We start from the raw sequence: 249645 nt of genomic DNA on the forward strand, positions 1-249645 counted from the left end.
AGGAAAACTGCCAAGTCACTCCTTCCCCCAACTGAGCAGATAGCTTAGCAGTGTGAGCTAGTCTGACCCTGTAGGGAGACATAGGGAGGAAGTTATCAAGTAGGGCCACGGTTAGGCTGGATTATTTTACTATTAAATTGGGTTATTAGTAACTAGGTCGCGTTGCATAAAATGGGACCTGGCTAAAATAGCATGAGTTAATGGTAAAATAACCCATCTTTACAGTTGCCCACACTGATGACCCCCCCCCCCCTTTAGACCATTCCTGACATGTTCCACTTCTATATATTTAAACTCTGAGCACGGAGCAGATATCAAACAATGCGAAGGACATAGATATAAGCGAACCGCTCTTTGCTTAGACGATGGTGGACAGCCTTGCCTGATCCCTATGCCATACAGACTCTATACTACAGCCCTTATTTTTGTTATATGGACTCCTTATAAGGATTTTTTGCTCTGAGTTGGCTGATTTTTTTACAAGCAGCAAAAACTAAGGGCATCTTACCTGTACAGGTATAGTTAATATATGCACATTGGTAACCAGTGGAATGACTAAAACAGCTAATACGAATCTCAAAACACTTCATCAAGCTGATTGTAACAGAGTCCTAGAACTGCACGGGAATGAAAAAATCTTGAAGAACTGATAGATCTGCATTAAACCTGTAAGTGGAAATCCTAAGGTTTTCTGTCTTAATTATTATTAAACCTGTAGGGAGATAAATTATCCTAAGGCAAGGTCCCTTGTAGCCAATGGGGAAATGCTGCGACAACAGTCCATCCTGTGATAACCAGGGGCTGCAAGGCATGTCTCAAAGCTCAATCCCCTCTATTGACCCAGCGATACAATATAAGGTTTCTCATCAGAAGTCTTGAAATAAGCAGAAAATAAAATTACAGCTGCCTCTACCACCAACATATTTACACTTTGGGTTGTAGACACTGCTCCCCAAGTATTTTGGTTAAGTTAAAAATACAAATACAGAAAAAAATACAAGTTTATATACAGATAAAGAAAAATAAGCACCTTTTGTAGAAATGCACAAGAAATATATTTTTGCCATTACAGTCCTTAGAGATGGTGAATAAGGGATTAAAGGCAATGAACTACTTGTGTATTAAAAAAAGACTCTAAGAAACTTGGATCTATCTTGTCAGTGCCTAAACTGAATGACATAAAGTTGAAAATGAGATTTGCCCCTATATAATATGTCTTCCTAAAGCAGATTAAAAGCTTAAGGAAGTCCAGGCTGCTTTATTTCCAGGAAGTGAGTTGGGTTAACACCTGCCCACCCAACTCGTTTGTTGCTCCTCCCATTCAATTCTGGTATCTGAGAAAATGGGACACAACAGAGCTGAATGCTCTTAGAGTTGTAAGTTAACTACTACAGCAAGACTCACTGCAGCTGTGATTTTAATATCAGTTTGCACGCCTTGCTCACTGGCCAGCCGAAACTGCTAAAGCACAGAAGTTTCTGCAACAATGGTTGAACCAATAGCTGCTCTTGTACTGCAACGGTATCCCATTCCCCTTCCACCTCAAAAGTCAATGGCTTCCACAGACTTCAGTCTTGCTATTCTCCCATAGCATTACAGCTGGTACCATGTAACTATGACATTCACTTTTTCTGAAAAGAATTTCCTCTCATGATTGCTGAGCAGATTTGAATGGATTTGCACAGATTATGTCATGGGAAACTAAACAAAATGGAAAAAATTTCCCCTGCAACACACTAGCACAGATCTGCATTGCACTATACTGAACATGATGGGGAGAAAGGCAATCTTTAGTGCAGAGAGGTGAGATTTACTGACGTTTTTATTAAACAGGCAGGTTAAGGTTGGCTTTTAACTTCTGTGCCGTTGGATATAAAGCCTGTTGGCCTCCTTTTCAGGGGTCAGTGGGCTCACGAAGAATCCAACAAAATGAAAATGTTCTTAAATAACTTCATCAGCAGAGGCTCTACCTGTCCCTTGGGATACTAGAAAAAATGTGATTACTGGACCTTGGTTATCTGAGGGCCAGAAAGTTGCCTAGTCCCGAGTCATATTTGATAATGTTCTCAATGTTAGAGCGAGCACTTCAGTCTCCTGATCAAAGTCAAGATGGGATGCGCTTCTGCGCCATTCTATATATGAATAGTAGAAGAAAAGCACACGCAGATGATATAAGAAATTTTAGTTGTTTCCTTTTGCCTCTTTAGCTTGATGCTAAAAAATAGCTACTAAATCCCAAGTTTCTACCGTCTTGACTCCTGAGAGTTGGGCAAAGTTGCTAAACAGCAGTACGCTGCAGTGTTACACATGAAACACTCTCCTAGAGTAACACACCTGAGACAGTACATTAACTGCTGAGGCACTGGCCCTTCCTTAATGCCTTCAAAAAAATGATCATATTCCACTATCCTCATCAAACTGTTTCATAGATGAGACAAATTTTATGTAATTTGTGTGTACAAGTTACACACACAGGACAAGAAAGGGAACAGATAGATCTTTCTAATTATAACTGTCTTTAGTAGGGAAAATGACGACCTTTCCACAAAAGGTATTACCGGAACCAGAAATCACATTTCTACAAAGCCATAACCATAATACACGATTTGACAAGTCACCCTATATACATACAACTACATTTCATTTATTTACACCGCCCCACTACTTCATTTCAAGGTGCACTGCTGGTTAGAAAACCAGCAACAACGTTTTGGTCTTGAAGACCAATAGCTCATCACCTGGATGTACCTCGATATCGAATGGCGCCAGTCAGTACTATGCTTCTGCAAGTAGAAATAAAATCCGTGAATATCAAGGCAATTTAACTGTCCTGTTGCACTGGTGGGATTAAGAAGGATTCAGACACATCCTTGACTGTTCCTTCAAGTTTAGACCCCTTCTCTAACTCTTGTCTACAAGGCGTCTCAGGTGACAGGGCTTTCACTGACTGGCTAAACAACTGATAAACATAGATAAAAGCTTTTAATTTGGATCAGCCTCTTCTCCCCTTGGTGATATGAGAGGACCTGGGCCTGGCACCATATTCAGAACTCTGCATTTAGAAGTCTTTAACAGAAATGTGAACTCCTGGTACAGAAAATGAGCATAACATAATCATTTACCAACTCTCTCTTATTAATGACTGGTATTCTATTAGTTTTTTTATTGCTAAAATAGCACCATATTTAAAAAGAGGATCCACTTTTCCTTCTTACTGTTGGCTAGCATAGCTCTTTAACTTATTTAGATAACCAGAAACATGGCTTGTACCTTGACTTTCATGCACTCTATTGACTGACCTTTGGCTCTGATTTTTGGGTATGAGGAAAATTTCAGAGAATGATCATAATTCTATTTTTGGTTTTCTTTCCCAAATTTCCAGTGCCCAAAGTGAAAGCATCCTGTCTCCATTTATGGAAACATTTACAGGCTGGGGTCTTTTGACTGAAGTAGAACAGTGGGAAGGGTCCAAACCATTGCATCTTCTTGCTAATGGTCTCTGGTTCATTTGGGTTTCAAGCTTGTCTATCAGATACTCTACATTGGGAAGCTAAAAGACAGAACTGTGTCAATTTTTCCCCTAACTTGTGGCCCAGTCCCCAATCTAGTTCAAGGAATCATCTAAACGAGGGATGGGGAAAATGACTGGTCACAGCAGCATGTTAATTTAAATTCTTAATTTACTATCAGTTAGCAGTGGGATTTGATGCTGCATTTCTATCATGCAAAAATAAGCATTAAAAAATATTTCTATGGCTTTGTGTGCTTCAGCTCACTGGATTAATCCATACCACTTGAAAACACGAATTGTTTACCATGTGGCAGAATATTTTAGCTTTTTATCTGCATTTTCAAAACCCACATCTCTAAGTAAGCTAATCAATAGTCAAGCAGGACTGCATATTAACATTTTAGTCCCCAGACATTAAAGGATGTGTCATAATATGGGCCAATGCTAATGATGGATATGTTGAGGAAGAAACATCGTTCCCTCCACCCTCCCCAAAATTTGTATAGAATATAAAGTGTTGGCACTAATGCATTACTAGGGCCCTATGATTGAGGGACAATGGGAAATTCATTTCACGAGTGACATATGAATTGTAGGCACAGATGGATCATGGATCAAGACTTGCCTGAGGCGTTGTTTCCTGATCTTTGATGAGCTGATGGGATGGGACAAAGGGAGGAAGTACTGGTGGGCCTAATAAGCAATTCTATCCATTAAGCACTTTAGGCTGCTTTGTTTATTTTCACCCAAATTGTTTGAAGGGTGATGCTAATGAAAATATTGGCCAGAGTCCAGATTCATGAGTACTAATGTTCTGCTGTGCCAAATAACAAAACCTATTTAAAGGTTTCTGTTCTTTGGGTCAGGTTTAGGGGGTGGGAGTAGAAAAATGAGCAGAGGAGAAAAAAAAAAGGTCTATTAGAAAATATAGAATGAAAAACACTGAAAGCAGCGACATGGGGTGTTGTATCCTGGCAGTACGTTCCAACAAAACAGTTTAGATATGGGAGAAAATATGGACCTTTTGCTTCGTCTTCTTTTTTTTTTAAAATATGATAGGTCTTGATTAGGAAATGAAATAAGGAGCTGAACCGCAGAATGGGACAAAGAAATGGAGAGAATAAAAAAGAAAAACAAAATGAGACCCACTTCCTCCCCATGAAACGGAATAGCCTCTTATTACAGAAAACTTGTTTCATTGCTGGAAATAAAGTAGTGTGAGGTTTTATAAAATCACAAGATGTTGGCAGGATGTGCAAACAATCCACTGAGTCAACTAACTGAATAGCCACAAGGAGTATTCTTATAATCAATAGATGTCATAAACAGAATGTGGAAAGAACAACCTATTTGAACATTTCCTCCTTCTAAAGCCATCCTTTTGGTGGATTTCTTACACACAACCCGCACTGTACAGGTCCAAGTTAGTATTTAAATCATGGTAAATTCACCTGACTCATTGGCGCACCCCATCTGCCCCCAGGCATAATTTACCAGTTAAACTGCTGCATGCTACTTCACTGGTCTTAAATCCAACACCCCCCCCCCCCTCAACATAGGAAATAGCATTGTCTAGTCCAATAACCAATTCCAATAAGTCTAGTTTCATGAGGTGCTCACATCTCATTTTGCTTCCACAATCATTGCTTTCCACACTAACAAGATTAAGGCGTTGTTTCAGCACCATAGACAGCTCTAGCCTTTTAAACACAAAAAACAAAAATAAAAACTTGCATATTTCTCTGTTTTGTACATATATAAGTTCAGGTATTTTTTTTGAAACAACATAAATCTGACTTTTAAGTTAATATACAGGGTTTAGAACGATGTAGCTTTTCTTTCCAATGGGGGCCATTTTTAAGTTTTGGAAAATCTGCTATCCCTAAACGCTTTAACTGAAAACCAGTGGTCTGGCCTCTTTTTAATGGCACCTGATTCTACTTCTTCAAATAAGAAAGTAAATCTGTAAGTTAAACAAGAGCATGTGAAGAGTTTTATTTTGGGTTTCTGAATCTTCTAAAACACAGGGCTGACTCTATGAATGTCCCTGTTAGTAATAATGCTTATGGCAGGTGTTCATAGCTCCCTGTATTGTAAAACATAAAATGAACTCCCAGTGTCAACTGTAGATCTCTGGAAGCCTTAGTACCTGCCATTACTAGTGCATTTATGGTAGCTGCAAGATTAAACTGCAACCCAGATCTTTTTGCAAAACGTATGTGCCTCACTTTTAGAAGATCCAGAAACCAGAGCTATTGCTTCTGCTGCTATAAAACCCACATGACTCTCACTGGAGATGACAGTGGTTGACGTACCAGTAAGAATATCTGTCCAGATTTTAAGCCTCAGTTGCACATGTTATGTGGCTCATATAGGAGCTGGTTATGCGTGCAGTTTACAGGATATGCCTTCCAGTCTGCTCCCCCTCTCTGTGATCTTGCATTCACAAATGCATTCGTTCCAGACAGCCCAATGTACCTATGTTCCAGTTTTGTACAGAGGTATTTGGTTGTGCAGTACCATTTAGCACCACTTAACAGGTAAATTGGGCAAGGATTCTATTTTAAGATGCAGACTGATCTTGGTTCACAGTTCCAGAACCTGCACACACCAGTCCTATGTACGTACTTTGCCAATACAAACCACCAGGCACAGTTTGCAGCATGGAATAAAGATAATTACAGTACAGTCAGGTAGAAATTAATGATAAATGTGACCGAGGATTTCCCACAAGGTATCAGATCATATACACTGCCCCCAAACTTGAAATGCATTAACAGTTGGTTAGGCTAGCGGAAAGAACCAGGCATTGTGGTAAAATCAGCGTATTGCTCCATGGCCAGGGTAACAAGCTGAGCCATGCCTAGTTTTACCCCACTGCATATAGGGAAATGTAGTCCTGCTTTTCCTAGGGAATGACAATAGGAAACTCAAACCACAACTCCCAATATGCAATGGGCTAAAACCAGAACTTGCTCAGCTCATGAAACTATATTGGTCACAATAACTGTAGAGGCATGTTGGAGCAGACTGCATTGTAAAGTGAATTTTCAAAAAGAAGTTGAAACCTTTGGGTTGCCCTTATGCTGTTCTCATCCATAGCTTCTGGACTGCTCATGCCGACCTCAGAAATCACATTACTGTCTACTGCCCAAGAAAAGAGGCTCAGGAAGCTGAAGCTGAAATCAAGTCATAAGGTGATAAACTGTCAACAGTTGTCAGTAACTGCCACAAAACGAGAAGATCCCATCAAATGTAAAGCTCACTTGGCACCAATTAATTTTGAATGCGGCAAATTATATTTTAGTAAAACAAGCTTCTAGCATGCTAGAAAAAAAAGAGACACACAAATAGCTGTGCCTAAGAATCTTGTCCTGAATATAGTTGGTGGAAGAGCAAAGTATGGCATAAACGAGTTCTACTGTTTGAAACAGAACCTATGAAGAGTTTACACACTCAAAGGAACCCAAAGGCATCATGAAATGCTTATTTTCCATATTAATCTTCCTCCTTTAATGCTGCTGCAACTCTGCTGATTACCCAAGATGTTGCATTTGCAAAAATAATCATCATCATAATTTAAATCAGAAACACAAATGAGCTGAAATTGTGCTTGCATCAAATACTATGGTGCCCATGCCATGTTTTGCATGTCACATGACCTGCAATGACCAATGAGCAGTGGGCGTCTTTGTGTATGTATATTTTTGTATTGAAGGGGCTCTTGGTAGCACCAGCTTTGCTACAGTCTGCAGCAGTGGGCAGAACTGTAATGAGAAGAACTGTCAGTGGGACATTTCCAGGTACATTAAAACAAACAAACAATGAAATTTTTCCGACAGATTCCACCCCCGTCCCTACAAAATGAAATAAAAAATAAATATATTAAAAAAAAACCCAACCCAAGATTTATTTGCTATTCTCTTTAAACGATGGTCATGCGTGTTAAATAAAGTACAAAAGCAGAAGGAACAGTCCTTGGTTCTAGGTTTTTTTTTTTTTCCCCCCCATGCCTGTTTATTTGTCGTTTGACTCCAGACAGACCCAGAAGGATGACATGTTAGGTGTTCACCCTTAAGAGTTAGATGGCTGTTAACCTTCTTTGTTCACTATAATGGTGGACTCCCTGTACTCAAAAGTTAAACGGTTAACATTTGCCATGAATTTTTATTTTGTATTTTTAGTCACGTGGGCCAGCAAAAGCCCCAGTGGTTTGAGAATGAGTGTATGAACCCCTGCTGAAGGATTTCAGCCTAGCCCACCTGTCTTCCTGAAGACTATGGGTGCAAGGGCACACATGAACGACTGTGCAAAGGTTTACATTGGCTCCCAAAACCCAGGCATTGGCAAAAGAGAAAGAATCGGAGAGAGAGTGCAAGTCCCCTACCCAGATCAGAAGAGCTAAGTCAGTGTTGTAGGCTGAGGCTCAGCTCTCCCCACATTTTTTTCCCAAAGGAGTTCATATGGGGCTGGCACTAGAAACCTCCCCCTGCTGCAGTCCAACAGCCACTGAGAGGGGATGTAAAATAGCACAGCAAAGGCCAGTTGACCGCACCACCAACCGCTCCATCCTCATGGGCTGTTTTCAGAGTGTTGCTTGCAGGTTTGGATCTACAATGGTTTCCTGGTCAGGAGACTCTATGTAATTGGCAGCATCTTGGAGTTTCAAGAGCATAGCCATCTGTCAAGAAAGAAAGAATACAAAACACAGACAACTTATCAGAATAAGGGGTTCTGCTAAAGGGCCTAGGGGTGTGAAAGGGGTGAACACATGGCTTCTCTGAGATTTCCCTATACAATCCATACAAGCGATCACAATGTTAGTTCCATACTATCAGCAGATTACAGATCAGTCCTGATCTTCAGCAGACAGCACTAGAATAGGCATCACACAATCAGAGTTTGTGATAAATGTTTGCATAAATAACAGTAATCAAAATATTACAAACAAAACCAGGACTGCACTAAAGTCTGGAAATTCATAACAATTACCATGTAAAACAGAATCATAATTTCATGGGTTCTGAAAAAGGTTTGCAGCAACCTCCAAGGCTGGACTGTCAGGTTACAAATTTTTGTACCAACTTTTGTATAGTACTACTAAAAGACTGCAGAGATTGTTCAAAGTCAACCCTGAAGGTGCATTATTAGTAGCACAGAGAGGTGATGCGCATCTGGAGAGGCGGACATGACCAACGAGACCTTGGGTTTGGTTAATGTTCTTATTACTGTTACTAACTGACAGCTGGCTCAATTGAGGCCAGGCTGCCTTCACTGAGCTGGGTTGTAGAGCAGAGTCCTGGCTAGACATAACCTCTTGCAAAACATTATTTCATTAGAGACTGAAGCTGGCATGGCGTCTTGATTATTTAATCTGAACAAAATGGTTAGGTGTTGACCAAAGCACTTCATAGGTTTTTGGCATTATGACTCTGAGTAATCTGAGGACGCTGCTAACTTTGTGAAAACATGCTTTGATCCAGCATTTTTGTAAAATGCAAAACCAAAAATCAATGGATAAATATTCAGAAGCACTTACCGGATAGCACTGCTCACCAGGACATCCAGACACACTATCCCTGAAATTCTTTAAATGGCGCTTAAAATTGTGCACGCAAATTTGGGCATCTGCCCAATTTCCATGCGCAATTTAATCAAATAATGAGCCAATTAGCATGGCTAATTGGGTGATAAAGATCAATTACCTACACTAATTGGCATTAATTGAAAGTTACACGTGCATTTTTAGTCGTGGGGATCTGCATGTAAATTTTATGCGTGCAGACAAAAAAGCAACACTGGGCCTTCAAGACTGGGACAAAAAAGTTCTTTATTGATGACCCAACACCGGCCGTGTTTCGGCGCTAAACAGTGCCTGCTTCAGGGGTGAGTCTGGATTTTGTTCTCATCACAGCATGGAATTCCTTCCTATTGAGGCAGTAGTGCATCATACAGGACTGCATACCAAATTAGCTTGCACAGGGAGACCCACAACCAACATGAGTTATGTTTCACCAATAGGCTGCAGAAGGGTAGAACTCTCTTGTCACCTTGCATGCAGCCTTTTTTCCATTGGAAGCGCTGTGATGAGAACAAAATCCAGACTGACCCCTGAAGCAGGCACTGTTTAGCGCCGAAACACGGCCCGTGTCGGGTCATCAATAAAGAACTTTTTTGTCCCAGTCTTGAAGGCCCAGTGTTGCTTTTTTGTCTGTATACTTTCTGTGTATGCTGTATTACCCTCTCTATTTGTGTTAAATTTTATGCGTGGCCATGGGAGGGTCCTGGGCAAATCAGGGGTGTTGCTACAATTTAAGCGCGCTGTTATAGGATAAGGGGGATCTGCACCTAATTTAACAAGGATTAACACTAGGGCTTACTTGGTGTACATCCTCGCTTCTAAAGTTAGGCGCTATGCATATTCTATAAACAGTGCCTAACTTCAATGTCATTTATAGAATAGCGCTTAGCACGAGGGTTTTTTTTTTGTGCTATTTATAGAATTTGGTCCTATCTGGGCACAGTCTCTGAATATCCACTATCCGGATAGTGTCAAGCTGGAGTATGAGCAATTCCAGAACTTATCCACACAGCAGGGATATTCTAGCTAACTTATCTGGATAGGTTCCAGAGCTGACCATATTATCCAGATATTCAGCGCTGGCCAATATCTGGATAGTAATTCTGAATATCCACATATTCACACCTGGTGTAAAAATGAAGGTATGCAGTACCTTAGCTTTGCATATTATACCTTATGTCCCAGGGGCGTAGCTAGGTGGGGCCATGGGGGCCCACAGATTTAGCCATGGCCCCCATTGCTTTTGACCCCCCCCCCCCGCAGCCGCCAGCAAAGATACCTTGTGGCGGTGGGGGGTCAAAAGTGGAGGGGGAGGGTCGCAGCGGGGGGAGGCGTGCTAAAATGTGCCCCCCCCGCCTTGGGCTCTGGACCTCCCTCCCGCCGAGGTCTGGCTACGCCTGTTATGTCCCAACGAATTTTCTATGATCCATCAATAGTGGAGGAGTGGCCTAGTGGTTAGGGTGGTAGACTTTGGTCCTGAGGAACTGAGTTCGATTCCCGGCACAGGCAGCTCCTTGTGACTCTGGGCAAGTCACTTAACCCTCCATTGCCCCATGTAAGCTGCATTGAGCCTGCCATGAGTGGGAAAGCACGGGATACAAATGTAATAAAAATAAAAATTACAGAATGGGCCTTCCTGGACCCTCTAAGATGAAATGGAAAAGTACAGCTTTTTTGGTTCTTAGCTCCCCTCTCTTTGGAATAATCTCCCTCTAACCCTTCGTTCAGAACATAATCTGACACGTTGTAAGACTGCTCTGAAAACACACTATTTTCAGCGTGCTTTTGGAGACTCGTTGGGGTCCTGGGCAGGAGAAAGACTTGATTAACATGGTTTGAGGTTTAATTAACATCTTATTTCTGCAGTTATTGTAATATTTTATTTATTGATTGTATGATTCTTGGAATGCTTGTGTCTTTCCTATACTTTACTGGAGTTCCTTTTGCTTTATATTATTTATTTGGATGCCTGTAAACTGGCTAAACTTGTTCTTCAAATACAGCGGTATTATTAAGTTATATAACAAATTATCTACCCAATATTTAAAACCGTTTAACCGGCCATGAACAGTTCCTGGTCGGTTAGATGGTACTTATCTGGCTATCCGCCAATATTCAGCGCATCGCCGGCTGTTTGGTTGCAAAATAGTAAGTATATCTTTGCCTGGTTTAAGCTTAACCAACCAGCACTGAATATCAACTTGGCTGGTTAAATATAAAATCGGCCAAAATATGCCCGGTTACTTAATGACAGTCAACGGAAATGGCCCGGCATTGAACAGCTACCTCCCGGGTCTGAATATCAGGCCCTATGTGTTTTTCCAGGATTGTTGTGGGAGGGGGTGGTGTTGGGGTGATCAACATGGGAACTAGGAGCTGAAAGTTAAATTTTGAGAGGAGAAGAGGGGAAAAAGATGGCTGAAGACTTACCTAGGGAGCTCCACTGTCCTTGCACCGGTCCTGGCCAAGAGATGTACAGTGAGTCATTTAACCCCTCCCCCCTCTGCGGTCTTTTACATTGACACTTCTTTGCAGAAATAAAATCATAAAACTATGAATTGCTCAGCAGAGCACTATATACTGGGGCAAAACATATACCTAGCAATTGAAGAGCACTCTTTTTACAAATACTACTGCATCAATTCCTTGCCCTCACAATGTAGCCTTTTACAGTAACGTTTACGGATGAATGCCACCAGGGCCTTGCGTTAACACACCAGGGGGTCTGCGTCCAGTGAGCTGGGGGTGGTGTCCTTTGCCGTCCTCTCTTCAGGGGGAGAAGCTGAGCTATGGGATCCCATGCTGGGTGGCGGCAGGTGGAACAGTTTTGACTGGTCCTGCTGAGCAGAGGGCCAAGGCAGGGTGTCCCTCACCCATTCCACTGGGTCTTCCCATGCTGCTTTCTGTCCATGAACCTACAGGGAAAACCAGAAAAGATTCTGCTGAGTATTGACTGCCTTAAACAAAACTCAAAACTGTAGAAAATTAAGGGGTAATTATTCAAAGTGATTTCAATGGCCAGGAGAGGCTCCTGGCCATTTAAATCACACGCCCAGAGCTATCTGGGGATATTCAGAGGTACATAACCAATTTGTGCCGCTGAATATCCCGCTAATCAGCCAACTCCTAACCAGCTAGGTTAGGGGCAGGCCAGGGGCACAGAATGGACGGAGCACCTACATAGCTACTACTACTGAAAAAGGTGTGAGCAAAAATCTAAAAATAATGGCGATATCCAGTCTACTAACTGGCTAAATAACTGATTACAGGTAGGACAGAAAAACACTGCCCTAACTTTCTGTGGCGAGTTAACCAGGCAGTGGTCTGAATATTGGCCGGTGCCCGGTTAGCTTCTGGGTCGGCGGTCATACCTGGATATTCAATTCTGGGAGCTGAACGTGCTCTGGCATTGACTATCCGGGGTTAGTTCAATCAGTGGCTGAAGTGGCTTGCAAGCTGCTTGCCGCCATGGGCTAAATATCGACCCCTTTGTGTTGGTTAGAGCTACAAGAAATAACAGCTCTAAAAACCAAGCACAAGCTACAGCAGTGAAAGCTACTCACACAATAAAGGACACTTCTATTGAAGGCAAGCAGAATTATTTGAACAGTTCATTTGGTCTTCACATTATTCCTGTATTATGCTTTTGGCTTCTACTCGTGGCTCATCCATGGTACAGGTTAATTTACATGCGCAGCGAGGGTGACAAAAGAAAGAACAGCAGACGATGTCTAAAATATTGGCTTTATTACAACATCCGAGACTCGACACGAGTCGTGTTTTGGCCTAAAAAGGCCTTCCTCAGGAGTCTTCAATTGGATGTATGGGGATTCTTAGCTAGCCTTAATTAAATACATGTGATGTTTGTACTCCGGAGAGTTTTATTTATTTATTTATTTGGTGCATTTGTATCCCACATTTTCCTACCTATTTGCATGCTCAATGTGGCTTACATAGAACCGTGAGGCGATCGCCTTTCCGGTATGACAAATACAGAGTGATATTATGGTATAATAAAGTGCATGTGTGACAGACACATAAGGGAATATTACCAATTAAGATTTTAAAAACTGCGTGTTCCTTTGAAAACTTGGATTGTCAATGCTTTCAGCTGAAAATGGGGGTCTGTAGCTATGTGCAGGGTAACAAAATCTAGCTACTGGCCATTGCATCTACCACCTCATGAACAAGCTCAGAAAAAAATATAGTATAGCGTCCTTCTGCTGGCTGTACTCACCTTTTGGGTGACAGGTCACCCCTCAACTTCAGGTAAATTCTGAGCCGGTTGCTGCCCGATAGCGTTCACATACTTTTTTTGTTAGAAGCAAGCGGCAAGGTAACAGACATCTCGTGTCAAGTCTCAGATGTTGTAATAAAGCCAATTTTTTGGACATCGTCTACTGTTCTTTCTTTTGTCACCCTCGCTGTACATGTAAATTAACCTGTACCATGGATCGCTGTGTTTGACTTGTTTGCGTGACTGCAAGGGTTGCCGTTCTTTTTTTCTTTGCCTTAATTTACTTGTGCGCCATAAACTGTCAGAAAAATGGCTTGCGGTAGTGTAGGCGCGGGTTTTGGGCGCGTGACGATCCATTTTTCAGCTCGCGTGTAAAAAGGCCTTTTTAAAATTTTTGCCGAAAATGGACGTGTGGCAAAATCAAAATTGCCACATGTCTATTTTAGGTCTGCGACCTTACTGCCAGGCATTGACCTAGCGGTAAAGTCTCACACAGTAACCAGGTGGTAATGACCTACGCGCATCAAATGCCACTCGGCGCGCGTCCGATACATGCATCCAAAAATTGATTTTTCAGCTGCGCGCCAAAAATGAAATTACGTGGTAACCGGGTGGTAACTCCATTTTAGCATGGGTTGGGTGCGCATGGACGCTTACGTGGATTAGTAAAAGGGCCCCTAAGTTTTGATGATGAACTGTATTGATATGGCAGTGCGTTATGTGTAGGGTTTTTTGTATTGGTTTTTAATTATGTATGTTATTATGATAGTCACTTCGGTTGTAAGCGGGTTAGAAGTTTAAAAAAATAAATAAATGAAGTGACTTGCCCAAGGTCACAAGGAGAGGCAGTGGGTTTGAACTCTGGCTTCTCTGATACTAAGTCCTCTGCTCTAACCACGAGGTCTTCTCTTCCACTCTTTTCTGTCAGTACATTAACATTCTCCAGAGTATTACTGAAGGATTTATTTAGAGAGATATTCTCGTGTAAAAAGTGGCATTTATAAAAACAGACTGCATACATGTGCACATGGAGATGGTGGAATGCCGCTCTTTACCCGTGGAGATGCTCACCATGCAGAGATTTCAAAGGGGGCGCGCCACGCTGGTTTGGATGGGCCTTAGGCGGACAAAAATCTACACACATATTTCCTGTTTTACAAAGGGAATGCATGTTCTCGGAAAAACATTTTCCTGTTGAGTTTTACACCAGCTCCGAGGCACGCTCAGGATTTTATAACAGTTGGTAGAACTAGATGGCATGAAAAGGGACCGGCTCAGGAATAATGTCAGGAAGTATTTTTTCACTGAGAGGGTGGTAAGTACCTGGAATGCCCACCCATGGGAGGTGGTAGAGATAAAAACAGTAATGGAATTCAAAAATGCATGGAACAAACACAAAGGAATCCTGTTTAGAAGGATCAGATCCGGAGAAGCTTAGTGGAGACTAAGTAGGAAAATCAGTGCTGGGCAGACTTCTACGGTCTGTGCCCTGATCGAGGCTGAATAGATTTGGATGGGCTGGAGTGCAGCTTTTCAGGGGTTCTGAAACACCTTCAGAAATTTTAGAACAAGGCCAATGCCGGGCAGACTTCTATGGTCTATGCTCTAAAAATGGCAAAGATAAATCAAGAAGTAAATTTGAGGGGCATCAAAGACAGGGATCTGAAGACCTCCAGATATAACTCTGTAGACTCAAGCCACCTGTAAAGCTCAACTGGGCATCAGCTGACCAACTGGACCAGGAGCAAATCGCTCAGAACCAGAGTCTGTCCATCCACCTGCTGGAAATAGAAAATACTGAGAAGCTGGACTGGATACCAATAGACGTATGTCTCAGCTCAGTTTTCAGTTCTCTATCTCCACCTGCTGGTTGATGGACACAGTCTCACAGGTTCTGGAATAATTGGAAGCTACGTAATGGATTTTCGGTTTGCTGTGCTAAATAAACTCAATTGCTAGGCCACAGTGTGCAAAGTGTAAAATAAATCTGTTGTTGGTACTTCTTTGTTAATAAGTACAATCTAATAATTAACAAAGATGGAAAAATACTAAAAGTAAGTTGGGTAGAAAAATCAACATAAATACAGATAGAGAAGATCTACAGAAACAGAAGTAACAGTAGATAAGATTGACAGAGTTCAGCTAGAGGCAGTGGTATTTCTAAAGCCCTGAGAACCAGTAGGTACCTTCAGTCCATCTTTTGCCCCTTCCTGCAGGTATGGGATGATTGAATTGTTCCACAGATCAATGAACCAGACTCGGAAATCCTCAATTCCAACAGGACAGGACAGGAAAAAGCAAGGGCCTAGGAAGGGAAGCAGATTAAACATAATAAAAGGCAGCTACCGAGAAGAGTTGTGCAAAAAAACTATCAGTGAGAGACACTTCCTCTTCCTCTATGTAAATGTGTCATATTGATCCTTTGCCATTTATGTTAACTAACAAGCTGGTAACATGCAGATAAGGCCCTCTAGCTAGAAGTAAATAAAACACAAGTTTGTACATTTTAGTTTTCATTGGAGTTTGTTTTTGAAATGCAAAGCGTTTTTTCAATGTACATTTTTAATAAGATAAATTTCATCTTAAACTCTTATGTAGCCACATAAGGAAAACTGACATAAACCTCCACCATTAGGCAGCAAGGAAGCTAAAGTAGATCTGAGAAAAGACAAGGCCTTTGCAGTGGAATCACAGAACTTTTCCTTTTAGGTGGGGGGCATCTCTCCCCTCTTACTCTTTAAAAAGCAAGACAAAACAGAGGAGCTGGGTTGGGTGGTAGGAGGGTGAATTGGGGGGGGGGGGGAAGAAGGGGGAATTGGGGAGGTTGGGTGATAGGAGGGGGAATTGGTGGGGGGGGGGGGGGGGGGGTCAGGGGATCATTTTAGGAACAGTGAGGACCTTGGGGTGGGGAGGCTATAAGAGTCCAAGCCTCCCGCCTTCGTGCTGGAGGGTGCTGTTGTATTAAAAACACAACTTTGACTTTGCTAATTGTCAAGGAAACTGTACGTCTTTGTGTATGAGTCTATTAGATGACAATTTATTGAAATGTATGCCTTGCTCAGTTGTAGCTGCATTGTTTCTGTTCTTCCTTGCCTTTTGTATGGGTTCAATTCAATAAAATATACATTTACGATAAAAAGCAAGACAGTCCGTCAACAGTGTTTACTCTCCTTTAGGAAATCATGTGCTTTACTGGGTACTGAAATATGATCCACCCCTTCTGGTTTCCCTCACCCAGCATGCTCCATTTTAGTTTTCAGAACATACTACCTTAAGTGGTGCTTTACTCCTAGCGTATGCTAGAACTTGCAGTTCTTGGAGCTGCAAGTCCAGACCCACACTGGGGTGAAACCAGGACTGGATCCATCCAGTTTACAAAAATAAAGCCAGAATTCCTTCACTGCACATTGAGAAACCAGGGTACTGGTTGTTTAGGATGGAGCAAACGTGGCTCATGCTGTCCTTGTAGGTAGGAAGAAGAAGTAAATTTGTCAAATTACATACCAATGAGGAAGTCGGAGGTGCTGTGCTTCTCCAGGAAGGTGTGCAGGTGGTACCAGAGCTTGGGCACCCAGTCCAGGACACGGAGAAGTTCTTCCTTGTTGGCATTGATGTCACTGTCGGACTCAAGTAGCTTCCGGCGCAAGTAACGGACCAGGAAACCATTGGCGGGCTCCACGTTGTTGGAGAAGGTGAGCATTCTGTAGAACAGGTACTGGATCAGTATACAAGGTCTGCAGGAGACTAGAACTCTCCTCTCAACATGGTTCTGGTTTCCCATTTACACGGCACTGCACACTGTCTTCCTGTTTATTGCATTCTGGGTAACAAGTACCCAACATGTATTGGGAGAGAGTAAGAAAAACCAAGCCCAGACCTAAATTCCCTGAGTGTAGCTTTACTTGGGTAAGGGGCAAAAGTAATGGAATTTACCTGCATAGTTTCTAATACAAAGGCCCCAGATGTTCTTATCCTTGCTGAGGTCTAATTTGACTTTAAAGTGACATATAATGTAGGCGTTTATAGGATCCCGCATGCAGGAAAAATCAGTAATTTCTATCTTTGTAATCTTTCATAAATATTTTACTGCTATTGTTTTCATATTGTTGCTCCACTAAGATTATGATAATTGCATAAAAAAAGAGAGAAAAACCCAAGTGCATTCAATCATGGATGTCAATTGATTAAATAAAAATTCTTAGCCATCTCTGGCCCTGCATCTGCATTGGTACTTCCACATCACAAATCCTTGGGTCACTGGTTAAAAAACAAGCGACGCTAATCCATTTCTTCAGTATCAAAATAGTTAAGTTGTCTTACTGTCCTTATCAAAAGAATCCTTGCTGTTACCATTAGTAAGAACCCCCCCCCCCCACACACACACACTGCCTACAGAAGCAACGTGAGTGGATAGAAATGTATAGCAGATACAAGCCTGGATATAAAAGCGCAAGGCTTACAACCTAAAAGGTCTCATTGTGACATAAATCATGGATTGTTACTCAGCCAGTAACAGGCAGGACTGGCTTAACGTTTTACGACTCAGAATGCCACACAAGGTGGATCCTCCAATGGGACAGGTCCTCAACAATGAGATTGCTCCACTGAATCCAGCACAGAGCGACAGGCTACAATCAGAAGAATCCTCAAGCAAAATGAAGACAGAATGACTGGATGTGACTTAAAAGGCTGACATCACAGACTTTCTTTTTACGATTTACAGCTCAGCCTCTAGGAGTGAAATGGGCAGCTAGACTGTTCCAAAACAGACAGAAAGAAAACTTTTTCAGTCAATTATTCAAAGGCACTTATCCACATCACAGCATCTGCAATCCATGTAAGTGCAGCGAACTGGGAACCTTTGAGGCAGCAAAGGGATACTGCTTCTAAATATCCTTCCAGACGGTCTCTCAGCGCAATGCAGAGAATGCAGGGGTGGAAAATGGGCTGAGCCAAGACGGACCCCGAATTTATCTGGATAGTGGTAATAGTCAGTCTGCCATGCAGATAACTTATCCGCATAACTTAGGACAGATAGCAGGCTGAATATCCGGATACGTTCTGGCACTCACCACCTTATCTGGACATTCAACGCCAGCTACGATCTGCATAGTGCTGCTGAATACCCAGATATTTCTTGACCACTGCAGCTGGCATTTGAAAAACAAAACAAAACCAACAACTCTGACTTCAATGACTGAACGTTGACCTGTTTATTTTTTTTTTTGATTCACTGTAAGTGTGAATTTGACCAGCTTTTCCCCACTGTAAAATACTGTTGGGATAGAATAAAGCCCATACGAATGTGACATAGTGACTTTTGTAGGTACTGTTATAATACGTCAAATCATGTATTGCACACTTGATGTCATGAAGACATGTGTCTTTTGTCTTCTAACTTCGTCCTGTGCTCTTTTCTTTCAGTTTTACTGGCGTTCATTTTGCTTTTTTTATCGATTGTTGTAAACTACTCTGACCCTCATGTGGAAATTCCAGCATATCAATACTTTAATACCATAAACGAACATAAACAAGTTAATACAACATATTGAATAATGTGATGCACCTTAAATATAAGTACTCCATAGGGACTCTAACCTCAAACCCAGGACAGCTAGAATAGCCTAAGTGATGTGGCCTTACTGAATGACTGGGTCACAGCAACACGGTGTGACGGCAGATAACTGAGGAGACCAGATGGATCTTGTACAGTCCCCTATTTCCTGTTATAATACCACAGGCCTCAATTCACCTTGGGCTTTTCCCTCACTTCAAAATTAAGGTCGCTGCTGTCCACATACCTGAAGCTCTGGTGAAGGCCATGATTGGGGGTCATCTTCACAGGCTGATTTGTTGTCCCGATGATGTAGGGGCTGTATGAAGAGAGAACTAATTTAAAGACAGCACACGGTCCCCTGCCAGCCTCCTCTGACTGCTCCATGTCTGGCGCTTTGATTTCTAAATGCAGTGTAAGGAACTGTTTGTGCCCTCTATCATACAACTTGAGCAGGCTGGATTAACATGAAACATATGTAATAGTAAGGGAAAATATACAGTATATGGTTGTATGTATTTTTCCCCTTGCTGTTCCTAACAGTGCATCAGTGTTTGTATCTAGTTGGTGGTGGGTTTTTTCCCTGTGCGCTTCCTGCACTTGTTCTAGTGCACGAAGTACTCAGACCTTCTGCCACTACATCCTGCCAGAAGATTAGAGCAGTTTCTGGTAGTGAACCTAAAAGCAGGGAATGAGCTAGACCTTCTCAGGGGGTGTTGCTATTGGCAGTAGTATACTTCCCTCAAAGAAGATTTAAATTCTGACTTTGCCACCAAAATCTGTCCTTAGAACCTCTCCCGACACTGACCATGCCTGTCAAAGTGGAGCCCCATTTCTGCCAAAGCCTGCCGCTGGTGCCCGATGAGAGAGAATCAGCCAGTCTATAGCCCAACCGGGTAGACACTTGTGGCACTTTTAAAGAGCAAAGATTCCGAGGCTGGGTCAAGTGACAGATATGAAGAGGTTGCTGGCTTGCTATAGTGAGGAGAAGGTGTGTGGATCCTTCTCACCCTGTTTTTAGTCTCAAGGGGAAGAAGTCAGGAAAGTCTGATGACACTTAGCCCTACCACCCAGGCAGCCCACACACCACTTCTATGGAACATTACATCAGTGGCAGAGTGGAGGAAAAGTAAGAAAAAGAATTAAAGAAAGGGGGGGGGGGAACATATTTAACTGGACCAGGCTACAGCAGGAAAGGCATTTGTTTAATGTGTGTGACCATCAACGTCTTTAAATGTAACATCTCACTCAATTGTGCTACCAACTATCCGAATACCATCAACCTTAACTGTTAAGAAGTGTGAACAGGAGGAATAGATATCCAAGTATATGTAAGCTGGTGTTTGATATGACTTTTTTTACTGTTCCTGTGATTCATCAGTTGAGAGTACAGTAAAACTCCAGTTTTAAGTTACTTTATGCTGTGGTCTGGATTCTTTTTTAGGCGGATAGTCTGATGCCTGGTCCTCCAGCCTCACAGAGCCACATCCCGACGTGGCTTAGGAAAAGGCTTTGTTTCAACTTCTGAAGACTGGGACAGCCTGGCTATGCAGTAGTAAATGCAAGCAAGCCTGATAGGATCTGTTTGTTTGAAAGCAAATGCAACTGGTTAAAGGAAGGACAGCTCTACCTCTCAGACTTGATTTTTAATTAACTGTTAGGAATGTTCTGCTCTGCTAAGCCCTATGTCAAGCATTAAGCTGAGTGCTGGCAGCTCTTGATTGGACTCTTAATTGTATATAAAGGATACCATTGGTGCATTTATGCCTTGTCCAAGAGCTTACTCAGGAGGATCACTCTGTAACACGTTGTCCATTGTACTATCATATGTTTGTGGGGGAGGGGTGTTGGCCACATGGCACTGAAATCTAGACACATCCCAGCACCCTAGAAAGGTGGCATATCAAATCCCATTACCCTCTATTCCTTTTTATCCTTAGCAGCGACATAACATATACTGTACAGGGAAAAGAGTCAGCAGGGCACAGAATGGAACAGATGGATGACGCTACTGCTGCTTAGAGACACATGGCTGCAGATCGTACATTTCTTTGCCCTACATGGTTACCTGACCAGTACTTGACTATTGGTTTTGCCTTACAATAGCTTCCTTCAGTGATGCGTAGACGGAGAAGTCTTAATGAACTCAAGAGTGAGAACAAACTCGCCGGGTTTTCAAAATATTTTTCCACAGCGCCTCCATACAGGTGCAAAAAAAAGGGCCTGAAAAGCACAGATTCTATTAAGGAAAGTAACTGCCTACACTCCTTTAGGACACCTGTGTAACTGGGTATATACAAGTGCAGGCTGTTATGTGTGAGTACTTATGCCAGTCGTAGAGCTGGTGTGTGCACGCCAAATGTCGGTGACACGTGGATTAATGTGCACCCGCCTACACTCTGCAGTCTGCGTACCTGTCAAATACACGTTATGTAAGATATGTGCATATTTACAGAACAGTGCACATATATAGATATACACACATTTATATGTGTATCTGCTCACATATGCAAATATATGTTTGCATTCTGGACATTTATGATTATGTTTATGAGATTCTTGATGCCCGTCTTTCTGTAGTAGAAAGTTCCATGGGAATGGGGATTGTGGGACCCACAGGATTCCCGCAGGTATGGAAGATGTTTCATGGGATTCTTGTGGGAATGGAAGAAGTTCCACAGGATTCCCATGGGGATGGAAGAAGTTGCCATGGGATTCCCACAGCAGTGTTGTCAAAATCTATGGTGACTCCAGAATGAGGCTTGGAACGTACAGAGAGAGGAAGTTGAAGCACCAGAACGAGGCTTGGAATGCCCAGAAAGGCAGCTGGAACACCAGACTGAAGCGTGGAACACTCATTGGTTGAATAGTGAATGCCATCCAAAAAAACACCACAGGAGGCTATTGGGGTTGAGAGGAAACAGAGGGCTGCGAGCAAGTAAATAATAGCCTCAATTCCTGCAGGTATGGGTGGGGATGGAATTATCTTAGTGGGTATGAGGTATGAGGTTTATGGGTTAGATTCCATTGGGGATGGGTGAAATTTCTGTCCCTGTGCAACTCTCTATTCTGTAGTACAACCAGAAATACGCACGTGCCCTGTGTACTAGAGTGTAAAAAAGGGAAATCCTTTAGCATTAATATGTATAGAGAAGAATGGGTGAGGTTGATGTTTAAGTTGAGCTAAAAATGCTACAGGAAAAGTATTTGGCTCCTTTTGCCTCTAGAAAATAATCTAATTACCGTTATTAGAATGATCTCAGTCCTAGTAACTATAGCAACCCCACCAGTGCAGCCCTGGCTGTACCTTGCTTTTGGCCCACATTGTACACCTTACCATTTATGGTACTTGCAGGTCAGTGCCCCGTTCACCAGCTCGCTGATTGATCCCGGCTCCCTCAGATCATCCAGAAGGATGACCAGGGGTACGTCTCCAATCCCCGTCTCCCGGTCAATCTGATTGGCCAGATTTGAGAGATACAGCTGCAAGTCCTGGGAGAAAAGCAAAAGACACTTTTACAGACAAAAGTGGTGAACGTGCTCCCCTAACATGCAAAATGAGGCTCCGATACTGCAACAAGCCTCCACTTGGAAACAATCGCTAGCCACTGTCTTTCTCCTGGCTGTTAAATCAGGCAGATTCTTTCTTTTCAGGAGGGATGGGATGCTATGAGACGCGTTTTGCAATTAATTACAGCCTTCGACAGGAGACCACTCTCTGGAAGCCAACAGACATGTACTGCAGACCTTACTCAACTTCTGGTCATCTCCTTCCTTTGCTCTTTTGTATCAGTCCCACCTGTGCACAAATTCTTTCCCAGCACTGATTTCCATATCTCTGCTAGTAGGTTATTCCAGGCATCTATCACCTCTCAGTAAAGATATATTTCCTCTGTCAGCCTCCTCCCTTCTGCTTTATATCATGACCTCTTGTCCATGAGATTCTGTTTTACAGGAAATGCCTTTTGGTTAAATTTCTTAAATCTACAATTGTTTCTGTTATCTTTTCTTTTTCCTATTACAGAGTTCCTTAAGCCACTATTTTACAAATATTTTTTGAACATGAACTCATTTTATAATGTAAAGCATCCCCATGACACGGCCCGAGCTCGCTCTTCTCTGCCTCGCTCCATGCCATCTTTTAAGGTTGGTTGACTAGGCTGCAGCAGGCCCTGCCTCCCAATAAGCTGGGAAGAACCAATAGAGAGGGTAATACAGCATACATAGAAAGTATACAAACAAAAAAAGCAACACTGGGCCTTCAAGACTGGGACAACTGAAGTTCTTCACTGACAAGTGACCCAACATGGGCCGTGTTTCGGCGTTAGTCAACGCCTGCCTCAGGGGTCAAGGTATAGTTCTGTAATATGTAAGTTGTATAGGTTCGTTGCCCCAAGATGTATAATGATGATTATAAATCGCCGCACTTGCGAAGGCTGAGCTCTATGAAGAGCCTTCTCATTTGCACAAAAGCTTTGAGCCTGCCCATGGGCGGGAAAGTGTGGGCTATAAATGCCATAAATAAATAAATAAACTTACATATTACAGAACTATACCTTGACCCCTGAGGCAGGTGTTGACTAACGCTGAAACAAGGCCCGTGTTGGGTCACTTGTCAATAAAGAACTTCAGTTGTTCCAATAAGATGGCCAATGAAATCATTCTCCTATTTTTAAAAATGTTGTTACCACTGACCCACAGTTTGGAACCTCTGATGTAAGCCCCGATTCCTTAACCTGTTCCTACACTGACTCCATCCTCTTGGAACTAAAGCCCACCGTCATCGCTATTTCCCCAGTTGTTTTGATGCGTACCTTGCAGGACTGTTGGTGCATGTTGAATGTCATGAGAATACCATCTGTGACCTCACGCCCTGACCTTTCCACCAGGTACTCAGACAAGCGGTTGGTCAGGTAAGTTTTGCCAGTGCCACTGGGCCCAGAGAGGATAAGCCGCCGATGCTTGAGAAGAAGGCTGATGTAATGCTGAATCATGGGTTTGGGGATCAAAGTTTCAAAGACCAAACTGTCCACACACTTCTCCTTGAGACCTGTCAAAGGAAAAACAAGCTGACTCACTCCAGAAACTCCAGGCAACCTTTACAGTGACTATTCAAATGTGTACTGATGACACCCACTGTGTTAGTGCGAGTTACTCCTAGGTACTAGAGGACTCGTGGGACAAGAACAAGGACACAGAGCCTGCCCACTTCTGGGACTGGACTGCTCAGGGCAAAGCCGTCACAAGGGGCGAGTAGGCAGGATGACATTGTGCTGCCTTTTGAGTTAGTCTACACAAATCCAAAAGAGAAGAGGGTGTCTAAAGCAGGGGTGCAAGTACAGGTAGGCCTGGGCCCAGGAAGCTCTACTTTTGCAACCGGGCGCATCCTTCTTGTAGATAGTGGGAATTCCCAAGCCCTGCAGCTGAAGAATCCAGGGCCCATGCTGTGCCAGCTGTGTAGTGCCAGGACCACAAGCATACCCGGTTCTCACAGGAGCACTTGCTAATGCTGATATCACCAGAACAACTTAAGACTGTGCTTGCCCACCCATACTCAATGTGCTGGCAGTGCTAGCATCAGCTGCTCAAAGTACTGCCCAGTGGCGAAGCTACGGGTGGGCCTGGGAATTGTATGTGCAGGACATCAGAAACAGAACGAAGAAGCCCTGCGCGGGAAGGAAAAGGACCTCGGCTGGCGAGAATTGGGGTCCCTCGCCAGCAAAGGTAGGCGGCGACAACGAAAGCGGTGGGGGAGGGTCGACGGCGGGAGGGGGGATCGAGAGGTTCGTCGGCAGGGGGGGTTCAGGCCCAAATCCATGGGGGCCCAGGCCCCACATAGCTACGCCACTGGTGCCAACTCTGCCCCCCAGAATAGCCGGTTTCAGCTTGAGCGCTAACTGGGCATTTTCAGTGGACCTATCCAGTTAAGTGCCACTGAAAATGCCCAGTTAGCCCCTGACGGGCGATTTAAACAGGGATAATCCCAAAAATAATGTAGCAAAGCTGGCACTGAAAACGGCAAAGGGGGAAGTCCTTGACACAGCCTAGCAGGCGAAACATGCATGTCGGACAGTTTTGAGCCCCCAGTCTGACTATCTATAAAAAGTGTTTAAAGTATTACATTTCTATCAAAATGATTGTATAAAAGTCGATGAAGAATTTGGTACTAAATATATTACAAAAAAAAAAATAATAATTATTGGTAAATGAGCACTACTGAGGCAAAAAAATGAAACAAATGGAATAAAATGAAAAAGCAGGAAAATATGGTGGAGATAAGTGTATGAGAAACAACCATCTAGGACCGAGTAAGTCGGAAGGGGCGATTTAAACAGCCAGAAGCCTCTCCTGGATGTTAAAATCGTTTTGAATATTGGGCCCAACAAGATTAGTGAATACGCTATAGCTCCTAATGTTACTGCTTGATGTGATGTGATGATATGAGCACCCTTATTTTCTCAGCAATCACAGTGGGAGGTGACAGGCTGGAAAGCCGTTTGCACAGCACAGCAAGGGAGAGGCGGGTTCCACAATCAGTTTATAAGAAAAACCTTAAGATTTATAATTGGCCAAGATACAGCTTATTCACAGTTTGACTGCTGGTGGTGCAAGGCAAAAGTTTAATACAGAAGCAGTACTTCAAAAAGAATAACCAGGCCGCCCAGGATCTCCTCTTTCCTTCTCCCCTTTCACTTGTGCCTCCAAGGCTCTGCTGCTGCTAACCTTTAAGGATGACAGGTACGACACTGCTAGTCCGCAGGCTGCGGGCAGGAGGCAGCTCAGGCGGCTCCGTGTCCAGCACTCTCTTCACATGGCTCATGCTGTACCCATACAGAGAGTCACTGCTCAGTCCCAGTGTCGATGCAGGGTCCATCTTGGCAATGTAATCCTAGGAGGGGAAAAGTGGTTAGATTGCACTGTCTCTCTTTAGATGTCCCATCCCAATGCACAATGGTAAACAAACGGAATCCCAGCACTGTATTTATCTACAGTAAAAGAATTTGGGGGGGAGGGGGAGATAAGGTAGCAGCAGAGGGAAGGAAGCGGAAAAACAAAGCAGAAGGGCAGAGAGAGGTTTTTAAGTTAAGCTTTTCCTATACCTTGAAGACCTGAACCACATTTTCATCCACTGTCTTCCAGTCTGCTTTCAACCCGACTTTTGCATAGCCCAGGAAGAATTCCTGCTGTTTCAAGTCCTATAACACAAACCGACGAAGGTTACAAACAACAGTCTTGCCCCCATATAATAATCCTGAGGCCGCCATACGGTCTGTGCCAGAGCCGGTGGTTGGGAGGCGGGGCTGGTGGTTGGGAAGCGGGGATAGTGCTGGGCAGACTTATACGGTCTGTGCCAGAGCCAGTGGTGGGAGGCAGGACTGGTGGTTGGGAGGCGGGGATAGTGCTGGGCAGACTTAGACGGTCTGTGCCCTGAAGAGCACAGGTACAAATCAAAGTAGGGTATACACAAAAGTAGCACATATGAGTTATCTTGTTGGGCAGAATGGATGGACCGTGCAGGTCTTTTTCTGCCGTCATCTACTATGTTACTATCACTGGAACTGAACTGGATCTCTGTGTAGAAGTACCATGCAGCACCGAACCCCTTCAAATAATAATTCCCTGCTGCTCCAGCTTTTAAAATGTTCACATGTGTTCCTATCAGCCATGTGTTTTAACCCTTGGATAGTCTGGTTGGGAACATTTTAAAATAAATGGGGGTGCTAAATCATCTCAAATCACCCCTCTTTGCACACAATAAAGGTATTTGTTCAATACTGGGGGTGCTCAAGCAGAGCTGGCATTTATGGCTGCATGTTTGTGTCTGCATGCTGCTCTCAGTCTGTGGTTGGGCTTGTGTGTGTGTATCACAACACATTCCTGTGTGTGTCTCTCACCCCCTTCAGAATGTGCTGGAAAGGCAGACGCACAACCACTCGCAAGGTGATGTCCTCTTTCTGGGCACAGCTGGCATCCATAGGTGACAGGTCTGAAAATAGCAAAGAGAGTACAGGTCATGTGCTGGGAGAAAGGAAAACCATCTGTGCCACCATAAACAACCTGGTTAACGTCTGGGTTTACATTGTTGTACTTACTTTAGAAGCCCTAGACCCAATTTTACATGTGTAAATACTGGAATTTACTTGTGTATATGGAATAAACATTGAATACCTTATTTTAAAAACACATGATTTACATGTGTAAATCTGCTATACCGCAAAGGGGGTGTAGTTTGGGCAGGACTAGGGTGGAACCGAAAAACATACATATATTCCCCATTTCAGAAAGGGAATGCACGTGATTTATCATAGAGATCTATGTCGGGATTTACAGCTGCTCCCGGGTACATCTATGTTTATTTTTTTTTAAGTGCTCATTTTGGACAGCATTCTACAGGAGGGAGTAAGGGAAGTCACCCCCTTAATCCACCAAATTTTTACCCCAACCCCAACATCGATTATGCCGAATTATTGCAGAATCTGTACTTAATTAGAAGCATTCAGTCATGTAGGTTTCCAAATGTGGCGACACCAACACATGCATGCATATGTGTCGGCATCACCATATTCACGTCTAGGTTCTGAAATTCTAAAATACCAACTTACAAAGCTATGTGCCAACACTTAGGGGGGAAGTTATCAATGTGGGCTACTGTTAAAATGTGTTATTTTGCTCTTAACCCCCAGTTGTTAGTAACTAGATCTCATTACATAAAATGGAACCCGTGCTAAAATAGTACAAGTTAGTGGTAAAATAACCCATCTTAACAGTAGCCCACAATGATAACTTCCCCCCATTAGTGTGAAGAGTTTCAGTCTCTGGTAACCAGAGCTGATATTGTGATGTCATAATGCCTCATTCCACCAATGCCTAAGAGCCAACCTCATCAGTGATGTCACAATGGCTTGATTGCCCTATATTTGGCAGTGATTTCAATTTCTAGAGATTTCTTTTTTTCTTTAAGGGGGAAAGTAATCAACGTGTGCTACAGTTAAGACGTTATTTTACTTGTAACCCCAGTTATTAACTAGGTCTCATTGTATAAAATGGGACCTATGCTAAAATATCATGAATTAGTGGTAAAATAATACGTCAGCAGTAGCCCACATTGATAACTTCTCTCTTTAGTGTGAAGACTTTCAGTCTCTGGTAACCAGAGCTGATATTGTGATGTCATAATGCCTCATTCCACCAGTGCCTAAGAGCCAACCTCATCAGTGATGTCACAATGGCTTGATTGTGCTGTACTTGGCTCACTTTTATTACATACAGCAGTGATATCCGTTTCTAGAGACTTTTCTTTTTTCTTTAGTTAAGGGGGAGAAATTATCAACACAGGCTTCCGTTAATATGTGCTATTTTTCTGCTAACCCAAGTCATTAGTAACTAGGTTTCACTACATAAAACAGGACCTGTATTAAAATAGTACAAGTTATGTCATTTTACCACTGTCTTAACGGTAGCTCACAGTGATAGCTCCACCCCTTTGAAGTGTATGTTGCTGAGTTACCTCTGTTGATGTTTTAGATGTTGATACTTGTAAAATGAATGCTCTCACCACACAACTGGTGCATCCCCACAATGCGGGAAGCTTGTGTGACTATTGATTGGCTAATCCCTGATGTTCATATGACCCAGCTCTCCTCCAGCCTTTCCATCGGACCGCTGGCATCTCAGCTTGACCTCCAGACCACGTTAGTCTTCTACGCTGCTTGCTGCCGGTTGCTGGGCATCGAGGCCTACTTCGCGTTGGGAAGACTTTTTGGGTATAGCTGCATCTTGTGGGGGACTTGCTTCCTTTTGAGTCGCCACATGTTGCGGGGGTCTGTTGCCTTTAATTCAGGCAGATTGCGGTCCCTATTCCTCGGCAGTGTTATTGCCGACCTGCCGGCATTGACCGCCTCCAGCTGCTGTCGTCTGCCTCCGGTGACCTCTTCCACTATCCAGGTCACATACTGCTGCTTCTTCTGCACTTCGTCTGCGCTTCCAGGGTTTTATAACAGTTCCCAATTATGGATTGCCTTGCCGAGAGCTGTTCAAGCCACTCTGATCCATCTCAGCATCTAATTCCCACAGTCCATTTTAGACTTTCTTCCCCTTCCCTTTTACCTCTTACCCTGTTCCTTCCACCCTATCTAATGTAATTGTAATTGAATCATCCGTACATTGTAAGCCACTTTGAGTCTGCTTTATGTGGAAAAAAGTGGGGTATAAATGTTCATAAATAAATAAATGCACATGTATTCCTGCATATATTTTTAGAAAAGGCACTATGTCAGCAGATCCTTTTTTTTAAAGTAACATAGTAACATAGTAGATGACGGCAGAAAAAGACCTGCATGGTCCATCGAGTACTAGTGAAATTGCACATGTCCAGACCTGGATATCTCAATTCCTAATTCCATCTAAATTGGGGCAGTGTGTATAAATCACGCATCAAGCATGAACACACCTGATCTCATAAGGAAATATTTTCCCATCATTTTGGGTGCCACAGACTTGATCAAAAAGAACATCCAAGTGCACCCGGATAACTTTTCTATAAATTTTATAAACTCCAAAAAGAAGTTCTTTGGCACAATGCATGTACTATGGCGAGCATTAGTTGGAGAGACTGAAATCATACTCCACATACCCTGGCTTAGGAGTGAAGTTCATTACTGTCATGGTATGCGCAAAAATAACCAGCTGGAGATATTGCCTCTTTACACCGAGTAACCATCGTGTCCTATTTATTTATTTGTTGCATTTGTATCCCACATTTTCCCACCAATTACATTATGCCGTAATGGCGATCGCCATTTCCGGATAGAGAAATACAAGTGGTATTGCACTGAAGTTCCTAAATGATAAAGTGAATTATAGAATAAGTCAGACAATCAACTATAGAAAGTTCATTTCCGGTATGTGAAATAAAGTGGTAGTGCGTAACTTTCATTAGTAGAACGTAGGTTATCAGTCTAGTGTGGAGATTTCAGTTTTGTCTAGTTCATGTAGAGTCTAGTTGTCTAGTATTTAGGATGGATCATTATGGTATGCCTTTTTGAACAGGTTGGTTTTCAGTAGTTTTCGGAAGATTGCTAGGACGTGCATTGTTTTTATGGCCTTTGGTAGTGCGTTCCACAGTTGCGCGCTTATGTAGGAGAAGCTGGATGCATATGTGGATTTATATTTAAGTCCTTTGCAGCTGGGGTAGTGGAGATTCAAGAATGTGCATGCTGATCTTTTTGTGTTCCTAGTTGGCAAGTCTATGAGGTCTGACATATAGACCGGGGCTTCACCGTAAACGATTTTGTGGACCAGGGTGCAAACTCTGAATGCAATTCGTTCTTTTAGCGGGAGCCAGTGTAGTTATTGTGTGTGGGTAATAAAAATTAGTTACACACACATCTTGGTTAGTAAAGGGAGGGATGGATGGATTAATATCACCCCTCTGTACTGCTCTGCAGACAAATTTTGGTCTGCCTCAGTAGGGAAATTAACAGCAAGGCAGCTGGAGCAGTGACCACAAAAGAAGCTGTATGCATGGCTTCCAGATGTTGCAAACTAACCTTATGTAGAGTTGATTCAGTCTGGCTGGCATTATAATAGAATTCACACAATTTTAATAAAAGACAGCACTGTACTTCCACAAATTGCAGAGTGACTTGGTTTATGTCACGATGGGTGTGTCAAAGTTGGGGGGTGGGGTAATGGTACCTTTGTCCATGGCCTCCACTAAATTCAGGCTGAAAGGCTGCGTGTGCTCGAGTCCCACAGAGCGTCGTGGTGACAATGTTGCAGATGAAGCCCCTGGTGCTGCTGAAGCAGTGCCTGACTGGGGAGCAGATCCTGGAACCACCTTCAGGCGGTCATTCTCCGCTTTCAAGATCTCCACCTCCATCTGTGAAGAAAACACAGAATGCAAGGGGTTAATGCAGAGGTGCCCCAACTAAGGCCCCTGGACCGTGCTTTTTTGGCCCTCCATACTTTTTCTGTCCCAGAATCCAGCACTCACAAGTATGTTTTTTTTAAATTATTTTTAACCGTACTCTGTCCTGCCTGGAGATTCCAGGCATCATACTGTGAACAGCCCAACCTCATCTCACGGGTTCTTCCCCCTCTCTGTCTGTCCATACTGGGTGCTCCCACTGCTTGGATTCTCCTCTTTCTCCTCCTTCTCCCCCTTCCAGAGAATAAGGTTTGAGCAACAGAGCTAAGAATAGCCACTGTCTCCGGAACTCCTGAATTCACCCTACAGCCTTGAGTCTTGCATCCCCCTCGATTAATTTTCACGCCCCTAGAAACACCCCCATACTCCCAGACATTGTGATAGTTAAATTCAACCATCATGATCTGCCCAACACCACATCTCCAAGACCAATCTCATAAAAATATAGCATTTTACATGATCCGTTTGTATGCATAAGAAAGGAAATTTCAAATAGTCCAAATACCGGGCTACAAGATAACTGCCCACCCTCCCTGCAGGAAAAAGTACACTTTGACAATTCTTTGAGTTAATGACACTAGAAGATACCTAATCCAGCCCCATTCTTGGCAAGTGATAAAACCCACCTGTTATCAAATGATAACATTAAATTGTAATCAGTATTAAAATACAATACAATATGAATTCTTGTATACTTCAATTACCCATTAATTTGTGGGGTACAAAAAAAAAATTATAGACACTACCTGTACTTCAGGAAGCAGGTGAAAGCCTACATCTTCTCCCAAGTCTTAAACACATGTGGTGACTGACCAGCCACTCACTCCACAACACCTGGACTAATTTGCTGCACACCCTGTAACTCAGACCAGTTCCTTTTATCTTATTCAACTGCACATATAAACTGCCTTCAGTTTAGCCACTCATCTATTTATCCCAATTGATTTTATAGTACTCACCTTGTTCCCAAATATATATCTCAGCTACACTCCCCCCTCCCCCGGCTCTACAGTAAGATGTTTCATTGTATTGTACAAACAGCATTGGTATCATATCTATGTTATTTGAATGTTCTTCCATGCTGTTCATTATGGTATCATTTGTATTGTACTGACCAGGGCTTTTTTTGAGAGGGTACTTGGGGGTACTGAGTACCGGCACCTTTTCCACTGTCTGCTAAAATTGACCTATGGTCCCCAAGTTTTAATGAAAGAGCTCAGGCTCTACACGCCAATTCTGCCTTGTCATAGATTCTGTGACTGGTTGTAGGGGGCCTGGCTATTGTGGGGTGGGTCTCTCGGTGAAGGGTGGCCTGGCATTTGAGTACAGTCACCTTTTCGCTAGAAAAAACGCACTGGTACTGACATTTACCATATTTTTGTTATATGATTGTTCTACAATGCTGTTAATTAATTGTGTATATTTCCGATATTCTATCATGTTAGTCATATTACTAGGATTCAATTTGCCATCTCCGTTTATGTCATTGACTGTATCTATGCTTATATTTGGTTATTTTAGTGTTGTTATGCTCTTAACAACGCTGTACCTGCTGTGCATCTCTTTGGGTGAATCTCTTCATAAAGGTGGCTAATAAATCCCAATAAATAAGTACAATTAAGAGACTAGAACAAAACTAGTAATTACAAAGGAACATTTCAACAAGCAACAGAATGTTCTAGTCTGGCATCTCAAGGAAGAGGATTCCAACCAGTAGTGAACTGTTGAACCGTGTCCTTTTGGAAGTTTCACTTGCAATGCCCAGATACCCAAAGTTAGAACAGAACAAAAGATATGACTGAAGGGTTTGACTGCTTTGTTGTTTGGGATATTTGCGACATCCCAGCTGCTATGGACCACATTATCTGGAGCAGTGGTTCCCAAGTCCAGTCCTGGAGTACCCCCCTTGCCAGTCAGGTTTTCAGGATATCCACAATGAATATGCAGGAACTTGATTTGCATGCACTGCCTATAAATATGCAAATGTATTTCATGCATATTCTGAAAACCCAACCGGCAAGGGATACTCCAGGACTGGACTTGGGAAACACTGATCTAGAGTACATGTAGTCTGTGTACAGGTAAAGACACACCCCACACACAGATCTGTGACTAGAGGGGCAAATCTAAAGAAAAAATGAATGGCGCTTTTTTGCACATTTCCACGTCCCCTTTCATTCCTTTTGCGGTCTCTGAGAAGACCACAGCTCTCGCCCATGGAGCCGGCGTCACATGTACTTTCCATAGACCTGTGGCAGCTGCAAGACAGTTAATAAATTAATGACTCCAGGAGACCTGGCAGAGGAGACAAGTCACTGTACCACAGAGCAGCCACGTAACACTTGTACTGTCGGGATACTGTGACAGGTTTCCTACTATGTTGCAGCACAAGGCCACGTATCTCAGATACTTGATGTTATTCTACTGGAAAATCATTTCTCTCAAATAATCTGTGCAACTCCTGTACCTGCTACGAGGAAGAAGGGACACTGCACTGCAGTAACATAGGTACTCTGAAAGGACTGGTACCCTGCAGAAATATTCAGTGCTCCCAAATGCAATCCTCCCTCCATGTTTTAAATTAAGGCTGTGCCTTCCCATCCCAAGCGCTTTGGGTTAGTCTTGCTTGGACTTTGTTGAAATAAAAATAAAAAATTTTGGGAAGTTTTTTAGCCTATGATGATAGTAAGCACTCCTACGATTGATCGGCTCTGTTGCCAAGAAGGAGTCTGTTGAGGCTTTTCCTCCTTATTTTTAGAAAAATTGATAGAAATAGATAAAAACTGATAAAAATATTAATTCAGTAGTATTCATTGGAGGAGACTTATTTCTGAGTTGTTTATGATAGTAGCTATCCTCGGAGGCGCTCTAAAATTGATTTGTACAACAGACTTGTTAAGTCCCATGTTGTTTTATGACATTTTGGCCCTAATTATTGTGATAGTTACATCCAGGATAGTTGGGTTAAGGCAGTATCAGTTTGAAATACAAGTCCCATAAGGCATTGCAGGCAAGGAGCCAGAGGGTGAGATGAAGAACCCGGACTGGACTCCTAGCTGCAATCGGGGAAGACATGGATGTAAGCTGGCAGGATGTGTAGAGTGGCTGCCACTAGGGGGAAAGAGAGATAGGAAACCCTGTGTGCAGGAGCTCATCATGTCCCCACTCTCTGGGTCAGTGAAGAGATACCTGCACACCCCTGACATTCTGAGGAGCTTAGAAGTTCAACCACTACCCACCCCCTTCCCTTCAAAGCTCTGGGTCAGTCACGTATTAATACCTGCATGTTATGCATAGTTTCTCGCAGCTGGTCCAGCTGGTGAGCAGAGTTCAGGGCTTCCAGGCGGATGTCAGTCAGCTTCATCTCTTTCTCCCAAAGCTCGGAGCGTAATTCTGACACCACCTTCTTCTCTGGTTCCTCTCCATCATTAGCCTCAAAAATCCTAAAAAAAAAATTTTTTTTTAAATAAGTATGTAACTCCTGTTTCATAGTTCTGTTACTAACTTGGAAGGCAGCATGCCCAAAACCATCCTGGCATACTAGCTCTGTACAGACTCAGACAGGAGAGAGAGAGAGCTGCCTGATACCATGAATAAACACCTACCCAAGCTCTGACCAGGCCCAACTTTGCTCATCTTAGCTGCTGCGCTCTCCTGGGACCAGATCCAAGGAACGCAGGCGCTAGAGGCTGTTAGCACCATATTAGCGCCTGCGTTTGCTACTGCCCCGTGATCAGAGCACCTGAGCGCATGAAACAACTCGTTTGTGGGCTCTGAATGCAACTAGCATGCAAATGCATGCAAAACAGGGCTCTTAGCACAAGTAGCATACAAATTCATGCTATACCTATTCATCCCCAATGATCAGCGACCAGCACGCTAAGGACTGGCTCGCTGGCCGCGGCAAACCCTACACCAGCTTGGAGCTGGTGTTAGGATTTGCAGACCATTGGGGAGGAATAGTGAGCCTTGTCCAACATACATTTGCATGCTAGCAGGCCCCTATTCCCCCCAATGCAGCAGCAGCCCCCCCCCTGCAGAAACCCCCCCCCGACCCCCCCCCCCCCCCCCAGTGACAGGGGGCTAGAGGTCTGTTGGACCTCAGGTCCCACCGACACAGGTCTCCAGCCTCCCATAACCCCCCCAGCATCCCATCAGATGTCCCTGGTGGCCCAGTGGGCCGTTGGTCAATCCCCCCCCCCCCCCACTTGATGGTCTAGCGGCCCTTCCCCACCCCCTACCTTCAGTTTCTCCTTTATATGGTATGAAGCCCTGCCCAGTGCATCCCATCGAGGCGGCCACCTCCCTCCTCCAACTGAAGGTAGGGGGGTGGGGAACGGCCGCTAGACCACCAGATGGAGGGGATTGACCCGCAGCCCACTGAGCCACCAGGAACATCTGAGGGGATGATGGGGGGGGGTTAGGGGGGCTAGAGACCCCCCGGACCTCCAGCCCCTGTTTCGTTTGGCTCAGGGTGTATGTAATTGGGGTCTGGTGGTCCCATGGACCTCCAGCCCCTGTGATTGACAGGTTTGGGCTTTTGACATAACCCTCCCACACTTCTACCCTATGATCAGAGAGAATAGCGTGCTTAAATTTGCATGCAATTATCTCTGATCATAGGGTTGGTAAAGCCCCGCGCTGTTCTAGCGCTATTTTTAGAGCACTGTTTGGAACACCGCGGGGCTTTTGATCATCTCTACCCTTCAGGGCATTTCTTATTTCTTACTCACACAGAAGAGGAGTTGGAGGACTTTATGGAAGGGGAGGTATTTCCAGGTTCGGCAGTGCTATGTTGCAGTTTTGGAGATGATGGGGCAGAGGAATCAGGTGTGGCAATCTCCTCGATATCAGAGTAGGATGAGGCAGGCTTTGGACCTTTCTTGATGCTGAAGGCTTTGTTGAATGAACTTCTTAACTAAAAAAATAAAAATAATATATAAAACATTTTGATTGTGAGACCTTCAGTAGATCTACCAGGATCTTATATCTGTGATCAGAATCACCTGAAGTTCTAAGCAAATCTTAAGGTTCTAAATGAGGCAGAATTTCACCACAGACTGATCTAGGACTCTTCCACTCACCACAGGGCTCTGTGTTGGATTAACACATGTTTAGAGGCTAATGAAACACAGCTCTAAATCCCAAGTAAAATCAGGGTTGATGCCTACTGAGATGACATGTGATGGATTTGCCCCCAAACACCTGGGAGACGCATCTTAATCTTTAAACAAAATATTCTTTTCTTGGGTTCTCCTCCACTTCTTCTTTCAAAGACAGAATATGGAGACATATTTTGTCCCCCCCCCCCCCCCCTCAGGAGTCACAGAGCCAGGAACAGCCGGGGCCAGGGAAGAGCAAGACAGTCATGAAGTACCCAAAGCTTCTCTACATTATGTCTGCCCAAAACTGCTATACCAAGACTCTACCCAACACAAAATGAAGCACTAGCAATAGTTATGCACGCATGTAAATACAAAATTAAAAGAATTGCAGACCACTAGGAATATCTCCCAAATGTGATGCTCAGGGAACCCCGCCAATCAGGACATCAGAACAAACCATTTGCATATAAAGAATACGCTTTGTATCTGTACAAGCCAGCTTGCTCACTAATGACCCACTTTTTAGGTTAATCTAACTCTTCCTTTCTTATTTCAGTTTGGAAGTTCTGGATATATTACCTCTCACTTCCTGTCTCACTGGTAGCATGCACAGGTCACAGCTATTTTGGCTTGCTTATTTACACACAAAATTAAATTTGAACGCAGTGGCTAAACCTTCTGGACAAATAATATATAAAACGCAGATATTCAAAATATTGTCTACACTCCTTTTCAGATTTTTTTTTCTGTTTAGTTTTCACAGAACCATTTTTAACTGTTTATATTACGCATGCTATGTTTTTTTTCTCTGATCTCGTATTTTTCACATGTTCATTTTAACTGCACGGTGATCGCCATATTGACCGACAGTAGAAGGGAAATTCATGGTGTTATGTACCTATTTGATCAAGTTTATAGTTCTGTATGAAGACTTTTCCTTGAAGTAGCCCAAACAGTGGGGTGAACTAGATGCCCAGGGTTGGACAGCTTCTTTGGATTATATAGTGGACTCTCTATGGAATCTCTTCAGTGGTTTTCAGAACTGAACTTTACTATGGCGATGTTTGGAAAAGCGTGTGGTTACTATGCTTGAAACCAGCATGCACCCAAACCTGGCCTGAGCCCTTAACGCCACCCATTGATCTAGCAAGTAAAAGCTCACGTAATACATCGGCGCGCGTCAAGTGCCGATTACCGCTGGAACCGGCGTGCGTAGGAGGAAATAAATAAATAATTCATCCACGCATTATGGGCGTGCGCCAAATCTGAAATTACCGCCAGGAGGGCACGCTGGCCTGGCGAGTCTCATTTGGGTGCGTGCTGCACACGCGTAGACCCTACCGCGGCTTAGTAAAACAGCCCCTTATTTTTTCATTTTTTGATAATTAAAATGTTGAGTAACAAAGCAAAACAGCTATTACTGTCAACTCTGGTAAGAGGCTAAGGTGGGGGGGGGGGGGGGGGGGGAATTCATCAAGATGTGGTAAAAGTTCACCTTTTACCGTACCTTGCTCTCCCCCCGTGGAATTCGGCAACCTGTGGAATTCCGCTACCGCCCTCTGCAAAAACATAAAACTTATTTTTCGACACATAGTTTGCGAATGTACATTGCAAAATTACTGCAGGATGCCTTAGTTTGTCTTGCGGGAAGCCCTTTTAAGCTGTACTGCTAGTGTTTACTGCAGCTTAGTAAAAGGACCCCTATGTGGGATGGGCTTTTTTTTTTTTTTTTTCGTTTTAATGAGCACATTTTTACCAAAAAGAACTTTGCTTATATAGATCTCATATGAGTAAATTACAGGTGGTAAAAGCTTAAGAAGTTTAGGGCCCTATTAACTAAGGTACGTTAGTGTTTTTTAACGCGCCTACAATTAGCGAACACGCTGTGTTGGCGCCTATAAAAATATTGTAGGTGCGTACGCGGTTAATGCACATTAAAAATGCTATCGCGCCTATAACGCGATTTAGTAAACTGGGCCCTTAGTGGTTTAAAATGAACATGTGAAAAATACATAATAGAAAAAATATAGCACAAGTAATATAAATGGTTAATAATTGTTTTGTGAAAAATTTTAAAAATCTCGAATGTGCAGAAAATGTTTTGAATGTCTGTTGTTGTTTTTTTTTTTTTAATATATATGGTTTGCTGATCTTTTTTTCACAGAATAAATAGATTCTTCGTTGTTTTTGAATCTTACGGACTAGACCCCAGCGTGGGTAGCGTGGATTTTCAATTCAGGTGTATAAGATCCAATTTAGCTACTCTGACGCCCTGCCCTGCAGGGGAGGGGGGTTCTCTGAAGACCAGAGCTGAGGAAATGTACTGCAGACCTAATTATGGAGGAATGACCCATGGTCGGTGACATGAGTGAGCCATAAAGTTTCTGTGGAACATTCCGTGAGTGATCCCGTGGCACAATCACTGAGCACAAAACACTGACTGCCAGTTGTCCTGTGATTACAAAGAAAGGGATATCACTTTCAAAATGCTATTGTGTGTTATCCTGCGACATAATCGCAGGCTCTCACTTTAGTAAGCCCGCTGTGGCATATTTCTTGTGCAGGATAACCCCAGTCTCTTTGAAGCTGACTCATGACACACCTCTGGTCCTAGCGTGGGTGTGACATTTCTCTAAACAGCCTTGCCTTCATGGCCATTAGTGAGCGTGGGATGGACATGATGGTTAGTTTCATGAGCACTGGCCAGAATGGCGGACAGACCCATCACTCGGTGAGAAGAGAGGAGGGGGTGAAAAATACAACAGGAGGAGAAGGAAGAGGACATTGGGGAAATTAGCACAGTACTTACCTCATAAACCTGGAAAAAAAGGTTTTGGTCAGCGTAGGGAGGGAAACAAACAAAAGCAACACTTAATCACATTTCACCTCATCACAAAAAGAAATTTGTTTGCAACAGATCTGTAAATCAACCAGAACAGGACAAAGTGAAGCCACCTTCCATCAGGTATGGGAGACACAGCAGGAACAGATACAGAATAAGGACAGTACGTGGCACAGTAACGCAGAGACACATCATGCATGACCGTTGATCACAGTCCGAGATCTTGGCTACAAAACCCAGCCCTTACTTTCCTGGCAGATAAGAACTGTAAGGCTTGTCCAGTCTGCCTAAGCACTTTCCCTGGGTAATGTCAATCAAATCTAGTGTGTCTCACGTTCTCATAGCTAAGGATCTTTGTGCTCATCTCAGGCTCTCTCAAACCTAGTTTTTTGGCTCTACCACCCGCCCAGGAGCCCAGTCCATGCATCCACCCCATTTTTAATATTTTCTGGTGTTACTCCTGAGTTGGCACCTTTCTGAGCCTCATAGCAAAATCTCCTATTTATACAGCCTAATTTCCTCTGGAAAAGGTAGTCTCTTGAACACTGTAGCACTGAGGTATTTGAATGCCTCTGTTTTCCCCTTCTCTCTCTAGGGTCCTACATCTTAGTACATATTTAGTGTTAAGGTTATGGGCAAGGTACAGCTTGATTCCTGGTATCTGCTACTACTGTTTATCCAGGCTACTTTTCCCCCTCGTTACAACACTACATTCTGCCAGCCAGCACCATCATCATCTCACTGAACTAGGTGGCTCAGAGAAAATAAAGACATGTGTCTTGTGGCTGAGCTGCTGTGGACGAAGCCGTGGACACAGCCTCCACAGCAGAAGGAGCATCAGCTGGAGCAGCACCGGAGAAAGTACAATGGTAGAATTTCGAAGCAGAGGCTGACAAGAACATAAGATGTTCAATACTAGATCAAACCAAAAGTCCATCAATCCCAATATTCTAATAGTGGCTAATCTAGGTCACAAGTACTCAGGGCTTTTTTTGAGGGGGTACTGAGTACCGGCACCTTTTCCATTGTCTGCTAAAATTGACCCAGGGACCCCAAATTTTAATGGAAGAGCTTAGGCTCTACACACCAATGCTGCCTTGTTATAGATTCTGTGACTGGTTCCAGGGGGCCTGGCTCTTGGGGGGTGGGTCCCACAGTGATCACCCCACCCCTGAAGGGTGACCTGGCTTTTGAGTACCGGCACCTTTTTTGCTAGACAAAACGCACTGCAAGTACTTGGCACAACACCAAAGATTAGATCCATTCCTTATTGTTCACATCCACCATCAACATGACTAATAATGGTTTATGGACTCTTCTCACAAAAATCACTGCAACGCAAAGGTTGAAATGATCCTCTAAAAAAACAACTCAACAATCCTTCCGACACGGCTGGTTCAAGAGTTTCATCACATACCTTCACCCCTCTGTGCAATAACTGGTTCAGGATGATCTCCCTCCCATTTTTTTTTTTAACCAATACACATGGAGGATATTGGGCAGTGGTCAATCTGAAAGCTCAATGGTGGATAGAGGTAGCTGGTATTTTTATTATTTCATGGCAATACCCTGAATTTTTTGTTTTGTTTTGTTTTAGCCTGTGACATGGCAAAAAAGTGCAGAAGTGGTTCAGAGGCTGGTGCTCCTCCCCCTTTTCCAGAGAGCAAAAGGGGTCAGATTCTGATAGCACTCATGCCCAGACGCTCAAAACTCTGCTGCTGTTCCGAACAGTGCTAGAGAATACCGCCGGATCAGCATGGCTCAGCAGCTCCCTCATGCTCAACGCTAATGACATGCAAATTTAAGTGCGGTCATAGCGTTGAGCTTGAGGGACAACTGCGGGAGGATTGTGCCTGGGTATGCACTCAAGAACTGTGCCCAGGATACACCGGGCAGGGCAGAGTGCCGCCATTTTGAGAAGCCCAGCAGGAGGAGGGAGTTCTAGTCTTTCCTCCTTTCTTTGAGGAAGAAGGGGGTTGGGGGGCTGACGGTAAACCACTAGGGCTAGCCCTTTGGGGGGGGGGGCGTGTCGGGGTCCCACTGGACAACCAGGATGTTATTTAGTTTTTGAGGGGAGGGGCTTTATGTCCACTGGAGCACCAGGTCCTCACGTCTTCGGGGGGGGGGGGGGAGGATCTGGGGTCCACTGGACCACCAGGGATGGAAGTCTTTGGGGTAGGGGGGTCTGGGGTCCACTGGACCACTAAGGATGGAAGTGTTTGGGGTGAGGGATCCACTGCCACCAGGGATGGAAGTCTTTGGGGGTGGAGGGGGTCTGGGGTCCACTGACCCACCAGGGATGGAAGTCTTTGGGGTGGGGGTGTCTGGGGTCCACTAGCCCACCGGTCTCCCTATTCCTCTCCTGCTTGGCAGAACCCTAACGCCATCTCCGAGCTGGCATAGGGTTTGCTGCGGGAGGAGCCTCCTTGTTTGGTGCGCTGCCCACCAAGCGTTGGGGAGGAATAGGTAATGACCAGCTTAGCGTGCATTTACATGATTTTTCACACACTCACTGGCTCTGAGCATTTCGCAGGAGCAAATGCGAGCGCTAATGGCTTCTAGCACCTGCATTTGCTCCTGAGCATCAGGGCCTCAGATTCCAAGATGCTGTCACATAGCTAATATTCTTTTCAAAAAATAAAGCAGCAGAACTGAATCTTTGTACACAAAGTATCAGCCGGCCTCTCTCTTAGCTCCATCCCACCCTCTCTCCTATCTGCTTACCTTTTTGATTGCCTTTTTGCACTTTTCAAAATAGGAGGAGTGTGGAAGCCCTTCACTGTCACTTTGGTCTGTATTTTCAGAAACTTCCAAACTCTAGTTTCTAGGATGTGGTGCAGTGGTTAGAGCACAGGTCTTGTAATCAGAAGATTGCTGGTTCAAATCCCACTATTACTATTGTTTCCTTTAGACTGTAAGCTCTCTTGAGCAGGGACTGTCCTTCCCCACGTTAAACTTGTACAGCGCTGAGTAACCCTGGCAGCGCTATAGAAATGCTAAGTAGTAGTAGTAGGATGTGATGGATGCAAGGAAGCAGGTAGGAGACAGATATCCATAAGGGGGCTTCAATGACTGAGCCCATCCTTTTTTTCTTGGGCCAGGCTCTTCAGGGGTTTTATCTAAGCATGGCTGGATAAGAGATTTTGGTGGAGTATACAATGGAGGTTCTGACAGAAATACAGAACAGAGGAACGAGGAGGGGTTTACACAGTAGTCACTGATTGGGGGTGGGGGTGGGGATTGCTTCAGTTTCTTTGGAAAACTAATGACTAGAAAGTTCTAATAGGAATCATAACAACACATTCACAAAGTTTCCTACCAAACGACCAATGAAAAAAAATGAAAACCTGCCATGAACGCACCGGCAGGATAAGCAAATGCTGTCTGGGATGATATAAGGGCTGGAGATCTCCCCACTCCTGACCACCCTGGACTTACCCAGCTCTTTTTCTTCTTCTTTTTGGCGTCTGCGTCCTTGCCGCTGCCGCCGCTGGAGTGACTGGTGATGCTGTTCAGGCTGGAGATGCTGTCAGACGAATTTTGCCTCTTGATTCGCAGTTCTGTGGCACAAAGGAAAGAGGGGAAAAGGCTGAAGGACATCCCCAGGATGGTGGAATAGATGATGCTAAACCTTTTCATGCACAGACTAGATGGTAAGTAGGAAAAGGTGTACAGAAGAAATAACTCAGGATGCAGCAACTACTCAACAGAAAAATTGACTCTCAGGCCAGTCAGATAGCTCAAAGGCAGTGCTGCCATGTGGAGAAACTTGGATTTGTTTCTTAGACTCAGCCTCTGTGCTATCTAGTTGGTAGGATACTGGGCTGTTGCACTCACAACACCCAAGATTGGAAGGAGGAGCAGCTAGTACTCAAGGCTGATTTTCAGGAGTATCATACTAGGTTCGGAAAGGAGCCAGCGTCTTTATAATCCTCCTGAGACCTGTCTCCCTGATGGCTGAATTACAGTAGAAGGAGAGGTAGGGAGTAAAAATGGTGGAATGTTCCCAGGTAGTTGTGACCGAAGGCTCAGTGTGCCACAGCCCCAGAAGGGGGTGGGTTCCAACTGAGCTGAAAGCTTCCAGGTGTACATGAACAAAATAACAATGATCTGGTCAATAGTCAGCTGGCAGTGGTCAGTTTTTATCAAATGTTGACAGTGGCTGGCTAAATTGGGTCTGGATACTCAATGTCGGACCATGTCTGGGCACCAGCATTACATATCCAGGTATGACTGGATATATCTTGGGTGCCACATCTTATGCAGATACCAGTCAATATATTTAGCCAGGACCCACATAAGACACTTATACAGGTCCCAGCTGAATACAGGCCAAGACCAGCATGAGGATATCAGGTGTCCCCCCTCCCCCCGACCTGATCCCCTGCCCAACCAAAGATATCCCCAAATATGGCCTACCTGACCATCCCTGATCGTCCAGTGGTTGTACCACACAACTGCCACTAGACATCACAGCAGCTATTTTCCTGTTGGAGCCACTAGGAATAGAAGTGAGTGGGGTTCACTCCTGCCCACCAGGTGGGGCCTACTGGAATGTGTGATATGTGTGTGTGGGGAGATAGAAAGGCTGCTTGACTGGTTCAGGGGGTTCAAGAGAGGGAATTGGGATATGTGGGGGGGGGGGGGGGTGCTTGAGTGGTTCAGAAGACGTCAAGAGGGGAGATTGGGTCATGTGGGGGAGATACTTGACTTGTTTAGGAGGGGATAGGGTCATAGGCAAGGGAAAGAAAAGAACAAGGCGAGGTACATGCCAGTAGCCAGAAGCTCTGCGGACACTGGCTGATATTTTGTGCTGGCACCCACATAGCTGAGCAGGTACAGTTAGAACTATCTTCCCACTTAGCTAAGCGTGCACTGGCTCTGAATATTGTCAGCGCCCCTAACTACCTACTCCTCCCCAACTCTGTCCCCTTAACACCCCTCTCTTGCCCAGTATCAAGATGGCTGGTTAGTGCCAATGTTCACTGAATATCGGGAGCCGGCCCACTGAGAGCAATTTAAATGGGCAGGAGCCTATTCTGCCTGCTGAAATCACGTTTGAATATTGGGCCTGATATTAATAATCTAACTGCACATCACATAGTGTACGTTAATCACAAGAACACAAAGCATTTTCTGCATTTATTCTGCAACTCTAATAAGATGTAGCTAGAAATTCACCTCTCGGTGCATTGTCAGCTGAGTTCAAAGCTCCCTGGATGACTGCATGGGCCTCTGCATTCTTTGTCTTCAGGAAATCGATGGTCTCTCGTAGGTCATTCAGCTCAGAGTCCTAAAGATAAAGGAAATGAACAGAGGTGAGGCATATTCTGGCCTGAAAGGACACAGGGGCACTGGGGTCCACAAGCTGATGTAGGAACACTACTATAGAATGTTTGTACGTTTGGGTAGCTTGCCAGGTGCCCTTGACCTGGATTGGTCGCTGTCGGGGACAAGATGCTGGGTCTTTTCCCAGTATGGCATTACTTATGTACTTATTACATTTATATTAGAGGGATTATTTGCATATGGTGTGACGGAGTAACCAATGGTGGCACCACTTGACTAAAGCTAATTAGAGTGAAAGTGTCGTGCATCTTTGGCCGAATAAGACTGCTATCAATAAGAGAGAAGTAAATGAAACCTGCATTCAAGGTATTAAAAGCTGTAAAGCCAGCACCGGTACTCCCTGGGAAGATGCTTGAAGTCTTCCGAGAATAAAGCATTTCGTCAATGAAAGTGTCCAAGAAGGCAGGTTGGCAAAAGCTAGGGTTTTCTCAGTCCCAGATCTTGAGCTATAGAATGTTCTCCCACAAAGGTGGTCGGTGACTTAGATTTGGGGGAGGCTAAAATGGGGTGGGGCTAATGCAGGGTGAGATGGGATGTGGCATGACTAATTTAAATCTTTGAGGTCATGACCTATGTGCCTGTGGAGGCACTTCTGTCTCTTCCCCTCACGTCCGGCACGCTCCTTTTAGTGAAACTGAGCATGCTCAATTTCACTAAAAAGGAGCGTGCCCGATGTGAGGGGAAGAGAGAGCAGGACAGGCAATGCGACGGCGCCGCAGACCAGCACTAGACGAAGTCTCCAGTTGGTGGGGTTTGGGGACCCCCATCAGCCAACCAGGGGCACAGAGTAAATTTGGAGGCCCACCATTGCTTACAAGGCACAGAGTGCAGATCAAGCCCATATGGGTATTTCACGCAGCTGATGAGAACAATTAGTAAAATTTACTAGAGAACCCCCCCAGCCTTCCCCTCACCTTAGCCTCTGCTGTTTCTGCCAGGTGCCTGAGGCGACTCGTCATGTTCACCAGGCTCTGTTCGAAGGCTGCCACCAAGTTGGCCTAAAACAAAAATGACAATTGGAAAAAGACAGTCAGAGTAGCATCTCAAGCAAAAGTGATTTTGTGCTCCGAATCAAGAGTGACATGCCGCACAGTGGAGGCTCTGTATGTTCTACCAAAGAACACTTTAAATTAGGAGTCTCGAACCCTGATCTTCAAAACGGGCTTTCAGAATATCCCTAATGAGTATGCAAGAGAGAGATTTACATATAATAAAGTCAGTAAGAATGCAAATCTCTCTCACATATTCTTCAAGATCAGGGTTCGAGACTCCTAATTTAATGATGTTTTGACTTTGACTTTGTCTTCCCATAACTCTTCACAATGTAACCCATAATCGTACTGTAACAAATTGTATTTCCATCATTCACAATGTATTGTAAGCCACACTGAGCCCGCAAATAGGTGGGAAAATGTGGGATACAAATGCAATAAATAAATAAAGGAACGTTTTGATAATTGACTCAAAACAAGGACAGCGTCGGACATCATCCGTTTGGTATTGTTTGTTGTTTGTCATATGTTTTGTATTTTTTCAATTTTTGTATTGGTTATTGTATTTATTTGAATAAGTTGGATGATGATATATGCAAATTGAATAATGTATGAGTAGTTTATTATTAGAAACGAGGAAAATCAAGATATATTAGCCACAATATTAGGATATGTCAAATTACCCCTTGCAATTTTGTAGTCACATATTCTTTAGGGACATCCTGAAAACCCAACTGGTTTGTGGCTCGAGGACTGGAGTTTGAAACCCCTCTTTTACAATCTTTACCAGAGCAACATCCCAAGCAGATGTTCTGGGCTCTTTCCCAGAACAGCTTCAAGAATGCAGAACAAGTTGGACAAAGATGATTCCACCACACTCCCTGGAAGCACATTTCTAGCCAGAGAAGTGAGCACAAGCCACGTCGTAGCGGAACAAAATTCTGAGCAGTATCCTGAGAAGAAAATGTTCCAAAAGACATTCAGGGGCGCTTTTACCAAGCCGCGTAGGCACCTACGCGCGCCAAAATGGAGTTGCCGCCTGGCTACCGTATGACCCTCGCGGTAATTTCATTTTTGGCACGCATCCGCTACGTGCGTCTGAAATTTTTATTTTCGGGCGTGCGTAGCGGACGCGCATTAAGTGGCTTTCTGTGTGCCTATGTTATTATTGCACGGTTAGCGTTGGTCTTCAGTAATTTTTGGAAGGTTGTTAGGTCATGCATTGTTTTTATGACATTTGGTAGTGCGTTCCGTAGTTGCGTGCTGATGTAGGAGAAGCTTTATGCATATACTGATTTTTAGTTAAGTCCTTTATTCATTTATTGCATTTGTATCCCACATTTTCGCAGGCTCAATGTGGCTTACATATTACCGTTATCAGCTTTAGTCGATTTTGGTCTGAACATAGTGGGAGCCAGTGTAGTTTTTCTCTTAGGGGTTTGGCGCTTTCGTATTTCGCTTTTCCAAATATGAGTCTGGCTGCCGTGTTTTGGGCAGTTTGGAGTTTCTTAATGATTTGTTCTTTGCATCCGGCGTAAATGGCATTACAGTAATCCAGGTGGCTTAGCACCATTGACTGTACCTTAACATTGGTAACCTTGACTACATCATATACCTTCTGTCCACACAAATGCAGTATGTCAGCTCTTTTGAGTCATGAATATTCTAATCATGTGAACTGTCTGATAGGTAGGGGTAGAGGGTGTTAGAGAGGTGGTGATATTAAGAGGTGTCCCTTCCCTCCCACAAGATTTTTATTTCATGGTCAAGGTGGCTCAGAACCAGGGGCGTAGCCATATTTCGGCGGGAGGGGGGTCCAGATCCCGAGGAGAGGGGGCACATTTTAGCCCCCCCCCCAGTGCCACTGACCCCCACCACCACTATCGACCCCTCCCGCCATTGCCGACCCCCCCCCCCCGCCAATTTTGACGACCCTCTCGACCCCCCCTCCCGCCATCAACCCTCCCCCACCGTCGCCTACCTTTGCTGGCGGGGGACCCCAAGCCCCGCCAACCGAGGAGGTCCTCTTCTTCCTGCGAAGGCTTCGTTCTGTTTCTGATGTCATGCACGTTGTACGTGCAGGACGTCAGAATCACAGGAACAGAACGAAGCCTTGCGCCGGAAGAACAGGACCTCGCTGGCTGATCTGCAAGGCTTCGTTCTGTTTCTTTCAGTCTGACGTCCGAAACAGAACGAAGCCTTCGCGGGAAGAAGAGGACCTCCTCGGCTGGCGGAGATTGGGGTCCCCCGCCAGCAAAGGTAGCCCAGGGAGACGGTGGGGGGAGGGTTGGCGGTGGGAGACGGGGATTGAGAGGATCGTCAGCAGGGGGGTCCAGGGCCAAATCTACGGGGGCCCTGGCCCCCCATGGCCCCACGTAGCTATGCCACTGCTCAGAACTGATTTTCAGTGCTAGAGTCCTAACAAATTTACCTAAACTTAGGTGATCCAATAGCAAGCTTGTCTAAGATCCTAAGGGGTCCTTTTACTAAGCGGCAATAAGCCCACCGCAGGCTTATCATATGCCAATCTGGAGCTACCACTGGCCCAACGCAGGCGCCAGTGGTCCCTCCATCCCCAGCATGCAACATTTCCGGCACTAGAGTAAATATTCAAAAAATATTTCCACAGGGGGTTACCCGGCGGTAATTGGGCAGCGCCTCGAATTACCCGATTACTGCTGGGTTAGCGGGGAGCCCAGTGCTTCCTCCTGCATGGTCATGCGGTATGAGCAATCTTACCGCACAGCCTTGTCTTTTTTCGGAATTTTTAATCAATGCAGTAAAAAGGGCCTCGGCACGCGGCGAAAACGGCCCCTGCTGTTAGCGTAGGGCCGTTTTTACCAGAGCTTAGTAAAAGGGCCCCTAAGTTTCACAGAAAATCTTCCTAAATTTAGCCATCAATTCTGTAATATTTAAAATAATTTTTTTTTAAGTTTAAGATATCACAAATGTTTCTGGGAAAAAGTGACTAAAGTAGCAGATCCAAAATGTTGAGAGAAGCTGATTTTTTTTGTGTCAGGGGTCCACAAGCAGCCTCAAAAAGTTACGTTTGAACTTCTGTAACTTTATTTATTTTATTTCACATAAAAGGATGGGATTTGGACGTATTACAAATTCTTTGCTCTAACAGAATTCATTAAAACCTCATTTTATGGTTCCGAATCTGGCCGTCATAAAACTTCTTTAATTATGAAGAGACTCGAGAATACTTTCACAAAATAAAAGTAAATTTTTGTTGTTGATCACTGGTATGTATTTTCTCTCTTCTGTTTCTTGGCACTAGATAATTTTATTCTTTCTCTCTTTCTCACTACCTTTCACCTATGTCCTCCCCAGCCTGTCTCTCTCTTTTATCTGACCTGTCTCTTCCTGCCTTCCCCTTTCTTCCATTTGTCTCTACCAGAGTCTCTCTATGCTGCTCCATCACTGCTGACTCTCTCCACAACCATAAGGAAGGTGTTGCAAGCTCTTGCAGACCAGGAAAGAGAAAGAATATTCTCTGTCACCCTTCCACTTCCTTACAAAGAAAATATCTATCTTGGTTCTTCCAGGAAGGAACATTAGTGAGAGGTGGTTTAGAGGATGGCTGCTGTGTAACTTTTGTGCAAAGTGGTGAGAGCCAGGGGAGTAGGACATAGCTCTGTGTTGATTTGGTGCTTTAAGGGACCCTTTTACTAAGCCTCGTAGGCACCCGCGCGCGCCAATTTTGAGTTACCACGTGGCCCTTGCAGTAATTTCATTTTTGACATGCATCCGATACACGCAGCGGAAAATATTTTTATTTTCTGGCGCGCGAGCGCTAATCGGCATTTTATGTGCATAGACCACTTCCGCCTGGTTACCGCGGGAGACCTTACCACTAGGTCAACGGCTGGCGGTAAGGTCTCAGACCTAAAATGGATGAGCGGAAATTGTCATTTTGCCGCATGTCCATTTTTGGCAAAAATTCTAAAAAAAGCATTTTTTTACAGGTGCGCTGAAAAATGATTCTGCGTGTGCCCAAAACACGTGTCTACACTACCGCAGGCCGTTTTTCAGCGCACCTTAGTAAACGGCCCCTCAAGCATGTTAGAAACATATAACAGTGTACTGCTCTCCATCTCAAACATCTCTGTGGCAGCGAGACAGAAGAGAATTTCCACCTTGGGATGCCAAGTGTGAAACCTCCCCCATGCGCACGACTTACATTGGCTGACAGTTGGGTGGTTAAGGTAGCCACCTTCTCTTGCGACGACTCCAGCTCTCTCCGCAATTTACGAATTTGCTACAGGGAAGAAAATGCACATGTTGATGATTCACAGTTGTTTTTCCCAGTGGTGGGGGGGGGGGGGGGGGGAGCTAATGGCTGCTAATATAGAAGACATAAGAGAGAAATACACAGTACCTCCGACTGCATTCTTTCTTCAGCCTGAGAAGCGGAAAGGAGAGAGAGCGCGGTGCAGAGAAGAAAGAAGAAGGCAGCTGGTTACAAAGGAAAATATAGAGAAAAAGCACCAATCCCTGACCAATCCCTTTTGTTAGCTGAACACTGGGAAAAGTTAGAGCTTAGCAGTAGGGATGTGAACATGGCAAAAGTTTTCCGTTTGTTTTTTTTTCCTCAATTTTTGGTATTTAGTAATGTCCCTTCTCTCCCAAAAGATTTTCTTTTTCACCCTCAATGTACCTGCTTTGTTCCCAACAAAGGCATCTAAATTAAGGTGAACCAATAGAAGGCCTTGATGTAAGTCACTAAGTTTTGGCCTCCTAAGTTTAGAAGAATTTTAAGGCCAAAATGTAGGTTAACAAGCCTGGCAGAAAATTTCCCCAAATACAATCATCAAATTTGTCTGCCTAAGTGAACCATGCCTGCACTGTGCTCTTTAAAATTGCAGGCCTCAGTATTAAGACACCAGCAAAGCACAGAAGACAGAGCAGGCATATGAGTTCACAAAGGTGAACACAATGCCAGAGCTACTAAGGCAGCATGATCCTTGAGGAGAAACCCCACAGGTTCTGGAATAGTGGGAAGCTACGTAATGGAAGAAAGAGATTTTAAGTAACACCCCTGGCTCCACCCCACTCTGCCCCAGCCACGGCCCCAGCTGTGCCCCACTCTGTCCAGTCACACTCTCAGACCTGCCAGCTCCACCTTCTGGCTCCAATGCGAAGTGCAGTACAATTAAAATTCATGGGTATGAAAGAGAAACACATCTATCTGAACCACCCTGCTGGAGGGGCCACTCATTATATCAGGCAAACCTAGGGTTACCATATTTTGTCCCCCGAAAAGGACACATGCCCCGCCCCTTTCACACCCCACCCCTCCCCCTTTCACACCCTCGCTCCTGCCCCCTGTCACATTTCCCCTTCCCCCTGTCACACACCCCGCCACTCCCCCTCCCCGTCACCCCCCCTCCCCTTACCTTACTACTGCCCTGGTGGTCTAGTGACCTCTTTGGGGCAGGAAAGAGCTCCCTCTTTCCTGCCCGAAGCGCTGCCCTGCATGTATCCTTCCTGTTCGTGATCTCGGCACTGATTCAAAATGGCTGCCGAGAGTTGAAGTCTCACGAGGTCACGTCAACTCTCGGCGGCCATTATGAATCGGCACCGAGATCATGAACAGGAAGGATGCATGCAGGGCAGCGCTCCGGGCAGGAAACAGGGGGCTCTTTCCTCCCCCAAAGGCGGAAGAGGTCATTAGACCACCAGGGCAGTAGTAAGTAAGGGGAGGGGAGGCTAGCAATCTGCCCATTTGTCCGGATTTCTGGACAAACGGGCAGATTGGCAAAATCTGCCTGGTTGCGGTAACCCTAGACAAACCACTACCCCTGAAAGCAATTCCCACCCTGTCCCTTTCAAAGTGTCATCAGGGACAGAGGGGAAGAGGAGGAACCGGGCAGCAAAAGCAGCAGCCAACAATTGGTGAAATAATATGTAGCTCCATGACGTAAAGTTCAGGCTGAGCCAGTCTTGGTTTTACTCCCATGGCAGCTCTGGCTTTATCAATTCCTTATTTCTCTTAGAAAAACTAGAGCTGCCAGTCCAGACGTGTAATAGGACACATGAGGACTGAACCAGGCTGTTTCTTGGCTGTCACCCATGAGCACCCTTTGAAATGTGAACAAGATGACAATCCACATCCAAAGCCCTCCAGTACTTGACCAGAGGGGACAAAAAAAAGAGGTGGAGAAGGGCAGCAATCAGTCTTACCGAGGAATACGTGGAGGACGCACTGGACGCCAGAGACAGCACAGATCCATGAACTGGAAGAAAAGGAACACAAGAACATAGAAAGGAAGAAAGAGCAGATCAGCCTTCTGTCATCACAGCCTGTACTGGTGAGGGTGGAGCAGAAATCAGAGCTTCCCAGTGCTCATTACGCTCCTACACTCCGGGGCCATTTTACTAAGCCGTGTAGGCGCCTACGCACACGCCCAACGTTCATCAATTCAGAGTTACCACCCGGCTACCGCGTGGCCCGGGTGGTAATTTCGTTTTTTACGCACGCTAGAAAAATAATTTTTATTTTCCGGCGTGCAGCGGAAACCGGGCGGTAATCATCATTCTTTGCGTGTAGACCATTACCACCCGGTTAATGCGTGAAACCTTACCGCTAAGTGAACGGGTGGCGGTAAGGTCTCAGGCCCAAAATGGACACGTGCCAATTTTTATTTTGCCGCACGTCCATTTTCAGCCTCCCCCCCCCCAAAGGCCTTTTTTTCAGCTGTGCTAAAAAATGGACCTGCGCGCGTCCAATACACGTGACTACAGCAGCGCAGGCCATTTTTCGGCGCACCTTAGTAAAAGGACCCCTCTGTCACCAGCTAAGTAACACCAGTATATAAAATCATGAATAGTCAAACAAACTTTGTATGAAATGGATCAGGATAAGAAAGCCTAGAGTTTTGTTATATATTTATTTATAATTAATTGAAATAAATTTAAAATCAAATTCCAGCTCTTCAGAAAACCCACAACATTGCTGCCGCTCAACATTGATGGGCAAATGGGGGGTGACTGGGCGAAAGCTGGCTTGAAAAAAGAAAAAAAATTAAAATTAAAAAAGGGCAATTCTATAAATTAGTATCTAGGTTACAAAATAGCCCCACTAATTGGCGATTACGAGCATAAAGCGCTGGGCGCTATACTATAAGATCCATGCCAAAATCACTTAGGACTGCATTCAATAAATGCCACTCAAAATTCAGCTCTGAGAAAGACTAGCGCTGAACGGTATTCTATGACTGGCATTCCGGGATCGGCGCCCTTTACAGAATAGCACGCAGTGCCAGGATCCGCATTGAACTTTGGCTAAATCCTGGTGCGCAAGTAGGGCATGGATCCAGGCTATTCTATAACACTACATGCATTTTAAGGGAATGCCCTTGACCCACCCATGCTCCTCCCACAGCCACACACCTATTGCAGATCCGCCCGGAAACACTTAGGCGCTATTCTACAAATGGGCCTGTGTGTTTTCACACAGATCTGCCATTTCTGTCCCGTTCCGGCACCTTGCATCCATCAGAACGGTTTTTTGTACCGAAAATTCAGCATGGAAGTAGCACCTAACATTCAGCACTGTATACAGTAGTTATTCTACTGCAAGGGGGTATACATACGGGCAGGTCATGGGTGTGTCTCAGAGATAGGTGCACAACTTATAGAATTCTTCAAGTTATGCACACTTCAGGGCACGATTGGGTGCCAACAGTTACAACTGCTATTGACTTGGCGTAACTGTTGGTGTCAACCTTTAGGCAGACCAATGCCGACTCACCCTAGTGAAATCCCCGCACCCAGCAACACAGCATAACTAATGACCGTACTGGACAATTTATAATCTTCACTTCCTTCGACCCCATGATGCCTGATCCACACCTACCTCATCTGACCACAGTATAACTTTGTATCTGCTATCAACCGAATTGGCAAACGCCTCTACGGTACTATGTAAGCCACATTGAGCCTGCAAATAGTTGGGAAAATGTGGGGTACAAATGTAATAAATAAATAGTGTTTCATAATGGAATACTGGTGCCAAGATGCCATTAAAGAACTGACGCTAAGCTTACAGCATAGAGGCGCTAAATCTTGACATCAATTTATAGAATTGCCACCAAAGAATCTGCAAGTTGGTTTGTTCTGTCCAAGTTTGCAGTAGAAACTCTATTTTGTCCAAGGATTTAACCTCCTGCAGCTTCAGGAAAAGAAAAACATCCCTCATGTAAACACTCGGATCAGTGGCATCGCGAGGGCAGCTGACACCCGGGGTGGGTCGCCGCTGCGCACACCCCCCCCCCCGGGTGCAGTGCGACACACCCTCCCCCCTCCGTAGCGCAACACCCCCCCCCCCCGCGAGAGCATACCTGGAAGGCGGTGAGGGGCGGGTTGGAGGGCCAATCCGCCGAGTGCATGCCGCCTCGCTGGTTCCTTGCTCTCTCTGCCCCGGAACAGGAAGTAACCTGTTCCGGGGCAGAGAGAGCAAGTAACCAGCGAGGCGCCGACACCCCCCAGCGGCGTGCACTCGGGGCTGACCGCCCCACCGCCCCCCCCTTCCTACGTCACTGACTCGGATAAAGATTTCACCGAGCGAAGCTCTACTTTGTTTTGTTATTTTAAAGAACCTTTTTTTTCTCATGAGTTTTTGGTTTTTTTGCCCATCCAAACTCTTTAGGAAATTAAATCCTTGGGCAGAAGACATGCAGCAACCCCAACCCTCCCCTCCTCGTTCCCCAAATATAAATCCGACTGAAAACTCATATTTGATTTTTTGATTCCTGCCATCCCAGTGCATCCCACTCCTCATCATCTCCACGTCTTCGCTGAACAAAATCAATGCTAAAAAGTCTCTTATCCAGTCTCCCTGACACATACAGTGGGGGAAATAAGTATTTGATCCCTTGCTGATTTTGTAAGTTTGCCCACTGACAAAGACATGAGCAGCCCATAATTGAAGGGTAGGTTATTGGTAACAGTGAGAGATAGCACATCACAAATTAAATCCGGAAAATCACATTGTGGAAAGTATATGAATTTATTTGCATTCTGCAGAGGGAAATAAGTATTTAATCCCTCTGGCAAACAAGACCTAATACTTGGTGGCAAAACCCTTGTTGGCAAGCACAGCGGTCAGACGTCTTCTGTAGTTGATGATGAGGTTTGCACACATGTCAGGAGGAATTTTGGTCCACTCCTCTTTGCAGATCATCTCTAAATCATTAAGAGTTCTGGGCTGTCGCTTGGCAACTCGCAGCTTCAGCTCCCTCCATAAGTTTTCAATGGGATTAAGGTCTGGTGACTGGCTAGGCCACTCCATGACCCTAATGTGCTTCTTCCTGAGCCACTCCTTTGTTGCCTTGGCTGTATGTTTTGGGTCATTGTCGTGCTGGAAGACCCAGCCACGACCCATTTTTAAGGCCCTGGCGGAGGGAAGGAGGTTGTCACTCAGAATTGTACGGTACATGGCCCCATCCATTCTCCCATTGATGCGGTGAAGTAGTCCTGTGCCCTTAGCAGAGAAACACCCCCAAAACATAACATTTCCACCTCCATGCTTGACAGTGGGGACGGTGTTCTTTGGGTCATAGGCAGCATTTCTCTTCCTCCAAACACGGCGAGTTGAGTTCATGCCAAAGAGCTCAATTTTTGTCTCATCTGACCACAGCACCTTCTCCCAATCACTCTCGGCATCATCCAGGTGTTCACTGGCAAACTTCAGACGGGCCGTCACATGTGCCTTCCGGAGCAGGGGGACCTTGCGGGCACTGCAGGATTGCAATCCGTTATGTCGTAATGTGTTACCAATGGTTTTCGTGGTGACAGTGGTCCCAGCTGCCTTGAGATCATTGACAAGTTCCCCCCTTGTAGTTGTAGGCTGATTTCTAACCTTCCTCATGATCAAGGATACCCCACGAGGTGAGATTTTGCGTGGAGCCCCAGATCTTTGTCGATTGACAGTCATTTTGTACTTCTTCCATTTTCTTACTATGGCACCAACAGTTGTCTCCTTCTCGCCCAGCGTCTTACTGATGGTTTTGTAGCCCATTCCAGCCTTGTGCAGGTGTATGATCTTGTCCCTGACATCCTTAGACAGCTCCTTGCTCTTGGCCATTTTGTAGAGGTTAGAGTCTGACTGATTCACTGAGTCTGTGGACAGGTGTCTTTCATACAGGTGACCATTGCCGACAGCTGTCTGTCATGCAGGTAACGAGTTGATTTGGAGCATCTACCTGGTCTGTAGGGGCCAGATCTCTTACTGGTTGGTGGGGGATCAAATACTTATTTCCCTCTGCAGAATGCAAATAAATTCATATACTTTCCACAATGTGATTTTCCGGATTTAATTTGTGATGTGCTATCTCTCACTGTTACCAATAACCTACCCTTCAATTATGGGCTGCTCATGTCTTTGTCAGTGGGCAAACTTACAAAATCAGCAAGGGATCAAATACTTATTTCCCCCACTGTAAATACAGCAAGATATTATAAAGGAGAGAAATATAACTCCCAAAACACATGATCATTTCATGCAAACACACATGCAGCCAGGTCTGGGGTGGACAGCCCTGGCAGCGCACTTCTGGCACCTCTGAAGCACAGAAGCTTCCAAAAGGAAAAGGAAAGGCAGCACATCGTTAAATGCACATAGAGTCCCTGGTGCTGGGAAAGTGAGGGACAAAGCTGGAGGCTGAACAGCATCACTGGCAGAGCAGTAGAAAGGACACACAGGCAAGTGGGATGGGCCTGGACATCTTTATCTGTCATCATGGTTTTCATGTAAGCACTAATGTTATTAACTTCTGATTACAGTCCTTTAGATTGTAAGCTCCTTCGAGCAGGGACTGTCCTTCTTTGTTAAACTGTACAGCGCTGCATAACCCTAGTAGCGCTCTAGAAATGTTAAGTAGTAGTAGGGTAAACAGAGTCATCTAGTGGTTAAGAATATAACATAAGAACAGCCATGATGGGTGAGACCAATGGTCCATCTAACCCAGTATCCTAGCCAATCCAGGTCACATTACCTGGCAGAAACCCAAATAGTAGCAACATTCCATGCTACCAATCCCAGAGCACTGACTGTGTGGAGATTGATCTTAGATAAATACTTCACCGAGCATGTCTGGAGATTTGAACTTTGCCTTACTCAACACAGAGTATGGCATCAAACAATGGATGTTATGGGCACGTTAGCTTCTTATCAATAGAGTTCAGAATGAAGCTGCGACAAGCAGTTAGGCCACGTAGCTTGGGGCAAGGCTCAATGAAAGAACAAAGGAAGACCATCCAGATGTGGACAACTAACAAGCATTTAAAGAGCTGCTGTCGCTTTAAAAGTGAAGATATATGTAACGCAGCCTACCAGGCCTTAATAGACAGAAGCAATCTAAACGCAACAATTCAAGGATCACTGGTATGAGGTGCTCAAAAAATGAACTGCAGTCATGTTCCATACTCTGGAAGGTGCCGCTGCAATCCTCCATCCCAGTGATCTACAGACCAAGGCTTGAATTACAGAAGAACTATTTCTCGAAATGAATGGATTTGGTATTCACCGGACATGGCGTTAGTCTCACCATCCTCTGCAGGGTCTCGGAAGGACCCAGAACGTGTCATCATCCCCTTGGGTCTCTCTGCCAGGGACAGGGTGCTGCCCATTTGGGAGGTACTGTAGAGTTCGAAAGTGGAATCATGGGTAGGAATGCTGTTGGAGCGAGAGATCCTTGGCGTAGAGGCAGTAGTGGGGCTCACTGGAAGGACAAAAAAGGGGAAAGGGAGCAAGAGAAAGGGAAAAAGGAAGGAAAAATCAATCCAAGGGTTCTCATCCAGGGAGCAACCGGCAGCCAACGAAGGAGAAGCAGCTTAAGGTTATTTTGGCATAGCTTACAAAAGCAGGAGGCATCATACCTGTTGCAGAGCAAGAATTTCAAGCTCCAAGACATGCATATCTTTCCCGCATCCTTGGATTTGTGTTATGTCAGCTGTCAGAAGCTCCAGTGAACAGTGCTGATTTTCTGCCAAGTCACTGACCTGGAACCTTTTTGACCTGCAGCAAAAATTTCTCTTTTCCACACTGCTACTGGAGTGGAAGGATATGGCCCGATCTGGAACTTCTAAGAAAATCAGCACTGTCATCGACAACATGCACTAGATTAAAATACTGGAGGCAACAACTGCAGACACATGTCCCTGGATCACTTAATTAGAAAATTATCAATTAGAAATACTCGAATTCTGGTCATGCAATAGCTCCCACTAACGCCTGTTTAGGCTCACAGAACCAGTGAAAACACTGAAGTGAAATACTCGTTAACATTTCTTTGTGAATTCTTGCATTTTAATCATGGACAAGCTGATAGCAAGCACCTGTACGGTGGTGGCAACTGGCGAGCCATAAACTAAATAGTGGCACAGAGTGATCTCTTTCCCCTTCAACCCACTCTTTCCCTCTCCTCCAATATTGCCTACCATCCCCACTCCCCAATTTCCATCTCTCTCTTCCCCCCCCCCACCCCCACTGGGCCCTGGATCAACAGGAAAAGGATAGACTTAGCCCCTGTGTGTTGGGCTCAGTTTTCTCCTATGGCACTGTCTTGCTCTCTCTCCCCTAAGTTCATCTTCAGGTGTCCCACTGTATTAGCCAAACACTTCTCTTGTCTTGCACCGCAGCTTACTTCTGCCCAGTGTGTTTTTTCTAGCAAAAAAGGTGCCGGTACTCAAATCCCAGGCCACCCTTCAGGGGTGGGGTGATCACTGAGGAACAATAGCCAGACCCCCTGCAACCAGTGGCGTAGCTACGTGGGGCCACAGGGGCCTGGGTCCCCATAGATTTGGCCCTGGACCCCCCCTGCCGATGACCCTCTCGACCCCCCCTCCTGACGCCAACCCGCCGTCGCCTACCTTTGCTGGCGGGGGACCCCAACCCCCGCCAGCTGAGGTCCTCTTCTTCCGGCGCAAGGCTTTGTTCTGTTTCTGAGTTTGACGTCCTGCACGAATGTGCAGGACATCAGACTCAGAAACAGAATGAAGCCTTGCGCCGGAAGAAGAGGACCTCGGGTGGTGGGGGTTGGGGTCCCCCGCCAGCAAAGGTAGGCGGCGGCGGGGGAGGGTTGGCGGCAGGAGGGGGGGGGGGTCGAGAGGGTCGGCGGCAGGGAGGGTCAAAGTTGGTGGCGGCGGTCGGCAATGGCGGAGGGGGGGGGGGGGTCGGCGGCACCGGGGGGGGGGGGGGGCTAAAATGTGCCCCCTCGCCTCAGGCTCTGGACCCCCCTCCCGCCAAAGTCTGGCTACACCCCTGCCTGCAACCAGTCACAGAATCTATGACAGGGCAGAATTGGTGTGTAGAGCCTGAATTCTTTCATTAAAACTTGGGGACTATGGGTCAATTTTAGCAGACAATGGAAAAGGTGCTCCCAACTACCCCCTCAAAAAAGCCCTGCTTCTGCCTACCAACAAACCTCTGAGTTCAAAGGGGCTGGTTTTGTCACACTAGAGGGTCTGGTTACAGTGAGGTTGCTTCTGGAAAATAGACCATCCTTGTTCACAGGACTCCCCCCCTCCCCCAGTAGGACACAGTGTGGCTCATGAAGTGCTTAGCAGTCTGACTTCAAGGGAAGTGCAAAGAGAGAGCAAGTAAGCTTTTGGGTTCCGCTGTTGAGATTCAGTCCTTCAAGTGGGTAAATTGTTTTGATGGCTCTATTATGCTACTGGACTTCAACATCAGCCAGCACTATTGTATACCGTTACATCAAGAAATCCAAGCCAACAGCAGCAGGGAGAAAACTGGCACATGGGAGAAACAGGGGTCACCAAAATCCATTTGCTTTTATTTCTGCTGTTATAAGGCTCATCCATCTGAAGCTGACATCATAGCGATGGCTCTCTTTCTGCACTACGACCTTGCCAATAAGAATAATAAAAGCAAGTGCTTTTTCTTTCTAACTCTATTTGAACTCTCTGCACCAATTTTTGTCCATTTGGACTGCAAGTGTTCTGCTCCAGATCTGTTCCAGCAGGGTGGCATACTGAGGGACTGAAAGTGACACGGTACCAAAAGCAGCTCAGATGTCTGGATCTCCTAATACTGTCCAACAGTGTTATTTTCACAGCCACACTGTTCGCCACAAAAGACGTCCCTGGTATTTTGCTCTAAAATCTCCCTTCCCCACATTTCCACATTACACTCTTAAATCCTATAATTGCTCCCAAGATATAGCCTAGTAACCAGTGACACCATAGGTTAAGTGATATACACACCAAGATACGTAAGTATTGCCACACTGGGACAGACCAAAGGTCTATCAAGCCCAGCATCCTGCTTCCAACAGTGATCAATCCAGGTCAGAAATACCTGGCAATATCCCAAAAAAGTTCAATACATTTTATGCTGCTTATCCCAGAAATAAGCAGTGGATTTTCCCAAGTCATTTTAATAATGGTCTATGGATTTTTCCTTTAGGAAGCCACCCAAACCTTTTTTTAAACCCCGTTAAGCTAACCACCTTTATCACATTCTCTGGCAACAAATTCCAGAGTTTAGATGATTGTGGATTTAGACCACCTCATAGAGAGAGCAACAAAATGTGGACAGGGTGGGCAACAGAAAGCAGAGGAGACACTGACCTATGTTAGTCAGTGGGGTTTTTCCAACTGGTGGCACAGCAAGAGGCGGAGGTGACGGCAGCGGGTGTGGGTTACTGGCCTCCTGCACCCCGCCAATCGTATGAGACTGCCGTCTCTCTTTCGTCTCATCCTGGGAATGTGATTGGTACCTGTTGTGTCCAAAGCAAGAGAGAGACACATAAAAGTGATTTTCTTAAAAAGATACCCTTCAACAGACATTTAATTTGGGATTCATCGATGTGTCTTTCCCTGTGCAAGAAAGAACCTGACAGCACTGACTGCTGTGCAGCAGAGTAAACATGAGTGTGGTATGTGCTTCTTATTACAATTAACAGACATCCTCACCTTTAATTACCAGGCTACCAGGACTAAGGATGCTACAGAGGCAACACTGGGGAAGAGGAGAGGCGTTTCAGACATCCCTTAACAGCAACACTGGCTATTAATGGTCCTTGTGATTGCTATGAAAAAGGGCTTTGTTTTAACCAGGGCTTAATTTCTGGGGGAAGGAACACATCTTTTCAGACTCCAGAACAGCAGGGATGTTCTGTCATAGTGCTTCCCTTCCAGGTAACCTGCAGGGGAAAGGGTGAACCTGGAGCACAACCGAGAACAGTCCCTCTACTCCAGTGGTTCTCAACCTAGGCCTTGTGACAAATCAAACCCGTCAGGTGGATACCCACCATGAATATGCATGAGATAGATTTGCATAGAATGGAGGTAGCTCATGCATATTCATGGTGGATATCCTGAAAAACTGACTGGCTAGGTGTGTCCTGAGGACTGGGTTGAGAACCCCTTGCACTCCTTAATCCAGACCCTCTTCCACCTAGCTTCTTTCCCTGCCCCCCCTCCCCCCCCCCCCCCCATCCTCTTCTCCTGTTCCACAGCTCTACTTCCTTTTTATTCTACAAATTAAGCCCTGGTTATAACTTACAAGTATTAATATAAACACATTAATGGCTGTTATGCAACTACATCTCCTGAAGGTGTAGTTATATTTTTTACATGAATGAGTTTATGTTAAAGTGCACATGTTTTCATGTGTTATATTTCTGTGCTCTAATAGGCAATAAGCTGTTTTGCCTCTCATTACTTCAGCAAAGATTTTTCGTATTAAAGCTCTTGAAAACTAATTTATGCTAATTAAAAGCGTCATTAACCGGCGTAAACTAGACTGTACTTGTTAATGCTTTCAACGGATGGTCCTGGGGAACTGAGGAACTGAGTTCGATTACCAATTCAGGCACAGGCAGCTCCTTGTGACTCTGGGCAAGTCACTTAACCCTCCATTGCCCCATGTAAGCCGCATTGAGCCTGCCATGAGTGGGAAAGCGCGGGGTACAAATGTAACAAAAATAAAATAGATACTACTGGAGATTATACATGGAATGTTGCTACTATTGGAGATTCTACATGGAATGTTGCTATTCCACTAGCAACATTCCATGTACAAGGCTGCGCAGGCTTCTGTTTCTGTGAGTCTGACGTCCTGCATGTACGTGCAGAATGTCAGACTCACAGAAGCAGAAGCCTGCACGGCCACATTGGTGATCTGCAAGGGCCGACTTCTACATGGAATGTTGCTAGTGGAATAGCAACATTCCATGTAGAATCTCAAATAGTAGCAACAGTGGAGGAGTGGCCTAGTGGTTAGGGTGGTGGACTTTGGTCCTGGGGAACTGAGGAACTGAGTTCGATTCCCACTTCAGGCACAGACAGCTCCTTCTGACTCTGGGCAAGTCACTTAACCCTCCATTGCCCCATGTAAGCCGCATTGAGCCTGCCATGAGTGGGAAAGCGCGGGGTACAAATGTAACAAAAATAAATAAAAATATCAAGGTTTGCAAAAAGTGCATGTTACTGCATTGCCCCCTAGTGGCCGGATCCAGGATTTGAGTTACGCGAACTGCAGAGAGCTGGAGTTTGTGGCCTCCATCACTATCGCCCAGATGGCAGAACTGATTTTGGAGGGGAGTCATTAAATGGGGGCAAGAAAGCTTGCATTAGAAATGAACAATAACTCATGTGGCCTACTCAACACAGGCCCTGCTGCAGATAACTCGAGCTAAGCTTTAGTAAAAGATCCCCATAATGCACTACCCCCTCAGGAGGCCATACAAGCAACTGGTCCTATACACAGGAAGTCTAGAGACAACGAAAACTTATTCAACACTCAGGGTCCTTTTACTAAGCAGCGGTAAAAAGCGGCCTGCAGTAGTGTAGGCGCGTGTATTGGGTGCGCGCTGGGCCAGTTTTTACCGCATCTACAAAAAATGATTTTTTTAAAAATGGGACAGGAAAAGTGCCTGTGGTAAAAATGAAACCAGCGCCCGCCCAAAACTGGCCTGAGCCCTTAATGTCACCCACTGATCTAGCGGTAAAGGCTCACACGCTACACAAGCAGTGACCGGTCGGCACACACCAAGTGCTGATTACTGCCGGACACGTAGGAGGAAATAAATAGAATAATTCATCCACGCATTATGGGCACGTGCCAAATCTGAAATTACCGCCAGGAGGGCGCGCTGGCCTGGCGCTAGTCTCATTTGAGCGCACGCTGCACGTCTGTACAGCCTACCGCGGCTTAGTAAAAGGGCCTCTCACTTACTTATGGACTCTTCCACACAAACATAGCAGGAAACCTTTTTATCCCAAAAGAAAACAAGGGGGCAATTCTCTAAAGTGAAGGATTAATGAACCAAAGAGTGAGGATTGGGAAATTATGGAATGCATGTACCCAGAGAAACCGCTGTGGTTGAAAAATTATCCTGAATAAGCACATAAGCACCGCCATACTGGGAAAGGACCAAGGGTAAATGAAGCCCAGCATCCTGTCTCCGACAGCGGCCAATCCAGGCTTCAAGAACCCGGCAACCCACCCCCCCAAAAAAAAAAAAAAATCATCCTTTTTTCTAAGTTTTTAATTTATTGTTTCACTCAGACACATTTCAACAACAACACATATACAGCGGAAATACTGCAGTCAATTTCTTATATTGCTGGGGGTTGAGGGGGACCCAGTCCCTATAGAAAATTAAAGGCCCAATTGAAAATCAGACTTTTTTTGTTTAAAGATTGCCAAGACTAAAGAACACAAGAATAAAGAATTTTACCTGAGTCCCTTTTTGGGTAATGTGTTCCTGTCACGTTGAGAACTGTAAGAATTAAAAACAAGGGATGTATCAGTTTACATGCTTGTCTTTTTGTGAAATTCAGCCTCAGGTTCATGGAATGAATTAGGGATATGCAGAGAAATAAAAACAATTATGTCACTAGGTTTATATCATGCTGTTTTTGCATATAGTAGGTCCTTCCATTTGGTGGGACTGAGGGGCACTCCAGAGGCAGCTACACGCAATGTTAATGTCTGTGGCTAAAATGTTAAATTCAGTGTTGCCAGAAGGAAAACATTTGTAACGCCTAAAGCCAGCCCAAAACCACACAAAGTCAATTTGCATGTGAATGACATCATTAATAAATATTGAGTCCATTTGCATATAAATGGCATCATTAATAAATATTAATGAGTCCATTTGCATACAAATGACGCCATTAAGCCTGCCTCTGTGGGGCTTCTACTGGCCGCGGCCGTGGGAAAACCAGCCAACCCTCGGTGGGCGAAAAAACCGCTGGCGGGGCTTTAAAAAGCCGCCCAAAATCCCGCAACCCACACGCGGCGTAAAAAGCCGCAGCGGCTCACGGAAAGGAGCCCAATTGGGCGAGAAACCCGCAGCCCTGGCAACACTGCTTACATTCCCCAGTCAAAGCTGGCTGAAGTGTCTCTGAAGAGTTTTGGAACAATCCACAATGGGAAAAACACTAGGGGAGGCTGGTAGGGATGAGCATTTAAAAATCCAGAAATTGGGCCCTCCCCAGGTGAATAAAAATGTATAAAAGCAATAAGCCATATAAAATAAAGTAAGGTGATGGAAAAAATATCAAAATTGTGGCCGGTATTAATGCTCCTTGCTTTCCTTCACCGTATGCTCTCACTCCTAGTCTCCTGCATCTCTAACTCCTGTCTCCTCCTGTAGACGGGTCTGGAACGCTCTTTTCTAAGTGCCTCACAGTTGACAGACTTGGGGAAAGCTCCTGTTCTCCTACTCCTTAGTTTTTCAGCACTATCTTAGTACAGGGCATGAAATATGCCCAGGTCTCCTCTACTGCGCCTTCTCTTTCTTGTCTAATGGTGTAGAGTGACTGACCATAGAAAGTCTGTTCCTTCTTTGTGGGACCAAATTCTCTGTCCCTTCAAATCACTTCATGCACGATCTCTCTGGACTAAGGCAAGCAGATGCACCCAGTACTTGGGTCCTACCTTCTCTCACACCAGGTCTTGTAGCATGTACATCAGATAAAGACAATATGGCCTCTCCATACAACCTTTCTTCTCTCTCCCAGAAATTTTCTGTGCTTGTCCCAAGCTTTCTTGAATTCACATACAGTTCTGGTCTCTATCGTTTCCATGGGAGGCTGCTTCAGTCATGCAAGACCTCCTGAGTTTGAACCCTTTCAATTGAAAGTGGCCCACCTCCTGTTCATTTATGATCGAGATATTAAACACCTCTGTGGCATATCTCCCTCTCCAGCCTTTCTCCACAGTATTCATATTGAGATCTTTAAATCTGTCTTCATATGCTTTATGATGAAGACCACTGACCATTGTAAGCTCTTTGAGCAGGGACTGTCTTTCTTCTATGTTTGTGCAGCGCTGCGTACGCCTTGTAGCGCTATAGAAATGCTAAATAGTAATAGTAGTAGTAGTAATTTTTGTAGCCACTAGGGATCGGCTGCCAGAAAATCTGCGTTTTTGTTTTTTTCAGGATTTTTTTTTTGGGGGGGGCAGGGTTGTTTCAAAACAAATGCATAGATTGTCACTGTTCCCTACCTGTCTCCCCTCCCTTTCCCTGCTTTACCAACTTTTTGACCCCTTCCCTCCCACACCTCTCTGGTCCCCGCCTTTTCCTCTTTTGTTATCTTTGCTGCTGCAAGTCTCTTGTTTTTATTCTTTCTTATCGAATTTTGTAGTTCCTTTCCATACTGTTACCTGCACATTTTTATTGTTTGTAAACCGCCCAGTTCTGTGTGTCAGCTTGGGCAGTATAGCAAGTTTTAATAAACTAAAAACTAAAACCTTGAAATTGCTTTCTCGTTCCCACTGCAGCCGGAGTGGAAGCTAAAGTGAAAGGAAGCCCAACTTAAGGCACAGCTCCTTCTCAACGAGATTAAAAAGAACTAGAAAGCATTATAACAAAAGGACTGATTTACAACTTTCTAGAAACCACCCACAACTCTACTTATGTGAATGTTTACCACAGAACAGCATGACGACCCAGACATGATTTCAGGCGCCTCGCATTCAGCCAAAAAAAAAAAAAGACCATGAGTTACTGATGCACTCAGCACATGATCATGGAAACACATGGCAATTCAACAACTTGGAAAGCAGAGACTACAAATCCCTCCTCAAAAGCCCACTCCCAAAAGAGGAGAAATTTTGACAACACCCTGAACAGAACCCACTAGCACAAAAGAAGACTTAGGGCTGCGTTGAATAGCGGCAATGTAGAAAACAACAACTGATTGCCAAGCGACCTCGCTACACATTGCTACCAGAGAATGCTTTGCTAGCCAGAAGACTAAAGCATCTTGTCCCTACTCTTCCCTCTCCCCGAAGGTATTTCATAAGATCAGATACTTTGCGGAAACAGAATACCTCCGGCAAATATTTCTTTTAATGATTTTTTTTCCACTATTAAGCAAATTACCACACAAAGTTCATCAAAACGCTCTGGGCCCAATATTCAGACTGTGGGAGTTAGTTGGGCTACCTTCTGTGGTCGGCGTTCAGCCCAAATAGTCAGTGCCAGGCCGTTTCAAGTGACTGGCACTGACTATCTAGTTTATTTTTGCCTGGTTTAAAACATAACTGGTCAAGTAGATATTCAGCATTGGTAGGTTAAGTTTAAACCAACTAAAGATAGGCCTGCTATTTTGGCGGCCCAATTTGGCTGGCAAACTTAGCCGGTGATGCGCTGAATATTCATGATATAGCCAGTTATCCGCTAACCCCCAGTCTCTATCTAGTGCGCCTAGAGATCTGTGCCGAAATGCAGGCATAGCAGTGCCAATCAGCAATGTTAACAGCTCTTAACAAGCATTAATGAGCACTAATTGGCAATAATTAGAACATATGCACAACTGGCTAAGCGTATGGTAAAATTATGCCTTACCCACTGATAATTTTCTTTCCTTTAGTAGCAGCAGATGAATCCAAGAACTGGTGGGTTGTGTCCATCTACCAGCAGGTGGAGATAGAGATTACAAAGCTGAAAGCAGTGATACCAGAAGGCCAGCTCCTCCTTCACCTCAGTACATGTCTCATCACCAAGCAGAATCAGACAAGAAACCAGGAAGCCTTCCTCACCAACCATACAAAACAGAAACTTGTCAGACTGACTTAAGAGAAACCACGACTGTGATGGAGTCCTCTTCAGTGGTTTCTGTCCTCTTTCCTCTTCTTTTTTTTTTTGGAAAACTAAAGACCAGAACAAGAACAGATAGGCAAAACAAGAGCGGCTGACAAAGGGCAGGATCCTGGATTCATCTGCTGCTACTAAAGGAAAGAAAATTATCAGCAGGTAAGGCATAATTTTACCATCCTTAGCGTATGCAGCAGATGAATCCAAGAACTGGTGGGATGTACCAAAGCAATCCCTAAGTAGGGTGGGAAGTCGCCGTTCCCCGAGACAGAACCGCCGCTGCAAAGGCAGCATCTGGATAGTGAAAGCACACCCGTTCCGCCCAAGAAGTAGATAGCAAACTCGTGAAACGAGCCTGGAATGCCACCGGTGGGATGCAACCTTTCCAAAAAATCCACAAATTATCTGCAATCCAACGAGAAAAAAATCAGATCAGACCAGAGGCTGCCGTCCCACAGCAAGAACCAGCGACAACGACAAAGAGAAGATCTGAATGTTGAAAAACATGCAACATCTGCAAATATCGGAGAGCCCTCTGAACATCCAGAAGATAAAGGGAAGAAAGAGAGGCTGAAAAAGAAAAACCAAACCACAGCCGGAAAAGAAAGAAGGAACCGAAAGCAAGGTCACTCCAGACTCAGCAAATTGCAGAAAAAAACAGCTTGGAATGGCTGCACTAAAAATTCAGACACTCTGCGTGCCGAAGAATTGGCGGCCAAGAACACTGCTTGTAAGTGTTCCTAAGTGAAGCATTCTGCAAAGGAACAAAAGGAGTCCAAAGAAATGTTCGGCAGACAAGGAACCCCAAGCTATACTCCGAGAATATGAACGCGGTTTCAGGGAGAAGAAGGTCGCAGCAGCGGAGGAGCAAAGCACTCTGCAAGAAATGCACCACCTCCGAGTGCAAGGCCAGGCCCTTCTGCAACCCATCCTGCAGAAAGAACTCAATCGCTGAGGAACAGATGCCCACAATGAAGACCAAGCTTGGGCCACAACCAGCCTCAAAAAATCCTCAACCCCTGAAAATTCGCGGTTGCAGTGGACCGTGGCCCACATACAAGATCGCAACAGAAAAGTAACCATAGCGTCCAAAGAACTCTGTTCCTCAGAGTCGACCTCTCAAAACACCAGGCCGTAAGACCAAAGCGAGAGGGATCATCCACTCAGGAGCGGACCCAGAACGAAGAGCCCAAAGTAAAGTGGATCCAAAATGAAGGCACCACCAACAGCCTCACTATATCCGCATACCAAGGGCGCCGTGGTTAATCCGGGGCTACCAGAATGACTCGACCCCAGTGGAGAGCAATCTGAAAAGAACTCGGCCACAGAGGAAACACTATCAAAGAATGTCCTCCGGCCAAGGATGCAATAGAACAACCAGCACTGCCGAATCACCCTCTCTCCGATGACAGAAGAAAGAAGGCACCTGGGCATCCAGCTGGGACGCCATCAGATCTACCTACGGAGCTCTCTACCTGAGACCATGTTGGAGAAGCACTGGTGCGGAATAACCATTCTGCCGAGATCAGAAGATGGCAGAAATGAGAACTCACCATAGGAAAAGCCCGCAAAGTGGGCCGCGTAGAAACGGAACACGAGGTCCTCTGCCCATTCCATGGGGGCGACACGCCCTGATGGCCACAGTCTGACCCCGAGTCCCACTCTGTCGAAGAAGCAGCCACCGCCTCATCTTCTCCGACGGCAGAAGCACCGCCTAGCCCACAACGTGTCCTGAAGTGCTAGAAGACTAACAGCACCAAAAGCAGGTCGAGGCAGGGGGGATGGCACAAGCACCGCCTGGCCTGAAATGTTTCCTGAAAGGCTCCGATGCTGTTCACTGTTTCCCACACCAGGAACAGCCTTAGCCAACGCAGGAACTATAAGAAAATCTAAACTCACCACAGACAGTGAGGCCTATTGCTATCAATGTACCCACTTAGGCAAACATGGCTTTCCAGAGGAGATTCTTGCTGCCTTTGTGCAGAAAGGGACTGCCATGAAAAGACTCCCTCCGAATAGAGGACGACAGGGGAGAAATGGACCCTACTGCTCAGCTGGAGAGAAAACATCCCCTCTTCGAGGCAGGGTCCATCAGAAGAGACTGAGACAGGGAACAAGCCAGAAAACTCCAAAGGCTGAACTAAAAAGTAACTGTTAGCTCCCCTACCAGACTTCTGCAACATAGAGGCATACAGAGCAGCAGAATGAACTCGGGGGGGGGGGGGGGGGGGGGGGGAGGTCAGAAATCCCTGCCCCAAAGAAGCCCCCAGTGGCTGACGTGCATCCCGAAAATAACAAGGCACATCGAAGGACCATCAGATGCCTTCTGGAAGACTTAGCCCGCTAGAACCCATCTGCCCGAGATGGGCATAAAAACTCCCCCAATCACGAAAAGGGCTACTGAGGCCAAGCTCTCTTAAGAAGAGAGGTTCAAATTAAGGGTCCCAGAGCAGAGGAGATCCAGCTCATAAGATGTAGAAACATCTTAAAGTAATTCTGTTCTTTCCTTGGATCCCCTTGCACAGTGGGGGCAGTTTGCGAAGAATTTGTGCCACTGCCCCAGCTACATGCAAACAGTTTCTGACTCTACAGTGATTTTGGTAAAGGAAACCAAAGGCTGGAGAAAATAAAGGGGAATCCCCTGGACCAGCAGTCTCTAATGGAACACAAGGTCCTTTAGGAGAAGCCGCCCCTCCCCCCCCTGCCCACATCAAGGCCGCAGGGCGGGAAAGGATCAGAGCTGATATCAGGAGAAAAGAGAGGGCCACGCCAGCAAAAAGGTGCGCGTTCCCGCCATTTTAAGGCTGCTCGGGGAAGGGGGAACTTCAGCACTTCCCTCCCCAGCGTTCAAACACGCCACCACACAGAATCCCGCTGCGCAGCATCTGCTACCATAGTGGGAACTGTTTTCAAATGCCAGCGTCGCCCATATTAAAGCACGGTACTCCCGCGTCGAAAGAGAAAGGCAGGGACTCACCGAACAGCAGGTGTCTCCAGAGGAGAAGCAGAGTCCCACAGACGCAGCAGCCTGCTGCCTAACCGGCACACAGACTGAAAGCACAGTACTGTACTTCCCGCTCCTGTCAGAAATCTTCTGGGTTTTTTTTTGTTTTTTAACACCAAATGAAGGCAAAGGAGCTCTCTTGGTTTTTTTTTTTACTGGTGAGGATGGCTAGAGCTCTAAAGACCGGGAGGCAAGGGGGGAAAGGGTGAAGCAGGGACCCAGAAGACTGAGTATGCCCTCAAAGTCGGCACCACCAGCCAGACACCCCTAAACTCAACGGGCCCGCAGGACCCAGGAGTATCCCCAACAGACAAATCCAGGAGCTGCTGAAGCGCCGTCCACCACCTGCTGGAGATAGAGATGTACTGAGGTGAAGGAGGAGCTGGCCGTCTGGTATCACTGCCTTCAGCTTTGTAATCTCTATCTCCACCTGCTGGTAGACGGACACAACCCACCAGTTCTTGGATTCATCTGCTGCATACGCTAAGGAATCTGTAATGAACTGCGCCTAAATTCTAATGCACACAGTTCAAAAGGGGCGTGGCTATGGGCGTGGAAATGGACGTTCTGTGGGAGTTCCCAAATTTATGCATGTAGTTATAAAATATGGCCCAATGTTCGTAAAACTACGTGCATGGATTTCCACATGTTTTCATTGGTGTAAATTGAGGCGCATAGTTTTAGGCGCTGGGATATCAACTATGCATATTCTATATACCGTGCCTAAATCTAGATGCCGCTTATAGAATATGCTTAGGTGGAAATGTTTACCGCATGGATATTTTAGGCACCTTATATAGGATCTGGCCCTAAGCACTGAAAGCGAATATTCAGCAGGAGGTAACTGGCTATCTTCTGCTGGATATTCACGGATAGGCGGGTAAGCGCTATATAACCGGCCAGGAGCCATTCCTGGCCAGTTAAATAGAGCTGAATATCAGATGGTCTCACTCTTCTTCACAAAGGTACACTTCATATTAACAAGGAAAAAGAATGTTTTTCCCCAAATTTATTAAATGGTGTGCAATTGGGCACAAAGTTAGGGTCAGTTACCCGTGTTAACATAATAAACTAATTGGCACTAAATTGGCAAATAATAAACAATCTGCAACACAACTTTATACCATGGAAAGAAATGAAAACCCAGCACATTTCACTATAAAGACACTAGCTGACTACATGAACGAAGACCTGCAGACTACTGCCTGCTGCATCAAAGAAATCAAAGCATCCCATAACAGCCTGCAGAAACAAGCTAGACCTGGTTCTCCAGTCTGCCTCCTAGTCATAGACAGCTGCTTGGGGAGGACCACAGGGGCCATAGCTCTATACACAGCATCAGCTATAAGAGAGATAGGGGGCGGGGACAAAGCTTGGAATGTTTGGCCCTCTCATACAAAAAGGCATTCCGTTGCCCCTGCTCCTAATCCTTCCAGAAACCTCCAGACTGGCCAGCCCTAGGAATCTCTTACAAGAATAGACCATGAAGCCTTAACTTTAACAACTGAACTGATACCTGTGATTGTGATATACTTATGAATCAATAACAGAAATAACTTGGCTTCCTTGATGCTAATTGGTTGAGACCTTTCCATTACAGTACTGTATGATTCTCAATACATTTTTACTGTGGTATTTAAACTCACCTGTCAATCTGAGCTGCTTTGAGGTTACCAGTCCAGCCTGCATCAACCGTCTCCTCTCCAGAGGGTGGCACAACAGTCCCCGGGTAGGAAAGAGGCACACTCATTGTCATTTGCAGGGACTCCATACTCCTGTGTAAGCCAGAGAGCTTAGGGTACATCCTGGGCTCTTTGGGGACACTGAAGTTGCTCATGAGCTCCAGGCCCTGGGAGAAACTGGCTGAGTTGATGTTGAGAACTGGAGCCGGGCTGGGCGTTAGGCAAGGTGTCAAGTGACTGCTTACTACAGAAGCTACCGGGTGGATATCCTGTAGCTTGTTAGAATGTGGCTGAGGAGAATCAGTGGAAAAGGGCAAATCCAGGCTGTTAGAGTTGACTTTGTCCAAGTTGGCCAAGGATGGAGGCTTGCCTAAGGGCTTAGCCGTTGACCTGTAAGAGAATAAAGAGACCATGTAGACAGAGTACTGTTTCACTTACATTATTAGTTGAAAAATCTTTTCTTCCAATTATTAAAAATGAATCCGAGAGACCACAATTGTGTAAAAAAAAATCATCCGTTTTGATCTTTGGCAACAGAACATCTGACATCATGTCCCTTCTTGGGAAAACAGTGACATCACTAGAGGATCCTTCAGCAACAAATGCTGTGGCCTGGTCAAATTACCATAGGGATCAATATTCAAAGTTTTATGGATTTATGGGATTAAGAATGATTTTAATTGCATAAACCTAATCCCATTGTCTCCCCACCACAGATTTAACTAGACAAAAACAGTACCTGGGTAGAGGGTATACCCAAGTAGGGTGTTTCAACATTAGTGGGTTAGCAAAATATTCTTTCAACACTAAACTGGTGAATTTACCTGCCCAAGGTTTGCATGGTTAGATTTAACCAGATGCTCAGCTTCAACTTTAGACAATTAGGAGCACAGTTATCAACATGGGCTACCATTAGGATGTGTCATTTTACCACTAACTCATGCCATTTTTAGCACAGGTCCCATTTTATGTAACAAGACCTAGTTACTAATAAATGGGTTTAACAGTAAAATAACACATCTTAAAGGGGAGCCCACATTGAAAATTTTCCCCTTAATTAAAGAAAAAGAAATGTCTCTAGAACTCAAAATCACTGCTATATGTAATAAACATGAGCCAAGTATAGGGCAATTAAGCTATTATGACATCACTGATGAGGTTGGCTCTTAGGCATTGGTGGAATGAGGCATTATGACATCACAATCTCAGCTCTGATTACCCGAGATTGAAAATCTTCACACTAAGGGAGAAAGTTATCAATGTGGGATACTGTTAAAATGGGTTATTTTACCGCTAACATGCTATGTTAGAACAGGTCCTATTTTATGCAATAAGGCCTAGTTACTAATAACTGGGATTAACAGTAAAATAACACGGTCAGCAGCAGCAGCCCATGTTGATAACCTCATCCCTAGCTGCAGCTGAACATCTGGTCAAAATGAACCAGTTAACATCGATGCTCAACAATTCCTTGAAATCTCCATTCTATTCTAATCTATCACATGCATGTTCATTGTGGATATCCTGAGAATCTCAGTGGCTAGGTGTGTCCAGAGGAAGAGGTTGAGAATTCCTGCTCTATGGGTCTGCCTCCATTTGGGTGCACAGATTCTATTTCAGAATACTAGCGCTTGTCGGAAGAAATGCACATACAGTTAGGTGTGCGTTCACTTATGCCAGGTCTATAGGAGGTATACATTGGCGCGCCTACATGAAGCACTTACACCCATAACTTACAGTGTTCCGTAAGTTGGGCGCATAAGTAGGAAACACACCTGTGTCATGCCCATGCTCCACCCTCTTACATTTACGTGCTAAGAAATTTGTTGGCGTATGTTACGGAATATCGAAGAGTGCACATCTCACACTTAGGCACATAAGTACAAGTATTCTATAGTACAGGCGTACAAATGGGGCTAGATTCTATATATCACATGTAAAAAAAAAATCGATGCCAAAAAAATACGCCCAAGTGTATTCTATAAAGTATGCCTAAATTTATAGAATACACTTAAATTTAGACGCAGTTTATAGAATACACCCTGTGCCTATCCACGTGTCTATATTTAGTCGTGGGCAGTTACGCCAAGTAAAACTTGGTGTAAATGCCGACACCTAAATTAGGCGCGGACCTGGTGTATTCTATAACAACCCACATAGATTTTAGAAATGCAGATGAACCGCCCATGGCCACACCCATTTTTCAACTATGCGATAAAAATTTACGCACATCACTTTACAGAATATGCTTAGTTGAGCACGTAAATTGTAATGCCAATTAGTGTCAATAATTGCTGGTCAATTGGCAATTATCAGCGCTGATTGGCTTGTTAGCTAATTAAGTTGCTTGCGCAAATCCAGAATACGACCGGATTTGCAATCCGGGGGATGATGCCTATTTAGCACTACATTATAGAGTAACAGGATACACATATAAAGCCCAGGAAAATGTTGTCTTTCCTGCTTCATTACACCCAAATTCAATCTGAATAAAAAAAAAAATAATGTATCCACAAACCTTTGATCTTTATATATGATCTTCAACCAGGTAAATGTATATGTATATGCATCCAAAACCTAAATAACAATTCTGTGTCAAACATTCCTTTCAAATGTTACAAAAACATTAAAGGGTGACAGAGGGATTAACAGAAAAAATGTTGCAAGCCCCCATGGAACTACATATTGCTGTCACATTCACTAATCATAGGTTCCACAGCTGTGTTTCTTAGCATAATGGTTTTTCTTGGAGGCAATTTCTCCAGATGGGTTAGTTTTGTGCATACCAGGAATGAACCCAACTCCTAAGCCAGGGTATGTGGAGTATGATCTCAGTCTCTTAAATTTATTGCTAATGCTTGCCATAGTATTTACATTGTGCCAAACAGAGTTTCTTTCTGGAGTTCAGAAGATGTTAGCATGTATGGTAGTGCATATCTATTGGGTCTCATCACTAGGAGTGGCCTAGTGGTTAGGGTGGTGGACTTTGGTCTTGAGGAACTGAGTTTGATTCCCACTTCAGGCACAGGCAGCTCCTTGTGACTCTGGGCAAGTCACTTAACCCTCCATTGCCCCATGTAAGCCGCATTGAGCCTGCTGTGAGTGGGAAAGCACAGGGTACAAATGTAACAAAATAAATAAGATGACACCCATCTATTGCCATCTACTACTACTTAACATTTCTAGAGCGCTACTAGGGTTACGCAGTGCTGTACAATTTAACAAAGAGAAACAGTCCCTGCTCAAAGAGCTTACAATCTAATAGACAAGTGAACGGTCGGTCCGATAGGGGCAGTCTGGATTCACTGAACGGTAAGGGTTAGGTGCCGAGTTATTTGAGATCCTAACTTATTTTATTCATTGCAAAGGGGCAGCTTCATTGTTTTGCATTCCTCTTGCTAATAAAATTTTGTTTATTTTGTTGTGATATCATCTTAGAGCAGTGATTCCCAAACTTGTCCTGGGGAAACCCCTAGCCAGTCAGGTTTTCAGGCTATCCACCTCCTTCACTGCATGTGGAGGTTGGCAGAGAGTAGCAGAATGACATGGTGCCAGGATAGGGATGCCTGTATTGTGGTAACAAGAGCTATGAGTGCGGATTCAGTATTGTAATGAGGTCTAAAACTGGTCTGGTTGGGATGGGGAACGGACGCAGCCTCAACATGATCTGCCAGAGGCATCAGCGCAAGTGAGTCCGTTACTTTGGATAGAAATGGAAAATTAGCTATAGGGTGATAGTTGGCAACATCAGAGGCTGGCAGTTTAGCATCTTTCATTTGAGAACGAAAGAATAATCACACACAAGAAAAATTAACATCTTTAAATAATCTTCAGAAAGATTCCTCCATTGTCATCTGTAGAGCTGACAAGGGAAGAGCAGTTGTCCTGTGGGATATTATTGCTTACTAGTAAAAAAGGCCCGTTTCTGTGAGCAATGAAACTGGCGCTAGCAAGGTTTTCCTGCGGCAATGTCGTGAGGTGTTTGGAGGGCAGTGTCGGGAGGGTGCAGGTGGGTAGTTTTTTTGTGGAGGGCGGCAGCTTCGGGGTCCCGGCGGATCAGGTGTTCGGAAGGCACTCCTCCCCCTGCGTAGCGGTGTTTGTCGCTGTGCGTCGGGGGGGGGGGAGCGTCGGAGGGCGGTGGAACTGCCGATTGGCTGAGTGTCATAGCCCCACCCTCCACGTCACCACGTTGTGACGCGAGGGCGGGGCAGACACTCATGGGATCTTGCAACTACAAATTTACATTTAGAATGTTGGGGTTGTGAATTATGTGTGGATGGGGCGTGGCTGAGGACGGGTCTATGAGTGAGAGTGAGAGTGAGTGGTGATGACAGCCTAGAAGACTACAGGGCTTCAGTGCTTCCCTGCCACACAGTGAGGTTCAGAACATTGGAGATGGGAATTATTTATATAGATAATGAAGCATATCGACAACTACAAGACACTACTAATTATAAATTATTGACTGAAAATCCAACTAGTCAATTAAAAGCTCAAATTTTGGATATTACATTGCAAAGTTTAAATGGAGGTTATTTAACTGGAGCGAGCATCAATTTCTGAATTTGCAATACCATCTTTTTATTTTGTACCGAAGAGCAATAAGAACTTGGAAACACCCCCAGGATGCCCCATCGTATCCTTGGTTAATTTTATATTTGGAGTGGGAGACTTTGTAATTGAATTGAACACAGATGGTACCTGGGATTGGAAAAGAAGCAGCCCAGTGAAAGCAACAGCAATACATAGTTATGTAGGAGCTTGCAAGATTTTTCTGCCAAGTATGGAAATATTAGAAAAAAGGACAAAAAAAATTAAATACATTTTTTCACAAGATTTACTGAAGTAAAAGAACCAGAATTCCAAGGACACCCATAAAAATGGATCTGATCTGTGGTTTCTATCAAAGGATGTATCATGTATTTATCTAAGGTAAACTTCTGTCATTTCTGAACACACATATTTAATGGTTCCTAAGATGGGAATTCAATGAAAATCTCTGCTGGCTCATACCTGACAGGGGTAGTTGGGGGCACCTCTGAGATTTTGGTGGAAGGCTGGATGGTGGGTAGAATTTTAGCACCAATGTCGGGAGAGGAAATTGGCTTCAGAGAGCCGCATTCGGAGTCCAAAGCTACAGACTTGGCTTTCGCTTTTTCCTTTTCTCTGTCTGTCTGGTTCACTGGGACCACAGATGTGCGCCCAGTGCCTATCTTAGATGGTTCCTTCAGGCGTGACAACGTGATGCCTCCTGGCTTGCTACTGAGAAGACTGGGGTCAATACTGCTGCTGACTGGGCGATTACTACCACGTCCACCCGTCACACTCATAGAGCTGGACTTTGCTGGCCGGGGCAAACTTCGATACTGGATGTTAGATCGTGCCCCTGGGGCAAGAAAACCAGGCTCCCCACCATTGGACACATCCAGGCTGGTTTTCCTCCCAGTGGTTGGTTTGACTGGGATGCCAGAAGATTTCTGAATCTTGCTCATGGTTGCTGAACCCCCTGCGGTTATCACAGTAGCTGTGCCAGTTGCTGGAGGTGGTTTCTTGTACCCAAAAGAGCTGGAGGTTGATGGCCGAGCAATTCCAGATGGAGGTTTCTTGGCGTCCGTTGCCCGATGGTCCCTGCCCGCGTCAGATGAGGAACGCTGCAAACATGTGTTCTTTACAGCAAGTTTGGTTTTATCTGTGGCCTTTGTCTCTGTCTTACATGAACCTGGAAGGATGTGAAAAAGAGAAAACCAGAAATCAAACAAGTTAAAAGCACAGAACAGCGCAGATGTTTACTTAAGGGAATAACGGAAAGGTAGAGACTGTATCTTCCTAATTTCATGTAAGCATGACCTACACTTCACTAAGGGCCTGTGCTTCCACATTAGGTAGTAAAAGAAAATAGAAGGAACTATGCTTTCATATAGGGGGTGCAAGGGTCATGGACTAGTTAACAATGAATAGTTTCTCAACTGAACTGCTAGCTGGATATTCTCCTCCAGGAGTATTCCTAGTGGATGGGTCCAAAAGCTGTAGAGTTCAGCCAGTCTTGTGGGAAGAGAGGTGGAGCAAAGTAAGAACTCATCTTTGTGGTCCAGTGGAGTAAAGCCCAAGAGGGCTTCTATCATCTCTTGATGAAATTGGTATCGGTTTGTCAGGAGAGTCTTTGGACACGGGACCCAGGACGAGAGGATCATATTCTTGGTTTAAAGCCCTGGGAGAAGAGGTCTGTCCAAGAAGTCTGACATAGGTGCATTCTAAGAGAAGGAGCTATCCATTGGGGCTGATCCAACAGTCCAGGGGATTCCAGAGGAAAAGGGGGACAGGAAAGCTAAAGAGATTTATGCAGGAGATTTAGGCACCAGAAAGGGTCCTTGGAGTACAGGGAGCCCTAACAGCAGAAAGAAGCCCAAGAGTCCAAACGGATGGAGGGAAAAAGCAGGAGAGGTAAGGGAAGTCAGAAGTCTATTCCTTCTTCAGTTGGGTGCCAGAGGACACAAGAGCCTATTTTATAAATGAACCTAAGCCCCTACGTACCATTACAGAAACCTGGTATCAGCTTACCTACCATTTAGGTGATCGCATTGACACTAGCCTTAAGAGCAGGCACCTAAATGCGGCACGGACATGCCTAATGAACAGAATTCTGTAAGTCACACGCATGAGGAACCCCATCCATGTCCTGCCCATTTTCCACCCATGTGTACGCCCCCTTGCAAATACTCACTGTGCAGAAGTTATGTAGCTACAGAATAGCACGTACGAAGGGCACCCAATACGCCCCTTATACGGCATAATGACATTCATACACATAAGTGAGCACCTACACGCATATGTGCCAGTGTTCTAAACATTAAAGCGCATATCCCCGGATTATATAAATGGCACCCAAATTTGGATGCGCTTCCGGAAAGATGTGTGCGCAACTTAATTGGTAACGAGCTGTTAACCATCAATAACTAGATACCAACAAGCAGTTATTGATGTTAATTGGTACTAATTAAGATTTGCAAGCACATCTGGTTGCGCATTAGTCTTATAATGGTGGGCGTGGCCATGGGTGGGTCAGGAGCACTCCGAAAAGTGGGTGCGGTGTTATAGTGTATGGGGGGAATGGGCAGCCAAGTTGAACGCCAGGATTTGCACCAGGTTTCAGTTGGCTTAAGCCCGATGCCCAGGCGCTATTATTCTACAGAGGGCACATGGCATTTATAGAACAGTGCTTGGCGTCAAATTTTTCCATTGCCGAACTCTGAGCGCCAATTATAGAATTACTCCCATAATGGGTATGTAATGTAACCAGCACTACGTTATTCTGTCTTCATTTCTACAGGGGCTAGATGTCATTATGCTGAAATGAAGGCCTTCCTTTAAATCGGGGGGGGGGGGGGGGGGGGGGGGGGTGGGGAGCTCAATGTCGAGTCGGGTTTTCAGGAGTTCCACAATGAACATGCATGAGATCTATTTGTATGCACACCCTCTATTATATGCAAATAGATCATATGCATACTCATTGCGGAAATCCTGAAAACCCGACTGGGGTGCAGAACTCGAGGACCGACATTGAGCACCCTTGATTTAAATACTACTATACTGCTACAAGTTCACACCTTCTCTATTTAAACCCCACAAGGAACGGATGATCTGGAAAGCTCCCCACTCCCTGAGCACTAACGTTTCAAAATATGAAGGTAGCTGTCATCCCATACTACAAGCAGGGTCACCAAGAGGGGGGGCGGGGTGGGGGGCAAAATTCCCCGGGCCTGGCCTCCAAGGGGGGCCCGGCACCGGGGTCTCTCTCTCTCTCTTGCTCCTGACGGGCCCCGAGTGATCGCGGCGCTGACAGGAGCAGGAGACAGAACTCCAGTGCCAGGCCCCCCTCCAGCACTGCTCCTCGCTCGCCTCTACCGCCATGCCGAGTGGCTGCTTTTCCCCTCAGGCACATGCTCCGTTTTGAAACTGAGCATGCGCAACAAGAGAAAAAAGCAGCTGCAGGCAGGCATGGAGTGAAAAGGAGCGCTGGACTGTTCCGCTGGCGGGGCCTCGGGATCCCTGCCAGCCCCAAGGTATCTCAGTTGCGGCAGAGGCGATCCTGGGGGGAGGGGGCGGCAGCGGCGATCCAGAGTGGGGCGGCAGCTGCACCGGGCCTGGCTCAGTCTCTCGGCGGCCCTGACTACAAGTAACCTGAACTCAGACCTTCTGGGTCACAACGTGAAGGGTCGGGAACTCCAAGTGCCAGGGAGGTGTATGCTATTTAATCTATTTAATGGTGCCAGGGAGGTGTATGCTATTTAATGGATATATTGTGCAGGGGCACTTCACGGTGACACCTGTTTTTACTGCATTTTAAGAGGATATGTGATGGCTTCATACTTCTGCAACCTCTGCTCTATGTGAAAATAAACTGCTTTTATTTCCCCACAATTCCCAGCATCCCTTTCATTAGCACTTGATCCCACAAGAGAAGAAAGGAAAAAGCCCCAGAACCCTTTTAAATGTTTTAAAAATCTATAACTCAGCCAAGACACAGGTTTATAGTACTGTCATTGCATTTGTGGCCAGGTGAGCTCACAGCACAACCCTGGAAGCTGGGACAGGAGTGAAGCTCTGCGATGCAGGGAAACAGGGACTGTGCTATTTTGTGTAACTCTATGGATTTCTTTACAGGTCACTGGCAGGAGATGGCAGCAAAGCTAAAACGAGACTACACATTAACTAGGTTGAGAGGAATCCCCCAGTCATCCCTTACCCTGATCTTTGAAGGGATGAGGGGAAGCATGCATTTATGATGGTGCAGCACTCCCTTGTGGACACAGGGGTGGTTTGCATGCTCAGAATTTAATTATTACCAACTATTCAAGGAAAACAATCCACTTCAGAAAATGTGGGATACAAATGCAATAAATAAATCAGTTTTAGAGCTAAACAGGAAGCTAGGAAAACATCTTGGCTGAGATTAGAACTGGCAACCTTTTGGTCTAGAAGCAGAAGCCTGACCCCCCAGTCAAAAGGTGAAGATTCCAGCATCCTATATAATAATTCTCATCTCCAAAGTTCTGTGCTTGGGACCGTGGCTCCCTGGAGGTGGTGGTCTGCTAGGCAGACACGCACTGACGTCACTGACGTCAGGACAACTGATTCGAAGGCAAGGGGAGGAGTAGGGAAACACGCGCAGCATGTTTCCCTACTCCTCCCCCTGCCTCGGAATCATCTGTCCCCCCCAGCGCTACGGCCCCCTCGACCCCCCCCCCCCCCAGCCCACCGAAAACCGCCCCCTGCCGCAGTTGTGGACTACCTGTGCTGACGGGGGACACAAACCCCCGACAGCCGAAGTGCTGTTGTGCCCTTCGCGTTGTTCATCTTCTCTGCAAGTTTCTCTGTGTGCGTCTGACGTCAGACGCACGCAGACGCACGCAGCGGAACTTCCAGAGAAGATGAACTTCAACGCGAAGGGCACAACAGCACTTCGGCTGTCGGGGGTTTGGGTCCCCCATCAGCACAGGTAGTCCAGAACGGTGGCGCCGCGGCGGGGGGCGGTTTTCGCCGGCACGGGGAAGGGGGAGAAATTGCCTGCCTAGGGCCCGTTTCCTTGCCTTCAGAAACGGACCTTTTTTACTAGTTATAAATACAATTGCTAACTTTTCTGGCTGCAATGCTCAAGATAATAAAATGACTACTCAAATAGAATGCTAGCGTTTATTTTACACCTAGAAGGAAAGGACCTTGGAAGCTCAGCCTGCGGAGTTTGCTTTCTGCCTCAGTTGCGGAGCGAAGTCATAACCTCGCAGGTGCAGCTCCCGACGAAGCGGAGCTCACCATACAAGAGGATTGATACATTCAGCTAAGTGTCTGTCTCATTTAATTTTCTGATAACTTAAACACAAAAGTTAGCGAAAAGGTTAAGGAGACAAAATTTGGAAAAAAAAACCAACAAAAAAGAAAAAAATACATAAAAAATTTTACGAAGGTTAAGAGACCAGTGAGGAAGTTTGCTCAGCAACTGAGGCAGAAAGCAAACTCCACAGGCTGAGCTTCTGAGGTCCTTTCCTCCTAGGAGTAAAATAAATGCTAGCATTCTATTTCAGTAGTCATAGTCTGGTAACCAAAAAATTGTATCCCACAATCTCTGGTAATAATCAATCAAATTCAACTATTAGAACCAAGACAATCAGCTGTGACCTAGGTTTTAATTGCACAATCCACTTATCTTCTGAACTACAATGTAAGCTCTATTCAATGATATTTTAATGTCACACATAGAGGATGTACAGCAAAATTGAAATTACCGCAAGGGCCATGCGGTAACCGTGCGGTAACTCCAATTTGGCACGCGCGTTTGGCGTTCTTAGTAAAAAGGGCTCAAAGTGCCTTGAATGCTGGAGATTTTAAATGGCATCAACAGACTACCCTGACATTTGAAGCTCAAGAGATCTCTCTATTACGGGAACCAGGGGCGTAGCTACGTGGGACCACGGGGGCCTGGGCCCCCGTAGACTTGGCCCTGGACCCCCCTGCCGATGACCCTCTCGACCCCCCCCCCCCCGCCAACCGTCGTCACCTACCTTTGGTGGCGGGGGACCCCAACCCCCGCCAGCCGAGGTCCTCTTCTTTCTTCGTTCTGTTTCTGTGAGTTTGACGTCCTGAACGATGGAAGAAGAGGACCTTGGCTGGCGGGGGTTGGGATCCCCCGCAAGCAAAGGTAGGCAACGGCGGGTTGGCGGCGGGAGGGGGAGTCGAGAGGGTCGTCGGCGGGGGGGGGGGGGGGGGGTCAAAGTTGTTGTTGGTGGTGGTGGTGGTGGCAGCGGCTGGGGGGGGGGGAATCGGCAGCACCAGGGGTGGGGGCTAAAATGTGCCCCCTCACCTCGGGCTCTGGACCTCCCTCCCGCCGAAGTCTGGCTACGCCCCTGACGGGAGCCAGTGCAGAATGGCACCTATTCTATGGCTAATTACGCAAAAACAATTCAAACTCAGGTGAAATTTAAGCAGCAGTAATTGCTAGCACCCAGATGGCAGAATTTGTATTCTGTTGACCCCAGCCATGTGCGCTCACTGGTGCTGGGGTTGGCGACACTGTCTCCTTACCTGCCACCTTCAGTATGCTTTGAGATGTGTGGGTGATGGGTGAGGTGATGGCCACAGGGGGGTTTTTGCCCTTCCTCAGAGATCCTGACTGTCCAAGGGTGACAGGCTTCTTCACCTCGCTCTTGGCGGGCTCCTCGCAGCTCTCCGAACGTTCTCGTCTCCACCGAGAGCTGTGCTCCATCTTCAGGCTCCCGCTGTCGTACTCCAGCTTACCAGGACCTTTCTCCTCCGACTCGCTGTACCAGCTCAGTCCGCTCTCCACCAGTGAGCGCTTTTCAGAGTCTGTGCGTAGCTAGAGGTTTTAAACAAAACAATCCATCAGTAAAGTCAAACCCCTATTAATCAGAAAAATGTCATCAAGTGAATAAATCACAATCAAAAATCAGTCCATTCCTTAAAAAATATATTTTTTTTAAATCAATCAAATGATAAGTCAGTGGCCAAGAGGGTAATTTTCAGCCCCAATAACCTGGGTGAAATGAGGCCTGAAAATTGCCCTTCCTTTCTGCGAGTAAAAGTACCCATACTGCAAAGCGGCAGCAGAAAGGTGGAACTGACAGAGAACGGACAGGGATTTTCTATTTGTTTTATATTTACTGATGTTTACATGTTATTTATTAATTTTTTCATTTATAGCCCACTTATTAACTAAACAGATAACAATAAAACACTCAACAATAAAATTACAGTAGCAAACATACAAAGACAACATTCAGTACTAGCTCTCTTCCCATTACTCTTTTTACTCATTATTTATTTAATGACATGTTATTATGATTTTGAATGTATCACCGCTTTGCGCATGATACATAAGTATTGCCATACTGGGAAAGACCAAAGGTCCATCAAGCCCAGCATCCTGCTTCCAACAGTGGCCAATCCAGGTTACAAATACCTGGCAAGATCTCAAAAAAGTACAAAACATTCTATACTGCTTATCCCAGAAAAAGTGGATTTTCCCCAAGTCCATTTAATAATGGTCTATGGACTTTTCCTTTAGGAAGCCGTCCAAACCTTTTTTAAACTCCGCTAAGCTAACCGCCTTTACCACACTCTCTGGCTACGAATTTCAGAGTTTAATTACACGCTGAGTGAAGAAAAAAGTTTCTCTGATTCGTTTTAAATTTACTACATTGTAGCTTCATCGCATGCCCCCTAGTCCTAGTATTTTTGGAAGGCATAAACAGACGCTTCACATCTACCCGTTCAATTCCACTCATTATTTTATGGACCTCAATGGGACTGTGGTTTATAAGTGTTAAAGAAAGACAGAATATGGCAACAGAGAATGAGATAACATACGGCTATGGCGGAGTTCCTGCGGGAAGCCGTGGGGGTGGAAGGCAGCGAGTTGAGGGAAGAGCTGGCATTGAACTCTTCCGAACTGAGATTATCTGAGGCATCGCTGAGGCCGCTGCTGATGGAGCTGCTTTCATCCCAGCTGCAACACAAGAAAACACACACAATTAGTATTGGTGGTGGAGTGCACATGCTCACCGTCTCAGGAAGTGCCAGGGCTTGTGGGGATTTGGTCCCACAGATCCAGCCTAAAGATCATCCTTCCACTGCAAGCAAGCCAACTGAATGTTGGTTACATGTTATTATTCAAGCTATAACATGTAACCAACATGCAGTTGGTTACATGTTATAGCATGCTGTACATGCTATAATGCATGCTGTTAATGCATTAATGTATTAACACATTAATGTTAATGTACATGCTGTTAATGCGTGTTGTACATTGCCTTGGGTGAAACTCTTCATAAAGGCGGCTAATACATCCCAATAAATAAATAAATTAGTACATATGTCATCAAAACATCTGTGCACCAATGTAGACCAGAGTTATTTCAAAGTAGAGAATGACATGGGGATGGGGACACATGCAGGCTTATTTTCAAAGCACTTTGGGAGGCTAAGTTCCATAGGTTTCTATGGAACTTTGGGAGGCTAAGTGCTTTGAAAATATGCCTCATGGTAAACCGCAGTAATGGTAATATTTTAACAGACTTACCACGGGGACAGAGTGGGGATGGCGTGCGAATGGGGACAAACTTTGCCCCGTGTCATTCTCTAAGAAGTACGTCTTTTCTAAGAGGAAATTTTCTACTGCGGGAAGGATTGTGGAAGAAAGGAGAACTAGACTGAATCCTGAGATTGTTGATTACTTATTATTCGTCCATGGATTAAAATCAAAACAGTATTTTGATGTAAATGTATAAATATACATGTAATGTTTTTCTATGGCTATACTGGTTATAGGTCTACAAAAGGCCCTTCATGATATGTAAAACTGCAAAAAGTCAGGGAGCAGGATCAGAGCTTGCGGGGACATGGTGGGGATGGGGACACCATTCTCTATTTCAAACAAACCAATATTTTCTCAAAATTATTATTCATAATTTTATTCTATGGTCCCCAATGTAGATTTTTCTTGCCACTCTTTATTTCTCTAATATATATGTTAGATGATGCTAGCGTGTCACTGTATCGAGGATGAGTTTCCTACCACCTGCTGCTTGGAGCACAACTGGCTTCTCCAATTTAATACAATGAACTCTTTTTCTAAAACCTGTCATGGTTAAGTCCCAGACACAGTAAGACCCTTAGATAGATTTATAACTGAATACGTATAAGGAACGCTGTGAGAAAATGGGAGCAACATCTCTTAACCTTCTACTGAAGATGGGAACGAGGAGGTTTTCAGAAGGGAAGGAAAAAAAACACAATCATTTTCAGAGTCATTTTACAAGTTTGATTTTGCATATGAAGCTGCATTATATGTAAAGAGGAGTGGCCTAGTGGTTAGAGCACTGGTCTTCCAATCCAGAGGTGGCCGGTTCAAATCTCACTGCTGCTCCTTGTGATCTTGGGCAAGTCACTTAACCCTTCATTGCCTCAGGTACAAGCTTAGATTGTGAGCCCTCCTGGGACAGAGAAATATCCAGAGTACCTGAATGGAACTCACCTTGAGCTACTACTGAAAAATGTGTGAGCAAAATCCAAATAAATTATTTGAGATTCTGTTTCTACTATCTGAGATTATACATGGAATGTTGCTACTATTTGAGATTCTGTTGCTACTATTTGAAATTCTACATGGAATGTTGCTAGTGGAGGAGTAGCCTAGTGGTTAGTGCAGTGGAACATCGAACGTTGCTACTATTTGAGATTCTACATGGAATGTTGCTATTATTGGTGATTCTACATGGAATGTTGCTGGGTGGAGGAGTGGCCTAGTGGTTTGAGCACCGGTCTTGCAATCCAGAGGTGGCCTTTCAAATCCCACTGCTGCTCCCTGTGATCTTGGGCAAGTCACTTAACCCTCCATTGCCTCAGGTACAAACTTAGATTGTGAGCCCTCCTGGGACAGAGAAATATCCAGAGTACCTGAATGGAACTCACCTTGATCTACTACTGAAAAAGGTGTGAGCAAAATCCAAATAAATTATTTGAGATTCTGTTGCTATCATCTGAGATTATACATGGAATGTTGCTACTATTTGAAATTCTACATGGAATGTTGCTAGTGGAGGAGTAGCCTAGTGGTTAGTGCAGTGGAACATCGAACGTTGCTACTATTTGAGATTCTACATGGAATGTTGCTATTATTGGTGATTCTACATGGAATGTTGCTGGGTGGAGGAGTGGCCTAGTGGTTTGAGCACCGGTCTTGCAATCCAGAGGTGGCCTTTCAAATCCCACTGCTGCTCCCTGTGATCTTGGGCAAGTCACTTAACCCTCCATTGCCTCAGGTACAAACTTAGATTGTGAGCCCTCCTGGGACAGAGAAATATCCAGAGTACCTGAATGGAACTCACCTTGAGCTACTACTGAAAAAGGTGTGAGCAAAATCGAAAGAAAGAAAGAAATAGGTACTTCTAACATTACTTATGGGGTCCTTTTACTAAGCTACAGAAAGCGCTAGTGTGCGCTTATCATAGCTTAAAAGGGCTTAGTGAAGGATACACCGAGGCCTTCTTCACTTACAGGTCCTTTTACAAAGGTGCTCTAGCATTTTTAGCACCCGTTAAAAATAAGCGTGTGCTAAAACGCTATCACACCATTGTAAAAGACCCCCTAAGTTCCTAATCTGCGCCCTCTACCTGCAGACTAAAAAATATTTTATTATTTTTTTGCGGAGATGTGTCCGGGGGCGGAGAGTGGGCGTGTCTGCGCTAGTCAGTTTGCGCATCTATACCACATTACTATTCTTTAAGGGGTTAGGCACACTTTAATGGGCTTATAGAACTGGAACTAATGGATAAATTCTATAAATGGCGCCTTCAAAATCAGCGCAGAAAAACCATGCGGTTAGTGTAATTCTATAAACTACGCCAAAAGTTAGGTGTAGTTTATAGAATATGCTCACGTGCCATTCTTGCAATTAAAATTTAAGCGCACCCATTTAGGCCACCTAAAACCAATCCTAAATACCTACACCTAAGTTAGATGCAGATCAGGTGTCTTACATAATAGTGCACATAGTTTTTTGAAACGCCCGCAACCCACCCATTCCATGTCCACAGCCATGCCCCGTTTTTGACTGCGTGCAATAGAATTTACATGCACTGTGTTGTAGAATAGGCTTAGAAAGTTGTACGTGTATATTCTAATTAAAGCCAATTAGTGCCAATTGGTTGTTAAGTACCAATTATCAGTGCTGACTGGCTTCTTAATCAATTGTGCATGCAATTTGGCCATGCAGCCAAATTAGCGTGCACAATTTAAGACGCCATATACAGAATTTAGGGGTAAGCACTCTTCTTTGTCACACCTACATATAGAACTGTCCTTAGTCATATGGCACGTGTGTTACCTTGACAAAATGGACTCAATACATACAGGGCTCCTATTACTAAGCTCAGGCAAAAGGGCCTTGCAGTAGTGGTGGGGACCATTTTTCCCACGCCAAGGCTCTTTTTACCGCAGCCGGTGAAAGCCCCCCAAAAATGGCAATGCGTTGAGATAACTCTTACCACGTGGCCATCTGGCGGGCAGCCCTTACTACCGCCCACTGAGATGGCAGTAAGGGCTCCTGCAGTAGCCTGGCAATAACCGGGCGGCGAGCAGCGTTGCCCGATGACCGCAACGCTAACCATTTCTGGGGGGGTGGGGGGGTTTATCCCCCCTGGAAATGGTGCACACTTGACTTGGAACTACTGCCGGCGGTAGTCCCAGAAGAGCGAGTGGTAAGCCCGCATTGGGCTTACTGCCGCTCTGTAAAAGGGTCTCATACTGGAATGTTGCCACTGTTTCGGTTTCCGTCAAGTACTTGCGACCTGGATTGGCCACTGTTGGAAGCAGGACACTGGGCTAGATGGACCACTGGTATGACCCACTATGGCTATTCTTATGTGCCCTGTTATAAAATCAGGGATTTCTACCTCTTGGAAAAGGAAGCAGCAAGTTTGTCAATTAATCCCTATCCTCCTATGTGTTTCATTGGTGCAAGCAAACCTGATGTGGTATCATCTTTTCCACTTTTACTTAGAAATGCCCAAGAAGTACAACAAGCACAGGATCATGCTGTTTTAATTTCCCCCTCTTGGACCTCTTTCTGACTCCAGATCACACGGGGGACTAAAGATACCTATTTTACCTAACAGGTTCTGTATGGTTTCTCCAACCTCCATTGTCACCCAATCACAAGGAGGTCTGCTCTGGGTTTGCATTAGGGGCTGTAATCGAATTCTAATTCCCATAACTACTGCTTTCTGTCTTCCTGGATCTAGGTATACTCTGGGCCATTTATGTTCCCAGATAATGCCTATTAAAATTCTGTCTAAGTTTCTCCAGAGAGTGAGTGTATGTGATTTGCCTTGTAAGCTAAATGTAAGGTAAAGAGAAGATAGAATAAAGACAGAGATAGGTTTAAATAGATAGATACATTTTATTTCTTACCCAAAGACAAGTCTTCAAGTTGATACAAATACAGACATCAGACTTTAATCAGGTACATTCAGCAGATAGATTCTGGGTACAACCGGACAGAGCTTCGCCGTCTGAGATAAGCGTTGGGGCGGATACCAAAGCTATGGCAAATTGTCCCCTCTTTTATACACAAACTCTCCATAGAAGTCAATGGTGAGATACCTAGCTCTCAATTTCTGAGATGATACTTTCCCATGCAGTCTTATCAGCATGTTTTGGGAAGCTTTGAGATAACAGTTCCACATCTGTCTGTGTCGCAATACTTTTCACACCATCTTAAGAACCCTGTATAACCTCTGTAGCCTTCTATACAAAACTAATAGACTCCATTTTGTTCATCTGATTTAAAGTGACAGTTGTACCAGTTTGTGTCAGGACTCTTTGTTCAGACCTGCTTTTTACAGATTCTGAAATATTAAATCATGTACTTGTTATTTGGCCTAGTCGGTACTTCTTCATTTATTTTAGGCTTCATAGCTTTGGCTCTCACTATTCCAGTGGTAGATCCAAAGCTAGGCCATATATTAACATTCCCCTCTTCACCCTATCCCATAGGGTGACACCAGGGTTAACATACCGTGGTACCATCCATTCCAGAAGGTATTCTATGAGGCCATCAAATTATCTGAGTCTTAAGATCAACTGGCACAATGTGGTTCGTTTTCGGTGTGAAATTATCATCTTGGCAGTACTTCTATTATGCCAATCCTACTAAAACTTATAGTTACTACTACAATATTTTTTCAACCTTTTAATATGCAGGTTCTATTTTATTCTTATCTATATGATTGTAAATACATTGCTATAAATCAAAAATCTTTGGTTATATACTGATTGTATCTTAATTATTCATTTGCATACATTTGCACAATTTATCACTTATAAAGTTTTATATAGTTATATTATTTCCCTATGTGCTATTATCTAATTATACAGTTGTAGACATCTCTCCAGTGTTTCTAACAGTTGCATAGGGATTGGTCCTTCTCAGAGGGAGATAGTCCAATTTGTTAGCTCCTGTGGTGTTAGGAAGGAGATTCTCGTACAGGGCATATTGTCCTGCTGTTGTCTTTTTCATTATTGCTGTTTCAATTAAGCGTTCTACTAAACCTCTAGCACAAGGGATTATGCAACATCCTACTAAAACAAAAATTGCTACCACTATGAGTATAGTCGTGGCTGCTGAAATGATAAATGTCTTCCATGTACCAAAAGCTCTGTCCATCCAACCTGTCCAGGATGTATCAACACCAGAGTTTTCTGCCAATTCTTGTGACAGCGAGGTTAAGCCTTCCAAAGCTCTGGTAATTGATCCATCCGGAGCGGTATTGTTGGGGATAAAGGTGCAACACTGGGTACCTATCTTGTGGCACACCCCTCCATCGGCTGCTAGAAGTTGGTCAAGAACTAATCTATTTTCCAACGTCATCCGGCTAGTGGCATCTAATTGTGTTGCAATGCCTCGAACTGCATCCCTAGTGTAGTTCACAAACCTCTGCTGGTTGTAATATATATAGTTGATCCAGTCAAGATTCTTATTGATAGTCGCCCACCAAAAGAAAACTGATTCAAATCCTGCAGCTATTTGGTTTCTGGCTTTAAACTCATCGGGGACCCCTCTTGGAACTCCAATAGCATCTATATAGACCCGATCATCAAAAGATCCAGGCATTGCATTTCTCCTCACTCGTGAGGAAGAGCTGCTGTGAGGGGGAAGCAAGGATGCTATAATAATTGGAATGACCAATTTGACTAGGGCACATCTGCCTGTCCAATTGTTAGGAAGTGTATGGAGGATAATACGGGTTCCACAGTACCACCATATGTCTGCTCTAGCTTGTGAGAATCGTGTTAGGTTCATGTTATGCAGAGTCCCCTTTCCTAAAGTTGTGTTACAATTGGTTAAGTTACCTAAAAACCGTGTCTTTTTAACCCCATGGCGCTCCAGACATGTATGATATTTGGTAGCAGGATGTGGAACCCTGAATGCAGGTGGAACCCTCATCCGTGGGGGTAGGTAGGGGTGGTGCTCGTCAAGATGTTGACAAGACTGATTTATGTCGTCTTTAACCTGCAATAACTGTAACATACACCAAAATCCATCTGGATCATTGTGGAGATCTAAAGGGAAAGGAACTACTGTTGGTTCTGCTCTGGCATGGGAACAAAAATAACAATTAGAGACATTCAAACTCTTTGTAGTATAATGTGCCCATTCAAGCCATAAGTTTGTCTCTCCAAATCCTGTTTCCAGTGCCACCAAATCTTTAGCATTATTAATTGGTACAATCTGGTAAGGAATTTTTATTTCTGGGATCTTTGTTGGGACCAAGGGATTGGTCGCTGTAGGTTGGGCTGGGGGTGGAACAATTTTGAATTTTCCAATAGGGTCTCTACCTGTGGCATCTATTCCTATGGAATAGGTTCTGTATGTAACAATCGTTACTCCTCTGAAAGTGATAGCCACTTGATTACATTTGGTCATATGGCAAAGGCCAGTGACTCGCAATTTCATGATGGAAATACTCTTTTTGAGATCTGGGCTCTCACTACCGGAGTAGGGAACCCATGAACCTGTGTACCACCATACCTGAGCCCAACTTCCGCAATTGGGGAAGGGACACAGGTATACTTCATAAGCAGACAAATATTGCTGCACAGGTTGTTCCCCACACGTTGTGTAAGCACACACATCAAGGATGATTGTGGTTGTGTCCTTAGTTGTGGGTAATGTTATTTCATAAGTGGTTGTAAATTGGGGTAGAGAATTTGCTAGGTACTGAGTTCCAGGTAGCATGGGTGTGGTGAGCACACATATCAGGAGGGCTAAGCACTTCATGTTGGTAGGTGACATCCCTAGTGTTTTAGCGAGAGATGTATGGGTATGGGGGGTAAATTCTAATAGCCCCTATTTCAGTAGGATCTGGGATTTCGAAAAGACCATATATTTCCAAGGGATCCAATCCAACCTCTCTGATGAACAGGATGGGAATCTCAGCAGTGCCCAATACGGTGTATGTAATTACCCAAAAATCTACAACGTCACCAGTCTGTGGTCTTATTAGGAGGTCGTCTGTTTGTTCAAGGTGTAAGCCTAAGGTGCCTCCAAACAGTACCTGAGTGTGTATAACCGTACGGCTAGGACCTAATGTCCAACTGTCAAACAAAGGCTCACACAGTATGTGGTATCGGGTGAAGGGGTCCCAATTGGGATCGTCTTCTGGAGCAGGGTCCCAATGAGGATGAAGTAATTCTCTTAGATATTCTGGGGGTTGAGGGATCAAGTGTGCACTTAAATTTAAAGGCGACGGTGGGGGAGAATCTGGTGGAGAAGGCGGAGTGTCTGGTAAAATCTGGGACATATATGGATGGTCAGTTAGGCGTTGAGCTATCTATGAGGACGAGTGACTGGGACGGTGATGTTTGGCGTAACTACAGTAGTATTCGTGGGAAGAGGAGCGTCACTAGCAGGAACCAAAGAATAAGGAGAAGGGGTGGGTCGTAAATCAAGCAAGGCAATATTATCCTCAAAAGTACTTGTACGATTGGGGACAATATGGACCGAGCTACTAATAGGAGTGGAAACAATTGTAGAATACAAAACAGGAGGATCAGTGAGAAAAGGAGTAGTCGCAGAGGTTTTAATGGGCTCTGGAGGATTGCCAGTTGAAAAGTCTGTTGTGGCAGATGTGTCTGCCCAGGGGGTGGGATGACTGGTGGCAATGGGGTTGATCTATATCGAAATGTATGGGGTGTACTGGTGGAGCTTTGTGTAGGTTGCTGTAGTAGGTGGTGGAGCAGGAGTGGAGGCAAGTACAGAAGTAGTTGCAAGTACCGTAGCGTTTCCGGCAGGCAAGATAACGTTGCCAGTGGGAAAGGCGGTAAATGTGATCCAAGGATCAAAAAGGTAACTGTCAGCAGTATAGGTAAACAAGGCAGTGAGAAACAAAACCAAACCCATACACAGTAGAATCATGCACAAGAGTCCAACAGCAAACAGTCTGGTCGATGGGAAGCAGAAGAAAAGGGTGTACTGATGTAACACCGTAGCTGAAGAGTGTCAATTTTCACAGTTGTAGTACAGAGAAATAGTCTGTAAGGGAAGGAGTGAACAGCGGAAGTTGCTGTGGCATTAGCTGGCCTGATTCGGAAAGTACAAATGTAGAATGTCGAGCAGCTCACAGGCGTTGCTGTGCAAAATGGTTACTGTTGAAAACACAATGGACTGTTGGTGTACCGGATTCAACTGTCCTGCTAAGTTGCGGATTTGGAGAAGATCTTCTGCCAGATTACGGATCCTGATGAGACGGATGCGAAGATCCACGTAGGGAAGTGGAAGAGCAGGAACTGTGGGAGGTGGAGGTGAGGATGGCAACTCACGTACGGGTTCGGATATGGGTGGTTGTTGTTCAGAAGGTGAGTCTGGAGAATCTGCGAAGGTTTGGAGGACTATATCAGCCAGATCAAGGAGTTGTGATTCAGGAGATTGGATAATGTGGTTAAGTCTGTGGTCAAGTTGATCCAAAAGTGTTGGGTGCGGGGTCGGTGGTCTCGGGCTCAGTGGCGGAGGTGACCGGGTTCGTGGTGGAACTGGTCTCTCCAGTGGCTGCTGTGCTGGAAACAGTGGCGGTGGAGATGGGGTTCGTGGGAACATCAATGGAAACATCCAGGAGACCTGATGGGATATTCGGATAAGCTCGTATATCTTTCAGGTGGACCCAAGATGTGTGGTCCTCCAGCTTTGCTGCTGTGGCTGACAAGGCTTCTATCTTGAAGGGCCCAACATAGATGGGATCTCGCCAGGTCTTGTGCGTATAATAACGCCGGTGCACTAGATCACCCACTTTGTAAGGGGGGGAGCTAGTGGCATCACAATCCCCTCTTCTGTCCGAAATAGCCTGTGGAATTGAGGACAGAGAACTTACAATAGTCTGCAAGATATCCCAATATACAGAGTATTGATCGGGTATTTGAGTGTCTGGATTGCCGGGTAGCAGTCGCATTTGACGACCTGTACATAATTGGAATGGCGTCAGTTTAAGGGAAGAGGATGGAGTGGCACGGAGAGATAAGAGTGCCAAAGGAAGGGCATCAAGCCAATTCTTTATCCCATTTGCCATAAGCTGACGCATTTTTGTTTTAAGCAATCCATTATATCGTTCAACCAAACCATTACTGGTGGGTTTGTAAACACAGACAGTTCTGTGAGTAATGCCAAGTGCTGGAAGAAGGTTCTGCAGAAGTTCATTTACAAAGTGAGTACCATTATCCGTGGTAATTTTGCCAGGAATACCAAATCGAGGAATAATTTCAGTGCACAGTAAGTGTGCCATAGTGTGGGCGGTTTCTCTAGGGCAAGGAAAAGCTTCCACCCATTTCAAAAAGAGCAGTCCACAAAGGTAAGTGACTGAGAGGTTGTCCAGTAGAGGAAATCATACCCCTCTGGTTCCACTTACGAATATGGGAATGCAAGGAAGCAAAAACATAGTCCGAATCGGTGACAATGCTTAAATCTGAGTGAAGTGCCTTAAACAGTAAAACATACAAAACCGCTGCAAGTTCTGCGGTTTGTGCTGTGAATGAATCAGGTAACCTGAATTGTATGGGATCCAGAATATCTTCTTCTGGTGTATAACGGAGGGCGGCAAAGCCGGCAATTCCGTTTTGCTGAGAACCATCTGTAAACCAGACCTCGCCACTCTGCAAGATTTCTGAATGCAGATGGAGAGATGCGGGTACAGACAATTGGGTAGTGCACTCATGGGGAAAAATAGCACTCTGTGCTGTTTGTGTTACAGTGTGTAGTGGATCTAAGCGTTGGAGGTCAGTTAAAGTTAATGGGTGGATAGAGTGCACCACGCTGAACAAGAGTACTTGATACTTTTGTAAGCGGCAGACAGTCATGTGACTAATCTGTTTATCTAACAGATATTTAACATCATGGGATGTGTGAAGAATCACCGGAAGGTGAGGAATGTAGCTGTATAATTTTGTAACAGCTGTACTGGCGGCAACAAGGCCTTTCTCACAAGTAGCAAAGGCTCTTTCAACAGGTGAAAAAGTACCCGAAAGAATTGGCAGAAAACTCTGGTGTTGATACATCCTGGACAGGTTGGATGGACAGAGCTTTTGGTACATGGAAGACATTTATCATTTCAGCAGCCACGACTATACTCATAGTGGTAGCAATTTTTGTTTTAGTAGGATGTTGCATAATCCCTTGTGCTAGAGGTTTAGTAGAACGCTTAATTGAAACAGCAATAATGTAGCAGATGCAATAGTGTCAGGGAGGGTTGACATGGACTTACGTAGGGAACGAAGTCCTTCTGAAACGTATACGAGATCATCTCCTATAGTAGCTAAGGTGAGGCCGGGTGACGATAGACAGCCTGTACCTGAAGGGACTGACGTGTTAAGGGGAAGGGGCTTGGGTAGGTCAAGATGAGATGAATCTCCTTCCATCGAGGGGGAGAAACTTAGTATTGGAGGAGGTTTGTTTCGAATATCCTGCAAATCAGATTTGCTTGGAAGTTGTTGTTTTAATACTTCCCATGCTTCTTCCAATGGGGAAGATATTACTTTTGGTAGACCCCCAGTACCTGGTTTGGCTGGAGGTATGAGAGGACGGCGGAGAAGGGCTAGATCCTCTGCTAGTTGGGGAATTTTACTCTTGGGGCGTGCACCTAATTGATCCCAGCTAGGAGGAGTAGAACACTCAGGTTCTAGAATAGGCATAGAAGAGTTCACTGGAACAGGGGGTGCTTTAAGGAAACCCCGATCATGGAGTTCCTGACAAATAGCCCGCGCTTGTGTAGCAGGACTACATGGAATGAAACCCATCTGTCGTAATTGGGACAGGATAGACTGTAGGGATTCAGCTGGCAAGGGACCAGTTTGGACGTAGGAGTCCAAATGTGGTGGTGGAGGCGATGTCTGAGTTGTGTGTCCCATATGTGGGTAGGTAGTCGTTTGGGTGGTCATGTGTGAAGTCAATTCTGATCCTAGGCTAGGGTAGGTGGAGGTCTGGGCAGCTGCATCAATTTGACTGATGGCAGGGTGCTGGACAGTGGCCGGAACCGATGGGACACAAGGATAGTGCTCAATAATGGGTGGGGGTATCTCAATCTCATGGCCTCCGATAGTACGATATACATGAGGCGGGGGTGGCGCTAGCGTCTGGGTTGTTGCTTGCATCATTGGAGCAGCAGTAATAGTAGGCAATTGGACGGTGGTCGTGGCCACTGGGATTGTTGAAGGGGTTAAGGGCGTCTGGGTTTGTACTGACCCTTGAGATATTGGAATTGGGTCTTTTTGTGATGAAGGAAGAGATAGATCAACTACGCCGGCAATGTGTACGGTAGTAGGTGGGTCAAATCTTATAGGAGCGGGAGATACCGCAGGCAGCGAGGGTATCACTGTTTGTGATCCTTGAGATAAGGGGGTCTGTGTCTGAGATCCCTGAGAAATCTGTAGCTGAGGTTTATCACAATATCCTGGGGGTATTGGGGTATATCCCACTGCACATGGTAGAAGCTTGGTAGTACCTGCAGCGGTAGCAGCATCATAAGGTGGAGGGGCCGTAGGTGTTATTGCCTCTTGGCAAGGGGCTTGATCGCAATCAGACCTCGCTAGGGCTCTGTCATGCTGGTTTTGTGCAATAAGTATGAATTTATTAATAGCAGCTAAATGCTTATCCCTAGATTTTCCTGTTTTGTTGGATTCATTGTAACAGATCAGAAGGCTGCGTGTTCGAATCACGTCGGGGTCACCACTGTTTTAATTTCCCCCTCTTGGACCTCTTTCTGACTCCAGATCACACGGGGGACTAAAGATACCTATTTTACCTAACAGGTTCTGTATGGTTTCTCCAACCTCCATTGTCACCCAATCACAAGGAGGTCTGCTCTGGGTTTGCATTAGGGGCTGTAATCGAATTCTAATTCCCATAACTACTGCTTTCTGTCTTCCTGGATCTAGGTATACTCTGGGCCATTTATGTTCCCAGATAATGCCTATTAAAATTCTGTCTAAGTTTCTCCAGAGAGTGAGTGTATGTGATTTGCCTTGTAAGCTAAATGTAAGGTAAAGAGAAGATAGAATAAAGACAGAGATAGGTTTAAATAGATAGATACATTTTATTTCTTACCCAAAGACAAGTCTTCAAGTTGATACAAATACAGACATCAGACTTTAATCAGGTACATTCAGCAGATAGATTCTGGGTACAACCGGACAGAGCTTCGCCGTCTGAGATAAGCGTTGGGGCGGATACCAAAGCTATGGCAAATTGTCCCCTCTTTTATACACAAACTCTCCATAGAAGTCAATGGTGAGATACCTAGCTCTCAATTTCTGAGATGATACTTTCCCATGCAGTCTTATCAGCATGTTTTGGGAAGCTTTGAGATAACAGTTCCACATCTGTCTGTGTCGCAATACTTTTCACACCATCTTAAGAACCCTGTATAACCTCTGTAGCCTTCTATACAAAACTAATAGACTCCATTTTGTTCATCTGATTTAAAGTGACAGTTGTACCAGTTTGTGTCAGGACTCTTTGTTCAGACCTGCTTTTTACAGATTCTGAAATATTAAATCATGTACTTGTTATTTGGCCTAGTCGGTACTTCTTCATTTATTTTAGGCTTCATAGCTTTGGCTCTCACTATTCCAGTGGTAGATCCAAAGCTAGGCCATATATTAACAATGCATAGGGAGAAAGACGCATTTTAAATGCATATGAACTTCATGTAGCATGTGGGATGCAATTCTGGGACATTGTGCTATTTCTGTATCACAGTTCTTGCAGAAAAAGGAGAGGGGCAAAGTACACAACACAAAGAGTTAAAAAAAACACAAAGAACACCCCAGCACGAAGGGCCTTTAAAATTGGAGCAGACAAATATCCTTTATTCAGGGACTTGACAAGGGCAGTGATTCAGCATCACAGCACATTCATCAAGGATTAATTTGATAGTCAACATGTGAAACCAAAACGACGACTGTTTGTCCATTGTAAAAATAGCTGAGGGTCCGTTCAAAAGCCATCCTCCAGATCACGATCTCAAAGTAGCGTATCGCCAGAAACTGCGTTGAAATTGTACTCTGGAAGACAGCTTTTGAGCAGACACTCAGCTTTTTTTTTTACAATGGACAAACAGCTGTTGACCCTTGATGAAGGCACTGATTCCGAAACACGGCTGTGTCAGGTCCAGTCTTGAAAGCCTTTTGTGCTGGGTTTTTTTTTGAGGGGGGGGGGACTCTATATCATGGTAATTGACAGGAAACAATAGCTTTACATCACACAACCCTGCAGTATGCCTCTGCTTGCCTACCACAAAAGGTGAGCCAACAGTGTATGCAGTGAAACATTTCTTCCAGTGCTTTTGCATTCCTTTTGCTCCAGTGCATTCCACATTCATACACATGAGATTAGAACAGATGAGTTGATTGGCAACCTCATTTGTCATCTTTGTGGTGCCTTCTGAAATATTACAAAGAAATAGACTGCAGGGTCTTCACTGAGGCAGCTAATATTTGACAGTAGAAATTTAGAAGAAATTTGTACCAAACCTGAGTGTCTACATTTTTGGCTGAAAATCTACCTAAGGCTGAAAATCTACCTAAATGTGGGCAGCCAACCTACTATTCATTCTCTTAAGTTAGGAACCTATCACTGAAAAACAGCTAAAAGACTCTAAACTTGTTTCCCCTGACTTCAGTCCGCTTCACCTTTTCCCGTATTCATTTAAATGCCTTGTGAAATAAGGTGCTGATACTTAGGAACTCAAAACAGCTCAATTTTCAGAAGGGCTGACTTTGGGAGTTAGGCATTCAAGTGCCTTTGAAAACTGATCTGCTAAGTGACTGATATCACTGGAATGACTGTATGAATTCTGCTTCTGAACATTTAGCAAATGCCATAAAAACAGCACAGCAAGTCCTAAATGTTGACCACAGCAGGTAGAGGTTTTCAGTATATAAAACCCTTGTCCTATTTCAAGGGCGGGAGGTTGGTTTACAGCATGGGCCATGTTGACAGATGGTGCTGAATAAAAGGTACTTTTCATATCAGAGTTGTATTACTGCGAATGAACAGTGCCTTACAGTCTCATCCATTATTGAAGAACCTGGGCCTGGTAACACTAAAAAGCCATTTATGTAAAGCTGCAAAGTCAACAGTGCTCACCCTGGCATGAAGCGTGCCTAAATTTCTATAAGGGAATGGTCTTACAGCATAAAGGGATTCAGTCAGGTTTCCAGGTAGCCCTCATGATTATGAATGAGAGATTTGCATATACTGCTTTCATTGTATGCAAATATACCTCATACATATGCATGATTCATCATCACCCCGCTATCTCTGTCTCAACATAATACAAAACATTTTTACTATGAACACGTCAATTGAAAATTTTTAAATACACCATTAAACATATCTATCCTTCCTCACTATCTCAAACACACCATTCATAACAACCAATTTCTCATGGGGGCTAATACCTGCTACATATTGTTATAATATCTGCACAATTCAATCTATAGCTTATGTCAATATGATGAATATAAATCCCTCAAATCATTAAGCAATTCACTCAATTAACATGCAGTTGCAGCCTTGATCTTAACTTGAAGTTATTTATATGGTCCAGCTTTCTATTATTCACAAGTCCTTGCTTGTCTGGATCATGGGAGCCAACTTTTCAAAATTATTGGGGGTGCTATGCCCAGTGGAAATAACTCCTCCCTAGACATATACAAGACATTTTCTCAATATTGGGGGTGCTCAAGCACCCACAGAGTTGGCTCCTATGGTCTGGATTATTGAAACTTCATGAGGGAAATCCTGGAAACACTGACTGGGCTCACAGCCCTCCAGGATTGCAGTATAACGCCTCTGTTAAACATCCAACCTGCCCCCCACCTCTCCTCTCATGAGCTTCAGGAGTGGCCTAGTGGTTAGGGTGCTGGACTTTGGTCCTGGGGAACTGAGGAACTGAGTTTGATTCCCACTTCAGGCACAGGCAGCTCCTTGTGACTCTGGGCAAGTCACTTAACCCTCCATTGCCCCATATAAGCCGCATTGAGCCTGCCATGAGTGGGAAAGCGCGGGGTACAAATGTAACAAAAAATATAACTTCAAGACCCACAACAGAATTACTTTGTAGCTCATAGGGCCCCAGATGTCACCAGGATATACAGTAACCAATTCCTTCTGACTCTCATACCCCAGATGTCATGGAAACTCCGAGAATGTTTTTATGAGCAAATAGAAGCAAGCGAAATAGTAGGCACAACGCATTACGAGGAAAATCAATTGAAGAGCACTTTTCCATCAGTTTTGAGCTACGCGATTAATTTCGTTCATCACGGAAAGATTCATTTACTGTAGCCTATTCCTCTTCCAGAACTCATTAAGTACATGCGGTATTTTAATGACTTTGTGCTGAATACTCTATGCAAAACTCACTCAGTCCAAAAGCCAGTACCTATCAGACAAAACTGACAAAAAACTGGACTGAGTTTTGGAAACGTGCTCTTCAATTACTCTTTAATGTGCTCCGTGAGACAGTAAACTTATGTTTGCTTCTTGGGAGCACGAGATGCAGCATCACCGATCCAAAGGAACATGCCTAGATCAGTGGCAGACCCTCAAAGCTGGAAAGCAGAAATGCCATCTGCACCTGTATACAGCACACACCCATTTCAGGCTCATACTTTCCATTCAGCAAGTCTGCAGTCTATCAACCCTGCCTCTCTGTATAACATATCCACCCTTTTTCCTTTCTAAACATGTGTTTGTTTTTAAAGACGGCAATTTTCAAACGTCTTACCAATATGCAAAGTCCTCATGTAACCCAGGACTCACAAACGGTTCATCTGCTCTTTCTGCAAATGTAAATTCAATAGAAACTAGCGGAGACAGATTGATTTTCCAACCTATACAAGCTATTTTCTTCACCTCTGGGAAAACCTTCTCACAATCCAGCTAAAAAAGTCTGCTCTGGAAAACAGAACATGATATTTAGCTAGCTTGCTTTCAACGTTTTCTAGCAAATTTATTTATTTATTTGTAGCATTTGTATCCCACATTTTCCCAACAATTTGCAGGCTCAATGTGGCTTACATTTGCCGTAATGGCGGTTGCCATTTCCGGGTAACAGGATTACAAATGGTAATGTGTTAAGTTGCATACATACATGGTAACATACATGTAACATAACATACGTGAACAGATCATGGTATAGGTCATTCACGGTGAAGCCCCTGCATACATGTCTGACTTGGTAGACCTGCCACCTAGAAATGCCAAAAAATCATCCAGAACTTTTCTCAACCTCCACTTCCCTAAGTGCAAAGGCATAAAGTATAAAGTACTACATGCATCAACCTTCTCCTACAAGAGCACGCAACTCTGGAACGCACTGCCACGCGACCTGAGAGCGGTCTATGAGTTGACAGACTTCTGCAAACGATTGAAGACCTATCTCTTTGACAAAACATACCGCAAGGATCAAAACATATAAATCCCATATACACCATAACAATGCCTCAAGATATTACCCCATGTACTCCACTTCCCCGTACTCTCTCCCATTCAACAATCTACCCACAGATAAAAAATGTCTATCCCATCGCTCTCTTGCTATTATTCGATCAGCGTAGTAATTCCCCAACGTCATATCCTTTAGTTTCTACGCCCCAAAGGTGATTGATCTGACTCTGTCTTCCTCAACTATTCACAATGTAACCCATAATCGTAATGTAACAAACTGTACTTCCATCATTTACAACGTATTGTAAGCCACACTGAGCCCGCAAATAGGTGGGAAAATGTGGGATACAAATGCAATAAATAAATAAATAAATATCATGTGCATATATATGTTAAGGAAGAATAAATTATGGTAATACATGAAAGTTCCCGAGTAAGAAATTGGAAGAATAAATTATAGTAATACAAGATGAGACATTGTGTTTTTTCTGCGTTCAGCTTTAGTTGGAATGCGTCCGCCCATGAGTTCATTATTTGGAGACTGTGTGTGATTTCAAATATTTTAGCTCAGTTGAAAACAGGAAAATGGAAGTCAGAGCTCCTTCCCATATACATACAGAAGGAAGGAGTCCTCAAAGTCAGACCTTGAGGTCCACAACCCAGCCTGGTTTTCAGGATTTCCACAATGAATATGTATGAGATCCGTTTTCATTCACTGCTTCCACTACGTGCAAATAGATCTCAAACATATTCATTGTGGAAACCTGAAAACCAGGGCTAGCTTGTGGCCCTCAGGGACTGGATTTGAGGACCACCTGCTCTATAGGCACACACCACCCCATCACCACATAAGAAATCTGGTTTTCCATGTAGACAGCCTATGCAATACTATATAATTCATCATTACAGATTAGCGATGTACGTTTTCATTTCATGCAGTTTCATTTTAGCCTGTGGGCTTTCATGTCATTCACTCTCATAAAGTGCTGATGTGAAATAATGTACGATTTTGTGTTAGCCATACTAAAACGTAGATCACAGCAATCCTGAGATGTTCTTACACAATTGCAATATTCCCACAGGACCTCAGCAGCACCACTCAGGTCTCAAACGTCTCACAGCCACCAAGCTTGATGTACCTACTTCGTCATTGGTCCTTACAACTTATCTTCATAATCTTTTTTATTTTATATATAAAAATCTATTTTGAACTTTATATGTAAATTTAACATTTCACTTATCTTAAAGCTTAAATGTCCCAATCGGCCAGGGGAATCGTTAATGTTTAAGTTTCATCTGTGCGTTGTATATATCCTGAAAACTAGACCCACTGAAAGTGGGAAAGCTTCAAGAATGAGCTGAAAACCATTTTAGAGGTACAAAGAAAGGGAGAGGGGTGTGCTGGGGGGGGGGGGGGGGGAAGACAAAAAAAAATCTATTCTCGCCACAATGTTTATCTGGCTGCAGGGTTTGAAGCATCTGCTTGGTGGTTTGGCTTTTCCTGAATCCCAGCAGAGAGCAAACTTGGGAGAAAAAAAAAAAAGAAGAAAAACACTGGCAACAAATACAGATGTGGAGAACATCTGTGTCTGGCATAAGTTAGTCAATTATGTAATTTTTCTTTTTATAAATTACTATTTCCTTTTGACTTTCTTACTAGAGATCTCGAAGACACAACGGCATGGGAGCCACTTAGAAAAATAGTCAAAAACATTTGAGTGACTCAATCGAATAAAGACTCTGTTGTATATTATTAGCCATGACTTTGGAACAGGAAGTGCGAGAAAGGAACATCAAGACTCCCTATATAATACAGGCCTCGCCATTAGAACCAGCATCAATGTACCTGCCAACTCTCTGACAGGACTTGCAACGTTTTGGGAAGTAGAATTCTAGCACTTCTGTTTTGGTCTTGGAAATCGTTACGATGGCTGTTTCGTACTTGTATAGTGCTACTAGACATACAGAGCACATTTTATTTATTTATTTATTTGCTGCATTTGTATCCCACATTTTCCCACCTATTTGCAGGCTCAATGTGGCTTACATTATACCAAAATTACTAATCAGGGGATAACTCTTTTAATTCCAGAGTCACTTTTAATATCGACTACACAAAGACTCCAGTATTTTTTCTTTATCACAAAAACATTTTATTGTACTGCAATGCCCGCTAACCTCACTAGCACTGCTACCCACTATTAAAACCTCACACATTCACTCCTCCGCTCACCTTGCACACCTGTATTTAATTTAAGTACAAAACAGTTGATTTTACATTTTAAACTGCATACTTATACTGTTTCGTATTGTGCATATGTTTTGCCATGCGTATACATTATATCATACTCAAATAATCAAAACTCAGTCCTGCCAGCAAAATGGTCCTTTTCCTACAAACGCCACGCCTTCCGCATGGACGCAGTGAAAATGTTTCCACATAAACGTTGGATGACTGTTCTTCATGGACAAACTCTGTATGTCCGTTAAACCTCCGTTGGCTGTTCAAATACGCCACCTCCAGTCATTAGTATGCATCACAATACAGGTGCTATGTGCTCGGTGACTAACTCAACAGTCCACCATATCTGTTTCATGTTATGCCGGCTCCTCAATGCAGGACCGCATTTCACAAATCTTCCTCAGAAGGAACCACCATCAAATTTGTTCTACACCTCCAGTGGCTGCATGCCGGATTGAAACTCCCTTAGGGCTGAGCCACAGACGCCGCCCAGGAAATCACCCAGTTTTGATTATTTGAGTATGATATAATGTATAAGCATGGCAAAACATATGCACAATATGAAACAGTATAAGTATGCAGTTTAAAATGTAAAATCAACTGTTTTGTATTTAAATTAAATACAGGTGTGCAAGGTGAGCGGAGGAGTGAATGTGTGAGCTTACATTATACACCACAATGGTGATCACCATTAACGGAATGATAAATACAAAAGGTGTTACAATCAAGGTACATGAAAATATCGCATAGATTAGATATGATAATAAACATCGAATGAATTGGGAGAAATAGGTAAATGATTCATAACAGGTACATAAGAATAGAATAGGACATGTTAAAACATTCAATATTATTAAAGTAAATTAAAGTATCCGGATTGGAGAAGTCAATGTTGGCTTAGATTTTAAGTCTTTTGTGAAGTATTCGTGTTATAAGTCTTTTTGAATAGGTTGGTCTTCAGAAGTTAGACCTTACAATCTAGTTTAAGGCGATATGCATGACACAAAGGCCGAAGGAATGTCATTATTTAAAACGACAACAACAAACTGGTAAAACCCAACAGGACTATGAGTGTGAGCTACAAGGGTCTTAAGACATTGTCTATGTGGTCTCAAACGCTCATCTGACCAATTCCTATCTTAGGGGCCCTTTTACCGGGCTGCGGTAAAAGGAGCCCTGCGGTGGCATCTGTGCGTGGATTTGTCATGCACCGAGGCCCCCTTTTACCACAGCAGGTAAAAGACTTTAAAAAAGAGGAAATGGCTGTGCAGTACGTTAAACACTTTCCGCACGGCCATTTCCTGGGGGCAGTAATCGGGTGAGCTAAAAATATAAAAATATTGTGCAAGCACTGGAAATGGCGCACAATGGGGGCAGTAACTATCGCCTGCGGTAGCTCGACAATATTGCTAAATTGGCGCACAGCAAGCCCGTGCTAGACTTGCCACACCTTTGAAAAATGGCCCCCTTAGTCCAACAAATGCGTGATTTCCATGAGAACTAATTTGATGAACCTGCAAGAGAGTGTTTGTCAAACTAGTCTTTTTGCAAAATTCCAGTGCAGGGTTCCCCGAATCAGTAAATTGCCTATCTTTTCCCCAGGTTTCCTGGAATGTTCTATGACAACAGAAGTAGTTAAAGACACACCTTGAAAGCCCAGGAGACGAAAGAGATTTTCCTACCCAAATCATAACAGGCCACTTCGGAGATATAAATTGCCTTTTTAAAAGCCTATAAACCATTATTATCCAGATAGATTTGGGAAAGCTAACATTTAACCTTGGGACTGAGCAATGAGGGATGGCTCCACTGTTTGCAATCCTGCCAAATGCGTGTGACCTGAGGGAATGCCCATTGTCGGAAACAGGATGCTGCCCTCAATAGACCTTTGCTCTGACCTAGCACTGCACATCTTCTCCTTAACTCTATAAAAAATCACTAAAAATTGTGCATGCAAATTTGGGTGTGTGCTCAATTTGCATGCACAATTGTAAAGAACAAGCTAATTAGCTCCAATAATTGGCTTAACCAGGGGCATAGCTATGTGGGGCCACAGGGGCATGGGCCCCCACAGATTACGCCCTGGCCCCCTCCACATTTGACCGCCCCGCCGCATCATCAGGTACCTTTGTTTGCTGGCGGGGGTCCCCAATCCCCGCCAGCCGAAGAGTCTTCTTCAGCGCCTTCATTGTGTGATCATCTGTTTCTGATGCCTTACGTCCTGCACCGTGCATGTAGCCCAGTGCAGGACGTAAGGTGTCAGAAACAGATGATCACACAACGAAGGCGCCGGAGTTGACCGGCGCTGAAGAAGACTCTTCGGCTGATGGGGATTGGGGACCCCCACCAGCAAACAAGGTACCTGATGTGGCGGTGGGGCAGGGGGGAGGGGTTGCGGTTGCGGCGGTGAGGGGGGGCTGCAGTTGCGGCGGCGGGGGGGGGTCCAAAGTGGCAGGAGGGGGGTTGGCGGCGGGGGGAGGCGGCTAAACAGTGCCACCCCACCTCGGGCTCTGGCCCCCCCTCCCGCCGAGGTCTGGCTACACCCCTGGGCTTAACTACCAATAATTGGCACTAATTAGAATTAATTGGAATTTACATGTGTAAATTTAGGCGCAGGATCCGTGCATAAATTTTGCACGTCAGTTGAAAAAGGAAGCGTGGAAATAGGAGGGTCATAGGAGGAATGGGTGCATTCCTAACATTTACGCAAGTTGTTACAGAATGAGGGGAGGTACGAACCTTATATAGGCACACACATTTGCTGGTGCAAATGGCTGAACCTAAAGTTAGGTGCGATTCCCGGGCATAAGTGCTATTCTATAAACCGCACCTAACTTTGGGCCCTGTTTACTAAGGTGCGTTAGCGTTTTTAACGTGCCTACAATTAGTGCGCGCGCTGTGTAGGTGCCTATAGGGATATTGTAGGCGAGTACATTGTTAACGAGCGTTAAAAATGTAACACGCCTATCACACGGCTTAGTAAACAGGGCCCTTTAAGCATGGCTTATAGAATAGCGTTTTTTTCACCACCATATATAAAATTCACCCCTTTATGTTTTAATGTAACCAAACTGGTAGGTCAAGAACTGACATGGAAAAATTAGGGTGCTCTACCTAGGGTTACCATATGTCCGGATTTACCCGGATATGTCCTCTTTTTGAGGACATGTCCAGGCAACCGGGGGGGGGGGGGGGGGGTTGCCAATCTGCCCGTTTGTCTGGATTTCTGGACAAACGGGCAGATTGCTAGTCTCCCCTCCCTTTACTTACTACTGCCCTGGTGGTCTAGTGACCTCTTCCGCCTTTGGGCCAGGAAAGAGCCCCCTCTTTCCTGCCCGGAGTGCTGCCCTGCATGCATCCTTCCTGTTCGTGATCTTGGCGCCAATTCAAAATGGCCGCCGAGAGTTGAAGTGACCTCGTGAGACTTCAACTCTCAGTGGCCATTTTGAATCGGCGCCGAGATCACGAACAGGAAGGATGCATGCAGGGCAGGGCTCCGGGCAGGAAAGAGGGGGCTCTTTCCTGCCCCGAAGAGGTCACTAGACCATCAGGGTAGTAGTAAGGTAAGGGGAGGGGGGTGACGGGGAGGCAGAGTGATGGGGTGTGTAACTGGGGGAGGGGAAAATGTGACAGGGGGCAGAGCGAGGGCGTGAAAGGGGGCGGGGCATGAAAGGGGGCATGGCGTGAGCAAGGGAGTAAAAGTCCACACACATGTCATTTCAAGAAGGGACCTGTGTGGACTTGATAACTGATACTGTATCAGTTCTAGAAACTTCTTTCATTGATTCAGTAGGAAGAGAAGAAAACCTGCAAATTCTCCTAATGGGGTAGATTGCAAGCCCATAACTGGTTCCTCAAACAGTTTCTCTACAGAGATTGTGTTAATTCACCAGGTCTATTTAACCTCTATAAGCTTGGGGACTGTAGTTTCAAAATGGTGGCACCACCTACCCTATGCTATATAATTTCAAAGGGCTGAACTTCTAATAAATTATTAAAGAAACCATCTGCTCATACAAGTGCCCTGCACCATATGGGAGGTCATGTTGTAGGGAGCCCCCCCCCCCCTCTCTCTCTCTCTTCCCATGTAACAACATACTGAGTCTGCACTAAGGGATATCGCTTTCAAATGGGCTGTTTCATATACTTTGTCTTCCTGCCCCATCCTTACCCCTGAAAGCAAAAGATAGACTGACTCACACTGTGATACACAATATATTTTTTTTTGGTCAAGCTATTGTACACTGCCTTGGGCGATGTCTTCTTAAAGGCAGTTAATAAATCCCAATAAATAAAATAAATAAAAATTATCACTCATTTCTTCCGCTACTTATTGGTCAAAACACTAAACCTTATGATGTAGGGCAGTGTTTCCCAAGATGGTCCTGGGGCAAGACCCCCTTGACCATCAGGTTTTCAGGATATCATAGTAATGTAATAATATAGTAGATAATGTCACATAAAGACCTGTACAATCCATCCAGTCTGCCCGAGAAGATAAACTCATTACATAAGGTATCCTGAGAGAATATGCATGAGATTGATTTACATATCCTGCCCCCATTGTATGCAAATCTCTTTCGTGCATATTCAATGTGGATATCCTGAAAACCTGACTGGCAAAAGGGTACCCCAGAACCAACTTGGGAAACACTGATGAAGGGCATTTGGGTCCTAATCAAGGTATTTGGAAAAAAGGTCAGATCAAAAAATTACTATTGGCCCCACCCAACACTCTCTTCTTTCAAGCTTTTTTCAGACCCTGCTGGAAGCAGACTTGAAATGATCTGGTACAGGGCAATTCTATAAGCTTGTGTCTAGAGCTACACACATCAAAAGACTCGTAAGTGCACTAGGCACTATTCTTTAAAGTAGCGCTTACATGCTACAGCACATAACGCCAAATTGGGCATAAACATGGGCGGAGCACAGGCAAACCATGGCTTGATGCCATGTTACTATCTGTTATACGCCTCACTTGGCATACTTAGCACAACCAGGGCTTTTTTTGAGGGGGTACTTGGGGGTACTGAGTACCGGCACCTTTTCCACTGTCTGCTAAAATTGATCCATGATCCCCAAGTTTTAATGAGCAAGCTCAGGCTGTACACACCAATTCTGCCTTGTCATAGATTCTGTGACTGGTTGCAAGGGGCCTGGCTATTGTGGGGTGGGTCTATCAGTGATCACCCTACCCCTGAAGGGTGGTCTGGCATTTGAGTACCAGCACCTTTTTCGCTAGAAAAAACGCACTGGGCACAACCATCTGCCAATGACATAACAGAAAGGCTTACACCTAAGTTGGAGGCGTACACAACTTAAGATCTTGACATCGATCTATAAATGTGTAAATAATGAGGCACCAATCACCTTGGCAACTTTGTTAAGAATATAGGACTAGATTCTATATATCATGCCTAAAAAATCGGCTAGGCGTATTCTATAAAGCACGCCTAAATTTAAGCATATTTTATAGAATACGCCTAAATTTCCGTGCAGTTTATAGACTATATTGAGCACCTGTCTGCATGACTAAATTTAGTCACAGGCAGTTACGTCAAGTAAAATCTGGTGTAAATGCCAAAGCCTAAATTATGGATGGACCAGGTGTATTCTATAACAATGTGCATAGATTTTAGAAACGCCCATGACCCGCCCACATCCCTGGCCATGCCCCCTTTTCAATTATGTAACTTAGAATTTACACATATCATGTTACAGAATACGCTTACACAGTTCTGCGTGTAAATTCTAATTAATATCGATTAGTGTCAGCAATTGCTTGATAATTGGCAATTATCAGCACTGACTGGCTTGTTAACTAATTAAGTTGCATGTGCAAATCCAGAATACAACCAGATATGCACTCGCAACTTAAGTCGCGCTGTATAGAATCCGGGGGAAATGGCCCCAAAAAGACCTTCTGTTCAAACAATAAAAGTATTGCTTCATGTACCATCTGTGAAATATATATGACTGGATGATTACCGATCGAGAATGTTCTATGTGGAAGAGGCAAGACTATGGAACCAGCTTCCAGACCAGATTCGTACACTGAAGAACTATGGTCAATTTCAAAAGTATATAAAGGCATTCTTGTTTAAGGTGGGCTTTTGGTACTGAATTGGAGCCTTGAAGATTATGTATTGATGATATCTGGTGTTTGCCATTTCTGTTTGATCTGCTGGAAGAGCAACAGTTGAGAAGAATATGTCTTTTTTTTCCACTATGTATTGTTTGTAAACTGCCTAGAGAGGGTCTTTTACTAAGCAGCAGTAAGCCCAACGCAAGCTTACTGCTCACTAAACCAGCAGCCCAGCAGTAGTTTCCACCTCCAGCACGTGCCATTTCCGGTGCTGCAAAAATATTTTTTATTTTTGTAGTACCAGTGTTTACCCTGACCAGTTACCGTCAGGTTAGTACGGGAGCTCTTACCACCACCTCAATGGGTGGTGGTAAGTGCTCCCCCCAAAATGTCTGCACGGAAAGGGCTTCACTTCCTGCATGGCCGTTTCTTTTTTAAAAAACAGCCGTTTACCCGCTGCAGTATAAGGGGACCTTAATGCGCATCACAAACACCCACTGAAGCCAGCGGAGGCCCCCCCACCCTTTTGCCACAGGACCCCAGAATGTTTGATAGTGCGGTATATAGTGAAATAAATGAATAAATAACGCTTTGGCACGCCAATACAGGTTTGCGCTAGTGTTCTACAATGACTTAGGGAGAATTGACACCAAGCGCATTCCATTTTACTGCCTAAATTGAGGCGCCAAGTTATAGCACTGCCTCCACTTGGAACGGGGGGGGGGGAGGGGAAGTACACGGTAAAAGCTACAGAGGCTTATTTGGCTCAAAAAATGCTTCTTTCACACCAGCAGTCAATGGTCCAACCTCGGAGAACAGACCACATGGAAAAAGCCATCTCTGTGTCTGTCAGAGCCTCATCCAAATTTGAGTTTCTTTGTTTTCTCCTTATGCAGCTGGATCTGCCTCTGAGCTATAGTGACAGCTGGTCTGCGTCCTGGCTGCTGCCATCTCTGCAAAGGGAGCGAGAGCCACAGGGCTGCAGTGTAGGATAGGTTTTCACATGCTCAGATGTTAGCTAGGTCCTCATACATACATGAAACAGCAAAAATATGCTATAGCATGAAAGCTTTTAGGTCAAGGGCTAAAAGACATCATGGTCATAAAAATGAAAGGTTAACTCATTGCTGCCTGCATCTGCTGTATCTAATATCAAACAACTAACAAATGGAAGACAGAAAGGCAAAATCTGCATTCAAAAATGTATTTTGATCTATAGAGAAACGTATAAAATCATTAAAGTTAAGCCACAAGCAGAAGGCATCAATAATCAATGAATATATGGTCTTGACCCAAACTTTTAGAAATGAACATGTCAAAGCAAATGTCATTAGCAAATACTCATGCCGTTAGGTTTAGAAACGTGAAAAGACTGGAGACCTTTCAGCATGTTGGGTTATATGTTCTGTTCTATTGATAAAATATTAAAGAAGAAATCTTTCCGTTGAAATAATATGCATGATGGCAAACTGGGAAAGACACTGGAGTGATTTAACATAAACAGAAGAAAACCAGTAATTTCCCTTTCCCTTTTCCAGGCTAAATTTGAATTTTAAATGTTGCCAGGTGACTACGCCATGTGGACAGCCTGAACATGAAATACTTTCTAGCCTTTCAGGGCACCCCACATATTTTCACTTTCAAGAATACGATAACACCTACAAATTTAAACTGCAATTCAATGGAATCTTCTTGTACTCGTGTAAAAACGCAAAACAATAGGATAATTAGTTTACAGGACGATCTACTTTCATGTGGCTTCAATGAAAATTAAATTTCCTAATGTAATAAAGCAAAGGATTAAACTCTAAATTAACAACTGTTGACATCATCAATTAATATAATGGCGAGCGCTACAGGGATTGGAGGATATTTCTTTGGCCATAAATGTCAAAGAAAAATGCAATTTTTAAATCTCTTACGGTAACGCATAATGACCAGCTCTGAAAGAAGACAACAAGGCTTACTGGATAAAAGAAAATGTCAGTTCAATTTACGAGCCTATGTGAAGAAGGAATTGGGGGTGGGGAAGAGAAGGGTGTGCACGCTGATAAATGAACTTGGAAAGAGGTCTGTCTTGGAAAGACCTATTGCTAATGTCAAGACTGAGAAAGCAAGGAAAACCGATCTTTTTCTGTGCTTTATTCCCACCCTGGGAATATCAAAGAGCTTGGAATATGCTACATTCCTCCGTTATTTGTGTGTTTACATTTAGATGCTCTCTATTTGTGTCTATCTCCAGGTCTCAGCCAGGATGTCGTCTCTCCAGATTTAGAGGACAGTCTTCCACGTATTTGTTGGGGAAATAAATGAACAACTTTCTGCCTCTTTCACTTTTCCAAGACTTTAATGCATTTCAGTGGTATTTAAATTAAGGTTTCTCCCACTTGGTTCTCCTAATTTGCTTTCTACAGCATTTTCAGATATCGACATGTTTAGATCAGGACCCCAGCGATCCTTGAAGGGTAAATTTGGAGAAATAGCCTGGGAATAACAAGGTAGAGCCTTGGCTGAGCTTAGATGAGGGCCATGATTATTCTCTACCTATCTCTGATAACCTTAAACTCTTAGGAGTTATTATTGATAGCCATCTTACTCTGGAGTGTCAAGTTACTGTCGTTATAAAGAAGATGTTTTATTCCATGTGGAAACTTAAACATATAAGGCCCTACTTTCCGAGGGATATATTCTGCCACTTGACACAATCAATAGCATTGAGCCATTTGGACTATTGTAATGGATTATATGCGGGTTGTAAAGTACAGCTTCTGAAAAAACTCCAGACTGCCCAGAACACTGCTGCCAGATTGATATACAACAAAACAAGATATGACAGTGCTACACCTCTTCGACTGAAACTACACTGGCTCCCTGTTTTGGACCGCATTATCTTCAAACTTTGCATCTTGGTCCACAAGATAATCTATGGTGATGCCCCAGGTTATATGATTGGTCTAATTGATCTGCTGGCCAGGAATAGTACCAGCTCATCTCGTACTTATATGAACCTTCATTATCCAAAGTGCATTAGTCTGATATATAAAACGTCCTACGCGTCCAATTTCTCCTACTTGAGTACGCAGATGTGGAATGCATTACCTAAAAGTGTGAAAGCGATACATGACCATCTAGAATTCCGACGAAATTTAAAGACCTATCTATTTTGCAAGGCCTACCCTACTGCTTCTGCTTAGCTGGCTCGACTCTGCACTGATTCAAAGGACATTGCTATTTCTTATTTCTTTGTCACTTATTTTACCCACTTGTCCCTACCTTCCCTGATCCTATTTCTAATTGTATTTGTTAAACACCTGCCATACTTGGCGTTCACCAATACGGTGTCTTGTAAGCCACATTGAGCCTGCCAGTGTGTGGGAAAATGGGGGATACAAATGCTACAAATAAATTAGTGCTGATGCTAAGAGTTCAGAATCACTGCATGCCAGACTGAGGCTCCTTCTGGAACGTGATGCCTTGTCACCGTGAGTCGTATCATCGTTGTACAACGGTTGAGATGCCTTTGCCTCAAGGGTTGTAAAGGCTGCCTCTACAACATCCCCTGCCATCCCCAGAAGATCGGCTCAGGAAAGGAGCACCACTCTCCAAATAGTTGTTAGTTCTGGCACTGCACCAGCCCTGGCACTTCCATGTTTGACAAGGTTACAGAAGGGAAATGAATTGCCGCACTAGCACAGTTTATCACATCATCAGTAACATGAAACGTTAAAGAACCAAATATACACATTTAATACAGTTCTTCACTGGTCAAGTGAACACCAACATCATTTTTAGGCTAGTTTGTATAGGGACTCAATAGGAGACTAATTAGGAGTTCATTACAAAAACAGGCTAGCATAAAGAATACATACTGTACCTGAATGCAGTGGCGTTCCTAGGGGGGCTGACACCCGGGGCGGATCACCGATACGCCCCATCCCCCGGGTGCAGCACCCCCCCCCCCCCCGGTGCAGCGCGACCCCCCCTCCACCCTGGCGAAAGAACCCCCTCCCCTGGGTGCATGCCGCTGGGGGGGTGCCGTGCACCGGTCAGCTTAGTTTGTTTCCATGCAGAGGGAGCATGGAAACGGACGAAGCTGACCGGCGCGCAGCACCCCCCCAGCGGCGTGCACCTGGGGCGGACCGCCCCCCCCCTTGGTACGCCACTGCCTGAATGTAACTTACCTTGAGCTACTAATGACAAAGGTGTGAGCTAAATCCAAATAAATGCAAAAAATAATGCAGGCCTATAGTCTAGCAACCACTGCTGATAAGCTCCTGGTTTTCAATGAACACCACAAGTTTCTCTCAAATAAAATGTCATCAGAAGACCACGGACAGTTTGATAACCAGTGGCCTTTACATTTGAGGGGCTGACAAATTGGAGTGGAGGAGTGGCCTAGTGGTTAGAGCACCGGTCTTGACATCCAGAGGTGGCCGGTTCAAATCCCACCACTGCTCCTTGTGATCTTGGGCAAGTCACTTAACCCTCCATTGCCTCAGGTACAAACTTAGATTGTGAGCCCTCCTGGGACAGCGAAATATCCAGAGCACCTGAATGTGACTCACCTTGAGCTACTACTGAAAAAGGTGTGAGCAAAATCTAAATAAATAAATATATGGAATGTTGCTACTACTGAAGATTCTACATGGAATGTTGCCACTTTTTGAGATTCTGGAATGTTGCTACTATTAGAGATTCTAGATGGAATGTTGCTAGTGAAGGAGTGGCCTAGTGGTTAGAGCACCAATCTTGACAATAAGAGGTGGTCAGTTTAAATCCCACTGCTGCTCCTTGTGATCTTGGGCATGTTACTTAACCCTCCATGGCCTCAGGTACAAACTTAGATTGTGAGCCCTCCTGGGACAGGGAACTACCTAGTGTACCTGAATGTAACCCACCTTGAGCAATTACTGAAAGGTGTGAGCAAAATCCAAATAACTATGATGCCTACAATCCCGCATCTATTAATTTAAAAAAAAAAATCTGTAACTTGATGGCACCCTTCCTAAAGGGCGCAAAGACCCAAAATAAAAAAACTGTAAATAATCAAGCACAAAAGAGAAAAAAAACTTTATACTCAATGCAAACAATTCCATTCCGTTATAAAAATTAGTTGCATAGACTTAAGTATATGTACGGTTAAATAATTTCTGGTTCTTAAAAGAGAAAGAATGTGATCAGATGTATTATTTCTAACTAATATTGGACAATAAGTATGTTTTTCAATGAAATGATTTGACTATACACCGTATTGGCCTTGAAGAAGTCAATCAGATGATCAATGTGGAATAATGAATTAGACGAGTAATATCTGGGGATAATCAGGTTAATACCATGTTTTTTTTTCTGTTTACTGTTTAATTGATCTCCTTGTCTTGTTTCACTCTCCCTATTTAGTGGTCTAAGGAAGAGAATAGAATTACCTGACTGAAATAATTCCTACATATTACTTTCTCTGTATTTCCAGCAAGTTGTTTTATCGCTTGTAAAAATTTAAATGGTTATAAATAAAAAAAAATTTAAAAAATTAGTTGCATATGCCAACTGGAGGGTTTCCAAAACCATCCTCCAGCAGAATTCAACATAGCTGGCCAAAAGTCAGTTATATTGAAATGAGCTGTCATGCCTGTATATTATTACCTAACCCATAATTACTCTTCTGACACAGGTCATCTTCAATCTTTTTAATCAGAAAATCTTTTCCACACACCTAACTCTTTTTGTTTTGCACCAGTATAGTGTGATAAAATGATTCACAAAAATGTAGCACTGATTTGACAGATGAGATCATGTGACTGCACTTTGGATTCTTCAAAAAAAGCAGTGCTTGAATAGGTTACAACATGTTCTGCTTTTCTTGACGTTTCTATCAAGGTGACTCAACAAATGTACTCTGCCAAATGCAAGATTTCATGTGAATTCAGTAACATGTCAACCACCAGCAAACTTATTTGCTAAAACTGCTTCCCAGAGAATGATGGTTATTGTCCTGTCTACTTTACCGACTGTAGTCCGCTGGGAAGGTTCCACTACCGAAATCGCTTTCAATGCGCTCAATAGTACTACAGCCTGGTCTTCCTAGGGTTACCATATTTTGTCCCCTAAAAAGGACACATGTCCTGCCCCTTTCACGCCCTCGCTCCGCCCCCTGTCACATTTTCCCCTCCCCCCTGTCACACACCCCATCAGTCCCCTCCCCTTACCTTACTACTGCCCTGGTGGTCTAGTGACCTCTTCAGGGCAGGAAAGAGTAAATAACCAAAACTTAAGTTGCTGGCGAAACCTCAAATAATTAGGTTCAATCCGATTTTCAAACAAGGAAAGCATTCCAGACAGGACCTACAATAGAAGTGAAAAGTTTAACTAACGTCCTTTTGTTCATTATAAATTTGCCAGCCTACGGTGCTGACCACTGCAGGCAGAATTAGGCCTGGATACTGTGCCAGCCTGGTCTTAGATGATGCCCAGAACTTATGCGGGTGCAGTCGATATTCAGTGCCATAGCTGTATTGCTTTTGTGTGGTCTAATGTACCCGGTTAGCTATGCAGAAACTGGCACTAAATATCTGCAATAACTTCCACGTCTGCACGACCTCTTCTCCGGACCACTTTGGCAATAACCGGATAATGCCACAGTGGTCAGACCAGATATTCAGTGGCACTATCCAGTGAAGCGCTGCTCAATACCTACTCTAGAGACAGCCAGAATAACTCAACCTGGCAGGAGCCACTCATGCCTGGTTCAATCCTTTTGAATATCGGAGCCTTGGATTTTACCGCAAGTGATACTGGTTATTTAAGACGATGACTGTCATGCCTCACCGAATGTTTAAATTATTAATTCACCAGATTAAGGTAAACATTTTGGTTTTCCTTGGATTCTGGTGGCACAGACAGTAAAGTGATTTGTCTTAATCTCACAGAGACTCAGAGGCAGAGGGGAGTCTTGCACTCATGATCTATGACTTCCCTTAAACCAGAACCCGGCGCTTTGACCACTAGACCTCTCCTCCTGCTGGTGGAAAAGTTGTCTCATTTTTGGAGAAATAATAGCTGTCCTCACTCCTAAAGGAAGGAAAATTGGCTACTCTGAAAGAAAGAGAGGGGAAAAAAAATCTAAAATGGTGGCTAGCAAACCTGTAAAAAGCTCAATTTTCAACCCAATAAAGATGATGAGACACCAGGCCGGGGAAGGCGAAGTGAAGTGATATTTATAGAAAATTAGAAGCAGATGGTGAGACGCATTTATTTTATCACACAGGGAGACATGGAATAATTGTAGACCATCTTTCCAGGCAAGAGATTGAAAAAAAAAAAAAAACCCTCTAAAATACAGTGCTCTGCTGCCTGAGCAGGACAATTATGGTAGATAACATTTCAAGAGACAAAAAAAAAAAAGAGGGTAAGGGCAGGAAGGGTAACAACTGATTGAGCTCCCTGACTAAACCCTCCAATTCTCATCCTTTAAAGTCAAGACAAGAAGGGCAGTGGAGAAAAGTGAAAGTAAACAGACCTGTGCACCACATCAAGCATGATACTGGCTAGAGATGGCCAAACTAAGGACAGCAGCCACCCAAAAGGAGTTTACATATTCCTAATGCGCTGAATACATACGTCTCTCTTGTACAACTTGGGGTCAATAATCAGACCGCAGGAGGTAGCCAGGCCGCCTCCCGTGGTCAGCGTTGAGCCTGGATATTCAATGCTGTGCCGTTTCTGGAAACCAGCACTGAATATCTGGTTTGTTTTTGGCCAATTTGAACATAACCGGCTAAGTCGATAGTCAGATATGTTCAAGCTGGCCGAAGATGTCCCCTGCTATTCTGGTAGCAAAATATAGTCGCCAATCTCACACTGAAAATTGGTGGATCTTAAATGGGCTGCATTGCATTTACCACACAGGAACTGCTAGCAAGGTTTGGTAAAAGAGGTCCTTAATAAGGTTTATAAGATGTTTATGTTTCTTATTAGCTTATTATCCTATATAATAATTCTCACCTCCAACGTTCTATGCGCCTTGCTGCCTGTGTTCGTGACTTCGTAGCACAGGTTGACGTCAGCAAACGCATTGTGACATCAACAGCAGAACCCGGGGTAAAAAAAAAAACCATGCCTCACAGCTGATCCAACCCCCCCCCCCCTCCCAAACTGCCATACAGCTTGACAGCAACACACAAAACAAAAGGCTCTAGCCTGCCTGATGCCACTGACGCGCTCAACAGCTGCCCTCCCGAAACACCTGGGGCCTGGGGGGGGGGGGGTGCAGCATGACACCACCCCTCGGCGCATCAACCCCCCCCGGCGCATCTACCAAGCCCCCCCCCCCGAGTGCATTCTTGACTGCCGTGTGCACGCCGCTGGGGGGGGGGTGTCGGTTCCGCTGATTCCCTGCTCCCTCTGTTCAGGGGCAGAGGGAGCAGGGAACCAGCGGAGCCCATATCCCCCCCAGCAGCGTGCACCGGGGGTGGACCGCCCCGCCCTTGCTACGCCACTGGTCAAAGGGAAGATGCTGGATAGAGGAGTAAAGAGGACAGGGAAGACAGGAGATACTGGATCAAGGAAGGATGGAAAGAAAGGAAATATGTTTGCTCAGGGAGAGAAGGGTAGATAGTAGACATGGTGGGAGTAGGGTGACAGAAGGGAGATGCTGAATTGGGATGGGGAAGAGAGAGGGAGGGAGGGAGGGGGAGAGAGAGGGAGGGAGGGAGGGAGGGAGAGAGAGACCCTGAAACTTGGAGGTAGGGAGGGAGGGGACGACCCTGGAACTCGGAGGGAGGGGGGACCCTGGGACTGGGAGGGAGGGAGGGGGCCCCTGGCACACACTCTCATTCTCACACACACACTCTCTTTCTCACAGACACACTCGCACCCAGTCTCACTCTCTCTCTGTCAGACACACACACTCGCACATTCACTCTCTCTCACAGTCACTCTGACACACACTCTCTCAAACATACACACTCCGAGGAAAACCTTGCTAGCACCCGTTTCATTTGTGTCAGAAATGGGCCATTTTTACTAGTTGTATAATATTCTGATGTATTTCCCATTATCTTATGTTTATATATCCAGATTAATCAAATGTGAACTAAAAATAATCTGCTAGCTGGCATTGTAATTTTGCTATAAAATTTAGTGCATGTGAATTTTTATGTATTTTCTACATTGCCTGCAGAATTATAAATATTACAGTAAACTAATGAATGTCATGCAATCGATAAGCATCGTGTTAGGTCCTGGAGCAGTGGCTTTGCAATGTACAGTGAAGCTATGAAGGATTTGCTGCGAAATGAGAGAAAGCAATGCCATTAATTCTTCACAGCACTTACAAAGCGTCGTTGAACACAAATCAATAACGCTGGAAACTGTTTCTTCCCCACCCCCAAGTCACTCTCCCACTCGCTGATGTAAAGTTCATCAACGAAGAAGATAAATGGAGAATTGATCAACCAAGAAGATGCCTTTACCCCACTTATTTATGAGATTCCCTTACTTTTCTCAGAGAATATCCCGCCCAAGGTACCGAGCCCCCAGTCAGTCACAGTGAGAAGGGGGAAGGAGGGCAGGTGAACAAAAGCACACACAATTTCATACTTAGCAAGCGAAGTTACCCGTGCAAGTTATAGGCTAGTAGTTACGCATGTAATTTAATGCCAATTAGCAGCTAGCTATTACATTAAACAATTATTGGCTGTAATTAGCATTTACATGTGTTGAGATTCTACAAATTGTGAGTGCAAAATTCCTAATGGGCAACTAAAGGGGGGGGGCACAGACCTGAGAGGGGGCATGGGCAGGTCAGGGGAAGCCTAGAATTTATGCATGTGGGTTACAGAATAGTATTGGTTGCACACCTGACAGAAGTTAAGCCCAAGTATTTACATCAGCCACTGAGCTAGCTTAAATCCTCACACCTAAAGTTAGGAGTGAACTTAGGCCTTACACTGGCAAGTAACTGTCGATATAGAATCCACACAGCACAACATTTTTATGAATAGGACTTTCTAATGACCCTAGATTTCATCATACTCTGAAGGCTCTGATTCATTTAAAGTTGACTTTCAATCCAAACTACTTGGTGTAGAACTCAACAATCAACCACCTATGTATAGTTACACTCAGGCTATTGTAAAAAGAAATCGTTTTACTCTCTTAGGAAGTTAACAGCTGTAAAGAAATATTTTGAGCCATTAGCCTTTAAGCTCTTTGTTCAATTCTTGATTTTATCGAGACTATTGTAACATTGTTTTTGCTGGTTGTACTAAATCTCTTCTTTACCCATTACCATTGGTTCGGAATACAGCCGTCCGGCTAATTTATGTATTGAAAAGATACGATTCTGTGAAAGCTACACGGACTTCCGGTGCAGGCATGAATACAATTTAAAGTAGGAATATCAGTTTTTAAGATACTGATAGGTGAAGCTCCAACTTCTCAAACTGATTGTTACTCAGCTTCATGTTTCAAAAAAACTCTTACAATACTTTCATGCTATGGTTCCCTTAAGGTTCATAAGCTGAAGTCTCTGAACCAGTTTACTGCCTCTCTGTCATATCAAATGGTGACAATTTGCTGCAAGATTTTACAGAAATTATTTGGGGTTGCAGAGAGTTAAAAACCTATCTGTACTATAAAGTTGGTTTATTGAGTAATGTTTAATACTTTCTAATTATTGGTCTCATAATTCTGGCATTCCTTGACAAAATTGGTTCTAACATCTTAAAGCTGTAATCCCGTCTTGAACTGATAAGGTATTGGTGAAATATAAGACTGCTATGTAACGTAATTGTCCCAGGACCTAAGGGGAGGTGGGATGGAAAGCCCCCCTCCCCCCAAGAAGTATCAGCTCCTACTACTACTACTTAACATTTCTAGAGCGCTACTAGGGTTACGCAGCGCTGTACAATTTAACAAAGAGAGACAGTCCCCGCTGAAAGAGCTTATAATCTAATAGGCAAGTGAACGGTCGGTCCGATAGGGGCAGTCAAATTGGGGCAGTCTGGATTCACTGAACGGTAAGGGTTAGGTGCCGAACGCAGCATTGAAGAGGTGGGCTTTAAGCAAAGACTTGAAGACGGGCAGGGAGGGGGCTTGGCGTAAGGGCTCAGGAAGGTTGTTCCAAGCATAGGGTGAGGCGAGGCAGAATGAGCGGAGCCTGGAGTTGGCGGTGGTGGAGAAGGGTACTGAGAGGAGGGATTTATCCTGTGAACGGAGGTTACGGGCGGGAACGTAAGGGGAGATGAGGGTAGAAAGATAGTGAGGGGCAGCAGACTGAGTGCATTTGTAGGTAAGAAGGAGAAGCTTGAATTGAATGCGGTATCTGATCGGAAGCCAGTGAAGTGACCTGAGGAGAGGGGTGATATGAGTATGTCGGTTCTGGCGGAATATGAGACGTGCAGCAGAGTTCTGAACAGATTGAAGGGGGGATAGATGGCTAAGTGGGAGGCCGGTGAGGAGTAAGTTGCAGTAGTCCAGGCGAGAGATAATGAGAGCGTGGACGAGAGTTCGGGTGGTGTGTTCAGAGAGGAAAGGGCGAATTTTGCTGATGTTAAAGCTCCTAACCAGCTGCAAGAAGGTGCCGGACTAAAAGAGGCAAGAAATGGTCTTTTTCTTCTGCATTCTTAGCTGCTCTGTAGAGTCTATAGGATGATACTGGTTGGGGGGGAGGAAAGGGTTTGTATAAAAGGAGCACCCACCGGGAAGAGGATAAGGGACATGCCAAATTCCAGATCAGCTACAGTAACTTCTTAAGAACATTGGGCGTGGCGCTGTACCTTAGCTATATACACCTTTAGGGAAATATGCCAACAGCACTGACTTTCTGACCTGGGTGAGGCTCTCCTGTCATTTTTACATGAAAGCCTTGCAAATTCTCTATTAAATACAACCAAGAAATAAAACTTATTTCCTATGCCTGAAAGATTAGATAAAGCACATATGAGTAGCCTCTGTTGTGAAACAGAAAATAGATGGTTTCAGAAGTGAGGACCACAACAACAGAAAAAAAGAGGGTCCAAATACCATTTTAAAAATATAGAACTCTTCTGAACACAAAATATGGTAAGTACATAGGAAATACAGGGATCACAATAAATAGGAAGGAAAAGACCTCGTAAAGACCCAGATCAACAATATCGGAGCTCAAATCTGTTATGGCTACCTTACAATGTGATCGAAAAACCTCCCAAACATGTTAGGTAGCAGGGCCGGTCCTAGGGTATCTGGCGCCCCCCTGCAGACTATGTTGGCGCCCCCCCCCCAGCATCTCCTTTCTCTCTTCTCCCACCCTGCCCCTGTCCAGCGATTCTCTTTTGCCCCCATCCCCCTCCCATTTATGGCCACCTGCCCGCACTCTTCTGCCCCCCCCCCTTTTTCTTCTTGCCACCCTGTGTGGTTTAAGTCCTTTTTAATTTACCTCCGTCCCAGCGGCCGCGTCATTTCAAAGTCCTGCCTGTCTCTAGGCTTCCCTCTGTGAGTTCGTTCCCTCAGAGTCCCGCCCTTGAGGAAATGACATCAGAAGGCGGGATCTGCGGAACGAACTCACGAAGGGAGAGAAGGCTAGAGACGGGCAGGGCTTTCAAATGACGCGGGCAGGGCTTTCAAATGACGCGGCTGCTGGGACGGAGGTAAATTAAAGATTTAAACCCCCAAGGGCGGCGCGGTATGGCGCGGCAGCAGCGCCCTTGAAGGCAGGCACCCCCCTGCGGTGCTTACCCCGCTTATTGGGTTTGAACGGCCCTGTTAGGTAGATCTGGTAAATATTAAAAATTTAATTATTCTTTATAACATCTACCAAACAAAAAAATAATAAAAAAATAGTGCTCCTGCCCATGCCTTCTCCAATCTCAAAATGACTGCTGCAACAAATCGCAGCACCCATTTTGATTGTGTAGCCAGAATGGGCAGGTGCGACTCGGGATTGCTCCTGCCCCAAAGAGCCACTAGGTCACCAGGGTGGGCAGGGGCCAGGGGGATTTGCCTTCTAGATGGCTGGAGGGTGAGGGCCTGAGGGGACTTGCTCTCTGGCAGGTGGGACGGGGGGGGGGGGGGGGGGCAGGGTGACAATGGTTTCAGTTTTGGCTGCAGACTCAATTTCGGTCAAAACCAAAAATCCCAGTTTCGGTCGCCCTCTAGTTTTCTCCTCAGTGTGCGGCAGCGGCCAAAAAAGCAAACAAAATGCTAGGAAATATTAAGAAAGGAATAGAGAATAAAACAAAAATACCATCATGTCTCTGTATCACTCCATGGTGAGACCACACCTTGAGTATTGTATGATATTCCGGCTGCTGCAACTTGAAAAACAGTACAGTGGAACAGGAAAAGGGGAAGGAATAACTCTTATACAAGGAAAGGCTAAAGAGATTAGGGCTCTTCAACTTGCAGAAGAAACAGCTGAAGGGAGATATGATAGAGGTTTACAAATTCCTGAATGGAATGGGTAAACATGAATCGATTGTTTTCTCTTTCAGAAAGTACAAAGACTAGGGAGCACTCTGTGAAATTGCAGGAGAATGTGGTAAATGTAGCTCATGTAGCTGGGTTTTAAATGGCCAAATTCCTGGAGGAAAAGTCCATAAACCATTATTAAGGCAGACCTGGGGAAAGCCACTGCTTAGCCCCCTGGGTCGGTTACATAGAACCTTGCTACTTTTCCGGACTCTCAAGTACTTCTGATCTGGATTGGCCACAGCTGGAAACAGGATACTAGGCTAAATGGAAATGTAGATACCTTAAATGGAAGATGAATATTTGGGGCACTGAATGTGTGCCCAGCTACCCTCCTCTGTGCACACAGGAGAACTCCAAACCATTCTCTTAACACAGCCCCAGAGGTTAGCGCATGGGAAGCCATTAGCAGTGTGACTCCTGTTGGCAAGACATTAAAAAAAACAAACAAATAAAAACAGGTTTACAATTCTAGAAGCCAGCTGGCTCTATTTTTGCTAACGAAGGTTCCTGCATTCCTGGGTCTCCCTCGCCCTCCTCCCCAAGGTTTTCTTAAGTTAATAAGAACTAAGTACATAAGTACATACTGTAAGTAGTGCCATACTGGGAAAGACCAAAGGTCCATCTAGCCCAGCATCCTGTCACCGACAGTGGCCAATCCAGGTCAAGGGCACCTGGCACGCTCCCCAAACGTAAAAACATTCCAGACAAGTTATACCTAAAAATGCGGAATTTTTCCAAGTCCATTTAATAGCGGTCTATGGACTTGTCCTTTAGGAATCTATCTAACCCCTTTTTAAACTCCGTCAAGCTAACCGTTCAGAAATGCATTCAGGACCAGATTAACAAATATATTGGTCCCTAAGAAGCTTATGATATAATCACAGGGTGGGGTCAGTGATGGCCCAATGTTGCATCGGACCGTTGTCATATTATCAAGAAGACAGGTTATGCACACAACCTGTCCTGCACAAGGCAGCCACCTTAGCTCATAGATGGGATATTGGGAGGAGAAAAAAGTCCCACAACTGACCCCTCCCCATCCTCACATCTGCAAACCACACAATCAATTGCAAGGGGGGGGGGGGGAGTGCTTGAGTCACACAAGTACTGGCTCTAGGCTGGGTGGTGGCTTTTTTATTTTTATTTTTTAAGAAATAATGCTAAAACCAGGCTTGAACTCACACAGGGTTCAATGAACGTTTTTGGCCACAGGCACATGCCTAGACTGAGGTAAAGCCAGAACTGGATCTGCCTGTCCAGCAAACACAGAATCAAGCTGGCCTCTCATAAAAGTCACAGCTACAGTATACAATGCTCTTCTTGAGGTGATTTGTTTATGGATTACTGTACACAGCACACCCAAACACAAGCGGCTAGTGAAATACAGCACAGTCTCGGTTATCCGAAGTAAACGGGACTGACCCGTTGTCAGACAAGGGAAACGTCACATAATACGGGAAAACAACGGTAACCCTGGGTCACAACAGCGCTGTTTTGCAGTAAAAGCAGGACCCTGGGTTCAAAACTAATTGTCTCAGGTGCAAAACCTTCCTCCGTGCTACTCCAGACAACGGAAAGTGAAGCTGTGCGCTTCTTAATGGCAGCAAGGTGACGTCATCGGGGTGGGGGGGGGGGGGGGTCTGTCGGATATGTACAAGCACAATCATATAGCACTTACTCCACTATCAATTTTATCCACACTAATCACAAAGAAAAATGTCTTAGGAAGGAAAAAGCCTCAGAGATCAAGGGTGAGAATCACCTGCTTGATACATTAGACACCGTCCTCACTGTAAAGTCTCTTTAACTCACATATTTTCATTAGTACATATTTTTTTTTCGAGTTAAACTGACTTTACTGTAAAGAAGATTTGTAATGTATCAAGCAAGTGATTGTCTCACCCAGGGGCGTATCTGCGTGGGGCCTCAGGGGCCTGGGCCCCCGCAGATTTTGCCCTGGACCCCCCCTACCGCCATCAACCCTCCCCCGCTGCCGTTGCTTACTTTTGCTGGCGGGGGACCCCAACCCCCGCAAGCCGAGGTCCGCTTCCACCTGTCGCTGCCTTAAAAACTACTTCTTCAGCCGGCAGGGGACCCCAAACCCCCGCCAGCCGCCCCGAGGTGTTTAAAATTCATCCTCGGCCTCCGTGGCCGTGCTGCTGTTGATAGGTGCTGTTGAATCCACTTCGGAGTCTGACATCGCAGCACGTACAATGTACAACGACGTCAGACTCCGAAGTGGATTCAACAGCGCCTATCAACAGCAGCACGGCCACGGAGGCCGAAGATGAATTTTAAACACCTCGGGGCGGCTGGCGGGGGTTTGGGGTCCTCCGCCGGCTGAAGAAGTAGTTTTTAAGGCAGCGGCAGGTGGAAGCGGACCTCGGCTGGCGGGGGTTGGGGCCCCCCGCCAGCAAAGGTAAGCAACAGCAGCGGGGGAGGGTTGGCGGCGGGAGGGGGGTGGAGAGAGTCATCGGTGGCAGTGGGGGCTCTGACAATGGCGGGGGGGGGGGGGGGTCGGTGGCGGCGGGGGGGGGGGGGCTAAAATGTGCCCCCTCCCTCTGGCTCTGGCCCCCCCTACCGCCGGAGTCCAGATACGCCCCTGGTCACCGCTAATCTCTGAGACTTTTTCCTTCCTAAACAAAATTTACTTTGTGATTAGCATTTATGAAAATTATGTTTGTTATTTGTTGTTTGATTTTATACTGTATAATAATTTGTACTGATTCTTTCCTGTTGATTTGGTAGTTCCTTTCTTTTTCTAAGAATATTATTGTAAACCGCTCAGAAGGATGCGGTATATCAAATTGTAATAAACTTGAATAGTGGAATAATGTATGATCGTATTATTGTACACAGCCCTGTACCAAAATGACATACAGCTGTGCCTATCTACCCAGTCAGGAGGGTTTTTAATTATCTATTTTGTAACAGACAGCCCTCAGAACTGTGGACCACAGGCCGGATCCCTGCATCCTGGGAGCACTGTGTGTTCCTTGTGTCTACAAGGAGCTAACCCAGAAACACGTGGCACAGAAGAGAGAGCCAGCAGGCCTGCACCACTGGGAAAAGTCCCAACACCAACAAGCCTGCTGGCCAGGATCCTCTAAAGCAGACAGAGCTGTCTGTTAGCCCTGCCAAGTTCTAATCTCTCTCAGATCGACATATGGAAGGAAGAAATAAATCTCCACTGAAAATCCTGCCACTGCTCAAAGGGAACAAGGGTCACTCCTGCTGGTGTGCAAACCTGTGTGTGGTGTACGACTGAGACAGAAAGAGAAAATGGGAACACGTGAGCAGCTGAGGCAGCACGGAAAGCTTTCGAGATTTTATAAGCGAAATGCTAGACAGATTATTCAACGGCCACTGAGAAGATACCATCCTTAGCTTTCTGCAGGCCAATCCAGTTCATGCAGAACTCCCTGCTGTTCCAGTGCTGAGACGCTCCCCTCCCACTCCTTTGCCACACACACAGCTCTGCCAATGCACCTCAATCCAGCCATGGGGCACTCCCTGCTATTCCAGTTCGGAGACATCCCTTCCCCCTCCCCTTGTCACACACTCAGCTCTGCCAATGCACCTCAATCCAGCCATGAAACATTCCTTGCTATCCCAGTTCTGAGATGCCCTCTCCACTGCCACACACTCAGCTTTGCCAATGCACCTCAATCCAGCCATGCAGCACTCCCTGCTAGTCCACGTACAAAAACTTAAGATTGTGAGTCCACTGTGGACAGAGAAAGTACCTGAATACAATACAAGTAAGTCGCTTTGGTTGTACCACAGAAAGGTGGCATATTAAATCTATGACCCTTTACTAAGACCCATTCCCTTCATATAGACACCCAGACACAGCTCTGCCAAAGAAGTACTTCAGTCTGACCTGTCGCATCATGTGTTATCTTCAGCACAGGCAATACCTGTGGTGCTTGTCACGTCACAACAACAACAAATGCATTCCCTTTATCATGCCGCTGAGAACTGAACAGGAAAGAGAAGCAGAACACAGTGGTTCAAGCTCCTCTTTCCTGGATACCCTATGTGCACGGTAGATATTCTGTTAAAAAGCATGATTTCCATCCCTCCCCCCCGCCCGCCTTGGCATAGCCAGGAACTCTGAACAGGGGATGCACCTCACACCACCGCTCTTCCGCCCCCACCTGTACCTTAAAATTATCTCCAGTCTTCACCTGTGCAGTGTCAGAGGTGCTCATTGGCTGCCTGCAGCCTGCACCGGGGTTTTCTCTCTGAACCATCCCGCCCTTCAAAAAAACAGGAAGCTGCAACAGAAGGGGCAGGACAGATCAGAGAGAAAGCCCTGGTGCTGGGTGCAGACCACAGGCAGCCTATGAGTGCTGCTGCCCAGGCAAAAACTGGATGTGATTTTAAGGCACGGAGAGGGAAGTGGGGGGGGGGGGGGGGGGGGGGGGGGGGGAGAGAGGGCATGGAGAGAGCTTTGCGGTGCTGGGAAGGGAAGGAAGAGATGCAGCGGGGACAGACTTAGAGATCTAAAAATACATACTTTGGAGGCAAGTACAAAAAAACCTCATGGAATGAAAAATGTGCTAGACACAATGGTATAGAATATTGTTGAATGCTGTAATCAAATTTATTAAAAAAAGAGGAAAAGACATAAATAGTCTGCAGGCTGATATCTACAATGAGAAATTATAGTCTCAACAGACTTAGGGCCCTGTTTACTAAGGTGAGCTAGCGTTTTTAGCGCATGCACAAAATTAGCGCGCGCTGTGTAGGCGCCCATAGGAACATTGTAGCACGCGCTAATGGTTAGTGCGCGCTAAAAGCACTAATGCACCTCTAGTGCAGCTTAGTAAACAGGGCCCTTACTCATAATCATCAGTCAAAAAACCTCCATGTCCTACCCAATGAAACTTTATTCAGTTATATATATTTTTTTAATTTATTATTATCCTATGTAATAATTTGCACCTCCAACGTTCCATGTCTGGCTGCCTGGGTTCATAACATCTCCTGGCTGCCTAGGTTTGTAACATCTCCTGACGTCAGCCAGCTCCCAACATTCCATTCCCCCTCACTATCCCGCCCTCGCGTCAAGACGTAATGACGTCAGGGGGCGGAACAGTGAGAGGGAAGGGAACGCAGGAGGCGAGCTGACGTCAGGAGGGATGTTACGAATGGAACGGAAGCCAGCGTCAGCCAGCCAGAGAACGTTCAGGTACAAATTGAGGGGAGGAGAGAATCGCGGGACATAGAGGGGAGGAAGGGAAGGGGAGGGAAGGGCAGGGCAGAGGAGAATTGATGGACATGGATGGGATGGGAGGACAGTAGAGGAGAGAATCGTGTGGGACACGGATGGGAGGGCAGGGAAGAGGAGAATTGCTGGACATGGAGGGGAGGGCAGGGGAGAGAGAGAGAAAAAAAAAGCTTACATGACAGCCTTCCTAGGGCCCGTTTCATTGTTGAGGAAACGGGCATGGTTCCACTAGTTTTATATAAAATCTTGATAGAGCATACTCAGGATTCAGCATTCAACCGCACTTGTCTGAATCCCATCGATTCAGACAAGTGTGACTGAATGCTGACTATTGAGTATGCTCTATCAAGATTTAATACAAATAATAATAACAATAAATTTTAAAAAATACATAACTGAATCCAGTTTCATTGGGTAGGGCATGGAGGTATTTTGACCGATGATTATGAGTAAGTCTGTTGAGACTATAATTTCTCATTGTAGAAATAAGTCCGCACACTATTTATAAGGTCTTTTCCTCCTTTTTTATACATTTGATTACAACATTCAATACCATTGTGTCTAGCACATCTTTCATTCAATGAAGTTTTTTGTAGTTACCAAATAACTGGATTAGTTTTTTTTAATGACTATTCCTTAGAGATTTTTTGTACTGGTTACTTTGGAGGTAAGACATAAATGCACAGAATGAAGCTCTGGAACGAGGAGGCATAGGATGAAGGTGAAAAGGGATAGAAGTAACCTGAGGAAATACTTCTTCATGGAAAGGGTAATGAGCTCGTGAAATGGCCTCCCAGTGGAAGTGATGGAGATGAAAACAATATCTGAATTCAAGAGAGCTTAGGACAAACACATAGGATATCCAAGGGTGAGAGTGGACTGCACGGATGGGCAGATTGGACAGGCAATTTGGTCTTTATCTGCTTTCATTTTTCTCTGTTTCTATGTGGAGGAGTAGCCTAGTGGTTAGTGCAGTGGACTTTGATCCTGGGGAATTGGGTTCGATTCCCACTGCAGCTCCTTGTGACTCTGGCCAAGTCACTTAACCCTCCATTGCCCCTGGTACAAAATAAGTACCTGAATATATGTAAACCGCTTTGAATGTAGTTGCAAAAACCTCAGAAAGGCAGTATCTCAAGTCCCATTTCCTTTTCCCCTATGTCACTAGCAGGGGCGTAGCCAGACACCCAATTTTGGGTGGGCCTGGGACCAAGATGGGTGGGCAGAACTCCGCCTTGTCCCACAAGTGATTTGGTCTCGCCCTCTCTCGCCAGCATGCCATAGGGTCTCTCAAACATCCCCCCTCCCCCGTATACCTTTTAAATAGCAGATTTTCACCGGCGGCGAGCAGCAACTAATACACACTGCTTATGTTGGCACCACAGCCTTCCCTCTGATGCAACTTCCTGTTTCCGCATAGGTGGGAATACATCAGAGGGAAGGCTGTGGAGCCGGTGCAATAAATATGTATCAGTCGCTGCTCGCTGCAGGCGAAGCTCTGCTATTTACAAGGTTGGCAGGAGGGACAGTTGTTGGAAGTTTTCAGCTGGAGGGGCTTCGGGATCCCTGCCAGCCACATCATAGGTGTGCTGCTACTGGGTGGGCCTAAGCCCAAATTGGATGGGCCTGGGCCCACCCTGGCCCACCTTTGGCTACACCGCTGGTCACTAGATAAAGGTATTTGAAGGGGCACAAGGGAAGCAACTCAGGTATTGGCGGAGACAAACCAAAGTGATATTTCTCTACATCACAGCCCCCACCCCTCCTTCAAACTGTCTATAAAAGACACTATAAGAAGTCTCAAAAGCCTTAGAAACTCCTTCAGCCAGTTTCAACCATCCAATAAAACAAGCACTATTTGATAGCATCATTCAATGAATTCTTCCACATGTGAATGAAGTCTGGAGACTACAGAGGATGGGACGGAATCTCAGTATAAACCTGTCACTCCCAATTCTGTTATACACTCCTCATTCTCAACAATGGAGCTAGGACAATTTATTTTATTTATTTATTAGGATTTATTTACTGCCTTTTTGAAATAATTCACTCAAGGCGGTGTATAGTAAGAACAAATCAAACATAAGCAATAGACGATTACTGAAGTAAAAATAATCAAATAGCAATACAAAATATGGCATAGAATACTAATTTAATAGAACATTTTAATAGACAGCGTAGGGTATAAGCAAAGATGGAACATACAGATAGGTAGGAGAGCAAGATGAGTTACAAAATAAGGTGCGCATGAGGTCAGAGAGATGATTAAATGTTATCTGAGCTAGGGTAGGATTGGATAAACATGTCCTGCTGCAGTATATGCAGCTTGTGTCACTCCTTGTGTGTGTGAGAGAGACTTTATAATTCAGTATATAAAAATATATATTACAAGTGTAGTGCCATCTTGGGAACACACTCATCTTCCACCGGAAACACTTTACAAAGTAACACAAAATGACACTAACTCACACAATTCAAATGACAACAAAGTGAGAAAAGGCAGACCCTAGAACATTCAACACACCTCCTGGATAGGCTGTCTTACATGTTATAGCTTAAAGGTTATCAATAGAAATCAAACAAAATAAAACATGGAAAAGAAAATAAGATGATACCTTTTTTTATTGGACATAACTTAATACATTTCTTGATTAGCTTTCGATCTGACGAAGAAGGGCAACCTTCAAAAGCTAATCAAGAAATGTATTAACTTATGTCCAGTAAAAAAGGTATCATCTTATTTTCTTTTCCAGGTTTTATTTTGTTTGATTTCTATTGATTACCTTTAAAAGTGGACTAACACGGCTACCACACCTCTCTATGTTATATCTTAAAAACTCCACAGGGAAACTCTCTTTGGCACAATGCAAGTTTTACGGCAAGCGTTAGTTTGAGAGACTGACATCGCACTCCACATGCCCTGGTTTAGGAGTGAGGTTCATTCCTGTCACAGTCTGCACACAACTAACTCATTTGGAGAAGTTGCCCCCAGGGAAATCCAACAGATCAAATTGCTAGAGATCTCAGGAACTTCACACTAGCTTAATCCTTCACCTTGGTCTCACTTGCACAATGTGGATATACCTCATCTAATACAGAATAAGGGATCGAAAATTAGAAACAGAAACATGCAGACCAAAACTGAAATAGAAATTCCCCCAATAGAGGTCGACCAAAACTGCTTTTTTCAATACATTTCTCAAATTATTTTCTAATATGGAAACTTCATTTCATTTTAATATCATTTCCCTACTAACACTATAAGCTGACCAGTACCTTGCGCTTGAAAACAAATCACTGCAGGTTCCTTTCTCATAGAATCGAGCTTCTGCACCTGACAAGTTTCATTAAAACGCTGCATCTTCATTATACCCAACAGAGCCTGGAAATTCTTTAGAATCACCCAAATAGTATCCAAGCCAGAATATATATAATAATTTAAATAATGAAAGATTATATTTTACCTCCAAGCAAAATAGTCTCAGCACACACGGACCTCAGCTAACGAAAACTGAAACTAAAAGCCACCGTGCTTTTACAATGGCTGACTTTGTGTCACGTTTGGAGTGACAGCTGATGTCATATCTCCACAGAGAGGCTAGTTCCTAAGGAGCTTTATCACCCCAAATTTACAGACTTAAATTCCTGCTAAACTTTTGTATCAAAAGAATTTATTTGGAGCACTCTATTTACCATATAAACTATTTTGCAAGGTCTTAATTGCATTGCTTGCAATCGTACACAATAATAAAAAAAAAGAATACAAAATGCTATTGTACATTCCCAAAACAAATCCACCACCAGCCTCTAACCACCTCCACAGTCACACTGTCAGCCTCAGTAAGACAAACCCAGAAGCAGCTCTTAACCACAAACTACTTTATTAACCCCATCAGGGGCAGCCCACAAATAGTCCATGACCCTTACTCACTCTACTCTGAAAGCTCCTGAGTCTTTACTAAAAATGGACAAACCACAGCCTTGGATACGGCATCTCAAGCCATGAGTGAGAACAGACAGCATCTATGGGTGCTCAGTGGGTAGCAAACCAAACTTAATGAAGTTACTTACCCGTAACGGTAATTCTCCGTGGACAGCAGGATGTCAGCCACATATAGGTGATGTCATCCGACGGCTCCCATTGGACGGAAATGCTCTCCAACAGCGCGGAGAGACTTTTTAAAAAAATCCCTCTGAGCAGGTGCGAGTCCGGGCGACCCCACTTCCTGCCTCAGTCTAAGTTTCCACGTTCCTAACGGTCAGATTTTCTTCAGCTCTCTACCAATGAATATGCAATCCATCTGCTCAACAAACTTACATCATCAGAAACAGCCTTCAGGATACCTGCTTGCCTTAGGACCACATGTCTTTGCACCCACATGCACAGGCGAAACATTCTCTAGGACACTGCTCCTGCACAAAGCGAAAAGGACTAACAGAGCTCCTGCACTAAGTGGTAAGTGCTTACAGACCTTGTCCTGCCTGTTTGCCCCATGGCCGCACGCCTCTGCACCCACATGCACAGGCCACCTGCTTGCTTTAGGGCTGCACGTCTCTGTACCCAGGTGCACAAGCGAAACAATTTATTTATGTTTATTTTATTTTTGTTACATTTGTACCCTGCGCTTTCCCACTCATGGCAGGCTCAATGCGGCTTACATGGGGCAATGGAGGGTTAAGTGACTTGCCCAGAGTCACAAGGAGCTGCCTGTGCCTGAAGTGGGAATCAAACTCAGTTCCTCAGTTCCCCAGGACCAAAGTCCACAACCCTAACCACTAGGCCACTCCTCCACTGTTGCTACTATTGGAGATTCCACTAGCAATATTCCATGTAGAAGTCAGCCCTTGCAGATCACCAATCACAGAAACAGAAGCCTGCGCAGCCTTCTACATGGAATGTTGCTAGTGGAATAGCAACATTCCATGTAGAATCTCCAATAGTAGCAACATTCCATGTAGAATCTCCAATAGTATCTATTTTATTTTTGTTACATTTGTACCCTGTGCTTTCCCACTCATGGCAGGCTCAATGCGGCTTACATGGGGCAATGGAGGGTTAAGTGACTTGCCCAGAGTCACAAGGAGCTGCCTGTGCCTGAAGTGGGAATCAAACTCAGTTCCTCAGTACCAAAGTCCACCACCCTAACCACTAGGCTACTCCTCCACTAGCAACATTCCATGTAGAAGCCGGCCCTTGCAGATCACCAATCACAGAAACAGAAGCCTGCGCAGCCTTCTACATGGAATGTTGCTAGTGGAATAGCAACGTTCCATGTAGAATCTCCAATAGTAGCAACATTCCATGTAGAATCTCCAATAGTATCTATTTTATTTTTGTTACATTTGTACCCTGCGCTTTCCCACTCATGGCAGGCTCAATGCGGCTTACATGGGGCAATGGAGGGTTAAGTGACTTGCCCAGAGTCACAAGGAGCTGCCTGTGCCTGAAGTGGGAATCGAACTCAGTTCCTTAGTTCCCCAGAACCAAAGTCCACCACCCTAACCTCTAGGCTACTCCTCAATCTCCAGGTTACTGCTCCTACACGACGCGATATGGAGTCCTATACTTATAACCCAGCTCCTCCTGCTCCGCAACCAGGTCTCTTTCAGGTGCCCATCAAGGCTGGGGCTGCTGTTGGTCAGCTGCCACCAGGCCCTCTTTAATTTTTTCCTTTGATGCACCGGACCTCTATGAGGTTGAATCCGCAACATAGTTAGGTAGGTCTGGGCCCACGGCTCCCGAGACCATGCGCTTCGAGGAACCCCCACCCCATCAAACTGGAACACAAGGACTACATTGTCTTCCTGCCAAGTGCAGCCAGTGCAGGGCCTAGCTGCAATGCGCTCACACCCAGCAGCGCTCCCTGTGCATATGGGTGAAGAGTCATGCAGCTCTAAGGCAGGCAGGCAGCCTGTGCATGTGGGCACGGCGACTTCCGGCCATAGAGCAAACAGGCAGGATGAGGTCTGGTAGTCCTCTATCTTGGACATACACCTCTCCTCAGACTGGAACCTCCGTATTGGTATCCTGAAGGCTGCTTTTGATGATGTAAGTTTGTTGAGCAGATGGATTGAATGTTCACTGGTGGAGAGCTAAAGAAAACCCAACCGTTGGGAACGGTGGAAAACTTAGACTGAGGCAGGAAGTTGGGTCGCCCGGAGTTGCCCAGTAGGGGCATCTACTGAACATGCTCAGAGGGATTTTAAAACACAGTAACATAGTAGATGACGGCAGAAAAAGACCTGCACGGTCCATCCAGTCTGCCCAACAAGATAAACTCATATGTGCCACTTTTTGTGTATACCTTACTTTGATTTGTACCTGTCTTTTCAGGACACAGACCGTATAAGTCTGCCCAGCACTATCCCCGCCTCCCACAACACCAACCCCGCCTCCCACCACCAGCCCCGCCTCCCACCACCGGCTCTGGCACAAACCGTATAAGTCTGCCCAGCACTATCCCCGCCTCCCACCACCGGCTCTGAGCAATTGGAGAGCATTTCCATCTAATGGGAGCTGTCGAATGACGTCACCTATATGTGGCCGACACATCCTGCTTGTCCTAGGAGATACAAAGGTACAATAAAAGGACATTTTGGTTTCCAGCCCCTGTAAAGCAAAGTGTTTTCATTTGAAAAAATGGTAAATAATCCTTCCTGCTCTGCGGCTTCTGTTTAACCTCAGGTGTACTGTATACCAACATCTCAAGACCTCCAGGGCAGTCAGGAAAACTCAGACACATTTCAATAAGGTAAAAGGGTTCTGATTTTACAAATTAGATTTATTACTTATAATCTGCCCTTACTCAGGGCGAAGTACAATAAAAACACACACAATAAGCACAAACAATATAAAAACAACCAACACAGTTCAGGTCTTAAAAGAGAAACCAGGTAAGATCCAGTAGTATCCTTAATCAGCAGGTAAATAATAGGCCAGACATAACAAGTGGTTAACAGTCCCTTAAATACAACCAAGTCAGTCTCTTTATCCTAAGTGGCAATTTGTTCCATTCAATTGATCCAGTGACAGAGAATGTCCCCTCTCTTGTCAACTGCAGCCACAAACATTGCAAAGGAGGTACAGTAAGGTCAGTTCAGATAGTTCAGATTTTGGTATTGCTATACACTACTTCCACTTTTTCCCATTCTGAGACTGCCTACACAATGTCAGCAGGGGCCCTGGTGATCATCAGCTGACAAGAATAGGTTTTGCGGGTCACTGAAAGAGATTTTCATCTGTAAATCAGACGCATGTAAGCCCCCTTCTGAATGCTATGCGACACTGGAGACAAAAGAAGACATTTCCTCCAGGGCTGTGCAAATTACAGAGCCACGAGAGACGCACGTTTCCTAAACGGCGGACACAGAATATCAAAGACTTCCCACAAAAGAAGGAGCAGGAAAAACTCTCTATAATCCTGGGGGAAAGAGGAGAAGCAGCAGCTGGAGAAGCGAAACATGTGGTGTCTTTTCACAAGGCCTGAAATATAATCTGACCAAGGACAATAATGATCAGTACCAGAACCTGGGAATTGTCTATTTCTCCTCTCTCCTTGTATTTTCTCCTTTTGTCAGCTAATGTATAGACTTTGGCAACAGGCGGAAAGCATCCTGCCAATGTTAAGGCAGCAAGTCAGAGAGGGAGAGCCAGAAGCAGACAGTGAACTAAGAGAGGACTCATTAAGTTATCAGTTGTAGGAGTTAAGACAAACAGAGCAGGGCCTGACTGCTGGTGGAGGAAATTTTACATTCCAGAACAATTTGGAGCACAGCGAACAGACAGTGAGTCCCCCTTACCCTCGTCTCCCTGGCTGACCTCCGGCATAGCGTGGAAAGAGGGGAGACCGATCATTCCTGTGGTATGAAATCTTTCTCTGAGTAAGCGCTAGTCTGGTCACTAACCCCCAGCTCAGTTACCAGGACTTGGCTGCAAAGATCATGGGAGCATGACACTCCGTTTCCCAAACAGCAGGATTTGGCAGGGGTAAGAGTGTGAAGGCATAGCGAACAGACCACCAAACCTGAAAACAGCAGTGTGAAAAATAAACCATTTTTATGATCTGATCCCTAAAACCCAGAGAGGGCTCTGCAGTTCCAATCCGTCAGACGTGGCTGGCCGCTAACTGGAGGCACATTTCTGTATCAAGGGATAATTTTAGTAGATTGTTGAAGGTTTTTAATGGGATAAACATAAAGGAATCCTGTTCAGAAGGAAAGGATCCTCAGGAGCTTAACCGAGATTGGATAGCAGAGCCGGTAGTGGGAGGCGGGGCTGGAGGTTTGGAGGCGGGGATAGTGCGGGGCAGACTTATACGGTCTGTGCCAGAGCCAGTGGTGGGAGGCGGGACTGGAGGTTGGGAGGCAGGGATAGCGCTGGGCAGACTTATACGGTCTGTGCCAGAGCCGGTGGTGGGAGGCGGGGATAGTGCTGGGCAGACTTATACGGTCTGTGCCAGAGCCAGTGGTGGGAGGCGGGACTGGAGGTTGGGAGGCAGGGATAGCGCTGGGCAGACTTATACGGTCTGTGCCAGAGCCGGTGGTGGGAGGCGGGGATAGTGCTTGGCAGACTTATACGGTCTATGCCAGAGCCGGTGGTGGGAGGCGGGGATAGTGCTGGGCAGACTTATACGGTCTATGCCAGAGCCGGTAGTTGGGAGGCGGGGCTAGTGCTGGGCAGACTTATATACACAAAAGTAGCACACATGAATTGTCTTGTTGGGCAGACTGGATGGACCGTGCAGGTCTTTTTCTGCCGTCATCTACTATGTTACTATGTTTGTTAATATTTCAGAAATGATTGTAATGCCAATAGAACATGTCAGATTAAAGCAGAATATGCATGCCCATTTAAATTACATTTAAATCAGGGAGCGTCAGGATTACATAAATAAATTCTCTATACTACACGAATCACAGTCTGGTTTTCGCCCGCTACACAGTACAGAAACAGTATTACTCACTCTCCTAGCCAAATTCAAGCAGAAAATAGCAATAGGTCACAACATCCTCCTCCTCCAATTCGACATGTCCAGTGCATTCGACATGGTAAACCACATTAATAAGACTACTCGACAAATTCGGGATTGCTGGCAACATACTTAGCTGGATAAAGGGTTTCCTAACCACAAGAACATATCAAGTAAAATCAAAATCAAACATATCATCACTGTGGAAAGCAGACTGCGGAGTACCACAAGGGTCACCGTTATCGCCGATCCTACTCAACCTAATGATGATTCCACTAGCCAAGACCTTAGCCAACCAAGGCCTTAACCCTTTCATCTAGGCAGACGATGTCACTATATACATCCCTTACAAATCTACACTGACAGAAGTCGTCAACGAAATCAAGACCGGTTTGAACACCATGGACTCCTGGGCAAATGCATTCCAACTAAATATAAAATCATAATTGTTCGAGGCTTCTAAAGATGATGACAGAGTCCATGGGAACGGGGCAGGGACGGAGACAGAACCTGCGGGGACAAACTTTGTCCCCATGTCATTTTCTAATGGAAAGTGAGTTGATGTGGTGAGACTTGAGGTGCTGGTCTACATGGATCCCTGACTGAATTTTCAGTAGACGTCAGCAGAGAAAGTGAGTTCAAAGGGAGACCTGAGGCTGTAGTACTCTCAACAAGAGACAGTGCATAAAGATTTTGTTAATGTGTTCAAACAAGAAGAGATCATTTTAGTGACGGTAATGAGCTAGAAATGACATGTTTTAGTCCTATTTTGGGTGTGGTTAAGCCCTGCTCTGTGTTCTGCTGATACAATCCCACAATTTAAAAGTATCCTGGGCAGCAAGGAAGGGCAGTGCCTGACTAATCTGTAATTACCATAATTAGGACACTAATCAGTGCGAGTCATGAGAGTCCAAGAAAAGGATCCTGGACACTAAGCTGAAATCACAAAAGCAAGCAGAATGCTAGCTAGGCATTAGGAAAGGAATGGCGAACAGAGCCAGAATATTATAATGCCTCTATATAACTCATGGTATGTATTGTCCGCAGGTCTGTTCAACTCATTGGAAAAAGAGATACAGCATAATTAGAAAAAGTACAGAGAAGGGCAACAAAACTAAGAATGCGGATAGAACAGCTCCCCTACAGAGACAGGGTAAGAGTTTAGGGCTCTTCAGCTTGAAGAGGAGATGGCTGAGAGGAAATATAATAGAAATCTATTGAATCACGAGAGGGATAGAGTAGGCAAACGGTATTACGATCAGAGAAGCTAATACTTTTAAAACTAATTTGAGGAAATTATATACTTAATGCACAATTAAGCTGTGAAGTTTGTGGCAGGTGTGGTGAAAGCAGTTAATATAGTTGGGTTTTTAAGAGGGTTTAGAAAAGTTCTTTGAGGAAGGGTCAAATAAACCATTATTAGCCAGGTCGACTTTGGTGAAAGTTGCTGCTTATCTATGGGTGTGAGCAACAAGAAATTGATTTGATCTTTGGTATCCCGGCAATTGTAGCCACTGTTAGAAACAGAATACAGATACAGACGTTCAAATACTTGAAAGGTATTAATCCGCAAAAAAATCTTTTCCGGAGATGGGAAGGCGGTAGAACGAGAGGACATGAAATGAGATTGAAGGGGGGCAGACTCAAAAAAGATGTCAGGAAGTATTTTTTTCATGGAGAGGGTGGTGGATGCTTGGAATGCCCTCCCGCAGGAGGTGGTGGAGATGAAAACGGTAATGGAATTCAAACATGCGTGGGATATGCATAAAGGAATCCTGTGCAGCAGGAATGGATCCTCAGAAGCTTAGCTGAAATTGGGTGGCGGAGCAGGTGGGGGGAAGAGGGGTTGGTGGTTGGGAGGCTAGGATAGGGGAGGGCAGACTTATACGGTCTGTACCAGAGCCGGTGATGGGAGACGAGACTGGTGGTTGGGAGGCGGGAAATACTGCTGGGCAGACTTATACGGTCTGTGCCCTGAAAAAGACAGGTACAAATTCAAGATATGAGTTTATCTCGGGCAGACTAGATGGACCATGCAGGTCTTTTTCTGCCGTCATCTACTATGTTACTATGTTACTATGAATACTGGGCTCATTGGACCTTTGGTCTGGCCCAGTATGACAGTTCTTATGATCAGATTTAGGCAAATTTGGGGTCCATGGAAGAATAACTGCCCTGTTTGCACCTCCCTTGTGCCAGCCCAGCTTATGAGGAGACTGAGGGCCTTAGAATTCCTCTTGTCATTTAAACTCCCATAATTCAAAGCAAACTTGGGTGGACATCTCAGGTTTTTGGATAGAAATGGGGTGGAAGATGCCAATCATTTTTCCTTATGAGGTTGTTGATATCAAGGAGACAAAAGGCAAGGGAGGTACGAAACTTGCACATTTGAGTTTGCAATAAAAAATCTCTTTTGGTGAAAAATCAGCAAGTTTGTCAGAAGTCCCAGAATTTGGCACCAACAAATAGAAATGGATGGTTTTACAGGCAAGTTGACTATCTTCAATTTTTATCATTTGCGGCTTTTTGGGTCTAGTGCATCAAGACATCAATATTTACCTATGGACAAGCGGCCTAAAAGTCAATGATTTTTTTCAGATTTTTGCATGTGATTGAATTTTGAATGGGCTATCTCCAATGGTTAATAGACAACTGGGCCAATCATCTCAGGTGTGGAAAATGGGTTAACCCACTTGTCTATTAGACCATCCAAATATAGGACTCCAGATTCCAGACTTGTCCATCTAAGGACTAAATGCGCTTCAGCATTATGAATCTGAAACAGTACTGGTCCTGTAAAGAGGGAGATTAAATTAGGGGAGGGCAGAGGAGGATAGTATATGACTTTAATGTATTCAGCACTTGTTCTGCCAAATAAATGCGAGTCTGTTTATTACAAAAAAAACAGACAGTTGGTCTGAAGTCTATTAACTTTCCAATGTTCTTTCTCCCTGTAATTAAAGGTTTCCTTATGAGGTGATAACTCGTATTAATAACCTGCACAGCTCTTAGCCTTGAGAAAGTACAACACTGCATGGTAATGAGAAAGTTCTACACCAGAAAGCCACCTACGCAGAATAATTAAGCACAAAATTAAAGGATTACTTGTTCCCCATCTGCTGCATCTGTGGGTCCCAGCCAGGCATATATACATGGCTGGAGTGGGATTATTCACTGCACATGTGCTAACAAGTTTTGAAAGACGTAGGTTAGCATGGTTCCAAGGGAAAGTAAATTGGGAAGAGGTGGGGTTTGGGTTGTTAACTCAGAGGTCAGGCTTCACAGCAGGCCACAGTACCCAGCAGGAAGCTGTGATTTGGACCAGCCGCAGAAGAAGCTTTGCTCCCAAGAAGAAAGACACAGTTACAATCAATGCCCTTGACTGGAAAGGCTTTGAGAGGCTCTCCGATGCTAAAAAGTTCAAGGAATGGAGTCTAACAGGCATTGCTGGGATCTATGGAGTTTGGATCAACCTAAGGTTGGGAGCAGATTAGATTGAGGAAGTGGAAAGTCACAAGTAAACTTAACTACCTCCTACCTCTGGCCAACTAAGACTGGTATGAATTAGCAAGGAGTGGGAATGCACTGCACCTATTTCAGATACCCTCCTCCCCAAACTCTGAACTTTCTCACATTTACAAACGCCTTTGTCCTGGCCCATGCAGGCCAACAATGCGCTGCCTCCTCCTTCAGGCCCTATGGGCTCCTCTCCTCCTCCTAGCTCAGCAACATCTCCTCCAACGTCCCCTATAGGTTGGTGCTGGCATCTGAAGCTTCTCAGCATCTCCTCCAAACCCCAGTAATGTTGGAAGCCTCTACAAATGTATGATCCTGGGTCCAAGCCTTAAAAATGCCCTGCAAACAAACTTTGCTTTCTGGGTTACGTGCATTTTCCATTGACAAGGGGGATTCTTGCTCACTAAAGCTGTCTGTGGAAGACGGTACACCAACCTGCATCTAACCAGGGCTGAATTATAGATGGGGGGCAAGAGTGGTGATTAGAAGCAGTCGGAGCTCTCCACACGGGTGAGGTCTGCCAAGCTACCTAGTTTCAGAAGTGAGATTTTAGGCCACTCCTAGATTTCCAATAATTCCATCTTGATGCATTGCAATGGTCAGGGACAACAAAATACCACAATGTATTGAGCTATAAAGTTAAGACCAAAAGTCTCTCTTCTGGAATCAGGAAACTTAGGAACCAAAAGGCCTAAGCAGAGCTTCTAAGTCCAGATTAATCCAGACCTACTGGACACCCTGACAGCTTCAGGCCATTGAGCCACCACAATGAAACCATTCCAAAGTTCCACATTTAACACATTCTTCTAGAGTTGTGTTGTGCTGGGTCTATAAAATGAAGCCCCTCTGAGTTTTTGAGGACAGAGTCAGTCCCAGGATTCCCTACATGTTCAAGACTAACAACCTGAAAGGGTTGGTAGGGGTGATGTATCATGAGAATGAATAGCACTATGAATGTTAAGGTATAAAATATGTTAAATGCTATTGGCATACAGGGAGAATATTTCTTCTCTCCAAAGAAAAGTCTCTACTCCAGTCTCTCATGAAAAGACCCTCATGCTCCTGATGGGTCTGAGAGGGAAAGGATCAGAGGGCAGTCAATGGCATGGAAAAAATCTGAAACTAACCTGTGAACAAAGAATGTAAACATCTTTATTTGGACTTCCCTACAATGATCCTTCAGTAGTCTCTGCTGAACCTGTCTGCCACAGGTGGGCTCAGGCTGCCTGGTGACCCTGGCCAGCCTCAGGGGCTGGAGGAGCACATTTTCTGAGGTAAGCATGCAGTAGGCACTCTCCCTCCTTCTATGGGACTATGCACCCCATCGCCACAGATTACAGAACCTGGATCCCCAGCACCGCAGCAGCGCAGTCTGAAACACCAGGCCAGCCCAAAGTATAACACTTATATTCAAGACTTCAGATGGACTAACATGGCAAATCCCACTACTTTATCCACATTTTTTATTAAAGCAACACATTATAGTAAGCCTCGTCCCACATTGCCCTGGGGCAGGCTAGAACCACTCTTGGGAAGCTGCTGGTTCACAGACAGGACACATGCCCCCCCCCCCCCCCCAGGTGCTTCTGTTCTCAAGACCAAGGAGGTTTTATGACAGGAGATGGCATGAGCCTATTTAGCCCATTCTGTGGGCTGTAACCAGTGGGCGGAGCTTGCCATATATTGTGTGGCCCTAAACATTTGCAGATTCTATTGAAAACAATAGCAACCCTGTGAGGTTTATTACTGCCTATATGTGTGGTTTCTTAAATTTGAAAGCTTCCAATATGTAACCCAACGGTTTTTGTTTTTTTAGCCCCTGGGGGTTCTGGGGTGTGAGCCGCGGTCCGGGGATGCGGGCACTCCGGAGCGGCAGACTTGTTTTTGGAGCTGCAGGCGGCTTGCTTTTTGTAAAAGACCTAGTTGTGGGGAAGCAGTCAAATATATATATAAAAAAAGCTGTCAAATCTTTTAAAAAGCCACACATAGGCAGTCATAAACCTCATAAGTTAGCTATTGTTTTCAATAGCGTCTACAAATGTTGGGGTCACACAATATGGCGGCTACGCAGGGGAGACAGCTGCAACTTCTTGACATCATACCATCTCCTGTCATAAAGCTTCCTTGCTCAAGAAACACCCAGTACCAATCACTGACAGACTGATGATCAGAATCCCCCGTGCTGTTCCAAACAGTGCTCGGCTATAACGCCCCTATGATCAGAACTAATAGCATGCAAATTTAGGCATGCTATTAGTTCTGATCATAGCAGTGAAGTGTGGGAGGATTGTGCCCAAGCATGCACTCAGTCACAATCCTCCCACACTTGTTTGACAGGTCTGGGCTGTCAAAAGCCTAGACCTGTCAAACAGCAGAAAAGGTTTGACAGGTCCGGGATTTCCTCCCAGACCTGTAGTAGAGGAGTGTGGTAGCCGTGTTAGTCCACTCTTAAGGTTATCAATAGAAATCAAACAAAATAAAATATGGAAAAGAAAATAAGATGATACCTTTTTTATTGGACATAACTCCATACATTTCTTGATTAGCTTTCGAAGGTTGCCCTTCTTCGTCAGATCGGAAATAAGCAAATGTGCTAGCTGATCTGACGAAGAAGGGCAACCTTCGAAAGCTAATCAAGAAATGTATTAAGTTATGTCCAATAAAAAAGGTATCATCTTATTTTCTTTTCCATATTTTATTTTGTTTGATTTCTATTGATAACTCCCAGACCTGTCAAACCTAAGCCCCCCCCAACATAAGGCCTGAAGGTCTGGTGAACCTCAAGGCCCCCCCACCCCCAAAAAACCCTGGTGGTCCAGTGGGATTGCTAGCCTTCCCCTCTCCTACACCCCACACTGAACAAAACTGCCCTGGTGGTCCAGTGGACTGCTAGCTTCACCTCCCTCCTACCCGCCAAGATCAACTAAAATACCCTGGTAGTCCAGTGGACCACTAGCCCTCTCTCCTGACGCCGCCCAACCCCCCTCCCCCCACAGCCTACCCTGTTGTAGTAGTTGGGAGGAGGGAGGGACTAGCACTCTCACTCCCTCTCTCCTCTTCAGGTGCCTCCCCAAAATGGTGGCACCCTGCCCTGCCTGGTACATCCTGGGACCGCAGGGCAGGGTTATCTTCCATATAAGGGTTAAGCCCCACCCAGCGAATCTCAGGAGACATTGGGCAGAGCAGGGCACCGACATTTTGAGGAAGCACCCAAAGAGGTGGGAGGAGTGCTAGTCCCTCCCTCCTCCAATTACTACAACAAGATAGGCTGTGGGCAGCGGGTTGGGGCGGCATCGGAAGGGAGCGATAGCAGTCCACTGAACCACCAGTGCATTTTAGTTGATGTTGGCGGGCAGGGGGGTGAATCTAGCAGTCCACTGGACCACCAGGGCATTTTTGTTCAATGTGGGGGTGTAGGAGGGGGAAAAGCTAGCGGCCCCACTGGACCACCAGAGTTTTTGTGTTTTGGGAATGGGGGGACCTGAAGATCCACCAGACCTCCAGGCCTTGTGTGTGTGTGTGGTGGGGGGCAGGCTAAAGATTTGACAGGTTCAGGAGAAAATCCTAGACCTGTCAAACCTCTTCAGTGAGTCTCCCCCATTCCTCCCTTGCTGGCAAACACTAATGCCAGCTCCGAGCGGGCGTAGAGTTTGCAGTGGTAGCAGCACCATTTTGCGCGCTGCCTGCCGATCATTAGGAAGGAATGCTGGAGACCCTCGTTTGCATGCATTTGCATGCAGTTAACGATCAGAGCTGACGAGCGCATTGTTTCATGAGATGGTCAGCTCTGATCAAGCGGGCAGAAGCAAACCTGGGTGCTAGTAAGGCGCTATTGACCTCTAGATCATCTGCCCCTGAAAGTATAACCACCTGGCTCTCAAAGCATGCCTTCAGACTCCAGAGGAGAAAGTACCTGCCACACCCTCCGGCTGCACTTGCTCAGGTAAGCACTCAGATTCCCACAGCCCTGGCTCCATCACACAGACAGAACAAATAGAAGGGCTTAAATAGGAGCAAGGCAGGCAGACAGACTCTGAAGGGTCTCATTGTTAACCCAGCATCTTGAGTTCCCACTCCCTGAGGCAAAACGGACCCCCTGTGCCCCACCACAGGTGAAAGGTCAGCTTATAGCTGGAGGCAGACATGGACACTGAAAGACCTTGCTGATGTCTTTTAGAAGCTGCTCACTTTGCTGCCTGCTGTGATAATACCACTTAATTTCCTTTTGATTTTTGCTGCTGGGAAGCTGGGCTTTCGTTTACTGAACCCTGGTCTGCCCATGTTTTAGAGGGTATATATTTATTTTCTAAGAGATCTCACACTCTCCAGCATATCCTTTCTTTTCCTGGGACTAGTATAGATAAATCTCTTAAATCTGTTTCTGGCTATTAAACAAGAATTACTTTCCTCTCTTCTTTTTGTCTGTATGTCTGTGTTTCGCAGTCCTCTGAAGGATTATAGAGACAAAACATGGACATGTGGAATCTGTTGCCACTGGAAATCAGGATGGAAGCAACTCTTATTTTCAAAAGGAAGCTGAAAACCCGGGCATTCATTGAAATTTAGTGGCATACTGGGTTCCTCTTTCCTTCCCTGTTTGGTCCTTTGGCTAGGGTTGGCTGTCACATAGATATTTAGGATGCAGGACCAGCAAGTCCTTGAGGTGGTGATAATTTACTAGTTCAGGGCTACTAGCAGGAGTATAGGAGTTTGATCTAGCAAAGTCTGAAGAATGTTCCAGAAATTGGCAACTAAGATTTAATGCTAAAAAATGCAAGGACATGCACTTGGGCTGCAAAAATCCAAGGGAATGGTATAGTATGGGGTAAAGTACTTCTGTGTACGAAAGAAGAATGGGACTTGCAGGTGATCATATGTGATGATCTTAAGTTGTGGCAAACAGGTAGGAAAGGTGATGGTCAAAGTCAGAAGGACGTTTGGAGCACATGGAGAGGAGTGGCTATTAGAGCAAAAAAGCATCCTTCAAAGAATGGAAAAGGATCCGAATGAAGAAAATAAGAAGCAACATAAGCACAGACAAGCTAGATGCTAGACAAAAACTCATAGTAACACCTTTTTCATGTACATCAGAAGCAGAAAGCCTTTGAGGTAATCTGTGGGACCGTTTGATCATGAAGGAGCAAAAGGGGCACTCAAGGAAGACAAGGCCACAGCGGACAGATTGAATGAATTTTTTGCTTCAGTTTTCACGGAAGATGTAAGAGATCTACCTGTACCAGAAATGGTTTTCTAGGGTGATGATGCAGAGGAAGATGTATGAAGCCAAACTGACAAGTTAAAGAGTGATTTATTTATTTATTTATTTATTTATTTATTTATTGTTCATTTGTATCCCACATTTTCCCACATATGCAGGCACAATGTGGCTTACAGTATAATTAGGAAAATTTACAATTTAAGAAAATATTGTAAAGTCGACAAAGAATAGACAAGGGGAGCAGTAGCTAACAATGGGGAACTAAGCAGGGTGGGGAATCATGATGGGAATATCAATCGGCAGAGTAACTAGGGGAGTACGTTTTAACAAAGAAGTAAGTTTTCAGCAATTTTTTGAACAGGATGTGGTCCATTTGCGTTTTGAGGTGCTGCGGAACAGCATTCCAGTATTTAGGACACCAGTAGCGGAAAGAAGAGGCGAAAATCATCATATATTTGAAAGAACTCAAACCTGAAATTCCTGATCTGCTGTTAGTGATCTGTAACCTGTCGTTAAAATCAACCGTAATGCCTGAAGAGTGGAGAGTGGCCAATGTAACGCCAATTTTTCAAAAGGTTTCCAGGGGTGATCCAGGAAATTACAGGCCAGTAACCTTGACTTCAGTGATGAGAAAAATAGTGTAAACTATTATAAAGAATAAAATTACAGAACACAGGCAAACATGGTTTAATGGAATAAAGTCAACATGAGTTCAGTCAAGGGAAGTCTTGCCTCACCAATTTGCTTCATTTCTTTGAAGATGTGAATAAACATGTCGATAGCCCATATCAATAAGGAAAGTTTGGATGGGAGGATGGGAGGGAGCAGTGGAGAGAAAAGCAGGAAGACGTGAGGGGGAGGGGCAATTAGACCTGCTATTTTTAATTTTAATGTTTGAAAATTAACAAACTCTCATGGACCCTGCCTGCGGTGGACCCACCTGTCATACTCATAAATACTCATATACTCATACCCTATACAAGCAAAATCTCAATCCTTTTCTGTATGCGGATGATGTCACAAATTACATACCGTTTCAACTCTAACCCAACAGAAATCAATGTTGCAATAAAGACTAGTTTAAGCATAATGGATGCCTGGGCAACGGCATTCAAACTCAAACTCAACAAGGAAAAAACTCACTGCCTTATTCTCTCATCCCATCACAAATCAAACCTCCCTTCAACCCCGGAACATACGCTCCCAATATTGGACAAACTGAAGATCCATGGAATTACCACTGACTCCAACCTAACCCTGGAGAACCAAGCCTCTGCCACCACAAAAAAAAATGTTCCATGCAATGTGGAAACTCAAACGGATCAAACAATTCTTCCCAAGGGAAACTTTCCGTCACATAATTCAAACAATGGTACTATCACATGTTGACTACTGCAACGCCGTATATGCGGGATGCAAAGAACAGATCTTAAGGAAACTCCAGACCGCCCAGAACACGGCAGCTAGGCTTATTTTCAGAAAGACAAGATTCGAAAGCGCTAAACCCCTACGCGAAATACTGCACTGGCTACCAATCAAGGAACGAATAGCCTTCAAAATTTGCACTCTGGTCCACAAAATAATCCATGGCCTGGCCCCAACCTACATGACTGAACTTATCGACTTACCAACTACAAACACCATCGAATCAACGAGAACGTTTCTAAACCTGCACTACCCAAACTGTAAAGGACTAAAATACAAATCAACATATGCATCCAGCTTTTCCTACATTTGCACCCAGCTCTGGAACGCTTTACCTAGAAACATTAGAACTGCGAACACCCATCTAAAATTTCGAAAAGACCTCAAGACTCACCTCTTCCGGAAAGCCTACCCAGCAGACCCGAACTAATTCATAATTCACATCTTTCGATCTAAGAAATGAACAATACCCCTTCCACATAATCCTATTACTTCATACTGTACGAATTTTACCACTCCAGTTATAATTAATTGGCATATTTTCAAAGCACTTAGCCTTCCAAAGTTCCATAGAAACCTATGGAACTTTGGAAGGCTAAGTGCTTTGAAAATATGCCTCTTTAAGTGTACTTCTACCCTTATCCTACTCTGTATTGCTCACTAGAAGCTGTAGTCCCATTCCCGGAGACTTATCAGCCTCATTGGGATTACTTTTCTCTATATGCTACTATATATTCGTCCCAGAGTTGTATTCTCTTTTCCGGAACCTTATCAGCTTCCTTGCACCTACTTTTACTCTATATTCAACTCTGTATATATATTCCCGGAGTTTGTTCTCTCCTCTCCGGAACCTGTAAGCCACATTGAGCCTACTGCTATGCGGGAAAATGTGGGATACAAATGTAATAAATAAATAAAATGCCACAAGTACTGTCATTGTATTGAAACAGAATAATGTCTGTTCATTGAAAAGTTATATATTGGGCAGCACCAGGCTGCATAATAGCAGCTTATTACAAAATTAAATAACCACTGCCAAATTCTACAGTTCTAACAATCTATTCTTGCTGAAGAGATCTTTAAATTTAAAAAGCTAAACGGGAAAGACAGAATGAATGTGAAGATTTTCCCTCTACTCTCTCCTTCACGTCTGTGCACTGTCCTGAACACTAGGCCAGTTCAGTGCCTTTGGCATATTCCTTCTTCTCCAGTGTTTATCTCCAGCATTTCTGTTAAATTAAGAGCAGATGCCAAACACAATACTCTCGATATGAAAATAAGCCTGGGAAACGGACGATTTTGTGTGCCTTGGCTGGGGAGCAATGGCTGAATTCAGTCCATCTCTGCAGAACCAACAGCTTTTTCTCTCTGCCAGGCATGGACCCTACGCAGGTCTGGATAGAATGGGCTATAGCAGGGTCCATGGACTAGCCAGGCAGTCTGAGACCTGAGACCTGATCTTCTACCTCCTTACAGGGCCTGCTGCAGTCTCATAAACTCTGCAGTTAACCTCTTCTCTGCCTCAGCACGGAGGGAAAGAGGAGAACTCTCAGAACGGAGACAGCCACTGCACTTCCAGGCCAGAATATACAGCACAGCAAGAATCAGTACAAATGGAGAGCGTTTGCAAGGCATATATCACTTCTAATATTATATAACACCCACCAAACACCATTTCTCATTTTCCCTCCACCTTTCTACACGTGGGAGGTAGAATCAGAAATATCTGAGTCTGAAATAGAGTAAATGAAGGGAAAACAGACAACCTGATAGGCTGTATGGTAAGGATTTAAACAATGTTAAAAAGTTAACCGTTTAAATTCCTGAAATTTTAACAGTCATCCTTTTCCAGTGACCACCCATCCAGTTTGGACTCAGGCCCATCCATAATTGGTGCTCCCTCAGTGTGGCTGGCAGGGATCCCCAAGCCCCTCCCCCCCCCCCCCCCAGCTGAAGACCTCCTACCGGCTGGAACACTTGCAACCTGGGCACCGGTCCCCTGCCCTCCCCCTACATATGTTACATTTTCATGCATGCATAAAACTTAACATGTGTGTGGGGGGGGGGGGGGGGGCAGTGGAAGCCCAGAGATGCTGATGCTGCCTGCCCAGGTTGCAAGTATTTCAGCCAGAAGATCAACTGGTGAGGCTTGGGGATCCCTGCCAACTCAAGTATTTCTTTTTTTTTTGGGGGGGGGGGGGAGGGTTGAGTGAAATTTTGGGCCCACCCACCTTAAATCAGCTGTTTAGCTATGCCACCGCTGTAAAAAGATTTGCTTGAAGGAGGCTGCTCTGCGTCAAGACTGCCCCCACCTTCCCCCATGCACTCCCCAGTCCAATCAATAGTGGCCCAACCTGACCCAACCTGGAACAAAGTGGCAATATGAGCCACGGCGGGGGTTCACTTCCTCCTGTCATACTGGTTAATAAAAGTTTTGTTACACAAAAAATAACTGGTAAACCTCGACCTAGAGGTTAAGCTTTTGGGGAAGATATTCAAAACAAATTTCACTCGGCAGACAGACATTTCTCTTGCTGTTTTCTGCCTACTGCCCCTACCCTTGTTCAGTGGTTCAGATTGTGACAGGGTGTGACACTTATCCTGTAGGTAATACCGGATGTGCTTAAGGCTGCCAGCAGCGTCTCTCCTGTAATCTCAAGGCAAGCCCACCCTCCACATCTGGAAGTCCTTTAGCTCAAGAATATCCCAGACCTCTCCCCTCCTCCCGGCTACACGGGCCTCAAACCAAGACAACTAGTAGGGAGCTGGGTGTGCGGAAGTGTATAGAGTTGGGGGTGAGGGGGAGGAGGATACAAAATAGCATGAAAGTCACACACTAATTGCAAAAATGATGGTTCCTGGTGCCAGATCTCAGCCCTGCTTTTCATTAAGCTGAAAGTACCAAGGCTGCATGAAGCTGGCAGGTCAAAGGCAAAAACAAAACTGGAAACATTTTATAAAACTGCATGTTTCTATCAATAAAGTTTTTGTCTTTAAAAGAAGCTAACGCATCCCCTTACCTGTTATTTCATTATCCCAAGTGGATTTTGGAAGTGGGGAAAAGGAGGAAAGTTCACAACCCTTGTGATGAAAAACAGGAGACTGTTTAAGAACAGCAAAGTCTGGGACTGAAAAAGGACAAAGTAACAGAACTGCAAATTGGCAGAAACAATTAGCCCACCCATCTCCCAGTTCCAACTGGCCTACTGTGCCAGTACAAACCCTGCTCAATCTCCAAAGGGGGGGAGGGGCTGCATTTCCTTGTACTGGTAGCTAGTGTTGGGAGCTGTATCGCAGTCATGGTCACCGCTTCAATTCTTTTTTACTTGCTAAGGATTTAAAACGAATTGAAGCGGTGCAAAGAAAAGCTACGAGAATGGTATGGGATTTGCGTTACAAGACGTATGAGGAGAGACTTGCTGACCTGAACATAAGTACATAAGTAGTGCCATACTGGGAAAGACCAAAGGTCCATCTAGCCCAGCATCCTGTCACCGACAGTGGCCAATCCAGGTCAAGGGCACCTGGCACGCTCCCCAAGGGGGAGGAAAGGAGAAACAGGGGTGATATGATACAGACGTTTGAAAGGTATTAATCCGCAAACGAACCTTTTCCTGAGATGGGAAGGCGGTAGAATGAGAGGGCATAAAATGAGATTGAAAGGGGGGCAGACTCAAGAAAAATGTCAGGAAGCATTTTTTCACAGAGAGAGTGGTTGATACTTGAAATGCCCTCCCGCGGGAGGTGGTGGAGATGAAAACGGAAATGGAATTCAAACATGCGTGGGATAAACATAAAGGAATCCTGTTCAGAAGGAATGGATCCTCAGAAGCTTAGCCAAGATTGGGTGGCAGAGCCGGTGGTGGGAGGCGGGGCTAGTGCTGAGCAGACTTCTAGGGTCTGTGGCCTGAAAATGGCAGATACAAATCAAGGTCAAGTATACACAAAAAGTAGCACATATGAGTTTATCTTGTTGGGCAGACTGGATGGACCGTGCAGGTCTTTCTCTGCTGTCATCTACTATGTTACTATCCAGTTTATTTTCAAAAGAGATCGCCGGCCATCTTCCGACACAAATCGGGAGATGGCCGGCCATCTCCTGAAGCCGGCCAAATCGGTATAATCGAAAGCCGATTTTGGCCGGCTCCAACAGCTTTCCGTCGCCGGGACGGCCAAAATTCCTGGGGGCGTGTCGGAAGGGTAGCGAAGGTGGCACAGGGGCGTGCCGGGGCATGCTCAAGAGATGGGCGCCCTCGGCCGATAATGGAAGTAAGAAGGGCGTCCCTGGCGAGAATTTGGTCCACTTTATTTGGACCCTTTTTTTCAGGTCCAAGTCCCAAAACAGTGCCCGAACTGACCAGTTGACCACCAGAGGGAATCGGGGATCACCTTCCCTGACTCCCCCAGTAGTCACTAACACCCTCTCACCCTCAAAAAACAACTTTAAAAACTTTTTTTGCCAGCCTCTATGTCAGCCTCAAATGTCACACTCAGGTCCATGACAGCAATATACAGGTCCCTGGAGCAGTTTTAGTGGGTGCAGTGGACTTCAGGCAGGCGGACCCAGGCCCATCCCCCCCCCACCTGTTACACTTGTGGTGGAAAATGGGAGCCCTTCAAAACCCACCCGAAACCCACTGTACCCACATGTAGGTGCCTCCCTTCACCCTTAGGGCTATGGTAGTGGTCTATAGTTGTGGGGAGTGGGTTTTGGGGGGGCTCAGCACCCAAGGTAAGGGAGCTATGTACCTGGGACCAATTTGTGAAGACCACTGTACCGCCCATCTCTAAATCCGGCGATCTCAGCATTTAGGTCGACCATCTTTAAATGTTGAGATTTGGGCGCCCCCAGCCGTATTATCGAAACGAAAGATGGCCGCCCATCTCGTTCGAAAATACAGTTGGCCCCGCCCCTTCGCAGAGATGGGTGCCCATAGAGATGGGCATCCCCGGTCGAAAATGCCCCTCAACGTTACTATGTAAGTAAACTGTTCCCCAAAGTGGGAACTGCTGCTTAGACCCCTCTCAACCTCCTGCCTTCCCCCCCCCCCCTCTACCCTGCCTTTCTGTTTCAACCAGTCTACCGACCACTGGCTCTCTCCAGTGAAACCAGGGCCGTGCCTAGGGTCTCCAGCGCCCCCCTGCAGCTGGCGCCCCCCCTCCGGCGCCCCCCTCCCCCGAAAACGATCACTACACTACCCACCCTCTTCTCCCCAGATCCTTTTCCTGTTTTTTTTTGTTTAAATTTACCTCTGTCCGGCGGCAGCGTAGCGTTAGTGAGAAGGAGGCGGCGCTCAACCGCCCCGACGTGTCAGACAGTCTTCCCTTCGCTCAGTGTCCCGCCTTCTTCTGACGTCATTTCTGATGTCAGAAGAAGGCGGAACTGAGCGAAGGGAAGACTGACACGTCGGGGCGGTTGAGCGCCGCCTCCTTCTCACTAACGCTACGCTGCCGCCGGAGAGAGGTAAATTTAAACAAAAAAAAAAAGGAAAAGGATCTGGGGAGAAGAGGGCGAGGTAAGCATGGTGCGGCGGGGCGCCCCCCAGAGGATGGTGCCCTCCTGCCATGCTTACCTCGCTTACCGTGTTGGCACGGCCCTGAGTGAAACCAATAAAAACAATTCCACTCAGGAATAAATGCTTCAGTTTAATTTTCATGTCAACTATTCCTGATAATGTGCTGCTTTAGATTTTTCCTTCTGCATATTTGCCACATTTCTCCTCTTGCTCTCTTTCCTCTCACCAGGAGCCATGCGGTTTCCACTTAAATTATTTATAGCATTAGGTGCTGTGCAATATCTGCTTTTTATTCCCCCAACCTAGTCTTAAAGAGACAGTTCCTCCTGAACAGTTTGAAGCATTACAGTAAAGAGAGAAGTGTTGGCAACTTTTAAAATGCCGGGGGGGGGGGGGGGGGGGGGGGGGGGGGACAGGGCAGCAATTTGAGAGGGAGCCCCAAAGAATGACAGCACAGTGTATTTTTCCCAACTTCAGGCATGTTGGAATCCCTTTGGCATGGGGGCTCAGAGCAATTGCCCTCCTGCCTCTAGGACCTCCACCCACTTTGATAACTCAAATATCAGGATCACCCCAAACTCACCCCTCCCAGAACAACCTTATAAAATGCATAACTGGGCAGGACACTTTTAAATGTTTAACTTTGTTTTGTATACATATGCATAGTGGAGGGCAATTTCCTGGAAAATGGGCTAGTTGAAAACTTCTCACCCTCTCTACAGGTAAAAGTAGACACTGATGGGGGGGGGGGAGGGAAGCAAAACAACAGATACAATAGAGAACAATAGATCCAGACTACCACACAAACAAAAACAACTCTAGGCCAACCATGTAGTCCATTGCTTCTTAAGTGGTCCTCAGGACACACCCAGCCAGTCAAGTTTTCAGGATATCCACAATAAATATGCAGGAGATAGATCAGACCCTATTTCTCATCAGAAACATTCAGACTATTGGTGCAATCATTAACATTATTCCAATTGGATTACTGTAAATGCCATATATTTTGGCTATATGGAGAACCTGTTGAAAAAACTCCAAACAGCTCAAAACACTGCAGCCAGGTTCATATACAAAATCTCTCCTTTGGAAAGTGCCTCCCCTTTGTTAATCAAATTACACTGGCTTCCCATCCAAGCGAGAATCACTTTCCAATTACGTACCTTTATCTTTCAAATCCTAAATGGCACAGCTCCAGACTATATGTTCCATTAATAAACTTACCTTAAAGAAACGCTAAATATGAGGCAAGAAACTCTCTCAGACTACACCTCCCAAATTGCAAAAAAAGTGATCTACAAAACTGTCCACTCTGCAGACTTCACTTACCTAGGAACCAAATGGTGAACTCCTTACCACCCAAAATAATAAATATACAAGAATATGCTAGATTTATATGACCCATTGACTGAAATGGTATGTCCCAGCACGTAGTTTACATTCTGAGAACCAACTCTCAACAGCCAAGGAACTGAATTTGGTTTCTTGGAGAAAAAGGTGTATAGTGGAATGCAAGCCTTAAATGTGGAATGCCTTATCCTGGGAGGTTTCAATGGGATTTGAAGACATGCTTGCTTAAGACATTTTATGGTTCATAATACTATGGGGCTCATTTTCAAAGCACAAAGTTTAATAGGATACTACGGAGCTTTTAAGTGTAAGTGATTTTTTTTTTTGTTACATTTGTACCCCGCGCTTTCCCACTCATGGCAGGCTCAATGCGGCTTACATGGGGCAGTGGAGGGTTAAGTGACTTGCCCAGAGTCACAAGGAGCTGCCTGTGCCTGAAGTGGGAATCGAACTCAGTTCCTCAGTTCCCCAGGACCAAAGTCCACCACCCTAACCAATAGGCCACTCCTCCACTTTAGCGGGACTGGTGGTTCAGAGGAGGGGATAGTGATGGGCAGACTTATATGGTCTGTGCCAGAGCCAACTGGTGGGAGGTGGGGCTGGGGGTTGGGAGGTGGGGATAGTGCAGGGCAGACTTATATGGTCTGTGCCCTGAAGAGGACAGGTACAAATAAAAAGTAGCACATAAGAGTTTATCTTGTTGGGCAGACTGGATGGACCGTAAAGGTCTTTTTCTGCCGTCATCTACTATGTTACTATGTTATATTTTTTCCCCATTTTTCTGTTGTAGTTTGTTGATTTTGTAATTGTATTTTTGTTTGTTTGTAAGGTGAAGAGTTCTTCAGCTATACCTATTTTATGTATTTTCTTGGTTGTTCCCCACCTTGAGCTATGTTTATAGTTAAGCTATTAAATTAAATTAATTCCAAGTGCCCATATACAATTTTTGCAAATACTAATTGTGTCAACAGTCCAGAATTTGCTCCTCTTTAAGGAAGCCAGAAAAAGTTGTGGGGCCTGTAATGCTGCCGGTAAAGAGAAGAAACAGGCATAAAATCCTCACTAACCTTTTACTCCTCCTCGAGACTTGCATTAAAACCTCAGCAATGGAGAGCTCCATGACCCAGAGACTCATCCGCTAAAGCCCAGTTAAACCTGTACTAAAAGCCTAGTGCACTTTACTACATGATCCATTCCCCCCTCTTGTACTGAAGTTTCCTTTAAGCTCCCTAATTGTGAGTGATCTTCCTTTGAGAAAAGTTCATCTACTGAGCTGCAAGTCTATTTTTTTCTCTGTGATATTTTCCAAAAATACTAGGACTAGGGGGCATGCGATGAAGCTACAACGTAATAAATTTAAAACGAATCAGAGAAAATGTTTCTTCACTCAACGTGTAATTAAACTCTGGAATTCGTTGCCAGAGAATGTGGTAAAGGCGGTTAGCTTAGCGGAGTTTAAAAAAGGTTTGGACGGCTTCCTAAAGGAAAAGTCCATAGACCTTATTAAATGGACTTGGGGAAAATCCACTAATTCTGGGATAAGCAGTATAAAATGTTTTGTACATTTTGGGGATCTTGCCGGGTATTTGTGACCTGGATTAGCCACTGTTGGAAACAGGATGCTGGGCCTGATGGACCTTTGGTCTTTCCCAGTATGGTAATACTTATGGTATGGTTATGAAGACTGAAGCATGATTCTTCTCTAATTTGAACGCTCTAAAGCTTGTCACAGATATATGAAGTTAGTCCAATAAAACGATCTCACCTCAACATGTTTGACCCTTACTTCTACAGTTCCCTCAAAAAATCAGAACTACAAGCCCCAGTATCCACTGAGAAAAAAAAAAAGACAAGGGCTTTCTCAGCCTGTGCTTGATAACCTAGAACCATCTAGTAACTAAACATAAGTACATAAGTATTGCCATACTGGGAAAGACCAAAGGTCCATCGAGCCCAGCATCCTGTTTCCAACAGTGGCCAATCCAGGTCACAAATACCTGGCAAGATCCCCAAAAAGTACAAAACATTTTATACTGCTTATCCCAGTGGATTTTCTATGGTCTATGGATTTTTCCTTCAGGAAGCCGTCCAAACATTTTTTAAACTCCACTAAGCTAACTGCCTTTACCACATTCTCTGGCAACGAATTCTAGAGTTTAATTACACATAAGTACAGTAAGCTCAGATTGCAGCACTATGGTCTGACTCTTCAAATATACCCTGCACACCAACGGTGGAGCATGGATCATGACGCTGACCTTTGATGTATTCAGTTAGAAACAGCAGTCACAGAACAGCAGTAAATCTGAGAGACAGATCATATGCCACATACCCTGGCTTAGAGTGAGGTTCATTACCGTCATGGTAAGAAATTGCCCCCAAGAGACAGCACACAGTACAACACTCCTGATACACACAAGGAGAATCCGTGGTACCCATCAGGGACAACCTGTAAGCCCATGTGAACATAAGTCAGTAGGGGCTAAAAACAGGGTAGAAGAGTGAGGCTATACGTGAAACACATACCCCCCTCATTATATAATCTTGTGCACTCATTTTAATGCTTAGCATGCAAAATTGCACACACAGGTTATAGAACAGTGCCAGCTATGCATTAACAACCAATAATTGTGGATAATTGGCGCTAATTGACAGTAATTTGCAATTATGAGTGTAACTGCACTAGTTGCTATTCTAGAAACCTATAGGGGTGAATTCTATATACGGCACCAAAAAAGTGCTATTCTATAAGCCGCGCTTAAAGTTAGACACAGTTTACAGAATAGCACTTATGCCTGAGAATCACGCCTAACTTTGGGCACAGCCGTCTGCACCAAATGAAATGTGGCGCTAATGTACACGCCTAAATTAGGCGCATATCCTCCTCATTATTTAACAACATATATAACTACTACTACTACTATTTAGCATTTCTATAGCGCTACAAAGCGTACGCAGCGCTGCACAAACATAAATGTTAGGAATGCCCACGTTCCATCCATGACCCTCCCATTTTTGCGCCCCCTTATTTTTAACTCACGCCTAGATTTACACAGGTATATTCCAATTAAATCTAATTCGTGCCCATAATTGGTTGTTAAAAAGTCAATTACTGTCTCAAATTAGCTCGTTAATAAATTAAATCGCACATGCAATTTTTGGCGAATTAGGGGGATAGAGCGTACTGTAAGGGGGCATGCACAAGGGAGGGGCATGGGCGGGTCAGGGCAGCGCCAAGCACTTATACACTAAGGGGCCCTTTTACAAAGGCGCGGGAGGGCCTACAAGTGTACACCGTGCACCAAATTGGCACTACTAGCGTGTGAGCCGGGTGGTAATTCCGAATTTGTCACGTGCCGAACCCTGCGGTAGAAAATAATTTTCTATTTTCTACTGCGGGCTGCTTACCATGCGGTAAAGAGTTGGCACACGCTGCATGCTTACCGCGCCGGTAGCACAAGTGACCTTACCACTAGATCAATGAGTGGCGATAAGGTCTCAGGCCAAAAATGGACATGCACTGTTTTAATTTTAGTACCCGTCCATTTGAAGGCCCTTTTTCCTAGACGCGGTAAAAATTGGCCTAATGTGCGCCCAAAAGATGGGCTCGCAGTACCGCAGGCCACTTTTGACCGTGGCTTAGTAAAAGGACCCCTAAGATTCTAAAATACTGTCAATTAAAGCATCTTTTAGTCACTGTCTGTTACACCAACCATTGCATATGCAGCTATGACTAAATGTTGGCACATGTACGCTGATTTACACTCGTCTTCTGTAACCGGATTCATAGGAACCGACTCTGTGGGTGCGTGAGCATCTCCAATATTGAGAAAATTACTTGTATGTGCTCAGGGAGGGGTTATTTCCATTGGGCTTAGCTCCCCTAATAATTTTGAAAAGTTGGCTCCTATGACGGTATTCACGTACGTAATTGCCAATACAAAATTCACGCTTAGCGTGCAGGGTCCTAGCGTCTGAATTACAATGGCCTTTTCAGAATTACCCCCATAGTCGCTCAGTGGTAGGGCTGGCCCTGGTTCCCATCTGAAGAAAAGGGGAAAGAAATCTACAAACCAACACCAAAAAAAAAAAAAAGCAGAAGCAACATCCTTCTCCCCCAAAACAATTCAGCACAGGCAGGCACTAAGCCCTGCTGTGGAGCTCTCCTCCTTCCCCTCACCAGTGGTTCACAAATGCAGTTCTCAAAGTACAGTCTAACCGTTTTGGTTGCAGTGTAAACAGAATAGGCAAATGAACCTGGAGAGCACGAAAGTCTGCATGTTAGGAGATGTCACAGGGTTGATTTTCTGGTCTGTTTTTCTATGATATTTTCCCTCCCTCCCTTTTCCAATATTCTTACCCTCTCTTCCAAAGCTCTTTTCCTACCCCCTAGCCCTGACTTTCTATAGGGTTCTTTCTTCCCTTCCCCCACACCACGTCCACAGGAAACACCCTACTGCACTGGTTTCAAATTGGCAACTACCTGCCAAGTCCCAGCTTATTTGCCAGCTTTATCCTAAATCCAAGCTATTTCCTTTTCCACTCCCTTCCCATAAAACTGAAAAATCTCAACACTCCTCCTGCATGGTATTCAAATGCCTGAGGTTTCATTCAGAAAATAAAATCCCAGTGTCTCCTGCAGTTTGGGGCCATAGTCCCCCCCCCCCCCCCCCCCCCCCGAGGAATGTGATTCGCCTATTCGGAGAAACCATGCAGGCTTTGATTTTATTCCATCCCATTCCCATCTCCAACATACTACAATTTTTAATAATCTATGGAGTGGAGTAGCCTAATGGTTAGTGCAGTGGTCTGAGAACTTGTGACCCACAGCAAGTCACTTAATCCTCCATGGCCCAAAATGTATTTTAAAAACCCTTAGATTCTGAGCCTACTAGACACATACCCTATGCCAACTACCTGTATAATATGTTTAAGGCAGGTGATGTAACATAGAGGAGCATAATCGAAAGGGACGCCCAAGTTTTGATGAGGATGTCCTCGCAAAACGTCCCAATGGAGTGGCGGGGAAACCCATATTATCCATACAAGATGGACGTCTATCTTTCGTTTTGATAATACGATCGGGGACGCCCAAATCTTGAAATTTAGGTCGTCCTTACAGATGGTCGACCCCTAGACTTGGTCGTTTCTGATTTTTGGCGATAATGGAAACCAAGGACACCCATCTCAGAAATGACCAAAATCAAGCCCTTTGGTCGTGGGAGAAGCCAGCATTTCTAGTGCACTGGTCCCCCTGACATGCCAGGACAACAACCGGGCACCCTAGGGGGCACTGCAGTGGACTTCATAAAATGCTCCCAGGAACATAGCTCCCTTACCTTGTGTGCTGAGCCCCCCAAACCCCTCCTAAAATCCACTACCCACAACTATACACCACTACCATAGCCCTTATGGGTGAAGGGGGGCACCTAGATGTGGGTACAGTGGGCTTCTGGTGGGTTTTAGATGGCTCGCTGTTTCCTCCACAAACAGGTAGGGAGGGGGATGGGCCTGGGTCCCCTGCCTGAAGTGCACTGCACCCACTAAAACTGCTCCAGGGACTTGCATACTGCTGTCATGGACCTGAGTATGACATCCAAGGGTGGCACAGAGGCTGTCAAAAAATATTTTTAAAGATGTTTTTTGAGGGTGAGAGGGGTTAATGACCACTGGGGGAGTAAGGGGAGGTCATCCCCGATTCTCTCCGGTGGTCATCTGGTCATTTCGGTCACCTTTTTGTGCCTTGGTCGTAAGAAAAACAGGACCAGATAAAGTCGTCCAAGTGCTCATCAGGGACGCCCTTTTTTTTTCCATTATGAGTCGAGGACGTCCATGTATTAGGCACACCCAAGTCCCGCCTTCGCTACGCCTCCGATACACCCCCTTGAACTTTGGCCATCCCTGCAACAGAAAGCAGTTGGGGATGTCCAAAATCGGCTTGCAATTATACCGACTTGGACGACCCTGTGAGAAGGACGCCCATCTTCCGATTTGTTTCGAAAGATGGGCATCCTTCTCTTTCGAAAATGAACCTGATAGACTATGACGGCAGATAAAGACCTGTATGGTCCATCGAGTCTGCCCAACAAGATAAACTCATTTTACATGGTATGTGATACTTTATATGTATACCCCAGTTTGATTTGTCCTTGTCATTCTCAAGGCAAAGTCCGTAAAAGTCTGCCCAACACTGTTCCTGTTCTAAAAGTTCTAACGTTGAAGCCCCTTAAAATTTACACTCCCTGAAAGGTCATGCCTCAAACTGGTTAGCCTGAAATGTGCCCTTGGCCTCTGTCTTTGTATGTGTGTGAGGGTGGGGGTGGGGTTAAAGAAGAATTAGACAACTCCAGAAAATAGTGTATGAGCATGACTAGGGGTCCACATTTCAGTGTGTCATAGAGAGGGAATGCAGGCCAGGCTTAGGGACTCTGGGGAAGCACAGCCCTCATTTCATTATTTCCGCTACCCCGTGAACTTTATTTATGGGGATTTATTAACTGCCTTTATGAAGAGATTCACCCAAGGCAGTGTGCAGCAGGTTACAACCATCAGTAACACTGCTCGGCTCTATATCCCATCTGCACAAAAATTATCCAACTCTTTCACCAACAGAAGTCCAGTTTATTATAACTCCCTCACTTCCCTTGAAACCCTTTATCTGCCTTGGTGGCACTTAATGTATAATTTAATCCTGACCAGTCTAAGCTGTCCCTCCCTGAAGATGATCACGAAGGGATGGGGGGGGGGGGGGCAAGAAGACAAAAGCCATGAAAACCATTTTCACTGAAAATGACCCTCATCAGAGGTCTGAGATCTTGGTAGATCTGTCAAGCCCCAGTCGTTGCAGATTTGTAAAAAAACTCTGGCACCCTGGCTGGGTTACGGGTCCCTGCTGCCTAGAACTCACAATCCTACAAGACACACTGCTAAAAAAAACAAACAACCCCCTCCCCCCCCCCCCCCAAAAAAAAAAAGATTTCTTAGCGTCTTTCCCCTCTTCAAATAATGGGAGTGACCAGAAGTACAGAATAAATACAGTTTTTTTATTAGGCTTACAGGATACATCTTTACTAGGCTGATTCCCTTCCCTGTGCCTATTCTCAAATCCCCTCTCCCTTGCTAATGAAATAGCTCTTCCTGCCTCTAAATTACCCACTCAGGACCATGGTGGATGAACCAGCTACAAACGCTTTTACAGAAATAAATAAATTAATTAACCTTTAGCTAATTGCCTCAGTAAATCCTAGAGTGAAGGCATCTGGGGGTACACACGCTCTCCTGGTTCTTGCACTGCTGCAGTTTCTTAGGATCCCCTGGGCAGGGGCGGGGGAATCAAAAGGGGAAAAAAATGGTAGTTCCTCAAAGGATAATATTTATTATACACCTCACCTTGTTGCCAGCCATTCTCACACCACTTTGTTCCTGCTTGCTCCAGTGGAACAGAAACTGCTCTCCTGAAACGGTTTGTATAAAGTGAGCGCTGCAAATTTTAACGTTTCTATTCTTTCCCTCCATTACAGAGAGACCATACCAGATATTCCCTTTCCAGCCGCTCTGATCATGATATGCATTCTTGCTGGTTACTACAGCACAGCCCCTATACCAGCCACTATAGGCTTTCATGCAGAGCGGGGGACAGAATAGAGGATTTTAGGATAGTGCTCGCTGTCACACCGGGGTGGCTGCTCCCCTTACCTGCTGTGATAGTGGGTTATCCTCCCCACCCGCTGCAGGGGTAGATGAAGCATTTTCCCATTCATGATGCCCAAGTCTTGGCTTGGCCCTCCTCAGTCTCTCAGTGTAAGGCAGGATAAATCCCAAGCACCGGGTAAAACCCAGAGATCCCTGGCAGCCATGCCAGCCCTGGGGAGATCAGTCAGAAGAAAAACCAAAGCCTCATAGGGGAAGAGACTGAAAGCCAGAAGCCTGGGCTGCTCTCCCTCCTCTTTCTTCACACAGACACACCCCCTCCCCCCTTCTCTGTCTGGCTGAGAGCCCAACACTGGAGTTAAAGTGACAGTGCTCTGCTTTCCTCCCTGCTGTCTGTGGGGAATGCAGCAAAACCTGTTGTTACCTGTGGGGAAGCTTTTGGAATCAAGGGGTTACCCATTTTCCAAGATGCTGTAGGTACAGGGGATCAAGGCATGGGCATGATAGCATGACATGAGGTCCCTTCTAGCTCTGTTTGGTATTTGCTTCCATTCCGCATCTCAAATGCAAGGACTCGAAGGCAGGGTATGAATGACAGGGGGGCGCCAACATTCCAGGGGTGCCAGAAACTGCCATGCTTACCCGTGCGCTACGCTCCACTGGCCACTGCCGCCGCACACAAAACCTACCTTGATCCTTGAAGGCCGACTACACCACCAGGGCGGGCGGCAAGGTAGGACTGTAGTACGCGGGAGGGGGATGGCAGCATCACTATGGCAGTTGGGGGGCAGGTTTTGGCACAGTATAAGTCATCACAAGGACAAAATATAAGAAAACTAATGGTCTGCATTAGGGGGGCTTATAGCCCACTTGGCTATGTTAAAACAAATGAGAGATCTGCATGAATATTATATTGACTTATGAAAACCATCTCTCCCTGAAACATGCTCAATACAGAATAATCCATTTGTACAAAAGAGATGAGGTGAAGATGTGATTCCATGTGCCCCAAGGAAAGGAGAGTTTAATTTTACTTCCAATCTTTATAACACCAGGCTTCCCAAGGCAGATTACAACAGTTAAGGTGAACCTATCAGTAAATCTGGCCATCTCTCTCCTCTTCAATCTGTTCAAAATTCTGCTGCACGACTAATATTCCGCCAAAGTCGCTATGCTCATAACAGCCCTCTCCTAAAGTCACTTCATTGGCTCCCACTTAGCCATCTAACCCCCCTTCAATCCATTCAGAACTCTGCTGCACGTCTTATCTTCCGCCTGGACCAATATGCTCATATCACCCCTCTCCTCAAGTCACGTCACTGGCTTCCGATCAGGTACCGCATCCAGTTCAAGCTTCTTCTACTAACCTACAAATGCACTCAATCTGCAGCCCCTCATTACCTCTCTACCCTTATTTCCCCTTACGCTTCTACCCGAGGAAACCTCCGCTCACAGGACAAATCCCTCCTCTCTGCACCCTTCTCCACCACCGCCAACTCCAGGCTCCGCCCTTTCTGCCTCGCCTCTCCCTATGCTTGGAATAAACTTCCTGAGCCCATACGCCAAGCCCCCTCCCTGCCCATCTTCAAATCCTTGCTCAAAGCCCACTTCTTCAATGTCGCTTTCGGCACCTAACCATTATACCCCTATTCAAGAAATCTAGACTGCCCCAAATTGATTGACTGCACATTTTTGTCCTTTAGATTGTAAGCTCCTTTGAGCAGGGACTGTCCTTCTTTGTTAAACTGTACAGCGCTGCGTAACCCTAGTAGTGCTTTAGAAATGTTAAGTAGTAGTAGTATTGTATAGAACAGGGTAGAAAAAGGAGCACAAAATATAGCCTTTATTAGTGCTGTTTCCACCAGCTACAATAATTTTTAAGCAGTTTTAGTGACATTCAATTTTATTTCATGATATTTATATCTACATATGGGAAGCTTTCAAATAAATTAAAATCCTGTTGAGTAAAAAAAAAATACTTTTGTTCTTCACCTTTTAAGGCTGAAAAAGGGTGCAGGGTGGGAGAAGGGGGGGAAGAAGAGGACAGAAAAGGAGATGCTGGCCCGGAGGAGGGGGGGAGCCAACTGATTGTTTGCAGGGGGAGCCAGAGACCCTAGCACCGGCCCTGAAGGCTCATTACAGTCAGTTTTCAGGATATCTATAATTAGTATAATTATTTATTTAGGTTTTGCTCGCACCTTTTTTCAGTAGTAGCTCAAGGTGAGTTACATTCAGGTACACTGGATATTTCTCTGTTGCAGGAGGGCTCACAATAAGTTTGTACCTGAGGCAATGGAGCAGCAGTGGGATTTGAACTGGCCACCAGCAAGACTGCTGCTCTAACCACTAGACCACTCCTCCACTAGCAACATTCTGTGTAGAATCTCGAATAGTAGCAACAGAATCTCAAATGGCACCAACATTTCACGTAGAATCTCAAATATTTATTTATTTAGATTTTGCTCACACCTTTTTCAGTAGTAGCTCAAGGTGAGTTACATTCAGGTACTCTGGATATTTCTCTGTCCCAGGAGGGCTCACAATCTAAGTTTGTACCTGAGGCAATGGAGGGTTAAGTGACTTGCCCAAGATCACAGGGAGCAGCAGTGGGATTTGAAAGGCCACCTCTGGATTGCAAGACCAGTGCTCAAACCACTAGGCCACTCCTCCACCCAGCAACATTCCATGTAGAATCTCAAATAGTAGCAACGTTCGATGTTCCACTGCACTAACCACTAGGCTACTCCTCCACTAGCAACATTCCATGTAGAATTTCAAATAGTAGCAACAGAATCTCAAATAGTAGCAACATTCCATGTATAATCTCAGATAGTAGCAACAGAATCTCAAATAATTTATTTGGATTTTGCTCACACCTTTTTCAGTAGTAGCTCAAGGTGAGTTCAATTCAGGTACTCTGGATATTTCTGTGTCCCAGGAGGGCTCACAATCTAAGTTTGTACCTGAGGCAATGGAGGGTTAAGTGACTTGCCCAAGATCACAAGGAGCAGCAGTGGGATTTGAACCGGCCACCTCTGGATTGCAAGACTGGTGCTTTAACCACTAGGCCACTCCTCCACTAGCAACATTCCATCTAGAATCTCAATTAGTAGCAACATTCCGGAATCTCAAAAAGTGGCAACTTTCCTTGTAGAATCTTCAATAGTAGCAACATTCCATATATTTATTTGGATTTTGCTCACCCTTTTTCAGTAGTAGCTCAAGGTGAGTTCCATTCAGGTACTCTGGATATTTCTCTGTCCCAGGAGGGCTCACAATCTATGCTTGTACCTGAGGCAATGGAGAGTTAAGTGACTTGCCCAAGATCACAAGGAGCAGCAGTGGGATTTGAACCGGCCACCTCTGGATTGCAAGACCAGTGCCCAGGACAGGCTTTAGGAACTTCTAGAATAGACATGCATCTGTTAAATCTATACCTCACTTAATAGAAACTACAGTAGCTTACTGTAAATCAGGGACCTAACTGGGGCAACAAGGTTGGATGTAGCCTGAAAGGGGGATGTAGAATATGTATGTGCATTGAGCAAACAAATTCATTGTTTCTTGTTTGGCCATTTTTTTTCTCCTTATTTTCAGTTTGTTTGTTTTTGTTTTTTGCTCAATTCATTTCACACATTCATTTTAAAGTTTAACTGACTGTACAATGTTTTAATTTAGGCTAATCAACTTGTGTTAAAATTCATAGGTTAACGCACATTATATTTAAGGTATGCTAATAAACCAAATACGAATTAATTCATGCACATCCCTAGCACAGAATGGACGGTGGATCTTGAAACTTGCCCTGGGTGTAAGAATATCTACAGTTACACCAATGCTCCAAATATATATATATATATATATATATATTTTTTTTTTTTTTATTTAGACCCAGCAGCTTGGTCCTGCTTCTGTGGAAACCAGGCTGGGAGCTGCCACCATGAGCCATCATTCACAACTGTTATATATACCCTCCCAGCATAATGTAAGGCCAGTCACAGCAGCAACAGACCTGGGCTAGGGGATGTGCGTCAGGCCTCCTGGAGCCCTACAATCACCAGCCACTAGCTGTTGCAATTGTGCAATGACCACAGCATCCCGGACCCTCCCCCAGACCTGAGACAAGAATGGATCCCAAGTGCCTCTACACAAAAATGCCACTGAACCTGACATGGACTTTTCAGACAAGGGTTCTAAGCCAGCTAAAGTGGTTCTGCTGTTCATCATTTTGAGAGACGCCTGGATAAAAACCTGTCAGATATAAAACTTGTCAAAATGTCTAAAAGTGACAGACTGACTCAGTCTTATGTCTCACAAGTGCTGCCTTGTTCTACCAGCAAGTTATAAGAAAGGAATCAGCAATGGTGTGTGTGCCTGAGGTGGAAATCTGTTGTGCACTGGAAGACAACAGAAAGCAGGTCACAGGCTTCTGAATCCCAGAAAGCAAAGTTTTTGTGCACACAGGGCTGGCTTAACCATTAGGTAGGCCAGGCAGTTGCTTAGGGCTGCAGCTTCTCTGAGGGTGACAAAGAACAGCCAAGGTCAAAGCAAAACAATAGTCTGACAGCCATGCAAACTCAAAGAACCATCTGTGGACACTTTCACCCACAAGAAAGCGTGGAGCAATTTTCAAATAGCTGATTTTCCTAGGTAAATGGCTTTGGAACAAAATTTAATATTTAAAAGCAAGATGTCCAGTTCTGTGTTTTTACAGGGGTGGTGGTGATGTTGAAGTAATCATGATTGCTAAATCAATTATCAAAAGTTTTTTTTAGAGGGGGAAGGAACTGAAAGATAACTGAGGGGTCCTTTTACTAAGGTGCACTGAAAAATGGCCTGCGGTAGTGTAGATGTGTGTTTTGGGCATGCGCAGAATCATTTTTCAGCGCACCTGTAAAAAAAAATACCTTTTTAAAAATGTTGCCAAAAATGGGCGTGCGGCAAAATGAAAATTGCCGTGCGTCCAATTTGTGTCTGAGACCTTACCGCCAGCCACTGACCTAGGGGTAAAGTCTCATGTGGTAACTGGGCGGTAATGGTCTATGCACATAAAATGCCGATTACTGCCTGCGTGGCGGAAAATAAAAATATTTTCTGGCGCGCGTAAAAAATGAAGTTACCACACGGGCCACTCGGTAGCCGGGCGGTAACTCAAAATTGCCACGCATTGGCTTAGTATAAGGGCCCCTGAGGGAGCAGCGCAAGGCTAAATTTTATATCCTTTCACCTTCCACCAAGTTCATGTCTGAATCTTACTGCACTTGTAAATATAGTTCTTTGGCAAAATGAAAACGAAGACCCATTTTTATACTGTATAATTAACCACTTCTAAACCGTGAGTGAAAGAAAGACACATACCTGTGATGCTACCATTAAAGCTGCTTTGCTTCTTACCAATAGAGAACATTTGTAACACAGTACAGGAGTGCCAGATGTGGCCACATCACACCAAGTCCCTCCTGGGTTCCTCCACCATTTCAGGGCTAATTCTATACACAAGCCACCTACCTTGTGTGACAGGTACGTGCATGCACATACTTTCCCTTTGAAAATTATCCCACGACAAGTGCATGCATTCTTGTAGACACCTGCTATTTAGTACAAACTTTCCAACTTTTTAGGTGCATGAGTGTGTACTTCATAAAGTACATACATACATAAGTAGAAACTGCTCCCTCGCCCCAACCCCAGGAGATCAGGTAACCAACACATACAGGTTAAACAAACATTACCTACACCAGGGCAATTTTTAAATAAGCCACTTCTGCACATACACTTGTATTGTGTGTGTGGATGTCTTTTAAAATTGCTTCTTTAGGGAATAAACCTTAAATAAGAACATAAGAAAATCCATCCTGGCTCAACCAATGGCCCACTTAACCCAGTATCCTACTTCCAACAGTGGCCAACCAAGGTCACAAGTACCTGGCAGAAACCCAAATAGTAGTAACATTCCTTGCTACCAATCTCAGAGTAAGCAGTGGCTTCCCCATGTCTATTTCAACAACAGACTATGGCCTTTTCCTCCAGGAAATTGTCCAAACCTTTTTTAAACCCAGATACGCTAACTGCTGTTACCACATCCTCCAGCAGCGAGCTCCAGCACTTAAATATTTCCTCCTATTTGTTTTAAAAGTATTTCCATGTAACTTCCTTGAGTGTCCCCTAGTCATTGTACTTTTGGCATCAGTAAAAAAATCGATTTACTTCTACTCGTTCTACACCACTCAGGATTTTGTAGACCTCAATCATATCTCCCCTCATCCCTGTCTTTTCCAAGCTGAAGAGCCCTACCTCTTTAGCCTTTCCTCATACGACAGGCATTCCATCCTCTTTTGGTTGCTCTTCTTTGAACCCTTTCTAATTCCGCTATATCTTATACGGTGACCTGAATTGAACGCAGTTCTCAAGGTGAGGTCACACCATGGAGCGATACAGAGGCATTATAATATTCTTAGCACAGAAGAGGCATCTGTGTAGAATCTTCAAAACAGGGGCGTAGCTAGGTGGGGACATGGGCCCCTGCAGATTTAGCCCTGGCCCCCCTGCTTTCACCCCCCGCCAACCCTCCCCTGCCACATTCGATGTAGGAATGTGCAGGACGTCAGGACTCACAGAAACCAGATCAGCGAACGCGCCGGACTCGGAGACCGGCGCTGAAGGGGACTTCGGCTGGCGGGGGATGGGGACCCCCACCAGCAAAAGAACCTGGTGGTGGCGGGGGAAGGTTGGCAGCGCTGGGGGGGGGTGTCAAAAGTGGCAGGGGGGACGCCGGGGGGGGGGGGGGGGGCTAAAATGTGCCCCCTCACCTCGGGCTCAGGACCTCCCTCCCGTCGAAATCTGGCTACGCCCCTGCTTCAAAAGTTGCCTATTTTATACGCATTTTTTAAAAAAGGAAATCTTGTGATGCTTTGATGTTTTGCAGCAACATACAGCCATGTGCTGACGCAGAGCTTTGGCTCGAGACGTGATAATGTCAGCTCTTCTGGGAAATTGTATATGCTGTAGTTTATTTTCAAGAACAGTGATTGCCAGATAAGTCCTTTATTTTTCAAAAAAACGTTTTGCAGAAAATAACGTTGGAGGATAAACGATCAAAGACTGTTTTAAATATGTACTTACAAAAAAATTAGGACTTATGATTATAACAAGATTAAAGCAGTGGTAAACGAAAGTACTGTGTTCAGCACTAAGTGAAACTGCTGCATTTACTGGGTATGAGTCACTGCCCCTTATATGATGGTCCCAACACACTAAAAGAAAGGATGAAAAAATATTTATAAGAATTATCTTTATTATGAGCACTTTTTAAAATATAACAGGTTGTTTTTGAATTATTACGTGACTGGAATGTACTAGAGGTTTTTGTGTTATTTTATGGTAATAAATGGAAATAAATCAAAAGTCTATTTTTATTGGACTAACTTAATACATATGTGCAATGGCGGCTCTACCATTAGGCCATCTGAGACGGGGGCCTCAGGCGGCACTATTCTGAGGCAACATCTCCCCCCTTCTGTTCCTTCCCAACCCCCTTCCTCAAACTTATCTTTTTTGTTGTTTGTTTGTTTTTAAAAGGCAGCTACGACAACGGCAGAAGCGATTCCCATAAGGTGCCCTGCTACCGGTCCCGGCCTCTTCTCTCTACTATGGCCCACCTCTGAGAAAACAGGAAGTTACTTCAGAGAGGCGGGCCGCAGTACAGAGAAGGGGATAGGACCGGAAGCAGGGCAGCCCTTACATGGTCTGTAGCCCAGCCCAGCGCATCCCAGGATGCACTGGGTGGGGCTGGGTGCCGCCATTTTGCTGTGTCGTCAACCAACAAAGGTAGGGGGACCGGGAGGGGGCTGTCCTTACGCTGGACCACCAGGGATCGCTTGGCCAATGCTGGGGGGGGGAGTTGGGGCGGGCTGGAGGTCTGCCAGACCTCCATACCCCCCCCCCGGTCGCTCGCTGGGTGGGAGGGAGGGGGTTTTGCCAGCAGCCACTAGACCACCAGGGACCAATTTCGGGAGGGGGGGGGGCTGGAGACTCACCAGATCTCCAGCCCTTCCTGAACCTGGGGGGGGGGATCATTGAGGGGACCAGAGGTCCACCGGACCTCCAGCCCCCTGTTGGCAGCCTGGCAGGTTTGCTTGGGGGGGGGGGGAACGGGGGCCTGCCAGCATGCAACTGCATGCTGGACAGGGCTCAGCATTCCTCCCCAATGATCGGCAAACCCTAACGCCAGCTCGGAGCTGGCTTAGGGTTTGCTGCGGCCAGCGACCCAATCTTTGGCGCGCTGGTCGCTGATCATTGGGGATGAATGCGCTGAGCCCTGTTTAGCATGCATTTGCATGCTACTTGCACAAAGAGCCCTCGAGCGTGTTGTTTCACACGCTCGAGGGCTCTAATCATGGGGCGGTAGCAAACGCCAGCGCTAGTATGGCGCTAACAGCCTCTAGCACCAGCGTTTGCTTTTGATCATGAGGGTGTAGAAAGGCAATTGTCTGGGTTGAAAATTCCTAGTCTAACCCACAATCCACAAGTAGCCCTGCCCAAGCTGCCGAACGGGCTATCTGAGGAGCGGGGGGGGGGAGGGCCACCGAGGGACTGAGCCAGGCCTGGGGCAGGGCTGTCACCGGGCCCGGAGCAGGATCGCCACTGCTGTCACCCCCCCCCCCCCTCGCAACAACTACAAATACATATGGCTGGCGGGGATCCCCTTGGAGGCTGGGTCTGGGGAATTTTGTGTCCCCCTCTCAGCAGCCCTGGAGGTGGGGACACCCATGCAAGCGCGCCTGCTCTGCCTCCTCTTCCCACATGATTACTGACCGCTCTCACACTGGCAGGGTTGATGATGAGTCAGCTGATGACCTCATCAACCACCTCACACTCCTCTCGGTCAAATTCGGAGCCAGAATGAGACTTGAGATGCACCAAGCCTCATTCTGGCTGCAAATTTGACCCATAGGAGACAGCAGGAAACAAAGTCACAACCCGCGACTGTTTAAAAATGCCCCCGGGCAACTTATAAAAGCTGCCCAATTCCGGGGGCAACCCTGGCAATTGTTGCATGCAACTGCCGATATAGAATTCACGCTCAGTGCGCATCATTCCACTGCCCGACTTTAAGTGAGCTAAAGAGAATTAACCCCTGAGCATGTTCTTTAGTAGGGTTGTGTCTCTTTTCCTGGAACTAAAGATCATGTAATGAATGAGCTTTAGTGATCACCCAGAGCCCTTCTCTCTTTTTAAACATGTGCTATCTCCAGGCTTTGCATGTATCTGTGTGATAAGAACATGGGGCTGTGATAAGCATCAGCCCTCCAGCTTCTCAGATTTTCTTTGATTTTTCACAGTAGCACAAGTAGGAGTTTTCAAAATATTTTTTTATATCTCCCAGAAATGAAATAGAAATAAGAAATTTGTAATCTTAACATCATTTAATTTGGAATATATTTTGAAAATATATTCCTCAGGTCACTTCACTGGCTTCCAATCAGGAGGAGTGGCCTAGTGGCCTAGTGGTTAGGGAGGTGGACTTTAGTCCTGAGGAACTGAGTTCGATTCCCGGCACAGGCAGCTCCTTGTGACTCTAGGCAAGTCACTTAACCCTCCATTGCCTGTCGCATTGAGCCTGCCATGAGTGGGAAAAGCGCGGGGTACAAATGTAACAAAAAAAAAAAAAATACCGCATTCAGTTCAAGCTCCTCCTTCTTACCTACAAATGCACTCAGTCTGCTGCCCCTCGCTACCTCTCTACCCTCATCTCCCCTTACGTTCCCGCCCGAAACCTCCACTCACAAGACAAATCCCTCCTCTCAGTGCCCTTCTCCACCACCGCCAACTCCAGGCTCCGCTCATTCTGCCTCGCCTCACCCTATGCTTGGAACAACCTTCCTGAGCCCTTACGCCAAGCCCCCTCCCTACCCATATTCAAGTCTTTGCTGAAAGCCCACCTCTTCAGTGCTGCTTTCGGCACCTAACTCTTACCTTTCAGGAAATCCAGACTGCCCAATTTGACGGCCCCTATCGGACTGACTATTCATGTGTCCTTTAGATTGTAAGCTCTTTGAACAGGGATTGTCTTTCTATGTTAAATTGTACAGCGCTGCGTAACCCTAGCAGCGCTTTAGAAATGTCAAGTAGTAGTAGTAGTGAAAAGGTGATAATTCCTACACATTCATCCTTCTGCCAAGGCTACCAAATTACATAAAGCATTATTGACAGCCGGGATGGTGGTTCTTTGTAATGTGGTCACCTGCCCAGTGGGAAGTGAGCTGAATACACCAACTAATTTCCCAGAAAGACAAAAGAAAAAAAAAACCCCAAACAGCTGGGAATCAGTCATAGCTCAACCAATCCATTGAATTTAGTAGAAAGAGAGCCAGCAGCCTACCACAAGACTCTCCACACCCCTGTGCCAAACCAAACAGCTATCTATCGCCCAACATTAAGACCAAGTGTGGTGGTTGCCATGCAACAGATAACTGTGGTACAGGACAACTGCACAGGAAGATATCCAAGCCCGTTCACAGTGAACTGCTACTGCCAGGCTGGCAGGCAGGGCAAACATTTTAACAGCTGCAAGGACACCTGCCCAACTTCATCTCCTGCTGTGTGCCCTCTCCAGAAGTCTCATAAATCAGCTCCAACTGGAGGAAGGAACAACCTCTAGGAAGACTATTGGGGGTGGAGAAGAAGGCAGTGAAAATAATATTCTTTTTTTCTACCTTTGTTGTCTGGTCATTTTATTTTTCCTATTGTGTTTGTCCCCGTCTCTGGTTTCTGCTTTCCTTTTTTTTATCTTAACTGTTTTTCCCAGAGTCTCCTTGTCCCATTTGGCACTTCTTTTCTCTTCATGTCTACCATCTATCTTCTCTCTGCGACCCTATCTATCTGACCCAGCATCACCCCTGTCTTCCCGCCATGTTAAGCATCTCCCATCTCTATGTCCCTATTCTTGCCCTGTCCAACATAACTCTTCTGTGTCCCTATGCCCTCCGCCATATGCCAGCATCTCTCCCTCTCTCTTCCCTCCCTCTGCCTCCTCCCAGAGGTCCAGCAAGTGTTCCTCTCTCTTTCCTCTGTCTCCCCTTTGCAGGACCAGCACCTCTCTCCTTTCTTGTCCTACAGCCCCCAAGTCTAGCACCTCTATCCCTCTCTGTGTCCCCTCTCTTCCTCACCCCCCTCACTGGATCTCTCTGTTCCCTGGTCTCCCTGTCCTGTATCTCTCTTCCTCCTCCCCCCCCCCCACCGATGCTACACCTGTCTCCCTCCTTGCCCCCCCCCCAAGATGCAGCACCTGTCTCCCTCATTGGCCCCCTTCACCATGCAGCACCTGTCTCCCTCATTACCCCTCCCCCTATGATGTCGCACGTCTCTCCCTCTTACCTATACCTCTCTTCTCTTCTTGCTATGATTAATCTTTTTCTGCAGTGCCGGCACCATCAGCAATGGCAGGCTGCTTCAGCTAATCCTTGGGGCGCTCCTTCAGCCACATCCCACCCTCAAGGAAACAGGAAGATGCTTCAGAAGGGGCGGGACACGGCTGAAGGAAGGCCCCTGGGATTGGCTGAAGCAGCCTGCTGTTGCTGACAGTGTTGGCACTGCACAAAAAGATTAATCGTGGCAAGAAAAGATGGGTACCAGATTTGGGCAGCAGAGAAGAACAAAGAGGGAGAGACTTGCTGCATCTGAAGGGGTGGTGGGGAGAGATGCTTGACCCACAGGAGAGAAGGGAAGGACGCCAATGCATGAGATCAAGCCCCTTAACTGCGTGAGCTGGAGAAGGGGCCTGATTGCATGTGTCACACACCAAATGCATTTGACTTGGAATGTCTGACTGTGTCCTTGAATAAGTCACTTTCACTTCTTGGGGTTCAAAGCCTCATCTGTAAGTTTTAAATGCTGCTGTTAATTTTAAAGATCCAGAGACGGTTATAGGCTCTAAGCTTTGGGCTATGCGTCTTTCTGTAACCCCTAGATAACTTGCAAGAATTCAGGGTTCAGTCCTTGTAATCAATGGTTTTAAGGTGTGGCTGACTCTAAGCAGAGACAGAGTTCTAGGGATGTCATGGAGAATTATTTCCTAGTACTCAGAAGTAGCTTGGGGAACCTGGCCTTTTCAGATCCATAGTTCCTGCAAAGGTTTCTTGCATTCTACCATGGTCTAGAGCACCTGCATTTAGAATTTTTAAGTAACATGATAAACTGGTGCACTGGAATCTCAATAGGACTGTACCTTCCAGATCCAAACTAGGCGGTGTCACTTTCTTGAAAGGGCCATATATGTAGAAATTCCTATATAATAATTCTCACCACCAACGTTCTAATGTGTCTGCCTGTGTCCGTGGCTCCTTCAGCGTTGCTAAGCTAGGCTCCGTAGCCAGGCTGACGTCACTCACAGCTAGCTGTTGGCTCTGCAGCCGCTCCTCTCGCCTCTCACGTCACTGCCCCTTTCTCTGAGTCGCTGAACGCCCACCCTCACAGCTGATCCAACCCTCCCTCCGTCCTCCCCAACCACAAACTGGCATGCGCAGATTTAACAGGAAAGAAACACAGCAACTGAAACCGAAAAGGCTCGAGACTCCGTGACTCCTTCCCTTCCTCCCTCCCTCCCGTCCACTGCCAGCCCCCCTCCTTCCGAATTTTAGAAGTCTCACTTACCCAGTCGGGGTTACGGCGGACGGCGGCAGCAGTGGTAAACGGCCTGCAGGCTCGGCCCGTCTGTCTCTCTCAGCTTTGGTCCTGCCCTTGCGGAAACAGGAAATGAGGGCGGGGCCAGAGCTGAGAGAGACAGACTGGCCGAGCCTGCAGGCCGTTTACCGCTGCTGCTGCTGCTGCGGTCCGCCGTAACCCCGACTGGGTAAGTGAGACTTCTAAAATTTGGAAGGAGGGGGGCTGGCACTGGACGGGAGGGAGGGAGGAAGGGAGGGACGATGACCCTGGAACTGTGAGTGACGGGGGATCCTGGAACTGGCACGGAGGGAGGAATGGAGGGAGGGAGGGGGGATCCTGGAACTGGGAGGGAGACCCTGAAACTCGGGGAACTGGGTGGGAGGGAGACAGAGAGAGACCCTGAAACTCGGAGGGAGGGAGAGAGAGACCCTGAAACTCGGAGGGAGGGGGGACCCTGAAACTCGGAGGGAGGGAGACCCTGAAACTCGGAGGGAGGGAGACCCTGAGAGGGAGGGAGACCCTGAAACTCAGAGGGAGGGAGGGGAGGGGGGAGACCCTGAAACTCGGAGGGAGGGAGACCCTGAAACTCAGAGGGAGGGGGGACGACCCTGGAACTGGGAGGGAGGGGGGGACCCTGGCACACAATCTAATTCTCACGCACACACTCGCACCCAGTCTCAATCTCTCTCTATCACACACACACACTCGCACATTCACTCTCTCTCTCACACAGTCACTCTCACACACACTCTCTCAAACATACACACTCCGAGGAAAACCTTGCTAGCGCCCGTTTCATTACATACAGAAATGGGCCTTTTTTACTAGTTGATCTATATTTCCACATGCCTATGTGCTATACAACATATCACATAGACTTGCATTGGAGACTAGCCCATGGTCACAGTGATTGAGAAGGAACAGAGGTTTAAGACCCTCAGTGGGTGCCAGTTCCTGCTAGAAAAATCTTTAAAGCCTTTGAGACACACAAAGGGAGGAAAGCAGGAGAGAGAAAATACAATTTTAATATATCCCCCTGTTCAAATTTAAAGAAAAATTAGTGGCAGGATAATCTGTGCATGCAACCAAAGTAATACACTTAAATACCTCTGAGCAGAACCCTAACAGATAGGAAGCGAACACAGTAATTTATTCAGTCATATAAAGGTCTTTCTTACTCTAAAGAGTAGCAGAAAGCTTTTGAAGCAGTGGCGTAGCCAAGGGTGGGCTTGTTTGGGTTCAGGCCCACCCAGTAGCAGCATACCTATGATGTGGCTGGCAGGGATCCCCAAGCCCCACCAGCTGAAAACTCCCAACAAGTGTCCCTCCTGCATACCTTGTAAGTAGCAGATCTTCGCCTGCAGTGAGCAGTGACATACATACTGCTCACACCGGCCCCACAGCCTTCCCTCTGATGTATTTCTGCCTAGGCGGAAACAGGAAGCTGCATCAGAGGGAATGGTGTGGGGCCAATATGAGCGGTGTGTATTAGTTGCTGCTCACTGCTGGTGAAAATCTGATATTTAAAAGGTGTGCGGGAGAGGAGGGATGTTTGAGAGACCATATGGCATGCAGGCGAGAGAAGGAGAGACCAAATCACCTGTGGGACGAGGTGAGGTTCTTCTGCCCACCCATCTTGGACCCAGGCCCACCCAAAATTGGGTGTCTGGCTACGCCCCTGTTTCGAAGGCAAACTAAAAGCACAACCGCTCTGCCCAACTTGAAGAGAAAAAAGGATAAGTACAAAGCTTATGATTTCAAATATCATCTTTTACCCTGTCACTTTACTGAGCCCGGGATCAGGCCAGTTCTGGAAGGGCAGCACAAACAGCGCTAACCACAGACATGCTGATTTTGATTGGCTCATATTAGCATAAATGACAGACACATGAATCCCACAAACCAATCAGGCACCATCCTATGCAGTGACACCTGTGAGGTAGATAAAGACATGGATGGTCCCAAGGACTCAGGACACATTTAGGGGGGGGGGGAGAGAGAGAGTTTTAAAAGGCTTTTTTGTACATATGTTCTAGTATATGTGCATAAAATGTCTTTTGGACCGACCGTTCACTTGTCTATTAGATTGTAAGCTCTTTGAGCAGGGACTGTCTCTCTTTGTTAAATTGTACAGCGCTGCGTAACCCTAGTAGCGCTCTAGAAACGTTAAGTAGTAGTAGTAGTAGTAGTATTACATTTCTCTGGCGTAAAATTATATTCTGATCTCCTTAGTAGTATGCGCAGTGTCTTGTGTCTATTCTTCATCTTATGGACCTAAAATGTGTTTAATGCTCCTCTCACTTGTTAGGATGTTCACTGCTACAGTTACTTCCTGGTGTACTGTGTGAGCAATGCATTATGTGTAATGTAGTCTAGCATGTGACTGTAGCCACTCTTGCTTAGAGTGTAATCTTTCCTCCTAGTGGCCATCCCTCTATACAGACCTCCTCCTCCCTCTCAGCCAAGCCTGAGTCTTTCTTCTTTCAGTCACTGGAGGAGTGGCCTATTGGTTAGAGCACCAGTCTTGCAATCCAGAGGTGGTGGGTTCAAATCCCACTGCTGCTCCTTGTGATCTTGGGCAAGTCACTTAACCCTCCATTATCTCAGGTACAAACTTAGATTGTGAGCCCTCCTGGGACAGAGAAATATCCAGAGTACCTGAATGTAACTCACCTTGAGCTACTACTGAAAAAGGTGTGAGCTAAATGGAAATAAAATAAAAATGATCTTTACAGCCTATACTCTGATGGGTCAGCAAGGGTGCAACTTCTCCCTCCAAATCAAAGGCCGCCCTCTGTGACCAAGAGGGGCCCTTCCCTGTCACATAGCCTTAAGCTTGGTCCCTCTGTGCTAACCCTCTGGATGACACAGAGTATGGTACAAAGTATCAAGAGATGTTCAAGTTAAAAGAGTAGAACAATATGAAGAGATGTGAGGGAGAGGAATTGGAGTGTAGGTAGTGCTGATGGTGAGGAATTAAGTTCAAGAATTAAGTAGGGTTGTTTGGGTAAGCTTGTTTGAAGAGGTACGTTTTCAGCAGCTTTCGGAAGGGTAGGTGTTCATTGGTTGTTCTGATGTGACGGGGTATTGCGTTCCAGAGTTGGCTGCCTATAACAGAGAAGTTGGACGCATAGTAGGTTTTGTATTTGAGGAAGATGAAGATTGAGATATGTTCGAGAAGATTTGGACCCGTTCCTGGCTGGAAGATCAATCAAGTTGGTCATGTAGCTTGGAGATTCGCCATGGAGGATCTTGTGGATCATTGTGTGGGCTTTGAAGTTTATGCGTTCCTTGATAGGGAGCCAGTGAAGTTTTTCACGAAGTGGTGTTGCACTTTCAAATCGTGATTTGCCAAAAATGAGTCTGGCTGCTGTGTTTTGGGCGGTTATGACCAGTTATGCTGTATTTTCCTCTATTGTTAGGGTCTTTTTCCTAGTAATCTGCTTTGAATCCCATTGCGGAATTTAACGGAATATAAGATTGAAATAGAATAGACATGAGTTGATTTATGTGAAACTTTGTTTGTGTAACCTCTGTGATACTTTGTAACACAACTTGTAAGCCGCACTGAACTTGCTATTGAGCGGGAAAGAGCGGGGTATAAATGCTATTAAATAAATAAATAAAATTAACAAATGGATACTGAATTTGAAAACAAGTTTTCAAAATGTTCCGAAAAAGTAAGTAGGATAGAAGTTCCATATACTTGCTCCCTGAAAAGAAACGGACTATTCTATCTGCTTTTTTTTTTTTAAAGCTCCTTTAAAGGAGAGAAAACCAAGCTTCAGTTTGTGATTTTCACGTGCAGTATGTAGGTTGGAAGGAATAACTAAAATTCTAATAACACCGTCGGAATTCAAGCCATGTAATGACTTGTAAATCAAACATGCAATTTTAAAGGCAATGGGCGAGTCAACTGATAACCAGTTCAAAGAAGGTAAAAGTGGAGTGGCTCTTTCAAACCTGCCTTTACCAAAAATGAGTCTGGCCTCAGTGTTCTGCAATAATTGAAGCTTTATCCGCAATCCTGAAGACAATGAACAATATAAAGAATTACAGTAATTTAATTGTGGAAGTAATATAGCCTGAGCTATAATCCTAAAGCTCTCATTATTCAGTCATTTGTCTAATTGTCCATATCCACTGATCAATGACAGTGAATATCCAATTGACAGGCTCTTGCCTGAGGGCAACAAGACTTCTGATTCAGCTTCTACATACTATACTTTACGTCATTTGCTCATATTTGTCTTACAATAAACAGTTGAAATTAAGAAAACAGAGTCTTCCTTGGATTTAAGGTTAGCTCTGGTGTTTTGGTTTAAATCTCTTTCAATGTTGAAGCATGTGCATGCTTTAAGAAGACCAAATCAAAGTATGCATGAGACAAGAATGCACATTCGTTTACTCAATGCAAGTAGGTCTTTATAAAATAGACATCTAATTGCCCTTCATCTGTTCAAAAGCTTTAAAAGCTGCAAGATTTATGACTCAAGGCAAGTGTTGCTTATCACTTGCCATCATGGTCTTCTGAAAGTTTACACCAAAGTCCCCAAACTGCAACTTATGTAGCTCGGTTTAGCAGCCCGTCATGCTCTTCCCAGTCCATGGCAAACCAGGCTGCAGTGGATTGGCCACTGTTGGAGAAAGGAGACTGGGCTCAATGGACCTTTGGTCTGACCCAGTATGGTGAATCTTATGGTCTTACTTTGTTTTTCTCATGAGCAGCAGCAAGTACCAAGACCAGTGGGGTTCCCATCTTCCACCAGCCAAAGATAATGGGCGTGAATACAAAGTCATCTAACTCTTAGAAGGAACCTCCCCTCTCCTGCCCAGCAGGCCTTTCAGTGATTTAAAATGTCCCATGTGGCCATTCTCTTGAGAAGCTGAGGGATCTCTGATTTGCAAAATGCATGGTTAGTACCCTTTCGTTTCAAAATGTGAACAAGAGTTTTTATCAGGGCTTTTTTGAGGGGGTACCGAGTACCGGCACCTTTTCCACTGTCTGCTAAAATTGACCCATGGACCCCAAGTTTTAATGAAAGAGCTCAGGCTCTCTACACACCAATTCTGCCTTGTCATAGATTCTGTGACTGGTTGCAGGGGGCCTGGCTATTGTGGGATGGGTCTCTCAGTGATCACCCCACCCCTGAAGGGTGGCCTAGCATTTGAGTACCGGCACCTTTTTTGCTAGAAAAAAATGCACTGTTTTTTTATCAACAGCAATAAGCTAAGATAACTGGATTGTGAATGTCTACAAAAACATACATAAATGGACAGTACCGAGAGCTAAAGCTGGGAGGATTGGTGCTGATGCCACTTCAAGGTTTGTGCTTATTAAACCCTCTCTGTAACCTCTGGAACGAGGGGGCAAAGGATAAAGGTGAAAGGGGATAGGAACAGAAATAACCTGAGGAAACAAGTCTTCACAGAAAGGGTGGTGAATTCACGGAACAGCCTCCCGGTGGAAGTGCTGGAGATGAAAACAGTATCTGAATTCAAGAGAGCTTGGGACAAGTACATAGGACCTCTAAATATTTGGCATGGATGGGCAGACCGGATAGGCCATATGGTCTTTATCTGCCTATATTTTTTTCTCCGTTTCAAAACCCCTTTTTAGGTCTGTAACCAGAAGTGACATGAGGATCTATATTGTCTCAAAGGCTCATAAGTACATAAGTATTGCCATACTGGGAAAGACCAAAGGTCCATCGAGCCCAGCATCCTGTTTCCAACAGTGGCCAATCCAAGTCACAAATACCCGGCAAGATCCCAAAAATGTACAAAACATTTTATACTGCTTATCCCAGAAATAGTGGATTTTCCCCGTCCATTTAATAACAATCTATGGACTTTTCCTTTAGGAAGCCGTCCAAACCTTTTTAAAACTCTGCTAAGCTAACCGCCTTCACCAGATTCTTTGGCAACGAATTCCAGAGTTTAATTACACGTTGAGTGAAGAAACATTTTCTCCGATTCGTTTTAAATTTACTACACTGTAGCTTCATCCCATGCCCCCTAGTCCTAGTATTTTTGGAAAGCGTGAACAGACGCTTCACATCTACCTGTTCAACTCCACTCATTATTTTATAGACCTCTATTATATCTCCCCTCAGCCGCCTTTTCTCCAAGCTGAAGAGCCCTAGCCGCTTTAGCCTTTCCTCATAGGGAAGTCGTCCCTTCTCCCTTTATCATTTTCGTCGCCCTTCTCTGCACCTTTTCTAATTCCACTACTGTATATCCTTTTTGAGATGCGGCGACCAGAATTGAACACAATATTTGAGGTGCAGTCGCACCATGGAGCGATACAAAGGCATTATAGCATCCTCATTTTTGTTTTCCATTCCTTTCCTAATAATACCTAACATTCTATTTGCTTTCTTAGCTGCAGCAGCACACTGAGCAGAAGATTTCAACGAATCATCAACAATGACACCTAGATCCCTTTCTTGGTCCGTGACTCCTAACATGGAACCTTGCATGACATAGCTATAATTCAGGTTCCTCTTTCCCATATGCATCACTTTGCACTTGCTCACATTAAACGTCATCTGCCATTTAGATGCCCAGACTCCCAGCCTCGTAAGGTCCTCTTGTAATTTTTCACAATCCTCCCGTGATTTAACGACTTTGAATACCTTTGTGTCATCAGCAAATTTAATTACCTCACTAGTTACTCCCATCTCTAGGTCATTCATAAATATGTTAAAAAGCAGCAGTCCCAGCACAGAGCCCTGGGGAACCCCACTAACTACCCTTCTCCATTGAGAATACTGACCATTTAACCCTTCTCTCTGTTTTCTATCTTTTAATCAGTTTTTAATCCACAACAGAACACTACCTCCTATCCCATGACTCTCCAATTTCCTCTGGAGTCTTTCATGAGGTACTTTGTCAAACGCCTTCTGAAAATCCAGATACACAATGTCAACCGGTTCCCCTTTACCCACATGTTTGTTCACCCCTTCAAAGAAATGTAGTAGATTGGTGAGGCAAGATTTTCCTTCACAAAATCCATCATGAATCTCTCTTTGTTGACCATCTCAAAGGTCTCACAGCCTACAAAGTAATCAGAGGGATAGTACTCCTGCTGTCACCAACTCTGTGCTTTGGTGGTGAATAGTCACAGGCAGAACTACTCAAGCCCTGGCCTGGCCTCAGCTTGTAGTCAGTGCTGATTTTCTGCCAAGTTACCAGTTTGACATCTTTTTTTCAACATACTTCTTTCTCCCCACTGCAACTGGAGTGAAATGCGGATCACCTCTTCCCTGACCTGCTACCCCTAAACTGATACCTTGTGTTGTTTTGTTTAAGATTTGCTAGTGGTAGGAGAGCAGATTAACAAGGACTGAAAAAGGGGCACTGAATAGGAGGCTCCTCATCTGTGGTTAGTACATTTGTTTAGTCAAGAAAAAGCAAAGGGTAGGACCGGAGAAAGAGGAGGAGTGGATGTAAACCCTCTGTGTACAGGTCAAACAGCAGGCATATTCCATATTCCACAATTAGCTGCTTTGTCCAGGAACCAGATTTGAAAACTGGTCTCTCCTGCCCATTGTTTGTAGCAGACCAAATCAAATGTAAACCCTCCCTCTTCCCCCCCGGGCAGCAGTAGAGGTGTGTACAGGAGATGAAAAATCCGTTTGGGCCTTCAGGCAGGGTGGAGATGTTTCTCATTCTCCATCTCTAGCCTGTTTTACTGCCGCTAATCCCACTGCCTGAACTGCTCCAGGCTCTTCCCGGATCATGCAAAGTTTTTATCATTTTATGGTTATACATGAACAAGCAGTACCCAGACTGAGTCAGAGCTGCTAAGTCACCCATAGGGCATATCTATAAAGGGGATGCTTACAGGTAGGTACTCCAAGGCAATATAGTAACATAGTAAATGACAGCAGATAAAGGACCTGAACGGTCCATCCAGTCTGCCCAACAACATAAACTCAATTCACATGGTATGCAATACTTTATATGTATACCCGGATTTGATTTGTCCCTGCCTTTCTCAGGGCACAGACCATAGAAGTCTGCCCAGCATTGTTCTTGTACTAAGTTCTGGAGCTACAAGCCCCTTAAAATTTACACTCCAGCCCATCCCTATCTATTCAGTCACGATCAGGGCGTAGACCGTAGAAGTCTGCCCAGCTCCCATTTTGTTTCCCAATTACCGGCATCACCACCCAATCTCCGCTAAGATTCTGTGAATCCATTCCTTCTAAACAGGATTCCTTTGTGTTTATCCCACGCATGTTTGAATTCCATTACCGTTTTCATCTCCACCATCTCCCGCGGGAGGGCATTTCACATATCCACCACCCTATGTGGGGAGCACTCATTCTACAATGGCATCCGGACACACCCACTTACACCAGGTCTATGACAGGCACAAATGGTTGTGTCTGCGCTACTTACAGCATTCTACAGGTTGCGTGCGTGACTGGGAGATATGCATGTGTCCTTCTCATGCTCCGCCCCTCAGCCACGCCTACCCTTATTAAAATAGTGCTTAGGATACTTGCATGTGTAATTGGCATTTTTGCTGCATTAATGTGCTTAAGGTATGTATTAACTGCATTGGTAGACCTGCCCCGCCAGTTTTAGAAGGTGGCTGGGAAAGGGGAGTTGTGCTTATTTTTTTCTAGTTTGCTTCCCAGTGTACTGTGGAATTTGTAGGCTGGCTGCTTCAATTTCACATCGATTCCACAAAGGGTCTCCCAGGGACCAGGTCACTTGGCAGCAGTGAAAGGAGGACTATGGACTAGCAGTATTAGGCTAGTGTTGTAAGGATAGAAGGTCATTCCTCAGCAGCCAGAAAGCTACTGAGTCCTCACACCAAAGAACTGACCATCTACCAGAAATGAGGGAAGTTAATGGGATGATGCAGGAAGCACTGGGGGCAGCAGAGGACAAAGTATGAAGCAATAGCAGTGAACAAATGCCCATTTCTCATGTGTCCCCAGAAACACTGGGGGAAAGTTAATGAAAATGTGCATATGGAAGAGACAGAAGTCGTGTCTCATCCTCTCTTCTCTTCGCACTGTTCTTTCACTTCTTTTTTCCCATTTTCCATTTGCTCTCTGGCCCCTCCTCTCCCCCCCCAACATATGTACAGCTGTTCTCTTCTTTTACAAGAAATTTCCTTCTAAAAAATTATATATATTAAAAACGTCTTCCACTCAGAATCCCCCCTTTACCCCACCCACAAAACATTCAAGTTCCATTTTAGTAAAAGCAAGGTCTAAGTTCTCCCACTGCCAGGACTGAGCCACAGCCTCAGTGGGGCTGTGCCATGCCTGCACAGGCTGAAAACCTGTTCAGACATCAACCTGGTGCTAGCCAGAACCTCTGAAGTCAGCTGGAACAGCTCCTCTCTCAAAAGCACTTATACAAGATTAGGACTGGAGTGAGAGAGGGCAGTTTGAAGGTAAGGCATGAAATGACGCTATCCTCTCTTTGCCAGCAATGATCACTTTCCCAGTGCCTTGCTGCCAATGGCTCTCTCTCCCCTCTGTCCTATGTGGCACGTCTGTCCACTATATACAGCGTAAAAAGAGTGGGAAGTGGACCAATGACTCCAGGGAAATGGGATATAAGATTTCCAAGTACCACTTTATTCAATGACTCGACACAGAAACTGTGTTTCAGCCACAGGCCTGCCTCAGGAGTCCTGGATGATCTTTATGGTTCCAAAAGAAGATCTTGGAATTGGGTGGTCTTAGCTGATCTCAGTCGTTCCAAAAATGGATCTTGAGGTTGAGTGGTCTGGGCTGAGAACCCGCTGGCTTTCCCAGGGCTCGATGGGCTCTTTCCAGAGTAATGGAGTCCACACCTTCCCCCTCCTCCCAGCAATTGTTCACAGAGACGGTGGATAATAGTAGAGATATCCTCTGAATCTCCCGATTCAGGGACGCCACGAAATCTTAGGTTCTTCTTCCTACGTCCCTGATTTTCCAGATCATCCAGTTTGTACTGTAAATCATCCAATTGTTCTTAGTGGATTACCTTGTCCACTATATACTGAATCACCACCAGCTTCCAGGGGGCAGCACTGCCACTGACTTATTTTTCAGTAAGGAACATGAGGACTATAAGTTCAGTACCTGGCCCTGGGTCTTGCTTCCCAGGCAGACTTGGGGTGCCAGGGAGGCAGTTAGCCCCTGGAAGAGAGAGCCAGCTATTGCACTGCCGTGACACCTACTGGTTAGCTCAGGGAGCTGTAATGGGATTTGTACTCAGCCCTGCTGCTCTATTAGGCTACTCCTCCACTCTTTACACAAATTAAAGCTCCATCCTTATTATCTAACTCCCCTCTGGTTCTTCTCAGTCTCTATCTGTCACTTCCCAGTTCTTCCAACAGCTGCATACTTTTTCACTAACTCTGTGATCTCCCATCTTGGCAAATCACTGTTTTCGAGTCCAAGGGCCACTGCCAGGCTCTTGGGTGCTCTATGTGAACCTTCAGCCTTGCACTCTGCTGCCCTTCGACCGCTTCACCATCTCCAAGTAGCCTTCTTCTGTGTCACTTGTGAAAGACACCAGGATCCCTCTCTGTCACTTTGCACTAAACTGTTTCATTAAAACGAGCGTGCATGGTGCTGAAAACAGGACAGGGTGCCAGGCAATGTGAGACCAGCGCGGGACAAATGATTTAGCTGGCAGGGGTTGGGGACCCCCGCCAGCCAAGGTACCTTCCAGTGGCGGTTGGGGGCGGTTGGGGGCGGCAGAAGTGGCGGTGATAGGGTGGCAGCAGGGAGGCAGGCTAAAATGTGCCCCCCACCTTGGGCTCTGGCCCCCCTCACATCAAGGTCTATGCCCCTACCCCCCACTACGTGTACACACAGTTTATCCATACTCTGAAACTAATTTCAGAGTCCAGGCTGCTGTACTCTGTTCTTGCTGCAGTGTTTTCCACGAGAGCTGATCCCAGAGGACAGACCCCACCAAGAAGCTGCTGAGCTCATCTATGTGTTTGTCATGGAAAAAATTAACAAGAAACTAGTAATCCTGTTAGCCAACCAGAAGCCACAGCAGGGCCCGGAGCTGGGCAGCCTTATCTCAATCAGAACTAGAAAGTCTGCTATTGCTTCAGTGGTCTCCAACATGCGCCCCCCCCCCCCCCCCCCACAAGTCCATTTTTGCAGCCCTCATATCCAGCGACCCCCACTCCTATTGCGGGTAGAAAAGAGGCTCAACGAAGCTCCGCTGGGTCACGTGTGTCTCCATGGTGACAATGAAGTGCATGTGCACTCACAAATGCCAGTTGACTCGCCTCTCCCTGCGCATGCATGCGCTTACGCATCAATGTGATCACGCGGGCACACAGGAGCCAGCGGAGCTTTGCAGGTTCTTCTCTCTACCCGCAGTAGTGGCAAAACCTCCTGACAGGACACCACTGCTCCAGCTCAGCCCCAATTTGAAAGGTTTGCCCACATAATTCACTTTTGAAAAGAGATGATCAAACATTGCTTTCTTGTCCTCGACTATTATATTGGATTTTTCCACCCATAATGCAAGATGTTACATTTCTAAGACCCTTCCTGGTACATTCTTTTTATTTTATTTCCAGAGAGTTCTTAAGGATAAACATAACTTTGTTCCTTTGGGATGGGAAGATTCATAGTAACACAGAAACAGTCTCATTTATGCTTTTTGTAACTGTTAACAAGCCAACTGTTAACTGGATTCAACAGCTCCTATCAACAACAGCACGGCCACGGAGGCCGAAGATCAACTTTAAACACCTCGGGGCGGCTGGCGGGGGTTTGGGGTCCCCCGCCAGCTGAAGAAATAGTTTTTAAGGCAGCGGCAGGTGGAAGCGGACCTCGGCTGGCGGGGGTTGGGGCCCCCCACCAGCAAAAGTAAGCAACGGCGGCGGTAGGGGGGTCCAGGGCAAAATCTGCAGGGGCCCCGCAGATACGCCCCTGTGACCGGTACAATTATTGTTGTACAGAGATAGTTAAGGGAAGAAGTAGAGAGTAGAAGGGAGGTATTTATTAAGTATAGTGAACGGTAGGTTTTCAGCAGTGGATTAGTAAGGTTCTAGGTTTTCATCGTATGCTTTGTTGAAGAGATATGTCTTGAGGGATTTACGAAAGATAGTTGTTTCGTTCATTCCCCCCCCCCCCCCCCCCCAGAAAAAGCTTGGAATCTGAGAGGGTAATTTGATGAAGGTGCACTTAGTACAAGTGCAATTTCAGACGACTATTTTAAACCAGTTTTATAAAGACACTAGTAAAAAAGGCCCGTTTCTGGATCGAATGAAACGGGCGCTAGCAAGGTTTTCCTGGGAGTGTGTATGTTTGAGAGAGAGAGAGCCAGATTGAATGTGCGGGTGTGTGACAGAGTGAGACTGTCTGTGTGACAGAGTGAGACTGTCTGTGTGACAGTGTGTGTGTGAGAATGAGAGTGTGTGACAGGGCCCCCTCCCCTGTTCCTAATGCCCCTCACCCCGTTCCCTCCCCTCCTTTTCCTCCTCCTTCCCACACTATGGGTTCCTTAAGGCTTTCAAAAGTCTATGTACCCCCGTGGCCTTAACGCCCAGTATCCGGATACCCCACCGCTTTCCTCCTCACCCCTCCCCCAAGATGTAATACTTTCACGTCCTTCATTTTTTTAAAAAAGTGTCCTATCTACCCTGTGTACAAATGCCCGGCATTCAGATTGTGTTCCTCTCGTAAATTTTCATTTCTTTCATTCATTCAGAACTTGCCCCCCCCCCCCCCCCCCGAACACTTTTGGTTCCTTCAGTCTTTTAAAACTCTCCTATGTACCCTGTGTGCTAATGGCCAGCATTGAGATTGTTTTCCTGTCCCAAATTTGCATGTCTTTCAGTCATTCACAACTCCCCCCCTCCTTCTCCAGTTTAACACTTTCCTTTCCTTCAGTCTTTTAAAACTTTTGTTTTGTTACCTTTAGATTGTAAGCTCTCTTGAGCAGGGACTGTCCTTCCCCAGTTTAAACTTGTACAGCGCTGCGTAACCCTAGTAGCGCTTTAGAAATGCTAAGTAGTAGTAGTAGTAGTAGTATCTATCCTGTGTCCTAATGGCCAGCATTCTTTCAGTCGTTCACAACTCCCCCCTCCCCCCATTTAACACTTTCGGTTCCTTCAGTCTTTTAAAACTATCAACCCTGTGTCCTAATGGCCAGCACTCAGATTGTTTTGCTTTGCCAAATTGTCTGTCCCTGATGTCACTGAGGTCAGTGCGTGCCGGCCTAGCAGACCATTTCCGGCAGGCACGGTCCCAAGCACATCCTGTTGGAGGTGAGAATTATTATATAGGATTATATAGGAAGTAAGTGTCCTCTTATTTTTATAAAATTCTGGTGGAGGAGGAGTTGGTCAGCACGGGGGGGGGGGGGGTGAGTGGGAGTGGGGGAGGGAGGTTGGCAATCACGGAGGGGGGGTATCTGGGGTCCTGGGGGGGGAAAAAGGGGAGAGAGAGAATAGTTTACTTGGTTTAGTTTCTATTATTCGTTATTGTTTTTTTTTGGTTAGCACAAGGGGTGGAAGGGACATACATTCTATGACTGGAGATTCGGGAGAGTATAATGCCAGTGTATGTTTGCCTTTGAGGGTTTTATAACGTGAGTGACGGCTGGCATATTGTGCACTTAATACATGTATGTTGTGTTACTCTTCTCAATAAAAACATTAAATCAAAAAAATTCTGGTGCAAGTTGCAGAAATTGTGCCTGGATTGCAGACGCTGACATTTACACCTATCCTAGAGCCTATAACCCCCAAATTCTATAAATGGCACTTTAATTTGTGCATGCAGATCTGGGCATGTGCCCAGTTTGTGTGCACAATTTAACTGAATAATGAGACAATTAGCATTGATAATTGGGCCCTAACAATCATCAGCGCGAATTGGTTTTAATTCAAATTTACGTGCATAAATTTAGGCCCCGAGATTTGCGTGTAAAAATTACGTGCAAGTCCAAAAAGGGGGCGTGGCCATAGGAGGGTCATGGGTGCATCAGGGGCGTCCCTTTAATTTACATGCATTGTTACAGAATAGAGAGGAAGCGCTCCTAATGTAAGCACGGGAATTTACACCAGGGGTTTCACTGGTGTAAATGGTCTCGCCGACAAGTAGTTGCGGTTCCCGGCGCTAAGTGGTTTTTAATATCTATTTATTTTATTTATTAGTATTTATTCACTGCCTTTTTGAAAGAATTCACTCAGGGGTCCTTTTACTAAGCTGCAGGGGAAAAAAGGCCCTGCGCTAGCGGCAAGGGCCATTTTTCCCATATGCCAGGGCCATTTTTACTGCAGCGGGTAAAAAGACCCTAGGCATACATGGCATGCGATAAGAGAACTATGACCATATGGCCATGCAACAGGGAGCCCTTACCGCCACCCAATGAGGTGGCGCTACCCCAGTGGTAACCGGGAGGCGTGCAGCGATGCCCGATTAGCGCCAGGATACCACCACGCAAGCCATTTCTGGGGGTTTTCTTTTTCCCTCAGAAACGGTGCATGCTCGGGGCAGGACTTCTGACAGCGGCCATGTTGGGCCGGCGATAGTCCCTGAAGAGCGAGCGGTAAGCCGGCATTGGGATAAAAAAGGCCCCTCAAGGCGGTGTACAGTAAGAATCAAACATAAGCAATGGACAATTAGAGCAGTAAAAATATTCAAATAACAATACAAAGTGTGGCATAGCTGACTACTTACAACTCAATGATACACTCAGCTCAGTGCTTTTTTATTTAGTACCAATTTGTTTTGGTGTTATTTATAGAATTTAGTCCTAAATGTTCACACTTATAATTTTTAAGTACAGTAGTACTCGGTTTTCGCAGGTTTTGTCTGTGAAAAATTTGTCTCGGATTTCGTCGGCGTGCCCACATGACGTAATTTTGCGAAAACAAAGGGCGACCCACGCGTTCTCCTGCTCGGTGTGTCATTGTTTCTCGTTGCTTACCAGTGTTTTTGTGTTTTGCAAGTACAAATACCATCATGGGACCACAGAAGAAGGCCAGGAACACGAATGAGTTGAAGAAGGAAATCACTGAAAAATATGAGAACGGCATTAAGATCGCCGAAATCGGCCGCATGTACGGGAAGTCGCCATCTACGATAAGCTCCATTGTTGCGAAAAAGGAAGCAATAGCGAAAGGCGTGAATGTGCTAACGAAACAGAGATCGCAAACAATTGAAGATGTCGAACAGTTATTATTAATTTGGATCAATCAAAAAACAGTTAGATGGCGATTCTGTTCCGGAGGCCATCATATGTGAAAAGGCCAGACAGCTGTATGCCGATCTCATTAAGAAAATGCCTGGGGCAAGTGCCAGTGTACTTAGTGATTTTAAGGCCAGCAGAGGCTGGTTCGAAAAATTCAAGAGGCGCACTGGCATACACAGTGTTATCAGGCACGGCAAAAGTGCAAGTTTGGACAAGTCTAGGGCTGACAAATTTGTGTCCGAATTCAAAGATTACGTAGAGGCTGAAGGATTATTCCCCCAACAAGTCTTCAACTGTGATGAAACTGGCCTCTTTTGGAAGAAAATGCCAAAGAGGGCGTTCATTACACAGGAGGAAAAGGCATTGCCAGGACATAAGCCTATGAAAGATAGGCTAACTCTTTTGTTGTGTGGTAATGCTAGTGGTAATTGTAAAGGGAAGCCCTTACTGTATGTGTGTACACTGATACATTTAATAATTATGCGCACACATGCATACTATGCACATGCTCCGCCCAAACTCCGGCCCCCATACATGCCTACCAGCAAACCATGCACTTTGACATGATGGTGTATACTTTCACACTAGTCCAAATTTTATGAGGCAATTAACATGTGTTATGTGGCGACGTGTGAATGAAAATGACTTTACAGAATTATCACCAAGTGGGCAGCTGATGCAACAAGAAATAAAGTGACTTGGTCAAGGTCACAAGCTGTGTCCGTGGGAGAAGTGGGACTTGAACCCTGGCTTCCCTGGTTGCAGCTCTCCTTCTGCTTCATCAGAATGTCCTGCACGCACTGCACTGATGTGTAAAGCATGAATGCAGAACAAACAGCTGAAAATCCTATTTTCATCACAACCCCAAAGCAGGTTCCTGCTAACTGCTTGCAAATCTGAAGCATCAAACTATGGAAAGAAATCCTCTGCGTGTATGTATCCATACTACAAAGCAGCTCACGTCTTTGTAGAAAAGCACAAAGTCGTATGAAATACACAGAACCAAAAAAGGAGGAGGAAAGGGAGTTTTGAGAGACGTTATAAAGTAGGGATCTTGAGGCATCTCATCAGCGCAGCTGCTTTAATTAGAGAACGAACTGAGGCTGTGTTACCAATATTTGTACAGCGTGCGTTCTAAGGAACCACAGAGCAAGCTCCTCCTGCCATCTCTAAGGCTGGGTGGGGACAGAGGAGGATTTGGGATTTTCCAGGCACAGAGTTCTGGCATCGAATCCACTTCTGATTCATGAGGCATTTGATTTCTTTGACCAGTCTAGAGAGAGCTGGGTGGGGCTCCAAATGATTTCCAGCCTTGAAGCCTTAACCTCCTCATTCCCCTACCTTAATCCCAGAGCCTGAAGCCCTTTTCTCCAGTTTACACTGGTAGAGGTCTTCCTTGCACAATCAGCAAATGCCCATCCAAGGCATGAGGAAGCCTGCGTTTTCCTAGCCTGGTAAAATGGACTTTCACTGCAGAAGCTCCAACTGAGATGCTAGCTGGGTAACAGAAACCCTTGGGGGCCAATGCACAAAGCTTACCGTGCTAGCAACGTCTGATTTACATAAGTACATAAGTAATGCCACACTGGGAAAAGACCAAAGGTCCATCGAGCCCAGCATCCTGTCCACGACAGCGGCCAATCCAGGCCAAGGGCACCTGGCGAGCTTCCCAAACGTACAAACATTTCTATACATGTTCCTGGAATTGTGGATTTTTCCCAAGTCCATTTAGTAGTGGTTTATGGACTTGTCCTTTGGGAAATCATCTAACCCCTTTTTAAACTCTGCTAAGCTAACCGCCTTCACCACGTTCTCCGGCAACGAATTCCCGAGTTTAATTATTCGTTGGGTGAAGAAAACGTTTCTCCGATTTGTTTTAAATTTACTGCACTGTAGTTTCATCGCATGCCCCCTAGTCCTAGTATTTTTGGAAAGCGTGAACAGATGCTTCACATCCACCTGTTCCACTCCACTCATTATTTTATATACCTCAGCCGTCTCTTCTCCAAGCTGAAAAGCCCTAGCCTCCTTAGCCTCCTTAGATTGGTTCTAGCCAGTTTAGTTTCCATGTTATTCAGTGAGTAATGCACAAAGGGGTTCTGCTTGGATCTTGCCGTTCGCAGTAGCAGCCAATGATAACCCTATGCAAATGTATTACAATCAGCTGATTAGTATTAAAATGAGAATTCTGAGCAATGCACAGCCACTTCCAAGGGATGCACAGAAAGGAGCACCTACCTTTAATGTGCAAAATTTTTCAGGAGGTCTGGTGCTGTCACAGCATGATGGCGACTTCTCAGCAGAGCAGTCTGCTGTCATATTTTAATAGTATTTGCACGTGTGTGTTAAATATGCTATGTGCCTGTGTCCAGCACGTAACAGCACTGTGAAAAAGTTGTCATGGAACAAAAAAAAAATGGCTGAAGCATGTTGTGGAGGTGCGTCCACGGCACACACACTGTAGCTTTTTTTCCTTGGGCATGTGTATAGTATCGACACTTAGGGCCAGATGACTAACCCCACGTAAAGAGCCCTTTCCTTACCGATCCCTTAGTGAATCAGTAAGGAAAGGGCATGCATGAAGGAAATCACATACAAATGAGCTGCTCGCTGTTAGCTTATTTGCACGCGATTTCCTTCCTAAGGAGGGGAAGCCATTCGGCCAGCTGAGCATGCGCAGAGCAGCCAATCGTTATGCTGGCTGCTCTGCGCATGCCAAAGACGTCCTTCAACAAAAAAAGGACGTCCCTGATGAGCACCGGGACATGCGAGGACATCCAAATCAAAACTATTTGGACGTCCTGCCCTCCAGGTCTCTCTCAGCCAATCACAGCGCGTTTAGCTGATACTGGTGACAGCTAAACGTGCTGTATTGTCTGAGAGACACCTGGAGGGAGGGACGTCCAAATAGCTTTGATATGGATGTCCTCGCATGTCCCGATCCTGGAGGGGGGGTGCAAGCTGAAAACAACCTTGGAGGGGACAGAGAATGTTGAGAGAACCTCCATGGCTGTGGTCATTTCAGGCACATAAGAAAAACACGTCCGAGACGGATGCCCATCACAAAAGCTGAAGGAAAATGTCCAAGTGCTCGTCAGGGATGTCTTTTTTTTTTTTTTTTTGAGTGAAGGACGTCCAAGTGTTAGGCACTTGGACGTCCTTAACTCGAAAAAAAAAAAGGACGTCCCTGATGAGCATGGATGTTTTTTCTTCAGCTTTTGTGATGGGCGTCCTCCACTGCATAGTCCCGTTCAGCATCCCCAACGAGAGGTGCAGACTTCCTGTTAGGTTTTCCATGGTGCATGGAGTCAGAAAACGGCTGTGCATCTGCTAATTAGCTCATTATAATAACCTGTAGATCATTTGCATTCCGTTTTCGTTAGTTGCTACCGTGACAGGAAAATGGCTCGGGGAACTCGTTTGTGCATGTCCTGGTTTACCACTTGCATGCTAAACTGGCTAGAACCAGTTTAAAAACCAAGTTGCTGGCTCGTTAAGTTTAGTGCATCTGGCCCTCTGTAAGTGACTGTCCTATGCATGTGCTAGGTGCTTTCTCTATGCAGCTGCTTGCTGAATTTGCATGAAGCTCATTTGCATGCAACTTCCTTTCAGCATCACTTGCCCTTTCAAAATCGGTAACTTTAACCAGGATTTAAACGCAGGATGTTTTTAACAGTGACATTTGAGCATCGTGCGTGTGTGGGGGGGAGACATGGTCTTTTTACAAGCTACCACAGCAGAAAAAAGTTACAGCACCTTATAGACTGTATATAGAGAGAATTCGCAGATGAATGAAGTGTAGTTTAGAAGGGGAGTAAAATACACAATGGAGTGGATGGGAGGGGAGTTGATACATAGTACAGAGAAGCAATTGAGAAGCAGAGAGCAGGGTGTGGTAAGGGAATGATAATGCAGCATAATTATGTTAAGTGACTGCTGTAATGAATGAGAGAAACAAAGGATAGAATGGCCTGACAATAGTTAAGGGAGTGATAACAGCAGAATAATTATGCTGACAGCTGCAGTGGGTGAGAGAAAGAAAGGGCAGAATGACCTGAGAACAGTTAAGTCCATTCACACCTGAGTGGGCTATAAAGATACTGTTCCTTTTCAAGTCAAGGGGATGCTGTTAAGCTTTTGGATGAGTTCCAATTCAGCAGTTTTACAAGCCTATGGCAACCTTAGGGTCAAACAGGAAGTGCCCTGGAAGACAGAAATATTCTCCTGCTGGTCCCATTTCTAATATCATTTCTTTAACAGTCAGGAAAGGACATGGTCTCCCTTGGCTTCAAATAGGTTACCCAAAATACACCAACCAGGGAACATGAGATGCCCATTGTTTCTAGCATATACACCATCACCACCATGACTTAGAACAATGCTTCCTCAATTCCTAAAACCAGTAGCCCCTTCTCTTCATGAGATATACAGATGACATCCTCATTCAATGTACATTAAGAGCCAGATGCACTAAAGTCGTCGGTAATTCCCGTTCCCTACCGATTCCATAGCGAATCGGTAGGGAACGGGAATGCATCAACGATAGGGAATGCAAATGAGCTACTCGTTGTAGCTCACTTGCATTCACTATTTTCCTCGGTTCCTTCACTCGACCCTACTTGTCCCTCTAATTACCGACCCATCTCCCTCCTTCCTTTTCTCTCCAAATTACTTGTGCATGCTGTTCACTGCCGCTGCCTTGATTTTCTCTCCTCACATGCTATTCTTGACCCACTACAATCTGGTTTTCGCCCTCTCCACTCAACCAAAACTGCGCTTACTAAAGTCTCCAATGACCTATTACTGGCTAAATCCAGAGGTCAATATTCCATCCTCATTCTTCTTGATCTTTCCGCTGCTTTTGACACTGTCGATCACAGCATACTTCTCGATACCCTGTCCTCACTTGGATTCTCTTCCTACCTCTCCCTCCGCACCTTTAGTGTTCACTCTGGTGGATCCTCTTCTACTTCTATCCCTCTGCCTGTCGGCGTACCTCAGGGTTCTGTTCTTGGTCCCCTCCTCTTTTCTATCTACACTTCTTCCCTTGGTTCATTAATCTCATCCCATGGCTTTTCCTACCATCTCTATGCTGATGACTCCCAAATCTACCTTTCTACCCCTGATATCTCACCTTGCATCCAAAACAAAGTTTCAGCGTGCTTGTCTGACATTGCTGTCTGGATGTCTCAACGCCACCTGAAATTAAATATGACCAAAACCGAGCTTCTCATTTCCCCCCCCAAACCCACCTCCCCGCTCCCCCCGTTTTCTATTTCTGTTGATGGCTCTCTCATTCTCCCTGTCTCCTCAGCTCAAAACCTTGGGGTCATCTTTGACTCTTCTCTCTCCTTCTCTGCTCACATCCAGCAGATTGCCAAGACCTGTCGTTTCTTTCTTTACAACATCTGAAAATCCGCCCCTTTCTTTCCGAGCACTCTACCAAAACCCTCATCCACACCCTTGTCACCTCTTGTTTAGACTACTTCAATCTGCTTCTTGCTGGCCTCCCACTTAGTCACCTCTCCCCTCTCCAGTCGGTTCAAAACTCTGCTGCCCGTCTCGTCTTCCGCCAGGGTCACTTTACTCATACTACCCCTCTCCTCAAGACCCTTCACTGGCTCCCTATCCGTTTTTGCATCCTGTTCAAACTTCTTCTACTAACCTATAAATGTACTCACTCTGCTGCTCCCCAGTATCTCTCCACACTCGTCCTTCCCTACACCCCTTCCCGTGCACTCCGCTCCATGGATAAATCCTTCTTATCTGTTCCCTTCTCCACTACTGCCAACTCCACACTTCGCGCCTTCTGTCTCGCTGCACCCTACGCCTGGAATAAACTTCCTGAGCCCCCTACGTCTTGCCCCATCCTTGGCCACCTTTAAATCTAGACTGCAAGCCCACCTCTTTAACATTGCTTTGGACTCGTAACCACTTGTAACCACTCGCCTCCACCTACCCTCCTCTCTTCCTTCCCGTTCACATTAATTGATTTGATTTGGTTACTTTATTTATTTTTTATCTATTAGATTGTAAGCTCTTTGAGCAGGGACTGTCTTTCTTCTATGTTTGTGCAGCGCTGCTTACGCCTTGTAGCGCTATAGAAATGCTAAATAGTAGTAGTAGGAGGAGGTTGCCAGTCGGAGAATCGGGACGTCCCTTTCAATTATGCACCTCTTCCTGGTCTCTTCAGCCAATCAAAGCGGGTTTAGCTGGCTGTTGATAGCGAAACGCGCTCTGATTGGCTGAAGAGACCAGGAAGAGATGCATAATCGAAAGGGACGTCCTGATTCTCCGGCAACCAGGAAAATAGAAAAATTTTGCTGTGGAGGGGTAAGTGGCGCGGCGAAGACAAAATAGAAGGGGGAAAAAACACGAGTGCTGGCAGAGCAAAAAACGGCGAAAAAAAAAGACGTCTCTCACAAGCGCAGGGAGAGTACATCACATGCGCTCCCTGCTTTTTTTTTCTTTTTTACCTTTTTTGGGGGGCCCTTTTCCTTTCCGATTCCCTCACAGGAACCCTAACGAGAGGTGCAGACCTCCCGTTAGGGTTCCTACGGTAAGGGAATCGGAAAAACGGTAGTGCATCTCATTGTAATGGGCTGCAACGGTAGTGCAGCTCATTATAATAGCTTTTGAATAATTTGCATTCCATTTTCGTTGCCTGCTACCGTGGCAGGGAAAATGCCCTTAGTGCATGCCCCCGGTAAACTACTTGTGTTTTAAACTGGCTGGAACCAGTTTAAAACGCAAGTTCTGGGCTCCTTAGGTTTAGTGCATCTGGCCCTAAGCCCTGAAGGAATTCCATCAACAATTTAACAAACTCCATCTCACCACATTAACCTGTCTGTAGAGAGATCTACATAGCAGATTCACTTTCTCAACACCTCTGAACAACTACACAACAGAAACGCAAGAACCACCTTAAACCGGAAACCCAGTGATTGTCATACATATCTACCCTCCACCATAACCACTAGGTCCACTGTCTTCAGCCAACCCCTTTGAGAAGGACTCATCTTGAGAAGCTACTACCAATAATTTTTGAGGTTACACTACCTCCCCAAAGCAGATCAATACAGCTAGGCAAATACCCCACGACAAACTACTACAGGGGCCATCCAGAAAAAGAAAATGACAGAACACTTCAACCGTCACCTACAGCTCCCTGCTAAAACCACTAAAACATATCAAGAATCTACAGTCCATCGTATATGATGATGCTATCTTTTCACATAATTGCCATTATAGAATACTAGTGTAAGTCTGTGTAATAGGCTCTATGCGTATTCTATAAACTGCGCCTAACTTAAGGCGAGGTTCACAGAATAGCACAAAGCACATTTTTTTTCGAAGCCATATATAAAATGTGATCCTGTTAACCTGGGTATGCAAGAATTGGGGAGGGGGGGGGGAGGATATGCCATCATCTGCCAGCAATCTGCCAGCAATGTCCTTCTGTTGAGTACATAGAAGCAGTGCCGTAGCGAGGGCGGATGATACCCGGGGCGGGTCGCCACTGCGCACCCCCCCCCGGGTGCAGCAGGGCACACCCCCCCCCCCCTCGGCGCGCACCCTCCCCCCTCCAAAGCGCATTCTTACTTCAATTAGGAAGCGAGGGGCAGGCAAGAGGGCCGATCCGCCCCCGAGTGCACGTCGCTGGGAGCTGATTTGGCTCCGCTGGTTCCTTGCTCCCTCTGCCCCGGAACAGGAAGTAACCTCTCTCTCTCTCTCTCTCTCTCCCCTTTGTCCGCCTCAGCCGGAGGCTCTTCTATGCAGGAAGTAACCTGTTCCGGGGCAGAGGGAGCAGGGAACCAGCGGAACCGACACCCCTCCAGCGGTGTGCACCCGGGGCAGACTGCCCCACCGCCCCCCCCCCCTTCCTAAGCCACTGCATAGAACACAGAGATCAAGCCCTAAAGAAAAATGAATAGACAGAAATCTGATATTAGAAATAACAGAACATTTCAACCTGCCAGGGTACTGCCTATGTGACCTTAAGGTTGTCATACTCCTGGCAAAGGAACTTCAAGGTGACACAACAGCTTCAAACTGCTGAACCGAAACTCGGTGAAAAAACCTTTCAGGCCCCTATCCCCCCCCCCCCCCCCCCCCCCCCCCACTCCAAGATTTTGATAATTAAACTTATCAAGATGACCTCAGCACCTCTTTTCCCAGAACAATCTTGTAAAAGTGCAGGATTAAACAATTAACTTTTGTTTTGCATGTAGTTATTTATACTACTGAGGGCCATTTCCAAAAGGCATTTGACACTTACCCACTCTCCCCTGCAGGTATTTGAGTTTGCCTGGCCCTTTTCTTTTGATTACAGTTGCTCTTTACCATTCTCCAGAGGCTGATGTCTTAGGCAACCAACTAGCTTACATAATGCATAAGCTAACCCTATTCCTTCCTGCCCCCCACCAACCCCACAGACCTGCCAATGCACCTTAATCCTGCCCTGAACCACACCTTACTATTATAGTAATGTGTCTCCTCCCTCTCCCCTCCACACAAATATTACCTTGCATTGCAACACTCCAGGCTAATCCATGCACAGCTTGGCCAATATACTTCAATCTGGACTTTGAGCAACTGATCAGTCAGTCTTTCTCCAGAGCAAGAACTGCTAATGTTCTTGTGTATATGAACAGACACTGGAGATTAGACCAAAACTATGAAACTCAATCCACTTGGCAGATGAGGCACTACAGAGCATTCAGCCCGCAATAGCCCCCTTTCCATCACTCATGAAAAATGTATTCAAGGAAAACATTACCATGTTTTGTTTTGTTTTTCTTATTGTGCTTCTCTGTTTTCCTGGGGCCTTACAACACATGGCCCCAAAGAGAGTATAATTCATTTCACCTACATTGTACAAAACAGGAAAAAAAAATAAAACCCAATTCCTGCCAAGCTGAATAGCGCATAATTGTGGAGTAATAACACAGAGCAGTGTTTTGTCGGTCAGTTGGTTCTTTGCACAATGTCCAGCACGGAAACAATTGGTTCCAGGATAACACTATTGCAGGCCTGTCCACTAAGAGACACTTGAGATCCTGTTCTTCCGATCCAAGCAGCTTTTCAGTTCAACAGGCCAGCTGGGTCAATGCCAGCACAGCTGGCCACAGCTGTTCTTTGCAGGCAAAAACACAGAGTAGCCCTGTTCACATGGGGAAGATTGCAAGGAGGCCCGAACTACAGCTGAGGGCTCAGGGACAGAATGCGTTTGTAGCTCACCCAACTGTCCGGGACTATTTCAAAGACATCTCAAGGTCAGCAAGCATTCTCCCCCGTGTCAATAGATACTTTTGGCCTTTATCCTTTTCACGCTATGCTCATCTCCGGAACTATATCATTCAGCAAAATTCAAAGGTATGTACAAAATGTAATTTGTTACCCAGAAACACCAGATTAAGATAAATATCTTACTTTTCAACCGAGTCCTGAATTAACAAGGATCTACAGAGACTTGCCAAAGGTCTCTCCAAAAGTCACTGGTAAACATAGTCATGAACACATGGTCCTGGGCTTCTCCTGAACTACAGCCCTGTGGACTATTTTTGTGACATGTTTTCTCGCCAAACCTTACTACTTTTACTTTCCATCTCTCTGTCCAGATGAACGATAATGTTCGTTAAAACGAAACTTCAAACTTTGGGTGTAGGTTTGACCATAGTCTTGGAAGTTACAGTAATGAAACTGAGCATCACTTAGGGGCCCATGTACAAAACCATGGGAGGGCTAGCGTGCGGGCACTACCATCGGGGTAGCACGTGTGCCCAGCAGTAATTCCAAGTTTGGCGTGTGCCAAGTCCTGCGGTAGAAAATATCTTTCTATTTTCTACCACAGGGGTGTTCCTAGCATAATTGGCAGCATGGTCATGTTAGTGTGCGCTGCATAGCTACCGCACGGGTAGCATGTGAGCCCTTATCGCCAAGTCAATGGCTGGCGGTAAGGGCTCAGGATGTAAATAGGTGTGCGCTAGTTTTAATTTTTGCGCATGTCCATTAAAAAAATGGTCTTTTATCGCAGCCGCGGTAAAAAGTGGCCCAGTGCACGCCCAAAAGACACACCCACACTACCGCAGGCCACTTTTTACTGCAGCTTTGTAAAAGGACCCCTTAATTAGTGATTTATGTATACACATATGCTTATCTTGTTTAATCCAGGTCTGCTCTCTGTGGTCTCTCCTCCTCAGTCCATCCTCCCATCAGGTCTATAAATGACCATAATAAGAGCTCACAGCTCTTCAATAAGTTTAGCATGGCACCAGGGGACTGTCTGGAAGGGAATAAGGGCTAGGGATGTGCATTTGAAAAGAGATGGGGAATATAAACACTCATAATCAAACTTGAGGGAAAAAACAACAACAAGATAATAGGTTTTTTTTCCCCCAGTGTCTTTAAATTTCTGGATTTTTTTTCCTCCCAGTATTGAGAATAGCTGCCAGGCATGAGCCAGCCTTGAACCAGAAACCCTTGAATTGGAGGCATCTGTCTTCCAGGAGGAGCTATTCTGCCTCTTGGCACTTTGGCTCTATTCAGCTATATCTTGTATTTTTTGGTATTCTTAGTTCCTGGATTCCTGATTGGCTCAGTAGGGACCAAGCCTATGGCAGGCTTGGTTATTTCTGCCTCACCTCTGGGCTTGTTCTCTTGGATGCACTTTTTGGAGCTTCAGTGACATTAAGACTTACCTTGAGCAATTCTAGCTTTCATCTTGTTCTTATCTACTATATAAGCTTTAGGAGTGTAGCTGCCCACACCCTGGCTAGGAACTCTGACAGAATGAACCAGCCCAAATGAAGGTACTGATAAATTGTCTCAGGCACCTCAATTAAAAAACAAACAAACATCTGATAGAAGGACTGAGATAAATGTAAGTGCCTACAGCAGCTTCAAAGGTTTATAGAAATAAAACAACACACAAATAGAAAGTATCGTTTGTTTTCTTTGTATGTGTGTGTTATTTTATTCCTGTTTATTACCTTTAACTTGGACTTGGAACAGGAACCACACTAGTTTATCTATAGCAGCTTAGCAGAGCTGCCAAGTTACCCAGTTCAAAGAGGGAGATTTAAAGCCAATCCTGGCTTTTTGACAAGCACATCATGGTGCATTATGGGATCTGCAGCAAGGATTTCAATGGATAAAAACGTAGAAGAATGAAGACAGAAAAAGACCATATGACCTATCCAGTCTTCCCATCCATGCCATCTACTATCCCTTTCTCTTCCTTAGAGATCCGACATACTTGTCCCAAGCTTTCTTGAATAACAATGCATTTTTAGATTAGCTTTTTAAAGTAACCCCTCTTCTTCAGATCAGAAATGAGCAAATGTTGACAAATATCTGAATATATAAATGAAACACAAAAGCATTCCAGTGACAGTCTTGCAGGAAGAGGGTGGGGTGGGTTAGGTGAGAAACAGGGAGAGCTGGGTGGGTGAGAGACAGGGAGAGATAGATGGCTGATAAGAGGGTGAGAAAGCAGATCAATTTGAATAATAATAAATCCCACACTGCTTTGGGGAGTAAATTCAGAACCAGATTGATCAAAACGTCTCCTCCCTCCTGGAACCAGTGTTGCCAGGTGGGCGGTTTTACCGCCCAATTGGGCGGTTTTCCGCGACCCGCCGCGGGAAATTTTTGCCCGCGGCGGGTTGCGGTTTTTTGGGCTGCTTTTTGGTCTTTTGGGCTGTTTTTTGGGAGTTTTTTCGGCCGCGGGGGGCGGGGTTAGTGACGTTTTGGGCGGGGTTAGTGACGTTTTGGGCGGGGCCGATGACGGCGGGGGCGGGGTTGATGACGGCAGGGGCGGGGTGATGACGGCGGGGGCGGGGGTGATGACGCGGTGGTGGGGGTGTCAGGGGCGGGGTTTGAGTTTGGGCGGGTTTTGGGCTGGATTTAGGCTGGTTTGGGTGGGAAAAAAATTTTCCACCTGGCAACCCTGCCTGGAACTGAGCAACTTATCAGCTCTGTATTAGACAAGGTTCCTTATGAAGTGGTTCCTAGCACCAGCGCTGCCAAGTTACCCGGTTCCAAGAGGGAGATTTTAGACCAGTGTTTCCGGGAGTACCCCTTGCCAGTCGTGTTTTCAGGATATCTGCAATGAATATGCATAAACTTGATTTGCATACACTTCCCCCAATTATATGCAAATTTCTTTCATGCATATTCATTGTGGCTCTCCTGAAAACCTGACTAGCAAGGAACACTTCAGGGCCGGACTTGGGAAACAATGTTTTAGACCACTCCTGGATTTCAGGCAACCCTATCCTAATGCATTATGGGACCTGCAGAATTGATTTCAAAGGGTAGAATCAAGGATTACAACTACCACACTGCTTTTGGGATGTCAATTCAAAACCAGCACTGGCTACAGGTAGACGTGTGTTCGACAGCATTCTTATTTAGTTATGTTAAAAAGAAGAGGTGCTCCTCTGGGCACGTTTAGATCAGGGGTATAAAACAGCTCATGTGCATTTCATTTTAAAATGCACACACAGAACATTTCTTCCCTCCTGCCACCATCAGGTATAGGATACACCATGCTTTTCACATAGACTGGATACAAATTGAACTTGCTAATTTTGAAAGAGAATATTCTCCTGAAATGTGCTTGGTAACAGTACCTCCTTGATTTGAACAGAGCTGAGCTAGTTGGAAAATCACATCTTATGAGAACTCCCAACTCTAACTATAATGCAAAGGGTAACATTTGGATGGTCAGAACAGTAGCTTAGCCAGCGATTAATTTTTGGGTGGGCCTGGAGGTGGACTGGGTGGGCACAGACCTCTTTCCTCTCCACCGTCCACCCCCCGCCGCCACCACATTTTGTGTCCACCCGCGACCGCCCCACCCGCGACAGCCCCCTGCACTGACCTGAAGCGCGTTCGCCCTCCAATCCAGCACCGGCGATCATAGCCAGCCTTCTACCACATCCAGCACACGTCGTCGGAGCTTCTTCTTAGGCGTGTCCCGCCTACTCTGCAACTTCCTGCTGGACGTGGTAGAAGGCTGGCTATGATCGCCGGTGCTGGATTGGAGGGAGAACGCGCTTCAGGTCAGTGCAGGGGGCTGTCGCGGGTGGGGCGGGCCTGTAGCAAAAGTGGGTGGGCCTGGGCCCATCCAGGCCCACCCGTGGCTACGCCCCTGGGTCAGAATGGAAGACCAAAACGTCTCTGCAAAGTGATCTGCCTAGAGCTCAACAGGGAGGTGAAATCTCTGCACTGTCAGCAGACTGAACACCAAAGAAGTGATGAGTCAGCACTGCCCACTTTACAAAGTGACGCTCACTCTTTCATTTCTTTCCGTAATAAATGTGCACTCGACAAGTCTGTGCATGTGGAAGAGGCAAAGATTAAAAAAAAAAAACATTCCTATAGTCTTGGAAGGTACCGTGTAAACAATTCAGCCCACCACTCCGCTATGGAGAACACCCAAGGACAATACATCAAGCCTTCTAACCACTAACATCCCAAACAGAAGCAAGGGAGCCCATGTGGGGTCCATATGGGAAACGTCATGTTGCAGTTACCCAGGAGGTGGGGATGGAAGCCTTGGGAGCTACAGCAGTTCACATACAGCCAGGGATATAATACTGCCTACAAGGGATCTTCAGCAGATGAAGGGTTAAAAGGCAAAGTAAAGCATCTGCCAGATGTGAATTTAAACTATACTGTGCATCACATGTGGGTAAATAAAAAGTCTGCAGTGCACTTATGAAAGGATAAGGACCTAGACAAGCAAACCAACATAAACCAGCTGATAAGTCACAAACTTGCAGGCTGAAAGAGAAAAGATTTATTGGTGAGAAGACAGATGAGGTTCGAGCCAATGCTCAATGTTCATCATATCTCTGCAAATGTTTATACAAACAGCATAAGGGCCAGAGAACATCTCTCCTCCCTCATCTGCCCCCTACAACTGTGTTTAAGGCAGTGGAAGCCTTGGATTTGGAAGCACAGGTAATAATTTCACTCCTCCTCCTGTACAACCCAACCCGTTTCCACCCACCCCATCCACTGGGATGCAAGTGAAGCATCTACATGTCAGATGGACCCAACACTCTAGAGCTGCATTCTTGAGAAATAAAGATAAAGGGCTGCACTACAGAGGGCCCAGGCATTCCTGAAGTGGTGGCCCAGGGGCTGAAAGTCATTTGGGGCCCCATAGAGACATTAATTTTGATGACCCCACTCTTTTGGCCTCTGTTTTCCTTCTTAACACACAGGTTCCAATAGTGTCATCTGTTAGGATTCTGGGTGCAAATTGATTGTACGTATGTTAATTCATAGGTTTATACGTAACAATTGATTTTGAATGCACTAAAATTTTTAAGGTGCCCAAGCAAACCAATTGCATGCTTCTGAAAGCACATTCCCTACCACTCAAGTGTAGACTGCTGCAGTGGCGTACCAAGGGGGGGCGGTCCGCCCCGGGTGCACACCACTGGGGGGGTGCCGCAGCGCGCGCCTGTCTGCTCCGTTTGCTACGCTTGCTAAATTCTGTCGTTCGATGCAGCAGCTCCGTCCTTCTGCCCAGGAACAGGTTACTTCCTGTTCCGGGGCAGAGGGCGGGAGCTGCAGCGAACGAGAGAATTTAGCAAGCGTAGCGAACTGGGAGCAGACAAGCGCGCGCTGCGGCACCCCCCCCCCCCCAGCAGCGTGCACCCGGGGGGTGTCATTTTGTGGGGGGGGGGGGGCGCATCGGTGATTCGCCCCGGGTGCCGTCGAGGCTAGGAACGCCACTGGACCGATGTTAAGTCATTCTGGGAAAGACTATTTGGGTTTCCAGCTGGGCAAGTATCTATTTTCAAGCTGGCACTGTGTTACCGGATCTTTCAGTTACAACACAGTGGAAATGGGTTGTTCAGCTCGGGTTTTGGTCTCTCACATTGATGGCCTCCAGGAATTATCACCTTGTAATATCCCATCTGGAGAAGCAGGAAGCTCACTTCCTGCCTTCTCTTTTTGGGTCTTATTCTAAAGGGCTCCCATCTCAATATTTTTCCAGTTTTGTTCAATCTCCTGTCCATCCTCCCATTTAGTAAATGTTTCCCTCTACTCTACTTGTTTATGTTTTCCAGGTAACAACCAATGTAGTTGCACAAAGGTCCCCATAAAGAATTGCTCTGTATTTTTAGCTCGGTAAAATTTACCAATTTGGAAACACAGAGGGCTTCCCAAACTGAATCACATGCAAATGAGCTGCTTGCAAAAGCAGGGAGCAGCATGTTGGGGGGAAGCCAGTCAGTCAGTTGAGCATGCACACATCAGCCAATTGCTAAGCATGGCTGTTCTGTGCATGCTCAGAGCAGTGCCTGTATACAGCTTTCAAACACGCGTGAATGAAAGCCGGTGAAGCTTTTTTTTTTCTTTTTCTATTTTGTGGGGTGGGCTTAGGGGTGTGCTTCCAGATGCTGGAGCAGCGACTGATGGGCAGACCAGTACTGGGGCTCCGGCGTCTTCCCTGCTTCCCCACTGCAGGGAAAAAACAGCACCCGCCTCCAAAGGAAAAGAAACAACCCTGTGCCATTCTCATGTGGAAAAGTCTTTTACAATTTTGTTGAAGATGCTGCTGCTAGTCACAGAAAGGTCTGTTGGATGAAAAAATGTGCCAGGCCTCAAGTATGCAAGATCTTCCTGCCCTGTCACATCTTATTTCTCCCTTTATCCTACTTGCAAAAATGAAGAACAGTTAGGACCGACAGCTCCATATCTTCCATTAAATTTTCCACAGTCAAGGTCGGGGCTGCTTCTGTGCATCACTCAGAAAACGGCTGTGCATCGCTTTGAATGCCACCCGGGGTGGATTGCCGCTGCACACCCCCCCCCCCCCCCGGGGGCAGCATGACACCCCCCCCCCCCCCCGGCGCATCAACACCCTCCTGGCATCAACACCCAAGCCCCCCCTCCCCCGAGTGCATTTTTAGCTGCTGGGAGCAGCCGCGCGGCTGTCGGTTCCACTGGTTCCCTGCTCCCTCTGCCCTGGAACAGGAAGTAGCCTGTTCCGGGGCAGAGGGAGAAGGAACCAGCAGAGCCGACAGCCACGCAGCTGCTTTCTGCACCCCTCCAGCGGCGTGCACCCGCGGCGGACTTCCCCTACCGCCCTGCCCTCGGTACGCCACTGATAGTAATTAGCTCATTATAATAGCTTTGCACACAATTTTCATTAGCTACTACTGTAACAGGAAAAGAGCTCACAGAACCCTTTTGTGCACGTCTCGTTGAACTCCGTGCTCGCTACACCGGCTAGAAACAGTGTAAAACCTACATTGCGGGTTCATTAGGCTTTGAGCATCTGGCCTTCAGAAAGGTGGGAGACACTTTTACAGAAACAGCCATCAAATCCAAGAAAATGATCCCTTGCCCATACATTTTTTAGCACTTTTTAACTCTGTGAAAAGTGCCTTCACTTTTTTTTTTCGGATCAAGGTCACTGGGATGAAACATGGGTCAGGCACTCACTCTAATATTCATCCCAGTTTGGACCCAGTTAGTGAATTTTGACCATCATCGTACCGCCGAGCAGATTGGAGCATTAGTGTAACACTTTCAGACAGAAAATAGAGCTGGGAACCCCTCCCCCAAGAAAACAAGTAGTATTAGTACAAAAAACCTTTTAATAATGTATATAGTTCATTTGTTAACAAACGTCCTTGCCTGATGCAGCCACATTTCAGCTTGTGCTTGCTTCGGGGGCAAATAATGTTACCTTAATGTGAAATCGCAAACTCTATTGTCAAAATTTCATACACCCAGCATGAGATCTAATAAATTCTTTTCTGTGGTTCCAAAATTCTATTGAGCACGTGGCAATGCCCAGTCAGGCAGGTGACTTTTGTACCAGCAAATGAACTAAACATTATTAAATATATATATTTTTTAACCATACTGCTTTGCTTTCTTGATTTTTTCCAACTCTGTTTTTCATCTGTGGACTGTCTGTTGGTTTTTCCACCTCTCTTTGATGTTTTTGATCTTGTAACACTTTCAGCCTTCGATGAAAACTGCTAAAAAGGTGATTTTAATCTGAAAAGGAGCAGGAACGAATCAAAGCCAGAGCACAAGGCACGGATACGCTGACGATTTTTTTATTCTACACCACAGAAGATGGTGCAACATATTTCTATTGCACTGTTAATTAATTCACATCATTATCACTCATTAGGTGCCAACATTTGAGATCTCTCAAGTAGGAGACAGATGCATTTATTTGCTACTAAAGTGGATCGAAGGGAGAAACACTAGCAGGACTTTTTTTTTGGGTGGGGGGGGGGGGTCAAGAGAGTCTTTCCCTGAAGTAAAAGCCGGTGCACACAGTCCAGAGATGGGTTCGGAACACTATGGAAGCTCTTTCGAAGTCCTATGAGACAAATTTAAAGGACTCAGTAGACTCTGGAAGAGAGGAACTGGTGAATAACTTTCAGATGTTATGAATAATGGAGCAGAGAGTCACCCGTGCTATAGAAATTAACAGTGTTAGAGCAGCTAGATTAAGCCTGCTCATATAATATTCTTCTTTAGGGGAAATTTTTAGAGCCATTTCTACGCACAAATTAGTGTTCTTTTGTGGAGATATAGGCACTTTGAAAATCTATATGTCCTATATGTACACAGAGCCTGCACATGGGTAAATTTAACCAGATTGAGTGAAGGCATTCACTTGGGCAGCGATGGAGAAATGTCTGTATTTAATCGTATAAATTATCCCAGAAATGGGCAGATGATCAAAAGCCCCGCGCTGTTCCAAACGGCGCTCTACAATAGCGCTGGAACAGCGCGGGGCGCTATTACACCTATGATCAGAGATAATGCATGCAAAGTTAAGCAGCGCAATTATCTCTGATTATGGGGTAGAAGTGCGGGAGAATTGTGCCCGAGCATGCGCTCAGCACAATCCTCCCGCACTTGTTTGACAGGTCTGGGCTGGAGACCAACGAAAAGAGAAGGACGCCCATCTTTAAATCGGAAGATGGACGTCCTCAACTGCCCTGCTGCAGGGACGGTGAAATTTCAAGGGGGTGTCAGAGGTATAGCGACAGGGCAGTTGAGGACGTCCAAAATTTGGACGCTTCTGCAATGGGCAGTTAAGGACGTCCAAAATTGGGTGTTTCTATGAGAAACACGATAGGAACCCATTCTATATAAGAATCTAGGCAATCTAGGTTCTGTCACAGAATACTAGCATAACCTGGAATATACACACAACGAGGGGGCTTGCCTCCCCCCACTTTGCATTCTGTATAATTATGGTACAGCCAGAGACACCCCCCACTGGAATGGTGGCGGGCCCAGTCATAGAGCTCAGGCTATTACAGACCTTGGCTGTCAGAAATCTGATGGCTGACATAACTGGGAGCTTACTGGAAAAGTACGGCCTAGTTGTTAGCACAGATAGAGGCCTGATGGTAAAGCCAAGTGTAGTTGTCAGGCTTAGGAAAAGGCCTGAATGACTTAAATTGGAAAGTTAGGTCAAGTGAAAAAAATGAAACAAAATGGAAGATTAGAGAATTAAAATGGAAACTATCAGTTACAAAGTGGACTTTTCTCTAATCTACGTGAGAAAAACAAGTTGAGAAATGAATGTGTCATGCCAGGTGCAAGGAAATGATTAAGAAAAAGGGGTGTCAACTTTCCAATTGGGCAAGGTTGTGGTCAGCTAGCTTAGGATCAACAACTTAACATGGTAGCTTATGGGCCCCATTACTTAGAATGGAGATATGAGAATATATAAGGTGGGTAGATTTGGGGCGTCCCAGAAGACCTTCTGACTTGCTACACGAAGTGCTGTCCGGCCGTCCACCTATCTGCTTGTATTCCTGATCCTACTGTGTTATTGTGGTAAGATATAATAAAGGTAATTACCCTTGCTACCTGTCTTCTCTCCTTCTTAACTAATGACTAGCAGGATGCTTAACCTCCTGAGCCTAAATTAGTTTATGGGTAGGACCAGTGGCGTTCCTAGGGGGGGGAGGGCGATGCGGGCGGTCCGCCCCGGGTGCACGCCGCTGGGGGGGGTGCCGCGCGCGCCTGTCCTCCGTTGGTCCATGCTTCTTCTCTGCCCCGGAACAGGTTACTTCCTGTTCCGGGTGCACGCCGCTGGGGGGGTGCCGCGTGCGCCTGTCCTCCGTTGGTCCATGCTTCTTCTCTGCCCCGGAACAGGTTACTTCCTGTTCCGGGGCAGAGAAGAAGCATGGCCCAACGGAGGGCAGGTGCGCGCGGCACCCCCCCCAGCGGCGTGCACCCGGCGGGGGGGGGGTGTCCTTTCACCGGGGGGGGGGGTCTGCGCTGCATCGGGGGGGGGGGGGGCGCTGCACCCGGGGGGGGGGGCAGGGCGCATCGGTGATCCGCCCCAGGTGCCAGCCCCCCCAGGAACGCCACTGGGTAGGACCCTTACTCATCTACTGATATTCACGGATATCAGGCGTCAGATGAAAGAGGTCATGTTAGAGGAATATATTTTAAGCCTTCTGGGAGACTCCCCTCGTCCATTTGGACACACGTCCATTGTGGGAGAGGGGCAATTCTTCCCGGGATAGAAAGGAAGAATAAAACCAATTCAGGCTCCCCTCCCCCAAAATTGTGACACTGTCTGTTGCTATGTCTGGCAGAGATTCCCGAGGAACAGCAGAAAAGGTTCTGTATGGGCAGCCTGCCGGTTAGTGGCACTCGTCATGGGCTGCTGCTGCATCACCCCCTTGAGCATGTGTAGGTGGGGAGGGGGTGGCATGGCGAGGGCCCATGGAAAGTACCACCAAGTACCAGGCTGCCAGTGGAGGACCTGTTCCACTAGCAGCACTTGGGTATTTGGAGATGGCCGGGGGGGGGGGGGGGGCAGAGAGAGAGGGAAAAACTTTTTTGTTCCTTCACTTTGGGCTGAAGCCCACCCCTCCCCCCCCCCCAAAAAAAAAACAAACAAACCTGAAGGTCTGGCTACATGACTGATACACACCTATGGGAGAATTCTATAAACGGTGCCGAATGTTAGATGCTACTTCCGTGCCAAAGTTTCGGCATGGAAAAGCATTGTAGGTCTTGAAAGGCGCCGAAACAGGACAAGCGGCAGTTCCCTCGACCTATCAAAACACAAATGGATGAGGCAGTCTTTATGTAGGGTTACCACATGGCTCCATAAAAAGGAGGACACATTGATCCAGTCCAGGTTTTGCTTCCATTGACAGCAATGGAAGCAAAACCCAGGCTGGCTCAATCTGTCCTCCTTGTTCGGAAGCCATATGGTAACCCTATCTTTATGACTTCCTAATACTGAAAAGGTGATGCTGCTGAACTTCATTGCAGATGGATGACACGATTGGGAGCATGATGCCACTAAACCCCATGCAAGGTGAATGACGTGGTTGAGAAAGTGATGCCACTAAATTCCGTGGCAGGCGAAAGACATATTGAAGAGAGCATATATTTTCCTATGAAGGTGAATGAGAAGCATTTCACAGCTTCAAGTGACTTCTCTTCAAGACTCCCTCTGTTATACTGTAGCAACCCTGTTCCAGCCTATCACAAGTTTTCTCTGGTTATTAATCTAACTAGGTATCTTCTAATAACAGACCGGCAGCCCTACAGTGTTTAAAATCCAAATGATGCTACTATGAGTGTTTCCAGCTGGATTTCACCACTGTTACACACCTCACCAAAAGAAAATGAAAAAACAGAAAACAAACACAACGGAAAACAGTACACAAGTCTTCACTGCCAAGCACTCTAAAAGTAACAAAAGTAATTAGAGCAGGGCAACATTGTTAATTCTCTGCCAGAACAATGGCACATTCCCACACCATTTCATTATGCAAATCTACCCCTGGTCTAGCCATAGGCAGTTCACCAGAGGAAAAGGCCCAAAAGATGACATTCACCCCAGAATACACAAGGCAGTGGGAACGGAGGAAGGCTAGACAACACTCAGGAACAATACAGTTGAAATTAAAATTTTATTGCTTAAAATATATGCAAAATTAACAAAATAATTGCTCAAAAAACTTTGTAAAACAATATGCAACAGTCTGATATGATGATGATAAATAAATGTAAATGTGATTTAAGAACATAAAAACAAATATAGATTATAAACATTGCACCTTATTTAAGTATATACGATGAATTAAATTAATCACATAAGTACATAAAAAAGGTTCATCAAGCCCAGCATCTTGTTTTCAACAGTCGCCAATTCAGGTCACAAGTACCTGGCAAAATCCCCAAAAAAGTACAAAACATTTTATGCTGCTTATCCCAGAAATAGTGGATTTTCCCCAAATCCATTTAATAATGGTCTATGGACTTTTCCTTTAGGAAGCCGTCCAAACCTTTTTTAAACTCTGCCAAGCTAACCGCCTTTACCGCATTCTCTGGCAATGAATTCCAGAGTTTAATTACATGTTGAGTGAAGAAACATTTTCTCCGATTCGTTTTAAATTTACTACATTGTAGCTTCATCGCACGCCCCTTAATCCTAGTATTTTTGGAAAGCGTAAACAGACGCTTCACATCTACTACTACTACTACTTAACATTTCTAGAGCGCTACTAGGGTTACGCAGCGCTGTACAAAATAAACAAAAAAGGACGGTCCCTGCTCAAAGGAGCTTACATCTACCCGTTCAACTCCACTCATTATTTTATAGACCTCTATCATATCTCCCCTCAGCCGCCTTTTCTCCAAGCTGAAGAGCCCTAGCTGCTTTAGCCTTTCCTCATAGGGAAGTCGTCCCATTCCCTTTATCATTTTCGTCGCCCTTCTCTGTACCTTTTCTAATTCCACTATATCTTTTTTGAGATGTGGCGACCAGAATTGAACACAATATTCGAGGTGCAGTCGCACCATGGAGCAAAACAAAGGCATTATAACATCCTCATTTTTGTTTTCCATTCCTTTCCTAATAATACCTAACATTCTATTTGCTTTCTTAGCCGCAGCAGCACACTGAGCAGAAGGTTTCAACGTATCATCAACGATGACACCTAGATCTCTTTCTTGGTCTGTGACTCCTAACCTGGAACCACATAGATCCCTTTCTTGGTTTGTGACTCCTAACCTGGAACCACCTAGATCCCCTTCTTGGTTTGTGACTCCTAACCTGGAACCTTGCATGACGTAGCTATAATTCGGGTTCCTCTTTCCCACTTGCATCACTTTGCACTTGCTCACATGGCCCACGTAGCTATGCCACTGGTCTCTACCACATCCACCAGAAGGCCATCCACGCATTCACCAAACTCCTCTATCAAAGTCATGAAATCCATTGTAGTTCTTACTCTCCATCTTAAACTGTGGACAACATCCTGTTTAAACATTTAATGGTACACTAGGGAAGTTATTGATTTTTGGTATGAAGATGAAAATAATTATGTTGATGTTGACTGGTAGGGCAGCAAACAGGACTGCTTACAATATCATGACCAGTCTTGGATATATCAGGTACAGTTTATTAACCTGAAGGATTACATGTGGAATTAGAATGGTTTTCATTACCTTGATATGAGAGTTCAGTGGCTTTAGAGAAAAGTGATTGGACTGTGTAGTTTTAAAATGCATATGATTGGTAGTTAGAAGTCACGTGAATCTGGATAAAAAGCTGACACCATCTTCTTCTGTTATACTAATGCAGCCATATATACGGACCCCCTAAAGGATAAATGTTATTGAACAAGGAAATTTCCAGTTTAATTCCCTGACGCAGATGCAGATTTGAAACATGAATTCATGTTCGAACTGATGAACTGGCTGCATAAAGCAAATAAGTGAATAGTGAAATCTCATTTGAACAATTCGTATTGATGAATAATCAGACAGAAAAATGTTGAGGACTAAAATAGACTGATAAGAAGATAGAGTGGAGGCATGGCCTAGTGGTTAGGGTGGTGGACTCTGGTCCTGAGGAACTGATTTCGATTCCCACTTCAGGCACAGGCAGCTCCTTGTGACTCTGGGCAAGTCACTTAACCCTCCATTGCTCCATGTAAGCCGCATTGAGCCTGCCATGAATGGGAAAGCGCAGGGTACAAATGTAACAAAAATAAAATAGATACTATTGGAGATTCTACATGGAATGTTGCTCCTATTGGAGATTCTACATGGAATGTTGCTATTCCACTACCAACATTCCATGTAGAAGGCAGCGCAGGCTTCTGTTTCTGTGAGCCTGACGTCAGACTCACAGAAGCAGAAGCCTGCGCGGCCACATTGGTGATCTGCAAGGGCCGACTTCTACATGGAATGTGCTGGGAACTGAGCAACTGAGTTCGATTCCCACTTCAGGCACAGGCAGCTCCTTGTGACTCTGGGCAAGTCACTTAACCCTCCATTGCCCCAGGTACAAATAAGTACCTGTATACAATATGTAAGCCGCACTGAGCCTGCCATGAGTGGGAAAGCGCAGGGTACAAATACAAAAAACAAAATAGAGGACTGAAGTATGCTGTACAAAGCCAAGCATCTTCCTTGATTTGATGGTCCGTACAACCATACTGTGAGGGTTTAAAGGGCAGTTGTATTATCCTTTGATTTTTGACATAAGCTTTCAGCTCTTCAGATAGGACACTGGATGTTGAATTTTTTTAAAAGGTATAAAATAAACTAGCAACCATAGTATAACAGGGACATCTCCAACCCAATGCATAAAAATGGTAAAATCTGGCATTTTGCAACCTATTCTCAGTTTTTAAAAAATGCAGACAAGAAGAGAAGCAATGGGGTTAAAATCCAAGTCAGTCGCTCTCATGACCCCTTTGCTGCTCAAAAAAAGTTTCAATTACTGGGCGAAACCCATGCAAGTTCCTTTTGGAGCTAATCTCGCTGACTTTCGCTACAGGGGATGGTTTCTCATCTGGAATCAGTTTGCTTTCCATCTGTTATGACAACAGCAGAAAAATGATTTCATTTGACACCCCCCCAAAGGTGCTGGCTTCTTTCCACATCAAAGGTTATTAGTGTATTTGGGGAGGGGGCATGGCCATTTGTGGGGAAGAGGGAAGTTCGCTTCTTGGCGATCTCGTCTACTCCAACCCTCCCTGATTCCCAGATGTATACAGATGAAGTAATGAAGTTCGGGCACCCGCAGGGCAAGTTGTGCAATATTTGGAGGGCAGACAAGCTGGCAGAGGATGGAGAGAAAACAAAACAGTAGGAAAAGAGAGAAGGGAGAACTAGAAAGGAAAACAGAAGAGAAAGAGGAGACAACAAAAAGAGGGGGGAAAGAGAAATCTGTCAGTCTCGGAACACTGCTCAGGTGCCCTTAGCAGAACAAGCGGTTAAGTGAAACTGGGGGGACCTCCCTCAGTCCTACTGGGCCTTCAGGCTATCCCTCAACAGGGCTGTCAGGTGTAGGCAGGAAGGACCAGGGTCCTGGGTACAATGGTACCCATTTCAATCATTCTGCAGACATGTGAGTCCCAAAGGTAAAGGAGTGCTGAAAGCAAGCGTAGCCTTGGGGCCCGTCCTGTTTATTGACTGCCCTGACCCTCAGCTTCTCTGTACATTGTATATAAATAAAGGTTAATAAAAAAATTAAAGACCAAATATCTTTTATTATTACCATAACTTAATTCAATTTTTGACTTGCTTTTGAGAGTTAAAAATCTCCTTTCTCAGGTCACAGCAGTTTGAGTAATGCTAGTCAAAAAATGCACTTAATCTAATAAAAAATGTATTGCTTAATAAATACAATCCATAAAGTAAAAGTGAACTAACAGCAACCACAAAACTTTATCCATGGTAGGCTTACAGACTTTATAACCATGTGACATGATGTGCGAAATATACAGACAGACTTCCATTCATAATAAATGACTAATGACATTTCTGTTTTCAAAACAAAAATCAAGAATTATTTTTCCCTCCTACTCTATCCTCTGCACTACAATTAATGTGCTCCTATTCGTAAGAGCAGATGCAGACACTGTAGGAAATTTAATCCTCACAGAGTCAACCAGAAATCCTTCTTCACAGTGAGACAGTATTGTCCATTTTTTTTTTGTTACATTTGTACACCGCTCTCCCACTCGTGGCAGGCTCAATGTGGCTTACATGGGGCAATGGAGGGTTAAGTGACTTGCCCAGAGTCACAAGGAGCTGCCTGTGCCTGAAGTGGGAATCGAACTCAGTTCCCCAGGACCAAAGTCCACCACTCTAACCACTAAGCCACTCCTCCACTGTTGCTACTATTTGAGATTCTACATGGAATGTTGCTATTCCACTAGCAACATTCCATGTAGAAGTCGGCCCTTGCAGATCACCAATGTGGCCACGCAGGCTTCTACATGGAATGTTGCTAGTGGAATAGCAACATTCCATGTAGAATCTCCAATAGTAGCAACATTCCATGTAGAATCTCCAATAGTATCTATTTTATTTTTGTTACATTTGTACCCTGCGCTTTCCCACTCATGGCAGGCTCAATGTGGCTTACATGGGGCAATGGAGGGTTAAGTGACTTGCCCAGTCACAAGGAGCTGCCTGTGCCTGAAGTGGGAATCGAACTCAGTTCCTCAGTTCCCCAGGACCAAAGTCCACCACCCTAACCACTAGGCCACTCCTCCACTCATTTGTATTCCTCACCTTATTTATTAATTGAACTATTTTTGTAAAACAAACTTCTTGCAGAGATGCCACCTCACTTATTAGGAGTCTATCACACTCATTTGAAGACTCTTTCACTTTCACACTCTTTAAGCCCCTTCTCTCACTCATTAGGAATGTGTCATACTCAGTTAAAGGCTCTCTCACTCTCACACTCTTTGAGCCCCTTCTCTCACTCAGTGTGCCACACTGATTCAAAAGCTCTCTAACTCTCACACTCTCTCACTCATTAGGAGTGTGTCACTGATTTGAAGACTCTGTCACTCTCATGCTCATTTAGGCCCTTCTTGCTTTAGGAATGTGTCACACTCAATTCAAGGTTCTCTCTCTCACCCACTCCCTGAGCCCCTTCTCCCACTCATTAGGAGTGTGTCACACTCATTTGAAGGCTCTCCCACTCTTACACCCTTGAGTCCTGATTGGGTATCCTCTGTGTAGACCTGCCTTGTAGGGTTTTCTTGATAAGCTGTATGGCCTCTAATTGTGGAATATTGGTATACAATGATTCAGTGTCCATAGTGACCATGATGGTATCTGACAAAGGTCCATCATACTCCTGCAGAATATTAATCATGTGTGTGGTGTCTTGTATGTATGAAGGTATTAATGGAATGAATGGTCTTAGAAAGAAATAGACTAATTTGGATAAGGGTTCCAGAGTGGAACTGTTGCCAGAGATGATTGGTCTCCCTGGTGGGTTAATGACTTATGTATTTTTGGTAGGATGTAGATGGTTGGGGTAGTTGCCCCATCCTTGGCCACCTTTAAATCTAGACTGAAAGCCCACCTCTTTAACATTGCTTTTGACTCGTAACCACTTGTAACCACTCGCCTCCACCTACCCGTTCACATTAATTGATTTGCTTACTTTATTTATTTTTTGTCTATTAGATTGTAAGCTCTTTGAGCAGGGACTGTCTTTCTTCTATGTTTGTGCAGCGCTGCGTATGCCTCGTAGCGCTATAGAAATGCTAAATAGTAGTAGTAGTAGTAGTAGTAGTAGTACTTTTGAAAGTTCTCTCTCACACACACTCTTTGAGTCCCTTCTCTCACTCACCCTCAGTTGAAGGCTTTTTCGTTCACATTATGTGAGCCTCATCTCTCACTCATGAGGAGTGTGTCACATTCGTCTGAAGTTTCTCTCACTCTCACTGAGCCCTTTCTCTCACTCATTAGGAGTATGTCAAACTCATTTGAAGGCTCTCTCACTCTCACACTCATTGAGCCTCTTTTCTCACTCATGAGGAGTGTGTCACATTCGTCTGAAGTTTCTCTCACACTGTCTGAGCCCCTTCTCTCACTCATTAGGAATGTCTCACACTCATTTGAAGGCACTCTCACACTCATTAGAAGCGTGCCATGTGAATGCATTCTCACACTCTCTGAGCCTCTTCTTTCACGCAGGAATGTGTCACACTCATTTGAAGGCTCTCTCACTCTTATGCTCTTTGAGCCCCTTCTGTCATTCAGTCTTATTGCCATTGCACTAACCCTTGTCACTACTTTCATGAGACACAGCCGAAGAGAAGAAAAGCCAAACGATCTAACCAGTAGGAAGAAATCTAAGTGCACCTTCCTGTGTACTTTGTCTCCCCCTGCCATATATTTTCCCCCTATACTTGGAAATGTGTTTGCTCTGAACCCTATGCAGATACTTTTAGCCACTTAGGAGATAACTCTATAACATGGCGTTAACATTTACACACCAATTATGTGCGGAAATAATTAGGGTAATGGCACATGTGTATGTAAATGCCAAAACTCTGCCTCTGTGCTATTCTGTAAATATGCACATACTTTACAAAGCATGTGCTTGACAGAGTGGCAGGGCTCTAACGTTACACATGTATCTCTAATCTAATCTAATACAGGTATTTGTTAACCGCCTATTCCAAATAGGTCTGTGAGGGGATATACAGAATACTGCCCCTCACCCTTAACGACAGGCCCTCAGATAGACTGAGCCACCTTAAACTCATTAGTCCCGCCCAGAGAGGAAGTGAGATGGGAGAGATGGAGTTGAAGGTACAGGAAAGAGGAAGTATAAAATGTAGAGTCAGACTGGGGTTAAGGAGGCCCAGGGAAGGAAGAGTTGAAGCCCCATAATATGCCTCTACAACCTATGTCTAGCAACCAGTGACCTGGCTGAGGTAAGCCAGCTTTTGACTGGAGACTTGTAAGACTTGCTCTGAGGTCTGGCTGGAAACTCAGATAGAGACAAAGAGAAAGATAACAACTTACAGGCTGTGTTTGGGGCGTGGCAGCCACCACCTACAGACTGTATTTTGGGCCCTGCCAGATACAGGCCCTGGCTAAAACTGTATTCGCTGAACTAAAGAGACTTTTTACTTTTCGTTCCTGGTCCTGTGATGTAACAGGCGTCAGGTTTTCTGCTAATAAAGCATGTGTTTCATTTTTACACCTTTGTCCAGCAGTGTTATTTCACAGGCCCACCCTCAACCTTTGCTTGCAGTATGACAAGGTCCTAAGCAGTATACAATTTTTTTTTAAGTTACAGCATACAACATGGTTTTAGTGCAAACTTACAGCAATTTGTAAAAAAATTCTCTAATAAATTTTATTAAAAAGGATTGTCTTAATTTGTTTGCCGAGTGACCGTGTAAGACGTTTCTGACTTAACTTCTAGAGGCAAAGAGTTAGAACATAAGAACATACGAATAGCCAAACTGGGTCAGACCAATGGTCCATCTAGTCCAGTATCCTGTTTCCAACAGTAGCCAAGAGAGAAGCAGCTTAAAAAAAAAAAAACTATCCAATTGTCTCTTGAATAAAACACCTTTTACCGAGGGAAAAAATATTAAACAGTGATCACCAGCTCTATAGTGTACTTTGATAACAGTCTGTTCAGTAAGTCGTATAAATGGGCTGGAGCTTGCCCCAAAAGAGATTTATGTACCAAACAAGGAATTTTATCTGAAATTCTAGCTTTTAACAGCAACCAATAAAGCCTGAACAACAGAGGTATAACCCTGTCATATTTATTACATTTGAAGATCAGTCTCGCAGTAATGTTTTGAAGTAGTTGAAGTCTGGTTTGTACCTTTTGTATTACACGAATATACACAGAATTACAATAATCTAATTGGGATAGAATCAAAGACTGGACAGCTAGAATAAACTGTTGTTCATGAAAACAGGAACGAACCAGTCTCAACCGCCTGACATTGAGGAACACACATTTACAGCAGCTCTATGGTTGGCATAAGTGCTTGTATCTAAATTACAAGCGTTTACTTCACCTGCTCTGCTAGTCTATGTACAGTACAGTCTTGATTATCCAATCGAAATGGGATCAAGTCATTGTCAGATAACTGAAAAGTCAGAAAACAATGGTAACTCCTTAAAAAATGCACATAAAACATACTTTATACATACAGAACAAACATAGGGTACCTGTATTTAAAATACAGTATTGTTTAGCATGTGAAACCAGAAAACAGAAAGAGAATCTGCGTACTTAACAACAACGCGATGACATCACCGGGGGATCTGTTGCATGTGCTGAGTGGTTGGTTTAACGAAGGTCAGATAATCGAGACTGTACGTATATATGTTTGTTTGTTCTTCATACTTACAGGGACCGTCCTCTCATCCAGGAGGAGGTCATGACTACTTTTTGTTAAAAAAAAAAAAACAACCAAAATTGGTCCCCCACCTGTAACAGCCCACTTATCTGACCAATGACAGTATCACAGAATTACCTCTCTTCCTTCCCTAGCCCTCCAATTTCTCACGACTTGCCCACCCTCATCTTTTAGTCTCCTATATCCATCCTCTGCATTTATTCCCTTCCCCAGCCTCATGTACCGTCCTCTGCCTCTCATCCCTTACCAGTCCAGCTCCTTCCCTGTCACTCAATTCCTCTCCACCTCCAGTCTCTTCCTTATGTCTCACCCCCATTCAAATTCCCATTCCTCCTTTCTACCTTCTCTCACCTCCTTCAAAAATCAGGTCCCTTCGTCTCTCGCCTCCTTCATACCCTCTTCCAGCTGCATCCCAACTCCTCCAGGTCCTAAAAACTGTCACCCCGCCCCATTTTTCTACACTCATCTCATAACACTATTCATACCCTTCATCTAACCACCTAGTCCCCACTGTCCTCCCTAATCCTTGTTCTGGTTTAGTCTCAACTATCCCTCCACTTAATCTCCTAGTCCCCACTTTTCCATCCTACCCAATCCCTAGGTCCTCACTCACAATGTTATCCAAGCCCCAAGTTCCCATTTACATTCCCAGTACTTAGCCAGTTCTAGAATTTGTCTTTTTTTGGTCTCCTGCCCAGTTCTAGTCTCTGCTCTTTTACGCTCTTAACTCCTCAGATCTTTTCTCCTGTCCTAATCTTTCTGTTGCCCCTGTCTTTTCCCCCACATGTATTTCTTTCTTCCCTAGTATCTTCCCCTGCATATGCCCTTGCTTCTTCCCCCCTCCTCACAGAATCTGCCTTCCTCTCCCACCAGCATAAGCCTCCAGCTCCCTTCTCCCAATCTATGGCATACTAAGCATACCGTTAGCATTTCCTTTCACTCCTTCCAGTATACCTGCTCCATTGCAGATTTATACTGTATATATATATATATTTTTTGTTACATTTGTACCCCACACTTTCCCACTCATGGCAGGCTCAATGCGGCTTACATGGGGCAATGGAGGGTTAAGTGACTTGCCCAGAGTCACAAGGAGCTGCCTGTGCCTGAAGTGGGAATCGAACTCAGTTCCCCAGGACCAAAGTCCACCACCCATTCCTCCACTGTTGCTACTATTTGAGATTCTACATGGAATGTTGCTCCTAGCACTGGATATCCAGGTATGACCCCCAACCTGGAAGTTAACTGGGCACTGGCTGATATTCAGACCGGTGCCTGGTTAAATTGCTGTGCAAAGTTAGGACAGCTGTTTTACTGTCTTAACTTAATGTGGTTACTCAGCTGATTAGTGGACTAAATATCACAGCTAACCGGCTAAGTAGACGCTCCACCCCAGCCCACCCCTAACCTAGCCAGTTAGGAGTTGGCCAGTTAGCGGCACTAACCAGTTTATGTGCCCTGCTGAATATCCCTGGAAAGTCCCGAACATGCAATTTAAATGGCCGAGAGCCTCTTCTGGCTGTTTAAATTGCTTTGATTATCGACCGGCTAAAGTCTAAGCATTAAGCACAAATTTTACAACAATAAATATACACATACAGTGGTGGAAATAAGTATTTGATCCCTTGCTGATTTTGTAAGTTTGCCCACTGACAAAGACATGAGCAGCCCATAATTGAAGGGTAGGTTATTGGTAACAGTGAGAGATAGCACATCACAAATTAAATCCGGAAAATCACATTGTGGAAAGTATATGAATTTATTTGCATTCTGCAGAGGGAAATAAGTATTTAATCCCTCTGGCAAACAAGACCTAATACTTGGTGGAAAAACCCTTGTTGGCAAGCATAGCGGTCAGACGTCTTCTGTAGTTGATGATGAGGTTTGCACACATGTCAGGAGGAATTTTGGTCCACTCCTCTTTGCAGATCATCTCTAAATCATTAAGAGTTCTGGGCTGTCGCTTGGCAACTCGCAGCTTCAGCTCCCTCCATAAGTTTTCAATGGGATTAAGGTCTGGTGACTGGCTAGGCCACTCCATGACCCTAATGTGCTTCTTCCTGAGCCACTCCTTTGTTGCCTTGGCTGTATGTTTTGGGTCATTGTCGTGCTGGAAGACCCAGCCACGACCCATTTTTAAGGCCCTGGCGGAGGGAAGGAGGTTGTCACTCAGAATTGTACGGTACATGGCCCCATCCATTCTCCCATTGATGCGGTGAAGTAGTCCTGTGCCCTTAGCAGAGAAACACCCCCAAAACATAACATTTCCACCTCCATGCTTGACAGTGGGGACGGTGTTCTTTGGGTCATAGGCAGCATTTCTCTTCCTCCAAACACGGCGAGTTGAGTTCATGCCAAAGAGCTCAATTTTTGTCTCATCTGACCACAGCACCTTCTCCCAATCACTCTCGGCATCATCCAGGTGTTCACTGGCAAACTTCAGACGGGCCGTCACATGTGCCTTCCGGAGCAGGGGGACCTTGCGGGCACTGCAGGATTGCAATCCGTTATGTCGTAATGTGTTACCAATGGTTTTCGTGGTGACAGTGGTCCCAGCTGCCTTGAGATCATTGACAAGTTCCCCCCTTGTAGTTGTAGGCTGATTTCTAACCTTCCTCATGATCAAGGATACCCCACGAGGTGAGATTTTGCGTGGAGCCCCAGATCTTTGTCGATTGACAGTCATTTTGTACTTCTTCCATTTTCTTACTATGGCACCAACAGTTGTCTCCTTCTCGCCCAGCGTCTTACTGATGGTTTTGTAGCCCATTCCAGCCTTGTGCAGGTGTATGATCTTGTCCCTGACATCCTTAGACAGCTCCTTGCTCTTGGCCATTTTGTAGAGGTTAGAGTCTGACTGATTCACTGAGTCTGTGGACAGGTGTCTTTCATACAGGTGACCATTGCCGACAGCTGTCTGTCATGCAGGTAACGAGTTGATTTGGAGCATCTACCTGGTCTGTAGGGGCCAGATCTCTTACTGGTTGGTGGGGGATCAAATACTTATTTCCCTCTGCAGAATGCAAATAAATTCATATACTTTCCACAATGTGATTTTCCGGATTTAATTTGTGATGTGCTATCTCTCACTGTTACCAATAACCTACCCTTCAATTATGGGCTGCTCATGTCTTTGTCAGTGGGCAAACTTACAAAATCAGCAAGGGATCAAATACTTATTTCCACCACTGTAACTGTCATTGAAGAAATACTAGCAGAAGTCTGCATTTACATGAGTAACATTAGGCATAAATACTTATGCCTAAACCCAGCAATTTCAGGCATAGCTGACAGCAGTCTAAAACCTCAGCGTATAAGTGCTCGACTCACCCCTGTTCCTTCCACATCCACACCCCTCTCGCAGTTATGCACCAAAGAATTGAGATGTTAACATTATAGAATAGTACCCAAGTTAGTGCCAATTAACTACGATTATTGAGTACATAAGTATCGCCATGCTGGGACAGACCAAGGGTCCATCGAGCCCAGCACCCTGTCACCGACAGCGGCCAAAAGAACAAGCAATTTTTCCCGCCCATCCTAGAAATACTGTATTCCCTCGTCCATTCAATAACATTCTATGGTTTTTTCCTCCAGGAAGCCGTCCAACCCTTTTTTTAAGTTCACTAAGTTAATCGCCTGAACCACCTTTTCCAGCAGCGAATTCCAGAGTTTAACTATGCGTTGAGTGGCAATTTGCGCCTAATTAAGCAACTAACTTACACGCATAACTGCTACTATTCTGTAATCCACGTGCTCAAATACACACCCAAGGTATGTAAATTTGCACGTGAGATTATAGAATGAGGGCGATAATGTGCACGGCATGCATAGGCTTACAGCACAAATACATTTTTCTTGCAACCACAGTGGGTGTGGAAAGAGGAGAAAAAGCAACCTTGGCACAGGTCATGATTTGGTATCTCAGCTCTACCCTTCCAACTGTTTCCATCGCCCATTCCCTCTGTATGACCCACCCCACTAACCTCTCCCCCCCCCCCCCGACATACATACTAACCTCCCATTTTCCTCCCCCCCCCCCAATCGCAGTAGTCAAACCAGAAACTGCAGGGCTATTTTAACCACGGTAAAAACCAATTCCGCATCAGCAAAGGAAAAAAAAAGATGCATTTAAAAAAAATAATAACAAAAAAAAATTACTGGCAAAATGCAAATTCAAACCACACTTCAAAACACACAAAAGAAACATATATATAATTATAAGCACATTTCTAGGTTAATAGGACATGGTTTTCAACACATTTCATTGCTAAAGCACTCAGCAGCCCTGAACAGTTACCAAGGCAACCGACCTGCTCTCTCTCTCCACAAAATCCATCCTTCCCCAGCACATTCAGATCCTTCCATCAGACTGGTAAAAATGTAGTGATACTCTCTCTCTCTCCTCATCACTTCCTCTATAGACCCAGCAATCACAGGCGTAACCTGGGGAAGGGGTAGGGGAAGGGTTTTGTTCCTTAGAAAATGAAGGTTGAGGACAGAGGAAGGTGTGTAATGGACTTTGAGAGCTGGCTGATCCCTCCTTCCCCCTTACCTTATCATTTCTGCACATGCTGTAGCCTTGCCTGAGAGGTGGGCTGGCAGGGGCTGTGGTTCTCCGGGTGCTGTCCTATTGTCTGAGTCTGCTGGTGACTGTTTCTGGGAGGAGCGTCTGAATATGTTGGGTGGGGGGGGGGGGGAGGGAGTGGAGGGGGGAGAAGATGACATGTACCCATGTGGCATTTTCATAGCATCACAGTACAGGGGCGGGCACAAACAGTGCCAGCTGCTCCTCCTTACTAGGAGAGGGTAAAATTCCCAGCCTGCCCACCAGCATTTTAAAATTAAAAATGCTTTATTTCATAGCAAGAAGGATAATTTCATAGCAACAAGACACATTATTACTAAAGGAACATGTCAGTGCCATCAAGTACCAAATCCATTCCATTACACCACTGCCATTACACCAGTCCATTGCATTACCATGGGACATTATGTATCATTATGTATCAAAAACTCATGACTATGCAGATGCAGACGATAACCATTGGATACCTTGATACACTGTATTAGATATAGAATACAAACATTGGTAAACAATGAAGCAGCATGCCAAACACAGAGTACAGTATAATCATTGAGATACCTTGCATTACAGTGTGCTAAAAATAGAGCATACCCCCACTGGGATATTTCATGATACAGGGGTCCTTTTACTAAGGTGCAGTGAAAAATAGGATGCGCTAGTGTAGGCGTGTGTTTCGGGCACGTGCAGATTCACAACGCAACAGGGATGCAACCGGCCGCGGGGCCCCTGTGAGCGCGAGGCTTTGTACGGTCGCCTCTGTCGCCCCTGCCTCATTGGCAAAGCTGAGTGCCATTACCGTGACAGAGATTCAGGTCACCTGGCACTGGCTTGGCCCAGTTTCTTGGTTTCTGTCCTTGGCCCAGTGTGTCTCACTCATGAAATGGAAACTCCTGCTCCCTAGTGATGTCACAGTCGGCTTTCTATGATCTCATAATTGACAGTGATGTCCCTCGAAGACTTGGAGAGTAAGAGGGCAATTCTACGGCATATAGGTGCCCAGATTCCATCCTGGAATAGAGCGCAAGTCCAAATTTAAACGCCAACATTTAGGCACTATCTCTCCATATAAAAGGCAGCTGTAAATATTGAAATTAGCAGGTATTTTACAGTGTTCCAACAGTTCTGTGCGTAAGTGTGGGACCTGCCCATGCTCCACACATGCGTATTCCCAACTTGCAGTTGTGCAGCTTTGCAGAAAACCAGTTAGCACTCGAACATAACTTTTGTGCACAAATGGTGCTTATGTTTAGGTGCTAAGGGGACGCTATTCAGACCACGGGAGGCAAGCTGGCTAACTCCCACGGTCAGCGGGGAGTCCAGATATTCAATGACACACCAATTCCGTTGACCGGAATTGAATATAGTAACATAGTAAATGACGACAGAAAAAGACCTGTATGGTCCATCCAGTCTGCCCAACAAGATAAACTCATTTTACATGGTGTGTGATACTTTATATGTATACCTGAGTTTGATTTGTCCTTGCCATTCGCAGGGCACAGACCGTAGAAGACTGCCCAGCACTGGTTTTGCTTCCCAATTACCGGCGTTGCCACCCAATCTCCACTAAGATTCCGTGGGAGGGCATTCCACATATCTACCACCCTTTCCATGAAAAAAAATACTTCCTGACATTACTCCTGAGTCTGCCCCCTTTCAACCTCAATTCATGTCCTCTAGTTCTACCACCTTCCCGTCTCCAGAAAAGCTTCGTTTGCGGATTAATACCTTTCAAATATCTGAACGTCGCTCCAGGGGCAGTGACGTAAGAGACGGGAGGAGCCTGCAGAGCCAGCAGCCAATGCTTCGAGGCTGCCTGCGGTGCCACGTTTTTTTAAAAACATTTTTTCTCATCGTTAGCGTTGGCGCTCAGCTCAGTCAGCGGAGCGCTTCTTCTTTTTGTAGCGTCGGCCCTGCTGCTCATCAGGAAAAGCAGCAGTGGCCGGCAAAGGGAGCTGGGGCTGGCGCGGGCCTTGAGGAAAAGTGGGTGGGCGGGCCAGAGCTGAAATTGGGTGGGACTGGGCCCACCCAGGCCCAACCGTAGCTACGCCCCTGATAAGAACATAAGAATAACCATACTGGGTCAGACCAGTGGTCCATCTAGCCTAGTATCCTGTTTCTAACAGTGGCCAAACCAGGTCACAAGTACCTGGAAAAAACCCAAAGAGTAGCAACATTCCAGAACCCCAAAGTGACGCAAGATTCCGGAATCCCAAAAAGAGTAGCAAAGATTCCGGAATCCCAAAAAGAGTAGCAACATTCCATGCTACCAATCCCAGGGCAAGAAGTGGCTTCCCCAAGTCTGTCTCAATAGCAGACTATGGACTTTTCCCCCAGGAACTTGTCCAAACCTTTTTTAAACCCAGATAAGCTAACAGCTATTACCACATGTTCTGGAAATGAGTTCCAGAGCTTAACTATTTGTTGGGTGGAAAAAATATTTCCTCCAATTTGTTTTATGAGTATTTCCATGTAACTTCCATGAGTGTCCCCTAGTCTTGTACTTTTTGAAAGAGTACAAAATCGATTCACTTGTTCTACACTACTCAAGATTTTGTAGAACTCAGTCATATCTTCCCCTCAGACATCTGTTTTCCAAGCTGAAGAGCCCTAACCTTTTGGAGGAGTAGCCTAGTGGTTAGTGCAGTAGACTTTGATCCTGGGGAACTGAGTTCGATTCCCACTGCAGCTCCTTGTGACTCTGGGCAAGTCACTTAACCCTTCATTGCCCCTGGTACAAAATAAGTAACTGAATATATGTAAACCGCTTTGAATGTAGTTGCAAAAACCTCAGAAAGGCAGTATATCAAGTCCCATTTCCCTTTCCGTAATGGAGATTCTACATGGAATGTTGCTATTATTGAGATTCTACATGGAATGTTGCTATTCCATTAGCAACATTCCATGTAGAAACCTGCCCTTGCAGATCAGCAATGAGGCCGTGCAGGCTTCTGTTTCTGTGAGTCTGACGTCCTGCAAGTACGTGCAGGACGTCAGTCTCACAGAAACACTGCGCAGCCCCATTGCTGATCTGCAAGGGCAGGCTTCTACATGGAATGTTGCTACTGGAAGAGTAGCCTAGTGGTTAGTGCAGCGGACTCTGATTCTGGGGAACTGGGTTCGATTCCCATTTCCCTTTACCCCTTTCCCTTATGACATCACAATATCAGAAGTGAGCCAAGTATCGGGCAATCAAGCCACTGTGACATCACTGATGAGGTTGGCTCTTATTGGTGGAATGAGTTGAGGAGTAGCCTAGTGGTTAGTGCAGTGGACTTTGATGCTGGAAAACTGAGTTATTATTATTATTATTTATTGCATTTGTACCCCACATTATCCCACCATTTTGCAGGCTCAATGTGGCTTACAGAGTGCTGTTATGATGCAGTCATTACATTATCTTAAATACATTCAATTCCCACTGCAGCTCCTTGTGACTCTGGGCAAGTCACTTAACCCTCCATTGCCCCAGGTACAAAATAAGTACCTGAATATATGTAAACCGCTTTGAATGTAGTTGCAAAATCCTCAGAAAGGCCGTATATCAAGTCCCTTTTCCCTTTCCCTAACCTCTTTAGCCTTTGCTCATATGAGAGGAGTTCCATTCCTTAGTTACATGTGCAGACCTCTCCTTCCCCTTCTTTCTGCAAAAGTTCTCCTAAAAGAATGCTTTGCTTTCACATTTTCTTTCGATTACTGTTCCACATGAAAAATACTTACTGGCTCTTTTTCATTCCAGGCCGCAAAGCACTGGAATTCTTTACCTTCTAATATATGGACAGAATTCTCTCATCTCCACTTCAGAAGACTGTTAAGACTTTTTGTTATAACATTTTTGATCATAGTGACTTTTTTTTATCTTTTACATTGTATTTCAGGGAGTGTTACTTACTCTGCTTTTTTTTTTCTTCTTGTTTTGTAACCGGCACTAAACCTTTACCGGCAGTGACTTTACTTTTGAGGCAGCCATGGCATAATTATATATATATAAGAAATCATATGAAGGGTTAATTCTGTTAAAAGCTTGGTATTTGAATTGAATTCTTATTTCAAATTTCAACTTTTACTTTGTAAGTGAAGTGAAGGTATGCCAGATGGTTCAGATTATATTGAACTCTAGCTGCCGAGCTAAGGTTAGGAAAGGTCAGTGAGAAATGAAACTCTGTCCCTTGTGAATTGCCAATGCTAGCTGGCACAGCTGTAAACTATTATGAATGAACAAAGCATGAGCCAGACATGCCGTAGTTTTAAAAGAATTAGTTTAATGCTAGTTAGATTCTAAATAATTCTAGATATTCCTGATGTTTAGAATTTAGAAGTTCTTGCTTATAAGGAATACTGATTCTGTGTATTTTAGAATATGTTTTATTCTCTATAATTTCTATGTAGGATGTTTGTTCAACTCTGTGTTACTTTTAAAATGATCCTTTGTCTGCTGTTTAAGACTGCAGTGAGGAGATCCACATGTGGTTTGACTTAGCCATAGTTCTGGCTGGTTCAATGTATAAGCTGAGAGGTGAAAAAGGTCAGAACTAGTCAGCTCTCTTCTCCTTGATTAATTATAGCTAAGTGTAGGACTGGCCTCCTGGAAGTAATAACCTGATATGTATGCTATTAAGTAAGATTGGCTTTTGACCCCTTTAATGAATGCCAGAGTTTAGTTAGCAGTTAGTACTAGGAATATGAGAAATCAATCATAATAACATGTAAGAGACTGGAGACCAAATGTCTGGCTTAAGGGGCCCCAGGTCAGAGGTCAGTTTAGGATGTCTGGAACCTATGTAACTGATATTTCAAAAGTAATGATTGGTTGAGGCAAGGTAGCCAATCAATTTCTTAACCAATTGGGAGTAAAGGGGGCTAGGCTAGGAGGAGGGCTTAGGACCCTATTTAAGTAGGAGCAGAAGCAGTTTACGTCAGAAAGAACTCAGAAGGAGCTCAGAAGAAAGAGAAGGACAGAAGGAACAGACAGAAGAAGGAGAAGACAGCATAAGAAGAGAAGCAGCTGAGACAAAGACACAGAGAGCTGAGAGAGAGGAGAAGAGAGCTAGAACTGATGTCCTGCTTTGTTTGCTGGCAAATAAAGAAGATTTCTCTCTCATACTGGTGTGTGCTGTCTGACTCCTGAAGTATCACAAATTCCTATCTCAATTCCTGCAACAATTCTTGGTGGCAGCGGTGGGATGAATCCTGCATTAATCCCAGCACCCAACTGACTGGAGAACATTCGCCGGGTATGTATTCTGTATTTTGTATTGTAATTCTAGCTAGAAAATTGTAAACCAGCCCCTCAAGAAGGAGGGAAGGAGAATCTGATCAATTCTCAGCAAAGGCCCTAGTACCTTCTAGTCGCGGGGACTAGAAGCGAAAACGCTTGAGCTTATCTGTATCTGAGAAATCTGAAATTGTTGGGTGGGATTTTCTGTATGGAATGTGTGATGAGTGAATGCTAAATGAGTGCGGACTTCTTATAGCTGCATTTCCAATTAACGCGAGTTCAATTGGTCAGCAACGGAAGGAAGCGATTGCTGTCTGTCTACCTAGTGTCTCGAGAGTGCAGACCCCTTACTGCACTTTCAAAAACTCCCTCCCTTTTGTGTGTTGTAATTGTAAGCATTATGGGTGGGACATCATCTAGACAAATTGTTACCCCCCTAGACTGTATGCTTAGAAATTTCAAGAAAGGTTTTTTAATTAATGACTATGGACAGACTTTAAGCTCAGGTACTTTAAGAACCTTGTGTGAAGTTGAGTGGCCATCTATGGGAGTGGGGTGGCCCCCTAGTGGCAGCTTAGATATTGAAGTAATCCGGAAGGTCTACAGCATAGTTGTAAGAGAACCAGAATATTTTGAACAACTCCCTTATATAGATTCCTGGGACAGCCTTGTGACTGACCCTCCCTCCTGGTTGAAAACTTATATGGGATCCCCAGTAAAATTCATGTTAGGCCGTGTTCAAAGAAAGATTAGAAAATCTAAACTAGAAGAGGGAAAGAGCCCTAGGAAGCTTACCACCCAATCGGTGGCTTCCGCCCCTACCCTGTCTGAGAAACCCATACTCTCTGATGACCCCTCAGATCTTGAGCCACCACCTTATGGCCCATTGTTGGGGTTCCGTGCTACCCCTAGAGATCCACGCCGTCCAGCCCAAGCTTCTCCAGCACAGGCTTCTCCAGATAGTTCCTCCCCCACTGTGCGAACCCCACCACATCCTAGGTTGGACTTTTCACCTGGCCTCTACCCTTCTGTGCCAAATCCTCTCCTGTTAACCTCTGAAGACCCGTTTTGGGTTCCACTCCCTGACTCCTCAACTCCTGACAGCCCAGCCTCTCCCTCTAATACCCCTACCCATTCATTAGGGGCCCGGCATCCCTTTCAATGGACTGACTCACCTGTGACCACCTCTCAGTCTATGAGTACCCCTCCCCATCCCTCAGGGGTTCAACATACCTCCACTGAATGGGTTAGACCTGCTGCAATCACCTTTGAGCATGATAGGAGGGTAGCTCCTAGCTCTACCTCAGATTCCATTCCCACCTCCTCGAGAGTTCTGCCACTCCGCCAGGTAACTACCACTCGACCAGATCCTAATAATCAGGGTCAGGTTATACAGGCACAGGCCTATCAGTATGTACCCTTCACAACCACTGATCTCCTGAATTGGAAGACGCATTATCCCTCTTATACTGAAAAGCCTCAGGCAGTGGTGGACCTAGTGGCTAGCATTATGGCCACCCATAACCCAACCTGGACTGATTGTCAACAACTTCTCCTGACCCTCTTCACAACTGAGGAGAGGCGGAAGATTTTGCAAAATGCTGAGGCCATCACGCGAGAGCGTGTCCCCGGGGGGACACAGGACCCAGAGGGATGGGTTAGAGCTCGGTTTCCTCGCGCAGCTCCAGCTTGGGATCCAAATGATGGGCAGCACTATGAACTGTTGTCTGGCTATTGCCGGGACTTACTGGAAGGTATGAGGAAAGGCATAAAGAGGCCCATTAATCTGGCAAAGGTCTCTGAAATTCTCCAAGGGGCAACTGAATCCCCTGGGGCCTTTCTAGAGCGCACTAATTGAAGCCTACAGAACATACACCCCATTTGACCCTGAAGCCCAAGAAAACCAGAGAATGGTGAATAGTGCATTGGTGGCCCAGAGTATGCCAGATATCCGGAAGAAGTTGCAGCGTCAGGAGGGATTCGCAGGGATGAATACCACCCAGCTAATTGAGATCGCAACCAAGGTTTTCATTAATAGAGATCAGGAGGTGCGCCGAGAGGCTGACCGGAAGATGCAGAAGAAGGCCGACCTTTTAGCGGCAGCCATTACTAATTCCACCCTTAACCGAGGTCGACCTCTAGCTAATGGGAAGCCAAAGTGGGATCCCGGACCACCAGCCAGGCCCCGAGATTCCTTCAATCAATCCCGGCCAAGGGGGGAGAATCCCAGACCAAGATTGGAGAGGGACCAGTGTGCCTATTGTAAGGAAAGAGGGCACTGGAAAGATGAATGCCCCCAGAGGCGCCAGGGACTGAGAAGGGGACCAGGAGATCGAGGAAGCCGAGGCCGAGTTCGAGAGGGAAGATATGAGCCTCCTGAATCTGACATCATCGGGATAGCCGAGATGGCAGAATGGGACGAATAGGACAGACCGGGTTCCTACAAACTGGGCTCCCAGGAACCTATGGTCAAGTTAACTATAGGGAGCCGCTCAATTCCATTTATGATTGATACAGGAGCTGAACATTCTGTTGTGACGGAGCGATTAGCGCCTGTGTCTGGAAAAACTGTCCGAGTGGTGGGAGCCACGGGGGTGCAGAACCGGAGGCCCTTTCTGACAACCCGTAGATGCCAATTAGGCTCACACATAGTCACTCATGAATTCTTGTATATGCCAGACTGTCCAATCCCTTTGTTAGGTCGAGACCTGCTGTCCAAGCTTAGGGCCCAAATTTCTTTTGACTCTGATGGCCAGACTTCAGTCTCCTTTCGGCCCCCAACATCCAGCCCTAAGGGTATATTGAGTTTCTGCTGCCCTCTTGAAGAAGAATGGCGGCTGCATCAGTCGCATGGCCAAGTTGACCTACCCCTGGCAGACAGCTTTCAGGTCAGTGGGGTATGGGCAGAAGATAATCCCCCAGGGTTGGCCCGAAATATTCCTCCTGTACATGTAGACTTACTTCCAAGTGCCCGGCCAATCCATCTTCGTCAATACCCAATTCCCAGAAAGGCTCTGGAAGGGATTCAAGCACATTTGAATCGTCTGTTATCCCATGGAATTATTCGTCCTTGCCAGTCTCCATGGAATACGCCACTATTGCCAGTTCAGAAGCCAGGGACTGAGGACTACCGGCCAGTCCAAGACTTACGAGTGGTCAATAAATCCACTATCTCATTACACCCTGTAGTGCCTAATCCATATGTCCTGTTAGGATTGATACCTTCTGGAGCTACCCATTTCACAACACTAGATCTAAAAGATGCCTTCTTTTGTATTCGGGTGGCCCCAGCCAGTCAATTGCTTTTTGCCTTTCAATGGGAAAACCCAGTAACAGGAAGGAAGCTTCAGTATACATGGACCCGCCTGCCACAGGGGTTCAAGAATTCCCCCACCATTTTTGGGACAGCCCTAGGGCAAGACCTTAAGACTTTTAAATCTGAGCCTTCCAGGCGAGTTTTACTCCAGTATGTAGATGACCTCCTGATTGCAGCAGTGACCCAGGAAGAGTGTTTTGAGGCTACTAGAGAATTGCTGGAGCTACTCTTGGATGCAGGCTATAAGGTCTCACGCTCAAAGGCCCAACTTTGTCAGTCAGAAGTGAAGTATCTGGGCTTTTGCATTTCCCAGGGAAGTCGGAGACTGGATGCTAGTAGGAAGCAAGCGGTAGCTGCAATTCCCCAACCCAAGTCCAGAAGAGAAGTTAGGGAATTTCTGGGAGCAGCTGGATTCTGCAGAATTTGGATTCCAAATTTTGCACTGATGGCGAAACCCCTTTACCAAGCCACAAAGGGGGGTGAAAAGGAACCATTTGAATGGGGACCTACTGCTCAACAATCCTTCATTGCCATAAAGAAGCCCTACTCCAAGCCCCTGCGTTAGGCCTTCCTGATGTGGAGAAACCTTTCTCATTGTATGTCCATGAGCGACAGGGGGTTGCTCTGGGTGTGCTGACCCAGATGATGGGATCCTGGCAGAGGCCTGTTGCATACCTGTCTAAACAGCTGGATGGAGTGGCTAAAGGATGGCCAGCCTGCATGAGGGCCATTGCAGCAACAGCCTTACTGGTCCAGGAAGCTGATAAGTTGACCTTGGGGCAAGAACTGGTTGTTAAAGTCCCCCATGCAGTTCTCACCCTCATGGAGTATAAGGGCAACCACTGGTTTACAAATAACCGTATGGTTAAGTACCAAGCCAGCTTGTGTGAGAATCCACGGATACACCTGGAAACAGTGGCTACATTCAATCCTGCTACTCTTTTGCCAGCATCTGAGGGACCACCGGATCATGACTGTATCCAAACTATGGATGAAGTGTACTCCAGTCGACCAGATCTTAAAGATGTTCCTTGGAGGGACCCAGATGTAATTTATTTCACAGATGGAAGCAGTTATGTGGAGAACTCCAAGCGACTGGCAGGCTATGCTGTGGTGACAGAGGACAAGGTGATAGAAGCAAGAGCCCTGCCCCAAGGAACTTCAGCCCAGAAAGCAGAACTTGTGGCACTCATACGAGCTCTGGAGTTAGCAGCAGGACTGGTAACCAACATTTATACTGATTCCAAGTATGCCTTCACAACTCTACATGCTCATGGAGCTTTGTATAAGGAAAAGGGACTCATAAATGCTGCAGGCCAACCTGTTAAGTATGGACCTGAAATACTTCAGCTGCTAGAGGCTGTGTGGGCCCCTAAGAAGGTAGCTGTTATTCACTGCAGGGGACACCAAAGAATAGATACTCCAGTGGCCCGAGGGAACCGCCATGCTGATCGGGTGGCCAAGGAAGCTGCTCGAGGACCCCCAGCAACTACTGTGACTCCCCTGTTCCAAATTCGATTGCAAGAATGGACACCTATGTATACCCAAGTGGAAGAGAAATGGGCTCAAGAAGAAGGTGCAGTAAGGAGACCTGATGGCTGGTTACATCTCCCTGATACCAGAGTTCTGGTGCCACGCCACCTAGCTTGGCCTGTAGTGTCTCAAGCTCATGACCTATCACACTTAGGGAAAACAGCACTAGCCCGCCTACTCAATCGAGTAGTGGTGCTGGAAGGATTGGATAGTCTGGTTGCCACTGCCTCTGCCCGATGTACTCTCTGTGCCCAGAATAATGCTCGTCAGGGACCCCGTATTCCACCAGGAGTTCAGTCTAGAGGTCTAACACCCTTTGAGTCCCTAGTTATAGACTTCACAGAAATGCCCAAGAGCGGTAGGTTCCGATACCTCTTAGTCATGGTCTGTACCTTTTCTGGGTGGGTGGAAGCATATCCTACAGTCACTGAGAAAGCCACAGAAGTAGCTCGAGCTCTCCTTAGGGATGTCATCCCAGGTATGGACTGCCCCTTGCCATAGGTTCAGATAATGGTCCCGCCTTTGTTGAAGCTACACTTCAGGCCCTGTCCCGCGCATTGCGCATTACCTGGAAATTGCATTGTGCCTATCGTCCCCAGAGTTCAGGGCAGGTTGAGCGAGCAAACAGAACCTTGAAAAATAGCCTAGCAAAGATTTGTCAGGAAACCCAACTGAAATGGCCACAGGCACTGCCACTAGCCCTCTTCCGCCTCCGATGTACCCCAACTAAAGGAACAGCCCTCTCTCCCTTTGAAATTGTGTATGGGAAGCCCCCAGCCATTTTACAGGGAATTAAGGGAGACATAGGGATTTTAGGGTCTACCCAGGTGCAGGAGCAGGTAGCCCTCTTGGGAAAGATAATTTCTGAGCTTCAGTCTTATGTGAGAGAAATAAACCCTGTCCCCTTCCAGGCTCAGGTACATTCCTTCCTGCCAGGGGATAGAGTTTGGGTGAAAGACTGGAGGCTCCAGCCTTTGGGGCCCCGATGGAAAGGACCTTTTACTGTTTTGCTTTCTACTCCTACAGCTGTGAAGGTCGCAGGGATAACTCCATGGGTCCATTGGTCTCGAATTAAGTCTGCTGATCAGACTGAGCCCAGCACGGATCAGACGGAGCCTAGACAGTGGAGAGCAGAAAGTGATCCAGCGGAGCCATTGAAGTTGCGCTTGACCCGAACCAAAGAATCTACTAGCTGAAAAGAAGGGTCAACTGCATACTGCAGGAGCTGCTGAACTTCGGCTTCATACTGAGACTCTTTCTTGCCCTGATTCTGGCTTTCTTGGAATTTGAAAGCTTGATCCTTATCAGTTGAGGGTTTATCCCAACTGGTATAAGAACTCAAAGACTGAGAACATTATATTAGAGTAATCTGTGATTAGCACAGACTGTTGAAATATTATTGCTTAATTAGTTTGCTGTATTTGTTTTAGATTAAGAAGAAAGAAAATGTTAGTAGTTTGGATGCTTTTGTTGTTTTCTACTCCTTGCCTCCTTGTTCCTAATACCCCAACTCGCTCCAACCTTTGGTTACACTCAGTCCAGGAACTAATTAGCTAGGCAAAGATTACTTCCCCTTGTATTGTGTGTTCCCGATTTTCTCCTTATACTACAGATGTCCCAGCTGTTCCTGTTCCTGTGCAACTCCCAGCTCTTATACCTCCCTACTTTTCGAGTTCAGGCCCTTGGAGCCAGGATTATACTTGGTGGTCCTTTTATAATGCTACTTCCCCCTCTGAATCTTCTCTAAGGCCAGTTTTTACGTCTCCCTATCCAGCCTCTGGAGTGTTTTGTTTAACAAGAAGCATCTCAACTGTTCTTCCCATTCCCTGTAATTATACTAATGTTCTCCCAGAAAAAGGAGAATCTGTGTGGGTAGTTTCTCCAGGTACTCCTATGTGCCCTACTACCATACCTGTAGATTATGACCCAGGTGATTATCTGGCTCCTAAGCGTACCACTGAGAAGACTATAGTGTCCAAGCTTATTTTCTACTTTCATAAGTCCCCGGGGTATGAAGAGTTACTAACAAATGAGCAGCCTGTCACAATTGGGGATTGGCGCCTATGGTGTGCAAAGTCTCCATTTCGTCTTCGTTCCCCCTGGGATAGGGGCTCGCATTATGGGCACCCTAAGTACCCTGTCCAGCCTGAGCCAACATTTATTGGGAACTTTCCTCACCCTCTCCTTGGTCATTACTGGCTCTGTGATAATGTCCTCCACATGATTCTTCCCTCCACATATGATTTTTGTGTATTGGTAACCTTGAATTATTTTCCTAAAGTTATTCCTCTTAAGCCACTATCCCCGCACCGCTCTAAGCGAGAGGCTTTGTCCTTACCCTCCTCCGTTGCCACAGAGGATGAGGCGATTGAATTAGCCCTCCAGTATATTAATTCTACTTATCCTCTGACTAAAAGAGACTTGTAGCCCTTTCTGCCACGGCCTGGATTCCAATTGGAGGCCCGGTAGCGGGTATTACTGAACTAGGTATGGCTACCCGGAGACTTCAATCCCTACTCCATGTTTTAGTTCATGAGCTGAACGTGGTAGTCAATGCATTGCAGGATCAAATTAATGAATTAAGTATAGTTTCTCGGTATAATCGTATGGGCCTTGACTACCTCTTTGCAGCTCAGGGTGGCCTCTGCACAGTGCTAAATTCTTCAGAGTGCTGTACTATTGTCATAAATAGGACGCATGTAGTTAGGCATGCCATGGATAAAGTCCTACAGTTGGCCAGCCTTAATGTGGAGGATTACCGAGGAGGATTAGATCTTACCTCCTGGTGGTGGTCATTGACCTCCTGGATACGTCCCTTGTTCATTTCCCTAATAGTCTTAGTTTTAGCAGGGTTGTTGTTTTGTTTCCTGGCCTCATGTGCTTCGGCAGTATGCCGTCGAACCTTAACAAGTAGGGTAATGGTGATTCACAAGTCTATTCCTAATTAGGATCACTATAATCTCCAGAGTTTGAGTTGTGAGACTTATCTCTGCATAAGCTGATTTTAGTCTCAAAGGGGGGAATGAGGCAGCCATGGCATAATTATATATATATAAGAAATCATATGAAGGGTTAATTCTGTTAAAAGCTTGGTATTTGAATTGAATTCTTATTTCAAATTTCAACTTTTACTTTGTAAGTGAAGTGAAGGTATGCCAGATGGTTCAGATTATATTGAACTCTAGCTGCCGAGCTAAGGTTAGGAAAGGTCAGTGAGAAATGAAACTCTGTCCCTTGTGAATTGCCAATGCTAGCTGGCACAGCTGTAAACTATTATGAATGAACAAAGCATGAGCCAGACATGCCGTAGTTTTAAAAGAATTAGTTTAATGCTAGTTAGATTCTAAATAATTCTAGATATTCCTGATGTTTAGAATTTAGAAGTTCTTGCTTATAAGGAATACTGATTCTGTGTATTTTAGAATATGTTTTATTCTCTATAATTTCTATGTAGGATGTTTGTTCAACTCTGTGTTACTTTTAAAATGATCCTTTGTCTGCTGTTTAAGACTGCAGTGAGGAGATCCACATGTGGTTTGACTTAGCCATAGTTCTGGCTGGTTCAATGTATAAGCTGAGAGGTGAAAAAGGTCAGAACTAGTCAGCTCTCTTCTCCTTGATTAATTATAGCTAAGTGTAGGACTGGCCTCCTGGAAGTAATAACCTGATATGTATGCTATTAAGTAAGATTGGCTTTTGACCCCTTTAATGAATGCCAGAGTTTAGTTAGCAGTTAGTACTAGGAATATGAGAAATCAATCATAATAACATGTAAGAGACTGGAGACCAAATGTCTGGCTTAAGGGGCCCCAGGTCAGAGGTCAGTTTAGGATGTCTGGAACCTATGTAACTGATATTTCAAAAGTAATGATTGGTTGAGGCAAGGTAGCCAATCAATTTCTTAACCAATTGGGAGTAAAGGGGGCTAGGCTAGGAGGAGGGCTTAGGACCCTATTTAAGTAGGAGCAGAAGCAGTTTACGTCAGAAAGAACTCAGAAGGAGCTCAGAAGAAAGAGAAGGACAGAAGGAACAGACAGAAGAAGGAGAAGACAGCATAAGAAGAGAAGCAGCTGAGACAAAGACACAGAGAGCTGAGAGAGAGGAGAAGAGAGCTAGAACTGATGTCCTGCTTTGTTTGCTGGCAAATAAAGAAGATTTCTCTCTCATACTGGTGTGTGCTGTCTGACTCCTGAAGTATCACAAATTCCTATCTCAATTCCTGCAACACTTTTATTCCAGTTCTCTCTAACAGAAGAAAAGTTCTGGTGTAGGCCCAGAACAGCCAGGTTCCTTTATAATATATAACCCCTGGCCAGAGCTAGGAAGTTGGTTTAGCCAAACTCCTGTAAACGGAACCTGGGAATTACTCATTGGGTAGCTTTGCCCAGAAGAGTTATTCATCCTATAAATGCTCAGAGACAGATCAGTAAGAAGAATAAGAGAAGCAATTTTCATACTGCCCATATAACTGCAAACACCACTGGTACTTTTTACCTATAGGCTTGAATCCATTTTCAAATGAGACTACATATCGAGGCATATCCAGATACCCAACATTGAGCAGGTCTGAACCCAAAGTGAGAAACTCTCACCCAGCAACTCTCCTTCCTCTCCCCTTCCCAAGGTAATCAGAGGTCTCTTAACTCCACTCCTCCAACCTCCCCCCCCCCCCCAAGTCCTTTAGCTTTCACCGGCAACAACTCATATCAAGCCTTCCTTCTGACACAACTTCCTGTTCATGGAACCAGGAAGCTTGGGGCAGGTGCGAGCTGGGGAGGGGGGTTTGGAGAAGTGCTGTTAAGAGCAGTGGCGATCCTAAGTCGGATGCCACCCGGGGCGGATCACCGCTGCGCACCCGCACCCCCCCCCCCCCCCGGGTGCAGCGGCATCCGTCTCCCCAGGGTGCAGCACGACACCCCCCCTCCCTGGTGCAATGACACCCCCCTCCCCAGCACATCAAGCCCCCCCCCCCCCGGGTGCATTCTTGGCTGCTGGAGGGGGCAGAGAGCAGCCACGCGCCTGTCGGCTCCACTGGCTCCCTGCTCCCTCTGCCCCGGGAACAGGAAGTAACCTGTTCCGGGCAGAGGGAGCTGGGAACCAGCGGAGCAGACAGGCACGCGGCTGCTCTCTGCACCCCTCCAGCGGCATGCACCCGGGGCGGACCGCCCCCACCACCCCGCCCTTCCTACTCCACTGGTTAAAAGACCCCCCGAATGCTTAGGGATGGGGAAGGAGAGATGCTGGGAGTTTTCATCTGGCGGGGCTTGAGGATCTCCGCTGTTGACATCACAGCTATGCCGCTGCTGGGTGGGCCTGTGCCCTGGGTTCACTTGTTGCTACACCACTGCAAGGTGCACTTTCACCTTGAAAACTACATCTCCATTTTCTGTGGATACATTTTGTAACTAAATATTGTGTATACTTTTGAAAATCTAAAAGTACATACGTGGTTTCAATCCTCATTCTAAACCTGCCCCTGAAAATGTCTCTGCCAGACCCAAGTGGATGTATGTGCAATGCATTGTAGTACTTTCACACACACATACACATGGGTCAGTGCAGAAAGCCATATGGTAAAGCCATATGCAGATGTCCACGTGCAAGGCTTCTACAATGAGTATAATATGTGCTATGCAGAAAGCTAAGTATAAATGTGGTCTGAACCGATTGCTTCAGTTTATTATTCTACTTATTGATTGACGTTATTTTGAATTTTTTACTGAATGGCTATCTTTATTCAAAATTCTTTTGATATTTATTGAAATCTGCAAATAAATAAAGCTATGAAAATTGTATGCAAGCAGAATTTTCATGCTAATCAGGGGGGAGCCTGCTGGATGTGTGCACACAACAATTTCACTGTAAGTCAGTAGTGTCAGCACACACACGCAACATTTTTGCGAAGTTGATATGTGCCAGTGCGCGCTGGCATTTTCTTTTTTATTCAGACACGCGCACATAGTAACATAGTAAATGACGGCAGAAAAAGACCTATATGGTCCATCCAGTCTGCCCAACAAGATAAACTCATTTTACATGGTATGTGATACTTTATAGGTATACCTGAGTTTGATTTGTCCTTGCCATTCGCAGGGCACAGACCATAGAAGTTGCCACCCAATCTCCACTAACATTCCGTGGATACATTCCTTCTAAATAGGATTCCTTTGTGTTTATCCCACACATGTTTGAATTCCACTACCGTTTTCATCTCCACCACCTTCCGTGGGAGGGCATTCCACATATCTACCACCCTTTCCGTAAAAATAAAATACTTCCTGACATTACTCCTGATCTGCCCCCTTTCAACCTCAATTCATGTCCTCTAGTTCTACTGCCTTCCCGTCTCCAGAAAAGGTTCATTTGCGGTTTAATACCTTTCAAATATTTGAACGTCTGTATCATGTCACCCCTGCTTCTCCTTTCCTCCAGGGTATACGTTCAGGTTGAAGGAATATCTGGTTTATTTTTGGCTGCTATCTGTTACTTCCAGTCAACCTTTCCAAGTTGCAGGCCTTTCTTCGTGGTTGCAAATGAAGACAAATCTGGCAGTTAAATCTCAAAAACTGGTATGAAATCCTCACTGTTAACCCTTATATTCTACCCCGGACCTCGTGAAAAAATTTCTCGTGTGGTTCACATGACAAAAGCCACCGTTTCCTTCTCTGCATTGCCATGGAATACTTAATGGCCTAATTTCTATACATTTGATGCAATGTGTGGCTATCCAGCTTATAATCGAACGAGAAAAATGCCCAAGTTCCGACCTAAATCGGGAGATGGGCGTTTTTCTCACAAAAACAAATAAAACGGTATAATCGAAAGCCGAACTTTGGACGCTTTCAACTGCACTCCGTCGCGGATGCGGACAAAGTGGACGGGGGCGTGTCGGAGGCGTGGTGAAGGCGGAACTGGGGCGTGGTTATCACCCGAACAGAGATGGGCGCCTTTCGCCGATAATGGATGCGTTTGTAGCTAGAATTTAGGGCACTTTTCCTGGACCCTGTTTTTTCACGAATAAGGCCCCAAAAAGTGCCCTAAATGACCAGATGACCCCCAGAGGGAGTCGGGGATGACCTCCCCTGACTCCCCCAGTGGTCACTAACCCCCTCCCACCACAAAAAAATGATGTTTCACAACTTTTTACTTTCACCCTCAAATGTCATACCCTCCTCCCAAGCAGCAGTATGCAGGTCCCTGGAGCAGTTGTTAGGGGGTGCAGTGGACGTCAGGCAGGTGGACCCAGGCCCATCCCCCCCCTACCTGTTACAATTGTGCTGCTTAATGCTTAGTCGTCCAACCCCCCCAAACTCACTGTACCCACATGTAGGTGCCCCCCTTCACCCCTTAATGCTATAGTAATGGTGTAGACTTGTGGGCAGTGGGTTTTGAGGGGGATTTGGGGGGCTCAACACCCAAGGGAAGGGTGCTGTGCACCTGGGAGCTCTTTTACCTTTTTTTTGTTTTTGTAAAAGTGCCCCCTAGGGTGCCCGGTTGGTGTCCTGGCATGTGAGGGGGACCAGTGCACTACGAATCCTGGCCCCTCCCACGAACACATGCCTTGGATTTATTCGTTTTTGAGCTGAGCGATTTCATTTTCCATTATCGCTGAAAAGCAAAAACGCCCAGCTCACACCTTGGCGAATAAAACATGGGCGTCTATTTTTTTTGGAAAATACGGTTCACTCCGCCCCTTCACGGACCCGTTCTCGGAGATTAACGCCCATGGAGATAGGCGTTTCTGGTCGATTATGCCCCTCTATGTCTTCTGCATGGCTTGGCCATTAACACACATGTACAACCTACACAGTAACCCCACGGATATTAGGCTCCTGGTAGCTTTCTGCATCAGCCTTACAGAGGGAGAAAGAATCTCAAATGCACAATATTCCAACCGCTTGAAACAGAACAGTGCTATCTGGTGGCCTTAGAGTAGATTGCATCTTTGATACAACTTGACTTCGACAGAGCTAGGAGCACACTGTACTTAGATTTTTTGTTTTGTATGGCTAACACAGAGAAGACAAAGACATGAGCAGCTTTGCTAAAGCTTCACGTTTTGAACAATTTTCCACAAGTCTGGAGATGGCGACAGAATATTTCTCTCTCAATTTGGAGTGATGGCTCCCTTTTTGACCTCACATATCCTTTGGGCTCAGTCAGAACAGATTAAGGCATCTTTACCTCTGCATCCCAGGATTGAATTATTCAAATTCCCTCACCCACCCCCCCTGCTCTCTAAATGCTTAGCTGGGACATTTATTCGCCCAGCGTCAGAAATGTTTAAATTAAAAGAGGAAAACTCCAATCCCACCCAGGATAGTGGAGGAGTAGCCTAGCGGTTAGTGCAGTGGACTTCGGTCATGGGGAACTGAGATCGATTCCCGCTGCAGCTCCCTGTGACTCTGGGTAAAGTCACTTAACCCTCCGTTGCCCCAGGTAGATCGCTTTGGATGTGGTTGCAAAAACTGTAGAAAAGCAGTCTATTGAGTCCCATATGCCCAAAAGGCAAAACTAAGGAGGGGGAGAAGAACTGATTAAAGAGCAGAGAGAGAAGGCACACAGCAGAGACAAAAGAAGATGAAAGCGACACTAAGACAAAGAATGAAAAGGAATCAGGCATAGAAGCAGGGGTGTGCTGGTAAATTTTTAACAACAGGCTCTTTCTCCGGACATAGCCAGATCTGCAGTTGGAAGGGCCGGGGGGGGGGAGCAACACTTGCCTCTCTCTCCTCCCTCCCTTCATGCGGGCACGCTAGGCATACCTTTGCTGGCAGCCAATAAATGGACTGCCACCACTCCCAACGTCTTGCTCTGAGCAGCATGCTGGTACTTCTCTCATACGCTCGAGAAGTCCCAGCCTGCTGCACAGAGCTGGAAACAAGGAGCGGGGAGCAGCAGTAGTCTATTTACTTGGCTAGCAGGGCTCAGCATCCCCACCAGCAAAGTAAAAGAGAATTCAGCATGGGGCCCAAGCCCACATTTTGGGAGCCAGTTGTTAAAGTAGCCATGGAGGGCCTTACTTTAACAACCGGCTCCCAAAATTCTTAAAAACTTAACAACCGGCTCTTGCGAGCCTGTGAGAGCCTGCTCCAGCACACCACTGCATAGAAGGCAAAAATAAGACAGAAAGATAGATGCACTGGCTATTTAACCAGCTCACTCTCTTCCCATATCTTTACTTTACTCCTGTAATGGACTGTAGGAAACAAATCCCATCTCGGCTATAGACTCACTGTGGGCTGGATCACTAGCTCACTATAACCTCTCCGCCCCCTTTTTAGCCACATCCATTATCACTGCTGGATTTTATCACACTAATTTCTTTGTGTTCAGTTTGTGTTCGCAAACAAAATGAGACAAGATCACTGAAGGAAGGAAGTCTGCTGAGTGCAGACCACAGTGTATGGCCTTATACTGGCTTCCAATGTCAGGGAACCATCCTGCACAGTCCCCTTATTTACTCATTCACACCAAGGTCTCATTAAGAAAATTATTCTCTTTTCCTTATGCCTTCCAACCTGGTCCTTAATAATAATAATGAAACATCATGTGTGGCCTCTTCATACTCCTTCTCCTGCCTATCCTTTGGGCTCAGCAGTGGCATATCCTTGCTGTAGCTGGCAGGGATCCTTGAAGGCTCCATGACCTCCCTCTGCTGCAGCTTTAGTGAGCCACCTAATGCCAGCATGGCATATATCTCACATATTACATAAGTACATAAGTATTGCCATACTGGGAAAGACCAAAGGTCCATCAAGCCCAGCATCCTGTTTCCAACAGTGGCCAATCCAGGTCACAAATACCTGGCAAGATCCCAAAAAAGTACAAAACATTCTATACTGCTAATCCCAGAAACAGTGGATTCTCCCTAAGTCCATTTAATAATGGTCTATGGACTTTTTCTTTAGGAAGCTGTCCAAACCTTTTTTAAACTCCTCTAAGCTAACTGCCTTTACCACATTCTCTGGCAACGGATTCCAGAGTTTAATTATTTATTTATTTGTTGCATAAGTATCCCACATTTTTCCACCTATTTACAGACTACTTCATTGCATGCCCCCTAGTCCTAGTATTTTTGGAGAGCGTAAACAGATGCTACACATCTACCCATTCCAACTCCACTCATTATTTTATAGACCTATTGGTTGGGGAGAGAAGATGTGATGGAACTAAGAAAGAACTAGATTGAGAGCCAGTTTGTCAGTCAGTCACTAACTGCTGGTATTTAACCAATCCTCAACTCACTCTCCTGCCACCCCAAGGTGCTATGAGAATTAAGTGCAGCAAGTTGCCCAAAGCAGATAAGCTCGAGGACAAGCTGCTATGCACCGTTTCTACTAGGTTACTAGGTCAACTCAGTTGCAGTTAGAATGTAGGCACAGCAGAACTGAGAACATTTTTGACACTAGAATTCTTCCATCCCAACAATTCCTCTGTGTTAAGATAGACTTTAATGCTAGTAAGGAATGCCTTGATGTAACGACCTGGAGTTTGGGGACAAACAAAATGGTTCATTAGTGGCTCACCATTTTCCTCTGAGGACGGAAGCGTAGAGACGGCTAAGGTTCTGCCCCTTAACAGGGCCGGGGCTAGACATGATGGGACCCAGGGCAGACGCAAGGGAGCAGACCCCAAAGCTTGCTTGCAGGCCATCTGTCTTTCAACTTCAGGCAGGTCTGGGGCCCTCTCTAACATAGAGGCCCAGGGCAATTGCCCTATTTGCCCACCCCTAACGCCGGCCCTGCCTTTACCAGAAACTTCAGTGCTCTACCAGCATAAAAGCAGTTTGACCTTTTCCCAGTGGCATACCTTCCATAACTGCCATTCGGGCCGGAGCACCCCGTTCTCCGAACGAGGGGGAGGTGCACTGAGAAGCTGCGCAGCTGTCAGCTCTCTTAGTTCCCTGCCCTGGAACAGGAAGTTGACGTCAGAAGGGGCAGGGGACCGGAAGAGCTGACAGCCGCATGACTGCTCATCGCATTCCCTTGCTGCCTGCACCTGGGGCGGACCGCCCCCACCGTCTTGTCCCTAGTACGCAAGAGCCTTTTCTTAACCTTAAGTTCCCAGAGTAGAGGGGCTGTTACCTTCCTAACTCAGAGTAGGATGATCCATCCACTGGAGGGAAAGCAGGGCTAGTATAAATACCCAATCCAGGGGGAGGGTCACTGTCTTTATTTTCTGATCCACAGTCAAAGTACCACCCATGCAATTCTTCTAACCTCTTGTTTAGGTGTAAGCCTGAGGAGGGCTTCACAAATATATATTTTTTTTATTTGGACTGGTTGAAGGCAGAGCTGATCTAGCAAAGCTTAAAAGGCCAGTTGGCACAGAATCCACTCATTCAACGTTCCCTCTCTCAAATAATAAAGCAGCCCATATAATAAGGGCCTTTTCCTGTACAGCGTGTGCACTGTAGAATGCTTTACCGATAGCCCTTCGATCAAAGCTTTATCAACTCAAATTTAGATCTGGCTTAAGGTCAGAAAGCTTTTGATGGGGCTTGAATTGCATTGGCTGCTCATTAAAGGGACCTGGGTCTGCCTTCAATCTGCTTGGAAGCTCCAAGTGCTGGTTCTGCAACTCTTGCCCTCTTATCCTATACTAGTAACATTCTTTTCCATTTTTAGTTGTAAACTGCTTTGTGTGCGCGCTTGTTCGAAATGCAGTATATTAAAGGATCAATGAACAAACATAATAGTTGCTTCAAACTATGGAGGGTTTTACTTTAAACTAGGATAGTCAGCCACTTTAAGAAAACTATTTATACTCTCAGTATATTCCAGAAAGCAAAGAAATAACACAAACTCTTCTAAAGTCGTTCTCCTAATGCTCAACGCTTATTCACAGTTCTGAAGGATCTTACACACACAAGGAGTGACTGGGGCTCCTACCCTAGCTGAGATAATATTTAACCATCTCTCTGACCTCATGTGCAACTTTCTTTAAATCAATCACCTTACATTCTAACTCTTCCTACTGTCTTACCTATTTATATGTTACTTCTTTGCTTGACTATCAATTATAATGCTCTATTACGTGTTGTGTTGACATTGTAAGTATCATACCATGCCATACTTTGTTTTTTAATATTTTTACTGCTGTAATTGCCTATTGCTCATGTTTGATCTATTCTTTCTGCACACCGCCTTGAGTGAATTCCTTCAAAAAGGTGGTAAATTAATCCTAATAAATAAATAAATAAATTAAAGTCCTCAAAGAGGAATGTCTTGGGTGTGAATAGGCTTTATCTTGAGTCACTACCTTATGCTGTGCTGGATTTTGTAGCACCTCTTGTCCTTCTCTTAACCCAGGAGTGGGCAACCATGATCCTCAAGGACCACAACCCAGTTGGGTTTTCAAGATTTCTACAATTAATAAGCATGAGCTTGAGTTGCATGTACTGCTCCCATTGTATGCAAAGAGATGTCATTCATATTAATTGTGGAAATCTTGAAAACCAACTGGGTTGTGGCCCTCAAAGACCCTGGTTGCACTCCCATGCCTTAACCAGTTCCATGCGTGCAGTGCAGAAAGACAGGGTCTCCATCCCCATGTTCTCTGGAAGCAGACCAGCTGCTTGGTAGGCTCTAAGGCTGGTTCCCACAAGGACCCTTGGTTGAGAGGATGCTGCAGCTTGGAAGCTAGAACACTTTTAGTTCTTTTTCATGGATGGTACTACTAATCATTTCTATAGCACTACTAGACATACATAGTGATGTACACATTATATGCAGGTACTTTCTCTGTCCCTAGAGGGCTCACAATCTAAGTTTTTATACCTGGGGCAATAGAGGGTTAAGAGACTTGCCCAAGGTCACAAGGAGCTGCAGTAGGAACTGAACCCAGGTTGCCAGGATCAAAGCCCGCTACGCTAACCATTAGGCCACTAATGGTTCTGCCAAACCTTCTTCCTCTTGTATGGATGATGCTCTAGCCAGGGATCAGAAACCAAAGACAATGACCCTTCCCTGGGCTGGGTATTTATATTAGCCCTGCTTTCCCTCCAAGGAATAGATCCTTCTAGCCTGTAAGTCAGGAAGGAAAATACAACTTCGTATTCTGGAAACTCTTAGAATTAGGAAAAAAGGTCAACACTATTTTTGTTCTGGTACTGCTGCACAGGCAGAAACTTAGCTGTCTCTACATTAATTTGTCTTTTAGCTTTTCAGTTTTCCAGTAGTGACATCACTTCATTTTTACTGCAAGGCCACACCGCAGTCCCCTAAATATATATATGTGGACTAAAGAGCCCCTTAGTGAGAGAGGAGAAAGAGACAGAGAGACGCACGGGAAGCAGAAAAGTAATAAGTGGGAGAAACACAAAGGGAAGGGGAATAAGACTGGAAACAGAGAGGCAAGACACAGAGGATAGGAAAGGAGTGAGAACAAGCGGGGAAGCAAAGAGATAGGAAGCAGCGAGGGAGGATGAGAGTGACAACGCGAGCTTACTTGGTTGGGATTCCTGCAGTGACAGCAGAAGCCGCAGAGCTCTCAGGTTAAGAAGGAGGCTCAGCTGCTTTCTGTTACTGTCTCCTCTCTCATGTGGTTTTGCTGTACCATATCTTTTCTTGTTAGCTTGACACTCAAGGACTCCCTTTGGCAGGAGCATGACATTCCCAGAGGCAGCGGGAGGCAGCTCTCTCACTGTAGCCCCCTCCCCCAAAGTTTGGAAAGATGGACCGTGTGGATGACACGTATTATGTCAGAAACCATTTAAGTCAAAGGGTATAAAATACGAAAACAACTTTAACATTGGAAATTTGGCTTTATGGCCCAGGTCTAAGCCAGAGACCCAGAACAAGGCCTTTTGGAAGAGAAGCTACTTGGCGGTGAAGAGGGGGAAGGGGAGAGACTCAAAACAGATTAATGTAGGATTTCCATGCTTCTGGCATTAACAAGAGATTCTCCAGACCTGAAAACACTGGGGTCAAATTTATTTAAGAAACGGAGAAATGTAATACAGCGTCGCTTCTTTTGAAAAGTTGGTAACGTGCATGAGAAGCAGTTCATCCTCTTTCTATAAAGAAAGATAGTATATATTTTTTTGTATTTTAGGGTGCAGAAAAAAAACGAACTACTTGTTATTATGTCTTTTCATTTCCAACTAAATGGTCTGTAGGAGGCTGTGCAAGTGGGGGGGTCTGTGTTTTGGGAGGAGGGGGACCGATGTTACAATTGAGCTGCCATGGTGATTATGCTTTTATGGGATGGCTGAAAGAGGTTGCCACATCTGTATTCCGTTCCTAATGGTACTGCTATGAATATTCATGCTTTTGGAGTGCTTTATTTTCCTCCAGAAAAATTTCTGATTGCAAAATGAAAATATAGATCAATTCCATCAAGAACTGCTCGATCTCTATAGTTGTGCTAAGAATTCTGAGTGAAGGTGGAATGATATTTTAAATCAAGGTAGAGGCGAGTTTGGGGAGAGAGAGAACCTCATTTTACAATGGCCACTGCTCTACGGGTGGCGGTTGTGTACTGAAGTGAATTTATATTTTTCTGCACAAATAACTCAAGAAAGGATTACAAATGAGGGAGGAGGTAAAATGTAAAGCAGAGGGGACTGAAGCTGAACAGGACAGATGCAAGGCTACTAGGCACCCTAAGGAAGTCACTTGTTTGCCTCTGCCTCCCCCATTCCAATTTATGTATTTTAAAGAAATAGAAACCGTCTGTCCACAGTCCTACACTTAATTGTGCTCTCCGAAGTTGGCTCAGGGCACCACAATCCTTTAAGCCGACCCTGTGTATGAGGCTTAAAGGATTGTGGTGCCCTGAGCCAACTTCGGTAGCATCTCACCCACGTTGGCACCCCCACCCCACAGCTCCCTTCCAGCCAACCAACTTACCCCAACCCACCCATCTGCATACACCATCCCCAATTCACTCCAGGGCTCACAGGGGCAATGGGGTCAGGAGCGATCCCCACTCTCTCCTACCCTGGTGGCTGCCTTCCTGAAAATGGTGCTGATGACCCAGCAGGGGTTCAAGCTGCTGCCTCACCTGGTCTATAGGTTAAGCTGGCCCTGCTCAGACAGCCCTGTTATCCTAAGGAGACAAGCTTTACCATGTGTCTTCACCCCAGTTCCCCCACAAACACGTATTCATTTCTAAATGTGTCTCGGGGGGCGGGATGTTTGGATGTCTTGTGTAAGTTGGTAGAGTTGGGTTGGTGGGGCAGTTCTTAGTGTTTGAAGATGTGGATATTTGTTGTGGGGAGCGTTAGAGCATAGAAAGTTAGATTTGAAAGGGGGGGTTATTTCTTTTCACTGCCAAGTGTTATAATTCGAGAAACAGCAGCAGATCGTGCTGATTTAAAAAATGCCAATCCTGCCCCCGCTTCACATATTGTCTGGCCCTGAGAACACCTACCTAGAAGAATGGTCTAAGGTTTGGAAATTAAAATTCAATGCGAAGAAATGCAAAGTGATGCACTTAGGGAGTAGAAATCCACGGGAGACATATGTGTTAGGCGGTGAGAGTCTGATATGTACTGAGGGGGAGAGGGATCTTGGGGTGATAGTATCTGAGGATCTGAAGGCGACGAAACAGTGTGACAAGGTGGTGGCCGTAGCTAGAAGGTTGCTAGACTGTATAGAGAGAGGTGAGACCAGCAGAAGAAAAGAGGTTTTAATGCCTCTGTATAAGTCGTTGGTGAGGCCCCACCTGGAGTATTGTGTTCAGTTTTGGAGGCCATATCTTGCTAAGGATGTAAAAAGAATTGAAGCGGTGCAAAGAAAAGCTACAAGAATGGTATGGGATTTGCGTTACAAGATGTATGAGGAGAGACTTGCTGACCTGAACATGTATACCCTGGAGGAAGAGAGAAACAGGGGTGATATGATACAGACGTTCAAATATTTGAAAGGTATTAATCCGCAAATGAACCTTTCCGGAGATGGGAAGGTGGTAGAACTTGAGGACATGAAATGAGATTGAAGGGGGGCAGACTCAAGAAAAATGTCAGGAAGTATTTTTTCACGGACAGAGTGGTGGATGCTTGGAATGCCCTCCCACGGGAGGTGGTGGAGATGAAAACGGTAACGGAATTCAAACATGCGTGGGATAAACATAAAGGAATCCTGTTCAGAAGGAATGGATCCTCAGAAGCTTAGCCGAGATTGGGTGGCAGAGCCGGTGGTGGAAGGCGGGGCTGGTGGTTGGGAGGCGGGGCTAGTGCTAGGCAGACTTCTACAGTCTGTGCCCTGAAAATGGCAGATACAAATCAAGGTAAGGTATACACAAAAAGTATCACATATGAGTTTATCTTGTTGGGCAGACTGGATGGACCGTGCAGGTCTTTTTCTGCCGTCATCTACTCTGTTACTATATGTTACTATGATGGGTACCAACAGTGAATATCCAGGTCGAGGGTAGCCATTGGGAGTTACCCAGGTCCCACCAATTTTATGATAGCTATTTTGCTGTCCTAAGCTAACCAGGTAGCCATTTGGGTACTGCCACTGCCCAGGTAACTCCCAGCTCTGCCCTGGCACTCACTAACCAGACAGCACTGCAGAGGTCATAATAGATATTCAGTGACACTCTTCAGTTAATGGCCACTGAATATCTGCTCCCAGTCCAGTTAGCATGGTTCAACGAAGTAGGAGCTACTCTCCCTCTTCCCCCAATACCCTCCCCCCTTTTTTCTGTGTTTACCTCAGGGCAATTTTATAAGACTCCACTTGAACACTTAAAATGCTATTCTACACACTCAAGTCTCTTATTAACTTACCCCCAAAATGCATGGTTGTTGGCTGTTTTTATGTAGAACCTTGATTATTCGTCATTCTGGATTACCTGACATACCTTGGTGACATCACAGCATTGTCAATGAGATGCACACAGGTTCCTATGCGATCACAATTAGTTAAAAGGCAGCAGTGCTAGGTAAGGT

At 45.3% G+C, this 249645-nt stretch overlaps 1 protein-coding gene across 1 annotated transcript; it reads right to left on the reverse strand.

Annotated features, from left to right (window-relative positions):
- Positions 1–208: 208 nt before the first annotated feature.
- LOC115481467 (neuron navigator 1-like) lies at positions 209–161243 on the reverse strand. The gene is made up of 26 exons (XM_030220610.1): positions 161077–161243; positions 83248–83386; positions 81946–82237; positions 75883–76588; positions 70834–71259; positions 62815–62856; positions 59699–59847; positions 56635–56829; positions 51290–51342; positions 49287–49364; positions 45023–45106; positions 43941–44052; positions 42198–42319; positions 35546–35730; positions 34093–34255; positions 30581–30764; positions 26779–26870; positions 25984–26079; positions 25607–25772; positions 23698–23933; positions 22221–22375; positions 19131–19202; positions 16834–17030; positions 15516–15634; positions 11810–12007; positions 209–8192 (listed from the first exon to the last, which is right to left on the reverse strand). The coding sequence occupies exons 1-26, from the start codon at positions 161139–161141 to the stop codon at positions 8097–8099; spliced, it is 4422 nt and encodes a 1473-aa protein (XP_030076470.1). The 5' UTR covers positions 161142–161243; the 3' UTR covers positions 209–8096.
- Positions 161244–249645: the final 88402 nt, after the last annotated feature.

Source organism: Microcaecilia unicolor, chromosome 12 (genome assembly GCF_901765095.1).
Source record: "Microcaecilia unicolor chromosome 12, aMicUni1.1, whole genome shotgun sequence".
Lineage (NCBI taxonomy): Eukaryota > Metazoa > Chordata > Amphibia > Gymnophiona > Siphonopidae > Microcaecilia > Microcaecilia unicolor.

What these genes read in the sequence shown, in the direction of transcription:
- LOC115481467 (XM_030220610.1), bottom strand. Translation starts at nt 161,141, where the DNA reads ATGAATGGGAAAATGCTTCATCTACCCCTGCAGCGGGTGGGGAGGATA. An exon ending in CAGAAACAGCAGAGGCTAAG is followed by an intron (nt 44,053 to 45,022) that starts GTGAGGGGAAGG and finishes CTTTATCTTTAG; the next exon opens with GACTCTGAGCTGAATGACCT. An exon ending in ACCTGCAAGTACCATAAATG is followed by an intron (nt 19,203 to 22,220) that starts GTAAGGTGTACA and finishes CTCTTCATACAG; the next exon opens with CCCCTACATCATCGGGACAA.